The sequence below is a fragment of the Argentina silus genome, assembly GCF_951799395.1.
Source record: "Argentina silus genome assembly, chromosome: 7".
NCBI lineage: Eukaryota > Metazoa > Chordata > Actinopteri > Argentiniformes > Argentinidae > Argentina > Argentina silus.
In genome coordinates this window covers 10,542,361-10,794,860 of record NC_139661.1, presented here as the reverse complement: position 1 = coordinate 10,794,860, position 252,500 = coordinate 10,542,361, and the positions used below count along the sequence as shown (strand labels likewise).

The 252,500-nt window shown below is 42.6% G+C and overlaps 17 protein-coding genes and 1 long non-coding RNA gene across 29 annotated transcripts in view; 13 read left to right on the top strand and 5 right to left on the bottom strand.

Annotated features, from left to right (window-relative positions):
- Positions 1–24,440: 24,440 nt before the first annotated feature.
- LOC310807142 lies at positions 24,441–29,971 on the bottom strand. Of its 2 annotated transcripts, none has more exons than XR_014554310.1 (4): positions 29,739–29,971; positions 29,543–29,614; positions 28,377–28,908; positions 24,441–27,363 (listed from the first exon to the last, which is right to left on the bottom strand). It is a non-coding gene; the product is annotated as an uncharacterized lncRNA (long non-coding RNA). The 2 variants fall into 2 exon arrangements; XR_014554311.1 differs by having other exon boundaries at positions 24,441–27,360.
- Positions 29,972–31,172: 1,201 nt separating this feature from the next.
- On the top strand, positions 31,173–32,171 carry LOC310807146 (dual specificity protein phosphatase 14). Its single transcript, XM_083673468.1, has one exon. The coding sequence runs from the start codon at positions 31,549–31,551 to the stop codon at positions 32,083–32,085; it is 537 nt and encodes a 178-aa protein (XP_083529594.1). The 5' UTR covers positions 31,173–31,548; the 3' UTR covers positions 32,086–32,171.
- Positions 32,172–32,468: 297 nt separating this feature from the next.
- tgoln2 (trans-golgi network protein 2) lies at positions 32,469–37,909 on the bottom strand. Of its 2 annotated transcripts, XM_083672868.1 has the most exons (5): positions 37,740–37,909; positions 36,530–37,044; positions 35,741–36,499; positions 35,111–35,194; positions 32,469–33,877 (listed from the first exon to the last, which is right to left on the bottom strand). In XM_083672868.1, the coding sequence occupies exons 1-5, from the start codon at positions 37,789–37,791 to the stop codon at positions 33,872–33,874; spliced, it is 1,416 nt and encodes a 471-aa protein (XP_083528994.1). In that variant the 5' UTR covers positions 37,792–37,909; the 3' UTR covers positions 32,469–33,871. The 2 variants fall into 2 exon arrangements, with proteins under 2 accessions (XP_083528994.1, XP_083528993.1); XM_083672867.1 differs by having other exon boundaries at positions 35,741–37,044; positions 37,740–37,908.
- Positions 37,910–41,923: 4,014 nt separating this feature from the next.
- On the bottom strand, positions 41,924–76,070 carry tcf7l1b (transcription factor 7 like 1b). Of its 2 annotated transcripts, none has more exons than XM_083673352.1 (12): positions 75,231–76,070; positions 75,032–75,095; positions 74,797–74,924; positions 54,488–54,571; positions 47,434–47,569; positions 47,107–47,209; positions 46,543–46,626; positions 44,441–44,584; positions 44,007–44,169; positions 43,791–43,898; positions 43,516–43,567; positions 41,924–42,870 (listed from the first exon to the last, which is right to left on the bottom strand). In XM_083673352.1, exons 1-12 carry the CDS (start codon positions 75,414–75,416, stop codon positions 42,392–42,394), a joined length of 1,731 nt encoding a protein of 576 aa, XP_083529478.1. In that variant the 5' UTR covers positions 75,417–76,070; the 3' UTR covers positions 41,924–42,391. The 2 variants fall into 2 exon arrangements, with proteins under 2 accessions (XP_083529478.1, XP_083529479.1); XM_083673353.1 differs by having other exon boundaries at positions 41,926–42,870; positions 44,007–44,166.
- An 18,381-nt stretch (positions 76,071–94,451) lies between these two features.
- Positions 94,452–100,767, top strand: ube2d4 (ubiquitin conjugating enzyme E2 D4). The gene is made up of 7 exons (XM_083673125.1): positions 94,452–94,682; positions 96,112–96,175; positions 96,568–96,599; positions 96,694–96,771; positions 96,869–96,974; positions 97,553–97,646; positions 97,850–100,767. The coding sequence occupies exons 1-7, from the start codon at positions 94,659–94,661 to the stop codon at positions 97,893–97,895; spliced, it is 444 nt and encodes a 147-aa protein (XP_083529251.1). The 5' UTR covers positions 94,452–94,658; the 3' UTR covers positions 97,896–100,767.
- A 461-nt stretch (positions 100,768–101,228) lies between these two features.
- Positions 101,229–108,931, top strand: dbnlb (drebrin-like b). Of its 2 annotated transcripts, XM_083673527.1 has the most exons (15): positions 101,229–101,415; positions 102,587–102,642; positions 102,865–102,977; positions 103,070–103,144; positions 103,228–103,374; positions 104,215–104,292; positions 104,528–104,679; positions 104,797–104,851; positions 105,040–105,114; positions 105,493–105,622; positions 106,016–106,132; positions 106,690–106,749; positions 106,938–107,023; positions 107,174–107,261; positions 107,462–108,931. In XM_083673527.1, the coding sequence occupies exons 1-15, from the start codon at positions 101,333–101,335 to the stop codon at positions 107,602–107,604; spliced, it is 1,458 nt and encodes a 485-aa protein (XP_083529653.1). In that variant the 5' UTR covers positions 101,229–101,332; the 3' UTR covers positions 107,605–108,931. The 2 variants fall into 2 exon arrangements, with proteins under 2 accessions (XP_083529653.1, XP_083529654.1); XM_083673528.1 differs by lacking the exon at positions 106,016–106,132.
- Positions 108,932–111,372: 2,441 nt separating this feature from the next.
- On the top strand, positions 111,373–119,701 carry arid5a (AT-rich interactive domain 5A). The gene is made up of 7 exons (XM_083673794.1): positions 111,373–111,425; positions 113,227–113,315; positions 116,357–116,522; positions 116,783–116,835; positions 117,459–117,556; positions 117,642–117,801; positions 117,957–119,701. Exons 1-7 carry the CDS (start codon positions 111,422–111,424, stop codon positions 119,244–119,246), a joined length of 1,860 nt encoding a protein of 619 aa, XP_083529920.1. The 5' UTR covers positions 111,373–111,421; the 3' UTR covers positions 119,247–119,701.
- Positions 119,702–120,048: 347 nt separating this feature from the next.
- Positions 120,049–124,413, top strand: gins4 (GINS complex subunit 4 (Sld5 homolog)). Of its 2 annotated transcripts, XR_014554329.1 has the most exons (9): positions 120,049–120,313; positions 120,663–120,749; positions 120,862–120,975; positions 121,059–121,156; positions 121,245–121,333; positions 121,586–121,676; positions 122,022–122,126; positions 122,456–123,550; positions 123,666–124,413. XR_014554329.1 is itself a non-coding variant. In XM_083674230.1 (8 exons), the coding sequence occupies exons 1-7, from the start codon at positions 120,212–120,214 to the stop codon at positions 122,116–122,118; spliced, it is 678 nt and encodes a 225-aa protein (XP_083530356.1). In that variant the 5' UTR covers positions 120,049–120,211; the 3' UTR covers positions 122,119–122,126; positions 122,456–124,413. The 2 variants fall into 2 exon arrangements, 1 of the variants encoding a protein (XP_083530356.1); XM_083674230.1 differs by having other exon boundaries at positions 122,456–124,413.
- A 1,133-nt stretch (positions 124,414–125,546) lies between these two features.
- Positions 125,547–126,997, top strand: ppp1r3c2b (protein phosphatase 1 regulatory subunit 3C2, duplicate b). The gene is made up of 3 exons (XM_083672959.1): positions 125,547–125,590; positions 125,784–125,863; positions 125,954–126,997. Exons 2-3 carry the CDS (start codon positions 125,850–125,852, stop codon positions 126,831–126,833), a joined length of 894 nt encoding a protein of 297 aa, XP_083529085.1. The 5' UTR covers positions 125,547–125,590; positions 125,784–125,849; the 3' UTR covers positions 126,834–126,997.
- A 1,105-nt stretch (positions 126,998–128,102) lies between these two features.
- On the bottom strand, positions 128,103–134,462 carry phyhip (phytanoyl-CoA 2-hydroxylase interacting protein). Its single transcript, XM_083673098.1, has 5 exons — positions 134,246–134,462; positions 131,178–131,354; positions 129,368–129,542; positions 129,114–129,231; positions 128,103–129,003 (listed from the first exon to the last, which is right to left on the bottom strand). Exons 2-5 carry the CDS (start codon positions 131,340–131,342, stop codon positions 128,457–128,459), a joined length of 1,005 nt encoding a protein of 334 aa, XP_083529224.1. The 5' UTR covers positions 131,343–131,354; positions 134,246–134,462; the 3' UTR covers positions 128,103–128,456.
- Positions 134,463–136,096: 1,634 nt separating this feature from the next.
- polr3d (polymerase (RNA) III (DNA directed) polypeptide D) lies at positions 136,097–139,090 on the top strand. Its single transcript, XM_083672746.1, has 9 exons — positions 136,097–136,238; positions 136,500–136,677; positions 136,766–136,809; positions 136,926–137,080; positions 137,242–137,366; positions 137,468–137,639; positions 137,759–138,006; positions 138,106–138,258; positions 138,410–139,090. The coding sequence occupies exons 2-9, from the start codon at positions 136,513–136,515 to the stop codon at positions 138,527–138,529; spliced, it is 1,182 nt and encodes a 393-aa protein (XP_083528872.1). The 5' UTR covers positions 136,097–136,238; positions 136,500–136,512; the 3' UTR covers positions 138,530–139,090.
- Positions 139,091–139,422: 332 nt separating this feature from the next.
- LOC310807176 (glycerol-3-phosphate acyltransferase 4) lies at positions 139,423–154,101 on the top strand. 2 transcript variants are annotated; one of them, XM_083673519.1, is made up of 13 exons: positions 139,423–139,572; positions 140,548–141,191; positions 145,929–145,998; positions 146,114–146,414; positions 147,365–147,439; positions 147,669–147,713; positions 149,501–149,594; positions 149,839–149,954; positions 150,049–150,104; positions 150,262–150,347; positions 150,466–150,594; positions 152,195–152,274; positions 152,961–154,101. In XM_083673519.1, exons 2-13 carry the CDS (start codon positions 141,024–141,026, stop codon positions 153,067–153,069), a joined length of 1,329 nt encoding a protein of 442 aa, XP_083529645.1. In that variant the 5' UTR covers positions 139,423–139,572; positions 140,548–141,023; the 3' UTR covers positions 153,070–154,101. The 2 variants fall into 2 exon arrangements, with proteins under 2 accessions (XP_083529645.1, XP_083529644.1); XM_083673518.1 differs by having other exon boundaries at positions 147,624–147,713.
- Positions 154,102–156,439: 2,338 nt separating this feature from the next.
- On the top strand, positions 156,440–173,981 carry inpp5l (inositol polyphosphate-5-phosphatase L). Its single transcript, XM_083672853.1, has 16 exons — positions 156,440–156,890; positions 160,306–160,347; positions 161,117–161,217; positions 161,689–161,776; positions 164,952–165,015; positions 165,664–165,767; positions 166,024–166,076; positions 166,639–166,758; positions 167,003–167,087; positions 167,304–167,399; positions 167,516–167,590; positions 167,861–167,934; positions 168,032–168,143; positions 168,386–168,454; positions 168,769–168,828; positions 169,623–173,981. Exons 1-15 carry the CDS (start codon positions 156,831–156,833, stop codon positions 168,808–168,810), a joined length of 1,185 nt encoding a protein of 394 aa, XP_083528979.1. The 5' UTR covers positions 156,440–156,830; the 3' UTR covers positions 168,811–168,828; positions 169,623–173,981.
- A 973-nt stretch (positions 173,982–174,954) lies between these two features.
- nkx6.3 (NK6 homeobox 3) lies at positions 174,955–176,948 on the bottom strand (the record flags this gene model as incomplete). The annotated part of the gene is made up of 3 exons (XM_083674283.1): positions 174,955–175,185; positions 175,326–175,495; positions 176,543–176,948. 3 exons carry the CDS (start codon positions 176,946–176,948, stop codon positions 174,955–174,957), a joined length of 807 nt encoding a protein of 268 aa, XP_083530409.1.
- A 3,966-nt stretch (positions 176,949–180,914) lies between these two features.
- Positions 180,915–184,027, top strand: LOC310806736 (E3 ubiquitin-protein ligase NEURL3). Its single transcript, XM_083672939.1, has 4 exons — positions 180,915–181,049; positions 182,482–182,982; positions 183,234–183,416; positions 183,846–184,027. Exons 1-4 carry the CDS (start codon positions 181,019–181,021, stop codon positions 183,992–183,994), a joined length of 864 nt encoding a protein of 287 aa, XP_083529065.1. The 5' UTR covers positions 180,915–181,018; the 3' UTR covers positions 183,995–184,027.
- Positions 184,028–186,360: 2,333 nt separating this feature from the next.
- On the top strand, positions 186,361–211,108 carry sorbs3 (sorbin and SH3 domain containing 3). 6 transcript variants are annotated; one of them, XM_083673598.1, is made up of 21 exons: positions 186,361–186,615; positions 196,766–196,845; positions 197,798–197,986; positions 198,307–198,385; positions 198,950–199,086; positions 199,271–199,334; positions 200,283–200,321; positions 200,420–200,510; positions 201,074–201,188; positions 202,873–202,926; positions 203,179–203,286; positions 204,254–204,312; positions 206,184–206,272; positions 207,087–207,145; positions 207,415–207,461; positions 207,689–207,803; positions 207,899–208,024; positions 208,268–208,798; positions 209,004–209,104; positions 209,191–209,297; positions 209,507–211,108. In XM_083673598.1, the coding sequence occupies exons 2-21, from the start codon at positions 196,834–196,836 to the stop codon at positions 209,566–209,568; spliced, it is 2,184 nt and encodes a 727-aa protein (XP_083529724.1). In that variant the 5' UTR covers positions 186,361–186,615; positions 196,766–196,833; the 3' UTR covers positions 209,569–211,108. The 6 variants fall into 6 exon arrangements, with proteins under 6 accessions (XP_083529724.1, XP_083529722.1, XP_083529725.1 ...); XM_083673596.1 differs by having other exon boundaries at positions 186,362–186,615; positions 207,084–207,145; XM_083673597.1 differs by lacking the exon at positions 186,361–186,615 and adding an exon at positions 190,248–190,287 and having other exon boundaries at positions 207,084–207,145.
- Positions 211,109–211,636: 528 nt separating this feature from the next.
- On the top strand, positions 211,637–243,204 carry pdlim2 (PDZ and LIM domain 2 (mystique)). The gene is made up of 10 exons (XM_083673610.1): positions 211,637–211,951; positions 218,444–218,575; positions 220,568–220,719; positions 224,039–224,108; positions 224,966–225,117; positions 225,776–225,845; positions 236,361–236,479; positions 240,133–240,281; positions 241,132–241,246; positions 241,552–243,204. The coding sequence occupies exons 2-10, from the start codon at positions 218,480–218,482 to the stop codon at positions 241,742–241,744; spliced, it is 1,116 nt and encodes a 371-aa protein (XP_083529736.1). The 5' UTR covers positions 211,637–211,951; positions 218,444–218,479; the 3' UTR covers positions 241,745–243,204.
- A 4,241-nt stretch (positions 243,205–247,445) lies between these two features.
- The window catches only part of adgra2 (adhesion G protein-coupled receptor A2), a gene marked incomplete at its 5' end in the record, with an annotated part of 34,397 nt that continues 29,342 nt past the window's right edge, over positions 247,446–252,500 (top strand). The window contains one exon of the mRNA XM_083674208.1: positions 247,446–247,687. Within this exon, the coding sequence (XP_083530334.1) occupies positions 247,446–247,687 (242 nt within the window). The remainder of the gene's footprint in view (positions 247,688–252,500) is intronic.

Sequence of the window (252,500 nt, the reverse complement as noted above, 5' to 3'; positions counted from 1 at the left end):
ACAGATCTATATATACCTGTGGAGTATTGTGTCATGGACATAGCCGTAGATTATAGGTCAGGTTGTAGTTTGCTCTCAGTTTGTTGTAATTGTAATCTATTGTCAAATACTATACTATCTTGAGCCTGAGTGTGCATGAAGTAGTATACATGTACAGTACTGTCTCTCAGGACTTCAAATAAATTGCCTCTAGTAGAATGAAGTGCATTATATTGTATAATGCCACTCTAATTTATGGTATTGGAGGAAGCAGGGTATAACTTCTCCTCTTTTCTCCTACTTTCCTAACCTTCACCTTCTCCATGTCAAACGCAATCTGCATCTGCTTCTGTTTTCACAGCTAATGAATTACAAACAAACAGGGCATCTCTCTTTTCTCTCTCTCTCCCACAACAACGCTATTTCCATTTATAATTTCTATTGTTCATTTGCATTAGAGAATTAGTCTAGTGACATGCATGATGTTGTTTTTTTCTTTCTTTTCTGCTTAATTTTTCCACTAATTATAAGCAGCAATGGCACATTATTTACATACATAATTGTTGTTCCTTCTGTTCACTCCTCTTTTTCTTCCCCTCTTTCTTTGTCAGAGTTGTTTTGGCATTTGTTGTCCATGGGGGCAATTCTCCTCTGAGAACATGTTCTCATCTCGCCAAGCTGAAACATCTTGGATCTTGTATGTAGAGCGTTTTTGGTTGATGTTTGTTTTGGTGTTTTGCTGTCCTTTGTTCAATAAATAGATTTATTCTACATTTTACGTCTCACAAGTCCTGAGCTGTCCTTTCAAAAATGAATGTGTCAAGTGCAAACATTTTGCTGTTATTTTTACTTCAGGATTTTTTTCTTAGCCATTCTATCAATGGCTGATACAGTAAGGTATGAGAGATCAAAAATAGACCTCAGATGTAACAAAGGGTTGAGATATTATAGTTTGGTTTTTGTGCCTTTTTTGTTGTTCATGTTTCCGATGTTGTTTATGAATCGTGCATATTGAGGTTGCATGCCTACGAGGGAGCAGAGCCCTGCCGTGTGGAGCTGTGAATTGGCCTCCTGCTGTTAAGGGTGTTTTCACAGTTCATAAAGAACATCACTGCCGGTAATTACAGCCGAGCATTGAGCACTGTTGTGCAGACCGCATTTCACATGTTATGCATTTTGCAACATAAAGACTGGTAATTGATGAGGATGAAAAGCTGCTTCCCAGCTATTCAATTAATTTCACTGAAATGTGTTTGTGTCTGTTGTTGTTGCAATTTCCATCACTGCAGCTCTGAGAAAGCTTCCCTGGCTCTCCTGATCCCAGGTGAAGGGGGATGGTTTGTATTGATTGTTGTCAGACTACACTTGGCCTCAGGAGCCTCAGTGTGACTCCTGCTGACTGATGGCTCAGATGGTTGACTGATCCAGCACACATACTATTATTGTAATGTCTCGTCCTGTTCCTTAGTTTATGATTGTTTTTGTTTCATATTATTCTGCCTGCGTACTATAGCCATTACAGTACCAACAGGCCAAACTATGGACTCAGCCGGCTCCGACACTGTGCACTCCGCACTTCAATCCCAGGGGAATCGGATTCGTCACCATGACGAGCTACTCACCTCTATCTGCCAGGGGGTGAGTGAGCTGACAGGTCACCAATTGGCTAGCCAGATCCAGCGTTGGTGGCGCGCTTCTCCCCAGTCCCGGCGCCAGTTCCATTCCCGTGATCCCGCTCCTGTTCCAGCTCCAGCTCCAGCTACGGCTCTCCTGCCCACACCACCGGCACCAGCTCCTCACCCCTCCAGACCCGAGCAGTTCTCCGGGGACTCCGGTAACTGTCGGGCATTTCTGGTTCAGTATGGGCTGCACTTCGAACTACAGGTGGCATCATTCCAGACGGAACGAGCCAAGGTGGCTTACATCATTACCCATCTCACAAGCAGAGCCGAAGCCTAGGCCACTGCCTCTGTTTCATGTTATTCATTTATTGTTCATTGTTTATTTTTGCATTACTCACCTTGTCTCTCGTTTCAGACACTTCACTACCTGCCCTTGTGTGTTTCCCACCTGTGTGATTGTCTACCCCGCCCTGATTGGCTTCACCTGTTCCTCATCATCCTTCCCTGTGTATTTAGTCTGTGTGTTCCCCTGTCTCTGTGCCAATTTGTCTATGTACTTTTGTCAATATGTTCCAGTGTTTATTCCTAGTGTTTAGCTTTCCTGGTTTATGACCCCTGATAGTTTATTCTGACTTAGCTTTTTGCCTACTCCTTATCGAACTATCTATTGACTTCCTACCTGTGTACCGACCCCTGCTTTTGGTATTAGACTATTCTTTTGGATTCAAGTTGTTATCCCCGAGTCATGCTTTTGTCCTCTGCCTGCGTACTACAGCCATTATAATTATATTGCTCTACTCTAGACATATTCCAATACTCCAATCCCATTATCTGGGCCTTCCCTGAACCCCCTGTTAGTTTACTCCAGCCCTGTCTAGAGCCATGGTGTAAGGGCCCAGTTTGTTCCCAGTAACAAGGGGGAGGAGAAGTCATTGGGATGGGGGTGAGAGGGAGCAGCATGTGGGGGGGGGAGCATGGCTAGTTTTAATTGAGAGGGAGCGAATGTGGATAAGGAGGTGTTGTGATGGGTGGAGGAGGGCGATCTTCAGAGGCCAATTAATTTGGAATACAAAGAAGCAGTGCAATCTGCTCTGGTGTCTGTCTGGGTGCATGGCTTGCTCACACCGGCCCCGTCTGAGGCACCGCAGATCAAATTAATTTAACACTCCCCCCGCTTATCTTCCCCCATCGCTACTACTCTTTCTCACACAAATGCCACCCCCACCCCTCTCTCTCTCTCTCTCTCTCTCTCTCTCTCTCTCTCTCTCTCTCTCTCTCTCTCTCTCTCTCTCACACACGCATGCATGCATGCACGCACGCACGCATGCACACACGCACACACACTCTCACACCCTCACACACACACACACACACATACACTCTCTCTCTCTCACACACACACACACACACATACACTCTCTCTCTCTCACACACACACACACACACACACACACACACACACACAAGGATGCACACATCCACAACTACTCTCTATGTGCTCTCACCAGGGGTTGCCTGCTCAGCACCAGGGCCCAGTCAGACAATGCTGGAGTGAACCTGTGCCCAGTATTTCTCTGTCTGTCTGTCTGACTGTATGGGACCCCACAGGTAGTGGACACCAGCCATAGCCATGTTTGAGATAGGAGGCCTCTGGACACACCTGGGAAAGCCAGAGCTCATAGAAAAAGGAAGAGAGAGAGAGGGGGGGGAGAGAGAGAGAGAGAGAGAGAGAGAGAGAGATGTTACAACAACCCAGGCTGACATCAGTTTGGGAGCAAGCATTCCTTAAACGTCAGTGTTTGAAGAATTGTTTGCCATACTAGTAACCATGGCGTGCCATGATATTTCCCCAAAACCACAAACAGGCTAAAGGCAAATGGAGAGGGTTGTTCTTCATATTACAAAACTCCACCTCCACTCAGATGGTAATGGATGGTGATAATATGGTGGTAATAGTGAGAAATGTTCTCAGACCATGGTTCCAGTCAAAACAGGATGGAACAGAGAAGAAAAGAGAGGTGATGAAGGAAGGGGAGAGAAGAGGAGACAAAGAAGTGTGGAGGACAGAGGAGGATTTCAAACATTAATACGAGCGTGGGCTTCTCAGTCGCCTCTCTGGGAGATGTTTAATTCATGGTGAGGATGCCAGGATAACGTGACTGGCTGGATAATGGTGAGGGGAGACAGAGAGGGCATATATTTGTAAATGGAAGTGAATGTGAGGTTCAAGGAATCCTTTGTCTCCCAGATCAACCACAGGCCCATCCGTGCACCCCTTTCAGCCATTTCCCTCTCTCTAACTTTCCACCGCTCTCTTTCTTTCTCTCTCTTTCTGTCTCTCTGTGGGAGACGTTAGCCTTGCAGCCTCTCCCCACCCCTGCAGTGGTAATCAATCTTAATCAAGGTCCTGGGGAAATAATTGCCTTGGCTCAATCAGCGAGCAGCTCTGGGCAGAAGAGCCCTCTTCCTGTCTACAGTATGATGGCTGAGGAGGTCTCAGGACATCAAGTGGCTCAGTCCTTAACCTTGGTAAACCTAACCAGGCCAGGCCAGAATTCATTCTGAATCATTCTGTTGTTGTTGTTGGTGGTGGTGGTGGTGGTGGTGGTGGTGGTGGTGATGGTGGTGGTGGTGGTGTTGTTGTTGTTGTTGTTGTTGTTGTTGTTGTTGTTGTTTAAACAAAAGACTATTATTTCTTTTCAGGGCAGAGCATTTGACAACAATCCACTCTGTATACCTCCCTCCTTCCCTCTCTGCCTTCTGTCTCCCTTCCTCTTCTTCTCTCTCTCTCTCCCTCTCTCTATCTCTCCCTCATTTCCAATGCAGAGAGTGTCGCTGCAGCCATAGACCTCTGCGCTGGAAACACCCAGCAGACAAGAAAAATGACGGCCGACGCAATCTCATTTTCTGAGGGGCTGCAAGTCAGGCAGGAAATGGCTATTATTCCATCGACACTGTCGGTATTAAGTTATTTCCTTCTCTAAATACGAGAATGTTCATGAATATCTATTGAGTTCCAGGTGCAGGCGGTGGAGGTTTTGTCGCCACACACTCGGATGATTGCGGCCCTATATTCCGCCTGGTGCACCCTCACTTCTGAGATTGAAGTGAAAGACAATGGTATTGGAAATTGGCTAATAAATCCAGTGACGGGAAAGGCCTGCTTGAGAGCTACCGCCAGCTCATTCAGGGTTTTTTTAGAGGGATAAAACCCCTTAGGTTTTTTTTCTACCTTATTCTTTTCAAAAAAAAATAATAAAAAAAATAAGGGACTCTTGGCTCTCTGAAGCAGCTTCACCGGGCCCGGGAAATATCATGTCGTTTTAACGCGTTTAAGAGCTGTGTTAACATTATAGAAGTGTAATGTGCCTGCATTGCCACAGGGATGCTATACTATGTTCTCATACTGCATCAATAATTGAGGCAAGTAAGATCATAAATAGCTGCCACCGAGAAAAACAGAAAAAGGGGGAGAGAGAGAGAGCAAGGGCGCGAGAGAGAGAGAGTTCATAATACAACTAAGGATAATTTGCTCAGTCTGCATGTGCTCATCTCATCCTGCTAGTGGCTATAATGCTTGTTTGTTATGAGTCAGAGCTAGCTCATATATTGGGACAGAGCTGGAGGCAGCTGTGAAGAGGGTTAGGAGAGGGACAAGAGCATGGAGGGGGGGGGGGGTGCAGGGGGGCCAAAGGGAACAGTGTGAGATGATGATCGCTGCATCCAATCGAGGATTTGAGTGGCCAGTTACCTCTCAGTGCACACTAACAGCGAGGCCAGGCAGCAGGAGAAACGGGGGTGGAGGCCTGGTAACATGTGTCTACTGAGAGGCAGTCCATCCTAGCAGGGAGAGGGGGGAGGATTGATTGAAGGTGTTGGACCATAAATGAAGGTATTGATTTTGGGGTCAGAGACAGGGGATGGGGTCTTGAAATAAATTGAAATAAACATATCAATACATCAAATATATTACACTGACATCACACATACCAAGACTCTAACTCATATATTATAAACCTTATTAAGCCTCATAGATAGTTGATGAATGAGTGCCTAATGGCTTTATTGAAAGAAAACTGGGCAAGAAGAAAATCATTTCTTATTAATATTGTTTCTAACAATATCTGTATCTGGCAAGTGTATAATAAGCTACTTAGGGTGGAAATATTATTTGTGATTATAATCAAGAGTTAATTTATACATGTACATAAGCTGACAGAGTGGTTGAAGTGGACAACTTCATCTTTGCTTTTCCTATTCAAGATGAAATGACTGAAATAAATTGCCAATGTGAACACAATAATTGTGCCAATAAAGGCACAATAAAAAGATGTGACTCTTCCCATTGAAGTAATTTCCCATTGAAATCAACAAGTGAACATCACCTGGGTATTGGAATGGAGATACGATACTGAAATCCTTGTATATATACAAGGTTGTAATATAGCATATTCAGAAAAAGAATTGCAAATGAAGAACATAAAAGTATCTTTTTGTGTATTTTTTCATTATAAAAATTTATGGATTTGGTCTGCATGATAGAAGAATACGTAAAGCACTTTAAAGTGAGCACTCAGGAAAGGTTAAAGCACTTCAAATGCATGGTTCATAGGAAGATGCTTTCTGGTGAGTGGGAAGAAAATCACATGCCTAGGTAGCCAACAAAATCACAATGTTCAGGCATAGCAGCCAATTAAGAGAAAGGTCAGGTAATAAAACTGGAAGAAGCAGAGGAGAAGCACCACACTGAGTGGACACTGCAACGACACATCCTCCATTTTACAATCTCACATCTGTGTAGACATGTAGCCTCAGCCACAAAAAAAGCATTCATGTCATATACGATGACAGTTTGATTTTTACGATCTAGATATCATAGATTACATTTTATTTGAATTGGTTTTACATCAAGCTGCAGGCACAATGGGATAATGATCATGCAGTCTGTACTTGGCTCTCTATCTATAATCAAAGCACCCCTCCCCAAAATAATTTAACCAACCGAAATTGTTTAAAGCCAGGAGAAAACTGTAACGAGCCAATGATGTATTAAAAGACACTGCTCTAGGATGACAACATACACAAAGGTCAGTCTAGAGTATCACCGCCCATGACCTTGGGCTTACTTGAAAAAAATGCAATTTTAACAGCACAATGCCACATATTATTTTGTATGTTGAAGAAAAGCTCTACCTCCTCCAGAATCAATGTACAGTAACCATGGTATCATGGTACAGACCAACTTCTTCTTTAGAGTGTCATTTTCTTTTTAATATATTTCACCCAATGACAGTGACACAAGTCGGGGTACAGGTATCAGTGTGGTGATTGCTCTGTTAGGGTGTATGGGGGGGGGTGTTGCCTCTAGTTCTAAATCACCATGTCACATATATGTCTGCCCACCTACCCACATAGCACACACACACACACACACACACACACACACACACACCAATTCTGGATGATTTAGCATGTTGAACTCGTTGAGGTTAAATGTCACTTGGCAATTTCTGCCTCTCCTATTTCCTCTCTGACACCTCCTGCCATTTTTCTCTTTTTCATCCCCTTTTTTATCTTCCCCTGGGCTTGTATTGCATAATGCCTTGTGTTTGGTATTTGGTGTGTGTGTGTGTGTGTGTGTGTGTGTGTGTGTGTGTGTGTGTGTGTGTGTGTGTGTGTGTGTGTGTGTGTGTGTGTGTGTGCGTGTGTGTGTGTGTGTGTGTGTGTGTGTGTGTGTGCGTGTGTGTGTGTGTGTGTGTGTGTGTATGTGTGTTTATTTGTGTTTGTGTTGTGGGGGAGGATCCAGGTGATTGCAAATGGATATAAACTGTAACCAAATATGTAGGACAAGAGAGAACCAACATACTGTTTCTATGGAGGCCAACTCCTCCCTGGCCCACCAGCCTCTCTAAACCTACAGCAACACATGAGGTCACACTGGAGTAACGTCTGAGACCCGCCCTGGCAGGAAGTGAGGTCATGGTGGCTGTGAAAGGCTCTCATTCTCCCAGGCCTCTCTTCCCTCCCTCTCTCTCTCAGCTGGACACTGCCTGAGCTTCAGCTACAGGAGCAGTCAACCATGGCCGCCATTCCCTGGCTCATTTACTGAATATAGTTTCAGCTTTGTGCAATGGGAAGGGGGGTCAGGCGAGTTGTCAAGCCAAGCCAGCTACATTGTGAGTGGAAAAAGCATGTAACACAGCCACAGAGAGAGAGATAGATAGATAGAGAGAGAGAGAGAGGGAGAGAGAGAAAAGTAAAGAGTAAAGATGGAAAAGAGGGAAATCTGTTTGGGCTGGGGATTACATTTAGCAAGGTAATGAGACAGAACCAAAGCCGTCTCTTAACAAGCTGTTCAAATGTGTTTTTCATTTACTTCAACACTGTTTTCAAAGACACTGCTATTGAGAGACGCTGTGCGTTGGCGTCATGCTGTCCATTATTACAGGACTCACTTGACCTAAGAAAATTATTAATTTAATTATTATTATTATTATTATGTTAATAATAATAAACAAAATGTGAGGTATACATCACAAGTTATTGTACAGTCTCTTTGATTTTGCCCTAAAGCTGCCAAATATATAAAAAATATGACACTATATGGCACATTACCAATTCACATACATTCAAACAGGAGAGAGGGACATTCCCTAAAATGCCTCCCATTACATACTAAGAAAGGAAGTCATTAGGAGATTATACTGTAGGTAGGTAGGGAATACGACACCCTGCCCTATCGTCACCTGCCACCCCCACCTGCAGAGCAGCTGGCCAGGCACTGGCACATGAGCACGGTGGTGGTAGCGTGGAGGAGTGAGGGATGACATGGGTAATGGGAAGTGGCGTGACGATTAGGTTGGTTATGTGGCGCTGGGGGTGGGCTGGGGAGGGCAGCCAAGGCCCACTGCTGAAGGTCTGTGGTCAGGAGGGGCTGAGCAGGCCACAGCCCAATGAGAGTCATGGAAGAGCTCACTGCCAAGGAGAGTCATGGGATACATTGCAGCCAACAGAGACCATGGAATAGATGACTGCTAAAGAGCATCGTGGGACCAGCTATGTTTGTGTGTGTGTGTGTGTGTGTGTGTGTGTGTGTGTGTGTGTGTGTGTGTGTGTGTGTGTGTGTGTGTGTGTGTGTGTGTGTGTGTGTGTGTGTGTGCGTGTAAGAGAGAGAGATAGAGAGAAGGGGGGGGGGGGGGGGGGGTGAAGGTAATAAACAGAGGGAAATAGAGACAATGAAAAATCCTGACAAAGAGCTGGATGGAAGCTTTCCGATATTTTCTCTCTGCAGGAACAACAGATTGTGGTGACATTTTGACCTCAGACATGGTACAGCCTCTCCCCGCCACAGTCTCTCTGGCCTCTCCCCGTCCACTCCTGTGCACCACGCTGTTCCTGGGAGCTGACAGCGCACTGACATCCCGTCACCTCTTTGCTCCCTCTTCAGGGGGTTCCTCCACAGTATCTCTAACATCTCAGAGAACCAGGGACTGGGGAGAGGGGGGAGCTCACACTGCCCTGTCTGGCTCTCCTTACATGTACTACTATATACCTCTCTAAATGAGCTAGAATGTTCCATTTCACAGTCTATGCCTGGTATTGTATGTCTAGTCTATGTACATACGTGTCTAGTCCATGTAAGTCAGTGACCTATAAGGAGGTATCAGTGGGATGCTGTGTCATATGGTTATGTGTATGGGCCCTGTTGTTCTGGAGCTCAAGGCAGGGTTGAATGGCCGGCTCTGGTGCAGAGACCTCACTCTAGGGGCCCGAGGTTTTGGCAGCAAAATGTGTTTACATTGTAATTAGGACTTAATTGGCCTGATTAGACTCCCCAAACCCTGATTATCCAGGGCCCTGCATTCTGCTGAGCCAAATGACCAAACTGTGCCTGGACAAGCCTGGTTGACAACCCAGTGTAGAGGACATTCCAAGAACATTTGCTAATATTCTGTAATGTTCTCAAAGGGTTGTGATGACTGTGAGGGGCTGTTTTATAACCCCAAACTGCTCTGGTAAAATCTGGAAAAAATGTATAAAAAATTCCTGTGTGTTTTCTTCCATTCCCACCTGCTTTAGTGGCAACATAAGGGAGTTGTTATGAGAGTCACATATATGATCGTATATGCGGTGTATTCTCCCTTTGGCTACCATTTGCATAATAACATCGGTTTGCAGTCCTCTGTTGACTTGTATCAAGTAGGCTTTATTAGATTGAATTTCAGACCAACACTCATCACGTTTTCTGTTGTAACACTCATTTCACAGTCTCTCTTTCTGTATGTCCATTTTCTTCTCTCTTTGTCTTTTTTCTCTCTTCCCTGTCCCGAATCAATGCACTGGGCACTTGTCCTAGCCCCTGGAGAGGCAACAGGCGGAACATAAACACACCTGTCTCCCCCGTCACCACCACCCAACCCACCACTCTGTCCCTGCCCTCACAGGGACTGCTGGGCAGAAGGCCCCATCAGCAGTCCATCTGAGCCCTGTGGCCAGCACTGCCAAGCCCAGCTCCCGGTGGGCCCAGCTGGGCTGACACTCCAGACAGAGCCTAGGGAGGCTGGGGAGGCTGTGGAGGCTGCCTGGCTGGTGTGCTGGACGGAGCATGGAGCGTGTCAAACAGAGCCAGCCTGTGTCTGGGCTCTCCTGGGACTCTGCTTGGCTGGACCAGCTTGCCTCTCTCTCTCTCTCTCTCTCTCTCTCTTTCTCTCTCTCTCTCTCTCTCTTTCTCTCTCTCTTTCTCTCTCTCTCTCTCTCTCTCTTTCTCTCTCTCTCTCTCTCTCTCCCACTGGATCGATTCTGAGCCAAGCCATGGGAGGCCACCACACACCAATGATAGCGTGCACTGTGCCGAGTGTGTTTAATCTGTAATGTGAACATATGGTACATTAATGTCTCTTCTCCTCTGGTCATTCTTTTCTCTCTCTCTCTCTCTCTCTCTCTCTCTCTCTCTCTCTCTCTCTCTCTCTCTCTCTCTCTCTGTCTCTCTCTCTAACTCTCACTTCCACTCTTTCCTCTGTTTTGCTGCTTCATGAGACACGGGAGCAGTGTGTTATCAATAGTCTCTGTATGGAGTTGGTGTGTCTGTGACCCCATTTGCAGCGGGGGTAATGAGGGCAGTCCATCGTCCATCCCAGTCATGTGTGGGAGGAACAGAGAGAAGAAATGGCCTGCTGACCAGCACTGACATTTATCGACATAACATTTTTTACAGCTGTTATAGTTTTCTGTACAGACCAGAAGCAATTTCATTCCCTCTGCTGTATAAGACAGAAGGGACAGGACAGTACAGTGTTAGACTTCCCAATGTTGCCTACATACACTACTACAGACTACTATACTACATTGCCTACATATACTACTATACTCACTACTGATGTGTTGGCTAATTCTGCCTTAGCATTCAGAGCTCTGGGCACGTGCTCCTCACTCACTTCAATTAATGAACCAAGCCCTCTCTCTAATGAGGCTAGCAAAAGGCTCATGGGTCAAGTCCAGTCTCCTCCACACGCACACACACACACACACACACACACACACACACACACACACACACACAACAAGTACAGTATACAGTGTACAGTGTTTATATGTGATCAAATAAACACACACACACATGCAGTGCACACACATTTTCATCGCTCATTATGCAAAGCACAGCACTAAAATTCAAAGGGTGAAAAATAATTAGTCGGGACATGAGGGAGTCTCTCCATTAGACATTAGTTCATTAACCTCGGCCAGGGGATAAAGTCCCTGTTTCATACTAAACCAGCATGGACACATCACACGTTGGCTTCTGCTTAATCTACTCCAGAGAAACAATTAGTCAATGCTACCGTATTTACGTATGTGCCTTTTCAATTTGTTTGCAGCATCTGATCCCAATCTACCTTCATGTGACATGGCAATGTAAAGGATAGTCTTCAGCCACTGGTAGACATTGACAGGTAGCCAGAGTAGGCAACATAATATCAAATACAGGAGATAACACTGATATGTTTTTTTACTGTGCTCCTCACATGATTGATCACACAGTATCTCAATCCTCAGTGTTTATTTCCTTTACTATTCCTCATGGTTTGAGGTTTTGTTACTACACCCACACTCACACACACACACACACACACACACACACACACACGCACGCATACACACACACACATACACACACACACACACACACACACATACACACACACACACACACACACACACACACACACACACATACACACACACACACATACACACACACACACACACACACACACACACACACACACACACACACAGACACACACACACACACACACATTCCCCAGCTCTGTAGCTGCTGTCATGGGCCCTCTTCAGTGGCTCGTCTCTCCTCTCGCTGCTCTCTCCTTCCTTTGTTCCTGGCCTGCACACCGTCATGTCCAGGTCTCCCCTCTGGGGAAGAAAGCCTGGCAGGAGCCTTGTTTTCAGAGCCGTTTCTGTTTTTTTTATGTTTTCTTCCTCCTTTTCCTTTCGTCTTGTATCGGGGCTGGCTAATTACCGGCGCATTCTCCTCCTGCCAACAGCGTGTGGCTGTCGAACAGCTCACCCCCCCCCTTCACCCTCCTACCCCTCTACCCACCCCCCACCCCCACCCCCACCCCCGCCTCTCACCACCACCACCACCAACACCGCTCCTCTCCCCCACTCCTCACTGCAAACACAGGGAGTATGGCAGTGGTGGCGAGGGCTGGGATACAGATGTGTATTAATGAAGTGGTGAAGGGCACAGGGGTGACTCATAGAGAGAGGGGAAGGAGAAAGTCACATCAGGGAAGGTAAAGAGAAAGCAGCAAGCGTGCAGAAAGACAATGGGATTCATCAATTCCACCTATTACCCTATTCCTCTGTTCCTCTCTCCCTCTCTCTCTCCCCGCATTACCATGCCTCTCTCTCTCCTTCCTCTTGCTCTCTCTGACTCTGTCTTTCTTGCTTGCTTTCTCTCCCTCCCTCTCTCCTCTTCCTCCTTGCCTCTCTCCTTCACTCTCCGCCATGCTGCCACTGCTGATTTGAATAATTCAGCACAAGCCAGTATTCTCCAGGGCCCCATTGTCTGTGCACGGCAGAAGAATGAGAGGGAGAGAGATAGGGAGAGGGAGAGAGAGGTAAGGGAGAGCAGGGCAGTGTGTGTGTGTGTGTGTGTGTGTGTGTGTGTGTGTGTGTGTGTGTGTGTGTGTGTGTGTGTGTGTGTGTGTGTGTGTGTGTGCGTGTGTGCATGTGTGTGTGCGGGGGGTTCCTGCCTGCCTGCCTGCCTGCTTGCCTGCTCACCTGACTGTGGTGTAAATCAGCTCTAATGAGGCAGAGGAGGAGTACCCAGACCCAGCAGCAGACCACAGACGCCCATCCTTACGAACACTATACACACACACGCACCCACGCGCACACACACACACACACACACACACACACACACACACGCACGCACAAACACAAGCACGTGATTTCCATAACCCCAGGCAGTCAGTGTTTCAGCTATCGACTTGTTGCTAACCCCCCGGTCCCCTGTGTCGTCACCCCTGTGTGAGTTCAATGCTATCCAACTAGAGCAGGTGTATCAGCGTGGACTTCAGTGGTTTGTGATGGCAGAGCACGCATACCTATATACACACAATCTATAATAATAATTTAAAAAATCCATAATATAATCCTATGAATTATACAATCCTTCCAATCCATAACACAATCATTACTTTTAAATTATATTTATATTTGTAAACAAGCTCATTTCTGAACAATTGTTTTTTTTTGTTGACCATTGGACCATGATTTAACATACCAATATGTAATCAATAGTAAACACAGCTGTGGTGATGCATAGCTGGTCTTGTATCTCATATAAAGAGGTCTGCTGGGTGAAGATGCAGACTTACAGGAGGAGACTTCACTGCAAAGGCACAGGCAATAAATTGACAAATTATGCTGTCCCAGAAATACTTCATCAGCTCCAGGCATCACACTATGGTAAGACTGAGAGCAAGCCAAACCAGCACTGCTGAATGCACAAGAAAGACAAAATGCTTCTTCTTCCTCTCTCTTCCTCTTTCTCTCTCTCTCTCTCTCTCTCACTCTCTCTCTCTCCACTATTTTCCTTCATGTTTTGGTGTGTGTGTGTGTGTGTGTGTGTGTGTGTGTGTGTGTGTGTGTGTGTGTGTGTGTGTGTGTGTGTGTGTGTGTGTGTGTGTGTGTGAATGTGTGTGTGTTTGTTTCCTCCTGTGCATCCTGAAGGGATGGAGGTAAGTGATGGTCAGGACAGAGGGGCAGATCTTTAGGACTCTCAAGGGGGACCAAAATGGTCATGCAGAGCTTCAGACCAGATGAATCGCAGAGCTTCAGAGACAGACTTCTTCATCCCCAACTGGTGATTTGTTCCTATAAGAAAATGTGTCAGTAATAGCTACACCTTCATGAATATGGACCAATGTAGACACTTTGTACTGTCTACATTGTGACTTCAGTCAAGTACTGCTCTCTTAGGAGATGACATGCTAGACCGTCAGATGCAAGGTTTTTAAGAGGGTTTGGGGGAAGAAATAACTATATATTGTCTAGACATCAAAGGAATGACGCAAATGTTGTGAAAGGGCTTTCTTTGGAATGTTCTGTGAACATGAAAACTGTCAGGCGTTTGTGTGTAGAATGTGCTTATGAAACACTTTTTTCGTTAACTATAAACTTAGTATTTGAACATTACTTCTATCAGTTATCACAGTACAACACTTGCAGTTCTATTTATGGCCCTTTTGGATGAAAAGTCCACATCTGTCCACTTAAAGGCAATGAGCCTGATTAATGAGATTCTCTTTAAAGAGATAGTCTTTATTGATTGGCTGGACACAGCATTTAATATCACTATGAAAAAAGATGTTAAACCTTTAATGGGTTCTTTATTGGGGGCAACGGGGTGCCACAAGTTGCAGTGAGCTGAGGGAAGTTTGGTATGTTAGACAAAGTTAACAAAAGTCCAGAGATGACTCACTATACTGTTTTTCTCCTATTACCTACAGGTTAATAATTCAACATCATAAGGTGCATTTCAGTTTGGTGGATGGGGGGACAGTTGGATTCACATATCTCACATTAGCAAGCCTCACATGAGGATGATCAAATAATCACATTTCATATGTATCCTGAGGACTGAGGCACTGGAGTGATTTTGGGGAGCAAGATGAAAGAGGGAAGGGGGAGAAATACAAAGAAAGGGGGGAGGACTGAGAGAGAGAGAGAGAGAGAGAGAGAGAGAGAGAGAGAGAGAGAGAGAGATCATGCGGAAAAGTATGAGGGTGTGCCAGAAATGTTGGCCAGGAAGAGATTGTTCACCGTTTACACTCTAGAAAGACAAAACCATAAACGAAGATTAATTTGCTCCACATGTTGATAAACACTAGCCCCCCTGCTTCTTTGTCATGGGGGTCCCTTATTTAACCACATGCCCTGCCAAGAACATTGACTAGGGTAATAAAGAATACATCCTGACAAATTGGATGTTTAAAATAATGAGAAATGTTGAGAGACTGTCGCAAGTGATGCATCTTGTGTGGTCAGCAATATGATGTTATAGACTGATCATAGCTGTCAAGACTGGCAACTAGAGAGAGAGAGAAATAGAGAGAGAGCCAGAGAGAGAAAGAAAGAAAGAAAGAAAGAAAGAAAGAAAGAAAGAAAGAAAGAAAGAAAGCCCCAACATCTGCCATGCAGCTGGGAGGATTTTTGAGACGCCAGGAGAGAAAAGAATTAAACATAAAGGGGAGGGGGACCTCAGGGAAGGGGTGGGAGAAAAGAGAGTACAGGGGAGCCAAAATGGCAGGAATGGAACAAAATGGCAGGAGGGAGGGAACACCAGTGCATTTACCTGCTGAAACAAGAACTATCCTCTTGTGCCCCCTGGCACCCCCTTTGTTTAGTTTGGGGCTTTAATGTCTTGCTCCTTCCAGAGCTGCAGACAGGTAAGTAACAGTAGCACAGTGGGGTGTGTTACCTTAGCACAGAGCACTCTAGCAGCCCCAGCCCCAAGCCCCCGGCCCCGGCCCCAGCCCCAGCCCCAAGCCCCCGGCCCCAGCCCCGGCCCCGGCCCCGGCCCCGGCCCCGGCCCCGGCTGTCAATCCTGTAGGGCCTGACAGTAATCAGGAGGAAAAGTGAGTGCAGTGGAAGTGTCAACAGTAACAAACCTTGCGCTTCATTTAGGCCAGATTAAGCAGATTGCTCATTGCCAGTGACATAATTTAGATGAATGGTGGGTGTAATCCATCAGACGGGTGTGTGTGGGTTGGGGGCCCAGGGAGTACGACCCTCTCAGTGCTGCGCTGCCAGTGGGGATCTCATTACCCTACACCTGTTAACAACACCAACCCTGTAGTATAAACAGTAAAGTGATCCCTTTATCGGAAAGAGGGAGAGAGAGAGCGGGGGGTGGGGGGGCGGGGTGGGGGGGGGGGGGTGGGGGGGGAGAGACAGAAGAAAACACAGAGAGAGGGTTGAAAATAAAGACAAAGAGTGAGGGAAAAGAGTTGCGATTTCCTCTCGTTTTGTGTTAGAGGGACTATCACCTCTGGACATGATGGATGAGCTTGGAGTCTAAAGAGACAGGTCATGGACAGTTGGTTGTGACACTCAGATCACCAGAACACAGCCCTAAGACTGGGGCAAGAGAGACATCTAGTGGTGGAGCCATGAGGTTGCAGGTTCTACCATGTTTTTAAGGGGATGCGTGTGCGCGCGCACACACATGTGCGTGCATGCGTATGCGTGTGCGGGTTTGGGTGCGTGTGCACATGTGCACGTGTGCGTGTGAGAAGAGATTGACTAACCCTAACCCTAGGTAAAACAGGAGTTGACGGATCCCTACTTCAAGTTCACTTGGGTTATATTATATTGAGGAATAAATAGCTACATCCATTGTGACAGCTGTTACACAGCACGCCATGAGTTCATTAGCATGGAAGTGATGGAAAACAAAAGTATCTTATTTGTTAAAAACAATGTTCTCAACCTTTTATTATGACTGAATATGACTGAATATGTATTATGACTGAATATGTAGGCAGGATATTGTAACAGAAAATATTATGTTGCACTATGTTGTGGTTTACCACCCATACCACGAGCAGATATGGCGTTTACATGTGATAGAGATCAGTGTAAATGTGTTGCTGGAAGGTATTGTAGAATGTTCAGAGTTTATTTCTCTCCCCTTGCTGAACTTGGGCTCCTGTGATTGACTATCTGGAGCAATGTGATAGCACTTACTGTACAATTAAGAGCAGCCAAATATGCACTGTGTGATTACTCAAATGTGGGTTTAATCTGCACACAGAGCTGTTGGAATTAGTCCTGTTTTCTTTCATTGATGCTAGTGATGCTTTTTCTTCAAAGATACCAAATACCCTTGCATACTCAGTTAAAGTATGGTTATAAGGAAATTGTGAATGGTGTGAAACTCAAGATAATAGCTTCGGAACCTTTGATTAATTGCATTTGTAGAGATGGGAAAAACTAAGAAGCCAATATTGTGAATTACTAACTGTTAATTCTAGACATCCCTACTGAAAAAAACATTGTTCTAACCAAAATGTCAACAGTCTCCAAGGTAACCATTTCCCTCCAAACATTCTCCAATGGGAGTATGGTGGTGTAAAGCACATTTGGACTCCAAAACCACGTCCCCTAGCAACATTACCACAGTACCTTTCTCCATGTCACAGTGTTTTCGGCCTCCAACTCTCACAATGCACACACACACAGACACACACAGACACACACAGACAGACAGACAGACAGACACACACACACACACACACACACACACACACACACACACACACACACACACCAGAAATATACATACCAGTAAAAGTTTTGAGAAAATCAACTGTCTGTTCCCTTTAAAAGACCTCAACAGGCTTCATAGAATAGTTTCTCCAGTGCCCTCCTGCTCCCTACCTCCCACACTCCCTTTCTCCCTCTCTCTCCCTCCCTCCCTCATTCCATCCCTCCTCTTTCACTCTGAACATTGTGTCTCTAACAAGTCACGTCCATCTAGCAATTATTATGAAATTAAAGCTATTTTCCGTGGCCAGTGTTTGCCCTGGTAATAACCGCGGTGAGATAGGCTTCATTCATTTAGCATTTTAGTTCAGCTAAATTCCTGTCGCATTAGGGAGAGAGGAGCAAAATCAGAGTGTCACTCAGATATTCTGCCTAATGGTTTGGTGATGGCCTGGATTTTTTTCTATTCCTTTTGCGATCCTCCTAACCCTATCTCCCCGCCAATTACGGCATTTAATCTATATGTAGATATAATGGTGTCCAGGACCTCCCTGTTGAAATGTCAGATGTGAAGAGGTTATTAGCTAACTTTTAATTACTGTCCATCATTCACCGGGGTGTCTGATAGATTGGGCCTCTATGTCTGTCCGCTTATCTAGTCTGTGAATGTTGGCTGGAGGCAGGGGTAAAGGCGACTGTTTGAAAAGCACCGGGTCGCTGACTTAATATTACCATTTTTACAGCATTAACAGGACTTTGGGGGTCTGGGAAAATGAGAGAGGAGGGAAGGCAGGAAAATGTAGGAAACCAGACAGATTGTGTCAAACGGAATAATGGAGGATATGAGGGAAGAGAGAGATAAAGAAAGAAAGAGAGGAACATATAAGAAGAACGAGAGGTAAGTCAAAGGTAGAGTTGTTATGGTTACAGAGTGGTGTTTTTTATTCTAAATCACCTTTACAGGATAAAAACATCTGGGTAACACTTATTTATTAAGGTGCCCTTTATAAAGGGTTTCTAAATGATTTATAAATCACTTTTAAACTATTGATGATTTGTTTATGAATCAGTAACAAACACTTATAACGTATTAGTTCAAATTGTTTGATGCTTGCCAAATAGGCCTACTGTAGTGATCTTACACTTAGGCACACAGATTTTCTACGGTTTATAAAGGATTTATAAATAATTGATAAACTAGTTATGCACTGGCACATATCAACGCTTCAATGTCACATACAGACTGCCTGATTGAGAATGAGAGATCACTCTGTTCTTAGAGATTGCAGAAACATTTCTTCCTATTTATAAAGTATCCTTACCATTTCCCTGCACTCCTGGTCTAGTGTAAAAAGCCTTTATTGTACTTTATAAAACACCCCAACCCCTGACTCAAATATTGCTACCTTCCAACCCCCTTCATTCTCCCCAATACAGTACTTGTCTTACAGCCCAAAATAATATGAGCTCTGGCCACTGAGGCTCAGAGCACTGTCTGTATCCGTTATGTAGTAGATTACTTTGGCTTAATTTATGACACAGGAAAGAATATGAGATTACCAACCATTAAGAAAAATAATACAAAATTAAAGGAAAACAGATCTTTTGTTTCATTGGAAAATTTTATTTCAGGGTGAGATGTGAAAGAGAACTCTTGTGGTTCAACTTTTAAAAACAGTTTGATTCTCTGTGTATGGACTGGAAATGTATGCATAATCCTATTTGATATTTAAATACTGCCAATTACATGGCTCTCTATTCTGGGCAAATGTGTACTATAACACAGTATTGGCCAAATTCTATTGAGATTGTTTGTACTGGCTTCATAATCTTTCAGCTTTTGCTGTTTTTTCAGCTAACTGCCACTTACCAGCTACCTTTAGAAAACAGGAAGGCAGGGGGCCACATGCCACACCATAACTATGGTGCCAATTTGATGAAAATAGAAAAATATTGGAAAGCCAATATGTGTTTCTGTATGTCTCTGCTTGGAACCTTGTATTGCTATCTAACAATGACATACTGTATGTATGGAATAAAGCATGTAGATCTTGGTAATCTCCCTCAGTATGTAAAAGGGAGCAGCAGTTGTGTCTCACATAAAGTTTTGTGAAAATAAAATGACCCAGTTATTAAAGCCAATCATTTGGAGCCTACAATAAATATATTAATGTGTTGTGAAAATATCCTGCAGTGCCTATGCATTATGTACAGGACTACCAAAAAGGATAAATCAGTTAACTGACATGGAATAGCTTTATGTTCAGTTCTTTGTGTTTGTGTGTGTGTGCGTGTGCGTGTGCGTGTGTGTGCGTGTGCGTGTGCGTGCGTGTGCGTGTGCGTGTGCGTGCGTGTGCGTGCGTGTGCGTGTGTGCGTGCGTGTGTGCATGCGTCTGTGTGGATGGGGGTCGGTGTGAGAATACCCCTTGGCTGTAGCAATCCGTGGTGTGTCAAACATAACGCATACAAATGAATGTATCAAAGGTAATTTATCTAGGCTTCTGTTTAGCTTGTGTGAGAAGACGCAGTAAAAGGAAGAAGAGGAGGAGTGGTGTTGCCATGCCTTCATGAATCCTAAACATGTCGACAGGCCTGAGTGTGGATTATTTTATTGCTCATACATTCTCCTATCAATAAAGACTAATAACAGATATATATTTTCATGGTTTTTCATACAGTTTTCATTCACTTTCCATTTCCAAAGTCCATTTTAATTTCATACAGCTCTTTAGATTATGCAGTTATCCTGTTCTTATAGAGAACTGAAATACGATGTTATTTAGTGTGTGTAAGCCTCCATTTTCCAGTCTCCCAGAGTAACCCAACAACACTGAAACAAGGTCATTACTACAAACATGCTGCTCACGTTATTCAACCTCAATCATAATGTTGTAGAGACTTGTGTGCACTGACTGAGTGCACTTAGTGTTTAAAGGTGTGTTACAACCTGTAACGTAGAACATGTTCCATAAAACACCCCTGGCACAGAACAGGCACATGTAAGGAGTGAGCAATGCTGCTATTTAGGTTGATTTTGAGAGTGCGTCCGGGAGGGTTTTGTATAATTTGCTGGTGCTTTGTGTTCCTTCCCCATCTCCCCAGATATGAATTGGGGGTAAATTTGGAAAACTAGAGCATTCAGCCCACCTTACCCCCCTGTTTGCCTAATGCCTGAGGTACAACAAAAAATAAACTCACTCTCATAGATAAATTAAATCACACATGTGTGCTTATGGAAACAAGGCTTGTGCCTCTCATAGGATGGAAAAGAGAACACTTGACACTTGACAGGAGGTCATAACACTTGACATTGTGAGTTATTGACTGATATGTACATCCTACAAATAGACATGGTAAGAATAACAGGATACATATATGAAGAGTACATTTACACTGTAGATATACTGTAGATAGTATCTCAAATGCATGTAATTCTAACAAGCACCCATGTACAACTGCACACAGTCTTGCATGGGCGTACACAGATACAGGAAGAGCTATCACTATTCAGCTTTTGAACCGTCTTTGAGCGGATTTACTATTTTAAACTCTCAGGGCCAGGCACTGCCACAATGATTAGAGCGCTAGGGAAATAAATATTTCCCAAGCTTAGTTTCTCTCTCCTCCTTCGCCATCTTTTACAGCTTAGAGAAAATTCCATTTGAGGCGATCTGCTGTTATTCCAATAGACAGCCTCTCTGTGGTGAAGGCTCCTGCACCACACACACACACACACACACACACACACACACACACACACACACACACACACACACACACACACATACATTCCTGTTATCCAGGAAACTCCCTGCTTTAGTGTTGGAGAGAGAGGTAAAGATGAGAGAAGCAGAGGCAAAATCTACACATTCTTGCAAGATGAGATAATTAGAAGAGGGCTAATAATTGTTTCTAGCCAACCCACTCCCTCTCTGTCTCACTCCCTCTCTGTCTCACTCCCTCTCTGTCTCACTCCCTCTCTGTCTCACTCCCTCTCTGTCTCACTCCCTCTCTGTCCCACTCCCTCTCTGTCTCACTCCCTCTCTGTCTCACTCCCTCTCTGTCTCACTCCCTCTCTGTCTCACTCCCTCTCTGTCTCACTCCCTCTCTGTCTCACTCCCTCTCTGTCTCACTCCTCCTGGAGATATAAAGCTATGACACAGGGATTATCTACAGAGTCAAGCTTACCAGGTACTGTACAGGACGTGTCATGGATGTTAGATGTGACATACATAGATTGATAGATGTATTCACTTACATGTTACACTTCAAACAGTAATGCATTGAAAATGATATTTTGTAATCCCTCAAATGTCTATGATATGGTTATGAATATGAGAGAGTGCCTGGTTCTTGCCTGTCCTGCTCTCTGAAGGGGTTCTGCGTGTGTTTTGACTCTCTCTGCTGAGCTCTGTGGTGAATTAGAGCTGACCCGTGAAGACCCCAGGCCCCAGCACTCCTACCTATGGAAACCCCCGTCATCTGGATCACATTGGGCTCAAATGGAGAGCAGAAGCCCTTTGTCTGAGACAGGGGTAGAGGAGGTGGGAGTAGGGGTCTACAGGGAGGGGAAGGGGTGGGGGCACTGGTGTTTCTACTCAAACCTGTGTCTGGATGTGTCAATGTGGAACACAATACCCTCTCTCTTGCTCTTCCACACACACACACACACACACGTACACACACACACGCACACACACACGCACACACACATGCGGACACACACTCCAAGGTCACCCTCCCAAGAGCAGAGCAATGAGACACAGGTGTGTCCTTAAACTCATCTAGTCACAACATGAAAGGTTTGTGGAACCCAGTTCACATTAAGCTCTATACACCCTAGGAAGAAGGAAGAAGGAAGAAGGAAGAACGTCTATACGGTAAAAGTGTCTGTGGGAAAATGGCTGTTTGGTCACCTTTGTACACATGCTGAGGACTGCCATAGTGACTGCATTGCTTCATCAGTAGGGAGTCTCTCAGTCTCATAATCTTATGAAAATGCAGACAGCTGACCTATGATCATGGTATCCATGGCAACACAGATGTGAGGAAAAAGTGTTCCTGTTCCAGGAGATCTGTTTTGTGTGCACTTCTGAACTTGTATTATCTGAACGTGTATTATCACCACAGTTAGAAAAGTTCTATTTTTCTGTTGCAAATGGTAGCAGTTAGCCACAGCTCTGCAATTCTTATGATTAAGAATCAGTTGGGTTAGCCTGGCTTAACACAGCTTTTTCATCCCCATGAAAAGTATGAGAATGACTGATATACCATGTATATCTACTTCAGTCATATCTGTAATGTCACATTGTTGTAGTTGAATCAGCTGACAATCACACTTCCTATGAAAATAAAACGGATTTTGATTCATACAGGTAATAATGGCTGATGTCCCCACTGACACAAAAAGAACAAGGGGAGAGGGAGAAACAGAGACAGGCAGCTTGTGGTTGTTATTGACTCTCTAACCTACATGTAGCGTGAGAGGTGGGGTGTAGATGCCCTCCTTTGGCCTGTGTGTCTTTCTCAGTATGACTAATGTGTCAACCACATCTGTGCAAGGGTGAAAAGTGTATGTGCTTTTCAGCTTATTGGCTCAAACCAAGCCAAAGAGCTTTGGAACACTTACTGTAGAGGCAGCTAGGATCCAGGAAAAGTTAAAAGCCTCATTACAATCAAGAGTACAAGTGAGTGCAGGTCAGAAAACAACTTCAACACTGCCAATAGGTATCACAATGTGACCACAATCCCTGCATTTTTACCATATAAGGACAGGCTTATAGTGTGTGTGTGTGTGTGTGTGTGTGTGTGTGTGTGTGTGTGTGTGTGTGTGTGTGTGTGTGTGTGTGTGTGTGTGTGTGTGTGTGTGTGTGTGTGAGAGAGAGAGAGAGAGAGAGAGAGAGAGAGAGAGAGAGAGAAAGAGAGAAAGAAAAACACAGATACAAATACAGAGACAGACACACAGAGACAAACACAGAAGCAGAGTGTGGGAGACTCCTTTATCATATAGTGAGAAATGGGGTGATCTTCAGCTGATACAGTATCATTTTCATATCCATTTAACGTCATGTAATTATTGCAATCTTATATTATGTTCGACTGTTGAAAACCAATTTGACTTAACCAGATCAGAGTACATATGTTTGAGTGGAATTAATGACTGAAATAATAATGTAATTCAAAATGCTGGGTTCACACCTTACTGACCAAGTAGTCAGACCAAACACATGCTCTGTAAAAAACATCTCTAGTCTATGGCTTCTTAGGTAGGGCGTTGCTGCCCCCTGCTGTATAGACTTGGGAATGAAACATTTAAAAAAAAAAGACAATAAGTAGAGAAAAGGGGCAAGACCTTTCATGCATCATAGTCATTTTGAAGAATTAGGGAAAAGGTTGGCCTATTCATGGACAGATTGAGAAACCTTTTGATTGGACGGTTGTTAAAGTAACACATGTAGCTGTTGTATTGATGAGAAATTGCTGTCACCGTGTTGCATTTGTGAATGTATGCATAAACTGTTAACAATACTAATACAGTACAAATACGTATTCTTTAATCATTACAGGAAAAAATTGAGATGGACTTCAAGTATGGGATATGAAATGGGAATTACAGTCAATCAAAGTAAAAGGGGTTGTTACATTGCACTTTTCTGTTTGAAGGGGGTATAGGGTTGTTACTCCCAGCTGTTCTTAATACTTCAAACTCAGCATGAGGTCGACTAGCTGTGGCAGTAATCATATACGGCACTATGATTACTGCAATCAGACGCAGCTCAAGTCAGCCGTCACTCCAGGCTCCAGCCTACAGGGTAGAGTGGTAGACCTGAGGAACAGTTCTCTCTGGGTGGAACCTGCCTCCCGCAGAAGACATGAGTGGCCCCCCCACCAGACACTGTAGAGAAGACTATAGAGAGACGGCGCAGCACTGCAGAGTGGCCACCTGTTGTTCCCAGTGTCATCCAGAAACACGGACAGGGCCTAGAAACTCACTTTTTCTTTCAATTATTTCTGAGTGACAAGACCACACAATTTTGCTTTCAATTTGAGACAATTTATTTCACAGTGAAAAGGACAGTGACACTTTGTTACCTATCAAATACAGTACATAAAAGATGGGCCTTTATCTGTTTATTCAAAAGCCCGAATTCATGTGAGGTGAATCATGGCAGTACAGTATAGAGATGTCAGGCTGGCAAGACCACCTCTACAGCTGCAAGACCACCTCTACAGCTGCTAGTAAGGTTGTGCATAAATCTATTTGACAGATTGATTGTACAATTATATCGTTCTACTGAGAGAGGCATGTTTGTGTGTGAAAAGGGACCTGCATTTCCCAGATGTTTCTTTATGAATTGTCTCCATAATGAAGGTCAGACCTCAATTGTCTAAGTCAGCTCTACATAAGAGATGAGGACAACATTGTTATGCCATAATGACACTTAACAGAACGGAAAGCGGGCGCCCATACAGATACACTCAATCACTCATTCATGCACACACTGTAAGGGATGAATGTAAAACACACACGCACACGCACACGCACACGCACATGCATACAAACACAGGTAGTTAACTTAATCATAGAGGGGACTGCTCTACTACATTCTCCATGAAGGGTGATGGAACATATGGATACTCACTACACCAAAACCTCTTGACTCTCAGCACAAAATACAGTTAGTGTTAGATAATTAGTTCATTAGTAAGTTAGTTAGTTTGTTAGTTTAGTAGTTAGTTAGTTAGTTAGTTAGTTAGTTAGTTAGTCTATTAGTTAGTGCTTTCTCACTACATTTTAAGACAAGGTTAGTAAAGTGTCAATTGACATGGATGTCTTGATGACTTAGGAAGTAAACAAAGCTGATATTGCATGAGCTACTTTTTGATCTTACCAGGGGAAGGGTGGAGTGACGGGGTGATTACAGTAGGTTGCAACATGGTCAGACAGGGCTGGAAAAGTGTCAAGTTAGTCGGAGAGAATATATGTTAGTAAGAAGGAGTAATAGATAGTCAAATTGTTAGGCCTCTTCTGGGATTGTTAGTATACCTCTCTACTCAGTTAGTAGTGAAGGAGGAGAGTTGCTCTTTACGTTGAGCTCGACTTATTTTATAAAGAAATATATACACATCAGGTTCTATGCAGGCGGCAAACCAAGCGCTGGGCTGCAAAACCTTCTTAGAGTTGGCCACACAATGGACAGGGGGACTATCAACCATGACTTGCAACATTGTTGTGATGGAATACAAGCACATATAATACTAAACAAAGGTATTTTGGCCTGTGGAGTTTGACATCATTAACATTTGGAACAGGTTTTTGTTCTCTGGTGTACCCCCAGGCACAAATATGTGGCCAACCGACTAACATACAGGTAGCTGTTGGACCTTTCATTGTGTGTACAGTTTCTCATCCCAGATCCTGGAACTATTGTCACCATGCTCATTCTGTTTTAGGGGGTGGGAGTAGGGATACATTTGTGTTTGTCCCAAAAGTAACTTCAAGGTTAAAATCAATGATTGTTTTGATATGATTCTAATGTTTTGGGTTGTTCCAAATTTGGCAGGAGAAGGGTTGCAGGACCATGGGAGAGGATTCTGCATGTCAGGGCAGAAAGCAAAAGGTTAATCAGTGTGTTAGAAAGAACAAGCCCAGCCAGCATCATCCATAGTAAAAGTTAGTAACAATGGTTAGTAGACATTAGTACTGTTAGGTATTAGAGATATTAGAGATATAGTTAGTGCATTCATTGGTTATAGGGTTTGCTTTCAGAGTCAAATTAAATCAATGGAGCGCACCGCACACACAAGAACACGCACTCACAACCAACCACATACACACACACACAATGAACGCACATACACCGCACACAAATGCACATATGTGCGAGCCCACACACATACACCCACACGCACACGCACACGCACACACACACACACACACACACACACACACACACACACACACACACACACACACACACACACACACTAATGGTATATCAACAGGTTACGGGCAATTGCATTGAAAAGACAGGCAAAGCACTTATCTAAAGTTTGGGTTTGAGTTAGGTTGATTAATAAGATGTTAGTCCAGGTTAGCAAACCAAGATTAGCTGTTGTTTGTTAGTTCAGCAAGATCATTGAGATCATTGGGGCTTAAAATAACATGCAGCACTCACAAGACAAACTGAGGAGACGATCTAATTTAGAGCAAAAGGAGCGAGAGAGACTCAGAGCAAACACAGACACGCCTAGTCAAAGCCCCCACAACAGTACTGTGATCTTGGAGTAGTGCAATGTTACCACTCCAGCAGCACAGGCTTGTCATGGCTCAGCTGGCTTGGTTATAAGCATGTACTGTATCACATGTAGCAGGAAGGCTGTTAGTAAACACAACCTGGTTAGTCATGTTAGACGTCAAGAGGTAGGAGGAAGTGGGCAAAGTGTTAAACAGCGTTGCTAAGGTTACACAGAAGAACAGGGACAGTGCTGGCAGCATCAGGAGAGGCAGGCATAACCGCAGAGGTGTTAGTCTATCTACTGCAGTATTAGTGCTTCCATCAGCTCAACAGCGTGGAAGCAGATGAAGCTGTGTTAGTTGTTTTCTACAGAGAAGGAGCATCCCTCAAGCATACATTCGAGGGGAGGAGACACAGAAGCATCAGTACACACTAAAACAGCATCCATCATGAGTCTCTCTTATGGCATCAATGTTGTCCTATCAAATACAGACCTGTGAAAAAGGCCTGTGGTACTTCTCATTTACTCTTAGCATCTCTGGGTAAAATTTCACAACAAGGTGATATACTTTAGAACCTTCCATTTCACTATCTATCACACACAACAATAGTTGACGCTCTGCTGTGCCCTTTTAAGTCGCTGTGTAGTACGGTCCATCGCTCCCAGTTCCTCTTCACCTAATGGATGGGCCATTCGGTAAAGGAGTAGGGGGCGTCAACAACTGCTGGGAGGAATGACATAATAACAGTGTCACTGGGAGACAGTGTTCTACCTCTAAAACAAAGTAAGATGTTGAAAACTGAGCAGTAAATCAAAAGGATTGTAGCAGTAGTAGTAGTAGTGTAGTAGTAGTAGTAGTAGTAGTAGTAGTAGTATGTGTGTGTGTGTGTGTGTGTGTGTGTGTGTGTGTGTGTGTAACTCTTGTGAGATTTGTACATTGGTGTGTGTAGTACAGTTGTACATGTGTAGATGTATGAAGTCTGAATTTTTGCCCAGGGCAGGATTATAAGATTTAGAGTGTCTGCAGAATGCAGCAAGAGTAAATATTTAGATAGTCTCCCCCCAGCCCACCACCACCACCACCACACCACGTCAACACCACTGTCTCACTGGAGATTCATCACACACCATCTCAATTTCTCTGCTCCTGGCTGTCCTGTCCCAACCAAACACATTTTCCAGGCTGATCTAGCATACGTCAAATATGAAAGTGCATAAGCCATGAAAGAAGATTAAACTAATCTGATTGAGATGTTGTTCTGTTTCAGGCTGGGTTTTTTTTACTCCCTTCCCCCTCCCTTCTTTCAGGCAGTAGAGAAACTACACTTTAAAACATGCTGTAGATTTATAAATAAAACCCCTAACTAATCCCTCTCCTTCTAATGTTCCATTCCCTTTATATTTCTTTCTTTCTCTCTCTCTCTCTCTGTGGAGCTGGATACAACTTACTGCATTTGTGTAAGAATCCCACTCATAACTACCTCAAGTTTTGACAATAATGATAGTATAAGGCTTTGGCTTGGACAATCTGTAGTAAGAGGTATAATTGCTTAAAGGTCCTCTCCCCTCCCCTCCACCCTGGTAAGAGTCCCGGATCAGCTCTTTGACAACAAGGACCTCTGGAAGGCATTTGGTTCTACCTGAATACAGAAACACATTTGTAAAGAAAACACAAATAAATCCTGCATTTTTTATAATGACTGCAATGAAAATGTACAAAAGTTTGAGAGATTGTACCTGATTAGAAAACTGCTCTGTAGACAGTACCCTGGATCAGGTCATGTTGACTCATCTAAACGGGCCATGAAAAGGCTGGCGCTGCCCCATCATCCTCCTCAGCATATCTGGAGAGGAACACAGAGCAGAGAGCAGCAGAAAGTGGAAAGACACACTGGACCTTTGGAGGTGACCAATGGCAAAATATGCCCTGAGCAGCCGGAGGTTACAAAAGACCCCATCTCAAATGGGAATAGGGATTAACAAACCGATTGGAGCTGTCATTGCAGAATAATTGTTTATAGCTTTTGAGGTCTGCCCAATCTGAAAAGAGAACACCCCCCACCCAATATCTGAGTAAACATACCTGTCCCTTCCTCCTCCTGTATCAGCCACGCATGTATAAGTCATGTGGACATCCGTAGTGCCAGCTGAGATGTTGATTTGACCAGTTTCAGACAGAAAGCTTTTAGCCGATGTAAACCAGCAGCAAAGGTGTGCAAAGTAAACCGTGCCGAGTGCCCTGCCTCTCTCTCTGCGTCACCATCGAAGACTGCAAGCATAGGAGACAGCAATATGAAATACATGTTAATGATTGTATTAGAAAGAGTCATTTAGCCCCATCGTCCGTATTGAGCAAGGTTGGCGGCTGAAATCCGACTGAGATCAATTCCAGCTGAGATACTTACTGGACAAAATGAACAAGGCATTTGGAGTCTGCGTCGATGCTGCATTCGAACGCCTACATTATTAATGTAGTTGTTCCTGCAGAGGTGTGTGTGTGTGTGTGTGTGTGTGTGTGTGTGTGTGTGTGTGTGTTTCTATAGCATAAAAACCCGACATAACAAAAACAGACATCGATCATTTTCCGAATGCGCATTTGACGATTTGATGGCGAATAGTCTACACGGTAACCGATCACTGGTTCCTCTATCTGATTTGAAGTCTGCTCTATTCTTTCACCCGTTGAGAATACAACGACACTGGCGCTATTCCACCAACAATAAAGCAACCTCCCCAAGAACGAAACCTCATCATGAACTAGCATACATGGGACTAGCATACTCTCGTAAATTATGCCATGTGTAACAATGATCCTGGGAGCAATTTCTGTTTGTAAATGCGCAGAAATATTCGGTCAAAGCAATCAATGAGAAAAACAATTATAAACCAAGAAGGTATCTTACCTTCCGCATGTAGGATATAGCCAGTTTGCCCATCGCTGCCAAATGCACCTGTCTCACATCAGCGTCAGAGCTCTTCATGTTGGAGATAAATAGCCAAAAAGATGATCAGTTATGTAAAGGTGTCATGAGTTACTTATGCCTACGAATTATCCTAAATGATTTAGTTATGCGCACTATGCGAGCTGTGTCAACTTACCGTTGCGACAATTTGCGTCGATCTCCTCTGAAATGAAATGAGACGGTGTCGAGCGCAGGGCAGCTGCTGTTGCCTCTTATGGGGGGTTAATAGGGAACAAATAAAGGGCGGAAGCCTATGAACAAAGAGGTGTTTGGATTGCACGAGGATTAAGCAGTGCGCAGATGTCTGTATTTTGTCAGCAAGTGCGTGCGCGACCGCGGAACCCAGCTGCCAGGTCTATCTTTCTATTGTAATGCAAGCTAGAATGCCCGTCGGTCTCCTCCGCCATCTGCGTTCCCTCGGCAACCAGTAGTTTGCCTTTAGGCGCCATCTCTCTGCGGTAATTGCATTCGCAATATTGGGGTGGCGCGCCGCCCCTTAAACAAAACCTAGGCTTAGGCCCTATACTATAACCCTTCTGTGTCCAGTTACATTATAGCTGCTCAGGGCCTAGGCTATACCTGGATAAGTGTTAGGCCTATTGCATTGTGTCTAGCGTTCTATTCCACAGGATCAATTGCCACTAAGATTGGCCGTTATCAGACTGAAATGCTCCCATCAACTATCAATACGACATAGATTAGAGAGGCTAGTCACATTTCATAATGAGGTTTTGTTCTTGGGGAGGTTGCTAGATTTGTTTGTGCAATAGCATCCATCTGGTTTAGTTTTGTTCTCAACTGGCAGGCAATTCAAATCTCCCAGAGACGGAAGTCTGTAGCCTAATATAGGCTGGCTATTTGCCATCTGTGTTTGTCAAATCCTCAAAAAAATCAGTCCTGTGTAGGCTATTCAAATGTCTGTTGTGTCTTTTTCTCAAGAGAAGTTCAATTAAGCTATACAAAACACACACACACACATACACATACACATACACATACACACACACACACACACACACACACACACACACACACACACACACACACACACACACACACACACACACACACACGCACGCCTGCTATGACTGCTCATCGCCGTTTTGATCAGCCAGCCAGATGAAACGCGGACTACTTTTTGGTCACATCACAACACACACACACTCTCTCTCTCTCTCTCTCTCTCTCTCTCTCTCTCTCTCTCACACACACACACACGCACACGCACACACAGTTAATTGCAGTACAATTATGAAAATACACTATGTTTAATAATATTACGTAATATTATTACGTCGTGAAATATTCATAGAAAAGCAAACATCAGCGGATGTCATATATTACTATACTCCGAGTTTTCGTCTGCCAAGAACCGAGGACAAAACGCGGAGTAGTTTTTGGTCACCTTGTCATACCGTACATTTCCAAAACAAAGTCAGGAGTATCTGCTGGTGGTAGCTTTCAAGTTTGTACACAAAGATTGTACGTTCTTGTGACTTCTTAAGACCACCAAGTAAACATTATGGTTTGAATGGCTTAATTGTTAATACTTCTACCAATAATACGGGCTACGTGAGTACACAGGCACTTAGGGTTAAGGATACTCGATAGTTAGCTAGCTAGCTAGCTATCTAAGTATGGCAAGTACCGATCCTCCGGCTACAGGGCAAGCTTATTCTATAGGAAGGATATCTGTTTTAGAAGCCAACCAGCAGCTGTCTTTACCAAGCTCTCATCTGGGGCTATCGGAATTTGTTATATCAAAGTTAAAGTATGGACACCAATTTACAGTATGTGTCGTAGTCCAATATGCAATAATAGCAGCATCTCTCTCACATTTTTCCAACAGCTACCGTCATCTCTGTCATAGCCGACCGAACATCTCAAGTCATCACTGACTGATCCTCGGCCTGCACTGACTGAGTCGCTTCTGCATCCCCGACCTCATGCATCGAGCAGGTTCACTCGCAGGATTGTGTCAAATCACAGATCACCTATTCCTTAGCAACGGCCGAGCAGCAAATGACAGTGCCACTGTAAAGCGTTTCAACATCACTTGCATCATCAACGCCACTCAAAACATTCCCAACACGTCCACGCCAGAGATGGATTATCTCCGTATACCTGTTGATGACTCACCGTCTTCTCCTCTTAGTGATTATTTTGATGGGGTGGCTGATAAAATACACAACGTTGAGGAACAGTGTGGACGGACATTGGTTCACTGCAACGCCGGTGTGAGTCGCTCCGCTACATTATGCATGGTGTATCTAATGAAGCACCGTGATATAACACTTTTGGAAGCCTACAAATGGGTAAAATGTTGTCGGCCTATTGTCAGGCCGAATAGTGGATTCTGGAAGCAACTCATCCAATATGAACACAAGCTTCGTGGAAGTACCACCGTCAAAATGCTAAATTCCTCCATGGGAGAAGTACCTGACATATATGAAGAAGAGACCAGAGATATGGTGCCTTTTTGAAATGTTATTATGACTGTAAAGGACATGCCTATTGTCTTGTTTTTTTGTACTTGATCCTTGATGTAATTGATGTAATGTTGTTTGCAGCAAACTTATAAAATATCATTTGTAGTTTACACTGTTCTAAAGAGCCTGTACTGTGTTAATATTATATTGCTCTAACAGAACTACATCTGATCCCTTTCACATTCTCTGCACAAAGGATTACAAATGTATAACCCTAAGATAGTTCAATGGAAACCAAATAAGCCACATGTGGAATGACATAATTATCATGGAGCTATGTAAAGACACATAATAGAACATGATATCTACATAATTTAAACTTAGATTAGGCTAACCCAGTATAATAAGTAATACAGAGTAGTCCAAACAGCAGTGAATGTTGTTGAATTAACTTTATTCAACTGAACTCCAAGCCAAAGAAATAGAAATACTTACATTTTTATGTGACAAAGGTAATTATAGAGACTAAGTTATGGCAACATCAGAGTATAAAAGCGTTTAATTTCAAATCCATATTTGATCTTATATTGTTCCAGCATTCAAACAAAAAACACTTCATACATTCAGCAATTAACTATAGTAAAGCATATTTTGCAAGCTCTGTATGAAACAGGGTCCTGGGTAAAAATATATAGTGATCATTTAGGAAGCAGGCACATAATAGAATTTTACACTCACTGGTCAAGAAAATATTTATCCAATCCAGAATGTGGCCTATATCCAAGAAAGGGAAAGTGTCATTGAGACCACAACAAGTTGGCCCAGCAGGTCAGCCTTTCACTCTCTCAAACAAATACAATAGGAAACAAATACAATTTTAAGAAATACTCTCCATTGCATTCCAGATTCAAGAGACATAACTCAAAGCCATTTGAAATACAAGTTAATTTGGGTAGTTCCCTTGGAAATGTTAAATCAGCCAATCATAAGTCAATTAAGTCCTCCATTACTCCACTCCAACAGCCAATACAGTGCAAATAAGGAGCGGCCCTTTAAAAGCCACTCTGTTATCCCTTCAGAAGGGAGACACAACAACACACATATTACATTAGAGAAGTAAAAGTCACTCTATTACATTCAGCTGGCCAACATTACAATATGTGGTCATCATAGCAGATTTCCAAATACTATTCTAAACTTTAAAGTACATCTATGAATGCAAGTTTTTGTCAGAGCCCTGGTACAGTATTATGTTTCCAATCTCACAGTTGTTACCTGTTAGTGCTCTCATCATAAATGATGGTGTCATGTCATATCTGGCAATAAATGGCTTATTTCAGACAAACCCTGCAAACACTGAGGTGCCAAAGAACCTGGAATCCAAAAAGCTAACAATTTCTTCTTTGACAAAAAATCATCCTGAGTCAGTACCTTAAGGTACCATCAGTCAGATCAACTGACTGACAACATAAAGGAGGTCCTAAAGTGGCACAATAACACACAAGTGCAAACAGGATGATTATCCTTCTACTCTAATTTTCACAAATTCCCTCAATAAGGCAACAGTGTCCTCTGCATAGTCATGCAATAAGCATCCAAAGACATGAAAATAAATTATAATAATATATATTATGTTATATATATATATATATATATATATATATATATATATGTGTGTGTGTATATATATATATATATATATATATTTATTTATCAAAAAGTGAGATCAATATTGATTAAACCAAGAATATTCCCTACTACCAGAAATCACTTTGCTGCCTTCATTTACCTTTACATCTACCCAGTTTACTGGCAATTACTTTGTGACAGGGATACAACTTCACATCTGAAAGAGAAAGAGAAAGAGAATTGATTTAGTGCTTAAGAATTACATTTAAACTGTGGCACTGCATTTTATCTCCTAGCTCCTGCATTATGCACAAGAGTGCATCATATCTCTATTTATAAACCTCTAAGTATGGTCAGTACACACAAATGACATGACAGAAGGGATAGTAGTAGAACCCCACCGATACTGGATTTTTGGGTCCGATAACGATGCCAATTTATGGGGGGCAACATTCACCGATAACCGATATTTCTGCCAATATTCTTCTCTTTACAGAGTTCCTTTTTAGCAGTTTTCTGTAAACAGTGGCAAAACGATGCTCTTGATTCTGATAAGGCAGAAATCTGTATCTTAATAATGATCTGAAATTATCTCCAGTGATAAATAGAGCAATATTCATTTTCTTTATGTGCAGTTACTTGTACTATGCCAAATAAGAATTTCACATATTCAGTGCACTGCAAATTGATATCAGTGATATGCTGTTCAATCTAACTTCTTGTGACAGTTCGATCATCCACTGAAATATTTTTGTTATACTCAGTATATTTAATTTACAAAAACATACAAAATGCACTGTGAAAAACATTATTGAAACATAACAGTTGCCAACCACTGTAATTTCCAGTAACGGTTTATTCAAGCCCTCCCCTCCTCAAGACGAACTTTATCCAAGTGTTAGATTCTGCTCTCTTCACGACTGTAAACAAACCCGCGTCGTGCTGTCCACGCTGATACCGTTGATTCGCACCCTAGCTGCTTTTGACAGAAGTTAGCTAGAACGTCTCACTCTGAAATTCATGGACACAGCCGAGCCATATTAACTGGTGAAATAAATGATTGGTAAATAATACCTTACTGTGTGACTCCTTATGCCGAGTAACTCGGTTAACATCATTTTAGCAACTGTGCTATTTAACTGCAGTCCTAAGAGCTAACGTTACTTTGCTAAATTCAGCCACTTCAGTAGGCACACGCCAATATGCAAGTTTATTCATTCATAAAAAAATCCATATATGTCTATAATTTGTTCTGGAAAAATTACACTGATTTTTTATTATTTCGCAATGTCAGGCTGACGGACATCGGTGCATTAATATCGGAGAAACATGCCTAAACAGATATTTCTGTAAAAAGCCGATAATATCGATGCCCTGCTATATCTGTCGGGACTATATCTCTCTACATAGTACTAATTTAAAGGAAACCATAACTTTTTCAAACGCTTACATTCTGTTCCAGCTTCTTGTACTCTGTGGTTTTGGGCCGACGAGACGATCTGGACCTCTTCCCCTCTAGGACACAGGCAAGGATCTGACAAAGACATAATCATATGTAACAACCGGTTTCACTGAAAACATGACAATTATTAAATTACCTTATCAAACATTTGTCATCTAACTTGCATCTCTTGGATGATGGATTTTGAGGTATCTTCATATATAGAGGGATTCATTGCAATGATGAAGGTCTCCTTGCTCAAAAAGTACTTTTACTGTATCTTTCTCTGTAACAGCAGGGGTCTCCAACTCAGAGCTACTGAGTGTGTCAGCTTCTGTTCAAGCCCAGCACGAACACACCTGATTAAACTAGTTGTGATCCACACTCCAGATTGAGGATCATGAGTAGTTGATTTGAAACAGGTGTGTTTATGCTGAGCTGCAACACAACCCTGGGCACCTTGTAGCTCTCCAGGACTGGGAGTATGAGAAAATGGAAATTGCAATTAATCTAATAGTGACATCAGTGCTAATACTGCATTACAACGAAAACCAACATCACCTGGCTATCATTCCAATGCCTGCTAAGGTAGACTTAAAGTCCAAGAGTGTGTGTAAATAGATCATAGAAGCCAAGTACCTTACGCTTGTTGTGGTAACCAATGTAGAGCACTGCCACCAACACAGCTGTACACACAAGGTACGCAAAGAAGTGACTGCTTTCTGCCTCACTCTGTAGACTGTGAAACTCATCCTCTATTGTCTGTGCTGGCTTATCCTTATCAGTGGGCTCTCCTGCTGTTTTTTTCTTATCAGTGGGCTCTCCTGCTGTTTTTTTCTCAGCAGTGGTCTCTCCTGCTGTGTCTCCTCCAGTGGCCTCTCCTGCCGAAGTGTCTCCTCCAGTGGCCTCTCCTGCTGTTTTTTTCTTATCAGTGGACACTCCTGCTGTGTCTCCTCCAGTGGTCTCTCCTGCTGTTTTTTTCTTATCAGTGGACACTCCTGCTGTGTCTCCTCCAGTGGCCTCTCCTGCTGTTTTTTTCTTATCAGTGGACACTCCTGCTGTGTCTCCTCCAGTGGTCTCTCCTGCTGTTTTTTTCTTATCAGTGGACACTCCTGCTGTGTCTCCTCCAGTGGTCTCTCCTGCTGTTTTCTTCTTATCAGTGGTCTCTCCTGCTGTGTCTCCTCCAGTGGCCTCTCCTGCCGAAGTGTCTCCTCCAGTGGCCTCTCCTGCTGTTTTTTTCTTATCAGTGGTCTCTCCTGCCGAAGTGTCTCCTCCAGTGGCCTCTCCTGCTGTTTTTTTCTTATCAGTGGTCTCTCCTGCCGCTGTGTCTCCTCCAGTGGCCTCTCCTACTGTTTTCTTCTTATCAGTGGTCTCTCCTGCTGTGTCTCCTCCAGTGGCCTCTCCTGCCGAAGTGTCTCCTCCAGTGGCCTCTCCTGCTGTTTTTTTCTTATCAGTGGCCTCTCCTGCCGACGTGTCTCCTCCAGTGGCCTCTCCTGCTGTTTTTTTCTTATCAGTGGTCTCTCCTGCCGCTGTGTCACCTCCAGTGGCCTCTCCTACTGTTTTCTTCTTATCAGTGGTATCTCCTGCTGTGTCTCCTCCAGTGGGCTCTCCTGCTGTTTTTTTCTTATCAGTGGTCTCTCCTGCTGATGTGTTTCCTCCAGTGGGCTCTCCTGTTGTGCCTCCTCCTGCTGTGCCTCCTGTTTTTTTCTCATCAGTGGGCTCTCCTGCCGAAGTGTCTCCTCCAGTGGACTCTCCTACTGTTTTCTTCTCATCAGTGGTCTCTCCTGCTGTGCCTCCTCCTGCCGTGTCTCCTGTTTTTTTCTCATCAGTGGACTCGTCAATTACAGCGATATTAGCTACCTGTTTGGTTACCTTATGACTGACGGTTATTTTCTGTTGATTATCTGTAGATGAAGCATCCTCTGGTTGGTTTAGAGGTGCAGCTGTAAATATAAGCCCCCAACAGACAAGCACAAATTAGAGGCTCTTTAATAATAAGACATTTAAAAGTTTCTTAGCCATGTGTTCATCATGATCAACAAGAAAAGGAGTTATCAATCTGAATGTATTATATCTCTTTTTAGTCATACCCACATCTACTTTAGCAGGCAACTTCAAAAGTTACAATCTAAACTACCTACGAAATATCAAAGTGTGACATGTTATAGTACTTGGTGAAACAATTGATAAGCACCAATATTCTTTGCCTCTGCTCAGGGCTGGAATGCACCCTGCCTTTGTGAAACCACCAAAGCAAGGGGGTTTTTGCACACAGCACACCTACATTTCCGCCTTTCCAACTGCGGTTCAACCAAGGGCCATAATGCTGCAAAACAGGAAATACCAGACTTTCTCCCCAAACGTCTGATTTTAAACACTTTGTCTAAACCCGTTGCTGGACATCCTGGTTGTCAGCTAGCTAAGTACCCAGTTGACACACGTCACCACCAGTCTAGTAGCTGTGTGTTGCTAGATACGTAGTTGTCAGTGTGCATACCATGCCCATGTTAGACAGAACCTTCCACAGACACAGCCCACATATCCTGCTAACGAATTGCAAGCAAACTAGCTGGGGGGGTTACATAGTAGCTGGTGAATTAGCGAATAACTGGCTGATAAATTAAGTTATTAAACTCACCGTTGATGCCATACAGATAAACCAACGTGATAAAGCAAAATACTGCCCGCATTGTGTCCAAACAAGAGGTAACACGAACGTATTTTTCACACAGTAAAACAGACACAACAGATGCGCTCCTGTCACAGGACCACTAGAATGACGGTGGTGAAATTACACTGATGACGACACGAGAGGTAGAAGAAATGGCTACTTTACTGTTCAGCGGAAATCACAGATGTCGAGCCAATAGAGTACCGAGGCGTCACGTACTTCCCGTGTCTATTTTCAGTGTATACAATTTGAAACCATGAACCCATCAATAACTTCCCAGATTAATTTGTTATCACTCGTATTCTTGAAGAGCGACCGTTGTGACTTTTAAAATGGTAAAGGTACGAGACAGTGTCCGAAATGGGCTCTTATTTATTCATTTCGTTTTGCATATTTTGAAGATACTGGTTACAATAACAATCCGGGAAATTCCTGTAAGCATTCGTTGAACACTGAATTTATAATAATTACTCTATAAATAAAGACGGAGAAAATGAATGTGGAGCGTTCGTGTGGACCCAGAAGTGACGACACATCTCGGTACTCTATGCGGCGCACAAATCTGTAGACCCCTTCCGAGTTACTCACAGAGACCAGCAGAGGGCAATACAGGCCTACTGGTAACATTAATCAGAATCATGAAATTGATCACCAAATTTGCTATGTATTGCTCTTGTAGTTTGCGTTATGCCTACTGTTGTCAAAAGGGATCATGAATTTACTTTGTGAATATGAGGGGGACGTTTATTATGTACAAAGCTTTATAAAAGATCTGCATGTTTTTTTTTTATCAATATCATTAATGTATTTAGGTGTTTAAATTCTTGTTGCATCATGAATACAAGGCTGCAGGCTATTCACACCAGAGCTACTGATTCTGAGTGTGAATGATCTTACTGTGAGCACAGAATGTGCAAATGATTAAAGTGGGGTTGATTCATACAATAGGCTTTGCCAATCTTTGAATATTTTCAAGTTCAGCAAAATAAACTTGTTGAAATATGAGAAAAAGCTTTGATATAGTCCTCCATATAATCGATACACTGCTGCTTCTAGAGGAGTGTGTACAACACAGCATGACCTGAGAATTGAGAAGACAGGATAATCATCCAAATGTTAATTAGAGGTGTTTTATATCTCAGCTGGAAACGAGAGACCTGTGGATTCTTCTAATGGAAGTCTTAATTATATGATTTGACATTTGAAAAGTCAGGTGATCCCTCTCATTCTTGAGTCATATTTGCATTTCCATCTTTAAGGTCAAATGGGTATGAATAATACATTAAGGAGGTTCTTAAGCTCACAGCCAGCCGTACCTGTCTTCATAGAGGTGCCAGCTGAGTCTTGTCAAACTCAATGAACGTTGGGGAAACAATCAATTGATATCACGTTGGGAAAGCAGGGGAGAAGCAAACCTTCTAGACATTCCAACTTCCTGTTGTCAACAGGGGCACAAAGATAATGATGGCAATGGAAAAAAACACTGATGTGATTGCTCTCAAGGATGTAGCATAACATCTATACCTTAGTTGATGACATAAGTAGTCAATTTAGACAGCACATAACACTGTTTTGAGGCTTTCACCCAGCCTGGGTTTCTTATTCATTTTAGTCTATGGTTAGTTTGGCTCTGGTACAAGCACTCCTAAGATGTATGTCTCTTTTTCCCCATGCTACATGTAGCAGAATATTGCATGTCTCAGGCTTGTCATGTCTTAATGCCAATAAATCATTGTCTAATGTCTATATTTTTCTTAAAACAGATATTCTTACCTGGAAAAACAGTATTATTCCCTCTCAGTCTCATTGGGGACTTCCTTTGGTCTCTACAGTGGAGGCGTGTGTCTTTGCAATGTGTCCACGTCATACATTTGAAATATCATACGGTTAACCTGGAATGAATTCAAGATCAAAGGAGTGCCCAAAAAAAGAACCTTGGCAAGAGACTGCAAGAATTTAATGAGCAAAATTAACATGTATTAAATCTGACCTTGTGCTTACATGGCAGATGTCTAGTAGAGAGGCAAACAAATACAACAACTATTATTGTATAAACAGTGTTGTGTAGGAAACTGAGACCGCACACTCATGATAAGAACAGTAACCCCAACCTACTTCATTACAAAGTTATATCCATCTCTCTGTTAGATTTATTTGAACAGCTTATGTCCCATGTATTTCAAGATTTTCATTGTAAAGCATTTCCATGCTAAATAATGAATTGACACTCATTATCAAAGAGGTTAGATTTACTGGTAGAATGATGTCTAAATTATTGTTTTAATCAAACATTGTTCATAGTTCAGACCTCTAACTTCATATCTAAAATATACAATTACAATATCATGACCGACTTTCATATCTACCCAATGTGCATGATGCAACAAATATAATAGGATTAGATCTCTATGGAAAATGGAACATTACAATAGATGTGTAGCCTTGAGGAGCCAGTTTTACCGGCTGTTTTTGACAACTCATTACCTGTAATTTCAGTGACGGATTGGAGAAGTAGCTGAGGGCAGGCAGGCAAGCATGGCACCAGAGACCATGGCCTCTGCCTGAGATGATGTAAGACAGAAAGGCAAACAAGCAGAGACTTATTATAGCTAATGATTGGTTAAAACATTGGTGGGAGACTGACAGCTCTGTATCTCACCGCAGGGCAAAAACAGAAACAAATTCCTCTGTGTGCACCCGTCCGTCAATCTGTCGCTTATGGTCCAGAACATAAAGAACCCAGAGTCTGAGAGAGAAATGCCCTTGTCTGAGAAAATTGTCCTACAGCAGCCTTGTGGAAAAAGTGGATGTTAAGGGTTGGACAATAATAATTATATTAATCATTCCACACATATTATATTAATGAATGCTATTGTAGTTATGGGTTATTGCAATATTATTTAACTTGTCTGAGAGTGCATGTGGCCAACCTGAGGAGGAGATACTTAAAACCCGGGAGAATTAGCTCAAAGCAGAGTGGGTTTGGGCCTCGAAGGCTGGTCAGTCTCCTACCATCTGGTTGTTGCTGGATTAGAATGAATTAGCTAATTGCTAACTATTTTAGTTTGAATTGTTTGAAGAATCAAGCATACAAATATATGGGTCTGGGCATCTCAGTTGGCAATCTACAATAACAGTAGTTTAATCTCTCACCCGATGAGAGGTCTGGGTATGGTCTAAAACATACTCAGTGTCACAGGGTGATGGAACTTCAATGTGCTCTTCAAGTCCAGTCCCTCAGCTGGAAGCTAATTGGTCCATCCCTGGCACTGCTCCTCATCTCCAAAGCCACCAAAAACTGTAACCTACCTTGTGTATTTTTCACTAATTGAATTGCCTAATGAGGTCCCAGGGGCTACATCCCATTACCTCTGAGTTAATTAAAGCCTCAGCAGTGTGCCAAATGGTGAATAAAGATGCAGTAAAACTGTGAGAGGAACAGGGAGAGCAAGAGGGGTTTGGTGTGCTGGGGAGGGGGCTGACCTGCTTTTTTGTCGTTGTTATGAGACTCTACATTCCAGGATGGAACAGATGTCTATTATTTTTTTATTTGTATTTATTTTTGGCTTCAATTTTTTTTACCCTGGCACAGCATCTCTTTTTCCAGTGTGGTTAGCCTAAATTCACCCTATTAAAGATTAAGTTGTGATTCTTCCCACTATCGTCAAGATTTTCATCGTCTGAAGAACTGAAGAGACAAAAACACAACTCTGTCAATAAACAATACATTTCCACTTCCCCTATTAATCGTGTACAACTTCATAGGACCTCCATCAGACTGCTGTTGACTTTCCTTTTTGTCAAGGTAGTAGAGGCCCAGAGGGATGTTCACCTAGGAAATGTTAGATTGCCTCTAAAGTGTTCATATGATGTGACGGTTCTCTTACTGATTCTAATTTAAATGCAACGTCTGTATCATAAAAGATTAGGCAATGATCTTTTTTTTCCTTTTTTTTTTTTAAGTACCCAACTGAGAATACAATTACGAAATTAAAACAAAGCTATGCGTTCACAGTGCCTAAAGTAGCAAAATGTTTTTTAGAGTAATGTGCTGTAGGCATATTTGTGGGGACAATTATTCACAAGATGTGGCAACATAAAGCTGAAATAACACTTATCAAGTGGTTAAACACATCATGCCATATACATAAAATAGGAGGCATTTGTTTTTTAAGAAACAATCTCAAAGGTTTATTGAACATGTCAAAGAAGGGTCACACACTTGAGAATTGAAAAGGGGGAGTTGCAGGGGCTGAAATTATTGGCCTGTTCTATGAATTAAACTCAATACTAACATTAATCAAGTTTTGGCTAAAAAGTGTTATTTGTTCCTTTTCTTTGTTTTTGTTTTTTTACAGAAACATTTTATACATTGGTTCTTTTATACAAGTAGTTCATTGGATAAATGCATCAAAAAGAAACCAGTTCTGCAGTAAACTTTACAAAAAATACATTTTGTTTCATTGAGAGGAGTAGAAAAGGAGGTGATCAAATATTGACCAATAATATTTCTTCCTTTTCATCATTTTAAAAAGTTGTTCTAATATCTATTGTTTTTTAAAGTAAAAGCAATATACAGCACATACAAGAGAGAGAGAAAAAGAATTGCTTTTGTAGATTTAGTCAGTTGATTTGGTTACCAAGGAGAGAGGCTGCGACTGAAACAGGGCATGATGGGAATGAAGGGCGGCTTGATGGAAAGGGGAGGGTGGGGAGAGCATTGAGTGGTGCAGGGAGGTGAACGGGATTGGCCGGGTGAGGATGGGTGTGGTGGACTGGCTGCCTGAAGTACCGATGGGGATGGAGATGCTTCGGTGGGAAGAGGAGGATGAGGAGGAAGATGATGAAGATGAACTGGATCCAGAGTGTTTGCCAGGTAGGGGGAAATGGTGGTGCAAGCGTCCCTCTGGTTTGGTGGTGAGGGACAGGGGCTGGGCCTGCTCGGAGTGGGTGGCGGCGGGCGCAGCCGGGGAGGCCAGAGCTGCAGAGGGTGTGGCTGGTGAATCCAGCATGCTTCCATGAGACGAAGCAGGGCTGTCACACATCTTCTCTGAGGGCAGGTATTGCACACACTGCTTCTTGTTCCTAATTGAGAAGTCTGGGGAAACAAAATCAGGGGAAATTATGATTATGCAGTTTAAGAAACGTACTACAGTCTGTTACAAGTACCTCACTTCTGCCAGTTTCCTTAAAAGATGAATCAAATAAATGAACACACTCCTTTACAGACAATGCACACAATAGGGAACATTAAACGGTATGAAACAAACACAGATTCACTTCCAATTAACTGACAAACAAATACAGTAAAGCAAAGTGTGAAAAACATACAAAGAACATAAGGTTTTAAATGCAGACTGAGTGAAATCAAATGTATGTGGTCATATAAATGAGCATGTTAAAATGCCTGCACTGAAATGAGGTTTGACCACTGTGGGTGGAGCCCCACAATCCACAACAGCAGACATACCTGCTACTATTAGCACTGAACCTCATATGCTGCTTGTCAAAGTATAGAGGGAAGAGAGGAGTTAGTAAGGAGTTGGTAAAGGAAAAAAATGAATGCAAAAACAAAAAGGGTGTTATTTTGTGGGCTTGCTTGGACCAATGCCTAATCACATGTATGCTGCACGTCAAGTGAAACCCAAGGCAGTGTTTCACACAGGCCTATAGATGGAGTTCTTTCTATCCAAAACAGAGAAGAAAGGCCCAAGAGCAGAAGGAGAGAGAAAGGGCCCCTTACCCTCTGGTGTTGAGTCTGGCTTATTATCTCTCTTCCTCTTTTTCCGCTTTCCCTGCACAGATAAACAAAACAATGAAGTCAGAAAAAAACAGTTCACTATCAAACTGAAAGCAAAATGCTTTAAACTACCTTGCAATACTTCAATTTATGAGAACAAACATGTAGTTATTATCATTGCAGATACATTATTTTTGAACCAAGTGGAAATGAGGGATGCTTATGTTACAGACTTTCTACTCATTGTTAAAAGATCCTTGGGAAAATGTCCTACTCACATAGTTATCTCGTGCCGACCAGCCTGGGTAGAGTTGGGAGTGGAGTTGCCTCTCTTTCCTTGCCAGTTCATAGTATTTGGCTTGCTCCTCTCTTGATAGTGAGTGCCACTGTGAACACAGACAAGAGGATTGGTACAAGGCATGCACTCACGCACGCACGCATGCACGCACACACACAAACTGTTGTGTCTCAGTCTGGTCAAGCACTCTGCTTACCCTTCTGCCCAGGATCTGGTTGATGGCAGCACTCTCTTTCAGGGTGCACTCAGCCACCACCTTGGCTCTCATCTCCTTCATGTACAGCATGAAGGCATTGAGAGGCTTCTTGATGTGAGGCTTTTTGTCCTCCTCTTTCTTTGCTGGGCCAGGAGACTTCCTGCTGAGACAAAAAAAAACACCATTTTAAAAGCCACTCAAAATTGTTTATGTGTAAGATGTTTGATTCCCTTATCCAAACCCACTAGATTGACCCATTACCCAAGGATCCTCTAGAAATGTAGGCCATTTAAATTGAAAATATCTCACAGTTAGGGTCCACTAAGCTTTTCTTAACTACATGACCTGACCAGAAATGAATAGGTCCCCCGAGTTTTCCCAGGTCAGGTATCAATGTATAAAGCCATGGGAGGAAAATGAGGTGTGGTTCTTACGCATGCATAGACGGGCTCATGTGGTCACTATGGGGCTCTTGCTTGATGGCTGGTGACACGATAGCAGGATGAGGGATGCCAGTCTGGTGCAGGCTGTGGGGGTGATGGGGCATCATGTGAGGGGAGAAACGACTGGACACCAAGCTGTAGACAAAGAGAGACAAGATGAAATGTTCAATCAACTTTCAATCAACTTCTCAAAGGCTCTGCCTGGGCTGAAGTCAACTTCAACTGGTTGACCATGGGTCTAGATGAAAAGAATGTCCACAATGAGCGACATATTCCGTTTTTGATCAAATAAAGGCTTTTACAAAACCCCTTTATCCAACCATGCCTTGAGAAAAGTGGAGTGTGTTGTTACCATGGTGACAGAGGGGACCTGACACCTGAAACCACTTTCACTACTACGTTCCAAACCATGGAGGGCCTTCTACAGCTCTCTGAACAGAACACCTCCAGACAGCGCCTCTCTTATTTTCCAACCACTAACACAATGGAACATTGTGATGGACGAAGGGGAAAGTGAAGTTCCATGCTGCTCTGCCACGCATTCTTGTTAAATTGATGTTTGAAAGGAAAATCCTTCAATGCCTAATAAAAATATAATACAATAACAATTTAACACAGAAATAATCATGAGTGTCAAAACAAACAATGGCCTGAAACTTCAGTTTTGTGAGTATGCAGATTCTTTCGTTACCATAAACAAACACATTATAGCCTACAAGTTAACTGAGGGCATAACCAATTATGGGGGCATTTGGGGAAGATTTTGCAAAATGCTGATCTCTTAACATCTTTGTAAAAAAACAAGATACAAACAATAATACAGGGACAATTAGCTTGCTAGCTAAGAAGCACACTGTGGTTAGCTTGAATACAGTCCCTCTAAATAGGACCAGAATATGGCATCAACATGTCACAAGGGGATATATAGACTCACTGAGAACTTTATTAGGAACACCTGTACACCTTCTCATAGTGGAGGTGGTGTAATGGTGTGGGGAATTCTTGGCACACTTTGGGCCCGTTAATACCAATCAATCATCGCTTGAATGCCACAGCCCTTTTGAGTATTGTTGCTGACCATGTGCATCCCTTCATGGCCACAATTTACCCATCTTCTAATGGCTACTTCCAGCATGATAACGCACCATGTCACAAAGCAAAAGTCGTCTCAAACTGGTTTCATGAACATGACAATGAGTTCAGTGTTCTTCAGTGGCCTTTCTAGTCACCGGACCTGAATCTAATAGAACACCTTTAGGATGTGGTAGAACGCGAAAATTGCGTGATGCAATCATGTCATCATGGACCAGAATCTCAAAGGAATGTTTCCAACATCTTGTGGAATCAATGCCACGAAGAATTGAGGCTGTTTTGAGAGCAAAGGGAGGCCCTACCCAGTATTAGTATATTGTTCCTAATAAAGTCCTCGGTGAGTGTATATATATATTGTCATTATTCATACTCTTATTATTCTAATCGTCATGACAAACTGTCAGTTTGTTACCTGATACACTTGTCAAAGCCTTTCAAGGGGGAAGAACAACTTGGTAATGTTCTGGCATGAACGGCAGATACTATTGACCACACTGAGACTCTGCTGAATATTTCATCTCATACTAACACCGGAAGGCTCGCTACAAATCTTTCCAATTTTGACAGTGGGGCAGAGAGTTAAATCAGATGGGAGTTGTCGGTTCAGATAAGCTTTGATTTGTCCTAATCGATTCTCAGCCCTTTCATCTTTCTGTGTGTGTAGCAGAGCAGTTCAGAACACTGGCCTGGCTGCGGTAGTTTTATTCAGAGAGAAAAGACAATGCTGTCTAAGGAGTAGGGTTCTGAATGTCAACTCTGTTCACTTTCTCTTTGGAAGGCTGAACTCGTCTTTATAAGACTTAGCCTCAGCTTTCCTTTGTAGTCCTTACTCACTAGCGGTTCATGGTTGGATATTCCTGTGCCGTTAACAACCATGAGCAAGGCAAACATCAGAAACATGATTTGGGCATGTAATATAACCACACAATATTTAATATCTCTTTTTGGGTGGAGGGGGAGTTGCTGAGGCAGGATGATATAGAACAGAGAGATCCACTCACCTGGACATGGATGCATTCATTGCTAGTGCAGGATAGGGGTGACGGAAACCCCCCGGGGGGATGGAGTACATGTGCTGGCCCTGCCTGAGAATGAGAGGAGAGGAGGCACCATTGAGAGGTGGATCAGACACAGCTGACAGATAAACCAGCACTAATCCCACCCTCATCAAGTGCAATCCCCTGCTTGCGGAACAGCACCGTTGAAATTGATTACCAGGCCCATAGCAAAACACATAAATGTTTATAAGCTATAAGCCTCCTTCAATTATTTCTGCGTTTTATGGAAACTAAAAGGAAGACTAATAGTTGTAATATACCGTTAAGTCCCTCTATGCAAGTCTCTGTGCGTGTATTGTATTTACTGATGCACTGCTGCAGGCCCAAGTGACAAATGCAGTTGTATTGGACTGTATTTCACAACTAACACCTACATCAAGACATGCACATGCAGTTTCAGAGAAACACATAATATACTGAATTTCTTTCAACTACACTTTGAACTGAGAGCAGCCCAACTTGAAACCGTCCTGCTATCTCTGAGTTAGGAGGATTTGAGTTACTCACTGTGGCACCAGCCAGCCCAGGGGGTGAGGGATCTGACCCACTGCACCAGGAGACAGGGGGTAGTATGGAGACAGCTCTGACGGGTGGGGGGTCCGGGGAATGCCTGAAGGGAACAGAGAGGGGACCGTTTAGACTTAAGTACTTATACCAGTCACTGTCAAAATAGTGACGTGATCTTTTCATCTTGGAAATTAACTGATGATAAAGTCAAACACACTGCAGTTATTTTAACTCAGGAGATGGACTATATCTTGAATGCAAGCCATGTAATGTTCTAGATCCAAGTCTGTGCTAGCCATAAACATGTCATTCTATGAGGAGGTGTACCTGTCTTTGGGTCAAGGATCTCCGGGGAGAGGTGTGAGGGAGGGGTGCCGGGGGAGAAGTGTTCGTTGCTGTAGGTGATGAGGGGGGTCAACGGGTGGACATGATGGGCATGCTGCACCACAGGGACCTTGTTGGACTGGAGAGAGAAGAACAGAGGAGGTTTAGAATGACTGGACGGACGACTGGCCCTTCACTGGACACAGACCAAAACACAATCTGACAGGTGGCATTTGCACAGTAACTTGTTGTCCATGACACTTGACATGTTATGTCCTCTGCATCATGCAACATAGGTGATGCAACATATGTTTCAAACACACCATGTAAGCCACGTAGCCATTTGTATGGAGAATACGCTTTCTGTAGTCATTGAGTGAATAACTAGTTTGAATGTCTGAGGTGTGAGTGAGCCCTCATGTGTGAGTACTGCTGCTTCTGCTCTCCATGGTAAACAACACAGGCTGTGCATGTGACAGGCCCTATGATGCAATCTGGATCCCCACCAAGGAACACTGAAAAGCCTGCGGATACATGCCAAGACCATTACAGCCATTTAGTGGAGAGGACTGTTTGTTCAGACCAACAGGCAAAACAACAGGGCCACAGATCCAAAAGTCATACCAACACAAGCCTCCCTTCCATACCCAGAGTAAAGTAATCTGAATGCTCAAACACCAGTGAATCCTTTCTCTCACTCCACTGACTCAACCACACTCAGCTCATCCCTCTTGATGACGTTTTCCTGGACAGTGCTTTTATAGGTTGTCTTGTGGATAAGGTTCGGTCTTGGGTAGGGTACACTGACATTAGATCTATTGATCTGACCAGAAGCAATAACAATACTGAATCAATCCTGATTGGGGGAGAAAAAAAGGTAAGAAAGAAGTTTCACTTTCTAGCACCAGTCTCATTGTTATTTCAGCTATTTAAATGGTGCTGCGTGGTGCCAGAGAAAGTCCAGATCTCCGACTCTGGCTGTAGTGCAGCTTGTAGATCTGCCCAGGATGATGATGATGATGATGATGATAAATAATGATAATAATAATAACCAGCGTCTCTACTTTCATTCGGCAATGTTCAGCCTCCTAGTCATTTCCCCTGGCCGCCCCACTGAATGAAACGCTTGTTGGCTCAACTTGTCACATGGGAGGGCCAGAGGGTGGGGGGGGGGGAGAAAGGAGTCTTGTTCCTCCAACCTAACCTTTCTTCAGTATCCCTCCCCACCCCCTTCTCAACCTCTCGTCTACCCAACGTGGTCTGGGAGGGAACAAGGTTTGCATTGAGACTTCTGTACGCTCTCTTACTTCACGCTGCTTAGAATTGTTCCAAATCTCAAGCATGCTTTTTCTGCCACTTTTTTTAAGGCAGGTCCAACCTTTTCCCCTTTTTTTAAGTCTTAGCAAACTTGTTTCTCCTACGTCCAAAGCCTGCTTTGATTTCAGTAATCCCAGTTGTGATAGAGAAAATATTTGCGGATTCAAAGTAAGATTAAATTGAGATCCGTTGCCTTGTTCAAAGACCTACTAAATGTAAGATACATGGATAAAGCATCCATATTCTACAGTATGATCGACACATAAAGTATTGACATAATGTAGAAATCCCAGTGCTCAAATCTCATGTATACTTTAGGTATGCTTTGTTGTTGTACTTCATGTACAATGTGACTGAATTTTCCCTATATAGTGAATGCTGTTTGAGACCTTGAGACCTGAGTGCCAACACATTTTGGGAAGCACTTCAGTGAGAATTGGAAATGATGTCTATTAATAATTCATACTTTGGAATACACCAATCGTGTGTTAGCTCTGAACAGATTTTCAAGTTTAAACGCACCAGTTTCAATATAGTGCTCAGAGTCTGCATTTGAGTAAAGCATGCCAAAAAATTTATGGTACAAAAAAATAGGCTGTACATGTGCAAAACCATTTGGCCAGCGGCATACCTGCTGAAACCATCTCCAGAGAAGAGAGGTGATCCTGCGGTCTACTTTTAGGGGGATAGGCCTAGATGGTTACCTCATCATGTTAGGTGCTGAATGCTGACTGAGCAATTGCCTCTTCTTAAATCAAATATTGCGAGTGGCTACAATTAAATAGAGATAAAAGAGATGAAATTGGTGTTAAACATACTCATACTATCACATATATAGGTTCTGCTAAAAAGCAGTGTAACAGAAGCCAGCAAACTAGCTTAACACGTAAAAGCGATGAAACATAACTTAACCATGGTCTAAAACTAAGGGCATACTCCTCAACCCATCAATGCTTCCATTCAGCTGCCTCATGTGTAGAGGTAATATTCCTGAGACCCATGACAGCCTCACATGCTTGGTTTCATGATCCATGGGCAAGGTGTAATAAGGAAACCACATGGAACATGAGCTGTGTTTTAAATATAAACAACATCTACGTGACAGGACGGAGAAAGAGCAACCTGGAACCAGATGGTATACGCATTGACAGACAGCAGTCATGCTCTTTACGTAGTCCTGCTTGTTGAAAACAGGCCTGTGCACTGCAACAAAGCACAATGCTTCGGGACTGGCATGTAGCAACACTGAGGAATGGTATTAGATTTGCGTAGACATGGTAACAGGAAGATGAAAAATAGCAAAAACTTGCTGAGCCAGTACAGAGACAAGGTGGCTGTCTGTTGCGGTTTCAGGCGAAAGAGGCCGAGGTGGCAGTACCTCACTGGGCCGTTAAACTTGGAACACAGCTAAGAAAAGCACAGTCCTTGGTCAATGTGGGCGGAGGGGTGGATTTCATTCAAGCAAACATGTTTTTGGATCCTGCACATCTGAATTGAATTACTAGTCAAACAGCCGATGGGGAAGAGAGCTCAGAACAAACTGAATAACCCCAGAGCTTTGTGTGTGCCTTTCTGCTACGCGATCACTTCTGGGTGGGAGGCTCAGAGGCCCTTCAAAACTCCAGGAAAGAAAGAGTGAAAAGAATGCATGGCATGCTGAGAAATCCTAGCCTTGTTTGTCAACGCCAACAGGAAACGGACGTGAGAGTGGACTGACCGTGTCATATGCTTTTAGAATCAAGCCCCCCCAAAAAACGATGCCATTCTTCAGACAAGCTAGGTTTCACGTCTGGTCATCCACTTTGCCAGAGGTCAACGGCAATAATACTCAAGGTTAAAAAATCATGACACATTGCAGTGTCACGTTGCAGTTGCTGGACACCAATCAATCAGGGAATAGTCACTTAGGTCACAAAAAGAAGACAAGTTAATGTATTTACGCAGAAAACAGCACACACATGGATTCCAACACCGGGGAATGAAAACAGGATTAACTCAAAAACTAATAATGCACCTTTTTCAATGAATCATTAATATGGTCTAGAGACAAAATTGATATGCTTGGCCTAGGTATAGAGAATGTTCCAGGTTCCCAGGTATAGAGAATGTTCCAGGTTCCCAGGTATAGAGAATGTTCCAGGTTCCCAGGTATAGGCCCAGACACTATTCTATAGTTAAGAACCCTCTTGTTTTTAGTGGCTCAACATATGGACTCACACCATAAAGTCCAGACAATGTCTCTATGTTTGATTTTCACTGAGGTACTGCCTACAAAGGCACAGGTTTCTGCAGTACCACAGTCAGAGAGCAGCCTTCAGATCAGTATTCAGTTCAGGCTTCCACAAAGCCTTTGATTTCATGATGGACTCTGGTTGTTCAATGCGTAATGCAACACAGGAAAATCTCAGAGGACTCCCAGTCTGTCGAAACATTTGGGCCAAGCACTAGGAGTAAGTATTTCCACAAAAACAACCTAGACCATTCTCTTTACTAAAACTGATATTGAGTCTTATGTGTTGAAAAATGCAATTAACACTCAATGGAGAACTATCTTTGGAATGCAAATCCATGTCAATGCTGAGGCCTTGACACTTCAATTCACTTAACAGGCAATTTTATGACTAAGTGAGTTATGACAGGGACCAAGACCAGGACCGTTGTTGGGATGATTACTCTGGCTGGTAATAGAATATTAAAAACACAGAGAGGAATTCCTCAGACTCTGTCAAGTTCAGACTGGCCCATATTTGAGCTCTGAGTGAGCCATGATCTGATGACTGGCTCTGGGCAGACAATGAAGTCAGGACTATCAAACCTCATTAGCAAGTCACTGCTTTCCTTGTGACCCCGCTCAAAAAGTGTGAAAGAATCACTTGTAACCGATGACATGGTTCACAGTCATCATGGACAAATCAATGTGAATGAATGACCTCAGTAATGGCAAGTATTGGCGACATGATCACCATAGGAGCGATCATGCTGCATTAGTCCAGCTAGGGGACTCTGTTCTTGCTGTGCGGATGCACATGATGTGGAGATCCAGACAGCAGCTTCCTCTCCAGTCCAGCACGGGTGCTACTGGTGGACTGACTAGGCTCGAGTCTCCCACAATGCATCACCTGGCCCTGCATTGGCTTTGATGTATTATTCATGAAGAGGCAGCCCTCTGAACACAGGGGCTGATATGGGGGTTGTGAAGGGGTATTCATAGACAAGCGTGTTTCCTACTCCCCAGTCTGCCCCCCCCAATACTACCAAAAGCAATACCAACTGAATGCTAAACAAACCTGTCTCTTGAATAATTGAGGATCTCGGCCAGAGCAGGCTCCTATTAGCATACAGGCCTTATGGACCCAATCTGCACAGCGACAGGACAGCCTTCCCAGGGCCTTTCATATCCACAGAAGTGTTTGATTGCTATTTTACACTGTATTCCTCTACTGTTTCACAACCACAGCGAGAGGAGACCAGCTCCATGATAACAATGTATTGTTGTCTGTATACATCATTAGGGACAATTAATGATCTGAGTCAGGGGGCATCTGATTATCAACATTGTCATCACCTCACGGCTGCTGCAGTACAGCCTGTCAATGACTTATTAATCAGCAGCAACGCTGACTGGGGAGAAGACCTTTCACCAATCGTATAGGGTATAGGTCATGCCATATCAATAAAGCGGGCTCATGCTGTGCATAGCTGGCTTATAGAAAATGGAACAGTCTTGAGGGTATATGCATGTGCATATTGGAGGGTCCCCCCAGAAATCCCATTTAATCACGATCAGATGAAAACTGTCTCCATGACGGCCATCATGAATATACAATGTTATGACATGTAACGAGCGTTCACAAAAGGATTGCAGGAATACATAAAGTGTCTTTAGGAGGCACTGCTGGTGACTCCCGGCTGCCTCTCCTCAGGTCCCTCTCTGGCTTCTGTTGGCCCTGGGCAGTAATCCCTGGCCCCCTGCGCTTGCCCATCCGCTCCCCCTGCTCTCATTAGTGCAGTGCTGGGGCCTGGGGAGCCTGCAGGCCTGGGGAGTCAGCCTCCTGCTCCCCCCTGCTCCCTCTCTCCTCTGCTGGGGTAATGAGCACATAATCAGCCTGGCTCACTGTCAACAGCACAGAAGAGCATGTGGGCTCATTGCTGTGTGTATGTGTAGGGGGGGTGGGGGGTGGGGTTAAGGCCACAGTGGGGTGTTTCAGTCTCCATCCTCTATGCCCAGAGAACGCTGTCCCTGTATACAGAGGGAACTTCTAATCACACTTCTGATGACCCCTTTGTCTCAGATCACCTGATCCGGCATGTCAACTCAAGTTCACACCCCTTCAAGTTCATGATGAGTGCAAAATACACATTTGACATTCAGCGATTTACTTGAAGCGGAAATAATGGGCCGGTTTCACAGACATGGCTTAAGCCTAGTCCTAGACTAAAAGGCATCCTCAGTGGCAATTTGCCATTGAAAGTGTGAATTAGTCCAGGACTAGGCTTAAGCCTTGTCTGTGAAACCATTATGTGAGGAAAGATACATGAGACATGACTGTATAAAGGTTTGAAAATTAGTTTAAAAAATAGGCAATACAAATTTTGATAAGCAAGAAAAGTTAGGAAATCAAAACATTCTCCTTGAGACATAAGTTAAATCCCTCACGTCTGAATGGCAAATATCCTTGCACAAAAAGTTGCTCTCTATTGACCTTCCTGGTTCAATGAATGTTCAATAAAGATGAAGGTCAAACCAATCTATCCACAACAGAGCAAAAATATGTGTTTTTTTTTTTGTGAATCCTGAAGCTACAGCCATCGCAAGGCAATGTGGACACAAGCCAAGCAGAGACCTCAACATCCACGTGAAGTCTTCAATACCCCCCTTCATTTCCTCCTAATTCAATTGCCATTACCCTGCTCCTTATTCTGATTTTTTGCTGTCCCATAATGCGGCCCATGCATTTCATAATGTTATATATTAAGTAAATAAAATAAAATCCATTGGCAGGAACAAAACAGTGCACAGCGGGTTCTGTGTCCTACAGACAAATGAGCCATGCTCAGAGAGAGTCACTGACAGGTCAGCACTTATTGTAATAAAATATCTTTAATTGGCTTCCAATTGAGACTGAAGTCAGCCACAGAGCAGCTCTGGATTCCCTTGGGCGAGCTCTGCTCCACTAACAACAGCTTCCCATTGACGGCACTCAATGAGGACTTTGTCAAGTGCATCATTGCGTTTATGAGATCCGACAAACACACCACAAACTAAACAGACACGTCTAGCCGGGATCACTGAGGTCACGGCTGAGTCATCATGGTTATTTACCCAGAGGGTGGTGAGGGTGGCTCTCCACGACTAACGATTACTTCCTTAACCAGAGATCCCTCAAGATAGGATCCAACACATGATATGCTGTTCTACTTTCTCTCCTCACTTCACAGAATGTGGAGCTCTCCTGGTGCTAACTGCAGTACTGTTATCACAACAGCTTGCCTCCATCAGAGGTTCAACAGACCAAACAGGTCCTGTAAGGTCCCGCACTGTCAAACATGGAGTAGGGGCGGGACTGAAACATGATCATGAATAATAATCATACGCGCACAGAAAAGTATGAACAGAAAGGTGGTATATATCATATATATATGATCCCTTAACTGTGATGGTATGGAATGATTACATGGTTGTCCTAGTGAGTAGATTCAGTGAGGTGCTGGTGGTATTATGGGTGGATGGTATACTCACTAGGTGCCCTGGGGTGGGGGAGCGTGAGTCTTTGAGTCCTGCAGCTCCAGGGACATCCAGAAGAGGCCATTTCATCTGCAGGTACTGTGGGTGGAGGATGGTATGAGAATGAAACAAATGTCAGGACACTGAAATAATACAATAACAATAAACTGGTGAAAACTATTAAGACTAATAATAAAACAAATGTTAAAATAACAATGATAATGGTCAAAAGTATGACAACTAAAAAAAAACACAAGCATTAAGAGTCTAAACAGGAATGTATTTCTTATAGTTGTCATGACAAATCAGAATACACAATACAATAATGCATTAACACCATATGACATTATGTAACTTTCTATCATGTGTTGAGACTAACTCCCTAAAACTTGTTGAGACAGAGCTGCATGAAATACAGCTTTTGTATTACTGAGCAGACAGCAATATAATAAATGGTGTGAAAGCCAGCAGAGAGCCATAACTCTGACAGGCACCTGTATGAGACTCATATGCTGTTGGAGTCAGACAGTGGGTTTTGGCACCGGGGGGGAGAGGGATGTGAACACAGCGGACTGATGGGGGACTGTGAAATTGCCGTTTGTCAGGGAAAAACAAGAGTCCAGCTGTGGGCGCCCATCGACGAGCGGGTGGGAAGGGACAGCTGGAAGGAAGCCCCATCAGGAGAGAAGGGAAAGGCAGGGGTGGGGACTCCAGCCTAAGCCTGTAGTATCTTGGTGAATTGTTTTGGCCTTTTGACCCAAATCAAACTAATCCACTCTCATTGTTAGCATTTTTGTTGTTATCATAGTTGTAATCATTGGCTGTCGCATAAGTGTTTTTCTTTTACAGTTTTTTGGGGCACAATTGTTCTTTTTATGGCAGCAAGCCCATTTTCCCCATGGGACAAGATCATGTATAGAGTAGTAGCTTTTATTCCTCCTAAATGCAGCCAGTTCAACTGCTCCTCTCCCCTCTCTCTTCAGATGGTGTGGAGCTGGTGCTCCGTAGCTGAGCTCGACCATCTGGTTTGTGAATCAGTTTAAATACCGGATACAGCAGATTGTCATGCATGTGTATTTTCTCCATGCTATCCAACAATTTCAAATTAATTAAAAGGGTTTTCCTTTCAGCTTACACTGCATTTGCACAAGTACACATAGATATTTTGAATCATAGTTCATCTAAATTGCCTTTTGGGCATGGAATGTGAATGTGCATTTGTCAAACCACCTTGTTCTGTCATGCATTCACTATAGTTTTGCGTATTCAGTAGTCTAATTTATTGAACTTTACAAAATGGGTTGTCACTGTCAACCTGCTTCGGCCATCGGTCTTATCAGTAGAATGACTTTTGACTTCTGAACTGCACTGATCTTAAAAGGTTGAAGACAAGCACAGCTAGTTTCTCCCATGTGGCTAACACACACACACACACACACACACACACACACACACACACACACACACACACACACACACACACACACACACACACACACACACACACACACACACACTGCATGAACCAAGACTGTGCATTTTCTGCAATGAACGTTACGGCAGCACAAAGTTCTATGTCTGCATAAAATAAAAACTCACTCATTGTTCATTACGACAACAACTTATTCAAGGCTTAAAAGAGTTGATAGTCTTTCATACAGGATTTGATTCTTAAAGCTTCATTCATCACTCAGAGTTTGCTGGGAGGAAGGAAGCTTGGATGACTGCGGGTTAAAAATGGTAAAGACATTATAGCAGGAGGGGAAAAGGGAGAGAGGAGAACACATTTTTTTCAGGAATGAATTTGTCGGAGCAGGCAGAGGGTATTGTTTCCTGACAGCTGGGGTCCAATAGAGCACTGAGGGAGGGGGAAGGGGACCCTTATTCCCATCCAAAAGGGGGGAAATTCTTGGAGTTGACATCAGCCCTCTTCATTTTCACCACACTGCTCAAGGCTGAATCGCAGGTTCCAACTAATGGGCCCAAGTCCATACAACTGTCAGGAGGCCCTTCCTTTTAGAGGCTGCTAGCTCCCTATTGAAACTTTACTCTGCTCTGTGCATGCTGCCTAATGAATGCTTTCTGTGAAAAAAACCCCAAAACAATACAGTTTTCACTGTCTAATCTATGTCAATCATGAGTCCCTCCACAAATGAAACAAGCCCTATTGTGAGCGTTTGGTCTACTCTGACCATGCCCACCCCCCAACTCCCTCTGCCTCCTCCTTCCCTTATTTGACAGCTTCTGCCAAAACTGAGGAACATGCCCTGAGGCACTTTTATAAGAGACTCCTTTATATAATTGCCACTGGACTCTATGGACTGGCTGGTGGCAGACACCCTGAAACTAACATTATCCCCTATCCTTCCTGCTAATGCCTACCTCATATCCTGTCTGAGAAGCTCCTGCCTCACTATAGTCAAGGACACAGCAGCACCCTGCTCACTATAGTCAAGGACACAGCAGCACCCTGCTCACTATAGTCAAGGACACAGCAGCACCCTGCCTCACTAACACACCAAGGCAGACGGAGTGTGTCTGGGTACAGTCCAGTGAGCTGTGTTTCAGGAAACAAAGAAGGAGCAAGAGGGAGCCAAACTGCTCAGGGAACTCAGAGGGGCTCAGAAGGATTTAACATGATTCTTTCAATCTTTCCTCACACACTCACACACACACACACACACACACACACACACACACACACACACACACACACACACACACACACATACGTACATATATGGGTTTTTCTTTTTCTTATGAATGACATATGTTCTTATGTCACTTTTTCATATGTATGGAAAGCTGTGACAAATGAATTAAAATGAGAACCGCATGTCCTCTGTAGAACATAACACAATAATAAGGGGCTTATTCAACAGTAACAATGTACACATTATAAATAATTGTATACCCTAAGAGGATTTGTTTTCGCAGGATCTTATTTTTGTTACACACAGTTAACGTTGTGTTGATGAGTATTATGTTATGGGCTCATCAACATTGTTATTGTGTTTGATTGAATACACAAATGAGTTAGCTTTCCTCCTAAATAAAAACTGCTCAGGTTCATAAACAGGTACACTAAAGCCACTGGGGAGGGAACCACAGTAAAATAGGATGATAGACTGTTAAAATGCAATTAGGAAAATAGGTTTTCCACAGTTGTGTTTAAGTGCTATTGAGATGCGTTAGAGATTGAAACCACTGATAAACTAAAATCAGTAATTACCTCTTACAGTAAACTTCAGGCAGTTCTTTAATGCTTTGCAGATGCCCTTAATTTCATTAGAAACAAACACAATTTGAGGCATATGGTTGGCCCCATAGAGACGCTTGTTTCAGATGGAGGCTGTTCTGGTGAATAGTGTCAGAAGAGAAAGCTGTGTGAGCTGTGCAAAACTAGTGAAGTTCCCCAACTATCTGATCCATTTTCATGACTCTCTAATTGTCTTCCAGCTTTCCTCTGCCTCCAATACTCAGAATAGACATCAGTAGAATGTGCTACTTATGAGAGACCCAGATGTAACAAAGGTGGCAAAGTTGCCACAGAATTTTTCCAAAAAGCCAAGATGAAGCTCTTTGGTTTTTCGAACAGAGAGAATACAACATATGCTCTGGGGCATGTTGACTGCCAGAGTTTGGTTCTAATTGTTACATTTCCCTCACAGAGCTGGATGGAAACATGGCCAAGTGTCTTTGTCATCTCTGAAGTGTGTGGTGCCACACTGCCGGCCAACATCAGAGCATGGAAGAGAGGCAGATGTCTGGACATTTGTTGTCAAACTAAGTCAGCCACTGTGCCAAAGTGATAGAAAAATAAATCCCAAACTTTTAGACCAACTATTTGCATACTTTAGAATGTATGCCTTAGAAAAATGTTTATACTACTTCAGTTGATGGTTTTTTTTTTTATCAATCTGCCTTTATTAATGGGGTAATTTTACGGGTTGTAAATTGTCAATTGTTTTGGGGAATTACTAATAGCAACCTTGACTATAATAATTGGCTAACTGATACCTCTATCACAAATCACCTCACAATGTTTTACCTAACGAAAGTACATCTTTACACAATGTCAAAATGTCACAGTGATACCAACAAATAAAATGACGCTCTTAACAGAAAATATGGTTCTGACTGGACCTAATCCTGGTTCTGACTGGACCTAATCCTGGTTCTGACTGGACCTAAACCTGGTTCTGACTGGACCTAAACCTGGTGCAACCTGCAATCAACCCCCACCTTTCTAAACAGCAGAGCCAAAGGAATGCTTCCATGGATTGCTTCAGCAGATAATGCCAATCACCTACTGTGTGGAGAGCCCCTCCCCATTGTTTTCTTTTGCCCCCCAACAGAAACAAATGGGCCACACAGCTTGCTGTTTGGCTGAGGTGTTAATTATCCTCTACCCATATGAACAGCAGCTTCAGACAATGGCCGTGTCAATCCTTACATGCATGTCACTCCCTGTTTTTCTCAGCTAATATCACCTGCTTATGCAAGTAATTGACACCTCAACTTGATCTATGCATGAAATACAATTATAAGCTTGCAGAGCACAAACAATTGTAGTAAGAAGTCCCCGCCTTGTCTCTGAGTTTGCATTAAGACCCATTGTTTGAGAACATTACAGGCAATTACATACACAATTCTTAAGCAAACCCCAGCCCTCATTGTGCTAATTAGTGTTTAATTGATGGGGAAATGACAAGCAGGTAGTGCTGGTCACTGCAGTTCTGTAGTCCTGCTACTGGCCACAGAAATGGCAGTGAATGGAAACATGTCCCATTATTCCGTCTGCCGAGAAGTGGATTACCTTTAGAGGAAGTTGTAAATGCAAACAATCCTGGGGGAAAACTACGGAACATAAAGAGGAAAAAAAACAACACACACAAGGGAAAAATATTTTGGTGCCAACATAATTGATGGAAAAAACATCTATTTACTGTGAATATAAAGTGACACACTTGTATTTATAATGTCTAACATAAAACACTCTGCACACCTGTATAGAGTTATCAGCGGATAGCAATAGCTTTGCAAAAATTATATAAAACTCCCATTTCCATATAAACATTATACAGTCATAACCTAAACCATTTTATGTACAGAGCAAAATGTCCACAAAAAAATGTGCTAAACTACCATGTGAATCAAAGACATACATACTGTTTGTATGGCCTAAATCAAATTCTTATATCAATGCTTTCCTGAAAAATGTATAGTGTTTCTAGACATGTTAACGTATCTTTAATACAATAGCCCAGACAAATATGGATGCATAATACTGCCATTTTGACAATGAAAAAAAATGCCAGTGGTGGTTAAGTACGTCAAAAGCAAGGTGAGATTTCTCAACATGCACACACACACACGTTACGCATTGGGGTTAACCCTGAGAAGCCCGTGCTCCAGCAGTGTCACTAGCATCCTGCTAATGGCTACCACATTTGAAGTGTCCATTAGTACATAGAGGAGTGAAGTTAAGTGACTGTGACAGGGGCACTCCCTCAGCTCGCTGGGCCTCTATTGTGACCTGGTTGGTAGCCCTGCTCTCTTATTCACAGCCTGTAAAAAACTGGGTCAAAGGTCAGCCATCCAGAGTGCAGTGGTTTCTATGGTAACGTGGCCTATTAAGGCCAGGCTCATTGGCCTCTTAACATGCTCTTGTACACAAAAGAACTATTAGCGCAAAGAGGGAGAGAGGAGAGTGAAGAGGGGAGGCAGCGTGAGGGAGGTCTTAAAAACACAGTGAAGAGCCTTTTCCAAGATTCTCAACCAGTTACACACTGAGCCAAACAGTCCATCTAAATCCATCCATGATTTCAAAACCCCATCAGTTCTACTCATGCTGGTCTCCCCAAAAAGTTTCTAAGTTTCGACACAGAGACCAGCAATACGTAAGGCCTTCTTAATGTAACACAAACATTCCAGAGATTCAACTTGATTGAACTCAATAATCTTTAGTATCATATGACTGCCTCATGCATATTCTGAACAATGCCAAACTGGTCTGCATGCCCATAGTTATTCATGTGGCAAACATTTGTTTGTTTGAAAAGCCTAACAAATGAATTACCGGTGCTACTGCAGTAGTAGTACAAAATATATTTTACAAGATCAAGTGGTGCAAGGCCAAGTTGTGTGATTTTGCTAACTCTCATTTTTATCCTCCTGAATGGTGCCTTGAGCGTTTTATTTGAGGGGGTAAAACTGTGGCTTTAGTGAGACTGCACATATTTGTAGCTCAAGCAGTTATTTTTTGCAGGGTGGGGGGGTTGACATGATCCTGAATTATTGCTTCCTGTAGCAAGGGCCTAAAAAGAGTTGCTACAGCAGAGTGAACATGTCTCTGTAAATGAAGCAGCAGGCTATTGTTATAAATCCATTTCATTTACTTTAAGCCAATTTCAATCAGTGGTGGAGGAAAAAAAACACTTTGTATTGGCCTTGTTGGGGTGAAAGTTTGGAATAAGTGAGCAATTGTATTACGGAACACAACGACAGGTCAAATAAAACTGAAGGTATAATTAGAGCCACAAGAAAATAATCATGCATCTGGCAATGAGCCTCACTTTCTCATACAGAGAGAGGAGGCAGCCATGCTGTTGAAGTCAATTATGTGTAGTCAGTTATGTGGTTTTCCATACCTGGGGTATCTGGTTTCAATTGTGATAGGCTACACCTAGTCAGCTCCGTGTCAATGCAGTCCAATGTGGACCCATGCTGCACCAGTAATCTCAGAGAGGTTGTCTGACTTTCTCATCATTTCCTCTGGCATTGTTTGTCCAGTTGTGCAGGAACACAACTTTTTATTGTTTGGGGAGCAGCCTACTCTCATTGAAATTCACAGCCGTAAACCTCTGTATAATTAACTCCAGAACATGTGGTGGTTAGCAGTGTTTGGCTGAATGTTTACTGTAAAGCTCAACAGAGAAATCAAATTAAGTGTGTGTGTGTGTGTGTGTGTGTGTGTGTGTGTGTGTGTGTGTGTGTGTGTGTGTGTGTGTGACAACAATGCAAAAAAGCAACATCTATGCAAATAACACATCATTGAAACCTGCATTTTTCATTTATGACCAAACACAAATGTATTAAAAGAGACAGCATGGGTTACCAATATAATGCAGTGTGTGGTGCCTGCCAAGGTGGTTAAGAGGCAATAATAAGTAGACCATACACCCCCACATAACAGGGTAAATACACAGCAATCACTTTTAAACTGAGGTAAAAACATAAAAATAAACCTTTTCCAAAAAACAGAGATAAATATTTGCGCCTCAGAGTAAATTTGATCTTAAACGACGATAAGTCTGCCAAGTTTTCTATAAGTGCTTTTCTGACAGAGCACACAGGGCGATTTTTTGTTGGCTTTTCTTGCTCTTTTTAAACTTCCTCAGAGCAGCTGACAGAGGCAGGAGGCCATGAAGCATCTTTTAGAAAAAGTCAGTTTGAAAAAGTGGGGTGGCTGGCTGCTAGGGAGAAGGAGAGAGGAAAAAAATGCCTAAATTAAACACATTTGTTTCTGCTCTCACATACCACAAGTCTTATGAAAACAGAGGGCTGATTGTGTTCACTCTGCAACCACCCCCCAACACCCCCTTGCCCCCCCCACCCCCCTGCCCCAAGCACCAGCCCCTCCCCCCACACACAGCTGCCTGCAGATGCCTCCTGTGTTTGCACTGCGAGCAGGCACAAATCTCAGGGCCCAAAGTCTCAGCCCTGCCTCATCTCAGTTTTACTGCCTGACATCCATCTCACCCCAATGCTAACCAACTCTCTCTCAAACCCCCCCCCCCCCCCCCCCCCAACACACACATACACACACACTGCGGGTATGCATGCCTGAACACTCTGTTCCTATTGCTCTATAAACCAGACATCCATCATAAGTTATCAAAGTTTAACATAGCAGCTTTTGGACCATAAAATGGATTTACAACTTGTATACATAAAAGGAGTCAGAGTAGCATAAATGACTCACAAGGAAAAAACCACTTTACATTAGGGTATGATTTCTGGGGTTTGTAAAGGTTTGTTAGTTTATCATTAATTCATAAATAGTATTTGAATCAGTTGTGAATAACCATAACCCAGTTATCAAAAGTGAAGGATCATGTCCCGGGGGGGGGGGGGGGGGGGGGGGATAACAGAAAGTGTCTTGCTCTACTCTAAGTATAGGCAATGTAAAGTGTTACAAAGTCAATTGAAACACAGAGCAACCAACCAACCCATCCTCCTTTTCCAGTCCCCTAATTCCAGAAACATTTGTCTTTAGGAGGGACACAGAGCAAAACGAGGGTGGGCCATAAGGTCCCCTACCTCTTCAAGGTTCACCAAGTCGCCTGAGAGCAAAACAAAGGAGTAGTAAACATATGCAGGGAACCTTCACCTTCCTAAGAACACATTAACCTCTCAGTCCCTGTCAATGGGAAGCACAAGCAGTTGCTTAGGAGGAAATAAGGGGTGGGGGGGGGTTGGATTTAGTTAGTTTACAAAACAAGAAAAACATCTAAATGGATAAATAACTGCCATGTCAAATTGAATTAAAATGACATGGATCTGAGAGGATGATGGGAATTATCAAAGGAGGATGATGGGAAGTATCAAAACTACAATGTTAGTCAATGATCTTGATGAATGTCAATTATTATAGAGACCTTTCTTAAAGGCAGAAATAATTGAGGCTGGAAAACTCTTATGGCTGCTGGAATTACACTGAAATACAGGTGGTGTGACTATACCAACATAAACTTAAAGTTATCATTGCTGTTTAAAAACAAATATTCCTATTGCTGCATATCATTCAATCTGAATACATTCCTATGAGAGGGGTAAGGTGATTATGATCTGGGGCTGCTGCAAATATCAGATTCCCAGCGACTGAGCTTAGGAGAGGCCCCTACCAATTACACTGTGAGTGTTCAGGAATGCAGAGCCTAGACCACGGTACCACAAACCTGAGGACCAATACTGTTCTTTGCTAAACTGGGCAGAGTACTGCTTGTTCTGCCTTACTAGCATAGAGTTTGTTAAGAGAGAGTGGAGGCAAATATTTTTGGACTGGATATTCTTCCCTAAAAAACTAAATCTGTCCCACTCCACAATATAACAAATATTCCAAATCCAAAGTGCTCACTCCTGCTAACAATTAGAGATGACCTGAGCACTGTAAGCTGTGTGTGTCAGAGAGTGAGGGAGAGAGAGAGAGAGAGAGAGAGAGAGAGCATGAAGAAAAGAAGGGGGAGTGAGGGAGAGGGGAGCTTGTGCACAATTACAGCAGGGATTTATGGCCTGAGAAACAATTTATAAATCACAGCGCCTGAGCTAATGTGATCCAGATTGCTCTCCATGCAGCTGCAATTTTGGTCTGCGTGAAACTGCATAATAAACCTGACTGGAGGACATTTTTGTGTGGTGGGGCGGAGAGAAGCTGACATTGTGGGTGGGGGCTGAGGAGGGTGAGGTCTTTGGCTTGTAAACTCTGGAGGTGATTTGGACAAAGAAGCTGAGACCATTTTTGAGGTTTGGTGTGAAGTTTTGCAGAGGTGCAAAACAGGATTCCTAATCTTGATAGACGCTTGTGTCCTTGCATAAACCTCACAATACGACTTTTCACAAGCAAATAAGAAAGTCAAACATTTAGAACAAGCTCAACAGTTCAATATGCAACTTTTAAGGAAGTTAAATCACAAACAAAGTCGGCCGATAACAAATGACACGAATCACAGTTACAATGTTGAGAGCTTGCAAGATGCAGTATCCGTATATCAAGCACAAGTTCTAAGCCAACGTCATTACATCTATGTGAAAGTATTTAGCCAACATCATCATAATCACATAAAGGAATTAGACTAACACTGAAAATGAATTTAAAATAAGCATTTATGATAGGATCAACAAAAATAATAGCGTTATGGTTAGTGTGAAAAGGGGAGCGGATGTGCTCAGGGAAACCCAGGCTTTGGTGCCCACTCAGCCAACTGGCCCTGAACCTTGACCTATCACCCTTCACCCTGGGGGGGCAAACAAAGCTCTGAGTGACATCTGAAACAGGAGACCCTATGGGGAGAGAGTGTCTGGACAGGGCTCAACTGACCCATTAACTCTGCTGATAAGATTTAGGGATTTTTTTTTTCTCTTGTGTGTGTCTTAAACCATGGGGTAGCACACAGCTCAATCAAAATAACGAAGCAAGTCAACTAATTTGAGGTCAAAGTTTTTAGCTTTATCTAATTTAATCTCATTTATTTGCCAACACCTCTATATAATCCGAGAGCAAACTAAAATGTTCCTTAATGAACAACCAACGATAAGAGAGAGAGGTTCCATGACACTAGTGTAAATACTATGTTTTAACGAGTGGTATACTAAGCCCAGACTACTAGAGTTATAGGAAAGCAGCAGGTGAGGTCAATTGAAGAACGTGGCAAAACAAATTACTGACAACACATACATCAGAAACACGTCGATAATCACCAGGCTGTTTATGAGAATATGCACCACCCTTCCAAAGATTCCAAATAATATATCTAAACAGACTTCTAGCATTTGCATATTGTAAACAAAAACACAGGGAAAAGTTGATCACAAGTGCCCTGTAGTAAGAATTTGAGCCTTCGTCTACAGAATGCTTAAAGCCACTGTAGTATTTAAATCAGGCAAGGAGGGAGGAAGACTGGGCGAAGCATTCTGTAGCTCAGCTGTGAGGCTCTAAGCCGTTGCCCTGGGGTCTTTGTCCTGCCTTTCAGGGCAAGTCTGAGGTAGTCAAAGAACCTATTCATGACCAGCGCTCCCCCTGCCAACACACCCATACAGCCCCAGTCAAGTCAGCCGAGAGCTATAGAGCCTTCCTATTTCACACGAGAATCAGACCTGCCCCCAAAGCCTGCTTCAGGGATTTCCAATAGCAAGCCTTTCCAGCCCATGTACAAATCAAACAAAAGGGCTCCTTGGCCTACTCCATGTCATATAGGCTTGATTAGATCTTTTTTTTATAATGTAGCTGGTCTGAATTTGCAGTCATTCACATTTGTAGGGATTTTGTATTCAACCATGTAAATGAGTGAGAGATTTAGGCGTTTGCATCCAGCCACCCAGCATCTTCCCTTCTCTTCTTCTCTTCTATTCTACTAACCCTCAGATTCAGATTCATCATATTCACACAGGGACCTCCTTATCATCTATTTGTTTTACTTTTACATTTTCCTGAATTAAACTAAAAAAATCGAATATTGTATACTTTGATTAGAAAAAATGTTGACTCAAATTTCGAGGAGAAATTCTGATCGATTAAGTCAGTAGACAATGGTCAGGAGTTTTGAAAACATCTTGAGCCAAATGAGGACAAGTGTTAAATAATCAAATCTACAAAAAGCAAATTACAAGGATAATCGAAGGCAGGAGGAAGGGGGAATCCCTATCCCAATCACTTGGAACAGATGCCTGAGAAACGTTGCTGGAATTCAGTACCACGACCCCTTGTTCACAGTTAATCAGTAACATTGCATCTTGATTTGAAATCTGCCACATAACGATTGGTGGACAAATATCAAACAATTTGAAGCTTCTACATCTCTTTTGACTAACTAGATCCACAGGTCTCGGTGGACATAAAGAAGCTACACATTTCAGATGGCTTGTGTCTTTGCTTTGGCTTTAATCAAATTTGACGCTCTGCAGAACATTGTGACTCCTTAACAAGTACAATTGGTTTACTGGGGTTATTTGGAGGTAGCAAAGGGCACCCAGAGGCAATGTGGAATTGAATGTGAGGACAACATACACATCAACAACCTAAATGAAAACTAAACAACAACTTGAATTATGGCTTTGCACTGAAAGCTCTCTGTTAGTTTCCATCAGCTGCACTCCTAATACTTCCACAAGGTCCAACAATGGTCTTCCATTGAGATTACTTATCCCAAAAACCATGTCAACATATCTTCACTTGACATCTCCAACTCCACAAGTTAACAATTTCCTTCACAAATGTAATATACGCTCACCGAACACTTTATTAGGAACACCTGTACACCTTCTCATGGTGGAGGTGGTGTAATGGTGTGGGGAATGTTTTCTTGGCACACTTTGGGCCTGTTAATACCAATCAATCATCGCTTGAATGCCACAGCCTATTTGAGTATTGCTGACCATGTGCATCCCTTCATGGCCACAATTTACCCATCTTCTAATGACTACTTCCAGCATGATAATGCACCATGTCACAAAGCAAAAGTCGTCTCAAACTGGTTTCATGAACATGACAATGCGTTCAGTGTTCGTCAGTGGCCTTCCCAGTCACCGGATCTGAATCCAATAAAACACCTTTGGGATGTGGTAGAACGGGAGATTCACAGCTTGAAAGTGCACCTGAAAAATCTGCAGGAATTGCGTGATGCATCATGTCATCATGGACCAGAATCTCAAAGGAATGTTTCAAACATCTTGTGGAATCAATGCCACAAAGAATTGAGGCTGTTTTGAGAGCAAAGGGAGGCCCTACCCAATATTAGTATAGTGTTCCTAATAAAGTGTTTGGTGAGTGTGTGATGTAAATGTAGTCATTTTAGCAGTTACATTCTTTCATTTGGACTGAAAAACATTCCAGTATATCATGGTTCCATTAGCAACTCATGCAAGCAATATTGCATTATAACAACACTATAAACACTTCTTAGACCTAAGCATATATGTCCAAAGTTGGAATGCTGACATCATGTCAATTCCAACTTAATTGAGACCTGGTCCTGAAAGAATCTACAATAAGAATAAAATGGACCAAATCTTTCCGTGTAATGTGATGCCTAGTATGTTGATCTCATGACTAAAAAACAAGCATGTCTAAGGAACGTCTTCATCTTAAGTGTTACTGTGGTATCTAAGACCTTTCTGTGGATCGCATGCAGGTGCAACATGCTGGCTCTACATCCGTTCACCAGGAGACTTGAGCCGGGACGAGCAGTGCAAAGCCACTGCACCGTTATGGGGATTTGCTTTTCTGGAAGGAGCCAAACTGATTTACAACTTCAACAAGAAGAACAGCTGCTCCACTTACTGTCAACTATCCTCATCCTGGAAAGATACCCATCCACTTCTTTATATAGTACAGGTTGGAGAGTGCACTGTAGACTTACGGCTCTACACATAAGAAACATAATCAAACAACAGTAACATAACAGAGGTACTGGTCCTGTCCTTAGATGTAAGGGTTGCCCAGAAACCCGTGAGAAAGCATTTCCATGCCCTTTACATGAACTTAAGCGAGACCTGATTAATATCTCAATACCAGGGAATCTAGATCTGCATGATCTGATAGTCTTCTCCAGCTTTCTGATTGGGCTGTGAGGGAAGGGCAAGTCATTCTAGTCTACAGCAGTCCAGCTCTGTGGGAGAGAGAATCCCTCAGATAAGAGCGAGCCTCAAGGTCTGGAAGCTGGCCGACCTCTGGATAACAGCCGAAGGAATTGCGAGGCCCATATCTGCCCCAGTTTATGCTCCCACCACCACATCTCATCAACAATCTCTCCTCTTCCCTACCCTCTCCCTCTCCTGCAGCCTGCAAAGCTTAAACTGAAAACAGCTGTTTAGAATACCAGACTGATGAAACCCTATTTCAATTCTCTTTTTTTGCTGTACAATCAAGTTTTATTAGCGAGGAGGACTTTAGTGCTAGCATTTCTTAATGTGAAGTAAACGACCCTGTGCCACGTGAGGGCCACATATAGGCCTATGCAAGGAATCCCAAAGCCCTGAGTGTGTCGTCACTGTGCCCCCATCCCCATCAATCAGCCAAAGGCTTGATCACCTGAGAATGAGATTGATTACCCGGGACCCCTGATACAACCAGGGAGTAAACTCCCCCCTGAATGGAGCTCATTACCAGATAACATATATATTAGCAACCATGAGGCCAGTTGGTATTCACATGATATATGATACAGCCCCCACAACATAACCCTTTTTTTTTTTACTTTTGATATAATTAACAGCTGTATGCTTGGAGCTCCATTGTTTGGGGGGAGCATTCCACATATTACACTGGTGGTGTCATGACTTTGCCTTTACCTCCATGCTGAAGTTGACACGTTCTGTAAGACTCATATTGCATTGCTACTTCCTTAGCTCATCTGACTCTGAGCCCCATGACGGCCCATCCCAAAGACGTTCAAAAAATTAGAGCATTTGTTTGCAGAGGATTGCAAATATTACAACCACACAGCCTGTGCCTAGAGCTCCTTTTTAGTAGCCATTGAGGGGTTCACATCAAAACTGCCTTTTCAGTGACAGTGTTGACAAAGAAAGTTATGGATAAAATAAGTGAAATACAGGTATAGGAATACAGGCACAAAGACCTGCTGAGGTTTGACGTTGTACATGACTTGATGAAGCCACTGATATCTGCTTCACAAGACAAAGGACTTGCGATCATTACATATCTGACAAATATTTTTGAGCACAAAAGAAAACAGAAAGCCATATTACTCATCATGTGCATTTGGCAGGTTTGCCTCTCAAAATGTCTCTCAAGTTCAACAAAAAGTAGTCCTAATTTTTTTCATGAGAAAAAGTAATGTACCAAATCTCAAACTCTGCAGTAGTTCTGGCCAAACCTAACGAATGTGAAAAACACATATCTCGGATAAATAAATTGATAAAAACACATTTGCACACATATTCATCTTGGCACATCAAAGGGATTCATTGATGTCACAGAACGTAGGGAGTCTGCGGCTGAAGGGGGAGGGGGGTGGTTATCCTTTCCTCAAAGGGTGCTGAGATGCTCCTGATGGGCCCTGCTCTTGAGAAGCCAGAGAGTGCTATAAACAGAATTTCTAATGGCAGGCGGGAGGGTGGGTGGGTAGGTGGTGAGCTAGCAGGCGAGGGGTGGCGGGAGGAATTGACGCCAGCTCATGCTTTCCACAGAGACCAAAGAGGGAGGAAGGACTGGCACCATTTCACACACTTCAATACAAGTGCTGTTTAGAACTGAACACGAACATGCCTGAGTCTTAAGATGAAATACAGAGAAATACCAAAATCCTGACTTCCTGAGACACCCCAAGAAAGTTATGCTAAGATTCTAGGACAATTGACTGGCCTGTAGCACCTCCACCACTTCAGGAAAAGATTGATACAAAAGTTAGCGAAAAAATTAATATGTTAATGCCTCCTCTCTATAATAGATACATAAACTGTAACCTTTGGTCAACAGTCTTTTTCATACTGTCCTCTAGAAACATAGGTATTTTAATGTGGAGTAGAGTAGGATTTCAAAGTGTTAATCGAAGTAAATCGATTATAAATCGAAATAAATCTTTCAATTATGTCAACATCACCAAACAGAATTTTATGGCACTTGATTTCCCCAATTGTAACAATAAATGCATTATAGCAAATAAACCATTTTAGAGATGAGATGTTAGCTGGCCTTGACATTCTTGAGGGTGCATGCAATCTTTTTTTAATCAAATACTGCTACTAAATTGATGTAGATTTGTTTGCCTTCTAAGAAAAAAATCCTTTCCAAAACATAAACCAAGTCAAAAATGTTAGCTCTGTTTACACAGTCCTTGGTTAAAAAAATATTTGCAAGCTAACATTCAGATTACTTTCAGCAGTCGCATACAGCAGTAAGGGTTGTCAAAATGTGAGTCCTGGACACTGTTCCCTCTGTAGCAATGCACCCACAGACCCTCCCCTGATGCTCCCAACACACACACCCAACCATTGAGACTGCAAGGTGAGTGTGCTACCTGATGAAAAGGCTAACACTGTTTGCTTATGCAAGGAGAGGCCCTTTTATTCAACAGGACAATGTCACTATTTGCTTTTCTTTGTCTACACATTTTTAAGTACCAAAAGCACCAGAAGGACTGGAAAATAAAGGCGTCAGAGGAACATGCAATTGTAGCAACTAACATGTTCAGACATCGTAGCTGTAAATTCACAGCACCATTTCCAAGCTTCTGATTGACTGTCTTAGATGGATGGCTTCCTATGCATTTGATTACGGTGTATTTAATTGACTACAACAACCTATAACAACTCACCTGGCACCTCTCACACACACAAGTTGTTTCACTATTTACTGATACAGTGTTAGGGGAGCAATCTTCACTGACATAGGGTGGAGCTGATACAATATATTGTTGTGCTGTGTGTAGTGTATGTAAAAGATTGTGTTCACCACAGAAAGCTTTGGTTTTGCACAATTCCCCCAACATTGGTCACTGAGAGTACCTCATCACATCCATCTACACTAGGACTAAAACAACAATATCTGACATTCTACCCCACAGGGAAAGCCACATTGACCCCCCCCCCCCCACCCATGAAAAAGTCTAGTGAAACGTCTACCCCAAAGCAAAACTCCCCCTGAACTCTCAATGGATTACAGTGGAATTTCAGCTCAGAACAGGGCTCTAAATCAGTTATGCTTTTCCCTCCAGGGATTTTTACTGAGCTCATGGGCTTCACATTGCTCATGATAGGGTTGTCACATCCACATTCACAAGTTGTGCCTCAAAATAAATCAACATGCCATACTGCATATCACACTAAAGCTAAACAGAAGCTTTAGATTCAGACATAGAAACAAGGAGTATCCTACAGATACTTGGACATTATCATTCCCTCTCGGCATCACATTTTATGAAAGTACCATAGTCTCAAAATCTTCTAACATATTCTGAATTAGTTATATCATGTTTTTAGTGTGTAATTCTTTCATTCAGTTACTGAAAGACCATTAGGGGGAGTTGTCGACAGCTTTGTCCCAGAGACAAAATGTAACATAGGGAGAAAAAGTAAGACATCACTAACAATAACAACTCCTCTGAAATGAGCATGAAAAATACAGACCTGTTGTCTAGAGTGAAACCTGCTGTCAAATATATTTCACACACAAACATGCGCAACTAAAGTAATTTTAGAAACCATCCAAGTAACAGCCTGATTCAGGTTATTAAAATATAATTTCACCCATCATGCTTTATGAACTGAGTTTCTTATTAATCGGTTGGTTCAACAAAATAGAAAGACAGAGAGGCAGTGTTGATGCACCTCTTCTGCTCTCATGTTTGTTATCAAATACCGTATTCCGATGGCACAGGTATTCTGAGCTGTGCAACAATGTTTTAGCTTTTGCCTAATATGTGAAGAAAGAAACATAAGTTCTGTTGCATATCAAATAAGTACAGTTTATCATTATACTATTGTTTCCCTTACAAAAAACAAGAATTTACCTTTTCATCTTTCAGAGTTGAACAAATATTTACAAACGAGACTACGAAGCTGTTTTCCCCTTTGGAATTAAAAGGCTTGAAATCTACAACTTCGGCAATTATGCATTCTGTTTGAGGGCCCCAACTTCTAATGCTCTCCCATCACATACTGAGGAACAACTCTCAAAACTGCCTGAATCTGGAGCAATGCTGTTAAACTTAACAGCACTCATTATTTGCTATACGGGACAATATATGGATCTCAAGACCAGAAAGGTAACAACGTAATTGCTATCTCACAGTCAAGCACTCTCTATCTAGCCAACTAATTAGGAAACACTGCAGCTATGTACAGAGCAAGTGTACTGAGCAAATATCACTGTGGAGCTCATAGTTTAACTAACTTCTTGACCCAATGTTTGTGCAGCACAATAGCAAGTATTCTCCCTTAAATACAGCTGCATTTTACTCTATGAACATTAGCAAACACATAAAAAAAAACTGTCAGCTTCTAGGCTAAAAAGATTACAAGTTCAACATCCGATTATTCAAATTCAGTGCATTTATACTAAGTCCCAGGCAATGAGTTTACTTCAGCTCAAATATGGCAATTACCAGTAAATATGCAGTCACAGCACAGACTTCTTGCTCAGTAAATATCCAAAGTGTACCAACCAGCCATTGTCTCACTGTGTTTTTTTTTTAACGCTGTGCTGATTGACAGAGTATGCTGTATCTGTCCCATTGACCTGATTCTATCCTCCCCATATCATGTGGGGGATATGAATCCAAATTCGAAAGGCTTAGGAAAAACGTGTATCCTTGCCTAAAGCAAAGAAAACTGAGAAATACAATTGACAGCCTAACTAGCTTTTTGTTTCAAAGTTTGTTTGTTTTTCTGAACAAAATCAAAATCGCGCGCTCTTGGTTCCAGCCAGCTTTGTAAGGGGCCACAACTTGGGGTCAAGATATGGTTCAGAAATGTTATTCTGTCTACATAATAAAAATAATATATGATCATAGTTTTGAAAGGCTAAATAAGGCTAAATATTATAAGTAGTCTAGCAAAATTGGGAAAAAGACCCAGAAAAACCTTCTGATGACAATGACCTTTGATATAGTTCACATTTCATGTCTCCAATGCATGCAAATGAGCATGCCCAACAGGCAACATTTGCTACACATTTGTAAAAGAGAGGCACTATAAGAGGAAGGGTGTGAGGGAAGATATAAACACTTGTCTAGAGAGAGGCACAATGATTTGATGGCACAAAGACAGATGACAGAAAAGGATGTTTAAAAAATATATATATAACTTAAATAAATAATTGTGCATCTTTCAAACAATACAGACTAAAGCAATAGAACACATGCATGATTAGCACGGCATGATTCTTAAATGCAACTCATTTATGCTTATTGGTTATCCCTGCAAAACTGTCATGTCTTGAGGGACAAAAGAGGATCTCCACAGTGATATGCACCTAGTGTGTAGAGAGTAGCCATTTAGTTAATGAGCCCCAATGGAGACCTCCAATGAAGCCATCATGCGCCTGCTCAGAATAACAATAGTCAACTAACGCCTCTCTAATTGAATGGAAGGTACGGGGAGGCAGGGAGAGTTGGTTTGGAACAGTGAAAAGGAAAGAAAAAGCAAAGAAAGGGAGGGGGGGTTATTGCTTTTCAGTCAAATGCTTGGCTGGTCCCAACCAAATCACTCGCTTTTTGGGTTGAGACAAGGATTGGGGGATGGAAATGCTCTTAACAACAATAGTATTCCATTAGGTGGTATTTCAAGGAAGTTTGCATTATTCAAATTGTTTTTGCGTTGAAAATGTTGCATAGGAACAACTTCAGATCTTGTTAACAATGTAATACAGATAACTTTGCTGTGTTGTGCATGTGTGTAATGCATGGGATTGACCTACCTTTACTACTACAACATACCTGGACTACCAGGCTTCAGAAGCTAAACTTAATGGTGCACAGATTATTCAATGTTGTTTAGCTTCTAAAACGTCACATGGCCTGGTATACATTACTAAATAGATATGTTGTAAGTGGCTCAAATACTGTGTTAGTACACTTAATTCCAGTGTGTGTCAATTAGTCCAAGACTCAAGCTTCACTGCACATTTCTTCCCTGATAATATGAATCTACAGGAAATGAATTCCTCTTATAATGCTGAAAATATGACAGGATACATCATGAGCATATGACTAACCCTAACCCAGACCACCTAATAAGTTTAGTGTGCATTGAAACTGTGCAATATTAAATATGTGCAATTTCTAAATACAGTAAAAAGTGGTGGGATCATTTAAATTGTTATGCATTCGTTTTTGTAAAAATTTACAGGTAGCAAGAATTGACAAAAATACTTAATTTGTTTGTTTTTTGGTGTAAACACTAAGCCAGTGTTACAAAGTAAAATACAAAGGCTCACAAATTCTGACAAAACCTGTCAATCAACTCTCTCATCACTCCTGGTGTAATTCTCTAATACAAGTTGTGGAACACTATATCATGGTTTCATACAAGACATACATATATTTACCTCAACATTGATGCGTATTGTAGGCCTATGTGTCGTATATTACACTTCTCAGATACATTTAGGTCAATATGTTAACCTCGGGCTCCATGGAAATTCAGATGATAATTCCATCCCCATCGTGATTTGTAACTTGTGGCTCGCAAGTTTGTGCTGAGTGATATTCAGTTGTGAACTAAGCAAAAACCACAGCTTCCGTTAAATAGTCCAAATTGCAAAACGATTCTAACTGCTAAATAAGTGTCATATTAAATTTAGCCTACGCTACTTCTGGTTCACGATCAATAATAATGTAGGCTAGGATTAGTTACCGAGCCTTGCATGGTCAGTTGGAAGCAGAAGGTTGACAGGGGGAAAAATCCCAAAAGAACAAAGAACTAGTTAGCCTACTCCTTGAGAGGCCACTCGAAGGGAATATGGCGGTCTGGTTGTACTGAACTAACTTTTACGCATGCCTTCAGTGTTGGACAGCGGAGGAGGATCAGTGCCAACAGACTGAAAGTGTAACATTGTGAACTGAACTTTTGTTTTGGCCACTCACCGTTCTTGCGCTAGGGGACAGGGAGCCATTGGATAGGTAGGGATTGGAAAGATCTGGGATCATAAGAAACGGGTAGCCAGGATAATGGGGACTCTTGAAAAAGCCACCATCTTGCTGTCTTCTTAGTGCTGCAAGGACATGAGTATGGAAGTTAGAAAATATATTGCTATGCCTCGCGTAAAACAATAAATGCAACTAAAACTTAAATGTGGCATTGCAAGTGACAGAAGTTTACCTTCACTGAAGTAATCTCTGTAACTGTCCAAATCAGGTCTGGGTTGGGGACGCCTCTCTGCTTGCTGACAGAGGAACACACATGGAACAAGAGGGAAAACATGTCAAAACTTCATCAGCAATATTTCTGAACAAAATATTGATTAGGATATTCAGACAAGTTGTTTGTAATTCACTTCAGTACAAGACCCTGTTCTAACCTCTGAGTCTGATGAGCTACTGTTGTTTTCCGACTCGTTTACTAAAGATGATTTCAAATCATCCAAATCCCTCTCGGCTGATACGTTTTCTGATATTTTTTCCTCTTGCTCTCCTTCATCTTTGAAAGATATCATTTCATCATTCGCCCCCAAATCATCCCCACCGCCTCCGTTGAGTTGTGGCATTTTTCTGATGAAAAAGTTCTCGTATTAGTTGAGAAGAATGTGCGATCGCTCGTACAAAATATCTCGTCTTTTCGCAAAGGAAAAAAACTTAGTCCACTTTTCCCACTAAAATAGACCACCAAAAACAATAGCAAAAAATGAATGCCACGTTTTCAAATCTCCATTTTGATAAACTGAACAATCTCCCACTTTTCCATGATGATAAAGTATCCAATAATCCACCCGATGCAAATGTAACAAATCGGCGTCAATAGCCGGACTCTACAAAGTTTCTTCTCCACTCAGTGGTAACTAGTCGCCCACTCTCCTTATTGGTGTTGAAGAATGCAACTACTTCAGTATTCTTCCTGAAGCTCAGAGGCAAACAAACTGTAGACGAACCAATTGAAATTCAAGGGTGACGACGTCCAATTTCACCTTCTAATATCCATACGTGAGTTATAGTTCGACAGGCAGAAGATGATATCTTTTGCATGGAAGTCGAACCAGTATTGCAAGTAAACAATGTTCCTCTAGTTCCGACCAAGTTGTTGCCTACTACTTCTAAGAAGTATACATTTGAATTATTGTCCTTAGTAGCTTATCATATGAGCTGTCAAAGTAGGCAATATTAGGTCCAAAATAGTTTTCCGGACAGAAGGTCCTTTCCCTCCACATTAGCTGATGGGGAATGCGCTCCAAATCTACTTGGTTGTTCAAGTGGAAGAAAAAGCGCAGCTTGTGCAGAATGCAGAGGAGGAGTTAGCGCTGAAAAACGACACTTCATTCACTCGGCCTATGTAGACGGGGTAGGCTATGCTTAAAGGGACAGTTTCACCATATAATTCATTACATTAAATCTATTGTTATGGAAAGTCCTGTTGTTTCTACATCAGGTTCATATCCTCAGGTATGACCAGTGGTTTCTAGGATATTTCAACTGTGAATGAGTCTCTGATGATGATGATTTTGTAAAAAAAAAAAAAAAAAAAAATGAAATACATAATTATCTATCGAGTTTCTATCCTGTAGAGCCAATATTAAGGTAGGCCTATCGGTTCTATAACTTTCAGAAAAGAGTCTTCAATTTAAGTTTTTTTTTTTTTTTTTACATCCACTCCAGCATCACTGGCTCTGATGTCCTCCTAACCCTCTCATCCAAGTCATGTTACCGGCAACTATGTAGCCTACAGTCGTGTGATAATGATAGGCTCAGAAAAAGAGTTATAATTACATGCTGCTTTGCTAATTGTGTGTTGGTGTGTGTCCTGGAACAATGCACTGGGAAAGGCAAGGCCCAGCAGCAGTGGGGATAAGCAGGGTCTGTTAACAGGGATTTAGGTTTGTCTCGGTGACGACATTCTCCCTATAAGGTTGATTCCCCAGGCCTCCCACCAAGACAGGACTGTCCTAGCTATAAAATACCCTGTCTGCAGTGAATCAGGGTTTTTATACAGTAGGTTCCAGAGGTAGCATGTACAATGTTATCCTGCCAAGCATTTTTTAGTATCGGCAGGGTAACTTTGCTAGTTAATTCACTGAGGTCCAAAATAAGTCATATCAATAACTGTATTGCAAAATGTTCTGCTATATTCGTACTGTATTTCCCAAAGTTGTGGCATGTACTGTAGCTTACTGTATGCCGTCAAAAGTAAGAAAAATAGGGCTATCCCTAACCCCAACAATTGTTTTGTATTGTAAAAAAAGTATTAGGTAAGTATTAGTTAAGTGTTACCCTGCTGTTATAACCTATTATGACCTATTATGAATCATAGCTGTGACAGTTACTTATATGACCTTTTCCCCATACCTACATTTTTCTACAACAAATTTGCGACCCAGGAAATTGTGCATCTTTAAGGAAATTACACTACTGCACATCAGGTTTATTGCCATTAATAGCATAAATGTAAATAACCACACAGTTACAGTGATGTACTAGCTTAGTTTTGTAGCTGAAAGCTGGCCAAGGAAACATTTTTGATATTTTGTATTTGTCCAGTAATTTCTTTTTTTCACATTTAATTAAACACATATTCATCACAGGAAGGGTAGGCCAACAATGTAACAATGAATTGACCTACAACAACTGTAGGAAATGGATCTGTCTGATCATTTAGTGCCACTGAGTAGCACTTTGGCCACACCAATGCCTCATTTGAGTAAAAAGAATGAATTAATATTAAACTGATTGTCAATAGACAAGCAACACAGGGGAGAAAAGTTATATTTATCATCTTCCCTTCAGTGCCTAAAAAACAATCCTTTTCAATTTGTTTCTCTAGCTTTTTATTACATTTTGAACGATTATTTTAGTCAACCTATCTTTCACTTTCCTTTTACCCTTCTTTCCCCATCTCCTTTCTCACCGTTTCTCCTTCATCTCTCTCACTGAAACTATGGACTTCCGATTCTCTTTGCTTCTGATGCAATCTGACAGGCTTCTTTCTGTTTGAGAAAAATCTCATTGATGTTGTCGACAGCGTGTCAGCATGCTGAGGTTTGATTGACAATCCAGCAGGGTCTCCAAGGGCCTCATTAGAGCCCTACTCCCCCTGGGTGTTTGTGTGAGTATGAGAGAGAGAGAGAGCCAGATAGAGAGTGAGAGTGTGTGTGTGTGTGTGTGTGTGTGGGGGGGGGGGGGGGGGATATGAGATAGTGTATGTGTTTGCACATACATACTGTATCACTATGAATTGCATGTATGATCTTGAACAATAGACTCTGGCTTTGGATTTTCCTTACAGATAGAGAGTGAGTGTGTGTGTGTGTGTGTGTGTGTGTGTGTGTGTGTGTGTGTGTGTGTGTGTGTGTGTGTGGATATGAGATAGTGTATGTGTTTGCACATGCATAGTTGTATCACTATGAATTGCATATATGATCTTGAACAATAGACTCTAGCTCTGGAGTTTCCTTACACACAGCACACAGGTGAATATTTGCCCTAAAGGCTTCATCTCAGTGTCTTCTTGCACTACTGCATGCACAGCACATTATACAATACCTTTTCCCATGATGCATAGAAACTCTCGCACTCTTGTATTTCCAAATGGATAAGCTAACCTCAAATGTTACTCACACCATTTGTGCTTACACAATTGTTTATATTGCTTATATCAGGTCATAGTCATTATGAAACTAAGAGGCCAAAATATAGTTCCCTTTCATTTCAGTAAATTATTTTCTTATTTCTAGTCTTTGAAGGACACCTGCTTGTGTTGCACGACATATTAGTAATTTCAGTAGTATTTTATATTGAGGAATCTTTTTGGGGGGTTTGTTTAGCATTTATAATTAGTTAATAGACAGCTATGCATTTATTGATAGTCTTTGAATCAGTTACAGAGTTATAACCTCTTTAATTATACATGTAATACATACATTTAATGTGTATGTTATTGTGTTACTAGTCCCAGCAGACATAATTACCTTCATATCCACCAGTGCTCACACACCATACACTTATGAATGATTTACTGAATCAATAATTAAACCACCCTACAAAAGTCATTAAAATGATGGAAATCAGAGTTCTTGGCTCCACCTGAACCAAAAATCTATCTCTAAAATGCATGCTTCTCATGCCTGCATCAATGTCAATATGCTATTGAGCACCATTGATGAACAGCAATGAGAACCACTAGCAGCATACTTCCATAATAGAATGACATCGGAAACTACCAAACCCCTAAGACAAAAGATACATCAAATGAACCATCATTGTAGGGTGTTGCTTTACAGGGTTATGAGTATTGAGATCTATTAGTATACAAACTTGAGAGTTGTACTCATGTACAGCACTTCTACTGGCCATTATAGAATCCTTATCTCCTCTATATATCCATCCACATTCTATATATCCATCCTCATTCCATCTTTGTGTCTCCCTTGTTAGTGAAAGATTCATTTTAACTCGGAGCTGATGAAGGGTCAGGAGAGATGCGAACAGCCACAATCTTAGCCTGAGGGCAGATCGACTGGTGGCCAGAAAATTTATTCAGAGTGTGCTGTCCCTGCATCTGCCTTACTTTGAAGTTGCTCTCTCAACTCTGGCTTGTCGTACGTGACTTTGTGCCCATTTTTTTTTCCTTACTGAAGCAAGCGAGAGAGAGAGAGAGAGACCATGTGTGTGTGTGTGTGTGTCTGTTTGTGTGCTTGAATGTGTGTGTGTGTGTGTGTGTGTGTGTGTGTGTGTGTGTGTGTGAGAGAGAAGGAGAGGGATACTCTGCGTCTATCCATCGTTGCTTCAACGAATTCAAGGTCATTCTTTCATGTTTTGCCAAGCTCCGGTCAATCAGTTTCCCATCAAAGTAATGCTTAATTCAGAGCTAATTCCAGCCTCCACGCCACAACTTTACCTCAGTGTTTTCAAAGGTGTAAGCGGTGCTCTTCTCTCTGCTCTGATCTGCATTATTATGTTGAACACATTATTGCATGCTGAGCCCACCTAGTTTCTGTCATGTATGTACGTGGATAGAGATATGTCAGACTCCACACAGTGCCAATCTTTTCTCCTATATCCAAATCTGCCTGTCTTATTAACCCTCAGGGCCAAACACCCCATCACAAATTAGCAATAAACACAGGTTGAACTGATATTACTGGTTTCACAAGTGCTAGAATAATAAGTTATTCTTTCATACAAGGTGTGATTTTCAGTTTGATCTTCTTCTGAAAATGACACATTCTCTCCACCTCAAGTGTAATTGTTTGCCATGATGTATTATCATTGTATAATAGACTGTACCAGCATTTCCTGAAGTTTATTACTGTTTGCTCAGGCACAAAATGTTCAGGCACAAAATCCACTTCATGAAGATACTTTTCAAGCATGTTTTGATTGACAGAACTAAAATGGACATTGCCCAATATTATTCAGTTGTCTCTTCCTCCTATTTCTTCCTCCGTCACTCTCTGACTCTGGGTAGGAGTGCCTCGTGCATCATGCATTTCATTAAATAACATCATATCAGTTTTTCTCTAAAGAAAGGCCCTTTTTTCAAGCTGGTGGGGCGTATGTGGTATCTAAGACTGTATGAGGGCACTATATTATATGACAGTTTTTACTGCCCAGAGGGTGTAACTGAAATACTAAACTGTTCTGAGGAGGAAAAATAAAAGAGTCAACTTTTACTCCTTCTTCTGTTTCTTTTGGGGGTTGTGTTGCATTTAAAGTATTAGCTTGTAAAAGCTGTATTTTTCAAGATTTCTACAGTTATGTATTTATCCGTAGATTTTTTCAAACCACATTTTGTTCACATATTAAAGATGTGCAGTATCAGGTTTGCATTGAATGAATCCTAACACTGAATAATGTTAAAGCCTACAGTATAGGACCGTTACAAAATGAGAACCCATACTGAATGTTCTTCACATATTGGGGTGAATTCTAAGACTCCCCAAACACTGTCAATATAAAGAAGAAAAACACATCAAACAAGTATATCTGTACACCCTCCATTGTGGGTTTACATGGCTACAAGTGTCCAGGCTGCTGATTGAAATACCTTTTTGTGTTCTCTGTATTGCAGAGGATGCTTTTAAGGAGCATTATTTCTGAGAACTTCAAAGCCTGCCAAATGCACTCTACTTCTGAGTGTGCGGCCTCTTGAAAATCTCCTTATATTTTCCAAATGGACAGGAAGAGGCCAATGCTGGTACTGAGGTGGTGTTAATGCAGTAAGGTGCTTGTTTTCCACATGTAACCCTGTTTGTCTCCAGTGAGGGAGCAAACACTGTACTAAGTAATCCCTATTGAGATTATCATTAATAATACAACTCTAGATTAACCCTATTACACTGTAATAAATCACATAGCGTGAAGTGTAATATTACAAACTATCCTTGATGCTTTCACCATTCCACAATTGAAGCTTGAAGCATGTCATTGATTTTATTGAGAAAAGAAATGCGTAGTGAATATAAATCCTGTTCAAAATGTACCTGCAAAACAGGTTGCTAAATTGACAAGTCGATTAAAAATGATTGCTCAGACAAACAGAAATGTCATGAACACAGTACTGTCCCCTCTTCTGGACTGCACTATGTAAAATAGAGTTAAACCTTCTCCGGATACTGTATCCCCCATTCTACCATAAAACCTTTTATTGATCCAGTAAATGTGATCAGTTAAAGGGCCACCCCTCTTGAACTGTCTGTGTTTTGTCAGCTGAGGATGTACAGCAGAGCTCCTTGGAGGATGGAGGTCCTTTCCTGTGATGTAAACCCTATACAAGTGAGAGGCTGTTGACTTTATTTAATATGTCCGCCAGATTTTATGAGTTTTACGTGCATGAGATGGTTTGCATTATGCATGAAACATACATTCAGCAGAGGCATGCATTGCTGTAGACAGCTGGAAGTAACTTGAGCCCCTAAGTCACTTATCAGTACTGGCATCCCTGCCATTTCCCATAGCCATCCTCAACCAAGAAGAATTCACCCATTGTTTTCATCTCTGTGGGCCCTGTGTTAACCCAGCAATGCCTTGCTGATTGTTGCAGAGATATTTAAGAAAATGGTAGATTTGTCTTTGTCCACATAAACCCCCATCTTGTGACATCCAAGCTTCTGTGTGTGTGTGTGTGTGTGTGTGTGTGTGTGTGTGTGTGTGTGTGTGTGTGTGTGTGCGTGCGTGCGTGCGTGTGTGTGTGTGCGCACGCGTGCGTGTGCATGTGCGTGTGTATGTTAAGGGGGTTGGAGTTGAAGAGAGCAGCTGCACCTGCCCTGTATGTCAACGGAGGGGTCTGGAGCAGACACTTAAGTAGAGAGGTGGCTTTCACACCACTGCCCTCACTAGAGCTGCTTACTTTCCAAAGACAACAATAACCATGCTGCTTTGCTGTGGAATGGCCAGGGCCAACCTACAATACAATGAACTGGGTGCCTGGTCTTTGTGCCCTCCAGATTATCTCTCAATTGAGCTCTCAATACATACAGGCTTACTGGGCTTCCTCATGTCCCCTTGTTTTTGGGGTTTAGAGTTTCCAGGATGCTTCTTGACTGTCTGTTTTACACATAGAGACAGGATCCCCCGTGGGGGTTGTTAAGAGGTTACAGGGGGGTAGTAAAGAGGTCAGGGAGAAACTGTCAGTCTATTTCCTTTCTCTGGCCTTGGGAAACTGCACCACGAGTCTTTTGCATATTTTTAGTGTCCAAGCTGTTTTTCTCTGTACAAATCCACAAGAGAAGATACAGTTATTCCCAATTTATAGGAGCTTTCATTTCTCTCATGGATTACTTTTTTTTTCAAAAAAGGGAGATCATGTCCAGCCCTCTAGCAGTCTGTCTGTATAATAGACTGCGTCTGGAAACCATCATCTTTATGTGATGTGTGTAAAACTCTGCTCCATAAAATTACAACACAACCTTCTTCAGGCATTTGCCTCATGCTCCTGAGTAACAGTGTGTCTACAGCTGTGATTTTGGGTGTGGAAGAAGTGAATGTTGTGGAAAAATAGGTCTCAGTGTTATTTCTGGGTTTTTTTTCTCAGCCATCGGTGAGACCATACTAATGGGAACAGGAAAAATCTCCTTATGCTGATCTCAGATAATATCTATATGTATTAGGTAGAAGAGAAAACACTTGCTGTGAAAATATGTCCATGTTATTATCTGGTGATTTTACCGAAGGTTCTCTTTAAATGCGAAGTCAACATGTTTCAACGGACAACTTGTTTTTTTGTTTTCAGTATTAAAGTGCTGGCATAGGCTTACTATTAAGGTAGGGGCAAATCAGGATATTCAGAGAGAGACCAGCATGGTATGCAGAAACGTCAGACCATTAAACATTGCGCTCACCCCTCTTTCCTCTCAGACCAGTCCTCCCCAAGACCTTGCGAGGTACTGAGAGGGTGCATTCAGCTGGGAAGGAGCTCTTGTAAACCTGCTGAGCGGTCGTGTTCATTCACATTCAACCTGCCTTTACAAGTGAACCGTCTGACCGATCGCACATAAGATACTCCCCACAGACATGTACTACCTGCTGCTCCACATTCCTGCTTCTGTGTCAGTATCTCAGTATGTCATGCATGTCAGTCTGTGATGCATCACAATACATCTTATCACTTCACCAGGCTCTGTCTTTCTCCAATACTTGGGCAGAGTGACCAGTCACCCCACAGTTGTCAGTTTGTAGTATACCTAAGGATATATATGTATTTTAACGTACTCATTTTTTAGAAAAGGATCGTGGAAGCTCCACTGTTCAAAAAATAGCTACTGTTGAAAACAGAAAGTTTCAGCAGCACACTCTCAAAAATGTCCAGTGTCTTAAGAGAAAACATATTTGTGCCCATTAAAATTGTCTTAACCAGACTGTTGTTCTTTCCCCCACCTAATTCTGCTACGCAATTATCACTTAGTGAAAGGGCTTGTATGTGCCAATAAAAATAAGTCATTTCTGCTTAGCACTGGCCTACTTACTTCTCTCTAATGCTTGGCTTTGCAGCTGCACCGTGCTCTGAAAAACAAACAGCACTGTGCAGCTGGGCTCTTCAAGACACAGCGAAAGGGGAATTTTAATCCCATGTTTTTTTTTTTTGTTCTTTGGCACCGGTCAGATTTATTTGGTCGTAAAAAGAGGAAAAGCACCCCACCATCTGAGGGGGCTAGGAAGGGAAGTGGGGAACCAACTCACGCCAGACCCAGTTATAGACGTAGAAACACAACAGGCCAGGAAATTAATCCTGAGAGGTCAAAGTGCACCAAGAATATTCAAACCACACAGAGTCTCATCAGCTCAGATAGTGGCACATTACTGACATGCCGAGAGATTTTAGGCAGATAGCCCAGATAGCCTACTCATGACGATGATTACTCAGGGGTTCCTTATCAGGATGGACCAACCGAAAATTAAGCACAACAGGTTTGATAGTGACATCTAGTAATGGATGAAACTGCAGTATATCTTTAAAAATGAAACAAAGTGCTGAAACCAATAGTTACATGTCTCCCATATCCGTTCCCTGCAGCCTGATATGAAAACAAACTATCCATAGACCCAAAAACCATTTCCAGCTGTCATTTTCCTTCTCCAATGGTTTCAATCTGATACCACAGGGCAATATGGGGTGAGGGTTAATCCTAAAGGAAAAGTCATGACATGTAACTCAAACTGCAAGCATTATTTTCAGAATCGCTTTCGGAGAGAAACCAACCCCGCCACGTGTAACTAAATTGTGTCAGATTACACTTTACCTAATATAACACTTTTTCTCTCCGTCTTTCTGTTCCAAAACAAAGCTAAAGATTCTTGGTGCTGTATTCGAAAGCTATCTGAAAATGAGTAGTCACAGGTAAACACAGTTTAAGCAGCAATAATACATACACTCACCGAACACTTTATTAGGAACACTCCACTAATACTGGGTAGGGCCTTCCTTTGCTCTCAAAACAGCTTAAATTCTTCATGGCATTGATTCCACAAGATGTTGGAAACATTCCTGTGAGATTCTGGTCCATGATGACATAATTGCATTATGCAATTCCTGCAGATTTTTCAGGTGCACTTTCAAGCTGTGAATCTCCTGTTCTACCACATCCCAAAGGTGTTCTATTGGATTCAGATCCAGTGACTGGGAAGGCCACTGAAGACATGACACTGAAGTCATTGTCAGGTTCATGAAACCAGTTTGAGACAACTTTTGCTTTGTGACATGTTGCATTATTAAGCCATTAGAAGATGGGTAAATTGTGGCCATGAAGGGATACACATGGTCAACAACAATACTCAAATAGGCTGTGGCATTCAAGCGATGATTAATTGGTATTAACAGGCCTAAAGTGTGCCAAGAAAACATTCCCCACACCATTACATCACCTCTACCATGAGAAGGTGGGGCGGCAGGTAGCCTGGAGGTTAGAGAGGCCGGCCAGCAATCGGAAGGTTGCTGGTTCGATCCCCGCTCCAGGAGGGATCTGGATGTGGGCTGGTGACTGGAGGGTTGCTGGCATCATATCCAGGTCCCTACCACTGCTGTTGTGCCCTTGAGCAAGGCACTTAACCCCGAATTGCTCCAGGGGTGCTGAATATGGCTGACCCTGGGGTGTGCATGTGTGTTGTCTCGGAGGGGGGGTGTGCAGTGCGTGTGTGTTGTCTCGGGGGGGTGTGTGCAAAAAGATTAATTCCAACAATTGATGAGAATTGATTGCATGGCAAATAAACAGTCTTTCTGTCTGATGTATGGTGTAGATGGATACATGGATCCCTGCAGTCAGAAATGAACGTTCGGCATGTGCCTTACCAACCCGACAGATAACATATCAAGAAGAACATGCAGTGAGCTTACGATGCCTTGGCTAAAGAGCATCTGGAATATCACACAAAACTTGCACTATAAAGAAGATGAATGTGTCTCTGAGAATGTCCAGAGACCAGCACATATACTCATCCCCAACCCTCATGACACACGTATAAGGACAGGCTAGAGGCCCTAAATCTCTGTAGTTAATGTGCACTAAGCTCAAGGGGATGAGCACGTGTATACTGTGCGTTAGAGGAATAATTCACTCAAGCCAGAACGAATCAAGCTGAATATTAGAGTAAAAAAACATGTAAAATTCCTACTAATTGATCAAATTAATTTTGCAGCAAACATGCACTGGTAATCATACATTTTACATTTACAAATGAGTTATTTAACAGGCGCTCTTATCCAGAGGGACTTAAAGGAGTACATTTGTCTGAAGTAAGGGAAACAACTATACATCACAATATTTGCATAAGAATAGGTGTTAGTAGCAGCTACAGGTTGAGAGAAAGGGAAGCAAATAATTGTTAGTCTTTCTTTTATACAAAAAATATACAACTTTTTATTTGGCAGAGTGCAGGTCCATCACAAGTGGGGCATGTTGGGAGCAGAGAAGCATAGATGCAGTCTGAAATATGGGATGTGATGGAAGCAATGGAAGACAGGCAGTGACTCTTCTGTCCTGACAGTGGTGGGAAGCTCATTCCACTACTGGGGATGCCAAGACAGTGAAGAGCCGTGACCGGGACAAGCGGCTGCTCGGTCCTTACAGAGACAGACGTGCCAAGTGGCCAGCAGAGGTGGTAAAACTGAGAGTGCTGGGGTTTGGGGACTTGCTTGCAGGTCCCTGTAGGGAGGAGCTGTTCCCCTTACTGTCCTATAGCCTAGCATCAGGCTCTTGAATCTGATGTGAGCTACTACTGGGAGCCAGTGAACACACACACACACACACACACACACACACACACACACACACACACACACACACACACACTTTCACAAACACATTCAATCACAAACAGACTGCTTAAATTGTATCCACTTCCTCCTCTCTGCACCCACTGGCATTCATACATTTACACCACTTCATTTTCATTGGAGAAAGACTTAGACATGGTCTTTATTATTCAATCACCTGAGGTACCCCAAGCCACTGTAGCTCCTAAGCACTCAGCATCTCAGCAGTTGAGTGAACACCCCTAGAAACATATAAATGGCTTTCCCATACGTTTGAGTAAAGGGCCCATTATTTGTGCATTTTAATTTATTTCAACCTTTTTTTTTCATCAAAGTTAGCCTAAGGCTGAAGTTCTTTTATGTACATAAATGCACATGATTTGGAAAGATAATAACATTATTACATTTTAATCATCTTGGTAGCATTTTATACAGGGTTTGTTGATTATTTATAATTAACTTAAGAGGGTCAATAAGTTCATGGATCAGTAAAAACAGTTGTTACTTTGGTCACCAGCACTAGCCACACAGGTTTAAAACGAAATACTCTGCACGAAAGGGATGATCACACAGAATTGTGGAGAGCTGATAAATGCTTTACAACATCTTTATATTAATGTAAACATACCCACACCTTCCTCTGACAGCAGGCAAGGTTAGCTGTCATGACCCAACCTGTAATATATTGCATTGCAGTTTGATTACAACAAAGGTTTGAATGGTTTTTAAAATTGTGATCATGTCTGCTGCTTTATTGTAAAGTGCCACTGTCGCACTCTAACATTCACAAACTGGCTTCATATACACCATGTTACACACTTCTCATTACAATATAATTTTTCTAGTGTTTTCTAATGGGTCTAACAGTCATTATGCCAGGCTTTAGCTCTGAGGTACAGCATTGTTTGCAAGAAAATCCAAGATATAAACACTCCTTTCTTAGTTTTTTTCTTTAATGATCTGCCTTACCCCCCAATTTGCTGGTCAAAATGCAATACCCATACTTCTGTGGGAAAGCATGTATACTATGTCTCTCTTGGAAGGAAATCACTTTATTGAAGGACCTAATAAAGACATACAAAGAGAGCAAAGAGGGAACAGTGCTCTATACAGATAAAGAATTGACTACAGGCAATCAGGAAGTTTATCAAGAAATGGTCAGTCGTTCTTTTGTATCTACAAACCATGGTTTAGTTTCCTGAAACTCTTGAAATAACAGGGTTTTAAAATAAAAGACAGAAAGACAAGAGAGAAAAATAATACATTTTAACATTTTCTTTTCTTCAAGGGGGGAAAGCTCTTTATCATGCTTCACATCCAACCTCTCACCTCCCCCTTTGGGCCTTTAGGAGCATCCTGTGACCCTTGACCCCCTGGACAATAGAAGCCAGGACGTTTCCCAGTGAGCAACGACGTAGCCAACAACAGGAACATGAGGGGTGCTCCTGGGAAACAAACTGTTTATTGTGTGACAGGATGGATAGGCCCCTCCATCTCCCACTCACTTACTTTCACACACACACACACACACACAGACACACACACACACACACACACACACACACACACACACAATGCAACAATGCAATAAATTCTCCTTCTGTGTCTTGTCAACTGATTAATCTATATCAGATGTTTGGTATAGACTACTTTTTACAGCAATGTTTTCATGTGCTATTGTTATTATAGAGGCACGACACATCCATCACTTATCTATGTTTCTCTGTTTCTGGTCATGTGAGGGATTGTCCCCAGTAAGGAGTGGGTGGGTGGCTGGTTTGTTATATGCGCTGTGTGGCTCCACCAGTGCCAGCCACAAGTGTGTGTGTGTGTGTGTGTGTGTGTGTGTGTGTGTGTGTGTGTGTGTGTGTGTGTGTGTGTGTGTGTGTGTGTGTGTGTGTGTGTGTGTGTGTGTGTGTGTGTGTGTGTGTGTGTGTGTGTGTGCGTAACTGTGTGTGTGTGTGTCTTTGTCTGGTGGAAAAGGTGGAAGAGGACATTTCCCCTATTGTCACAAAATATTGCATCCCTCAGAGTGCATCATCAAAACAAGGTAAGCATTGTATTTTGTATTCTTTTTCATGCTTTTCACTTTCTTCTTTGTATTGCTTGACTGTCCCTTTTCTGTTGTGGTTGACTAGTGAAGTAAACGGACCCTCTCTATCTTTTGTTGTTTTTATTCAATAAAGCAGAAAAAGCCCTCTGTCTATTCTTGGTTTCAAGGACACAGTCAATAGGGAGGGCACTTCTTTTGTGGAGATATGAAAGTGCCCTTTCTTACCAAACCCCCTTGGTTCATGCTGAATAAATCCAGCTCATACAACTTCTTGGGAATGTAAGCACTACAACTTGTGATTCTAAGCATCCTCACATCTCTATATTAATGTAAAAGGCTACACATACAGGAAATAGGAGTAAGTAAGATATACACAACATGTAAAACCTTTCCTTAGAAGTCTTGTTGTTGGACATCATCGTTGTTGATATTTGCCTTGATTTAATCAATTATGATACAGTAGATCCATTCTTCTGACTCACACATGTAAATATTTCCATAGTTCTGTGGGGTTTGTGTGTGTGTGTGTGTGTGTGTGTGTGTGTGTGTGTGTGTGTGTGTGTGTGTGTGTGTGTGTGTGTGTGTGTGTGTGTGTGTGTGTGTGTAATTGTGTGTTAGCGTGACTGCGTGTGTTAAAATGGCAGACTCCTTCAAGTTCCACACTTTGTTGGCAGTGTTCAGAAAACATGCTGAGATACCTGTAGCTGTGGTAGAATGAAAGACAGATTTATTGAGGTAGCCTACTGTACTGGACTCAGTAAGCCAAGCACGGAACTGATAAATTGTTGTTACTGATTTTCTAATAAACACATGGTTAGGTTTGTTTAGGTAGTTGACATAGACTTACATATTTAGCCAGTGTTTTTTTCTGATACCACAAGCATTATTTGGTACTGCCACCGTCTGTCTGTTTGAAAGGAAATCCCTCCTTTGTTTCTCAAGGAAGCTTAGTAAAATGGGAGAACCTGAATATGTCATCAGAATTCAAACAGCTGGAAAGCATTTACAAATGCTCACACAGTGACTGTTCCAGGAAGACTGTGTTCGTTAATACTCAAGACTACTCATTACCTAAAGCTCTGGAGACTACTAATTGCAAGGGCAGTGTAGTAAAACAATTTCTCCAGCAGGCACACTGTCAGCCTTGCAGTTAAAGAGACAGACAGACAGAGGGGTGTGCAAGCCTCCTCCCGCTTGCCCCCAAAGGATTGGGTGTTATTGAGTTTACCTCTTTCCTCAATATGCTCTAATGCTTGTAATAGATTGGCTATTTAGAGAATGGGGACCAAGCTCACTGTCACCCCTTTCAATACCTTTTTCTTAACTCAACAAGTTTTGCTTGGAGCAGTAATGTTCACAGCTCCACTGGGGGATGGGCACCCATTTCTGTCTCAGACCATGGGGGGTCTGGCAAATAAACTTAGGGGAGGGAGGGGGCCGACTGGTCTAATTGCTGTTACAATGGTCTCCCTGATGAACATGCTGATGTAATCCTGAAGAGGACAATGGGCTTCTTTATTTGACAAAAGGTGCTAAAAGTGTTCCTGATGGCCCTGTTTGATACAAATAGTCAGTTAGTGCTTTACTGTGTTCATATAATATTGGCTTTCAAACAACAGCTTTAGGGTTTCCTAAAAAAAAAGTTTTTAGTCTGCTTCTACAAACCTTGTATCTCCATATTTGTCTATTTGTCGAACCCTACCCTCCATGCAGAGTGAAAGTTTCATGACTTTAGGACCGATTAAACCAATTTAAACAGTCCATTAGAATCAACATGCTGGAAACACCTCTATTTTCACCACTCCTCTATGGCCTTTTATGAGGCAGCTCTATAATTACACAAGGAAAATCTTTAAGAGTATGAGAGTACTATTACTACCAACTGAAATGACATATTAATGGATCAACATCAACAGAGTCAGGCAGTGACATTTCAACATTCACTAAAAGAGGAATTAATAGACACCATTTTTATTATCATCATTCTTATTATGATATCTTATCATGATTAATGCTACATTTCCATATTGTAATCCTAAAAGAAAATGATCTACCAAGAGACAGGATCACTCCCACTGAAGATCTATAAGTTATAGGGGTTGATCAAAGTTGAGAGTCTTAGCCTTGAACAATGTCTGTATGTCTGGGATCCTGGGCTTTTACCCATGTTAATCAAGTAAACAAATAAAAGCATTATTGGGCAAGGACCCCTGCTTCTAAATGAGACGCCCCCTTAACGGTTAACCAATTAGGCCAATTAAACACTGCAGAGTTCACTCTGGTAACTGTTAAAGCAAATAATGCCATTTAATGAGTACATCCCTGAGGCCATAAATGTTTACACCACTGTATCATAACAAGCGCTGCAAATCTGAACATGCCCCCAACACAACCAACTCAGGCAGGCTTATGCTTACAGTCCTGCACCAGCTGGGTTGTATTTCCAGTGACTGAGATAGGGAGTAGCTACAGTAAACCTTTATACTACACCATTAAATGTAAAGGTTTTGTGGAAATGTACACAATGGTATGTACAAGTTGTCACAGAAACCATATTGTTTTGCTGCTGCTGTTGTTGTTTTGTCTTTTCCATTTTCCATCTGTCATTGATTGGTTTTAGTACCCCAGCACATAGATATGTGCCAGAGCTATGACTCCCCATAGTGCCTAAACGCTTAGTCAAAAGCACACTTATAAAAATGTGGATGATCTGAATTCATGAGAGCAGCCCGTTCCACAGCTTGCTATCAGCTTCTCACACTTAATACTCAGATTGTCACATCCCTTTTACATACAGACCAGAACCAACCCAAATAAAGACCAGAGAAAACTTACACAGAGACCGGGACATTCTACCCAGCAAAATGTCTGTAGATCAGGGACGTATATACAACCTCTGAAAATGTTTGAATTGCCTCTGGATCTGTATTGGCACATTTAGTAAGCATTATCCCTTACAGAACGTTCAATATAAAACCCATTGCTGTCATTGTCATGAGGAATACAGACCTCCCTAGACTGGGTCAAAGGGCCATCAGTTGCCACCTAAACATTGACATACAAAATCAAATCAGTCAAGGAAATGGGCCATGAAACAGTGATTGCACTACGCATAATGCCCCTTTTTCTATAGCCACGTCAGAGAAGCATGCGATTGTGCAAAGAGTTGCTGACTTCACTGCAAACATGAAAATTGGCTGCACACAATCGTGAGTGTATAATCAAATCAAGAACATTGATACAGGGAGTGTACAAATATCTCTCTGTAAGTGAGAACAATGGGGCTTTGTTACATATGAGAACGTCTTTAGAAAGCCCATAGACTGGACGAAGGTAGAGCACCTCGAGGGGCTCTCAGAGCAGAGTCTGTGCTCAGCGTTAATTGGTTGTGCTTTTATTGGATAATTCAGACATCAGCAGGACCCATTTAAAATGATTGTGAAAATGATTGTGAACATATGTGCATTGTCATAGCAACCTTGCCTTGGGTTGATGGTGCAGTCTATCTCAATAAAATAAAAATACTAAAACCATGTGAGAAAATACGACTTATACCATACTCAGAAATATAATACAACAGAATGCTCACTTTTGAACAGTGGAATAACCTCCAAAGACTCTTAGTCTAATAGCGACATGTCTTAAGAAGCAGAGACTGGCCTGTCCATGCTCTCAAATTACAGCACTATTTCCAATTGTCTTCGGTGTGGGAGAGGTCAACCAAACTCCACCCCACTCATATCATACCTGTCTCTGCATATCCACACCAAGGCCCATACATCACTGTGGATCCAGGGGGCACCAGTGGTGTAACAAGAACTTTTGAACTGCAGGGGATATGTGGGGATTTCCCTGACAGCTGGTAAAGGGTTACCTAAGAAACAAGGAAACTGTATTTGCTCTCTGCCTTGCAGGTTTATTCTCTAACCGTACCACTCTGAACAGTCCCAGGTGGCTATTGATGCACGGTAGTCTGATGGGTTAGGGCTCTCTAGTGGTAAGTCACCCACATAACTGAGGTATAAAGTGCACAGTAGCCAAACAGTGCACACTGATTTTTCTGAGAGGGAGTCAGTAGTGGAATGACTGTGGGAAGCTTTGTGAGCTGAGGCTTGAGGCCAACCAAGAGTGTGGGGGAGACAAGGTCTGAAACCCCATGCTGATAAATGGCCTCACCAAGAAGGCAAACTCAGCACACGAGGCCCCTGCTGCACAAGGCCTGAACTGCTACCTCTACTGCGAGCTGAATCTGATTACAGGCAGGCCCTGAGGACAGTTGGGTCATTGAGAGCGTAGAGATGAGCAAACAATAAGATATTATCTGAAGGAATCTCTAGCTTTCCAAAGGAAAATGGTCCTTCTCAGTGTCACATTGACGATAGGATCCACAACCTGACATTGAATCAGCCATTTAAGAAGAATGAACACTGCCACCCATTCATTGATACTCACTAAAATAATGAGAGCTCTTTTTTCACCCTTGTTTAAGACATATAAAGGGAAACTCATGAGGCTTTGCAAGACAAGGCTGTGCAGAAATTGGAGCATGCAGCTGACTCAGAGATGAATACGCCTTTACAATGATTGGGTATTGACTAAACAACAATCCATTGGTCTATGTCTATTATCTGACAAAGATATAGAAAATCGAATGTAAGGCAAATAAATATATATTTCAACGATCAGCAATGTATCTATACTTGACTGTAGTGTAGCCTACTGCTAGTTAAATGTTTTGTACATTCCATCAACACTCTAACAAATTACAGGAGAACTATGGTTTGTGTATGATGGAGAGATACCCATAGTACACTTCATTAATTCCAGTCAAGACCGTCTGGCAAATACAAATGCATCTGATACTGCATACACTGTTATAATGCCCCAGAAGGTACGGTCCAAAGTACTATTCACACAAACAGTTTGGACTTGACAATGACATCTTTGCTCACATTGATTGTCAAACATATTGAAAGCATGACAGATGTATTGATACTTGAATTATATTAGAATTATATATTATAAGATCCTCAAAGCTCATCAACACAACAAGTTCCGACCAAAAATATTCCTCTGCCATTTGAGGTGAGGTTGTAGGTCTGTTCGGGCCTCTTAAACAAGTAGGCCCTGCTTGTACTTAGAAGGTCAAACAGGGACACCTTGTGGACACATAGCCTCATATGTGGATTATGGAGTGTTCACTGTCCTGCAAGCTAAATGTTTTCCATTACATTGACGTTTATTTTCTTTTATAAAAATAAATGTAATGTTTAGTTTGTTCCAACCACATGCAGTTTGCTAATATCAAAGTCCTGACAGCAGATTTTGTGAATAGATCATTTGAGTACATACAATTCATTGTAACTGTAAGAAACTGTAATGTAACTGTAAACCTGCATTTCTAGTGTACTGTGGCATTTTTTGTTGTCTATTGTAAATTGTCAATAATTTTTGTCCTAAATTAACAAACAAACAAGATATGGATTGCAGCTGATTCCTAATTATATCTCTTTAGCCACCATTAATACAATGAATGTAACAAAGCCCAGTTCTGAACAATCTTATTATAAGAAATAACATACAAAATAGGACATGCCAACAATAGTTGGATATGTGTATGTAAAATAAACCATAGCTAGTACAATTACAGCCCTTTTGTACAATTGGTCAGCTGTAGAGTAAATTCTGAATAGAATCTATTTCTATAAGCTTCAGTTCAGTGTCCTCCTTGTCTCGCGATATTGCTGAACTGCTCTGGTTGCACATCACTGGAAGCTGCCAGTGGGTAAAGGAGATAGAGGGGGGTGAGATAGCTTGCTAGCAAAACCGACACCAAGAATTAGCCAACCTTCTACCGTGGAAACTGCTATTTGAATTGAGATATCCCACGGTTGTTACAGTATTTATATACACACAAGGTGACTGTGTGTAACAACAGCAATTGAACCCAAATTGTCTGTGCCAAGTGTGTAAAAGAGCCATATCTAGCCAATTAAACGAGCAATGGCGTTGAAAAGAATTCAAAAGGTGAGTGTTTGTTATTGTTTGCTTATTTCTTCCTGTCCGCTAGTAATCACTAGTCAGCTAGCTTGATTGTTGTGTATGATTTAGATTTCTAGTCCTCCACAATAGTATGTCACATTTCATGTAGCAGTCACTCCGTTATTTGTGCTCCCCTTGAAAACACTTGACATAGACAAAGACGGGCAACCAATGGTGGCCTTTTGGTGCTGACGCATTGCCTGCTAGCAAAACTGTTAGCGTGTCAGTCCGCTTGGGGTTGGTCTAATTGCTAGAATTTAATGTATTAAACACAAGGAAAGTTTCTGCGAATGAAATAGATATACATATTTCTGTTGGGAGCGTTGGGTCAGACAAAATTCATGAACATTACATTACAAACCTAATACACCATATTATTATAATGGAACGTTTTCGTTTCAGGGATTAGTCAGACCCGTCAGCTTGTAAGCTAGCTAGCTGGGTATGTATCCCCCCTCCGTTTATCGAGGTAACGGTAGCCCAATGGAACGGTCCCTAGTTAAATAGATCATGTTGCATGTTATTACGTGCTAGTGTGAACTAACTAGTTCCATCTTATACATTCTAACTATATACGATAGAAATCATCGTTGCTCCAACACGAATGACTGAATGTGATGTGGTGGACGCGCACGCGTTGTGACAGCTGTTTGCAGGTTGCCAAATGTTGAACCCCAATGTCAATGTTGCCATATATGGAATGCAAATGGGGCACTGGAGCAGGGAAGTGTATTTATAACAGAATAGACAGCGTTCCCATTATATATAGTGAGATAATTGAAATATATACAAGTTTCTGTTTGTGTGTGTGTACCATAGTACAAGTTGTACACCTAGGTGGCTCTGTAATTGTTTGTAAAAATGTTTTATGTTTCAGAGAAGTTGAGAATGTAACTTGACATTCTTCCATTCTAGTTTGTGTTCCACTTCATGACATCAATACCGCTTTCACTTAATTTGGGTTTTGAAATAAGAAAAAAGAAATTGTGAGCAGTTACTGAAATTATCAAAGTATAAATGGATTTTTGTGGGTTATGATTGGCACAACAAAATCACTTCATAAAAGCTAGGGCCTGTGTCAAAAAATAGCCTAATCATGTGAAATGTCAAAGTTGAGAAGAAGTTATTGTAGTTGTTGCAGTGACAGGACTCTAATCAACCTGGACAGCAATGAGCCATCAACCTCAGCTGCACTTCCTTTTCGATGCATTCTTTTCCTTAGTCACTCTCCACTAATGTATGTTTAAATTGGAAGCCATTATAAGATACAAGTGATAAAATAACAAGTGAAACAGTGGCCTAATGCTTTCACTTATTGTGTTGGACTAATGTTACACTCATGTTCACTTATTGACTGAGACTCTTGTTGAGTTATTTAGCCAATTGTTTTTTGTTTTTTTTTAATTTTCTTTAGGAACTGACAGATTTGCAGAGAGATCCACCTGCACAGTGCTCAGCAGGACCAGTTGGAGATGATTGTAAGTAACTAGGGGATCAATTCTTTATGCAGATAACTGAAGGTGTTTTTCAACATTGCATTGCACAATGCCTCTCTGACTTACTGGCTTTCAAAACATGTAGCCTTTTGAAAGCCGGTAGGACAGACAGCCACATAGTGATCCAGCCTTTCTGGGAGGTTTGATTTCATGTTGACTAGTTTTACTAGTTTGACTTTGATTTCTGATTTCTTGATTTTCATTCACAGAAAGAGACACAATCACAGAGTTTGTTAGAATATGTGTGTCCATATTCCAAGTGTGTTTTGTGCAGATTGTGTTTTTCAGTTTGATCTAGTAAAAAAAAAAATCAAGCATGTGTTGGGTATTAAAAAAAAAAAAAAAAGTTGTAACATTTGTCATTTCATTTTCAGTGTTCCATTGGCAGGCGACAATAATGGGTCCAGTAAGTGAATTTTACTCAATTTCAATAAGTGCAACAATAAGCATAAAGGATTGTTCTCCACTGACTAACCATATTTTTGCTGATATTATTTTAGAATGACAGCCCTTATCAAGGTGGGGTGTTCTTTTTGACGATTCACTTCCCCACAGATTACCCCTTCAAACCACCAAAGGTGAGTGAATAAACAGGCCTAGTTGACCTTAGGAAACAATTAATACTTCTAGCAGTAGATATTGGGTTGTTTAAAAGAAGTTTCAATTCCATTGCAGGTTGCATTCACAACAAAGATCTACCACCCCAATATCAACAGCAATGGAAGTATATGTTTGGACATATTGAGATCACAATGGTCACCTGCACTCACAGTATCAAAAGGTGAGTCCCTTTGAACTCTGGTCTGTAACATGGGGAAGGAACTTTAATGAAATGGAGAGAACCATTGTCAGCTTGGATTGCAATGTGACATTCTCTTGACAATATTTTTGGTCGTATTAGTAATTGAATCTGCCATTGAGTAACAGAAGAAACATAAGCTTTAGCTAATCTTTCTCCTGTTAATACGGTACATGTTGGGGATCAAATGTATATTTTATTTTTGTTGTCAAAATGCTGTCTGGATAAGAAATGTATTATTCCTGGACTTCAAAGGTGCAATCATCGCCATGTGTCATTTTATCTCAGATGAAGGAGAGGGTGGTCAACACCAACCGTTGTCATAGCAATGTAGATGAAAGCTGTGTAGGTGTATTGAAAGGTCTCTGTAAAGGAAATGAAAGGTTAAGACCAATAACAGCCCCCCTTGGCTTGGTTTTGCCTTACACTATGGTTAATTAATGTGTTATGGATATTGTCTTTTCATGTTTTTTTTGTTTTTTTTATCTTAAAGAACTTTCGAGGTCTCTGTTGGTGGCAGAGCAGATATAGGCATCTAATGTTATTTCTTTTCTTTTCAGTTTTGTTGTCGATCTGCTCTCTGCTTTGCGATCCAAACCCAGATGACCCCCTGGTCCCAGAGATTGCACACACTTACAAAGCTGACAGGGAAAAGTGAGTGTGCTATACAGTGATTGATTCCCCTCATTTTCATTCTCGCTTCCTGATTCCAAATTCCCATCTTCCAAAGTCGAAGATCACACTTTAATAAGCTCTTGATAGATATGCATGCTACTTGGATGAGTATGAGTCTCTTTTCATCCTGTGATTTGGTATACAGTCAAGTAATTGTGCATACCCTTCATTTTGCTTTACAGGTACAACAGACTAGCAAGAGAATGGACACAGAAATATGCAATGTGAGAATGCCTGTGAAATTAAAAACACTTAAAAGAAGCAAAGAAACATGTTTAATATCAACACAAGGCAAACGAACAAAAGGGGGAAAATAACCTCACACTCTGGTTGGAGAAGGAAGCGATAAAATAAGGGACAGTGCAACCTGGCTGCTATGTGCCGAGCTGCTGCCATGCGCCGTTCTTCATGACTTGTATGGATCTGCTGAGCAAGGCCTGAGGAACTCCTGAACGCACTCTGGAACCTCCTCACGGTCCAGACCACCACACCCAGACTTAAACTATTACTACTACTATTGTGATTATTATTATCAGTGTTACTATTCATACTATTATTATTATTATGATCACTGTTGTTATTATCATAACAATATCATTGTGTTATTCTACTGAATGCTGAATCATTGGGTTGAATTTGGAGGGGACTAGTCAGTTGCTCCCTCCTTTCAAAGGTACTGTATGTGTGCCTCCTGGATGTCTTGTATTACTGTATGTTCATGTATTCAGTGGCCTTGCTGTATTATTGTAATAATCTCCTCTCAGACGTTAGATGTGCAATTGAGGCGGAGTGCTCAGCACAAAATGGTGCATGGCTATATCAAGCAGCGTGACTCCGGCTCGCATCAATTCTGGAGATGTTTTTTCACAAACTGTCACACACCCAGACAATGTGAAAATATTAAGACGGTTGTTCTGTGTTTTCCCCCTGAGCCAATTAGTTTGATTACTTAATGCATTTGGAAATGTCCAAAATGCAGAGACAGATGGTCCTTGGAGAGCCTGAAGAGGTGCTATTAAGGTTAGCTGCCCTTGGTTCCACTGGTATACAGTGTGTGCTCTTGGGCAAGAGACAACAAACTAAGTTCTGGGACCTCCACCACTTTTCTCTCCTGTGTTGTCAATGCTCCCTGCCTCTTGTTTCAAGATCCATCCAGGGCTGGCTTCATACCACACAAAATCCTACTGAAAGGTGGCACTTTAACCCTGATAGAGCTCACCCCTATGAGCTTAACTACTTCTAGCCATACAGGTCAGCTGAGTGCCACCATCTGTAAACAGTAGCTCAGGTATTTATCCAACTCACACGCCTGTCAAAGGGCACTGCAGTGACTTATGTCGTGAGAAACATGACCAGACGTTCTGTGTTGCGCACTAAGATGCTGCTTTAAGCCAGAAATACTGAAGCTGTCTTTGGGGACATGATCTGAGATTGATCATCATTCTTTAGCTCTCCTTCTCAACGTCTTGCCATTTTCACAGATTGTTTTACTGTACAACACTATAATATGAATGTGAATGTTTTCGTACAGTTTTTGTTCAGGCTGTGTGTGGACAGATGCTGTACAGATGTTATTTCGGTCAGATTTGCCATTGGTTAAAACTGGAGTCATTTGTTTGTTTAAATGGAAGCTTGAAAAGAGTTGCTTAAAAACAAAATATCTTTTGCAGACCTATGAATTACCTTCTTTTTTTGCATCAAAGTGAATAACTTGAGTTAAATATCTATTTTTAGTTTATTGTGAAGTTTCATCTACTGTAGTTTCATTAGATGTCACAAATGTTTCCCATGCCTTTCCATTATAACATGAGCCTTGGCAGCTGCATTTGTTGTAGTAGATGTCTTGAGAATTTGTTCTTATCATTGGAATTTGTTCTCATTGTCCCCAGAGTCTGCAACAGTGCAAATAGGCAATATATTTGTAACCTAGTTTTCTGCAAGCTTGATTGTAGTTTTTTTGATGTCACTAAAAATGACCATTATTGTGATTAAATTGCCATTAGTATTATCAAATTTAAATTCAACGTGATCCAGCACAGGTGCTGGATTATTTAGATTACACCTGTCTTGCTCTATAGATTGAGTATTTTTGAACCAGAGAATAACTGTCTGATGTGACTATGGAAAGGGAATAAAAAAAGTATTGGGGAAAAAGGGATAAGCAAGACATTTGGCCATTGAACTTACTTTTAAAACATTGTCTTGATATTGCAGCAGTGAGTGTCCATCATAGATTTATTAAACATGTTTTCTCCAGCCATAAACTATGCTCTACCCTACACTACAGCAGACTGGTTTCACTTAAACGCCCCACCTGTAAGGTGTCATTTTGAGTAACATATAGAATAAATGGAAGAATTAAGGCTATGATTTTGGCATTAAAACAACGGAGGAAAAGTCAAACTTCACAAAACTGGATGTGCTACAAACCTATAGTATGCTATACTGACTTTATCCGCTCTGAATGCAGCCAGAATTGTTTTGCTGCCAGACCAGCACTGAAAATTACTGATGCAGTGTGTAATGCTACCGGACATAACTTAACTTTTGCTTGCTGCTTTTGCTCTGACTGTATCTTATTGTCTTGTCTCTTTGGTTATTTATTTATTTATTTATTATCTATTTGTCTTCCAGTTGTTAGTTTGAGTGCAATCAGCCTCAATGCTCATTTCATAATGATAATTTCATCCCTGTGTGATCCAAAGAGATGCTTGTTAGAATGACCTCATTGGTTCAGTGTGTTCTCAATGGAGGTAGGCAGCTTGCCATGCTTTGCACTCTGGAGAACCTTTTCACAGCCATTGCCAGATATCAGGGATTTCTTTACAATTCATTTGCCTGACAGTTGACAAAATCTTAGTCTTATCCATCACTTTACAGGTATATACTTCAAATCGCTATCAGGGCTTGTTTTCCCCAAAAAAGGGAAATTAACTTCATTTCATCATTAGAGACTTGCAATTAGAATTTGAATGGGACTACTAATTTGTGTTTAATGTACAGCCTTGCTAACTTCAAATGCAGGACCAGCCTTTTTAAATAAATACGTCTCAAAATGTGATATCTGTATGTGCTTAAGACTTCATATCACCTTCCTACCACCAACACAAAACGTATGACAGAAAAGAACCATTGAGTTGCTGATATAAATAAATAAAGCTCTTTTTGTTTGATCTGTTCCTGAAATTGATTTAATGTCCCCTAAAATGCTAAATCAAGTATATATTGAGACATGCCTGGGTTATATCAGAGAACCTATATACAATATTATTGGTCCTTCGTGATACTCAAGTCAAGTATAAAAAGGATAAAAGGATGAATATTGAAACAATATGCAACATTTTGTATACTTGAGTATCACAAAGGACCATATCACTTCGATCCTCTAGAGGGCGTCCTGAGGTGCGCTTAATCTATGTCGCCCGACGCGCCGTTTAGATTACATTCATTGGATGCATTGCATTCATCGAACTGCGCCTTCTCGGTGTGCTTGACGAACTAAATCAAATGCTCCAAGAGGAGGGACTCATGATGTGGCGAAGCTAGCTTCCGAGTGTGCATAGTTGAGATCTATTTCTATGGTTGAGACCTCACCTCATCAGAAGTCATTCTACCGCCTCTCCTCCGAGTAGGACAGGCGTTTCACGGCACTATTCTACGGAAAGATGGCAGTGAATCTGAGCAAAAACGGCCCCGCCTTGACAGCTGCCTATAAAGAGGTAGTAGATGAGAAATCCAATACTAACTGGTAAGTAGTTTAGGTAATTGCATCGTCATTAAATGTTGCGTCCGCTCTAGTAGTGTTTAGCCTGCCAAACATCAGCAATTTAGACGGCTAGGCTAGCGCGTAACTGTACAAGTCTATGGGTTGTTAGCTCGCTCGCCTGCCAGTGCAATGAACGCAGGCCAAGTAGCGAGCTACATTAAATCAGCATGAGTTTTCATGTTCTTAGTTGAGTAATAATGGGTTAGCTAGGTAGCCAATCTAGATAGTCATTTTCCTTAGCCAGCCAGCCAGCTAGCTACTAGCTAAGCTAGCTTGAGTTCAAATATCCGGTGTCTTCCTAGCTAGGTGTATCAGTGGAAAAGGCTATTACTCTCTCAATTCAGACATTACATGACATTACTCAGGCTTTAGCAAGCCCTCCGCTCATTCATCTCAAAGAATATTCACTATAGCAAGCTTGCTTTTTTATCTATGCACCGGATCTGTCATAAATAGGCCCACTGATATGTGTCCTTTTTAGTTGGCCTTTTTCTTATTAATTGTACTCATACATGTTGCATAGAGGAAAGTACTTGAAGCAACAAATGAATTCATATGCCTCTTGAGGTTCAAGTGAAACCTGTTGGTGGCAGTGTTCAAAGATGACCTGAATGAATTAACCTCTTTAGCTGTCAAGGGGATTATCCTTGCATAGCTCAGTCCTCAGGTAAATCTGTAACGATATGGCCTACCTTGCTACTTAATAAATTAATAAATTATATATATATATATATGTGTGTGTGTGTGTAAGAAATCATCAACACATCGGATGACATCTAGTTCAGCATTCAAATACAGTTTCACTGTCTACATCAAGGTTCTAGTCTTACTTACTACCACTTCCCGTTGATACAGTAATCGCTATCATGGGGACCAGACATTAAATAGGGAAGTTCTGAGAGAATGCTTCTTTCAAATGCCCTGAAGTGCTAAAACGAAGTAGTATGTGTTGTTTTAGTAAAGTTAGGCCTGTGTAGCCCATATGCTTCGCCGGTTTGCTTCAGTGTCATTCTGCAGCCATAGTACCATTATTTTTAAGTAGTGCTCAATTAGTACATTGATGTTGAATTGACAATGTTGACCATTGCTGATTAGACTGTACATCATTTAGGCAAAATTGGCAACCTTTGTGACTTGGCATTCTCCTCCATAGGGCCTTGTTTACCTATGAGGGAAACACTAATGATATCAGATTGGCAGAGAAGGGAGGTGAGTGTTTTATGCTATTGAAGGATATATAAGACTATTTGATAATGTGAAAAGACTGGTGACTGTGAAATCTAGGAGACTTTTGGATATTCACAAACACAAACCTGTCAACCTGAAAATACTGAATCATTTAAAGGATTGGTTTGCCAGTGTTTACTTAGCCCTCATGTAATGTGTACTGTATGTAGGGTTTCAGTTACACATTGTACAATGGTGTTTTAGATGGTGGACTGGATGAACTGGTTGAGGAGCTCAACAGCGGGAAAGTGATGTACGCTTTCTGTCGTGTTCTGGACCCAAACTCTGGCCTGTCCAAATATGTCCTCATTAACTGGGTGAGTGCTGCATTCTATGTTCCCTTCTTTTAAAGCGCACACTCCTGTATTTGTGACGTATTGAATGATTTTCATGATTATTTGTGTTTCAGACTGGAGAAGGGGTGAAAGACGCCAGGAAAGGACTATGTGCCCATCATGTCAGCTCCATGGCTAATTTTCTCCTGGTAATTTGGCATAGTAAAGTTATTGTTGCTGTGTCAGCTTCTTGTGTGTAGCTTATGAGGTAAAGCCATTACTGTGTGTCCAGGGTGCCCATGTCACAATAAACGCCCGTGCAGAGGACGATGTCGAGCCTGAGGCCATTATGCAAAAGGTAGCCAAGGCCTCCGGGGCCAACTACAGCTTCCACAAAGAGTCCAACCGCTTCCGAGACTCTGGTCCCCAGGGGCCTGTGGTATGTACCGACTGCAGCAGCATCTTATTTCTATTTTGTACCCTCAGTTTGTTTTCTATGGTTATCTTTATCTTGTAGACTACCAATTGTGTTTTTCAGTCTATTTTAAGTTTAAAAAGAGAAATCAATGTCATCCTGACTGGAACCACAACCTTTTAATTATGGCATTATGAAATTCAGCACACGATTAGCCTCAATGGGTATGTTTAATTTTATGTCCAAGCTTTTGTTTTGGAGGAATTGCGTAGAATAAAACTTCCTTATTCAGAATTATTTTAATCAGATGACATGTAGGCTATTTCCATTGGTGGTTTGCTTCAGTTATAGCTTTGCTGCAAGTGGACATGTTGCAGAGATGTGTTGCACACAGCTAGGGGTTCTCAGTGTGGGTTTATTAAATCTGTTTACAACACGTTTAATGTTGTGACAGTGCAGAGCTGGTTGTTAACAGTGACGCAACTGCAGTGAAAATCCAGTGGCTTAGTTAGGTCTCTTGATTGCTGGCCAGGGCTGGTGAAGAGAAGCCAGTCCAGGCTGTTTTAAAGCCTGTTAGCCCAACTCAGCACATTGAACCAACCTGCTGTGTCAGTACTGGATTGGAATGGGTGTTTGTGTCCAGGGATGAAACATGGTTGGAGCAGGTTTTTGCTCATTATCAAAAGGCAAGATGCTCCTGTAATGCTGTCAAAGTTGTTTGACATTACACAGGTGATAATAGGTGATCGATGTGATGCTTGTGACAGCTTAACATAAAGCTACAATACCAGAGAACCCTAAGCTAAGCCTTAAACATTAAAGTAATTAGTCACTGGTGTAATCAGTAGCCTTTTGTTTTGACAGGGCTCTGTATATCAGAAGACCAATGCCATGTCTGAAATCAAACGGACCAATAAAGACAATTTCTGGGCGCAGACAGAGGTAAGCCAATAAACCCAACACCTGTTGCACTCAATGAAGACTTACTGGCTCATACGATGATGGCTAGATTTGCTTGAGCACATCTCAGCTAGCTCTGTAATCAGCATGGTTAAGTTTCAAACTGCATCTTCAGGTCTGCAATATAATGTAAAGGGTACATATTATCCCAGCGATGTGTTCTCTTATGATACATTGCCCATAGCTGAAGCTGTTCTCTGGTCTGTGTGTGTCTCAGAAAGATGAGGAGAAGCGGCGTCAGGAGGAGCGGCGTAAGGCAGACGAGGAACGCCAGCACCTAGATCGAGAGACGAAGGACAGAGAGGCCAAGGAGGCAGGACTCAGAGAGAAGAGTGACAAGGAGAGGGCCTTTCAGATTGACCAGCAGAAGTGAGTCGCTCAGTGCTCTGCTGGAAGTGGTTGTCTTGCCGTTAAGCCTGTTTTGCAAATTAGTTCCCAGGTTTGCATTAAGTCTGCTTCACCTTTTTATGGACATTTGTTTAACAGGAAGTACCAGCAGCAGCAGGAAGCAGAGAGTAGAGATCATGAGAAACAACAATGGGTGAGTTGTCTTGTGGCTCACAGGGCTGTCTGAGGAGATTTAATTTAGGCCAGACCTCCTCGAACTGCTGAACTTCATGGAAGAACAGTCTACATGCACTCAATCAATGTATAATGATAAAGTACAAATTCAGTTTAACACTAGTCTAGGATGTAGTGTTGAATTCTGTGTGGTGCCATATTCATCAGGAAGAGCAGGAGAAGGAGCACCAGGCAGCCCAGAAGAAAGGACTCAAGCGTGGTGAATCTGTGGAGAAAGCCAATGTGAGTCCACATTACCAAAGGTGGCCTTTACCTCATGACACAGAACCCTCTATTTCCTAGCTCCCTTTTGTGGCCCAAGCAAACTTGTTCTTTGATTAGATCTTAGCTGTTCTCTACCTCTTTTAATCAAGGTCCTCTCTTTTGTCATTCCGATATTTTACACATTTTTGGCGGTTATGCGTGCTTTGCTTAACAACAGCTTGTATCCAGCATTTCATAGTACCTTTACAGCTGTATCCTCTGCTCACGATAAATAAACTTTGATTCGATTTTTGATATCAGCGGTGTTCATCTGTATCTGTCCAGAATGTTGAACCTTCAACTTTTCTGTGGCTATACATCACCCAGTGTGGATTCCTGACCCACCGTGTGTTTCAGGAGGCAGCCTCCCTCATCTCCCAGCGTTCGATGAACCCCAGAGAGATGTTCAAGCAGAGGGAGAGAGGCATGGCTCCCAGCAACGCAGACACAGATTGCCCTTCCCCTGCGCCTGCCAGTCCCCAGCCAGGTAACATCTGAATACAGTACTGAACTGTTTGCCTTCCAGATAAGCTTTTCCACCGTGAGTGTAACACAGCAGGGCTTTGTATGGCTCTGAGAGGCTCTATCAGCCTCTTTCTCAAGCATGGGTGTGACCACGCAGCGAGATTCACTGTCAGGTGATTGGCTTGGCCATGTTGAAACACGCTATAGGAGATTCTTGTCTTCTTACTCTGCCCTCTTCAGCTTTAACTCATCGTCAGCCTGTCTCACTGTCATATTTACTACCACGCCGCATCTGTTTTGTGTTGTCTGCTCTGCTGGGTAACTTCTCCAGCCAACCTCTCTGCTCTGTTTTCTCTTCTTCATTTTGTGTGTGTGTGTGTGTGTGTGTGTGTGTGTGTGTGTGTGTGTGTGTCAGGGCGTTTGCACAGCCCTTTTCTCTCTAAGCAACCATGCGAGCCGGAGCCGTCCAGCTCGCCCCTGCGCCAAGCCTCCCCTGTGCCAGCAGGCTCCGCCTCTCCTGTTCGCCCCACAGGTCTGAGCTCACACACACACACCACTGACACCAAGTGACCGTTCCCCAGCATACACACACACACAACACTGGTCTGTCACATGGGTGACTGGTTAAAGTTACCATACAATTTCTTTGTTTGTGTGCCGAACCTTATCAGACTGATAAAAGCTTTACCTGATACAATTTGGTCCTCTGTGGCTCAGTTGGTAGAGCATGGCGCTAACAACGCTTAGGTTGTGGGTTTGATTCCTGTTGGGACCATATATACTGAAATGTATGCACTCACTGCAATGTAAGTCGTTTTGGATAAAAGAGTCAGCTAAATGGCATGTATTATTATTATAATTTTTCTCTCTTTTCTCCATGTTACTTCAATGTAACATCATCCTCATGTCCATTATTATAAGCTCTCAAAACATCATCAAATTCACCCATTGTGCTTGTTGTTTTCTAAGAGAATTCACACTATGGCCTAAAAATGCTATTCAATCACTGTCTGTTGAAAGTTTTTCAGTGCATGCTACTGTGTGTGTACCTGTTCTGGTGTGTAATTGTACGTGTGTTGTGGTGATAAGAGCCTGATGTAGATGAGCAGTATGATGATCAGGAGGAAGCCCCCCAGGAACCGTGCCAAGGTGGGCCCTACTCCACACACACATCCAACTCACCAAGTCATGTTCATCTCTTTGTGCCATGATCATTGATTCTCTGTTCACATTTCTTACAGTCAAAAGTTGTGCCCTGGAGCCACCGCTGCTGCCACCTGTTGGTAGAGAGAGGCACTGTTGGAGAACAAGACTGACCTGTACCTTTTCCCTTTCAGAGGAAGCACCTGCAAAGAACTCCTATGAAGTGAATACCCATGCCCAGGAGCCAGCCCAAAACAACCTCGTTGAGGAGCTCCCCCAGGTGAATATTGACCATTGAACCTGACACAGACCCCCCCACCCCCCCATACGCTCTGTTGGCCTTGTAGCGTGTTCCCAAAGAAGTATTTGAATGTCTCCCTGATAGAGTTGAATTGGTCACTCCTGGAAACCCTTCTTGTTCTTCCCTCAGGTGGAAGAGCAGAACACGTGTGAGGTAGCTGCTGAAGAGACCACAGTCCGAGGCACATGTGCCAGGGCCCTGTACGACTACCAGGCTGGTAAGCATTGTGACAGCCCCTCTGAAAAGCTACATTAGACACTTAGTCCACTCAAGTTGTCTTCCCCCTCGATGAATAATCAGTTTTGTGGATAGAACTGTCAATTGGCAGTCACTGAGTGAATGGACAACTTATGGGGAATAATGCAGATATCTGAATTGCTATGGTGATTGCTGAGGTGTTGCTCTCTTCTTCCATAGCTGACGACACTGAGATCTCATTCGATCCTGATGACATAATCAATGGAATCGAGATGATTGACGAGGGCTGGTGGCGGGGCTACGCCCCAGACGGCCATTTTGGAATGTTCCCAGCCAATTATGTGGAGCTTGTCGAAGGTTAGGCCTTGTCCACTCACCAGATCAACATATCGGAGGCCCAGGCATCCCAAGAAAACGGATAACCCCAAAGCAGACTACAAGAAACTCAAGCGAGCCTATAGAACCGAATGGAGAAACTGATCCTCCATATTATGGACCAATGTATTGAACAGTAATCATGGGACCAGGGGGATGTTGAAAATATTTCCCTGTTGAAGAAAGTAAATCCATTATATTGTTGATGTTGTGAGCATTTAATGGCATAGTTTAGGGATTTGTTGAAACCCCCATATGCTGGCCAACCCCAAAAGGAATCTCTTACCTTTAAATGTGATTCAGTAAATTGTCAGCCTTTGTTGATGTTTAAATTTTAATATTCCATCGTGAACATTCATAGCACTTGTAGTTCACATTCCTTAAAAAGTGAATCCAGTTTTTGTTTCAGGTATACTACTATTGTTATTTGTAGCAATTGGTCCTTTTTCATTTCAGAAAAATAACTTTTCATAGCTCGCATACATTTATGGTACCAACTATGATCTTTTGCCTTTGACTTTTAAGAAGATTTTTTTTGTGTGGAATGACTGCTTTGCTTGAACTAAAATCCTGTGTGAATTTCAAACCATTGTTTGGTATTGCAGTTGAATTGAATAATTGAAAACCAACAGTTCTGTATTTGCTGTGCTCTGGGTGGCTGAACTCTAGGGGAATTGTCAGTTGAAAACAAACAGAATCAGCTTCTCATTGTTAAATCCATGATTTTATGTTACTGATGTTTAAAGAGCTCATCCACATAGCTTCTTTGCTCGACATCACCTAGAGAATTTCAATGACTGTGACTTTTCAGGGACCAGTTAGTATACAGACTGAAGTCATTCCTGTCATTTGTTGCCTAGTATTGTTGTAATCTGTGTTCTGGGTTCAGATCATCTCTGCTTCATCTGTCTTTCACTGGTCCAGCTTCGATCAAAGTGCAGGTCTGTGATTGGCTTAACTTAGCAGGATTAAGGGAGTCGTGACCAGATGCTGGAATCATGTGAGTGCCAAAGGGAGGGTAACAGAGTGGTCTGGTATCTCCTGGAAAGTGCTCTCTTATTTTAATCTGTCAGATTAAGAGTTAATGAGGAAACTCCATAACCATTATGCAAGGTCACTGCTTTGCATTTATAATGAAATCATTGTGAATAAAAAGTGTGTGGGACATTGTCACTTTAATTAAAAAAGGAATTTAAGAGTAAGTAAAAAGGGTCACAGTAATTTCAATGTGCATGTATCCATGTTGGGTTTTTTTTTTTTCAAGAGTTTATTGTAATGCTAAGACATTCTTCATAATAAACAACTTAAAGTAAATTGTGTGAGAGTCTTGCTGTATTTTTCCTAGATGGTGGCTGTGGCTGCAGTGAGTTGGTTTAAACATAGGAGGGCAATATGAGCTATATCTGTCTGATAACATGTGATGATGAGTTTGAACTCTGTTTGGGGACTTTCAAGGACCAGTAACTGTAGTCTCATATAAACCTCAGCAGTAATATATGCTCTACAAGCAGTTTCCCGGAATGAGAGCATAAACACAATGGTTGGGGATTTTTATTTTCGTTACCTGGTTTCAGTTTCATAAGAAAAGTCGTTTTTTTAAATGTTTTCCCCCATCCTTAAGATAAGATCTTTGTTCATTTTCCCTAAAGAAAAAAAGATTTGGCTTAGCAGCCTCTCACAGCATTAGATGTAGGCCTAGCAATTGTATAACTTTTTTAAAAGTGGCTTCACCGCTGCTGGTGTCAAAGAATTCATAAGTATTCATAAACAAGATCAACATTATGCATCTTTAATATCGTGGACTTAATCAAACCATTTGGCTTGACCCAAATACATGTCTACTAAGGGGGAAACATGATTTGCCTTTTAGTGGAATTGACAAGTTGAAAACTTTAATATAAAAAATTGGTTTCTATTGGTGATTCAAGAATAACTGAATTGGTCAATCTATAAGCAAATGATTATACTAATTTGAATCTCTTTGGAAAACTTGATTGAGAGAATGAAGAATCAGAAAAACACTACCAGCACTGATAATGCAACAATGTTATTGAAAGAAAAGTTAGACAGTGCAGTTTTGTTGCACAGAGAGATGTTTTTTTTACAAACAGCCTGATGTTCAAACCTTAGTTCTGAGTGTGATGTTGAAAAGTGTTTCAATGGTTGAATAAATGAGTGTCTCTAGAAAGGACATTCTATGTTTTGTTCCCAGGATAGTGACTCAAACCTAGAGACTGTTTTGATTGGAATCACAACATTTCCTCTTAACTCTTTCACATCTTCAGTTTGCTGACTTCATCACAACCCCCTCTGCTAGTGGAAGATTGAAATGAATAGCAGGGGATTTTCTTATGCTTTAACTTATCTTATTGCTCACTGCTTCTCAATGCTCAATGTTATTTTGAAAGACAACTTTGCTAAAATACTTTAAACTACTACCCCATAATTTGATTTATAACTTAATACATTTAATATTGTGGTAAGTGTTTCTGAAAATAGCTACCATTGGAAAATCTGGCAAAAATTAACATGTCATTCAAATCTGGATACTTGCAGGCATTGATGTTCATTGAGATTTCCAAACTATTGCCAGGATTCAATCTATTGCAGATTGCAGCTTCCCGCATTGCGGTTTTAGAAGTCTGTTTGATTTGCAAGTCCCTCCATTCAGCAAGTCCTGGATGGAGGGAGTGGACTCTTGATTTATAGTTCAACTATCATTCTCCTTCACAACAAGTTAAAAATCTGTTATTCACAGTTATCTGACAACAGAAAAACAAATTGAGGAATTTGACTAGAAGGCGTGATTACTATCTGAGTAAATCCAAGGACATTTGCACATCAAATCTCAGCAATTCATATTGATATCACCATCTCACAAACCAATAATAACAGTAATTTAACTTACTATATTAATGAAGGTAATTCACCATCTGCCTTTAAATGCAGAATGGAAAGAATTGGTTGAATCTAATAAATTCGATTTGATCCTTATTTTCATCCTATATTTTCATCAGTGAAACAGGTGTTTTGTCTCACTTAAGTAAAAAAACTCCCTCTTAGATCTGGCCAGCCAACTGATAGCTGTGTTATTTTGACATTTAAAGGTTAAACGTATCTAAATGTCATTCTCTATCCGCAACAAGTGAAAAATAGGGCTCTCCATTTAAACTTCTAGAGCAAGAGAGAATATGATGTGCTACACTATGCTGTCACTGTCAGTTGTTTCATTGTTCTGAATCTTATCATGGTATCCATTGCATTTAGCATGATTACAACATTACATTTGACCAGATTTACAGTTTCTGCATGAAATAATATTTTTTGTTTGATTTATGTAGCCAGTATTTTAGAGTTCAGGTTGTATTTAATCAAAGTGTAATTACTAAAACAGAAACAACAACATGAAGTGTTGTTTTAATCATCATACCATTTAAATATATTATATACATCTATGGAGTCCAATAAGCCAACATTTCCCAAATTAAACTCATCCAAATTAGTTAATGTAATCAATTTAACATTCATGGCAGAAAAAGGTTTTATTTTTTTTTATTTTTTTACTTTAATTTGTACTGCCGTAAGAGCACAGTGCTGCTTACTACTGTATTGGGTGTTGGATCTACTATCAAAAACTCAAACTCCCATACTCACTTGCTGTGATGGAAATATGTCGACCAATGACGGCGCAGCTCTATAGGCAGACATCGTGGTGGGCTGAATAAACGCTTCTTGAGTAACCCGGTGCTGACATTTTACCGTTATAAAGTAAACAAACTTTGGGCGACAAAGGATTCTTTTGCAATGGGTAAGTAGTTTTTTTGTGAACTAGATCACCAGCTTCTGCGTTAATGGGCAATGGGGAATCTATATGTTTTAGCAAGAGTGTCTGTCACCAATTATTGTAGTTTTAGCCTACTGCCTGCTCCCAATGAGATAATGATGACATAGTCTTATAATATTAATATTGTCACTGACAAATTGTTTAGAAACATGTTACAGTGGACATTGTGTTCCATAGACCAAAACAACATTTGATTGACAATTCTTATATTGCACACCTGGGCAGGTAGGCTCATGGTTTCAAGTAACTGACACAAAGCTGTTTTTGCACCACACAGACAAGTAGAATTATATCTATCTATGTGCAGTCGAATATACTCTCCATGAAAGAATACAGTATTTCAAAGAAGACATTTATTTTCACATATTCTTACAACATTAAATAGTTGTAATAGTGGTAGTAATAGAACATGTAAATCTATGTCAGTCACTTTTTGCTTGCATTGAGAGAGTTTTTTGCTTGCATTGAGAGACTTTTTTGCTTGCATTGAGAGATACTTTGTTGGAATATGGAATTGAATATAGAGTACTGAGAGCAACCCAAATAGAAGAGGGACATGAGGTGAGTTGCAATTCATCAAGACTGATATTCATCAGCTGATAAGATAAAACTGTTGATGAATGTCAGTGTGCAGGTGATGAAAACTAAACTGAAAACATGACATCCTTGATAAAGTCCATTATTGCCATGCATTGCACATAGCCTACTGTTAATCTTTATTGTCACATCCGCCTTTCTGAAAAAGTCCCTAATTGACGTCAACCAAAATGTGTTTGAATATTATTTGGCCTGATGAAATAGAGAAGTTACATAGAAAGCGGTATTGAAGCTCTAAGCCACAGCACAGGAAATGGCTGATCTCGAAAGAGAAGGATATTGGGTTAGCAGACAAGTGATATCACTGCTACTGGTGGTGAGAGGGCTGCTGTGTAGACTACTACTCTCTTTGTTTGAGGAAGAGGTTAGAGTGTAGGTGTTCAAAGTTCAAACACAATGACAAAAACATTTTATTCTTACTTATCATGACTGAACAGGGATCCATTCACTTTCAACTTTCTTCCCTTTTAATTTATCATATGTTGGGATCAGTGTCCCCAGCCAGTTGCCTCACAGAAATAAGTGTTATGCTTGAAAAAAAAAGGTTGAACATTCATGACCTTATGTGTTGTGATCATTTTATCATAGATATACATACCTAAGATAAGTAATTAAAAAAAAAAAAAAAACTGTCCACCTCACATCTTATTTTCAGCACTGATCATCTCCATTGTTGTAGTACTTTCATGTTCATATCTTGCAGGGAACAGTACCACAAACCTGTGGTTAGGCTCATAAGCAGGAAGTGGTGTTGTAACCATGTGGTTTTATATTAGAACTGAATGTTTTAACTTTCACAGTTACTGCAGTCTTACAGTTACTGCAGCTTCATATAGACACTGATTATTCAGTCATACTGTAATGTGTACAGTTCTTCACTGTACCACAAATACTGTAATACGCACCCAACCTAATTTCTCATTGTTTGTCATTATTGCTCGTGCAGCGCTTGAAATACAAAAATAGTTAATAATAATTAATTTTATAAGGCATCATAGTTATGGTTTTATTTTGCACTTTGATCTTGATCACCTGGTCTGATTGATGTTGGAGGGAAATATATGATGCTTTGGTTATGGTAAGGTTCATATGGAAATTTATTATAGAGAGTGAAGGGTGTGTGTCTCTGGTCTAATAGTGACTGTCTTTTTCCTGTTTCCTCTGTCAGTATTGGAGCCTGAACAGGAGCAAAGCCAGAGACCACAGCCGGGGACAGTCAAGGAGCAGGGCGAAGGTGTGGAGGTGACACTGAACCAGGTAAGACAGACCTCTACTAGGTCCTTATCAGACATAAGGACTCCAGGGAGGGTAGCGTGAGTCACCTAAGTATGTATTGCAGCATGAATTTAGAATGGACACCCACAATGGAAAGAGAAAGTTACATTTCATGGGTGTCTGCTGGAATGAACTTCCAGTACATGCACACCCTTAATTTCTTATGCATTGCATTTTCATTTCCCCATACTGTAAGTTCTGTTTTCCCTCAAACATCAAATTAGTACTTTTTGGAAATATCAGATTGGTGAAAAGAAGTGACGTTTCTAAATAACCTTTCTCTACAAGAACAGAAATACTTTTTCTCTACTAGAACAGGAGAAGTAAAGTAGACTAAATAGCCACATGTTATTCCAGGCACATTTCACAATGCTCACTTCATCTAGGCTGACAATTAAACAACAGACATACATCTTGGATTAAAATTAAAAGAAGAAGAATGTAATCTCTTCCAAAAATGGAAGGGGAGGTGTCAAGTCAAGTGTAGTCCAGTGATTGTTATTTGAAGAAAAATGTCAAATATAAAGGCACATTTGAAATAGCTTCATTCTTGCACAGTTCTCAAAAATGTAATTGATCCTTATCATCATAGGAACTAATATTGCAAATTGTAATTCAATATCACACATATGGATGTCTTATATTATTACTCAAATATGTAATAGGGGTAGGTGATTATTTTATGCAAGTAAGTAAGTGGGTGGTGTCTTCTGGAGTGTAAAATATATACACACATTTCTCTCTCATTGCACACATACAGAAACTGCAGGAGTTCCACTCAGACACAGTTCTGGTAACTGAAGATGAGAAAAGAAAAGTTAGTGCACAGATGCATCAAATTTCCAAGGCTGTGCTCTGAGATGAAAGCCTGGTGGTTTCTGTGGTGACAACTGGCCTGTTGATAGCATCAACTCGGCATGCCACTAACAATCATTGTGAGAGTTGTATCGACACATTGACATCAACATCTCCTACGTAGTTTTCCAAAATTTGAATGTGGTGGAAATTTAGACACAGTTTACACAGTTTACTGACATCCTTCACAGCAATATTCACGCTTTAGAGTGTGGTCTATTGGTGGTTTATGGTGGGCTAAATGACTTTAGACTGCAGTCATTTCCTGTATGAAACCAATGTCATATAAAGCTGACTGATAGTTCTCTATCGTGTGACCAGGCCGAGCCATTAATAAAATGAACATTATAGTACAAAAGTAACATATCTCCTTATGGATACTATTATTAATGTTATAAAAATACTAGATACCAGTTACAAATATTAGTTTTTTGTGAGAACAATATTCTTTCTTTTTTCCTCTCTGTGAAGACAGTCTTTATCTCCATGCAGATATAACTTTCCTCAATAGATGGAAAGATTGTAAAGAAGGTTACATCTTTACAACCTGCCTCAGTGCAGGCTTTAAACAGGTTTGGTTAGCTATATGACATGCATGATTTATAACTTAGCCTGGTCATACCCCTCATGTGTGACCAACAAGAGTTGTGATCGCCTTCAAGTTGTGGCATCTATACATTTTAGAAATTGGACCATACTGTACCCCACCAGTGACTCATTTGGGACCGTGCAAAAGCTGTAAAAGACACTGATATCAAACTTCAGAGCATTATCATATTGTGCAATGGCTTGATCTGACTCATTTCAGGGGAGAGAGAGGGGGGCACTCGTGGAAGAGAGAGGGGGGAGGCTCATGGAAGAAAAGTGTATCTGGGAACAGCGGCTGTGAGGCAGCTGTATAGAACTGTGACTCAGTCAGGGCTATCCCAGATAGAGGCCTGCACCTTCGCTATTACTCACCATTAGGGCCTGCTTCTCGGAACCAGCAACCACAGAAAGGAACTTGATGCGATATGAAACTTTGCTTGGCTGTTACATTGTTCAGTGTGCACCACAGAAACAAAAGAGTCTCCGTATTTGGTGATTCAGACTGGAATATTGACACAGTTCTTTGATTTCCCCATGCTCTTATTTGATATCTTTATGTTCATCAAAAAATAACAAAGATAGCTGAGACTGCTATGTATAAAGGATGTTAGCCAAAATGCTCGAGCATCAAACATCATCAAAATCATTTGCTATTTCATTATATTGGGTTTACATATTAGCATTGGAATGACACACTCATATTTCAGTGTGAGTGGAGCATGTATGGGTTTAAGTCTTTACTGTAAGTCGTAGGCAGTTCTTGTCCTGACTGCAGTAAATGTAAGGGTATTTGCTGTGGGTTGAGGGTTGGTGTTAATTTCTGCATGCCTCTACTGTTTCATTTCTCATTTGTTGCACACCACCTTTTGTAACTTTGTCTGGTTCTTTTACTTCTTCGTCTTTGCTCACACAACCATTTCTGCAGAGTGACAAATTCGGCATAATCCATTCCTGTAAGTAGTATAGTATAAGATAATTATGAAATCTCACTAATAGATGACAGTTGCATATATCACAATGATATCATCTCAATTGCTCCGGTTATCATGCCAGTACTGTAACCCCCATGGATTACTTGAGCCTTGCTCTTCTTCGCATTTTCATCAAATTAATTTCATGATGTTTGGCTTCACAGTAAACAACATCCATGATACATGTTTTTCAGTTGAATAGAAATCTGTAACAAGGGCTTCTGGATTATTTCACCAAGCAGGCTGTGATGCCCTGTTATGAAATGGCAGTTCATATTTGTCATTCAATGAGACATTCTTCTCATCAGGTCTAGACCGAAAACCCCATGTCTGTTGGTTTCCCTTCTAACAGGATGTATGGTGGTTACCTTTTGAAAGTGGTGGTAAAACCAACTCTGTGTTTTAGATGTTTAATTTCAAATCTTGATTGCCCAAGAGAAGACAATGAAATTTGTTGTTATCTTATAACTCCATGTGTAATTGTGTAATTCACAATCCCTGCAGTTCATTTTGAAGACACCTGCTACAAGGCGTATCATAGTCAGTATGTATCCCTGGATTTTGATGTGTATTCTTTGTGTCTCACCTATCTGGTGGTCTCTGCTGTAGAACACTGCTGCCATGGAGATATGTGACTCTCCCAGTGAATGTGAGGAGGAGGCCAGGTCTAGCCCTGTGGAGGCAGAGGAGAGGTCCTTTGTAGCCAATCTGTACTGTTTCATGAAGGACAGAGGCACACCCATCGAGAGGATACCACACCTGGGCTTTAAGCAGAGTGAGTCCATGTTCAAAGGATTTAGCCATAGTTTTTTTTTAATCACCCTTAGTTACTCTGCATACAATATATTACAGAGCACCTCCCTCTTGAGGGTAGTAAAAGTAAAAATACATTTTTAAATTAAATTAATTTATTTAATAAATCATATAAAGAGATTTGCAAGTTGCATCTCGGTCTATGTTTTTTGCAAAGTGGATGACAATTTGAATTATTGGATCAAATGATGGAATTTAAATGGATATGGTTTCTACTTGCAGTTAATCTTTGGAGAATCTACAGTGCTGTTGAGAAGCTTGGCGGTTACGACTCTGTGAGTACTGTACAACTATATTCATGCAGACTATTTCTCGATGTTTATCGTACACAGTTTTGTGTTTTGTTTTTTCCATTGACCTGATTGTTGTTGATCATACATTCACTGAAATGGCATGGCTGCTAAAGCAATGGGTTTTTTTAATGTTGCGAAATATATTGTGGTTTAGTGTCTCCTCTGTGGAAAATGAGCTTTAGTTCACAGGGGGTAAGCATGGCCGTTCCCACCACATTAACAGTCCTTGCTGGGCTCTCGACGTAAAGCTGGCCATGTAGGCCTACTGTTGCCTTTGTTCTATTTGTCTGCATGAAGTTTCCACTCTGTGGCTTCTGTGCAAGCTAAATGTTCTGAGAGAGGAGGGGTTGTAATTGTAATAGCACTAGAGTTCACATGAACTTGGCTTTTAGCAAGACCTTGTTTCTCTTTGTTTACTGTAATGGGCCATTCATTAATCTCCCTAAATTATTCTTCATTCAATTGAAATGTAAGATTGTACTTAATAAGTTATGTATTATAGTAGATGACTATATGGAATTTTGAAATACTCTTGCGACATACATGAATGGAAAATCTTTGGGGTGAGTGCTGGTGTGTGTTCATTACCATAAGTTTCTCAAAAGGTGACAGCCAAGCGGCTTTGGAAGAATGTGTATGATGAGCTGGGAGGCAGCCCGGGCAGCACCAGCGCTGCTACCTGCACCCGGAGACACTATGAGAGGTGAGAACCCTGCTCCCTCCGACCTGTCAGTCAAATCACTCCATCTCTGCCTGTAATGATTGTGTAATGTGTTTGTGTTCAATAGGCTTGTATTACCCTTTGAGAGACAGTTGAGGGGGGAGGAGGACAAACCTCTGCCTCCAAGCAAACCACGCAAACAGTACAAGAGGAGCCCAGATGGCAAGGGCAGCAAGTCAGAGGGCAAGAGGAAGAGGAACCAGCTGGACAAGGAGACAGACTCTGAGGTACTTAAACTGTCCCTGGTTAATGATGATGTAGTAGGAAGCGAGACATGGGAGTGTTGCATGTGATATCAGATCTCACACTCATCATCTCACTCCAGGTACCATGCCAATGCTGTAACTCCAGAAAATTACCCCAGTCTATTTTCTCATTACAGGCCCAGGAGAGGCTAGAGACTGGCAGCCACTCTGAGATAGGAACATTAGTGCCATCCACTCCATGGACAGTTTCATCGAAACGCCTCCACCTAGACTGCCCTCAGCCAAGCCATGAGAGCACTACGGGTGACGACCACTCTTCTTCAGCTTACACACTATCCCACCTAGTCCAGGACACCACCCCGTGCCCCTGGAGGGATCCCATCCAGTCTGTGGCTGGAGAGGTCATCTCCCCTCTGGAGAAAAAGAAGCGTGTGGCCCAGGCCAGCCTGAGTCTGTCCCTGAGCCCCAGACAGGACGACTGTAAGGACAGGCCCTCTGTCATCCACTGCTCCCCGTCTCCAGGCCTGCTCCCTCCCAGCCGGACACGCAACCCCTCTGATGGCTCTCCTCTACCTGTGTCCTCCTCCTCCTCCCGTAGCCCCTCCCCTTACTCAGTCTCCTCTGAGGACTGTCCAGCAATAACTGAAGATAAGCCCTCAGCACCAAACCCAGAACTACCCCTTGATTATTCCAGCAGCCTCAACTCTTCTGTCTGCAATGTGGCTCGCAAGCCTCAGAGCTGTAGCCCCGACGTAAAAGGCCTTGCGGGCGTCCCTGGACAACATAGGGATTTCCCTCAGGTCAGTCCCCTGCCAGTGGTCTCGATCAAAGGCCAGACTAAAGACTTCGTATGGAACCCTGTTTGCAACATGAGTAACCGACGTACAACTCACCAACCCCCACCATCGTCCTGCACTTACACGGTTAAACCTTGCTGGGTTCCATCTACCTCCAGTTTCACCAAGGTTCATCCCAAGTCTGTAGAGCCTCTACGGCCTATACCCCATCAGCCAGGTTACAAACTCCATCAACACCCAAGTAGGTCGATGCTGCTTGATAACACATTGACCTATGCAAAGAAACTGCACATGGTCCCTCGACTATATCCGACAGAAAAGAAGGAGAAGCCCAGGACAATATTGTCCAATTCACTCCCTACTCAACAACCTCTGTTTCACTCTAATTCCAGTTTTCCAGTGTCCTACTTCGTACCAGCCTATGACAGGACAAGGGGAGACGCTGGGCAACAGCCACCTCTACACCCTATCATTCTACCCACCCACATGATCAGGCTGCCCCAGTCCCAGACTAACCCTATGTACCGCCATGTCGCAACTGGACCCACCCACTCTGCCCCTTATGAGCCTGCTCTCTGCTCATATCCATACCCCGTTCCTTTGTGGAGCCCCCATACTGGATACAGCATCACTGGTGTGCATTCTCATTATCCTCACACCAGGATGTGATATACAGCCCAACCAAACACTCTGTATTGACGCCTTTCAACCACGTGGCATGTGTCTCATATCAAACAAAACTGAGTGTTAGGCGCACATGCCTCTAGAAAAGTTCAAACTAATTCCCAGCTCAAATTCTGTTCTGTGAGTGAAACTGCGCTGTGATTAGTATGGTGAGAAAAATGCTCCCCTCTGTGGCCATTGACAGAATTGCACAAATAAAATGGACTGCGTGTAGCCTTACTGTTGGCCTACTGTATTTGTGGAAATATATTTCTATTAAACCCATGAACGGTTGACCCACTTATAACATTTTAATGAGAGTTTCTTAATGTATACTCTACTGTGTCTCTGCTTTGTTTGCTGTGAGAATATATTAGAATAGATCAAATAGATTTTCTGTACAACTTTTTATAATGTTATCATTGTACAACAGATGTATTTTGATATAATATATTTCTGAATAAAACGTGACACATAATAGTTCCTGTCTATGTCTGATCCTTAGCCCACAGCCCACAAGTAAATCATCATGTTTTCTAAATATTTTTGTTCCATTACTAAACGTGATAACAGGGATTATGAGGTGAATGACCTCAGAGCTCATTAACAACATAGACACCACTTTACAAATAATATGAGGTGTCTTTTTCTTTTTTTTTTACGTTGTAGACTAGAGTATCAACATTATTTTACAAGCAGGTTGCGTCTGTGGTTCATCAACTGCAAACCTACACCATGCGCATACATTACGCACGTAAATCCTCACCAACTCTCTCCCTCTGCACTGCTGTCAATGGCGCGAATTTCATCCGGAAGTCTGTCACATTGCCATTCTCGCTTCGTGTTTCTGTGTTGTGCCTTTGAAATCCAGCCGTACGTTTGTTTTTGCTTTGCCTAGAAAGTAGGCATAATAAGCTTAATATTGCTTGTTTAGAAGTTAGCTTGCTCGCTGTTAGCAGTGCACTTCGATCATGTCCGACGTGTTGTCTGATGATGCCAGCGACATAAGCGGAGGAGATGACAGCCAAGAAGATGTGATGACTCCTTCCGAGCTGATTGCAAAACTGGAAGAGGTAACTACTGCGATTTTCAACTAGAAAGTGATCTGTATCATCTTGCATTTCACGGATACAGATCTGTTCAGTTGAACTGGATATCTAGTCAGCTGTTTAGCTTTCTGTTTTGAATTAGGTAGGTGTCCTGCAGTTCATGTGCTGTCTACCAGCTTGAACCAAATAATAGTGTCCGCCTTGAGTTTGTAGTTCAATGTCAATGTACATAACATTTTGTGGTTCAAAGATGGCTTGCACTAAACAAAACAGGCCGATAAGACATGTGATATTATTCACCAGCATGATCTGGACTGCTGTAGCACTGAATCTTTTTCTAATGGACAGTCTGACTCTGTGTCTCTGTGTCTAGGCCTGGCTGAATGAGAAGTTCTCTCCTGAGCTGCTGGAGAACAAGTCAGAGATGGTGGAGTGTGTGATGGAGCAACTGACTCACATGGTAAATGTTAGGTGGTACAGTCTTAATAAGCTCTGCATTATTTCACACCTATGGCAGTTTTTTGTGTGAGTGTTGAGGTAAATGACAGGACTAATATACTGTCTGTGGACAGGAGGAAAACCTGCAACGGGTGAGGAAGGGTGACGTGAAGGCCAGTGTCCACCACATGGAGATTGACAGGATACGCTATGTCCTCAGCAGCTACCTCCGCTCCCGTCTGCAAAAGGTAATTGTAACAATACAGCATGTGGTTTTATGTTGTCCTGATGAGCACTGCACAATATCCACTGCCCTCTTTTACCTGTTTAGATTGAGAAGTTTTTCCCACATGTCTTGGAGAAAGAGAAGTCTCGAGCTGAGGGAGATCCATCATTCCTTTCTCCAGAAGAGTTTGCTTTCGCCAAAGAGTAAGTGACCATTGTTAAGTGAATGAGCTCAATGCTCATGTCCAAAAGGAGCCATGATGATCATGTGTTGCCTCCATCTCCCATATAGATACCTAGCCAACACACAAACCTACCTGAAGGCTGTATCTCTGAGACACATGCCCCCCAACCTGCAAACAGTGGATATGCTGAAAGCAGGTAAGGCCTGAAAGGATATTTAGATAGAACTGTTCCAATATTTGTATGGATTGTTTGTAGACAGCAAACTATAAATGGCTAGAGAACTTTTCAGTACAATACAGTGCACATGATATTTATCTTTCACAATCAATCTGTATGAAATGGTTTAAATTGTTTCGGATTACCATGTGGAGGAAAGCATTTTATTTAATTGAATTAGTTAGGGTAGTCTCACATTACTAAGGCCCATGTGTACTTTTGTCTCCCCAGTGCCAGAGCCCTGCCTGGACTCCTTTGTGTTCCTGCGTGTGAAGGAGAGACAGGAGAACATCATGGTGGAGCCAGAGTCAGACGATCAAAGGTACTGTACCATAGAAGGTCTGTCATTGACTTGCCTCTTAATTTGTTATTTTGTCAGTATTCTGAACCACCAATAGGTGGCAGCATGTGATTGCACATAGCTCATTGCAGGTTTTGTTTTCAAGTGTCTCTGCTAGACTATATGTGTTTTGATTAACTTGCCTGTTTTTCACTAAGCTTAAAGGGATAGGGTTAGGGTTAGGGTTCCGGGGGAAGCATTTAGCCATACCAGTGTACATGAATGGGATAAAGTAAGTGTAACATGAGGTCTAACACTGAAAAACCTGAACCATCCCTTTAACTCATTCAAACCTATTTAATATTTTTGTCTTATTTTTTTTTACAGAGAGTATGTCATAGATCTTGAGAAGGGCTCTCAGCATTTGATGCGGTATCGCACTATAGCACCGCTTGTTTCAAATGGAGCAGTACAACTCATTTAACTGTCAAGGTACCCAGTTAAAAGAACTTCCAGTGACGCACACTTCCATAGTGTATTTTAAAATGTGTTGGACTCAGATCGAAGTCTTAAGCGACTGCTTTGTACTGACATCATGTTTTATTTTTAGCATCACTTTTTGCCCTGGACATGGTTTCTTGCATCAAACCACTGTACTTGAAATCCTCCATTAGAAATGTTGATTGAACACACTACCATAACAACAATGAGGGAATTTGCCATGTTAATGCAATATAACAGTCATTTACACCATATTATTTTAGCAGATTTACCCAAATGTGCGTCCATAATAACATACTTTGTTTTGTGAAATGTTTCAGGTCCCTCGATCCTTGGTTCAAAATCAGGTTTTTTTTCTCCAGCTGTAATGTTTAATGACCAGAAGAACCGAATTGACACCTTTTCACACCATTGAACTACGCAAGGAGATAATGTTCTACATGTTCTGGACATTATCCATGGACTACCAGCCTCAAGAGGCAGGCATAAACTTGAATCTCTGCAAATCTGTGATTAACTTCAAGCTGTTTTGCTTTCATGAGGACGCTCATCCCTTCCACCTGAAGTCATTCTTTTATTATAATTATCATTGGATACACAGGTGGGTTATAAAAGAAATAGACTTTTGTGGCGAGCATACCAGTAACATTTCAATATCCTTCATAGATATTGTTGCTGTTGTTGATTTAAATACACTTGCATATGAATCGAAGAAATGTATTCAGCAAAGTGTGTTGTTTGTACAATAAATGTAATTTGACTGGTATACTGCTTTATGGCCATTGCCCCAAGTGAATAAGGGTTGGTCAGCCATAACATGTGTGCCCCAATGGTCTGCAAAGAGGCCAGCTGTTTGTAACACACCTGCCCCATTACCTGCATTACCTTCCCACACATCCATCGACTCAGTATCCCTCTCCTCTCTATCGTACATCCCCAAATACCATAACTCTGTTCTGATGATAATTACTGACAATACAAACATAATTGACGTAGTTTAACCTTTTGTGTGATAACAAAATATGACATTTTAATGCTAATTCACTTTATACTTTAGTTGTTGCTTTTGGAATGGGTCATCACAAGTTCATGTGTAGCCCTTTGTATAGTTGTGGTTCTTCCTGTCATTGCATCGAGTTGACTCAATGTCTTGGACTTTTTTTTAAAATCAGTTGAGGAGGAGAGAAATTTCTTTAGTTGGTGTCACAGTATGGGGAACTGCTAATCTTCTTTTGATAAATAGGTCAATTGAGTAATATGGTGTACGTGTGAGAAAGTGCGTTCATTTGGGGGAGAGGAAGGGAATGCCTAAATCTGTTTTAAGTGACAGACAGACAAAGGTTCTATAACCTCTCATTTGGGGTGTTTTTAATGTGTATATAGTAGGCCTGAGTATGGCTTATTGAGTACATAAAGTCTAAATGTTTTAATGTGTATATAGTAGGCCTAAGTATAGCTTATTGACTACATAAAGTCTAAATGTTTTAATGTGTATATAGTAGGCCTAAGTATAGCTTATTGAGTACATAGGTCTAAATGTTTTAATGTGGTGGAGGATGATGTTGGATTGATTTTCAGGGGAAGGAAGTACGTTACTTCACTTATCTGAACTGAATTTGCCCCCTTACCATATGACACAACAGGATGCAGTGCCTTTTGTCCTTGTATGGCTTTGTCTGTATGAAACTTGACAATGATGAAGATTGGGTGGTTTCCTCTTGGCATATCAGGTTTAGTTGAAGCAGAGGAGCCCACACTGCCAGTCTGTCAGTCAGCCAGTTTTATCCTGTACGCTGTGCTATGTGCTTTAAGACATGCCATGTCTCCTCTGGCAATCTGCAGTGGAGGCATCTTGGCACACCTTTGATGAGTAGCTGAGTTGTAATGTGTTGTGTGGTTTTCTTTCACAATCTACATCATGGAACCTCTATGCAATGAGGACTGAGTGATCGTCAATGTGGAGGAAAATGTGATTTTACAGGTTTCATGGTTTACTAGCCCAGGGACATGGCATATTCTCCTACATGGCTTTCTCTGAGACATAAATGTGGTAATTGCAGTGTTATGTAAGTCATCTTTACAATGGATATTTCATGCTTATTTTATTTTCTACCGATCTTCCGCCGTAGATTGAAAACCCTTCAGGCTCTTCAGGCTACATCTTAACAGTCCTTACTAAAGACCTCTTCACCCCCAACCCTTGAGACCTCTTCACCCCCACTTCCCCCCTGTACAAGTTCTCTCCTGTTAATAAAAAAAAATGCCTTCTGGCATTACGACTGCCAATGGCCCCTGGTGTGAGCATTGATTACTTTGTCTTATGATGACTGTTGGACAGATGATTCACTTACTTAAACAAATGTATTTGTTGTAAGTCGCTTTGGATAAAGGCGTCTGCTAAATGCCATCAATGTAAATGTACATTTTCCCCTGACACAAATTGCTAAATTATTGGAGCTAACAGGAATGGAGAATGTGTGCTAGACTACACGTTTAACATTCATTCATCCTTATTGTGCACTTCAGTTGCACAATGGTTCATTACTGATAGAATATGCATCTTTGATTTCACAGTCTGTGTACTGCGTGATCTACATTAATATATACTATACAGTAGTAGTACATTGGTTATTTCACTGATGCACCAAACCAGAACACCATAACATTCGTGATTACTTCTGAAATCCTTTTTCTTAGTTTTCATATTTCCATGCACAAACCTTATATAAACCTTAGAAACAAGAGAATAAAGAAAATGTAGGTGATCTCCCAATGTCTTTGCTGGGAGTATTATTATGAAACATTGAATTTCTCAGAGTCACAAGCTGCTTCCTAGAGAACGAGGTCTGTGGGACAGTAACACCATTAGGAGAGTTTAGCAGAAGGCTTGGATCCAGGCCCAGGTCTCAGTGGGACCCTGGGTCGATCAGCAGGGCCTGAAATAGAGCACTGAGTTCCATTATGCCTATGGACGTTTGAATTACTGAGATCGGCATAGGTTTCAACGCCCCATCAGCAAAGATCAATATGTCTCTGCACCCTCATCCTGATAAAGCCCTTGTGTTGAATGTTTCAAGGCCTTTTCAAGGCCCTTTCCCTTTTTATTTTGTGAGGTATTTTCTGACATTGCTACATTGTCAGGTTTTGGAATTACCACCACTCATCGCTATTGCCTAAGTATGACAATGAAGCAAAGTTTAAGTTGATTGGTCTGGAGAGTTAAGGAGGCGGGTTAGGAGATGTCTTGAAGGAGGAGGCATGCAGTATAACTAGTGCCAGGTCATGATGCCAATGATGACAACTGCGGAGAGAGAGAGAGCTGCTATCAACGACGACAGGATGTTTTAACTTTTTTTTTTTTTACATAAATTGTAAGTTACATTGGACTCTGGATGACTTGCAATTATTTAGCTTTTGTTTGGTAAAAATGTAAAGCTTTAACTCAGCACATAAAGGTATGGTTATCATGATCCACTTTCAGTTGTTTTATAAGATAGCATAGTTAAATGTTAAATGTAAACATCGAGTTAAATGTAAACATCAAGTAACTGCTAAAACTAGATTTATTATGTTATTGCGGATAAAAAAAAGATTGTTGCCCAAGTGTCACTTAAATCCAATGCTGTTATTACTTTTTCTCTTTTCTAGGTTTCCATCCAAGTCTATACCTTTTGGCATTGTCTTAATAGAGAAGATATCCCCCAACAATTGAAGATGACCTGTACAATGTAAGAATAAATACTATCGTCATATGGATGATTTATTAGCGATCTGGGGTTGCTCTTTGTATCTTGACCTTCCTATTCATCTCTTCATAGGATGTTCCCGACATTTGGTGGCCAGTCCATGGCCCAGTCTGTGGAGCCTGTGGACATGGCCATTAGGCTGTGCTTGAGCCAGAGCTGCCATCTGCTCTCTTTGTCCACTCTGAAGCCCCTGCGTCCCTGCATCAGAACCCCACTGTCAGAGCAGCTCTCCCAGAGCAGGCTTAGCTTTACACCACTGACCCCAAAGATGAGTGTGTCTCTAACTGAGGTGGTTACGGATGGGGTCAACGCCAAGAGTAAGTGTGTGGTTTTTGCTGACTCTAAAGGATTGTCCCTAACAGCAGTGCGCGTCTTCTCTGAGATGGAGGACTGTCTTCCCATGAGAGAGCCACTGTCACCGCTCCAAGAGCTGGGTGGCACGACAGAGGGTGGTTATAGCTGCACTGTCATCACATCCGGCCAAGGGAGCAGGCTGCGTCTGGGCTTCCCACAGCCGTCTGCAGATTTCCAGAGCTTTCGTGCCAGGCTACAGGAGGGTAAGGTTCTCCTGGAGAACTGCATTGTCACGACACTGTCCCTCCACGGTACCGTCCGTGTGAAGAACGTCAGCTTCCAGAAGGCTGTGCACATCCGCATCACCTTTGACTCCTGGCGCAGGTATTGTGACGTGCCCTGCACTTTCTTACAACAGCGCTACAGTGGACCGGAAACAGATATCTTTCAATTTGACATCACCCTCCCCAAGTCTCTGAATGTGGAGGAGAGGATAGAATTTTGTGTGTCCTATTTACCTGACGGGTACACCACACCATTCTGGGACAACAACAATGGACAGAACTACAGCATCTTTGTCTGTGACAAGCCAGTGACAATTTCAGGCCGCCCCCTTCCAACAATCCTTCAAAACAGGAGTCTATGGGAAAGGGCATAACCTGCACACCACAATGACTGTACAACACCTTATCCTTTTTATGTTGACCCTTATTCTTCTCCAAGTTCACCTTAGGTGAGCTATAATCTGCTACTATGTGAAAAAGAGTATTGCACCAATTACCTCTTATCCACTCAAACTTGAATTATTCCTGTTCTCCAGTTACTGGCATCCGAATATTCCTCAAAGCTTGCTCTCAATGTAAATTACTTTCTGGGTGGAAATTTCATGTAATAAATGTATTTTAGAAATGGTTGGCTCTGTGGTTATTCAGTTTTCTTTTATGTGCTTATTGTTCACTGAAAACATCAGTGTTCAGTACATGTGCTGTATCCCCAATATGGTTGAAGGAAGGTGTAGCAGCCTAGAATAACTGTTCTCATAGGTTTCTGTCAGTTGTGTTTTTTAAATCCTGTGTTACACAACTATGGTTAGCGACATATGACAACCATGAAATTGCTACAGGTCATCATACAGGTATTGAATGTGAGAGCAGTCAGTCATTTTGACACAACAGAACAAACTTCTCTTCCATGTGCAGTTCACCTCCTGTCTGACCAAGACAGTTTGTGCTGAGTTACTGGCAAAGTTGGTCTGACCATAAATTTAATTGTCCCAGTGAGTGCTGTAGAGAGAAGATCCCTTACCCCTAAGAAATTATTGATATCCTGCTGTAGCATGTCTTGGAATACTGAAGTGGGAAGATGAGAGCCCCCAGAGGGAGAGTGAGGCTAATCTTATATCAGATTTGTATTCACTGGTGCCTACAGCATTAAACCCTGGTATCAGAAGCTGGATGGCATTTGCTTTGTTGCATTATTTTTCAATGATTTTCCCAATTATCTCAACAGCCTGAGACATGCACTCATTGGCTAAAAGACAAAAGGCAGGTCGTGACCTGGAAGTCCTGGCCACTGAGAATGAGTCTCACAATGAATTCACAGCTATTGTGTCACTGTGGAAATGTTGAACATTATTTCACAGGAAACATGTCACATTGGGCGTTCTCTTTCTTACCAAATGACCTGGCCTCATAGAAAAGAATAACATGAATAAACACTTTCACAAGTGATTTGCAATATAGTTACATATTTAATTCAATTACCCGATGTGTGTTTTCAAGGACAATACATCTTGGAATGATCTAAGATATATATATATATATATCTAATATATATATCTTAATGATCTAAGATATATATATATATATATATATATATATATATATATATATATATATATATATATATATATATATATATGGCAGAATGTCATTTGACAAATACACTGTTACAATGTGTACAGCATGGCTTTCTCCAGCAAATAAGGACCTCATATGGACCGCTCCATTACACTGTAACCCCATCCAGTATAGTGCATTCCTTCTTGTCCATTTAAAGACACATTTGCCTGTGTGATGATAATGGAGTTTTGGAATTCTAGAGAGGGAGGGGGATGGGGAAGCAGCATGCACATATCCCCAGAGATGGGCTATCCCAGACAGTTGTGTGTTACTGTACTTTACACAAGATAGGTTCAATCACTCAGCCCATACCTCTGATCAATCTGCAGAGAATGCCCATAGACATCCTCAAGTGTTTTGTGTCAGTCCAGTCAGCTCCTTCAGCGACCCACACTGATGTTGCAGACCTTGCAGCTGGGGTCCTTCTTGGCATTGGCAGTGGTCAGACTCATGAGCTGGTGGTGTCCACTGATCTCCACCACATTGCCCTGCTCCAGATGCAGGGGCTCTGTGAACAACACCTCCAGGATGACATCACTGGCATGGCAGAACAGGTGCTCTTCCCCCTGCCTCTGTGGGGGGGTGTACGTCAGGAAGGGGTTGGAGGCCAAGTCCAGAAGGGGGAGACGGCCACGACAGAAGCTATCCCCCTCTGAGCCAGCAGGGGCCAGCACTAACACAACATAGTGATAGGCTGTGTACATACAGTAGAAGTCTGCAAAGTAGAGGTGGGTGTTCGGATTCAGCAGATACCCAGCCGGGATTTGGAAACGCAAGGGGCCGTAGGGGGAGTCATTTGGAGGGAGACCTGTGTCAAACTCTGTGTTGCAGCTCAGGAAGACTCCATGTAGTTTGCTATTGATAGGAGAGCCATGGCTTCCGCTGTTGTCTTTCAAGGCCGGGCGCATTAGTCCCCCACACTCAGTTCTGACAATAAAGAAAGGGAACAGGAGGGATTGACTCTTATTATCTCTGGCAAATTGGTATGAATTAACAGTTGTGTTGTATACTTGTACACTGAATTGTGTGGCACTGACCTGACATGATTGAAGTAGTCAGGGTGCTGGTTGCGATAGAACACAGAGAACTTCAGTAATCTCCCAGCAGAACCCTGCGCTTTGTCAAGAAGCTGCTGGAGGTGGTCCATGGCATAATCTGCAAAGTCCATAAAAACTGTTAGTTAGGGTGTTCCTGGGTCAAATTCTATAGGCAATTTAGCCCACATTGCTACGGTGAATTGAAATGGGTGTTGTGATGTATAAATCACCTCCCAGGAAAAGGAATGACATACCCCCTGTGCAGAACTCCACCACTTGGCTCCATTCAGACACCAGGTAATCCCCATCTGCCTGTCTCACTGCAGTCTGGACAGCAACACAGTACTCTGTCCGGGGGCTCAGGAACCAGTGGCCCCTCACTGCCATAGGTAGGGGCACAGCCTTGGCAACCAGCTTGGTAGGCACATCCTAATAAATGAGATTAAGTTCAGTTTACAGATACACTTCCATTAAAGTGATTCATCAGATGAATTACTAAAAGATTATAATGAAAATGTATAACACATATGTGAATAGCAAATGATCACCTCACATAGATGTTTGTAAATGTAATGTTACAACAGGTTGTACTGTTCTCTCTCCTAGAATGAAATGAATCTCGGAATATTAATTGAAATGATGAAGTTGTTCAGTCATAGCCTCATTTCTTGAGTTACTACCATGTTTATCAGTAATACAGAATTGGTAGATACGTAAATCATAAATCTCTATGTTGCATAAATGTTTATTATGTAATCATATTCTTATGTATTCCACATTTCAGCAACATGTTCTGGTACAAACTGGTCTAGCTACAGAGCGATATCAAACCAAATTAGTGGCTTTGTTTCGGCCCAGGCCTATAAGAAGCACAGCTAATTGCAACTAGCTCAGAGGGGCTCATATCCATAGCAACCACGCTGATGCAACTTTGTTTATCGCTTTGATTCCCGAGAGATAGAAATAAGCTTCCAATCAAGTACAGTGCAGCCCTGCATTTCAGTTCTGCGCCACATTACTCATACCAGCTTTGAGAAAGGTTGAGGCAATAATACAATGAAATTGTAGTCAGGGAAGAATCATATTTCAGGACACCATTTACTACAGTTATGTAAAATTCATACATTGGCTTGGCTGCTGACTCAAATTGTTAAATAGGAAAGGATTTATGAGATGGAGATTACATTGAACAGAACAAATACCAAAGTACTGTATCTAAGCATATAAGTGATATGTGAATAGATGTAACCAGAGCTTACAAGTGCCACTGGCTTAACACCATCGTTTTAGGAGTTAACATGGATGACTGGGCATGACATCTTTCATTTCAATCATTCCATTTCTTCCTCTGTCACAGTTTTACAGTTCATCTGTTTTATGAGAGATATAACCTCAAATAGCCCCAAGTCCTTTCAACTGTATGACAGCTGAACTGCTGAAGTGTAACTGCTAAAGGGTTGTGGTTTACTGTGTATGTACGTTGTGCATGTCTCACAGTCACGCAGGTTTGCAATATGTCAAAATCATAATTGTCATGTTAACATTTTTAAAAGATAAGTACCGATTATTAGAATTAATTGGTTCTGTTGCTGGTTTGGACTGAATATTGCAGTTCATGGTTAAAAGCACAGACCTGAAATGTTTTGCCTTTGTCAGTTTTTGGCCATTCAAGAGGAACAATGTGCCAGTGAGTCACTTGCCCAGAGCTGTTTGCGGCACACCATTTTTCCTATATAAGAAGTGACTGAAAGGGCCCTACCACTGCTCTCTCAGTTGTGACTGCTGCAGTGCAGTGTCAGATATACTTACAGTGTCACTAGGCATGTATCTGTCTGCCCTGCTCTGTATCTGTAAGTAAAGTATATAGCAAGCACTAACAAGACACTCTGTATCATGCCATTCCAGGTCACATACATGTAGTTGAGGAAAATGAACATGGATCAAAACAGCGGGAGGCAGAGTGAAGATCAGAAGGAAAGACTGATGGAAAGTGAGTTAAGATAGAGAGGGGGGGGGGGGGGGGGTTATATGAGGGTAAAGAGCAGTGACTGCAGTCTGTCAGACCCTATGTTTGAAGCGGTTCGAATCCCCGCCCTCCTTCCGGCTCAGGTCAATGAAGTAGTGCGTCGCCTTGGCGGTGTCCTCAGGGGTCATATCCCACATGATCCGGAAGGAGTCGCAGGTCACCTCACAGATCTGGATATTATGGGGGGTGGATAGTGACTCCATGTCTGTCAGCAGCTGCCATAAACCACAAGAAAGAAGAGGGCCATCTGATAGATTGAGACTGTATGGTAACACTTTACATTGAGCTTACCTCTATAAAGAATATACACAAGTCAATAAACTACTTATAAACCCTAGATCGTAGCCTCTAGCATAACCCTCGGCACATGCAGCAATGTTTACAGGGGTAGGAGTTGAGACTGTTCTAAAACACTGAGATGAGACAACAATGAAAGAACCAGCTACGAAACGGTACATCTCTCAGACCAAATTCAATTAACCTTTGGTCAGGGGACCGGTCTGCCTGTGGCCATATCTCTTCTTCTGTTCTTATGCGCTGCCCTTCTCGCTCCTTCCCTCATCCCCCCTCTCTCTTTTGCCCTCCACTGACATTTCCCTCCCCATAACAAACAACCCTGTATTCCGCTTTCAGCCAACTGACTGGCCTGTACAGGTCCCCATTATTTCATAATCCACCTACAGCAGTCTCCTGGCAACCAGGCAGCACTGCCTCCCATGTACACTCAATCTACAGCTTCACAACTCATCTAGTGTTCTTCATCTGCAAATCTTAGGAAGGGGTGTTACGGTTAAAGAGCCTCACAGAACTCCTCAGTCAAATTGAATTTACTTGTCTCAAGCCAAAGTCTGCTTTGATTACATTTTTTTCCAAAGGTGCGCCGAGATTATGAAACAGCTGAGCAAGCAAGATGAGGGCAGCTCATGGGAAATCTCCAGCCAGTTTCATGGTATTTGAAGTGTTGGAAGAAATAGTAAACAGATAGGTGGCACCATAAGGTGATATATGGTCACATTTATTTATTAATTTGCCCATGAGAGCTATAAGATCCAGGCTGGTGCACAAAGCCTTGAAAACTGGAGTGTGGGTAATCTGTTGGTCAGCCTATTGTGTTTGATTAGCTGTCACCTTCCCTCTCCTGAATTGATGATGCCGTTGATGTGCCCTCCAGGGGAAAAACAATTATCTTCTTGTTTGGTCTTGGCTGTGAGTCAAATAGACAGTGTGACAGACAGAGGCAGGGTGAACGTCACCTCAACGTCTACTCCACTCCACCGTCTCTTTTACTATTTTTACCCTTTTAGCAGTTCTTATTAAAATCTTCCTCTCAAACATCGCATTTGATCTCTTTTAAATCTCTCTCTCTCTCATCCTTCCGTTGCTTCCATCAAGGTTCCATGACCCATTTTTCTCCAATCCCAGAATGCCAACAGCCGCAACACAACACATATGGCACATTTCCACTATTGTAGGCGAAAAAGACACACAAAGCATATGCTAAACAGTAGTATGGTATGCTGCTAGGCAAAAACAATAAGAACAAGCAGTACCTTTGTAAGAGATGCTTGGTTGTGGGTTGTATAATGCTGTGTTACACATGGGTGAACATGCCTGGTGCTGTAGTGCATCTGCGTATGTGGCCTGGAGAGGTGCTCTGGCCCGCCTCATGATGGACACGCTACAGCAGCTCATTAAAGCCTGTGAGCTGTGAAACGTATGTGCTAGCTCCTTCACACTGGGGCTGTGGGGAGGTCGCTGTGGCACCGCACGCATTCTGTATTACCCCAGCTGCTGCTCCTCTTTCTCTCTTTGGTGTCCTTTCACAGACATCATTTAGGGCAAGAGGGGATTCTCATAGGACATCCATCAAAGCCTTCTCTTTTCTAGTCGTGCTTGATCCACTTTCTGACTGAATATGTCTGAACACAGTTCAAACGCAAGATTCTCTCATAATTTAAGTAGTCCTCCCTATGCTCTCAATTATATATATCAGTATGCTAAATTGTGTGAGAGAATCCACACCACTCTATAACTAATTGCCCCAAATCAGGTAATTGAATCTTTTGAAATGACTGTTGAGCTATAGATCACATTGGGTAAAGCATTTAAATAAGATGATTCATACAGGTATTCTTGCCTTGTATCTAATATATTTAATTGTTTCACAATCTGGCTCACTGTTTGCTTGATGTGAGCTAAAATATGCTCACAGTTGGAACTTTGTGACAGGCGTATTACTCACTCTGATTCTTCAGTGATAAACAATGCTGATACATACATTACCACTGGGCTTATCTCTATGTGACTGTGTCGTGATGAATGCTGCTGCACACACGCAGAAGGTTCCATGCCTCAAAGACATTTTTCAAGTAGAGTAATGGTATCAGGTGCAGATAAAGCTAGATAAGAGTCCTAGGAGGATGTGTGCTATGGAATGGAGGGTCGCACATAGGTTATCAGTTGAGCAAGTTTGTGGGTGCATAGCCATAGTGATGCATGTAAGGCATGTTTTCTGCTTTGGATTATATCATATGGTGGAAGCATAGAAGTCTATAGATATGTCAATATATACATTGACAAAATATCTTTCCATAATTAATGCTCCACATATCCATAGCTACTGTGCCAGTCTGTGAATATATATTCACCCTGGTAATGACTTTCACACTGGTTAATAATGACTCTGTCATGGTTCAGATTTCCATTCGTAGACTGAATCACACCCATGAGTCAGAGAGCATACCTCTGTTTCATAAAATGCAATAGTCTGCACCATAACCGAGACACACACCAGACACATTTAATTGACTACATCACTGACTTGACATTATGATAACACACTTATTAAATGGCAGCACATTTTGTTGCATGAAAGGAGCAACCATTATGCCTAACTGATGAGAAACTTAAGCAAGCATTCTAACACCAAGTACACAAAATGGATCAATGGATCCACATAGTGTCAAACTGAAGACTCACTGGCAATGAGCAAAGACAAAGCATACAAAGCATATCATTTTCAGCATGTAAACAAACCTAACCACCTAATTCTGCTCATTGCAGTTTGACTGACTAAAGGGGAATTCAGAAGAAAATATAACCTTACCTCTGTGTGGTGTCTCAGTGTCTATGCAAAAAGTGTGATATGTCCGTAACCAGAGTATATAAGTCCTACTACAAATGTATGATGCCGTTCCCCTGTCTTTTCACTTGCCTTCTCTTCTGCAGTCGCTGATAGATCCCCCTGGAAACCCGATTAGGAGGTGAAACAAACACTCTCCCTCCTTTCTCACTCCCTCTCTTTCCCTCTCTCTCTCTCTTCCTCATCTCCCCCTCTCTCCTCCTCTCTCTCCTCCTCTCACTATATCTCTCACTCCCTCCTCCCTCCTCCCCCTCCCCCTCCCCCTCCTCACTCATTTTCTTATTCTCTCTCTCTCTCTCTCTCTCTCTCTCTCTCTCTCTCTCTCTCTCTCTCTCTCTCTCTCTCTCTCTCTCTCTCTCTCTCTCTCTCTCTCTCCCCTACCTCCAAGCTTGTTCTGGGTTCTGAGGATGATGTTTAATTGTACAGCTGCATCGCCAAAACTGGAGCAACTGCTGAGAACACAAACAAGAGATTTGCAACTGAAGTGCATGAGCAATCATGATAAGCCACTCACCCACATCAGCACCAAATGCTGACAAATGGTCACATAATGGTTACACATCACAAACCAACATGCCTCTCCATTAGACAGCATTAGCTGACAAAAGACATGCTGCCCCACTCTGCAGATCTCTTTTTTTTTGCTGAGCTGACGAGTGACGATTATGTAGTCTGGATCATTATCCTAGAGAAATCATCTGAAACAATTAAATATCTCACATGAAGTACCAGCGGATGTAAATACTCCCATTGCCATACTCACAGGAAAGGGTGCTGTGTGAGAATCTATCTGTCCTCTGTGTGGTCTAGTACCAGAGAATATACCATATGCTATTATGCCATATGGCCTTTCACCACAGGCGATCCACCCCTGTCCATCTGTGGGGGAAGAAGGGGCTGTTATGACTTAACAGTAAATAGATAATTGATAAACATTTCATGATAGAAATATGCTGGTTTCTGTCAAGAATGGTTCTGAATTCTTGACAATTATCATCACAAATGAAAATAACAAGATGACATACAATAAGACTCTTATACTAATTATTTGTTCATCTGTTACTGAAACAGTGTGGACATTGAGTGATCCCATGACTACAACAGGGACAAAAAGGGCATGTGGAGAAAAAGTGGTGTATAAAGCCTTGGGTGAGGTGATTCATGATACTCAGTACATTCATAAAATCTGTAATTCTCTGAGGGCAAAGATATGAGCCTCCTGAAGCATTGTCTTCAGTTAAAGGTACACTGTCTGTGATTTCCCAGAGCTGTGAATTATCCCCTAGTACCAGAGGTCCCATGTAGCAGTGCAGCTACAGCTCACTGATTCCATCAAAGTGTAATTAAAATGCAATCATCCATCATTACACATGCAGTGACAGCCACAAGGGCATAATGGAGGTGGAAGCAGGGACACTACACTTGCCTACATTTAGATGCATGCTATGTTGCTAAATGTATGGTTCTGCAAATATTAGGCTTTAGAATTATTTGGATCATCAGTGTTCTTCTTGTTTTACACTCTGGCCTACAGACACCATTTTATGTTCATTAGTGTGTGTGTGTGTGTATATTCCAATGCTGAATAATATAATAACTTAATAACACAGCCTAATGAACACATTATGTTCATGGCTTGCAAGTTATATTCCACTACTAAATACTATGGACAAAAAAATGGCAAAATAATATTAACATCTTATTTTATAACTGTAAATACAGTTGATCTACGCCTTGCATTCAGATAGCTAGTATTGCGCAGCACGAGAAAATGCTGCGCACGTTTGATGCATTAAAACACAAGGATCAACGTCACGTAGAAGCTAGCGAGCTGTCATGGCGCTTTACATCAGACAACGCTGAGCTGTGTCATAACCCTTTAATATTGTGAAATGAAAAGTACAACGCGGTTTTCAGCAGTTCTGTTGTTTTTGTGAACATCTAAAGAAAGATCAAGGTAATTTTAAAGGCAACAATAGTTCAGAAAACGCATAATAATTTAGCATGCTCGCTATCTAGCTAGCAACCAACATGCGCAGGAATTGGCCATGTGTGTTGTTGACAGTGGCTAGTACCTCTTCTAGTACACATAACCTGGCTTGGCTGGTATAGCCAGTTCATGGATACCACCGACATGTACATGAATTTATAATTTTGTGTATTGACTTAGTGAATCAAGTCTTGTTGTCGCTAGCTAACTTAAACGATGTCACTACAGAGTCCTGGTCAATATGGCGGAGCCAGGCTCGAGCGACTTCAGCGGTCCACCTCGCACTCCAACGCCCGGAGGAAGTGGCAGAGGGGTGCTGATGGGGCGCCGACTACCAGCTAGCCTCTCCCCCGGCCGCCTCCCCTCCATGCGCTCCAGAGACCTCACCCTGGGAGGGGTGAAGAAGGTATGGCTCTTGATGTGGCATTGGACCTTTTCAATGGCTCACCAACTATTGCATTTGTTTACATCTTCTCCATTGTCTTGTCTTTCAGAAAACCTTCACTCCTAATATTATTGGCCGAAAAGCTAAAGAAGAGTAAGTTCAATTGTTGATGTTGTTGATTCCGAATATAATGCAATTTCAGAATCTATGACATTTTGCTTTCATACCTGCTGATGAGTAAATTTGTAAAAGTGAGTCTCCTTTCATAGGCAGAAGGTTGAAGGGACACAAAGGAGGGAGAGGAGGGAGAATGAACGGGGTGGTCGACAGAGGGACAGAGGCAGGGGCAGAGGCCGTCCAGAGATCATCCAGTCACATTCTATCTTTGAGCAGGGGCCCGCAGAGATGATGCTCAAAAAAAGGAGTAAGAATTCAGCTGTCATGCCATAGCTGTGTACTGGCATTTGGCAATAAGTGTCATTTGACTGTTGTTAGTGATGTGCAGTATGTCATTATGTAGAATATTATTTCACATTCCATCATGAACAGCTTTTAAACTACTGTTTACTCTTGTGCACTGTACAGGTGGCTATGAAGGAGAGAGAGATGCTCCAAGTATGGGTCCTTCACCCATCATCAACATCAAAAAGGAGAAGAGGGAAACAGAAGAAGAGACCAAAGAAATACTACGCAAGCTGGAACGAGACAATGTGAGTCCCCATGATGAACCAAGTGAAGGCTGTCTCCCTGTAAACCGTTTTTTGTTCAGTGGCCACTTACGTTCGCTTACTTTGCAATTCATTGTTCGCAGTTCCTGGATGACCCTCACCTAAAGAGCGAGGAGAGGAGCTGCCCTGTCCAGCTACCCCTTGCTGTGTCAGGATGGGGATTCAGGGAGGAATTTAGTGATCTTGAGCAAGCCCACAAGATGGAGAAGACTGAGGAGGAAAGTGAGACCATTGAGGCCACAACTGAGGTCAAAGGTATTCAGAAACCCCAAGATCTTTTCTAAGGGTTGCCTCAGCCATACATAGCTTTGCATTAAATTGATAAATCTCAATTTCTGGCTAAATATACATATGTTTTCCCCCACCCTCATCAGTGAAGCAGGAGCCAGTTGATGCCCCAGAGGTGAAGATGGAGCCCACTTTCAGACCCCCTCCGCTCCCTGAACCTGAGGTGTTGCCTGAGCTTCTGCAGAGCTGGAGCCTGAGCAAAGGAGAGGAGCTGTTCTTTGTGCAGCTCCCTGATTCTCTACCAGGGCAGCCACCGACCCTAGATGCCAGGCCAGCGAAGACTGAGATGCAGTCAGAGGATGGACAGTCTATGCTATTGAAAACGGAATCTCAGGTAGGTATTTAAGTGTCTTAAACATGCAGTTAGGAGAGCAAGGTTAGTGTGTAGTGAATAACACTGTATTTTTGTGTCTTTGATGTCTCTGTGGAATAGGAAGAGCAGGTGGAGGAGAATAGTTGCCATCTAAGGGACCTGCAGGAGGGGCTCGTGGGACGGATGTTGGTGCGAAAGTCGGGTAGAGTGCAGCTCATACTGGGACATGTCACGCTTGATGTAGCACTGGGGACGTCATGCTCTTTCCTCCAGGTAAGATGACAAATTGTGATTCAACCCTCTGAAATACACATCTGCAAACACACACAAACATGTAAATAGTATATATTTGTACACATTTTACATTGTAGAATTACATTTGTCTGTTGCCTTGTCTGTCTAACAAGCTCTCTAATGCTCGCAGGAGCTGGTGTCAATTGGGACAGGAGAGGGCCGGACTGGTGACATGTCTGTACTTGGACATATCAAACACAAATTGGTTTGTTCGCCAGACTTTGAGGCCCTGCTTGGGAACAGGGTATGATGGCCCATGAGTCTGGGTGCGAAAGCCTACTGCAGTGGGGGACCTCACACAGGAAGAGGCATAGACCATATGGTTATGCTGCATGAGGTCTAAAGCTTGAGTGCCGGCGTGCTGCAAACAGAAATGGCATCCTCAGGTGTCCATGTGGTTGGATAGTTTATTTAGGGTGGATGTTATAATGTCTCAACATGGTGTTCCTCCACTGATATGTGAGATAAGAGCTTTTTTTTTTTTTTTTTTTTTTACAAAGACATTTTATTTATTTTCCTCTCTGCATAAAGTGGTGAGGATATTCACTTGCTCGATAATTGTGGTGTCCTTTATTAAAGAATGATTTGTGCTAAATGACTAATGAAGGGAAGATATTTTCTCTTGAAAGTGATTACATTAATGTGCTGTTTCACTTCCAGTGTATTATAAACTGATGTCATTCTTAGGTCTTCTTGGTCAGCTTGGCTGGCGATACTATTACCCCAGAATGGTACTCTGTTATCTACATACCTCTCACAATGATGGAATACAGTGTAACATTTTGCTTGGATGCAATGTAAATAAAGAGATCAAACTCATTGTATCCTTATGCTTAATTCATTTTAGATTTTGGTCACTTTGACCAAAGCCATAACGACTGCAATCTTGCGGAGGAATTTAATAGAAAAGGACTCAGAATTATTAGCCAATGATCAGTCTGAGAAGTTGAAGAATGTTGAGGCTCTATAAGAGAGAATTGGGTCTGGCTTGGGTTATTTGAAAGCCTATTAACTATCTTCACCGACAAAGTTGCAGTGTAGGTGACACAGCTCACCACTAGGTGTCAGTTTAGGGGAGGGGAGTGAGTAGATGTTTTGTTCTTGCTGAAGCACATGAGACCCCAGCCACGACGAGATTCGCGCAGGAGGAACATCTGATGTACAGCATCATCGTTCACGTTTCATCCACGCCACTGTCCGTCCCTTAGCCAGCCGGGTGGAGACAACAATGCGAGAAGGGCCCAACACAAAGACGGCTGGCACTGTTGATGATCAGAGCAACCTTCGGTACCGGTGAGTATAGAAATATTGCTAGCAAATCATCTAAACACGTTTGGGTAAAAATGTTCGTTTCCTGCTAGCTAGTCATGTCACATCGCCGTCAGCCGAAATAGTCAGCTAGCTAGCTTACTAGCCAGGGCGCGATACAAGCAGGCTGGACTGGAGGCATCCTGAGATTAGCTTGCGTGCCTGTGAATAACTAGCCGTCGTGTTTGCAATACACAGTTCATAATACATTTATAATAAGATCTTGGTTTAAAAGGACACTGACCCCGATTTAGACGTAAATTAAGTATGAAGCCAGCTAGTACTGTTTGTACAGTAAATATTCTCTTTGACTGTTCTACTCTCCACGAACAGCTGGTTAGAGCAATGTAAAATACAGTGAGCTAGGCCAATATTGCATGTGGCAAGACAAGTGAAGACACTTGAAAAAGTAATTCTAGCAAGTATCTATCTATATAAAGCCGGTAGTTATCTCAAAGAGAAATGAGAGAGACTATTATAGCTGCACGAAACGCCAGTGGCATCTTGGTCGTGATTATCATAGATTGGTTTTGTTACTGTAACCTATGCATAATGAATTCCCGTCTGCAAAAGGCATTCATTGTTAATATATGCGCAATGTTGCCTGGATTTCAACGTGCAGCTGCCTGGAATGAAGGCCCTCTGTGCCTACAGGGTTAGTGAGTGCATCATGGCTGAAATATTCTCTTGTTTTGACCCACGTTTTCTTCAGATTTAATTATGTGGATTGAACACTCGCTTTCTCTCGCATGTTGAAAAACAGTCGTCTCCCATTTCACCATCTAGCCTAGTGTCAAACAATTCAACCTTCCTCTTAATACCTTTTGGACACATGGGTTGGCTTTATCTCACTGGTTGTCACCTGAGTCCCTTCCTTTGTCATCTCATTGAGTAGCCCACTAGACAGGACAGAGCACTGTTTGGTGGAGTAACCCTGTGTTTTGTTTGTACCTCTTTCAGATACCTGTGATGCTCAACTGCAGACACGTTTGGATCCTTTCAAAACAATAGCTTGTGTCATGTTATTGACATATCCTAAACAAATGGAAACTTTTCAAAGATAGAGGATGGCAGAGTTGCATTGCCTCTTATTGACTTCCACTAATGTTTTTCCACAAATAACCCATATTACACAATAATTAGACTGAATGATAGGAAGCCAAAAACTACTACATGGACTTAAAGTTTGGAAGGACCAGCCACTGAAACATTGATAAAGCTGGGAAGGCAGCAACAAGATGCTCACCTCTACAGAGATGGGTTCACTGGAATGTGTGAGGAGGCGTCAGGTCCCCCAACCGTCTTAATGAAGGCCCTGTTTTGGCTAAGGAGACTGATGCCCTACAGGGCTACGAAGTGAGGCACTACTCCCTCCTGCTGTTGGCCAGCCTTTATATTCAGTTTAGTGAACACATTTCCCCCTCCCAACCTTCAAGATGGCCCTGTTCTTTTCCCCGTTTGATAACCTGCTGTGCATTCTCTTGGGCATCTCCTTTACGGTATGGTTCACTCTGCTGCTGGTCTTCATCATTGTGCCTGCCATCTTTGGGGTGTCCTTTGGCATCCGTCGGCTCTACATGAAAACACTACTAAAGATCTTTGAGGTAAGTGGGAGCTAATTCAATGATTGCAGGAGATTGCTTATGAGGTCTTGAGAGGATATCATAATGTTATGCATATCATTGACAGGCTAAATGGTAGTTCTACACTTGCCCAACTCATTTTTGTAGACTTTCAGTTGTAAGTTGGTTATTTGCTCTGTGCAGTTATGTGACAGTGCCCTGTTGTCAGTGCATTTGCCTAATTGGTTGTTATCATTAAAAACTGATAACGTTCACATTTTCTAAGGTGCAAGGGCAACCTTCTCCCGTCCACTCATAAAGCAAAACCCAGCTCAGTCAAACTGCTTTTTATCAAAATTGGCAACATGATTTGGCTGATATGAAATGAAAGCCAGGAATTATTATGGCCTGGTGTGGTCCAGTGGTCTAGCACCATGGCCTACTGTGCACATGCACATGCCCATGTTGGCATGGGTTCAAATCCGGCCCATACCTTGCTGACATACCCGGTTCAGAAATGCATCTTTCTGCTGTTTGACAACCGACTACTCAAAAAGTATGAAAAATGAACTTGATTTTTTTTAGTAGAGAAAGACAAGAAAGTAAGGAGGAGAGGGTAAGCTAGTTGCCTTAACCAGCTAACAGTAAGGGTTTACAATAAACATGAGGTAAGTTCCTCAGTAACTGTAACTAGCTATTTACTATACCTGCAAACATGCAAGCTGGCCAAGTGGTTTGATACATCTCAGCTGTTGTAGTGGAGATTTGGCTACAATTGTATGGTCACTATATCCCGACAGATCCACTGCATAAACTTCCGGCTGATTTAGCCTTATGTCATTGATTATATATGGTTGAATGTATGTGTAGAGGCCAATCTATTATTGACCAATAGCCGATGTGGATAATAGTTATGAGATAATAGTTGTTTTATTTGATATAAATCACAAAATAACCAGTGTTTTTAAATGTGTTTCTATTGACCAATCAAACATTCACACAGCCTATTGTGACGCTTAGGCCTAATGATACGATAACAACCTATAGCTCAGCCTCAGGTCATCATTGAATATTCAGTGTAGCTTACTTTAGTCACCTGCTACCTCCCAGTTCAGTCCCTTGCAGCCTTCAGCACATCAAAGCTCTATTGTGTGAGGGCCGGACAGGCCTCTATTTACACTAGCTGTGTGCTTCATTTCCTTCCCATTTAGTCAACATAAACCTTTTTGTCATAATTGTCATCAAAAGCATAATACAGATGCTAGCAGTCTTATCTCTGAATTCAGTAGCTCATAAATATGATGTGCAAAGGAAGAGGCTTGACGAGCGTTGCTGGCTGGCCTCTATAGGCTAGTTGCTATAGTGGCACTGCACAACGCTGGCTTTACTGTCAACTTCTGTATCACTACCCACAGCATTGTATTCAGTGGTGGGTTGGTGGAGATTGCATCATGGCTAGGAGCCTACAGGTTTCCCCTTCATTATGTAACTGGGGAAAGAAGAGAGTACAGACCTGGGGGACAGAGTTTCATCTGTAAACCCAGTTGGTCTTTAAGTCATGAACATGACTCTGTGGGATCTAGGCTGAGCTGACTGTACTCGATCAACCATTCTGGCCTTGTTTACTGATTGATTTGCAGTCAGTGAAGACAGTAGCCTAATTGTGCATGTCAGGGGTTGAATAGGCTGGTCTGTTCACCTCTCACTAGTAGAACCTTGTCTAAAACTGAGCCTCAGATGAAACCAGAGAAGGTTACTAGACTTTCTTTAGTGTCGACAGTAAGCCTGTCAGCAGTTTCCAGCCAATCCCTTTGAGAGGGAGCTCTTGAGCCATAAATAAATGGGCCAGCTAGGGAGATGGGGACTCAAGATACAAGAGGGATCTTTGCTCACACCGCAAGTGCCTACCAGAAGTTTTTTTATATATATATATATATAAGGTCAAAGCTGTTTTAAGTGAGTAGATGATATGAGATTGTTTTTGTTGAGCGTACAGACTGTGATCTCGTGGGAATTGGTCCAACATGTAGTGCAGAACTTAGGCTACGTCCTCTTCTGCTGGTAACCTGAGTCACTAATGTCCCTCCTGACCCGGATGTGTGCTTGGTATGTGAAGATGAACACTTTCTCTCCATGGTTAGGCCAAGTCTCGTATAGGGATGATCAATCACATATATGAAAGACCTATGCCTACCTGGCTTGTGTATTACACTGTCAACCTAGCATTTTTCATGCGTCAAGATTGTCCCATCTGCGATGTTGAAAATAAGAGCAAGAGAAGGCACCCCTTAAACTCTATGTAGGTCAGACTTTAGAGGTATTGAAGACACAGCTCTCTTTTTGGGTAGTGTTATGTAAGAGCCCTTGCTGCTGCAGCCCTCTAACCCACGTGCAGTGCTTGCTTTGCCCTGATCCACTGATCAAGCTCACTGACTCAACTGAGCAGCATGATTGATGTGCTGCTCCTCTACTCAACCAAAACAGTTATTAGTGTTCACTTGAGCTGCCGCAAGTCGAACATGTCACAGCAGGCTTTTACAGCCAACTGTAACTTCTGCTCTGGGTGTTACCTGTGGAGCAAAGCAAAACAGTGTTGTTGTTGTTTTTTAAAGCCTGTATGTGTTTCATTTTGTATAAGGGAAATGTGTCCAATCCGTATGAGGATGTGGACCATGCCCTTCCACACAAGGTCTGTTGTATTTCTAGGGTGGTTTAGTCCGTTCCAGTGTGGTTAGGAATGTTGAGCAGTTGTTCATATGAACTGCTGCCGCTGGGCAAGACCAAGGCCAAGTGCCCAACTTGACACTTTCGAATGTAAGCGCATTTGTGTGAGCGAGCTCGGTGCCCCCTGAGCTTATGTCAAAGCCTTTTGACTCAAAGAATCGTGTCTGTACTGCATTGTATTTTAACCTCTTCATGGATATATAAGCTTTCTGTCAAGGACAGATGCTTTATTGGTATTTGAGGGCTGAATTCAGATCTTTTATGCTGTTGTCTTGTCAAGATCAAGATGGTATAGAGATCTGTTGTGTCGTGCTCTCAGCCTACTGCCTGAGTTGGGAGTGAAAGGTTCTGAACACAAGATCCCCTCCCACTTCTTCCCTGTTCTGCCTGTTGTTGCTAAGGCAAGGGGAACACTCTGTCCTTTTTTCCTGCCTCCTACCAGACCGTTCCTATTTGTTTTAGTTTAGGTGTGTGTGCACACAGTATGCACATCTGTTTAGCTTAGAGTGAATATGTTCTTAGGACATAAAAAAAAAAAGAATAGAATAATGTCAAGATGTTCTCACAGCAGCACACAGGCTATATGGGTAAAAAGAAACCAAGGTGACTTGTATCCTCAGTCTCTCATTTGTGGTAACACTGCTGGCTAATAGCACTGTTCAGAAATCACATAAAACCAATAGCTTTGTCCACTAGGACATCATGTCCACACTCAATATACGCCTTTATTGGCTGGAGTGCTTATCTAATAGGGAGATAATGGGTATACTGTAATTTGATAATCTACTATAGTAGATTATAGTAGTAGTTTCAAGTGTTCACTCAGTACAGCCTCGCGTACATTTCATACAGCCGGCAAGCACTACTGGATATTGAACCGATGCACAAACTGTGTATTCGACAACCTTCAGCTTCCCCGACAACAACCTGGCCCTCAACACCAAGAAGACCAAGAAGCTCATTGTGGTCTACAGGAAAGCTGGGGGCTGCAGACACACCCCCATCTACATCAATGGTATGGAGGTGGAGCATGTCTCCAGCTTCAAGTTCCTGTGTGTCCACATCTCCGAGGACCTCTCTTGGACCCACAACTCCTCCGCCCTGGTCAAAAAGGCGCTGCAGCGTCTATACTTCCTGAGGAGACTGAAGAAAGCCCATCTGTCTCCTAGGATCCTGGTCAACTTCTATCGGTGCACCATCAAGAGCATCCTGACAAACTTCATCACGGTGTGGTATGGCAGCTGCTCTGTCTTCGACCGGAAGGCCCTGCCTTTCACGTGTGGTGAAAACTGACCAGTACATCACCGGTGGCCAACTCCCTGCCATTGAGGTCCTCCAGCATAGGTGGTTTCTGCGGAGGGCGCGAGGCATCAGTAGGGACACCTCTCACCCCAGCCACGGACTGTTTGCCCTCCTCCCATCTGGGAGGCGCTACAGGAGGAACATTGACTCCCAGTATCAGTGTACCCTCCCCCCATACCTCTACTGGCTGCACACTCAGGACTTCAATTTAGCTTTTGCACTACTGCTTGTTTGCACACACCATATTTATTACATTGGTCTCTAATTATACATGTATGTAACATACCTCAAGACCTATTCCCCTTGTTCAACTGTACATATCATATTGATATTCAAATTCTCATGTATATTCACTTTATTATATTATATACTCACTGTAATACCTTATACTGTAATACCATGTCTACTGTCTACAATATCATGTCTTTTGCACTATGCCACTATTTGCACTCTGGTTAGATGCCAAACTACATTTCGTTGTCTCAGTATTTGTACTTTGTGCAATCACAATAAAGTCTAACCTAATCTAGTCATATATGTCATATACAATCATATACGTGTAGATTGCCATATCATAAAGCTAATGGCCATATGATTGAATTTCAGTCATCCAGCCCCATCGTTGTCTTGGTTATTCCATGTGAACGTATTTGATTGAGTCTATTGAATGACCAAATTCTGAATGAATGGGGTTGAGCTAAATGATTTTCTCCCTGACTGAAGCGTACTCTTGTTTTTTTACTCTCCTGCTAGTGGGCCACGCTTAGAATGGAAAGAGGAGCAAAGGAGAAGAACCACCTTTTGTACAAGCCCTACTCCAATGGTAAGTGATATGTATGAGTGTGTGTACTGTAGGCCTATGCTATCACTGAGTGTGTCTGAAATGTTCAGTAGGAGAGGATGTTGACCATTCTCCATGTCTTCCTGGGGCATTGAAGCCCTCATCGCCAAGGAGCCCACCTCCCTGGAGGAGGAGATCAAAGAGATCCGGCGCAGTGGCAGTAACCGGGACTTGGGGGCCGCCTCAGAGTTCGAGATGTCCGACATCTTCTACTTCTGCCGGCGTGGGGTGGAGAGCATCATGGACGATGAGGTGACCAAACGCTTCTCAGCCGAAGAGCTGGAGTCCTGGAACCTGCTGACCCGCAGCAACTACAACTTCCAGCACATCAGCCTGAGGCTCACTGTCCTATGGGGGCTGGGAGTGCTGATCCGCTACGGCTTCCTGCTGCCACTCAGGTACGTTGACAAATACGCTGGGACTTTATTGAAATCCATGCATATTTCTGTTATCAGTGTTATTTAAGTATTTATGCCAGTTGAGGAACACATAATCACTCTCCAAAGAGATATCCCTGCAGGGTGAGTAAGTTGGCTGAGACAGACAACGGGGCACTGACCCAAGACTAACCCAGTCTGGCCTGGGTCCAGTCAGCATTAAGCAAGCCAGGGCACCAGTGTAGAACCAGACAGATTTGACTATTAATGCTCCCTTTCCTATTAGCTACTAATAAGCCTAAGCTGCACACAGACTGATCTCATACACTTGGCTGTCCCATGCTTGCAATCAGTGAACAAGCGGATGCGCTTTCCCCTGTTTGTCTGGAGACAGCCACTGTGCAATCTAACTCACGTAGCACATCACCTCATCTGTTCAGATAGGGGACACTGGATAGAAACACTCAGTGCAGTGTTAGCCCCTTACCCCATGACCTACACTCTCACCTTACCTTGGTCTGGTAATCTGCTCCTCTAGCCATATGAGGATTCAACTGGATTAGGCCTGCCTGCCAGCCAGCCAGCTTTAACCCACATTGCCTAATGTACCCTCCTGTGACCAGGGAAAGTGAAGACTAGTGGGGAGTGGGGCTAGCGTAGGGGCTAGCACCTCTTAGTACTCCACATGGATATTCTTTAGGCATTGCACTTCCAGTGTTAATCTGTATGTGTGTCCACTCAACAAGAGCTGGCCTTAGAAAGAGATCACTGTCAAGAAGATGCAGCATTTTTATGATGGATCTCTTTCTGTGAAATAAACTGTGTAGACAAGTTATGCTTATAACTATCTACACCCTCTTTGCAATACTATACTATATAGTATTCCATTTAGTTTTAGTTAGCAATCCTGTGTTGAGACTCGGATGTCCTGACTGAGTTTGTGTTTTATGTGCATGTGTTCATTCTGACAGGGTAACGCTTGCCTTCACTGGGGTGGGCCTCCTTGTTGTACTCACCTCCATCATTGGGCTGCTTCCAAATGGGAGGTAAGACAGATGAGATTATCTTCTCTTTCTAAACCTGTCTGTATTTGTGTTATACTGTGTTTAATGTTTCAGTCCATTTTGCAGTCTCTGTTCCGTGGGTCCTGAGTCAGCTAAATATTGATCATTAATCATTGTTAGGCCATAGAAATGTATTTAGGCCTTGTTCTCTGTGCTACTCCTGAAGGATGAAGAACTTCCTCAGTCAGAAGGTGCACCTGATGTGTTACAGGATCTGTGTCAGAGCTCTCACTGCCATCATCACCTATCACGACTGGTAAGGAGCAGCAGTATGCAAGAGTGTGTACACACACACACACACACACACACACACTTGTGGCAGGTGTTACACATGAATGGCACAACATAGTCCGCAGATAGGAACACCTTTTTGATTTCACTACTATGCTCTGTTTTATGCTCTATTTAAATATATTTCGGGCACGAGTCCCAGAAATACATGCACAGTGTACTGACAGATGAACAGTGCTACTGCATTCTACAGAGCAGAAACCAATGTCTGTTGTCAGTTGGAATGTTAGCGCTGTGAGTGGTTGTAAGAGGTGGTTGCTGAGGGCTAGTGGCTGACTGTCTACATTCATTTCCACTGTGCTGGGCAGAGTCAGCTTAGGTGCAGTACAAAAGCCTGTAGCCATGACTGCTCACACACACAAAGCAAGGGCTGCTTAAACAAGGCCAACACATTCCATCCATGGTAGAGCACCCTGAGCGGCACCAAGCTCTAATGCCTGCCCAGTGAGGTGTCAGTATTGTGGTGGAGAGACAAACAAATCCTTTATGACCACCTGCAGTTAGTCATGGACATAAGCACCATGATGGTGCATGGACATAAGTGTCATGATGGTGACACCATGGGCTCCTGTAAGAGATACAGAGATACAGAGATAATTGGAAGAGACTGAGAGAGAGAGAGAGAGAGAGAGAGAGAGAGAGAGACAGCTGACATGTTACAGGTGACACCGACAACAGGAAGTGGCACAGGAAGTTCATCAGGCTTGTTTGTATCCTGATGAAACACTACCACAGACAGTTGGAAAGCACACAGAAGAGGACATGCCCTCTAAAATTATCCAGTCAGATTACTGATAGTTAGCATGGCCTCTCTGATGATTGATTTATCTACGTTCAGTTGTTGGGTCTGATCCATAGCAACCAGAAAATGCCTCAAGCACTGGCTCGATCTATTTGTATTCTACTAACAGTTGGAGAGCACCACTGTCCTAATACTGAGCCTTTGAAAAGGTCAAGCCCTTTATAGCCAACACTGCTGGTCAAATTAAGTAAAGAGGAAATTTTTCAATAAGGGAAATGTCTCAAAGCAGCATTAAGAAATGTAGTCTCTTCTGCAATATCAGTAGTTCAGAAAGGGAACTTGTCATGAAATGGAAGACATGCCTATGCAACTAAAGAAGTGCAGTTTAGTCCAGGAGTAGACTTAATCAGCTAAGGAGTAGACTTAATCTATGGCAGTGAACTTAGCCCTTAAGGCGGATGTTTTGAAGGACTTATTTGTCTTTATGAAATGAACAGATCCTAAAAAGCAACAGCAATCGCCATTAAGCCAGAGCTTTCTAGGAATGTGGTTCTTTCACCATGGAACACTGTCCTGGAAGATGCCCCATCTTGCTCTGTGTGTTTGGCCTGAAGGAATATCTCCATGTAGCACTGGGGCCTGTTTTAGCCTCACTCTGCTCTGTGAGGGGCTAAAAATACAGAAGTGGCGTAAGAGAGGCTCTCTTGGTAACAGGAGCAGTAACTTCATCTCGTATGAATGTGGGTTTATACTTTGGTGCTGCATGCTCAGGGGGTCAGGCGTTTGATCTTCTCCATCATTTCTCCCTTATACCTATTACAGTGGAATGCGAGGTGGGGCAGAATGTCTCATGCAATCCCATGAGGACTCCACTTCCATATGAAATGGTCATATCCTGACGCTCACTTCCTCTTGTAGGGTTTAATTGATCCATCCTAATTTGGAATCATCAGTGTTGTATGATGAATCATTTGAACACTCGTCCTGTCCCCTTCTCTCTATCCCCACAGTGAGAACAAGCCCAAAAATGGAGGGATCTGTGTGGCCAACCACACCTCACCCATTGATGTCATCATCCTGGCCAGTGATGGCTGCTATGCAATGGTAAGATTGTCCAAACACCAGGCAAACATAAGACTACCACAGCACTGACTGACTGCTGTCAATAATTGAGAGCTACTGTACAGTGTCATATTAGACAATTATTAAACAACAAATGGGTCACTTGCAAAATATAGTATTTTTCTCCAGGTAGCCTACTTTTCTGTAAAGATCGAATTATTGCAAGTGGGTTTGAATGCAAGAGACACTTTTTGATGGTTGTCATTGGTATGTTTGTGTGTCCCAGGTTGGCCAAATCCATGGGGGTTTGATGGGTGTTATTCAGAGGTCTATGGTGAAAGCCTGCCCACACATTTGGTTTGAGCGCTCTGAAGTCAAAGATCGACACCTAGTGGCCAAAAGGTAGTGTTGCACACTAAGACTTATGTTTGTTATCATCTCCATAAATCTTGGTGGCTGTATAGAGCTAATGACCTGCGTATCGCTTGTGTTACAGACTGAGCGATCATGTAGAAGACAAAACTAAACTGCCTATTCTCATTTTCCCTGAAGGTGAGTTGTCATGGGTTGTGTGGTTCTGTTCACAGAGTTATAGAAATCTTTAGTTAACTGCTTTAAATATCTATTGCAGTAGTGCTGTCTTGTGCTATGGATATGTGATCATATTTAGCTGATTCCCTATTTGCTAACACGTATTTTCTCTCTGTAGGCACCTGCATCAACAACACTTCGGTAATGCAGTTCAAAAAAGGCAGCTTTGAGATTGGTTCCACAGTCTACCCAGTGGCCATCAAGGTGAGTGTGTCTCATGCAGCGCCCAATGTTCTCCATGTCTCTCCCACCCAGTGGGCGTGAGTTCGACTAGCTCTCCTCCACTCTGACTTACATGTCCCTTTGCGTGTGGACTCCACAGTACGACCCTCGCTTTGGAGATGCCTTCTGGAACAGCAGCAAGTTTGGAATGGTCAACTACCTGCTGAGGATGATGAGCAGCTGGGCCATCGTATGCAGTGTGTGGTACCTGCCTCCCATGAGCAGAGAGGTGAGTCTCCTCATGACACACCTGGTGGTACTGCCCTCTGGGGACAAACAAGGCCTTTGTGTAACTAGAATGTAAATTTTTCTATGAAATGTAACTGAAAGGCTGGAGGGTGTCTGTGGCATTGACTTAAACACACTTTGTTCAGGCAGTGGGGTAGTGTTTATGCTCTAGGCTATTTTATAGACTGCTACATAGTGTTTAATAACAATAGACACATTTGGTAGAACACAGCAGCTTGACATTTGATTAGCGTGCTCCAGCCCAAGTCAATGTCATACTGAAGGTGTAGTTGAACCAACAGCACTAGGGTGATATTAACCAACAGCACTAGGGTGATATTAACCAACAGCACTAGGGTGATATTAACTGTAATTGCCATGTTGAATAAATAACCTTTTCTCTTCCTTGTCAATGATGGTGTGCTGAAGTCAGTGCAAGAAAGACTTTTGAGTTGATAGCGTCAATGCATGAGCTAAGCTCTCTTTTCTAGCCGTGTGATATAGGCCTACTGATGGGATGCATATGTGTATATCTAGACACCAGCTTGGGTTGATTTATCATGGAAATTCCAATGCCACCAAGAGTTTGCATGTGGTGATGCAAATGATTCCTTTTGGTGGCTTTTCAAATCACCACCAGGATAGCTTTCCACTCATGATTTAAGGAAATGTGACTCAAAGCAGTGTTTTGAAGAGTTGGAATTCAGCTAAGTACTATTGGTTTGTATGAATTTGTTAGTGTCATTGCACATTAATGCGCATGGATTGACCAGAGCTTGGATAGCTACTTCTACTATGATTGTGACACAAAGTATGGATAACCTTTGACTGAATAACTCATCCAATGTGAGGAGAGAGAGAGAGCAGAGTGTTGATCTCTGGCAGCGAGACCTCGCTCCTGAATAACAGGAAAGGGTTGAGCCTCACAACCACCCCACTAGCCCGCTTTGGTGCTCTGACAGTAGATAGGTAGATAGAGCCTAGTCCCATGGATAAGGACAGATCGAGCCTAGTCCCATGGATAAGGATAGATAGAGCCTAGTCCCATGGATAAGGACAGATCGAGCCTAGTCCCATGGATAAGGACAGATCGAGCCTAGTCCCATCTTGATGTAGAAAGCAGGGGTGGGGAAGTTATTCCCTCTCTAAATGTCAGAGTTGGATGAACGCAGTGGCCCGTGATCCAACTGGTCCTCCGAGGAGGCCTGCCCTTTGATCAAATTTTCCACTCTCTGCTTGGGGAGAAAATAGACCAAGTGATTAGGCTAGAGGAAATGGCAAAAGCCTATTCTGTCTGTCGCCAGGGATCTTGTAGGAGAAACGCAAAGCTTCATATTTAGATATATTTCGCTGTCCTCTGTTGCATGGTCCATAAGGTGCTATGTGCTTTAAATAGATATTATCTCAATTCTATTGTGCCATCCTACAGTTTGTCAAAATGTGATACTCTTAACATGTTACATGTTTTTTTATGTTTAAGTCTGGCAGTGGGGATCAGACTACAGTATGTGCAATTAGACCCTTTCCATTATGACGACCTGTTTAGGGAGTCATGCCCCCTTTTGTCAGTCCCTTTAATATTGTTTTTCCTCTCCAAACAGGAAGGAGAGGATGCAGTCCAGTTTGCCAATCGTGTCAAAGCAGCTATCGCCAGGCAAGGAGGGCTGGTGGACCTGCTGTGGTAAGGCATTATAAAACATGTATAGACTTGGCTATATACACTCACCAGGCACTTTATAAGGAACACATGTACACCTTCTCATGGTGGAGGTGGTGTAATGGTGTGGGGAATGTTTTCTTGGCACACTTTGGGCCTGTTAATACCAATGAATCATCGCTTGAATGCCACAACCTATTTGAGTATTGTTGCTGACCATGTGCATCCCTTCTTGGCCACAATTTACCCATCTTCTAATGGCTACTTCCAGCATGATAATGCACCATGTCACAAAGCAAAAGTCTTCTCCAACTGGTTTCATGAACATGACAATGAGTTCAGTGTTCTTCAGTGGCCTTTCTAGTCACCGGACCTGAATCTAATAGAACACCTTTGGGATGCGGGAGAACGGGAGATTCACAGCTTGAAAGTGCACCTGAAAAATCTGCAGGAATTGCATGATGCAATTATGTCATCATGGACCAGAATCTCAAAGGAATGTTTCCAACATCTTGTGGAATCAATGCCACGAAGAATTGAGGCTGTTTTGAGAGCAAAGGGAGGCCCTACACAGTATTAGTATAGTGTTCCTAATAAAGTGTCAGTTGAGTGTATATGAACACACGTCAGGTCCATGCTATTGTACATACCCTTCTCAGTTTTGCTGCGCAGTGTGTTGCAGCTTTTGAAATTTGTGCTTATTTTTTTAGGGATGGAGGTTTGAAGCGGGGAAAAGTAAAAGAAACTTTCAAAGAGGAGCAACAAAAGTTATACAGCAAAATGCTCGTCGGAACCCAAGAGGACCGCAGTCGCTCTTGAAGAAAAATGGCAGGAGATTGAGCAGATCAGAGGCTCACTTCGGGGACCACAGAATGGACAGTCTACATCCTAATGGAGTTTCTGAATGGAATGCTCCGTCTGATGTCACGAGTACTTACTTGGCTTCCTCAGTCACTGCGTTAGCTTGGCATATCGAGCTCTCATTGTTGTTACAGACCATTCTGAGCTTTCTCTCTCTCTCTTGTGTTGTAATGGTTTAACAATGGACTGGCCCTCACCAGCTGGTCAATAAGGTGCACACAAAGATGGTGTGGTGTCTTCCCTGATGAGTCTTTTTAATTACTAATGTATTTGTCCCTTTCATTGTGTTCAATGTATTTGTTTTGTTCATATCCTCTCTTTTTATGTTATTTTATTATTGTTATTATCATAACTGTTCTTAATGTAACAACTGATATGACTAGGGAAGTAGCAGGGAAACATAGAGAGGTAGTACTGAAGGGGCTGTACTGTGACCATGCTGGGAGATGCATGACTGGCTTGTTCTTGACAAGATGGGGGGGATGGCAAGGTGCCACATTTCTAATACTTTTTTTTTTATTGTTACATTTTTTTCAACAAAAAGAAAAAAGCCTTTTGTTTCAAACATTGTATCCGCACGTGTAAAATATAGGAGTTACTTTGCAGACCATGTCTGGTTATGTTTTCTTTGCTTCTGTGTTTTTCTCCATTGAATGTGGAGACCTGTTCACGTTATGATGTGGAGAATGTACACCCTCAAATGACAGGAGTTGTTGAAATGTAGTGGATCATCCTTCACCCTCGTCACAGCTGGTTTACCACATAACCTCAATGAACACCCCTATCCTCATCTACCATGAAGCTAGGAGGCTTTCTGAGCATCCTCACTGAGGCCTCCATCACAGACCAAACCTCCTCACAAGAGCTGTGGTTTGGTATCATCCTGTCATGTCATCTTTATTAGTTTTGTTACTAATTCTTAGTTATGACATGGTTATAACATGTCATTATGACCTGCACTTGATGTATTAAAAAATGACTTGTTCCCTAGTGACTGCATTTATTAATACTTCCAAACAGGCTTCTCATCTATTCCGGGGAATTCTCTTGCCAAATTCACTCAAGAAAGTGACCACTGACCTTCCCTAGCTGCAATGGTTTTTAGTGGCCATCTTCCCTCATCTTGGCAGCATCTTCAGGGGGGCATCAAGGAGAGAGAGAGCAGCTGCATATTTGGATTCCCTGCTGGGCTGCAGTGCAGGGAGATGTTGGTGGAAAACTTGCCTTCCTGAAACGTTTGGTTCTCTAGATGTTTAGATCAAATGTGTCAAATGTTCACCAATAAAACAAAATCGAAGGATGACGACCAGCTTGTGGCAGTTTAATTGATCTACAGTAGAATGAGCACACTGAACTCTGTCGATGCAAGCATACACTATTCCTTTCAGGATTCCTCATTAGTATACAAGAAAACAGCCTCTTAGCTGGGCCCATTGAAAAGAGTGGCCTTTGTAACCTCTGGAACTGCTAAGAAGGATTCCAGTAGTGAGAATTAATGAAGTTAGCAGCCAGGTAAGGAAGGTTGTCAGAAATGGGCAGAGTGTGAATATGAGTGTTAACAATACATTTAGTCCTGGGCCAGACTGCTTTACATTATTCTGTTGACTGCCATTGCTTGGGCTTTTATTGATGCCTCACCATAGCCGTCAAGACGTTCAATTGGTTCTAAATAACAGAGCTTGGATAGCAAAAAAAAAATGGAACTGTTCAGGTTTAGTAAGTTGTTTGAATGAGTCATTTCTTTGGGGGATTATTTCATGTTATATGGTGTAAATAAAGTCCTACTTAAGCGGTTTAGGTTGGGGGTGATTACCCCTAGCATACTGAATAAGTCTGTGCCCGGTTGCCCAATCTGGGCACAGTGCTTGTCTAATTAATTTATCATGCTGTGGGCAGTGGGCCATTCGTGCCGAGTTGGTTGTGAGGATTGAAAGCTTTCCTTTGAGGATTATATATTCAATATCGATCCATTAGGTGACCATGCATCCAGGGACAGGTTGTCCAGCCAGGATTCCTTTCAGCCAGGGTAAATTATTGCCAATGATTCTGCATAGACCTCACCCAGAACCGAGCTTGCATCCAAACAGTAAAGAACAGCCTCAGTCGCCTTTCAGGGGATTTCCCCTTCGGGTCTCTTTGTTGTCACTACTGATGGACAGGGCAACATTTTGCTCTTGCCTCTGTGTGCTGCAATGGCTTAAAATGGGTCCATTGACATGGGTGGATAAAGCACACAATACACCAAGAGGAAGCGGCGTGAAAACCTCAAAGGTTAGTTGTGTAAACCATGCCATGGTTTAACAGCTCCCTGCAAGCACTATGGCGAGGCTGTTAGAAGTCTGTCTCCTGGCTGTGCTTTCCTCTCAGATGAGGTTCAGGCTGGGGCTGTGATATAGGGTTTGATATCCATCCTCCACCCATATCCCATTTCCATCTGGCTGAGATCTGACCTGATTGTTTAACCTACAACAAAAAGTAGAAGGCTATGCAATGTTATTGAAGTAACAAACAACCTGTACAGTGAAAAGATGGTAGGGTGACTGAGTGTTATACAGATGGTGATATGTTTCCTTGAGACAAGTAAGTTGCTCAGTGGATGTGGCTGTTTCAGTTCAGGATCTTTTGTGTAGGTCTATTTTACTTATCCATCAACTAAATTATATGTGTGGCAAACTACATCTAAAGTTAAGCAGTGAATGTGTCCACTCAGACATAATCACACAGAATAATGGAATAGTGGACTATATTAATTTAATATCAAAACCCTTTGAAAACGTTATTGTTGCCAGGCCTGGTGATGGGCACACATCCAGACTGAGCAAGTTGCGAATAAAAGGATTGTGAGATGGGTCAATCCAATTAAATCAGTCTGCTCTGTTCTTTTGTTTCCATTATGAAGTCAGTAAAACAGTGACAGTTTGACAACAACTCTGTCTGAGTTTGTTTCATTCATTAGAAAGAAGATGGATGTCATCTATCTTTTCTCTCATGCCTAGATTCAACACATGTCAGTCTGTTGCCACTTAAACTGTCATTCTTAAACTGTTAGTTTTTACATTATTCACATGAGGCTATATCTATAAATGAATTAATGTGGCTTATGTAAATTACTTACTAGCTTACAACTAACCTTTATTTCAATTCTGTCCTTCTCTTACTGAGTAGGCTATATCATCTGCTTAAAATATAACACCTTCTCTGTGGTAGATTGAGTTCACTGTGTGGTTTGTGTAAAACTTGCCTTCTGTACAGTATGGTAGAGACTACACTGCAATAACTGGGCGGAGCTCTTGAGTTCATGACACAACATTGACAACAACTGCTTGATCTGGTCCGGTGGGGCAGGAGGAACTATTCAGGCAGCAGATGCAGCGTTCCAGGTTTAAGTCTGCTAAGAACCTAGTCCAATTACCACGAAGAGATGAAAATCCTTGCTTACACTCCCATTTCTTAGCCGACAGTATGGGAGATAACTCCTGCTCAAGGATATAAAATCAAGACGGCAGACGACCAACCCGCCATCAACAAAAGCGAACAAGTTAGATCAGCAGAAAGAAATGATCAAGATGATAAATATATTTGATACATTCAGCGTCGTTTACAGCGACTTATACATTGCATTACCCTCTCGGTAAGCTTTAGAGAACACTCGCACAACATTTCCCAGCGCGTATCAGAGAGTTCCTCCCTTGGACTATTTCTGGAATTCGATCGTTATCATGGAGACGTACACTGACGTCTTACTTGTCACCGCAAATGTTGGATCATTATTCGACAATGTAAGTATAAAACACAAACATGTTAATCTATATTTTCATTCGTTGTGTATCTTTGATTGGTAGTGTTATTACCAACTGGAACAGAGAATCAATTATCTGCCAAAGATATGATAATTTGTAGAACTCAGATCTCAATTGCCGAAAAATAACAAATTGTAGGTCTAGAATAAAAATGCCTTCGAGAAGTTGAACTCCCACAGGCTATTTGCCATGCAAAATGTAGGAGGTAACTTGTTCTAATAAGAGCAATAGCCAAAGTGTTCCCTGGGTGGTATATCCCTGATTTTATCAGTTTTCATCAGGCCATCTTTAGTTACACGTGACAGCGCTTGCTTAGTTCTCAGTCGATACGGCTAGCCTATTGCAAGCTAAAACTTGGTCAAGTCAAAACGCGCAGGAGAACTGCGCCTTTTTGGATACGCGCGTAATGCGGCGGCTGTCGATACATTATGGTGCCTCGATGGGCCTATACAACCACAAGTCCTCTGTCTATAGTTATCCTCACGCCGTATCTTCCGTGAGCCGATGGGGCATGATTCTTGAGTGCATCAGATCCGCCGAGCGAGGACCTACCTATAAAGGTTAAGCAACGGGTCCTCAATTCAAATAAAACAGGAAATTGATGGCGTGCAGCAAAGGACACATTTAAATGTATTGCCGCGAAAGTGCAGTGCGCAAGTTTGTTACTTAGCCTATTGTAAGCCAAGGGCTACACCTATATCATATTGTTCAGAAGACAGACTTAAGTAACCTATCATTTTGCATTGGATAGCGTATGCCATAATTGCAACAATTAAAACATTATTGAGTGCCACTCAGATGAAAACAACAACCATTCACACTATGTAGGCTTACAGTAATTGCCCCAGTATCAATCATTCACTTTTTAAATATTAGAATAGGCTAGTAATGGATAGTAATGGATAATAATGGCTTCTCTCATGTACTACAATGACACTAGTAGATTTTTGCCCAATGTGTGTTGGCCTATTTTTCTAAAACATGCAAGAGTTGTGATTTCAGATACTCCATATCCCAGACACCATTCTTTTAAGCACACTTTGTTTTACCCACTACCACACAGATAGTGATACATGGGATTAGTCTTTTGTGAGTTGAGGTTATGATGGAGTATGTTGGCTTTATGATTTGATATGTTGTATGTTGTAGTCTACATACATACATGTGTCAGAGTACTCTTGGTGGATGTTCTGTGGTGAAAAATAAACTGTAGTTCCATTACAAATACCAGTGCATTTTTCTTTAGGTCTGATTCTGGGCTGGGCTGTCTGGGAACTCAGGGCTTTGCTGTCATTGTGTGGGGGGAGGGGGGAGCTTACACTCATGGAAATTTGGCTCAGGACAGGACCACGTTTCCGGTTGCCATATCTGGCACTGATGAAAACATGTCAGATTGCATTGTAGGAGATATCTGTAAACAGATGAATATCTTCCCTGGGGGGTTGAATATTTTCGTCTTATTGGGCCCCGTCATATGTATAAATAAACACTTCCAAACATTTAGGGCTAGCTAGCCTCCCTTTTTAAGGCCTTCTTATGCTATGTGCCAGACCCTGACTAATGGACAGATCTAAAAACACTTGCTGGTTTTAGTCCTGTGTTTTCATGGACTGGGAGAACCACAGCCCTGCTGGTCAAGGTGGCTACTAAAATGTTTTTCCTAAAATCATGTGTTCTCTGAGAAGGCTTCTGAGTAAGCCATGTCTATCCGCAATTGCAAAACCTGTTCTCTAGTAGCAGGCAGTGCTTATGGCCCAGCGATCACCACCAACACTGCTGATTCAACCATGTCTCATGAGACAGCATGTCTGTGGTCTGGTCTCCCTCTCTTGCATGCCTGTGAAAACGACTGACTTCAACAGCACACTGAATAATAGTCGGCACAGTTTTGTCACCATAGTGAGTGAGACTATATAGAGCATTAAATAGTTGTACACTGGATTTAGAAAACGTATTATTTTTCGATGTTTTCTTATCTTTTTGAGGGTATGATGGAACAGCTAGTCTGGTGGTACAGTAGAACATGGATAATATGTTTCCGTCTCAGTTTTGGCCTCTCCTATTGAACAAGCCTGGTCTTGTTACATCTGACAGCAAGCATTGCCTTTGCACAGAGTAAAGTAAAGGCCTTGGCAATGGAAAGAACATTATCCAAGTTTGTTAGATACATTATCATTAATGGAAGCAATTAAGTCCTGGTCAGTTAGATAAACTATTGTCAATATTGGATAGACATAAACATTTACCTTGTTTTTTTGTACCTCTCCTAACATGGTGTAACATTTTTTGCCGTGTTTTTTGGATCATATATCAAATGATATGGAGAGACCAGGTTGCACTTTCTTTGGGCAAGCCTTTACTGGACTGCAATTTGGAAAGGGCTTCAGCTCAAACACTGACTTAGGCCCCATCAGATATATCATTTCTCAAATGTGGTCGTTGAGAAACTGAAGAGGAAATACTGTTCTGTAATAAAATGCTGCTTACGACACCACACCCCTCAATAAACATGTTTGCTAATACAATGGTCTCTCAGTGTCAGTTTGGTCCATTCTGTTTCTATGGATGAAGCTGGCTGGGCAGAGATGGTGAATTAAAAGATCAACGTGCTCACTCAAATCTTATTCAAAAAGTACTGTTCCGGTGCTGGATCCTTGTAAAATAACATCAGAAATGAAGTATGGACAGCTCTCCAATTACTAATGTTTAAATCATGATTTAAAGTTTATCAGTTGGAGTGCTCTCCATACTTTATTTCCTGGCCAGAGGTGGTACCATTGCCCTGTGATGAAGCATGTGGACACAACATGCAGTTGGCCTTTGTCAGAAACCTGGATTATGCATGAGCTGCCCACCCATCAGGTCACGGCTCCCAGGTTGCAGTCACTCGGCCATGCAAACACGCTATGCAAAGCCACTGCTCAGGCAGATTGGCCTGGGTCCGGCTGGCCCTAGAGAAGACTGAACACTCTGTATTCTGCCCCCTCACTACGGAAACACAAGATTCTGAATGCTCAGTCGGCTCACTGGGGTTCCCAGGAAATCCTCCATTGAAAAGCAGAACATTGCTAATGCAATCTTTGAATGGGGTTTCGTCTGTAGAAAGCGTGCTACGTTTTGTGTTGTATTGCATACTCTGGTAATGTATGAGTACTACAGTTCTGCACAAACCCTCTCTCCACCCAGACGAGACTGCATTTTGTGTTTATCCTCCTGCTTACCTCTTGAATGTTTTATATCCTCCACCGTGAAGTGCTCATATATTATTAAACATGCCCTTTGGTCTGGAGAAAGGTGGCAGGGTTGGTGCAGACACCTGTGTCCGTCTAATAACTCCCTGAGGCCCTTTCTGTTTGGGGGTGAAAGTGAAAAATGTTTGTTTTTCAACCAACAGGTGGGTGAGATTCAGAGTGACTGGTTGCGAGAATTCTTTACGGTGAGTTCTGGATCTTCCGCCGTAGATTGAAGACCCATCTCTTCAGGCTACATTTTAACTGTCCCTCCTAAAGACCTCTTCATCCCCACGACCCCCCTGTACAAGTTTCTCTCCTGTTAATTAAAAATCTTAATTGTATTGTGACTGCCAATGGCCCCTGGTCTGAGCATTGATTACTTTATCTTATGATGACTGATGGATAGATGATTCACTTACTTAAACAAATGTATTTGTTGTAAGTCGCTTTGGATAAAGGCGTCTGCTAAATGCCATAAATGTAATGTAAATGGATCCCTCTAAGATGTTTACAATGGAATAGGTCCTCATCCTGTTTCTTATCCTGTGACACTTCTCTTACTAATAGACCATCTACTACTATACATACATTCACACACCAGTAGCTCTTTCTCAGTGTTGAAATGCAAACACCTTAAGCACTTGCTCATGTTGAGACTACACAAAAGCTATCAAAGCTGCTGGACTCTGCCCTGTAATAGGCACTGCAAATAGACACTGTAAACTGGTCTGGCTGCTCTAGCTTTTCAACATCAAAGTCATTAGACACCGGCTTCATTCTCTAACACTTTTTTCCACTCTTATGTTTTAGCTAACATTGTAATAGTGTACATTATAACATAATTGTTATTACTGTCAAAAATCAATTTCAGACAACACTTTCCAGAATATAGTTGGTTAAGACTCTCACTGAAGTGATGGTTTCGGCCCCTGGTTTTAGTTGATTTATGGCCTGTTTCTTGTTTTTCCACAGACGGTCCAGAATTACAAACCACAGTTCATCGCTCTGCACTTCCAGGAGGTGGGAGGCAAGGACTACATGGTCAACATGGGCCACGCAGAGAACTTCATCTGGTAAGGTCACTGGGCCAAGCTCTCAATGGACCATGTTGCAAAGCATCCACTCAGAAAATGATGTCAATGATGTCAATATATGTCACACTAGATGGACTCTTTGTCACAAAGACTATATAATGTTATCATTAATATACATGTATCATGAATGTTCTCACTGCATTACAAATGACCTACATGTGTGAAGACACTGTCATATAACCCAGTGTCCTGTACAGCAATATGCACCTTATTGACTAGCTAGTAAGATAACATAAGGCATCAGTCAACAAGCTGTAATAATATGTGTGGGCATCACTGTTTTGGTGTAGACTGAGTGGCTTGATCTCCCTAGCTCAACTCAACTAATTCTACATCAACCAATCTGAAGACTTTGAGTGACATACAATGCTATGACAAAACTCTGGTAATTTTCAGTGTATATAAATGTAGATGTTCAGCCTTATCTCCCTCTCCCCCTCTCATCTTCAGGAGCATTGAGTCCAGTGAGGAGATGAGGGACTTTGACAGGGTCTGTATCTATGTGGACAACCACTTCAAGACAGTAGACAGCTTCACGGTGAGTGCTACAAGACCACATAGATCAACTGAGACACCCTCACATGCAATGGTCATGATCTTCTTTGGAGCTTGATGGACAATGCCTAGTTAAAGCAATAACATTTTGTCTAAACTGTACCTCACCAGAATCAGCATCAGCATTCTAAATAAGAACCATAAGATATTTCAATTTATTTCTAAATTGAAATATCTTATGGTTCTTATTTAGAATGTTGTCAGTGTATCTCTGCTACCACAAGGTGGAGTCTTGCTCCACCATAGAGCCCTACTGGCCAGGGGTCCATTGATTCCTGTTGGATATTTTTAGACTGCAAAACATACAACTCTTTGGTAAATATTGCATAATATAACATACAATTACAAATTCTCATGGTACATAGACTACTCATGACCAAAAATGTGTACTTGCTAATGCAGAATTCTGTGTTAAGGTAATCCATTCTGTTCAGGTCAGGGTCAAAAGGTTTTGATTTGACTATGTTTACATCAGAACTCAGAAGTGCATTTACTGCTGATTTAGAGTATTAGAATATCTTTAGGTATATGGCATTGGGGAGATTTGCTTTAAGTATTCCCTCATATCATATGATGATGTCATTGTAAACATCGGGGGTAGTGAACAATTATATCAGTAAGAGAGTTGATAGAATTAAGATATGTTGTCACTCAGTCTTCAAAAAGTGTATGTTTGGATTTTTCTCAGTGGAATAAAAAGAGAACCAGGCTGTAATGAAATGACCAGTGCATAATGGACCTCTACCCAATGGACCGGTTTGTCACTGACTTTTGGTGAGCGTTGGAACTAGTGTGATATGAATTGGACCTTTGTGTGTAGGCAGAAGGGTGGGTGATGTCCTGAGTTTAGATGTGTATACCGTATTTGGCCTGCACACAATCATCCCACTCACTGCACAAACCAAAGCCTTTTCTAAGTCACAGCTTTCATACAGTATTACTGACATCTCTCACAAAGATGAAGTATGATGGACTGTACTGTGTACTGTGGATGTTACCTAGTGAGAGTACAAACATAGGCGATGTGTTTAAAGGCTGGTTTATACACTTGCTCTTGGCTCTCCCCAGGTCTCATATCCTCATCTGTCCTTACAGCCCCCACCTCTCTCTCCAGATGTAGCTGCAGTATATATATAGCTGTGTGTCTGTGAGGCACTAAACTGTCATTATAGAGTTGCCAGGAGGCTGTCTGGGTCATGGACACTGTCTCAATCTCCACTCCTGTCATACCTCCAGCTCTCACACCACCTCCATCAGCCTGTCCTCAGATGGCCTTGCAACCTGGAACAGAAGTGTTATTTACAGGTGTGGCTTGTAACCACATTCTGAGCCCCACTGTAGAGGAGTAATGTCACAGGAGAGCACTATTCATAATGGGCTGATCTACACTCTTGGTTGTTGCTTAAGTCTAGTCTTGGGAGGGTACACCCCCCATGATGTGGAGAGTGGCACAGTATTAACCCCAACCCCACCCAGGTGAGACCCCACAGTGGAGGCCTGACAGTGGGGGTCAATGGATCTGTCCACACACAGAGGTGTGTGAAGTGGAGGGGAAAGTCAATGGCCCAGGTGTGGGGAGACAGGGCAAAGTCAATACATTTAACTCTAGATTAAAACTATTGATCCCTCTCCATTTGTAAACAATAAATAAAGAGTGAGGGGAGTGGCAGACAGCTGGGACTATGTTTCCCCTGTGCTAGGGTGTCTGCACCCCCTCCCCAGCTCTAGGAGGGCTGCAGCCCCCCATGCCTCATTCTCATTTCGCCTGTGCCACCTGCATTGATTTTCAATTTGTTTCCCCTCGGCTGTGGATCATCAGCTCCCTAGCCAGGAGAGCTCTGGGGGTGGTTGTGCGGGTGGGGGGGTTCAGATGGACTGCGTTGAGGGGAGCTGGCTTGCATGCATTCCCTGTACAAATGGTGTTTTGATAAAAAAATCACTTGTAAGTCAATATTTTTTTATTAAACTGTTCACAAAGCTGATTGATGAAGATAGGTGCTTGGCAGAGTATGTGGAGGCAAACCGTTGTGTGTGTGTGTGTGTCTGTGTGTGTGTGTATGTGTGTGAGAGAGAGAGAGAGAGAGAGAGAGAGAGCATTTTTGTCAAACTGCTCACCACACTTAACAGACACAAACCAGTATTACTGTTACAAGCTAGTTTTAGAGATAATAATTAAAAGTTTCTCACACATTGCTACAATTTTTTCGATACTGCTCAATACTGTTGCTCATATTTTGCTTGTTAGTTAGTTTTAGGTTTTGAACTACAATAACTCAGCAGCCAAGACAACCTGTGATAGACTTAACTGGCACCCTGCAGTTTTAGTTGTAACCTCCTCTAACCCTTAGCTAACCCCCTCCTCGCCCAGTTTGGACAGGTTCGTCCCTAATCGCTGGTCACAAGGGCTGGTCATAGGGACAGCTCCGTCCCATTAAATGAGGATGGCTTTGGAGCTGAAGATGAATGGTCTCTTCGGGGAGAGATCTCTCATGCCTGGACTGAGGAGGGGGGCTGTGTTGTGGGCCGTCACGCCCCAGACCCTCTGGGTTCTGGCAGATTTTTCTTCGTCCCCCGGCCGTAGCCTCACCAGTGGCAGACAGCAGCCCTACTGCTTAATACCTTTTAAATTGTTTTAATTTTCTGTTTTTATTGATCTCAGGGGGCATGATTAATCAGATCAGTGGAGCAGGCAGTTAGTACATTAAAAATTGTCAGGCCACGTCATGGATGATTGGGTGCTAAAGTGTGTTTGGGTATGTGTGTGTGCGTGTCTGTGCGTGTGTGTGCAGCTTATAGTATGTCCATGCTATCACTCTTTCGTGTGTCTAGGAGAAGAGTGTTGCTTGAAAGAGGGAATGACTGTGAGTGTGTCGGGTTGGAGGGGGGGTTAGAGGTAGATTAAGATTTTCAATGATAATGGCAAATATTAATCAGCATATCAGTATCATGTCTGAGGATACACGCTACTTATAGTTCCTCTACACATTTGATACGTAGTAACCATGCAGCCTGAGTTCTGCATCTGACCAGGTACTCTTTTTCACTGCCACTATGTTATGGGTTGTATTACAGTATTATTACATTGAAAACTTAAATCAACAAAAGCAAGCTGTCATTGTCAGAAATAAAGGAGCTTGTATTTGTCTCTGTTCTCACAGGCCTTGGGAAGCATGTACTTCATCCACAAATCATTGAAAAACATCTACCAGTATGATTTTAATGGTAAGAGAACATGACATTGGTATCAGTACAGTATGACATCATTATTGACCATGAATGACAAAAGATTAATGGCACTTTGTTATCACCTTGACGTGATGAATTACTTTCATGTACAGTATGCCTCGCACATGGCGATAATTTCATCACACGTGTCCAGACGTCCAAACCTATTGTGTCATTAACGTTCGTGGTGATGATATAAGCATAGTTTAACACAAGAGTTTGTGAAGAGGGAAAACCAACATTTCATATCATTCTAGAGATTTCTGTCTCCATTGCTATAAATCTGGGATATGTACAACTTGCTAAATATTTGTTTTATTGCTGCAGTTTGATAGCCACCTCTTTTGGCCAGACATTCCAGAGAATCTGAATTTAAAATGAATGTGATTTTCCTGTTGCATAGTCCAGTCACGTTAGGCATGAAAAAGCTCTTGAGAAGAGGCCTATGGAAGAGCCATAAACATCTCAGCCCTGCCACTTTCTGTGTGGCCCAGTCAGACTGGTACTCACCAAACACGGTCTAATGGCCTGATTATAGATTCTCTGATCACGTTTGCTGCTGTGATGAGGTTAACATCTCTTTATTGATTGCTGTTTACATGTTTTCTCACTCTTTTACCCTCCACTCCTCTCTCCCCCTCACAGTTAAGGATTTTAAAGCAGTGTCGGGACAGAACAAGTATGTGGGCTCCCTGGACGGGGTGACCACGGTGGAGAAGGAAAAATTCCCAAAGAATTTCTGGCCCGATGTGAGTGTGTGTGTATTTGTGTGTGTGCGCGTGTGTTTAGGGGGGGAGGTCAGGGTGGGTCTAGGGGTGATGGGACAAATGGCTCTACGGGGGCTAATCTGACAGGTATATTAGACAAATTATATGGAGTAAAAGGAAGAATCAATAATTACTAGCTTGGCTCACCAATGTGTTAGCTTAAATGGTGTTTCTTTGTGAACATTGTATATGCAGCATATCCTTCGGTTAAACCTGTTTTGTGTGATGTTTTCTGCAGTTCAAGTGGTCCAGGAAGGGCTACATGAGGACCCGGTGGATCATTCACAACCAGTACGTACTCACACAGCTCGTCAGCGGACAGGGACCAACAGAGAGGCTGTTTTCAGTGTCAACCACAGCTGTCAGACTGTTGCTCACTGCTGTGCTAGTGTTTTAAAGTTGAGCTTAGATCAGCAAACACCCAATGTCTTTTTCTGTACAATAGTTAGTGTTTGCTTTCCTGTGTCACTATCACTGGGTGTTCAACAAAAGGAGTCCACGAGCAGAGTGCTTACAAGGTCACCCTGTGAGTCAACACTGCTCGCCTGTTGGATGCACATTAATTGTTTTCCAGTGACAGCTAGAGAAAAGAGAGTGAATACTTGGCACTAAAGACAAATGGGCTTGTTTGTGGACTAGCATTAGCACAAGTGTACTCAGAGATAAGTTGGCTCTTCATAACTGATATCGCTGAACAGCACACACACATTTATATACGCATGTCCAGTATCTGATAGAAGGCAGCGATAACAATTATAAGAATTGTCACAAGGCTTCCTGTTTTCTATTTCCACCTGCCACGTCTCACTGTATTGTGTGTTTGTGTGTGTGTGTGTGTGTGTGCACTCTCCAGAGGTCTGGACCTGGTCAATGTTCATCTTTTCCATGATGCCTCCAACCTCATTGCCTGCAATGCCAGCCCTTCCATCTACTCAGCCAACCGCAAAAAGGCCCTCAGATATGTCATCAACAGGTTAGCCTGCGCTCACTGCTTGTTTTCAGCTTTGGATATTCTGGAAAGTTCTTCAGATTGAGGGCAATAAGACTTCTGTTGAGCTTCTGAGCCTGTAAAGTGTAAAGTAATTGTATAACAAATTGTGCAGATCAAGCACATGTTGGGATGATTTGAGTAGGGAAAAGCCGAAATGAGGAAAGAGGTCTTAACTTGTTGATCCACATAATTCACATGATTCATAGGATTGTCATTTCCTCCTCAGGATATCAGACAACAGCTACACCCCACTCCCCTTCTTCCTGTTTGGGGACTTCAATTTCCGGTTGGACACGCTCAGTCTGGTCCAGGTACCTCATGACCTACATCCTTCTCATGTGTTTGTGAGGATTACAAGGGGTCAGCTGACAGTTGACTGTGTATGTGTGTGTGTGTGTGTGTGTGTGTGTGTGTGTGTGTGTATGTGTGTATGTGTGTATGTGTGTGTGTGTGTGTGTGTGTGTGTGTGTGTGTGTGTGTGTGTGTGCGTGTGCGTGTGCGTGTGCGTGTGCGTGTGTGCGTGCCAGAACCTGTCCACTTCAGCAGATGTTCAGACAGTGAAGAAGGACAGCAGTAACGAAGTGGAGAAGATCATCTTTGAGGAGAAGGACAATGACCACAAGGTGACTCCTCCCCTTTACCCTCTATGAGACCACTATGTCTGTGTGGTACAGAGGCAGACAGACACTCTACCTCCTGTTACTAAAGATTATTGTTCTACTTTGTTCTTCCACATTAGGTTCTTCTCCATATCGAGACCAAGCTGTTTGCCTACCTGCACCAGGCAGTTTTCAGAGAGGACAACGGCAGTGCAGTAAGAACATTACCAGACCTCTCAACTGGCCTCGACACCCACCCACATTCATCTCCTGGGCTGCCATGACAGCAGCCTTTGCTACCTTGGATACAGGTCATAGATAGATAGACAAAGAAGATCAAGTTACCACCCTATCCATGAAAAATAGAACAATCACACGGCAGAATTTGCAGTTATACTAATATGATATAATAGTGACACGAATGAAATGAAAATGGCTGGAATTCCATATTTTGGTAATAATTGGTCATCCTTTCTATTCTCTAGCTTTTGAAATATGACAAGGAGATCACAGCCTTTCAGGATGTCATCACAGAGGAAGACATCTTGTTTCCACCCAGGTGAGCATTGCATTCCTGTCACCCCCACCTGTCACCCCCCTTTTCCCCCCTTTTGTGCCAGTGTGTCTAACTGCTGCCCTGCTGTCGCCCCATGTAGTTACCCCTACAGTGAGGACTACACTAAACCCACCCAGTACATGAACACTCGCTGCCCCTCCTGGTGTGACCGCATCCTGATGTCAAACACTGCCCGGGAGAGCATCCACAGAGTGAGTCCACTGGAAACTAGCTGCCAGTTACAGTCATTATGGCATACTGAATGGATTTACTCACTTACCAGGGAAGTGTTTACTGTATACTTCTTAGTGGGTTTGATATTCTGTATCATTTCATTCACAGGACTTACTTTTTATGGATCTGATTATTGTGTAAGAGATGGACATTAACAGAAAGTACAATCTTGGGCAATCTTTGTTTCCCAATGGTGTAATGGCTGAATCTTTCTTTTCAGAGGGATGAGGGAGAGAGCAGTGTGGTTTACAACACGCTAGGCTCCAATGTCTGCATGGGAGACCACAAGGTAACATTTGATAGAGCATCTACAGTATGTAATGTGTCTTGAACTTTGAAAAACTGGACTACTATTGCGATACATTGCGAAACAATACATATGGAGATGCATGTGATACTATACATATATTGTATTTACTGAACATTTAACTGAAAATGTAACCTACTGCGTAGGGCGTACCGCCTTGGTAGAACGGATCACAATGCTAGGGCTGGATAATTGATACAGTATTGTGAAAAAAAATATGGCGATACTCAGCTGAATCGATTTGTTTTGCACAACCCTAAAGCTTATGTCCCGTTGTGTATTCCTTTTCTCCCCAGCCTGTTTTCCTGTTCTTTGCACTGAAGACAAATGGCTATTGACATGGATCCCTCTCAATGGTAAGAGTATATGAATTTATGTGAGTGTATATTGTTCAGTGTGTTTGAGCATTTCACAGTGGGGGGGGGATCACTGTGAAAGAGCGATCACAGTGTGTAATCTTGTTCAGCTCACAGACCTCTATTCCCCAGAGGGCCATAGCCCCGGCTGGCCCAGTCGAGAGCATGGGGGATATGAACTAAGATGAAGTGCCTATGGGACAAACGGGCTCCTTTGTGCGTAATGTAGCTGGGGCATCAGCACTTTGCCTGATCTATGTCTATTGAATCCTCTGCAGTGTCACTGTGGCTACACCAAGTGCAATGTGCACCCTCTTCTTCATTAATTACCAGACGGATGGCCCGACAGAGAGACATTTATTGTGCTGGCTGGTGTATTGGCATTTTTACGGCTGTGATTTTGTTTTTCTGCCATTTATATGGCTTTTTCATAGGATGCTCCTGTCCTTTATGAGGATTCTTCTTCGGTGGTATCTAAAATGATGAAAGCCATGCATTGGAAGGACTTAGTGATGTCAATCAGCTTTTCATTGAATAGTGCAGCGTACCAAAGCAAAAGTGTGATTCTGTACTCTGTCTCTTCTCTGCTCTATCATCATGGTCCCTCAGAGTCTGATGTATATCCTCAGAATGATTGCACCCAAAATCTGGGTCTTTAGACTGTATACCAATCCTACTGTATGTTGTTGACATATCAAAGTCATCCATCGATTGAATGCATAATTTTTTTTTATTGACTAATTTTTTCCCTTGTGTCCCTTGTGTTTTTTCCCTGTTGTCCCTGTTCCCTCTAGGTATACCAGCGCCTGTCAAGCACAAGTCACACTGGGAATCCCACTGTCCCTCCTGTATCAGTAACAAACCCTCCTCACTACACCCTGACAACAGACAGCACCCCCCCCCTCCCCCCCCTGACCCACATCTCACATTCTCCTCGCAACTCTCACTTCAAGTTATTGATTCCCACGGCTTGGGTGACATCACCACAGATTTGATCATCAGCATTATGGATTTTTTGATGGACAATTTGCCCAGTCCTGCACTTGGCCGTATATCTTAAGTCCTCTGACCCCCAAAACCTACTCAGAGACAGGAGGTGGTATTTCTGAGTGTCTCTCTCTTCAGTGATGTAGTGATGGGCCATTGGAACCAGAACGTGTGGCAGGTTGCTGGATGGAATGGGACCAACATAAAGACAATAAAACTGTGTGATTGTGGGGCTGAAGATGCTTGGGCCCTAGTCTTCTCATGGACACAAGAGCACAACTCTCCAGTGGGAGGAGGAACACACACTCACACTTGCACTCACACACGCATGCATGCATGCACGCACACACACACACACACACACACACACACACACTGGCACCTCACCAAGTAAGTACCCTGACTTCAGCTAGTCAAATAGTGTCAAGGGTTTACAATTAAGTATTGATCTTCTTCATTCCTACTGACATCTTTGATGGAACATGCATGCATGCTTTTAATTCTTATTTTAGCCATCTTTTATTTTACCTATTTATTTTCTAACAGTTCGCTATCAATTATAAGCATAATAAAACAAAATTAAGAAACACATTATACAGATGCTGCTATTTTAGTGCACTGTCAGCATATTTGGCCAACTTGCTTCCCTGGTGAGGATAGCGATGTAGTAAGATAAGAGGGCTGCTTGTTCAGAGATGACGAGGTGTCAAAAGGATTATTATGTTCCTCTGTACACTCCCCATGTTGTTGGGTGCTAGTCTCCCCCCACAGACCCCATGTATCTTTTGGTACATTGATTTCACTGTGTGTCAGATCATGGACCAGTCTTCTACTCCTAAGAAAATGCTCCATTAGCCCCTGTAATGCCATATTGAGTTTTTTTCCTAACCTGCTCCCATCCTCAACTGTGTTATTACAGTGTGCCTCAGCTTAAATCAATATCAGAATTGAGAAGACCACTGGGGCCATATTCAGACACAAGTGCCCACCAGGGCAGTATGAAGTATGGAAATCTCCCCCATCGGACCTCTGCCTTGAATTCCCTCTGACTTTCAACTAGAACATCTACATGCTGGTGAATGCTGATTATCACACTGTCCTGCTTCCCCGCCCTGCTGGTCAATGGTCATACTCTCCAGTGTACATTGAGAGATTATGGGGTAAGCCCATGTTTGAATACAAAATACAAACATGGTTCAACTATTAGTGGTTAGTGGATGGGATACCAGAGCAGAAGCACCACCACTATATTGAGCATTTTTGTAATTATACAAAAGGAACAGGTTTTTTTTTCTTATTTCACTTGTGTGATTACAAATATCAACTTAAACTTAAACTTAACTTTAATGCAATTACAAATCGATTATTATTGTGTAACAACATATCAATGTAATGTTGTCAACAGCCTTATCCAATCTGTTTGAACATGAGAGGGTGGGCTATGTATTCACAGTCAGTGATATTGTTTAATTGAGCAGCCTCCTAACTCATTCTGGATACCACCATGAAACTTGTGTTTTGCTTGTGGTACTTATACTGTTGTTACCGTGAAGTGCTTTATTCCACAAATTATGGCAGAATCATTGAACCAATCAGCTCTTATGATTATCTTTCCATTTATGTTGATTAGCGCATTTAGATTTTATTGTGTTATTATTTTAATTACTAATACTGGCTGTTTACTCTTTGTAATGTTTTAAATACCAGAATCTGCAGGACTGTTTTAGCTACAGTGATTACCTTTACTTCATTGCCAAATCAGCAATAACATGTTTATCATACCACTCTATAAAATTAATACGAATGTATCATGAATGGATGATTTACACCACAGCTACGCACACGCGCACACACACATGCACACACACACACACACACACTCACGCTCTCACACACAGATACACACATACTGTACACAACCACTGTATTATTTTGGTTGTACTGTAATTATTTTATTGACTATATATCTTGTGTTTCATTATTGGTCTTGTAGCATCGTCTCTGTATTTTGTATGGATGGTTGGTTTGTTTGTATCATCTTGTGGTAGTAAGGACTAATTCAAAGACTTAAAAAATATACTTGTGGTTTTCTTATTGATTGTTAGTTTTTTACAGATAATTATTCAAAAGACTCAGAAATGATCAATGCTTATGAATTCTTTTTTTTCTTTTTTTTTTCAAAAATGTTGAATATTCACATACATTTGTGATTGACTAAATGTGGACAGATCTGGTCGTTCAAATATAGGTATAGGTTATCCCTGTGATCAGAGCACACTCAAATTTCCTTAAATGTGTTCACAATCAATAATGTATATGTCTGAGTGGAGAGAGCAAGGCCCACTTGTCAATAATAGACTTGTAGTTGTTGATTCATGGCATGGTCAACATATTCTAACACCTCCAGGGAATGCTCTTGCTTTGGAGTTCAATATGAGGCCAGTAGTATGGTTAGATTGAGTGGACTAATGTCATTTGTCATTTCTGGTCGAACACAAACAAACACTACTTTCTTGTAATTATTCCAGTTTTGTAAATAAATGTTGATCTCTGCAATCATATCATATTGTTCTCCATAGATTAGATTATTTCTATCAAAGTCAATGTCAATGGCTTTGCTACAGTACAGCTTTTCATGTTTCTTTGCAGTTTGCTCTTGGCTGACACCTCTCTCAGTCTGACAGTGTTTTGTATGCCAACATGTCAGCCGACATGCTTGCCAAACATGTCAGTTTGCTTTTTACAGGTGATTACTGATTGCTTCTTTCACTTTCTCTTCCAGTCATACATCAGGTGATTTCTAAAACAACACTTTTTTTTCTCAGTGTACCGGCAGCACTGGAGGTACCAGAAGTATAACATACCACAGGCTTCCTATCACAACTGAGTGTATGGCTTTACAGGAACAACATTAATATTTTCTCATAATACATTCCTGTCAGTTTGTCACTTGTTTGTCAGTTTGTGACACTGCCCGACAAAACGCTACAAGGAACTTTGGTTAGGTCATGTTAGATTCGTTTAAATTTCATTAGAGTCTTGCTAAATGTTCATTGAGCCAATATTCCCACTGAATAATATTTCCATGTAATTTATTCTCATTGTATGGTTTAAGAATTCAACCCAGTCTGAGCCATGCTTCTTTGGTTGCAGTAAGAAAAAGTGAGACTGGCTATTGATAGGACTTTGTCTGAAATAGATGAGAGATTGAACCTGCCCTCTCAAGGTGGAATGACCCGGCTATTTCGGACAGTTAGAAGTGGGCATGTTGTTCAGATCGATACCCTTTAAGGGTCAAGAAAGAAAAAGCCAACTGAAATTGTGAGTTGCTTTGGATCCGATCCTCACCATTATTGCATTTTAGAAGACAAATGTTGATCCAATACCATTGCCTCCCATTTATCTTCAGTGCCAGGGCTGGGTAAAGGCATCAGCAGAAAAAGTACAGATTGGGAGCAACTGCAATGTGTATTCCTAACCAAAACATTAGTAGTACTGTAATAGTAATTGCAGACCCTATTGACCTCAAATATGCAAAATTGGACTGGTATAGCCCTAAAATGACCACAAGAGATTTATCAACAGATTATTCAGAGATCTGACTTCGCCAACATGTAACAACTGATATCAATGTGGTTACTACTATTATGTCTCTCTCTTTCCACACTGGCAAAACTGTTAATCTGTGTGGTGGTGTTGTTGACATATCCTAACTCCAATAGAATTCCCCAGGTGTTGGGCACACCCTCAGTTGGCTTACCATCTGCCCTAATTACACATAACTGGGCTGTGGTTGGTATGTGACATTTAACTAGTGAATGAAATAGAATACTGGCATTGATTTTGCGTTGGTGTGGATGGGCTTGTGGTCTTTGTCTTCTCCTCCACACAATTAAGCTTCAGCACCCTGGTAACTACCTAAATCACCCTGGTGTTGGCTTTTGACCCCTTTACTTCTCTTCCATGATTGAGTGTTACTTACTGTCGATTAGTCTTAACTGTCACTTGTTGTGATCTGCCAACATCTCTAATGTATACCTGATATCGTCCAGTACAGGTTTAGATGTCAGAAACCAGAGTTGTTTTCTTTTGTTTATTTCTGAAAAGTTACTCAAAGCCAAGTTATGACACAATCACCACTGTATTCAATAAATAATTCACAATAATTTATTGTACAATATCATTTACACTGTTCGTAGATAACTGAAGTTGATGTACAGAAGTCCTCATACACTGAAAGCTTGCAGGTCTGCATTCCATTAGCCAGCAAGCCAAAATAAAATCTCAGTGCCAGGGCATACCTTAAGTATTACAGTACAACCATTTAATACGATTGATTAAAGTCATTGACCTGAAGTATTTTTGCTGTTCAAATAAAACGAGCACAGTACTATGATCTGCATCATTCAAGTTTTCCATATAATCTTGTTTTGAACTCTCTATAAAATGTTGAGTCACATAAGGTACAATTTCTACTTAATGCAAACACCCTAATTTCCACAACAGATCAGGATGGGTATTAACATTAAAGGGGAGGTTTACCCAAAATCCATTTTCATATTTCTGGTCAATCCAAAATGTATACCGTCTTGAACTATCATCATTTTGCGTGCAGCTGCATCATAGATATTGAAACGCGAGGTCTGTGTTTACTTCCTAAAAAAGTCTCATACTGCGTTAAAATACATCAGACGAGAGTTTTTGCACTCTGCTCTACTACGCCAGAGATTTCCAGAGAGCAGCACGCCTCCCTCTTGCTTGTAGGAATTGAATCAAATGAGCAATTTGGAACATCAGGACTGATGAGGGCATTCCAAGTGAGATTGTGAATGTGTCTACTATTGAATAATGAAAACAACAAATACACTGGATTACAGGGTAAAATTCCGCTTTAAAACGGTTATGGAATTAAAAAAAGTAAACATTGTTTCACTGTTCCACCCCTCATTTCATGGTTACATTTGATATCATAAGCATTATACCCTTTTTCATTTACAGGGCCCCTTTTTGAACATGCTGAAATGCTTATTTGTGTGTTTGTGTTGCAAAAGTATTTATTTTAATGATACCCTTTTGCTCAGCATGCACGGGTGTGTGTGTGTGTGTGTGTGTGTGTGTGTGTGTGTGTGTGTGTGTGTGTTAGACGTGGTGTGGTCCAAGGCGAAGTACAGAGAATGCTCTGCGGTGCTTGCGCAGGAGCAGTCGAATCTTCTCGTCGTCTGAGTCGGGGTCCAGAGGCTTGTTATACTCCTCGTCCTCCACCTCATTCTCTGAGGCCTCTCCTCCCTGTTCCCCTCTCATGGCCTGAGTAGAGCTGGGCTCTGAAGCACTCTTCTTCCTCCACTTAGTGCGTCGGTTCTGGAACCACACCTGATGAAATCATTTATTTGATTAGTGGGGTTTCTTATCTAAATTATGTATATTTATACAACTTAGTCATTACAACATCAATTCATAGTGCCTTGTCTGTCTTGAATATAGACCTACATGTATGTTGGCTAAAGTTTTACCTTGACTTGTGACTCTGTCATCCCCAGGGAATAAGCCAGTCTAGCTCTCTCTGGCCCGGCCAAGTACTTAGTCTGCTCAAAGGTTTTCTCCAGGGCAAATATCTGATGTCCACTGAACGTAGGTCTGGTGTGCTTCTTTCTGCCTGACATCTCCTCTAGATGCCCATTGTCTGGAAATAAGAAAACAACAAAATGCTGCTTTTACATGAAATTAGAGCGTCCCTGTCTTCAGTTTACATAGAGCTTAGAGAAGAAATTTACTATACAAATGTTTTACCTTTTTTTTTTTACAATGATCCTTTTCTCTAGTTGTATAATGTTAATGGTATTTAGTAAAATATTTCTTCCTCTATGATGGGGGACCAGTATAAATCTAAATGCACAAATGTTTTAAATCATCACATGTGAAACCGTCATGAAATACACATAACAAATTTGTCAGGTATTTTTGAGAGAGTATATTCTAGTAGGGTGTTAATATGTGTGACTGCTTTGTATTTAAATGTTCTTATTGAACATAAATCTATGAAATTAGACTGAACATTATTTTTTGTGCACAATAAATTGTTGTCCTATAGGATATCAATGAACAGAATAAAACAATGTTTGAAACTGATGTTAAAATTAGACATGATAACATGAAAGTAATGACCTTCGAAACAGAAATGCATTGTCTAGACAATACATTTCTGTTTCGAAGGTCATCACTTTCATTACTTTAATTCTGTGTTCAATTTTATACAATGATTTGTATATAATCTAAAACAATTTTGTGTGCAACATTATTCTTGCTTTATAGGAAAAAATAATTCAACACAGATGTGCCAAGTGTGCTGGATGTGCTAAAAGATTGATCAATTTTCCGTATTCCTCTGAAATGGATGGTGATTACCTTGATTAAATGGGATTATCTTGAATTATGAAAAAATTATAAAATAATAGTGTTCATGTTTCTGGCTTCTTCTTTTTTTTTCTTATCCTTTTTGAGTAATCATTTAATACCTAATTATTGAGTAATATACTCGATTACACTCAACAAATATGTTTGAAAAGAGAAAATGTCAGAAAAGAGAAAATGATTATGCTTAATATAAGGTATTCTCAATATCATAGATTGTGAATAATAGCCAATGTCATGGCTCAATCAACCAGTGAGTGAGTGGTGTGCTGATCAGCTGGATGCAGTGCTGAGTTCAGGCTGGGATAGATAAACTCACTGTTAGAGCACTGCTGCCTCCCTCCTCTCCACTCGTACCCGCTCTCCCCCCAGCAGCTGCCACTGCGACCCTTCATGGGGCACTCAGCACCAGGCTTGGAGAAGCCGCCCAGAGATGGGTTGTAGTCACGGTTGTAGTAGACCCCTGGAGAGGCGACCGTGGGGCCAAAGCCCCCCATAGTGGAGTATCCAGAGAGCAGGGTGGTGGTACCGGCGGCAGTCAACATGGAGCGACTGAGGATGTCACTGATTCCGTGAGGTGTGCCCGGCAGCTGGCTGTTCAGGCCCGGGTTGAGCTTGTAGAAGGAGTTGGGCACTGAGTACTGACACACGGGTGCCTTTAAGTCCGAGGGGAACTGGTTCAGGCTGTTGTTGAACAGGAAAGACCCCGGTATATTGGGATCCATGGGAAGTGCCTCCGCCTCTAGATTTCACAAACTCACCTAATAAGGTCCAGTCATGAAAAGACCCTGTGTGGCCCACAAGAGTTCACCTTCACCTCTCTCACAAAGACTGGTGGAATATTGGATTGTTGATTTCCTTCCTATTTCTTAATCCACCGTCTTTTGGATATTGAAATAATTGCCAATGTTCCCTACCTTTAGAACAATGTACTCCAGGTCACTGACAAGTGTGGCCCTCAAGCTGGCTATTACAACAGAAGGCAGGTGCCAGCTTCAAACCTTTCTTCAGTCTCCTCCTTCACCTGCTTTGCGCCATTGTACTGAACATGTTTTTTCCAAAGTTAACATCAGGTGTTGTGCCACCTAAGAAACGATTACAGTTACCCCTCAAGACAAATACCTCCTCTCTGCTCTCTCTTCGGGGGTCATAAATAAGCAGTATCTTGAAGTGGAGTGGCACCTTGATAAAGATAGGCCACATTAGAATGCTGGCTGGGATTGGTCAGGGTCTCACAGCTCCCATGTATTTCTATTGGCTCCCTGGTCAAAGCCAAGCCTTCTATTGGAAGGCAGCAGATTAATAGTGTTTTGAACAGGTGGAGTGGGAACAAGTTACTTTTTGATGACCTGCCATGGCTGGCCCTCTGTGGTGAGGCAGAGGCAGAGGCAGCTTAGAGACGAACATAACAGAAAACCTAACATAGACTCAGGGATTCAGAGAGATACTGATATTGTGGTGGATTAGTAGCCATGTCTGGTTTCATTACCTTACATCTCTGTGCCAGGATTATCATGTAAGATATTGTGAATTTTGTACACACACAAAAAAAATTCTACTGGAATATTTGGATTCCCCTGTTGATGTAAGTTTGATTATGATTCTGCATTATCTGGATTTGTCCTCTGTAATTTCTATAATGTTGTGATTTCTCTACATCAATTTATACTCTTACTGTCAAAGAACAAACAATTTGTCCATATTAAAATGTATTTAATGATCTACAATAAATACATGATTAATTGATATAAAATATACAATGATTTGAATCGTTATTTAGAGGGTATATCTAAATCTGAATATGCATCCAATTCCAAATTATAGCTACATGTATGTACAATTAAGAACACAAATTATCTGAATTAAATCACTGCATTATCATTTGTGTACTTAACTGTAATTACTCTACTTACAGGATATACTTTTTACCAGCTACCAGCTTTACTAGTACAAGGAAAAAGGGGGAGTGTACATTAAATTGTGTTGTTGAATAGGGATTGCCTTTCACTGATTGAAAATGAAATTATGGCATGTACTGAACAGTTCTGGGCTGACGGATAGACAAGGCCTACAGACTTGTGCGGGACTCTGTTTACATAAAGAATAATGCAATAAAAGGAAGTTAATTTAGTGGACGTTGGGGATAGTGAAATATTGTTTGGGAAGGGAAAATTATAAAACTGCTGTAAATGTATGGGCTATTATTGATGAAGAAAGATCATTCATTCTTTCTAATCCATGTGGGGATGACTGTGTGGCTGACACAGTGCAGGTGTCTATTGGAGTATTTGTTGTTGCAAGTCTAGAAAGCATGCTACCAAAAACTACTAAAAACAACTAAAAAAGCACAATCTATATTGTAAACATTTTAGTGGTTTGAATGAGATCATTTTACTGAATAATATGCCATGCCATTAATTTCAGTGCTATTATACCCATCTATTTAGCAAAGGTCGCACATGAGGTTGCTCTTCTACCTGTGAAGTATGCTTTAAATACTAATACTGTAATACTGCGACAACATTGTATGTAACAATGTTTGATACATACACATTTAGGAATTGCCTCTGAATTGCTTTGTAATTTTTTTTGTTATATGGCAATTATTATTATCTATTATTGTCTATCTGTACACAAACCCGATTATTCTCAGAACAAGCAGGTGACAACTTCTTCAAACTTCGAAGACAACCGATGTGAACAAAGTAAATCGTGATCTACAAGAACTGGAATGCTTAAGGAGGGGGGGTGCACCCTTCATCTTGTAAGAAAATGTAGGAGGGGAGGATCTCATGTGACTTCATTTTCGTTTCTCTCATTAGTTTTCAATGTAACGTTAGGATACAATGTAATGTCAGAGTGAGGAAATTCAGATATGTCCACGCAAGCCCTTGTCAAAAGTAGGTCAATTCCACGTGAGAAGACAGGTCACACGAGAACATAAGACATTATCGAACATAAGACATTATCGATTAAAATCTTAGGACATTTCTCTGTCTGATATCAATGTTAATTTTATCACTGTTGGCCACATTGCTCATCCTTCCAGTAACTTTCCAACAGCAAGTAGAGTGACGTGATTTTGGAATTTAAATGGTCTTTCCTGTCACATGGTGCATGACCACTGGACTATGCCTGAATCTCCATTAGGGGGCATCGAAAATCCATGTCTTTCTAAAACATGTTTTACCAATTTACTGTTTTAACATTACGTATAGAATGTTTTAGATCACAGTTTTTTGATGTGTCAATATGATTTTGTGTAGGCTGATTAAAATATTTCGTGTGGGAACCTTTCCATATTTTTCTAAATATAATATCTTTTTGGAAACACTTGTTTAAAAACTTTAAAACAGACTGGATCAACTTTCCTTGTTTTGCTTTTTCCTGAAATCAGGAAAAATGGAATTGGATTTTTGAGTAAGAATTGAATATACATAGTTTAGGAGATCATGTGAACATATTATGCGTACTGGACTGACCCAATAAAGAATACCTTATCAGATGACCTCAGCACTGAATCAATACCTTATGTTTGAGCTGCTGCAAAGGGGTTTTTCAGCCATAATGTTTGAAATGAAAAGAAAACTAAATTATTACTCAGGCACATTGGAGGCAGTTAAGATAACCTTTTCTTTTCAAGTATGCTACTTCTGTTGTTATTTTTTACAATGATGAGTTACTGTTGCAATTTATAATGTTGTTATAATGTTGTTAGAGCATAATGTTTTCCCCTTATAGAATCAGCATGCATAGCAGTGGATGGGGGCCTACAATTCTATTAAAGATTGAAAAAAAATACATCAGGTTTGCCATCAGTGGAGTAATCATTCGGAACGCGGAACAGTGTTACACCAGATTCTCTTTCCTGTCAAGATTGAGGCTGATGCTAATCCATTCATGCTATTGAAATGATAAAGGTCAACTATGTTTCATTGAGTTGTAGCCTATATATTAGGTTTCTAAAACCTACTGCATGCAAATGCTGAGTCCATAAGCTCGAAGGGCACATACTGTAAGATTGGTACTTTGATGAAAAAAATAGGATTTTGTCACCGGTCGTAGTTGTGATAACCTCCACACACATAAAAAACATACAAGCGTCAGCCTATCACTGATGTAGACAGTGATTTCAATGGAAATTCCCACCTCCTGACACAGATGCAGATGGTAAACAGGATCATAGCACCAGATCAGATCTATGGCCTCCTTTCTGGGGGATTTCCTTTTGGGTATTTAAAGTATTAGGAGGACTGCTTATTTAATTGCTTATTTTAAAACTCCTTTTATGCCACCTTTTAGAATTACATCAATATCAATATCAATCCCTGTTTGCAATAGACTGTACATTTCCTATAGTAAGACTGTACCTTACTATAGGAATTATGTAAATGACCTTGTATCAGTCAATTGAGCATCGGAAATGTGTGCTGTAAGGTTGGGTTAGGGGTAGGGTTGGGGCTAGGGTTGTGAAAACAGGATGCAGTAACAAAACAAAAAAAGTGTTCTGTGGCAATTCAAATACATGAGTTGGCCCCAGGTTAAAAGAAGGCAGGACCTTTTCCTAATCTTTGAGTTTAGGTATTTTTCCAGAGTACAGTCCCTCCCCTTAGCCCTCCCCTTTCGTTTTTTTCTTCTGGTGATGAGTAGTGGTTTGTGTATAAACTAGGCACATGTCTAGAGGGGTATAAAGCCAGCTGACACTCCCACCTCCACAGAACAACACAAACTAGCCCTGACACAGGACACATGCAGTTATTCACAGGAGGTACAATACTAAGGTCAACTTTTCAAGATGGTGAACAAGATGATCCGCAAAAATTCAGGTAAGAATGGTTTATTTTTGATATGTACAAACAAAAATCTGACACTGTTGTAATAGTCTTATTCACATTTAGATCTACAATCATTTCAGCAATACAATATTGATATTTGGACATCTCTGTGGTTACGTGCTCTGTTGTGCCACTTGACAGTGGCTTAATGAGTTATAATATAATTTTGTATTATTACAGTTGCATTGTCTATATAAGCAATTAAATGACTGTATTGTATCAAACAAAGGATGTAGTAGCAAATGGAAGAAAGAAATGGGGAAGGACCTGAAACCCTTTTACATGTATTCATGCAGCAAGAAGGTAATGCATGGTAATGCAGCCTGATTCTCAGCAACAGTTTACAGTAAAGTACATGGCCAATTACCCATAATGCTAATCCTTAGATAAAGTATCCTACCAGAGGAAGGCCAGTGAGTGGTTTACCGCTGAATGTGAGGTGTGGCTGTTTTATGGGAAACAAATGAAAGAGATTACTTTTTGGCAATCATCCATATTTTGTGGCTTGACTAGCAAGTTAGTCACTGACTGTAAATTTGCTCTCCAGGGGCTTCAAATTCAAATAGGATGTATTTGTCGTGAAAAGGAACATTTTTAGACACTAGTTGAAGACACAAGATTTAATAAGGAGAAAGCATGGAGATAGATAGAATGGAATGCTTTCACAGGCACTGTGAATGGGCATGTTTTGTAAACAAGGACATTGCTTAGGCTAGCTAGCTCACCCTCATGTATTTATCCATCAACACAACTCTCTTTCTGTTGGTAGTGACAAAGGCAAAGCCATAGCTGAAAATGAAACTAACCTACCTAAATCTGATTTACTCTATTACAACATTCCTTAAAGAGATGCTACAGGATATTTTGTGTATTTTCAGCCACTAGTCCTAAAAACGGTCACCGTTTTAGTGATAGGGGACAGAGAGCGGCACACCTCTCCACTCCCATGAGCAAAAGCTTATAAAAGCCTTAAACTGAGGACTGTGTGGTCTAATGAGATAAGAAATTGATTAACATTACATCAACCATACAGTCAACACTTAAGCCAAAATTGTATGTTAAGAATTTGTGACACAAATCCTATAGCAACTCTTTAATGTCTTTTTAAATGTCTGCAGTACAGAATTGCATATGATAGAATTTACGAGAAAGTTAATGACTGTAACAGCTACATTAATGGGAGAACCAAAGCAAATACCTTCTTGATGGTTTGTTGTCATTCTGATGCTCTGATAAGAGATAGCTCTGTACTGATGCAATCATTGTTGTCACAAAAGAAACTATGTTCTCTGTCACCATCTGTCTGTCACTTTCTATTTTGTTTCATCATACCAAGATCTTTAATACCAAGGGCTGTCTTTCTTTTTCATCTCTGGGAAAGATTCCAATGATTAACTCAAGTTCATCTTTTTCTCTCCTGCAGAGTCCGAGCTGCCACACATCTGTGGAGCCCGCTGCCTGGGGCCCTTGACCTTCCACAGGGAGGCGATGGGGGCCTTGGTGAGTTTGAGTCAAGGGGCCAGACGGGCAGAGAGGACTGGGAGGTCATTCAGGCATGGCCTGGTGTTCAGCAGCAGGCCGGTGCGGGTGAGGGAGCGGGTACGTCTGAGAGTGGAGCGCTGTGTGTTGGGCTGGCACGGAGGCCTGCGTGTGGGCTTCACCACTGTGCCTCCCATGGCTGGAGCTGTGCCCTCGCTGGCCATCCCTGACCTCACCGAGACCCCTGGGCACTGGGCTGCCCCTGTACCTGAGACACACTGCCTTGCAGGCTCAGAGCTGGAGTTCTGGGTCTCCTGTGGTGGTAACGTGTATTTCAAGAGGGCCGATGGGCGACAACATCAACTGCTGCAGGGCGTAGATCTCAGCCAGCCTCTGTGGGCCATGATTGACATATATGGGCAGACCTGTTCTGTGCTCCTACTGGGTAAGCTCAGAAATGAATGGAATGCATCCAGTCTTCATTTCAAATTTGACCTCTTTCCAAATTATATGCCAATGTCTTATGAATGATATGCCTCTTAGACCTTACTGTAGGTTTTCTAGAAAACATAGATATGACCAGGGGCACACATGCAAATGCAATTTCTTAAGTTATTATACAGTAGCAACAGATAAAAACGCTGGGGAAATATCCAACTGTCATTGACTAACCACACATCTGGTTCATTGTTGTAGGGTCAGAGAAGAAAGAGGTTCTAGGCAGTCGAAAGTCCTGTCCTGTTCCTCAACGGAATCCGTGTACTAATGCTGACAACTGCTTCAATCTGAACCAGATCTCTGATGTGTGCCATCATGACAGACACTGCGACAGTCTTCATGACAGCTCTGGTCCCTGTCATGTCACTGAGAAGACAACAGGTGAGCACATTTCTGCTTTACCTGTACTGTATTTATGTGTACATACAGTAGCAGTTGTAGGAATACATATGCTTGATTAATTGTTTTAATTTTGTAAGATTGAAAACATTGTTAAATGGGTCTCTTGAGATATTCTTAGAAGCTTAGCACCTTACCCTGACCTGCAGACTGCATTTTGCTGAGCAGAGGCAAAACAATATTCATTGCTAACATTCTACACATACAGTATGTACACTTGTTCAGCTAAACATTTACAGAAACATCTAAGCTGTTTGCTCAAGGACATAGCTGAAGTACATGTGTTCCTCACGAATGCTTTGAGTGAGCAATCCCATGAACGCCACACCATTACCCTATCTTCAAAGCCATGCCGACTGGGCATCACAGGTCATCTAACATCTAACATGAGCATATATGTTCTGATTGCAGACTCTGAGTCTGTGGAGGACTGTGCTGTTTGCCTGACCCAGAAAGCCTGCATCACTCTGCTGTGTGGACACCAGTGCCTGTGCTTCCAGTGTTCTGCCAGAGTCATCCAGGAGTTTGGCATCTGCCCTCTGTGTCGCCAGGACATCTGAGAACATCTTCCAAGTGAAACACCCCAGACAAAACCAGACACACTGCTGAGTGACTCTACAGAACTCCCCTATGAAGATGAGGAGAAGAAGAAATGGACATGCATCTTCTCATAAGAAATGCGTTTGTTTATAATGTGAACTGTAAAATGTCTCTCTTTAGAAGTTTTTCGAATTACACAAAAGACATTGAATGTATAATATTATTGTAGATATTAAATATGTTTACATGTTTTGACCTTTGTATTGAAGCACTAAATGATGCTTTATTCTTGCACATGCACTTTACCTTACTGTCTAATTCATATAAGATATCAGAAACTGGTATTACCTTTACCTTTACAAAGAAGTATTTATGTGGTGATGATTATGTTTGATATAAACTGTCTCAGGACCAAATATCAATTGCTGTCTTAAACTGGAAGTCACTCTTCAGATCTTTTAGAACTTTTGTACCTATGTATACTTATTTGAGCCAAATGTTGTGTACAGTGTACAGTGATATTTAAGTCTTTCTACATGTGTAATAAAATCCATGAATGTAATCTCTGTTGTTCCTAGTGTATTCTGCTCATTATCATGTAAAGTTTGTGTATACTATTGCAGTTTATCATACTCAGCTCATAATACAGTTACGCCTCCTTTTGATCTCATTGCAATATGTAGTGAAATAAAATGAAAGATTTAGATATGTGTGTGACCACAAGAAGGCAGTGTTGTATCGTAAATAAAGATCCATTGTCAAGCGCTTCAGGCATCATCCACCAGCGCGCTCTCACACAAGTTGCTTTCTCTTTTTTTCTCTTCACTGCCAATAACCTCACGGGAGGAGAGCCATATAAGTAGGTGAGTCATATTAGCCATGAAGGTTTAAGGAAGTTTTATAACATAACTTTTCAAGCCATAAGCTATGTACTGTATCAGACATGTCTACCATCCAGAACTGCAATGCAATCGTTCGTATAAAACCCGACCGACAGTGAGCTATATGCATGTGTGCTTACTGTATTGTGAAAATTCGCATAGTTCAACATTCAACTAGCTACATGTGGACGGTGGTATGTGTATGACATGAGCCACAATGAAGCCAATGTCATACTGTATCTTATTATGGAATCCATAGATATCTCAGTAATATGTCATACTGTCTCTTACTATGGAGCCTATAGGTATCTCAGTAATATTCAGTCTGACCCAGGTGAATCTCCTTGGCTTGGTCCAGGTGTCATAAAGGTGCCATCCTGCAGCTGAAACAGTGGGTTTTCTCCTTAGGCTAATGAGGAGGCAGAATGGAGGGAGGGGAAGAGAGAGAGAGAGAGACTTGACCTTTGGTTGTTGATCTCACAGGCAAGCTGTTAAATATTTATCTTGGATGGCAGAGCTGGGTGCAGTTTCAGAACAGAGAGCAGAGGAATTCACCAGGGCTCTGTAGGGCCAGGGAATATCAGAGGACAGACGCTGAGAAAAAGTACAGACGAACCAGTCACTACCCTCTTGGTTGTTAGGAAGAACAACAGAGAAACACAGAGACACGACAGCCCTAGGAGGAAGGATACACACACACCTGCACTGTAAGTATAGGCTACACTCTGGACTAGAACTACTCAACCTCTGCACTTATTTATATTGGTGATCAACAGTCATGTCGGCTGAATCTATGTTTTGGTCCCATTTAAGTTCTCTAACCTATACACAGTACCATTCATATGTCTTCATCCTCTTTGATGTCTCCTGGCATTACTGTTCCCTCCTGCTGCACACTGGCCTCCAAACTGTTGGGCAAGTCAGTGAGGCTCACTCTGCCAGTGTGCATGGGTGCTTTTGGAGCAGATCATGGAAACACTGATTCCTCTCTGAGAACGATCTCCAGCAGTCTGAGAGTGTATGTACTGTATGTGTGTGTATGCAAGCCCAGGGCTTCTTTTTTTGTTTCTCATTTTTGACAGTATTTATGTGGAAAATGCAAACCCAGTATATGAGTATCGGTATCAAGCAACTGTGTGTGTGTTGGGGCTAGGATAGGGATGAAGCAAAGAGGGTTTGTTCTGCAAATCTGCACCTATTGTTGTTGTCTTCAGACATTGAATAGACCATGCTATTATTGGATGTGTGTCAAACCCAAGTCTGTTTATTTAGATGGCTATGGAAATGGCCTCCTCTTTTCCTGCTCATGAAACACAAAAGGGCGGTGCCACCGAGGCTGTGCCTGTATGGGAATTTCTATTATTTCCAGCTGTGGATGGAAACTATTACAGAGTCCCTGATGAGCTGCAGAGTGGAGTGGTGGGTGTTGCAGGACTTGTGTAGTACACACTCTCTCTCTCTCTCTCTCTCTCACACACACGCACACACACACACACACACACACACACACACACACACACACACACACACACACACACACACACACACACACACACACACACACACACACACACATACACACGCACGCATTCTCAATCAAACAGTCAGACCCAAGCTGAGTCACTCGCTGGAGATAAAAGACCCGCTGTTGGCCTGAGAGAGTGAAGGAGCAGCAGTGATTCTCTCCCTCCCTCCCTCCTTCTCTTTCTCTCCTCTCCCTCTGCACAGAGAAGACCTCACTGCTCAGCCTGCGCTCCTCTGTAAGTACCCCTCTCTCTGCTGCTTCACGCCAAGACTAAGTCAGATCATCGTGTCATATCCTGTCTTGCTCTGTCTATCATTCAGGATCAGGATGGTAACGACAGAATGATAAACTGGAACTGTTTATCCATGGCTCTTCATTCATGTGAATTTTGTTTTGTCTGAATATTGTTGTGCAACAGTTGGGTTGTTCTGGCGGTGCATTATCATTGTGTTAGGAAGGCTCGGAGAGATTGACTGGATTCCAGTCTTTTACTGTGGGTCAGTAGATAGGCATCAGACCTAAAAACAGGTTTTTGTTGTTGCTTTTGTTTTTGGCTAAAAGCTTTGCTAAATGAGACTTCTTCAACACTGCGCTGGTAACACTCCTGTAGCCTAGTCAAGGTGCAACAGTGTGTAACGTAATCATGGACTTCCTCTATTATGGCAATGCCTGTGGCCTTGTTTCAGATCAGCTCTTTTACACTAGATAACCTTGAGAGATCTGAACACCTAATGGATAAGGACAAGGACAATTAATTATGTTCTGTAGGCCAACCACTGCAAGCATATCTACCTAAACACCACTGAGTCAGGTGCTTTTCATTGATAGTGGGCTATAGTAATGCTCTGAGCCCTAGTGTTGGGAGAAAGAGTAGTTGTCAAAGCTGCATCCCCAGAGAAGCATGTCTCAGTGGGATTAGGCAAGGAAAAAGAATGCCTCGGAATGTCTGCCGTCATCAGGAAACTCAATGGTTCAGAGGTCTGGGAGATGGGCTGTTGACCAGAACTTTGTTTACATGCTAAATAAACACCAAGTTGCTTTTGTGGATGAGAAGTATTGCAATAACTGAACCTCAGTGTACATACAGCTGGATGGATGACTTAGATCATGTATGCAAAGGTTACCCAAGGACAAATCATCTGCAGTTATTAAAGTTAGTTTATAATTGGACTGCTTTTGTGTCATTTAGTAACAATATAGCAGCTGGCATACAGTATATCAGCTCTTTGATATAGATATACTGAATACTTGATTGAAACCAAATGGTATTTCATAAGCAGTTTTGATGGTTTGTTTCAAAATACATTAAACTTTTATGAGAAGAGCTCATCATAAAAAGTTCAGTTTCCCAACCTGTAGAAAAAAAGAACCCAGTTCCATAGCCACCAAGTGATGTAGTTGGTAAAAAAGAAGAAAAAAGTGACGTAGTTAGTTATGTAACAGAGATTTATGTCATGGTGTGTTAATTCACTGGTCTTTGGTTGTCAGAGCTTTAATGAGCCACACGGCTGTTCAATAGTAACATACTGGTCTGGTACAGTACAAATACAGTACCATTGAGGCAGGGCAATGAACGTGCCTTTACAATGCTATGGTTATACTGATGGCATGAGTCTATTACTGGAGTACTCAGGTGGGTTTTAACAGTGGGGTGATAATCTGAGAGTTGCTGATCGTGAGTTATTAGGATCTTCTGTTCCAAATACCACACCATTTGCTCAGCAGGATAGTGAGCATGCTATGTTTCCATCTCTCTAAAAAATGATGTCCCTGTGGTGAGGGGAAGAGAGAGGATGACAGTGAGAGGGAAAGAGAAATTCATGTGTGAAAGAGACAGAGGGAGAGTAAGAGAGGGAAAGTGTTTGTGTGAGAGGTGCTGAGTCCTCAGCCAAAGCAGCAATCACCTCTTGCACCTCACTGAGCCCCAGAATGACAGGGTGTAGGATCGGGTCACAGCAGGGGACTGTGCTTGCTGCCTGCCCCAACTGGGCCCTGGTCTGGCCTCAACTACAGCTCCAACTATCCAGCTCCCCTCCTCAGACCTAGCACTTCAACTGTTTGGCAAAAACAACCTCCAGAGCAGCGGTGCACAGACTCAGTAAGTGGATATGGGTATTTGCCTGAGTTTCACTGTCCTAAGCCAGACCACTGAACTATTAAAAAAGCGCTGACTCCTTTAATTCCAACCTGAAACTGGCCATGGTCAGGGCTTTAGGCCCACACACACACACACACACACACACACACACACACACACACACACACACACACACACACACACACACACACACACACACACACACACACACACAGGGCTGTAATGTATATTTGATTAATCTGACAGACTAATCAACTAATGCTTTAAGTAATAAAACAAGTAATTAAAAAAATAAAAAAAATAATGTAAAAATGTATTGGATGTCTATATATCTGACCAAGAAGTTAAAGCTTAAGTGAGTGATCACTTCTGGGTTTGTTGTCTATAAATGTTTAGAAAGTCTTTGACTACTTTAATTGCAAGATGTAAATAAGGCAAACAATATCACATTTTCACGTTAGATGAATCGGTAGATTAAACTAATAGGAACAAATTAATCAACACAATTAATCACAAACTGACAGCCCTAACATACTCATAACACGTGTTACCAGATTTTGCTAAATCATCTCTAGTTTACAGCTGAGACAGGTTAAAGTGCAGTTTAAAAGTGAGGAGTGTGGACTACCACCTGTAACGTGGAACTTTACTGTACTGTACTGTAATTATGTACCTTGGAAACATGTGACAGAAACGCAGCAATTCAGCATGTGAAAATTCTGGTTTTAGTCCTGTTTTTCTGTATTGGCAAAGACTGCGGGTAAACTGGAAAGCCTAGTTTCAATTGGCCATGTATGGTAGAGAAAACAACAGGAATTTGAGAGCATGTGCTTCAATCTGCTTGTACTTTAACACTGTAGTTCCATGCACTCTTCTCTCTCATGTGCTTGTTTTTTTTTTTTGGCATAGTGAGTATGTATGCCCTTGGGGCTGATATTATGGCTGATTTATGATTGGATTGACTGTTATTTTGTCAATCCAAGAATTTGTATACTAACTCCCTGGATTGATATCTATATGAAAATCTCCTCCTTGCTGTAGATCAGCTATCAGTGGTTCAAAACAAATGAGAGTGGATTGAGCTACATCACAGTCTCTCATGATGGGAGTGAGATAGAGACCAGCCATGTCTGGGAGTGAGAGCAGTCCTGGCTCCAGTGTCAGAGGGATCCATGGGGGTGGACCACCTCAAAGACTAATGAGTCAGAGAACCTTCCAGAGCTCCTGGACACGCAGAACCCCGTCCCCCCCTCCATCCCTTTGACTGGACAGAGACCTGGCCCGCGTTTGCCCCCAGAACAGACACAAATAGCAGCGGAAAAGAGAGGGAAGAATGGGAGAGAGAGAGAGAGAGAGAGAGAGAGAATAAGAAGGGGGTTGGGGGGTGGGGGGGGGGTTAGTGATGAGAGAAGGGATCGGGGGTGTGTTGGGTGTTGGGGAGGTGGAGGTGATGAACTATTTGCATTCCCCTTTGGTTAACCCTGCGCTGTGAAATATCACCTTATCACAACAATGGACCCTCTTCATTGAAGGAGCCCCGCACTGACAAGCCAAGAGGAGGGCGCCTTTTGAACAAGGCCCAGGGGTTGCCATGGCAATGCCTGTCAACCGGGAAGTCCTTCACAGGCGGAGCAAGCATAGATAGGGAGGGAGAGAGAGAGAGAGGGAGAGAGAGAGAGAGAGAGAGAGGGGGAGTGGAGAGAGAGAGGGACTGCCCACAACATACTGGGCATACATGCACCACGGAGCAGACAAGACACATAGAGGTGTGTTTTTCCCATTGATTCTGTGCCTGGTAACTTATCATAGGTGAGTACACTTTTCCCATAAGGCAGCAGGATGACATAGCTTAAATGTATACCATACACTTGTTAGAGACAAATCTTTTACACAGCAACTGTATGATCACATGGCTGTTCTTGTTTTTGCATGGGTCTGCTTTTATTTCAAGGGTTGAGTAACTTGCTCGTCTGCTCCTGGCTTACTGCTTCACAGGATTAGTGCAGCAAAGTTTCCCAGGAATTTGTCAGTGCTTAAAAAAAAAAAAAGAGGATGGCCACACAGCATGAGCCAAGTACAGTGCACCTGCATGTCAGGCTGTCTCATTTGTATATAGCCACCCTGAGCTTTGTGGTTTGTGTTGTGATGTTGAAACTATCAGTCTGAGCTGTGATTTTTGGATGAGTGGAGGAGAGGGCAGCCCTGACACACACCCTGCCAGTCATGACAGGGGCACAGAGGGTGGGAACCGTGGAGGGGTGGGCTACTGTGTCATCTCTCACTGGTCTGGCTCTGGCCATACTGTATGGGAACCTAGTTTAGGGGCTAGCTTCCCTCTGCAGAGAGATGGGTTCCCCCTCATGATGATGCATACGGTGATAGACATCCCTGTTATGGAAGCCTCTCTCACACCTCCCACCCATTACCTTGTGACTTATCCTTTTCTTACCTTCAGTATGATTACCACACCCTGCACTGATCTTCTTTGAGATCCCCAAGATCCATCTGGCCCCGTCAGTACAGCCTACTTTGCTTTGCATATGCAAAACGATACCCACATGGGTTTGTGAATGTTTTTCTGTGTGTGTTATGACTGCATGTTTGCCTCTCTGTCACGTTGTGAGTGCTTTTTCTGGAGGGTTTAGTTCAGTGTGTAAGAGCTGAATCTCTTGGAAATAATGAGGCATATCTTGCACAGCACTCACTAAGCTCGGATGCGTTTAAGTCCCCTGAAAACGTTACAATTGTGAGTTCATCTGTGGTCCAGGAGCCTTATTGGCTCTTGCAGAATGCTGCTATGATTCAGAGTGTAAAAGGTCCAGCTGGGAACACATTGAGTCTTCATTGACAAGTAGCCTTGGCTCTCCCCCATGTCTCCCCCATCTCTCCCCAGGCTCTCCCCTTGCTCACCCTTGGCTCTCCCCCATACTGCAGGCTGAGGGAGTACCATACATGGAGGCAAAATAGTTTCCTCCTGATAAAATGTGTGTATCCTTCAATACACACATATGATACACAGGCCAGCTGCAGGTCCTTGTACGGTCTATGTTTGTGTTCTCATCATGTGCCAAGTTGCAGTCTGGAGGCGAGGCAGCAGTCTTCTATTCACCTTCTAGGAGCCGTTAGAGAACGTCTTTGAAATAACAACATCATGACTCACTTCTCGGGAATTTGAAAATGAATAAATGTTATTTATCTCTCCGTGTTTGTGGTTATCCTCTCACATCCTGTTCAGTTGGAAACATACTGATGATCTTTTTAGTTTTATTATGATTGTGGTCTTACATAAACTCCCATGGAATCCCATGGAATTACGATAGTGTGAGCTGATTAGATAAGCCAGTCGGGATAGCCTGCTAGTTACACGTACTTTATGGTGGTGTTCAAACAGTACAGCACCTCATGAAAGGCTACAAATGATGGGATGTTTATGCTTATGGGGGGTGTTTGGAATGGCCAGATGGGCTACCTGTGCTGCACTACAGGAGCACACACATACAATTACCACCTTAGGCAAACACACGTGTGTGTTAGCCAGTGTCCTTAGTCCAACTTTGACCAAGACTTTCTCATGACTCTGAGCAACAATTCCAACCTTATGGAGTCAATGATTAACCAGGTCTTTTCCAGTGGCAGTCTTGGAAACACAATGAATGGAGTAGATGTCACCATTTGAATGGTTATTGCAAACACTCAGGGGTCAGATTTTGTTATCCAATAAGTAAATTTGCGCACCAATTTTACGAAGTGTACTCTAGCTACAGTATGATGCTAACTTCTAATTCTTGGCAATGCTATCGGTTTGTTCTCACTTCCATCCACTCGCTCTCTAGATGGAAAATATTTTCCATGATAGCTGGAAGACAATATCAAGAGAGCTTTTTGCTGTTAGTCCCCCGGATCATAGATCCCCCCTCTATACCCTGACGATGCCCTGGAAGGCTGTCTGGCCTGTCATGGTGGTTACTGTACGTAGAAAGAGTTCAGGGGTCACCACTGTGACAACCAGAGCTACTCATACGGTCGCTTTTGTGGTTGTCCAGACAACCTTACTCCTAGTGAGAACAATGCAGTGGTGTGGGGGAGAAGGAGGTCAGAGCAGGGCCCAGCCACAGGAAACACTCACACCCTACAGGAGGAGAGGGAGCAGAGGAAGGGAGGAAGAGAGGAGGAGAGGAGGTCTGGGTGACAGTGCATAGAAGAAAGAAGTGCTGTCACAGCTGACTCATTTTTGACCAGCTGATTCTGTTGCAAAACCCGAGACACTTAAACAATGAGGCTTAGAGAAACTTGATTGTGAAATACTTGGGTGCACGTGTAATTCTTCTGCTAAGAGTTCAACAGATGTACACAGCATATTCATTCTTAGTTTTGAAGAAAATTGTTTGGTCCCTCCATAGACTGAAATCTTTATATATTGATATGTGACATGTAGCCTATAACTTTGAGTTTCCTTGCTGCTCAGTTACACAGTTGCTGTTCTCGGCAGTGGAAACATCCCAATGACTTCATGGGAACCAGAAGGGTGTGGTATCGTTCAGTGAACCTGAGTAACACTGCTCTGGCCATACTGCTCTGGTTCCTCTTAAACCCCCTCCTACTTCCTGATACTCTCTGCCATCTCTAAAGTAGTGTGTTGTCTTAATTAAATCTCATTAGTGTTCTAGTCTATATGAGAATCAGGTGTTTGAATGAGTGAACCGTATCACATTGAGAGGAAGATTAGAAATGACTGTATAAGATAATGTGGATTTGTGACTATTGTGTTCTGTGGTGACTTAAGCCTAGCATCTGATAATTCTTCAAGGGACCAAAAGAGTTCAGGCATGTGACAGTGATTTGCACACAGAAATCCCCCCCGGTCTCCTCTTTTCATATGTCCTCAATTATCCCCCAAAGCAGCCTGTTACCCCATAAGGCAAATGCTGGACACCATATGAACTTTACACCAGCAACAGTGCAACATTGACAATCTGACCTAAGACATACTGTACAGTAAGAATGTTTGAGAAGTGTGCAAAGTGAACAGCCTGAAGACTAATATACATGACCAGACCAGGGCTTTAATGGTACCTTAAACATCTCTGACATCAGCACCAACTTCATAGGGCTTCTGACCTGACACTTCTCTCGACTCCTCTCCTCTCCTCTCCTCTCCTCTCTGGTTCTGGCTTCTTCTTAGCCCTGGTCTTGTATTTTCAACTCTATATACGATATACATTTTGCATTTTGTCTATGTTATCTTTACTTTACATTTAGATCATTGAAATTATCTTTGTACTTACTCAGGGAGGAATCCCCTCCATGTAAAACTGATAGTCATGATGTCTGGTTGCTATAGTAATCAGGTAAGAATGTGTGGGGTGTTTAAAGTAAACATATTCCAGGGTTTTCACCAGATATCTCAGCTGATTTTGCCTTATTAGGCTGGATTCTGTTTGGCCCTCTGGGACCAGGAATGTGTACTGCTCTGGATGATTTCTGAGTTGGAGTTGGAGTCCCTTCACACTCAGTAATGTGAGCTATGGAGGCCAAACTCACAGACACACAGAGAAAATAACTATTTTGGCTTCTAAGGAATAGGCTTACTGATGAAGGTGCTTTGTAGTTAAATATTTTTCTATCTGATTTGTTTTGGTATAATGCCAAAGAAACTAAAAGGACTGCACTGCGTAAGTAATATTGTTCTTGCTGCAGTGTGGTTTTTAAGCTGTGTGGTTGTGTCACAGACAGTGGTGAATACAGTCCTCAGTACAGATACTGGTGTTCTGTGTCAACTGTAAGGACATTCATTCATCTGCCGTTGTTTTTCTTACAAAGTCTGTAATGTAACCGTCAATGAATGTTGATCCCCTACCTCATTAATAATGATTAGAAATGTCTTTCCAGTGACAACACACTTTATAATATTCATACATGAATAAGAGAAACAAAAGGCAGCTCTCTTATTCCACCGGCCGACTTTGGGGCCTGAATGGCAGCAGTGTTTGGGCGGAACTGGAGCTTAATTGTTTGCCCTTTTAGAGTATTGAGTTAAACAGTCCTGTGTGGAAAGACTATTTGTCCAAAATGCCAATGAATTACACATCTAGTTATCTAGTTATCACTGAGATGGGATCTCCAAAGTGAATGTCAGAGTGGCTGGCCCCACAGAGCTTGGCTGCTTGCATCAATAATGTTGCCTTGACAGCCATTGTAACTTTTAATATTTATGTTCAAGTACAGCAGTGGAAACAACCACCAAACGTGATTTACTGTACTCTATGTACTAACGGCTGTTAAGTGTGATAAAGCATTATACCTCAAGCAAACATCCTTACAGTTAGTGAAGTTATAGCATCTGTGTTGTATCTGTGCTGTAATGGTATTATTGTAGACATGATCCCCCATTTCCTATATTTTCCCCATTACTGTATGTGACATGACCTATTCGGAGGTGATGAGTCAAATAGGGTGACATAGCTGTCTGGAACCAGTACCATTGATTACATCTCTAGTACATGAGGTCCTGTGTTATACTGTACAAAAACATATCACAGATATCCGTCTGAGCACTGCCTACATTGATTATATCACTTACGACGTCCACATGGAAAACTCATTGCTCCAAATACTCTGGGAGAGCTCTCAGCCTAGCCTGGCCAAGTCCCAAAGTGGGAGAAAGTTGACCTCAAATGGAAAGGCTTAGAATCACTTATCACTTCTGAGGTCCCATAGTAGCAGTTGTAGAGGGTTGTAGGTCTTGGGTTTCCATGCCAACACTGTTATTATGGGCCACTGTGGTGAAGAGGTGCCTTCTGCAGTACACGGGCGGAAATGACCTCCCTCTTATTCCCCCAGGCCTTTGATGTAGAAACAGCAGTCCTAATCTGATTTTCCAAGGTGCCAGTGATTAGGACCTATGACCTGGTTCCAGCCTGCTATGGCTGACTCTCTCCACAGTGTGCTGTCTCGCAGGGCTCTCTTTAACTGTGTGTATGAGGGGTGAGGCCAGCTTGTGAGTCATCGTCATTGTTTTGGATGGTTTTTGCCGTGGTAACAGGGAAACGAGGGTAATGCTAACCATTTCCCTTTTGGAAAACTTGGACAGTGTGTTAATAGAAGCCTCGTCAAGTCATCTTAGAAAGATCCATTTTGATTTATGCCAGAAGACGTTGGTTGGCAGGCACACTGACTGATGACTCAGAGATGATGTTAAATCTTTCACTGAAAAAAGATGGCCAGTGGCTTTGAGTGAATCCTCTGAGACCCAGCAAAGGACTTTAAACAGTACACTATGTGAACAAATAAAAACATTTCTAGAAAGAACAGCTATTGAGAAAGTTGACTCATCTTAAAGACAGCACGAGTCTGTCTTGAATGCCTATTCCTCTGCTCATGTCATATCATAGTTGAGATCTCTGGGAGTGATGCTCAGCACGCATAGAGAATAATCCAATAACCTGAGGATAGAGAGAGAATGAAGGGAAGCACAGTTCATTGCCAGAAATAGCCCCTACTGAATGATTCTACGTTACTTTAATTAGTGCAGCTCCTAAACTCATTGGTCAGTCCCTTATTTGTCTTCAAAACATGGACATGAACCCAACTAATAGGGGTAATGCAATTGTCCTTGGATTATTGGAATTTGTTTTTCTCCTTGAAATGAGGGGTTAACAAATGGGAACATTACAGGTTGTTTCGAGGTATTTTGTTAACCATAGGCTGACAGTTTGGAGGCTGAAGCCTAACTGAGCGGTTATGACGGTTATATTGATTATTTGCATGACGATCGACCGCTGCCCAAAATGCCATGACCGTCACAGCCCTAATTCTGAGTGACTTTCATTAGTGCAGCTCTTAAACTCATTGGTCAGTCCCTGATTTGTCTTCAAAACATGGACATAACCCAACTAATAGGGGCAATTGTCCTTGGATTATTGGAAGCAAATTAGTTTTCCCTTTGAAAGGAGGGGTTATATATATATATGGGGCTGCTGACATTCCCCCTGATTGTTCTTGGCATGTGAATGAGGTGAGTGTGAGTGTTTAATACAGTACTGTAGGTGAGAGTGGAGGGAGGTCATTGTTTGAAAGTATGCTTCTGCATTAGTTCATGGCACAGACAAGAGGTCACCAAGCTTTAGTTTAATGAGTTTGAGTAAGCAGCAGTGGTGATCTGTAAAGACAAATGTCAGATTCAGACGCATTTACCCATCAAGTCCTCTATCAAACTGCATTATTCACCAAATGGGAACATTACAGGTTGTTTTCTAAAATGTTTATGTATGTATTTTGTTTGCCATAGGCTGATACTTTGGAGGCTGCCGCTGTACCAAGACTTTGACATCTAAGACCAGGACCATAACAGATGACATGCAGTCTGAGGTACAGACATGTTGGCTGTTGTCAGTGACACACTTTCTTCTTCGTCCCCTGAAAATGTTCATCTTTGTTTATCTTTGAAATCTGCCTTGGCAGGGTTGTTATGAATAGCACACAGAGGGATGATTTTTTAAATATGCCAAACAACCAACCCGTGCAAGGTAGGATGAAAAGGAGAGCTAGTTATGGACAGGCTAGAATTTCACTGAAAATGCCCCAGTCCTGGCTTCACAAAGGTGTCTCCCTGATTTCACTAGATACAGTTTCACCCTCTCTGAGAAGACCAGGAGCTTCCCATGACCCTTAGAGTCCAAACAGAGAGGGCTCAAACGTCCCCTGTGCTCTCAAACACGCAGGAGTCAGACAGGAGGGGAGGCGCTGGCCAGTGAGGGATGGTGGTGGTGGTGGTGGTGGTGGTGGGGGGGGGGGGGGGGTGGTGGACCGGTCACCACGGAAACGGACAGAGCAGGGGAGGGCTTTGGAGCATCGCTAACGCTGCTACACTCCTGAGGTTAACATCAGCGACCCTTTTCCGACCCCCTCGGCCTGGGCAACGCCCCCTGGTCTGAGAATACGTGGCCCTGTTGAATGGATGGTTAATGGGCTCATAATGGGCCTCTCCTGTTTCAGCCCACTGAACTGGGCCCTGAATAGAGCCTTTCTCCCGCCGTTACAAGGGAGATGATGAAGAGGGTGGAACAGCACTTCCTACAGGCTCTGCTTTAAATAAATTAGTAGGCCATTCACCAGGTGGTCCCCTACCAAAGCCAATTAGTCTCTAGAGAAAGGCAGTGTGACTAACAAGCTCACCTGACCCCTGAGGGGGAGAGAAAGAGAAAGGAAGAGAAAGGGCTACCAAAAGCCAATATGAGAGGGTTGTGGATAAGCAAATAGCCCTCTCTGGACAGGGCCATGTTTACATTCGTTTACATTCGACCCTCTCTGTTACCTTTAGCGACGTGTGGAGGTCCTGGACCATCTGAACGGCTCTCGTATTGTCTTCTCTGGAGATGACACTCCCTCCAGCCAGCAGCAGCCTCTGGCCTCTCCAGACCTGACCCAGGAGGTGGTAATCTCCCCTGGGCTCCCCACCCCCCCTCTCAGCCCCTACCGCACCGCTAGACGGCCATCTCGGGAACACAAGGCAAGCAGCACATATACACATGGTAGTTTCAGCACTTCAATAACGGCTAGAACTTCACAGTAGTTTGGTTGAGGTTACAGTTTGGCTAAGGTTAGACCACACATGGGATATTTAGCAGACAACTGCTCCTCCTTGTGGAAGTAGGAAGTGTCACATGTTTAGTTGCATGCCAGTGGAATGTCTTGAATTGTCTTAAATGGCCATTCTAAGTGGGTCCTACAATGTGCAGTACCCTACATTGTTGTTTCTATCCATAGACAATGTTCCATTCTATACAACTGCTAATGTTCACACTGGATTGATGGTGTTTTCCATCCTAGGTCTCAGAGATCAATGGGAGTATCAGAGACCCCACCACTCTTAGTTTTGGATCATACTACGGCCCTTCACAAACACATGGTGAGGTTATCTTCAAATGATGAGTTTTGCAGTTTAATTACATTTGAATTTATTGTATGTTCAAGTGATGAATGCGCAAAATATGATTACATATTTTGTGGTACTTTTAATGGGCAAGTCTGGCAGTGAGAGTGAACATACTGTACCCTCAAGGGAGAGAGATGATTTATATGTCTTATATTCTCTTCCCAGTGTTTTGGAATCTGGGTGGAATTATGATCAAATATTATTCTTTAAGACTGTTGTTGCTCAATGTTCCTCATGTTTCTAATGTTTATGTGGTATATTTACTTTATCAGATTGATGATCAACTTCAATAAAGCCTTTATAATCCTGTTATTACATTTCCCTAATGTCTTTTCTATGTACCGTACCTATGCGATATTGAATAAGAAACATCCAAAACCCCAGTAGTGGTGCTCTGTGGCCATCCAGTGGCAAATGGTGGTGAAAACAGCCTGAATGTCCATATAGGTAGTCCTCAGCTGAGAGTATGATGAAAGACTATGGACTCACAAAGACTGTGAACAGGCCATAGACATGTCCTCTTTCTCTATGTAACAGGGACTCTGTCAAATGGTGTCGAGAGCAGGAATGCTGCCACTCTGCCACGCAAGTCTGCTACCAGGGAGGAGCGGCTCATAAAGTTCTCTGGTATCGGCCCAGTGGATGAGACAGGGATGCCCATCGCCTCCAGATCAGTAAGCTAAGAACAGACAGCACATCTAAGTGGAGCTCCTATACTGTTAATGAACAGACATGGTCGTACTGTAAGCCTTGAGGACAACATGTTTTAATTCATGGACGTTGTAGTACTGTAGCTATGTGAACAGTTACTATTTCTGAAAGCTTTGTCATATTTGTCCCGCTCCTTTCCCACACCAGAGTGTGAACAAGCCCAAAGACTGGTACAGGAGCATGTTCAGACAGATCCACAAGAAGCCAGAAGGTATGATCCCTCCTCTCACACATTCACCATCCCACAAAGAGAATTCCTTTCCGTCAATGTCAGCCTCTTGAGAGCTGATCCGGCGGGGAGATTATTCCAGGGGCAGAATAAGACGGGGGAGAGTTCAAATATTTTGTCAGCTTTACCCAGTGGCATCCCATTAATCCATCTCTCCACTTATCCAGACTTAGCCTAAATCTATTCCTTCCTTCTTATCTCAATTTGTTTATGTGCTGTCTATTCCTGGTAGTCTGTGGCGTTTCTGGCACTAATGAGCAGCACTGAGTTCCTCAGACTGAGAGCAGGGTTGGTCAGGATGGAGTCTGAGTTTAGAACACAGGTGTCAACACTCTTCAGGCGGTTCGCTTGGAATCCACTGAAATCTGGCTGTGCCAGCATCATACCACAGTGGGAATGTACCTGAAACTCTGCCATAGGCAGTAGCCTGATTAATGAGCAGGTGATGGATTCCTTTGGCAGAGAGCAGAAATCAAGAATAATGCCTTTGGAATTACTACTTAATATGACATCACAATTATGAGTTGTTTGTACGATCACAAATCCATGGTACAGTATGAGTACATAATCACATGTACATGGGTGGAGGTGGCATATGTGACCTCACCTGACTGCTTTATATCAAGGGGAGAGGTTCTTTAATAAGGGCCTGGTTAAGACTAATCAAAACGTCTCACAATAGGTGTGCTTCACAGGAACTGGAAACCTACAATGATAGAATGTAGTTCATCCTTACCTTTAATAATGCAAACACTGCATCTGTGCTTGCTTACCACATATTACAGTTATGAATTCAATGAGCCCAATAGGCCTATACTCTATTTCCAGCTATTCTGGTCTACTGTATCTCCAGCCTGTCAGAACTCCTTTTGATTGGTGGCATGCAGTAAACAACTGTGTCTAAATCCCTCCATCTCTTCCATGTATTAGAGCCTGACCTGGAGGACTCTGAGCGGTGGTCTGCTGAAAGTCAGTAAAGTAGATGTAGATGTTCCATATTCTTTACTTTATTAGACACTTTATTAGATGATCAGTCTCTGCTAAGCCTGATTTGTTTTGATCCTCAGGGAACAATACCCCTGCTGTTGACTCAGTGGATGGACATGGGACTGACCAGAACCCCTTTACTCTCACCCAACATGGAGCACTGCCTGACTGGTGAGACTCAGGGACTTTATGTTCACCCCTCTCGTGATTTCATTCCTTACCAATACAGCTTGTGTTAGAGAATACAGTGTTGTATGTTTTGTTTTGAGTGTTTACATTGTTGTAAATTGATGAGGATGTATTGTCAGAGTAGACATCTCCAGAATGCATTTGATTTGTCCTTGGAACTGCACAGTAGGTACATCTTTCAGAGGTCAATAGTGTTCACAACATGACAGTAGGTGTACACTGTGACAGAATAGTATAATGGCTAGGCTGTGATCCATGGACATCTGAAGAATGAGGTCATGCATTGTGAAATACATACTTGCTACCAGAGGCAACCTGTAAATTGGAGGAATGGCCTTGTATGTGAATTCCAACCAGGACCCAAACTACAAGGAGTGGGGGGGAGGCTAAAAAACAAGTGCTGGATAGACAAGTTTGGATCTGTTTCTACAGGCTCTGACAATGAAACCATGATTAAGTTGTTGTCCATGCGGGTACTGCGTGTGTGTGTGTGTGTGTGTGGGTGGGTGGGTGTGTGGGGGGGGGGGGGGTGGATTGTGTTTCAGGAGTGAGCTGGGGGATGGAGATAAGCTGTCAGACCGAGGGAGGCAGCATCCACAACCCAAGAGCATATTTGACTTTGAGCCTGGACTGAGCACTACCACAGAGGTCCACAACCAGGTAAGAACCACTGTAACCCTTATTGACCTGGAAGTTAAAGATGGAACAGTATAACACATTGGGACCATAGATGTGTTTGTGGTTGGGTTGACCTGGTTTGTATTCAATGCTGATATTTTGCTGGGGTTAAGAGGATTTTTTTTTCTGTGGTTGACAGAGTTTGTATTCAATGCTGATATTTTGCTGGGGTTAAGAGGATATTTTTTTCTGTGGTTGACCGAGTTTGTATTCAATGCTGATATTTTGCTGGGGTTAAGAGACAGGAATGTCATATTGTAAGTTCTTCATAGATATTTTCAATGTCTTGTTGGGTAAGAAGATAAGCTTTAGATTGACCATATATCCTTTAATTGAAATGCTTTGTGTAGTCTTTTGCTCATCTCAATTGTTGCATAGCTTGGCTATGTGTTTTTGGCAGTGTGGGGGTGGTCTTCAAGAGCTGCTTCGGGTGGAGGGCAACTAATCCCTTTCCTGTAAGGATTACGTTTTGTCAATACCCTGGAATACTTTTCAGCTTGAGGGGATGACATTACATCTTCTCACGCGAGGTAATCAGTAACTTGTGAATGTGGTCATTGGTACAATGACAGCAGGTGTGTTTCCTGACTTCAATTGGAGATCGAACAGGCACCTTTCATTCATAACATTGGCTTGTAAAACAAGTAAAAGCATGTGTCATGCCTTGGACTGCAACAGTATGAATGTGCCAAGCCAACATTGCTGTGTGTGTGTGTGTGTGTGTTTGTGTGTGTGTGTGTGTGTGTGTGTGTGTGTCTGTGTGTGTGTTAGGCCTTGTAAGCACCATGTGTCTCTGTGTTAAAATACTGTCAGTGATTTACAGAGAACTGTGTTTGTCTGGGCTGACGTTTTGAATGGCTCTTGTCACCACGTCCCAGATCTGGTGCAAACTGAGACTGGCGTCTTTCTGTGTGAAGAAAAGAAATCTTTGTTTCCACTCCCCCACGGGGCCGAGGCGTCTTGTGATACTGATTATGGTGTTAACCTCTTGTGGTGTGTAATGGCTCACAGCATGGAGGCTTATTTCATTTCCCCTGTGGGTCATAGCCAGGACTCCTCTCCCCAGACCAACCTCTATACAACAGAGGATCACACCATCTGACAACACAGACCATATCAGGTGCTGCGCTCCTCCATAGTGACATCATGGCCAGTGGTTGTGGTGATGACGGCTGGCTGAGAGAATACTTTGGCTTTAAGAATGTTGTATTCTGCCAAGGTATTTCAAGGAACATGAATAAGGAGGCAGGGAATATGAGGTTTCTCTCAAATTTTAGCCTTTTAAAGTAGTGCTTGGTAGAGTCCTTTCTGGTGCTGCTTGACCATATGTCATTTTAATGGGTGAATATTTCATCTGGCTGTTCTAGTGTTGATGTAGATCAAGTCGAGTAAATGAGGTAAATCAGATTGTCTATGAGTCAGGCTACAGAAACACACTTGTTAGTTTGTTTGAGTTCACTTGAAAAAGCAGGTCTCACATATATATCACAAACAGACCCTGTCTGATGATGTTTTCGATCCAAACCATTACTTTCTCTTAGTGTTAAAAATGACTCTTTTACTCAAAAGAAAGACATAGCGATGTCACTGTTCTTTGTCTCATGCCTCAGGTTTCCCTGTCTCCCTGTGTGCTCAGTGCCTGTGTGTTTGTGTTTCCCACTCTCAGGGTCAGCCGCCCCTGCATAGACACCTAGGGAAGCCCCGTTCCCCCTCCATAGAGGTAAGTACTCACAGAGGTGACATGCTAGCTGTCATTGGCTTTAACATGACAGCGCATGTCTGTACATGATAGTATTTAACCCTGTCATGACAGGTGCAGACAACATCATTGTGTTGGTTCATAAGCTAGCAAAGAGCATGTTAGCATGGACAGTTTGAATTATGTAGAGTCACCATCAACCTAAGAGTTACTGTGTTCAATAGTATAATGTGACTACTTCATCCCCTCCACCCACCGCGCTGCGTTGGCCAGGCAACTCTGGTCTCTGAGCTGAGTCGTTTTGAGGCAGAGCTGGACTCGGATATTCAGGGCCTGGAGAGAAGGCTTTCCCAGAAGAAGCAGCGGCGAGGCCGGGGTGAGGTACTGAGCCCCCCCTCGTGACTCTGCTGAAGCTACCCAACACCCTTTTCCCCCACCTGCAGAATCCCCCCTCCCTCTCACACTCCCCCAGAAATCCACTGAGAGGAGGTCTGATTACCTGCATGGATAATCTCAATATTATAACCTCCTGTTATCAATGCCCACAACAGATATTCAGTAAGCTAGGCTTAGCCAAACATGTGAGGTCATTACAGTACATTAATGAATAGTCAAACATTTGACACAAAGTTTATTTTTTCTGTTACTATATCATCAAAACTATCAAGTAGTATACAACACACTTAAAACAGCACCTCCTTCCTCAGCTAGCCTGAGTAGACTCTATCTGTTGTTGGCAGAGATGACAGTCCCTCCCAGCATCTCACCTTCAGTGCAGACTGTTTCAGACAGACAGCCCGGCATGCTAGCCCAGATCCTGTGTTCTGTGACCCTGCTCTCACCCCCCAGGGACCGCCTGCCATGCCTCCATGTGTCTGCCCCAAATCACACGCCTGCAAACCCAAACCCCCTGCAAATCCAAATCTGCCTGCAAATCCAACAAGCATTTTGTTTGACTTTTTTCCCTCACACTTTTAGTAGAAACAGAGATTCAATTCAATGAGGAACTTAACTGTTTGAACACTGCCTGTATGCCACACTCTCATGCTGAATGAAAGATGACTTGATCACATTTCAAAGATTGATGCTGATTCTCTCCACAGACTTATCTTGCACATCATCTAATCAGCTTTGATGTGGTTCACATGTCCTAAATCAAAGATGCCTTCTCAGACAGATAGCAGATGTTGTCCTTGTATCCAAAGGAGCGTAGGACCCAGGGGAGTTGTCTCTCTCACTGGCTCTGTTGGGAGTGTTCACCACCCCTGCTCCCTGAATTGTTGTGAGATTTCCTCTTGAGCTCAGGGAAGCTGTAGGTAACAGTCTTCAATGTGATCTCTGCTTCTAGGCAGCCAGGAACACTGATCCAGGATCTGCTCCAGGGACAGGGACAACGCAGGACAACAGGTGGGTGACATTCCACAATAGTGACTCTGTGTGGGTGCCATTGTACATAGAATGTCTTTATCCTAGCAGTGAAACTTACTGTTAGAAGGGATTTGATGGGGTGTATATGGATCAGTTTACTGAAGTGTGCAGGGAGTCTTACTGAAGCAGGAAGCAGGTGCTACGTATTACACATACTGTACAGTAAACTGCTACCACAGGAGCTGAGGTGAATCCTGAAACCATGCCATCAGCCAGAACACACTCACGTTCTCTCATTTGCTCACTTTCCCAGCTTTGACAATGTATTTTTACAGTATGTATGTATTTATACACTTATGTTTGTTTTATACATAGTTTGTATAGCTTTCACAACTTCACAACTTCAGAACATAAGTGCAACCAATAACATACTGACAAACCTGTATGTGACAGTCAACTCTCATTGAGTAAATCCACCTGCGGGTTTTGGAGAACAGTTGATTGTTGCTATTGATATTCAAGAATCAGCTATAGCCCTCTGTTTACAAAACTTCGATTGCTGTTGTCTTGGTGCAAATGGGTGGGAACCTAATCTGCATGTCACTGTAACAGGCTTGTAACCATGCACTGTGCACTGACAACGTAATCAAGACTAATTGAAAACACTAAAGATTAAAATAGATAATCCAATTCAAAAGCTTGTGACCCTCCAAAGATGTACACTGTACCTTATAGTGGTCACTCATTCTGCTGTGGTTGCAGGCTGAAAACAGTGTCAAACTCCTGAGTTAATACCAGGACAGGTTAATGGTTGGGCCCATGGCTGACTGCCACATACCTTGCCTCCCGGGAGCCCAGCTCCAACATTCTTCATCCAGTTCCACATTTCTTCATAAGTGTTGATACAGTATGTGCCCCGTGTCCATCCCACTGCTGCTGCTGCCTCAAGGAAACCTACTCTCTGGACCAGCCTTTACGCTCTTTGGTTCCCAATTAGTTACATGAAAAATGTATGAAGAGACATGAGAAAACCTCTCAAAACCCCTAGGGTTTTGGCAAAATAACTGCACACGTACGTAGGATCTGCACACATGATTTGAATCAGTGTACTGTATGATTTACTTGCTAAGTTAGCCACACAGATATCAAGTGAGTATGCCAAGACACTCTGATAGAACTTGAACAAGTTGAAGTTCAATATTTGTTGGTTCAAGAGGGCACTGCTCCACATTTCTTACCTAGCGTGTAATGCATTCTTAGGCAGCTCTCTCCTAGTTGTTGTTTGTGAAATTGAGCTCATGTGTATTGGCCTCAGCGACCCCCTGCCTACCTCATGGCCTCAGGGGGCAGTCAACGTGCCAGTTGCTAAGGAGATGTAAAATGGAAACATGCAGCAATAAGAATATGGCAGGTTTTTACTGCTTCCTGTCGTCCGGTCCTGTTGCTAGGCTTCAGGCGAATACGGCCAGCTGCCAGCCACTGTACCACACCACCACTCTGCTGACTGGAGCGGTGCTTACCTTGGGACCCAGCGGGTGGCACATGTATGTTTGACGCTTGAGTAAGTGTGTTTATCACACCACTGGATGAAGTTTCTAAACAGAAATGCATTTCAGCATGATAAGGACAGCAATGATCATGATGAAGATCAGACCTCCCCAAGGCTGAAGACTCCAGAGTCATATCATCTGGGTGCCCTTCTAGTTGTCTCCTCTTTCTCTCTCTTTGAGTCACCTGCATCTGTCTCATCTCTGTTTGATCTACAGTATGGAAAGCAACAGCTGTGTCCATGTGTTGTTTTGTCTGTTCTTATTTGGCAAACCACTTTGACCGGAGTTTGTGGGGGCAAACAACATACTGTTGTTATATAGTCATATAATGATTGTGTTCTCTTTTCTGTGTTTTTTTAGCCCTTTGACTGGAGCTAAGCAACTTCTTTATCGTCCCATTGTCCCCACATCGGTTGTTACCCAGAGGACAGCCTCCAGTCCCACACATGGTGAGGATACTATATGAATGGATCCTCATTCCACATCCATGGCATTCAGCCAGTAACAGCTTTGATATGGCTAGGCCAGTCATCAAGCAGTGAAACATTTAATCTAAGCAAATACCATCAACGGGGTTGTCAGGTGACTTCATACAGTAGGTTGGGTATACTGTAATACTGTTGTGTTCTTGAATTGGAATTGCTTCATTCAATATCCAGTAAGTGGCAAATGGGGAATTTATATAATCTAATGAGGGAAACTTGCAATAAATAAATGCCTCCAGTAATTCAATATGAGACCACAGTACTGTTGAAGTCTCATGATTCCTGTTGATTTCCTGTGTTCTTGGCTTCCTGCTCCTCAGTATTTCCAAAGAAATGTGAAATGAAGCAGATCTGAGAGAGTGAGTGGAGAGATTGGTCTGTTTTGGTAGAAAGAGAGCTGTAGTGTAAGGGTGGGGAGGAAGCACAGAAAATAGGAACCGTGGGCCGGAAGTCTTGATTATAGATTAGCTTTATCCAATTGTTTTTCTTGGAGATTAGTCCAGGGAGAGCCGGCCCAAACATTTGGCCAGTGTAGAATAACATGCATTGAACTGGAGAGGATTTCATGTTTATACTTCTTCCCACCTACTTAATTACATAATTACTCGCCGAAACCAACATTCAGTGAAATGGCCGAGATGGAGTAATCATTTGAACGAAGCATTGCATACCTCACCAGCTTGTGATCAAGTCTGTGATGCTGCATGCTCCGTTTGTGTCCTGTTAACCCTCTCTATCTGGATGTCTCTCCCCGACACCTCACCTTGTCCTACAGTAGAACACCTTTCCCCTGCACCTGAAACCATGGAGTTTCCACCTAAGAGAGAGGAGAAGAAGGTGTGTTTCTCTTTGTTTCTCCACTAGTATCTGTACACACCTTTTATCCTAATTGATGGACTTTAATCTACAGTATAATCTCTTGAGTCATGAGGTTAATCATGGGGATAGGTTTCAGGGTTGCATATTTTGTGGTTTGAAAGGATTCTGTGCTTGACTTTTCCTTGCCCTGATTAAGATCTTGCTGTAGTTATCAACAACTGCACCCTTGTGAAAAGCAGATTTTCCTTTCAAAACTCTGCTAAACTGTTTTGTGTTTGTTTGTGCAGATGAAAGCAGCAAGAGCCAAGTTCAACTTCCAGGCTCAGTCACCCAAGTGAGTTATAATGTCAGCTGATCTGCAGGGAACCATTTCCTCTCTGACACGTCTATTTTACATTGTTGTTACTGAAATTGTATCTACTGTTGGACATTTGACCAAAACACATTTGACCAAATCGTGTTACTCAGAAAGCACAGATACATTCAAATGAATTCAGATATAGTTAGAAACTAAAGGATTTATGTAAAGTCAACACTTGACCTTTCTCCTCCTCTTCCCAGGGAGCTGACTCTTCAGAAGGGAGACATTGTTTACATCCACAGGCAGGTAGACGCCAACTGGTTTGAAGGAGAGCATCATGGGAGAGCGGGCATCTTCCCCGCCACCTACGTGGAGGTGTGTGTGTGTGTGCGTGCATGCATGCATGCGTTTGTATATGAGTATGGTTCTTATGTGTCATACTGAAGCTCACCCGTCTTCCCCTCCCCCAGATTGTACCGCCTACTGAGAAGCCCACGCCCATCAAGTCACCCACTATCCAGGTGCTGGACTACGGGGAAGCAGTGGCCTTGTTTAACTTCACTGCAGACCTACCTGTGGAGCTCTCTTTCCGTAAAGTGAGCACCCCACTGTCAAACCCACACACATTAGTCATTATCACTGAAAATGCTGGACCGTATTGAACATATTGGCTATTTAGTTAATCACTGGATAAATAGTTTTATTTTCACCCTATGAGAGGAGTTTCCTTGGATATTGAGACACCCCACAAAGTAGAGACAGGGATAGACATATACTGTTAGCCAATATTGGAATGGATTTACTGAGAGCTATGGTTGATGCCTGTGCTCCTCTCTCAGGGAGAGGTAATCTGTGTGACCAGGCGTGTGGATGAACAGTGGCTCGAGGGCAGGATCTCTGGGACCAGCCGCAGTGGGATCTTCCCCACCAACTACGTCCAGGTCAACAAGATGCCCCGCACCAAATCCTGTGATGATTACCCAGCCTGCCCCATGTCTCCCACATCCCCAGAGCCCCGAAGTCCAGGACGTCCTCTACACTCGCCCTGTCCCCGCTCACCCCTCTCACCCCTCTCCCCCGCCTCCTTCAGCCCTGAGCCTGGACACTCCCCCCTCAAGCAATCTTCACCAGTACCCCATGGGACAATAGCCTCCCAGTCACGCTCACCCACACTGCTCTCCAATCACTGGCCCCACCCCACCTCCAACACTGCCTCCCCCACCCCCCAGAACAGCCACTGGGGCGGAGCGCACCCTGCTACCCAGAACTCCCTGGGCAGAGCTGTCTCACCGTCAAATCAGACGCATGCATCTACCCACAGAGCAGGAGCAGCCCCAACCAGCACCCCCAGATACACTGATCCCACTCAGGTCTGCATGCACTATTTCCTTTCAGAAAGGCCCATAGTCTATTGTACGCCTGATTATTGGGCATGATTGTAGATTCATCTATCCATAACCTGGGTTTTCTTAATATGTTGATTTCAGTGTGCATGGATATGGATAGAGGATGTATTCATTTTATAGGCCACAGCATTTGGATTTTCTAATTATTTTCTATTCTCTTTTTTTAAAGGATGGAATTGTGAAACACTCTGCTCCATCCAATTCACACTTAAACTCCCGGCCCAAAATGCAAAAACCCGATTCTGGCTCGACAGTGGTGCAACGTGAACCGTGAGTTTAATATAGAGTCTAATAATAGAGTGCTATGAATTTCATTCCAACCCTGTTGTAAGTGTATTCTGTGCTCTCTCACTCAGATATAAAGCTGTTTACAACTACAAACCACAGAACAGGGATGAGTTGGAACTGAGAGAGGGAGACATTGTACAAGTGATGGAGAAGTGTGACGATGGCTGGTTTGTAGGTAAGGCATTCTCTACCTTGCTTTGCTGTTCGACAGAGAACAGCATTGGTGTGAGTCTGCCCTCCACTGGGCATTATGTGAAATTACAAGTGCAACTTTCCGAGGCAACCATAACAGTGAATGCTGAATAGCCTATGCATGATATATTAGCGCAGTATTAGAAAACATGAATCTCTTTGTTTACTGTTTGTGTTCTGCTTTTTCCGCAGGTACGTCAGAAAGGACACGTGCCTTTGGGACTTTCCCAGGGAACTACGTGGCACCAGTCTAAGTGCTTCACTCTCTGCCTGTCCACAATCACCTGGACTGAAAACATGACTATTTAGTCAAGCTTGCTTTAAACATCACATCAGATCACTCCAGCCATATGAGCAACGCTGCCCCTACACCCCCCCCCCCCCCCCCCCCCCTTACCAACCTGGTTTAGTCAGGCCTGCATGTTCACCTTGGCCAATGATCGCCACCACCGCTGTTCCCCAGGCTGGAGGTGGAGGCAGGAACACCATGTGGTATGACACCTCACGTCCCAGCATGTGCGTTCCATCACTGAATAGACTTGGGAGTGCGTTCACAGTCACCGTTTGAATGGGTAGAATGAAAGTCGATGATACTGTTTCTGGTGCAAAGAAAGAGATTTTTGTTGTCCTTTTTGTTGTCCTTGCTCACCACAACCATTCTCTATGGTGCCTTATACAGCAGTGGACCTTGTAATATCTTCTTACTCAGTTTCGTCATTAGCACGCACCAACAGTATTACCCACCTTTTGTCACCTGAGTGCCATCACTGATAACATGCCTAAGATTCTCATGATGCTGTGCCATGTTCTAGTATGCAAGAGGAATGACAGGTAATGACAAGATGAATGTTGCTTTTGAAATGTTTCCCCCCCTTTGATTTCAGATCTATAAGTATGTCCTGGGTGTGTCCGAGGCCACAGGAAATCTCTGACATGGCCCGCCAATACATGAATGGATCACTTATTTTCTCAAACAATGGAATTGATTGATGTTTCAACAGATGATTGTTGACACTCCGTGTGATCAAAACTGTAGTGGTGTGCGTCAGAGCAAAACCCAGTTAATGCGATGTCTTCATGTTCTTCATGTTCTTTGTTGTACTATTGTTTGCTACTCACCTCTTTGATAAGCCTAAGTTCACTTGTAATAATGCAGCCAGCAGTTTGTGCAGCTTTTTACGCCTGTTTGGAGCAGAGATCATATTGAATGGGACGGTAAAGAGGAGATATGTGGTTCCTGCACTCAATGAATTCAACATGGGCAATATGACAGTGGAGCTACATCAATTGTATCAATTCAGTGGGACCTCTGCCATTTAAGGCCAATGATGTTTCATACAAACACTTCAGAAGGAAGAGGAAGACTCCATGGGGTACATTTGATTTGGATTTCCATTGCAAACTATGTTTGTTACTACTGCTTCTATGATCTGTGGCTTTTTAAATTAACCAGTTTGCTTAATTAAAACAGCTAATCAAAGTGCATACCAGTTTAACCAATGGCAAATATACAGTAATTTGGTCAACCAATTGTCCACAATGAATGCAGTCATTTCATGACCCTATTATGAACTTTAAGAAACGCATATCATGATGTCAATTGCAATATTTCCTTGAAATGTTCATATTGCATTGTAAAAATACAACATAATTTCTAGCCACATATTATGATTGTTTTTTAACCCTGTATCAAATTAAAAATATAATATATTTCCTTACCAAACTATGTATCTCAATATATGGTACACATACATTTTTGAATAATTCAAATAAACCATACAGAGTGATAAATAATGGTTTTGATGTGTCTAAAATTGATCTCCAACTGTTTGACAGTGTTTAGCTGTGTGTCCCTGGCCATATAAGTAGATTGTGTAGCCTATAATTAATGCAAAATGTGTTTTTACAGTTTATGAAAAGACAGCCACCCTGGATTCTCAGGATAGGGTGAGCAGAGAACTAGAAAACCAGAGAGAGCAAACTTGAAAATGATTTTAAATAAGGGAGGTAAACGCTTTCTGTACCTAACCTTTTCCAATAAGAACACTGATTATTGTTTTCTGTATAGTGAACCTTGACCGACAATGAAACAATGGCCTGGACATTTGTTGGAGCAATGCGACTTTTTGTCCGCAGGTGGCGCACTGAGTCAACTATGCAAGGTCTAGAATCAAATCTCAATTATCGCCCTCCCCTACGACACGCCCCGCGCTACTGTCTATCAAGCCTTTATTGTGATAACAGCACGTGGCTATGTGATCTCATCCCTCAGTGCGAGTGTCCACAGGTGGTTTCATGTCACTTCCATACAATCATCCAAAACAGTAGAAGTGAAGTTAGGAGGTGCTCTCTTCTCAGAAGTTAGTCAGATAATACAGACAAAGCAGTGAGTCGCTCACAAACAGATTCCTGTGAGACTTTTGGGAGCTGAGAGAAGGAAAATTGCAAACTTTTTCTGCAGTATTTTTTGGAAGAGACGCGCGCGAGGGTGGAGTGTTTTCTGGGCTTGCTCTCTTCTTGCGTATGTTGGTGCTGTTGTCTGTGCGTTTTTACGCGTGATTCTCGAGGAAAGTCTGGTAGAGGACAGGTGTAACAGCACGATTCGACTACAGTTGACTATTGAGCTGTATTGATTTGGTAAGTTTATTCCTTAATTAAACATAATTATCAGTTATTTCAGCTTGTCATTTTAGTTTGCATGTCAAATTCAAATTACAATGTATTATCAGCGACAAATATGGCATCATTGAATATGTAATTAATTTGAAAAAATGTATCCAGTGCAATAGATTTTTTTTTTTTCAAATAACGGAACAATGAGATTGTTGTTTGTTGTTGTATCCACTTGGTTGATAATTATTCGTTTAATTGCTACTTTCACTTGCCCCGAGCCATATCTTAACAGGAACTATCTTGTTTTGTGTCTGTCACCGACCCTTTATAAATTGTGTGTGACTGTAGATGCAGTATTGCTAATGATAGATGCTTGGTATGTGTGAACTCTAGCACAATATTTAAATATTTAAATCAATATTTCCACTCAGAGTGGAGATTCAACATCATCAGCTCTACAGCCAGCTGAGAGAACATGACATCCCAACAATATGCATGGCTGTTAAGAAAAAAACATTTCACAAAGTGTCAGTATGATTTGTGGATGGGCTTGTTCAGGTGAAACTGAATGATGAACAGGCCTATGTTTATGTCACATTAGCCCAATTTGAGAAACTGGCATGCTATAATTTGTAGCTATTTACTCCTCCCCTTAAAGAGGGGTGCTCAGGGTGAGAACTTGTGAAAGCTATTTGCCATTGTGTTTCAAGTTCACGCCAGCTCCTTAGGAATGTTTTTGTTCACGTTTCATGGCGAAACCAGCACATACAGACAACATAGGTTGAACCCGCTATGTGTTTAGACTAAATTGTGTGACAGTTGAAATGGGTGGGAAAAATCTGGAAGTGTTTCCCAGGGCTCATGTGTTGCCCACAACTCCAGCCCAATTCAAACATCATGCTTCCCCCCCACACACACCCCAACACCCTCTGACTTTGTGTTTGTGCTACTCTGTACTTCTCCATTGTGTTGGTGTGCAGCCTTTCATGTGCTTGCTCAAAATCCCCTCCTCTCAGTTTCAATTGTGTCTGTTTCCTGATTCTTCTGCTGCTCTGAGTGCGCAGCACTGGCGTTACTCAAACAGTCCAGAGACTGAAACAGTCCAGGGACCACAACAGACCACTGTAATTTTGGACAAGGAGAAGTAGTGGCTTTTTAGAGAAAGTAGGACACACAGAGGCCAACTAATTTAGCGAGTGACTCTGTGGAAACATTTTTTTATTTGTTTTGCCATTCCTTTTGAGGTTTCAATATGAAACATTAACTGTGTGTGCCCTGCTCTATAGGTCCTGTTTGTAGGGTTCAGTAAGGACGTTTTCACCTGAGATTTCATTTTTTACTGTTAGTCCACTCTTCTCCATAAATCTCATTAAGAAACATGAACTTGTATGCTGTTGTGCAGGAAGTTACAGACAGATACAATCTAGTTTAGTCTGTGTGATGAGTGATAAGACTGTTACACACTCTCTTCTCCTTTTTTCTGATACTGCAGCTTTGTGGTTTTCAGCTGAGATGGAGAAATGTCACAGGATGACAGCTCATGTTGAGTTATTTTTTACACTGCCAGTTAGACAGAAATCTCTGAAATGAGTGCCTTTCTCTTCTTAACCACAGCTTATTTTCCCGCTCAGTGTTTGTGACCTATGCAATGCCTTAGATGGTTCGATTTCAAGTATGAATGAGTTGCAGAGATGCATCATTGCAACAGGATATTTTGAAAACGTGCATGCAATGAACTTGACAAAGCCTTGGAAAACTCTCCTCTGTCAGCTTCGGTGGTTCAGAGGGCTTAATGGGCCGTGTAGGGGATGTGGTGAGGTGGCCTGATCATGATTGCTGTGCAAAGTGGGGAGTCAGTGTTGTGTTAAACAGCCAGTAACATGATCCCCAGATGATGTTGTTGAGAGATAAGTGGAGCCATGCTCTTGTGTTCTAAAAGAAGCCCAACACAGCCAGGACGGCTGCAGCAGCCTGTATGGACAGTAACAATAGCTGCTTACTGGCTAGGGACATTTTATACAGACCACTGCATGTCTGTTTGTCTACAGCATCTTTTATGCTTGAGAGACTGGGGGAACATTACTATATTTGCATAAATGTTGCTCAATTAAGTAAGTTACCACATGACAGTAATAACAATAATACTGTAGATATATTAGATTTAGCCCACAACTGTTTAATTTCAAGAAGGAGGGGCCCATAGCTCAATCATAGAGGACAATATAACACTTGTCTCACAGAACATATGAAAATCTTCACTCATCTTCCATCAACCAACACCCAGTTTTTTCTCCATATGTTGTTAAATCTCATGTGTTATTGTGTGATATGTTCTCATCACCTTAGTGATGGCAAATGTGTTGGATCTAATCACTGAGTGTGATTAGGTTGAGAATGTGGAGAATGTTATTCCACACCATTTAACACAGGGAGAGGCGCTTCGTCATGTCTCTGTCTCTATTCAGTGGGTGTGTGTCCGGCAGGTGCCCGTCAGCCAGAGTCCTTCTCACGAAAGGGAGTGTGTTTCAAAAACATTTCAGGGCATAAAAGCCATCAGGCAGACAAGAATACTCACAAAGGCTATGGGAAGTTCACAGAGATAAATGGCCACAAGCAAGTGATTTGTTGAGTGTGAATCATACCTAGAGCATTCCCCTGCAGCCGCAGCAGTGCTTATTATGACTGTTCCTACGCATCAAAGTTCAGCCAGCTATTTCAGATGAATGAAGTCCATCTGCAGTTTTAATCATGTCATTCCCCCAATATTAGCACACTGGGACTCTTGTTTTATTGTCCATTTGGATCCAGTGGATTTTGTCCCTAGCTTCTAGGAAAAAGACCGTGCATGTGTAACTTTAAAATGTGTTTCTCCAGCAATCATGATAAAGGTTAGGTTAGTGAGTAGTATGGTACAGAAGAGTCTCAGACCTGTTGATATCCAGTGCTGGCATCTCCTCAAAAAGACTTTGAAACCCATCAATCAGATTAGATCACCTCTGCCATAATTGTGGTGTGGTGACATACAGATGAAACTGAAGTCTTACCCAAGGGTGTGTAAGCGTAATCTGCCTATACTTACCTCTGCTAAACTGCACATAATTTCACAGACCTGTTTTGGCAAGTTCCACACACGGATCAAAAATGACGTTCTTTGAAGTCACGGTAAACAAAGATGATTGAATTGTGAGCACTTAAAGCATGTTGTACTACGTCAAAGGAATTTGAGATCATGAAGCAGGCTCCATGTACATAAGCCTCAGTCACAGCTACTCCCATCCCAATGCCAAAACCCAAACAGCATACCACCGGTGGATTCAGTAAAACCCACCATAATCTCCTTTTCCTAAGTCAGTTGAACATGATCTCCTCATGTCAATGCCTGCGATTTTCCTGTACCTTTGCAGGAGGAGTTTTCATAGTGTGTATGGAAAAGGCTATTTATCAAGTGGGTGCCCTAGGCTTATTAGGGGCTATTGATTGTAATCTTCCTGTCTTTGATGAACATGCTAGCACCATGAGCAGTGTGTCTGGAACCTGAAGCCAACATCAGGAGGATAGAGCGCTACTCTGTCCTGCTCCTTCATGTGTGTCTCTCTCCTCTCTTGACCCTGGGGGGGTTCATATCTCAAAGACATGACAAGCACCTGTGGGGCTTTTTCATGTAGGGCATGCATGAATTTGCATGACAGTTTGAACTCACTCCAGAGATTGATAATACTGTACTTGAAAACTGACTTGTAGACCAAGTCAGTCCAATTTGATTTTCACTTCCGTTATGCAAATGTATGATTGCTTCATTTACCTTGAACTCTGCCATAAATTCCCCTGCCTGATACTGTCTCTGTATCTAGATTTCACAATTGATGATACTGCTTAAAGTGCTCTAAGCCATGGAAGCAGGTGAGGTACACCACCATGTGGAAATGGTACCGGTAGACGAGTTTTTAGAGTCGGAAGTGAGAGTATTTTAACTGGACTCACCAGTTTCAGGTTTCTAATTCATGATGTACTACTGCTTACCTGATTAATGCCGACATGTGAGCCAGATGGATGACTTCATTACTAGAATTCCTCCCTATTGTGTGGGCGTGTTTTATTATGCTGCCATTGCTGCTTGGCAACACAACCAACGAGTTGTCACCAGAATAGAATCCACAGCTTTAGTCATTGTTTTCTCAAATCTCTGCATGTGCATGCTGCACCTACAGAACAATTGGGTTTATTTGATAAGGAATTTTAATCCTGTGATTCAACAATGATTCATTGTCTCATTATTACACAATTTATACAATCTAAATTAGTCATAAGCGTAATAATTGCGTCAGAGCTATTGACTCTTTTGTAATAGCTGGACTATTTCAGGGCAACAGCACACTTTCACCCTGTTCACCCATACACTGCAAACAGCAAACAACTTTATAGTGGTAACACTTAGGCCTCATAAACAGAGAATTAGCGGTATGCCTTGTTTACATTTCATTTACATGTGAATCCATCTATCCATCAGTCATCATAAGAAAACGTAATCTCTGCTAGGACCAGGGGCTATTGGCAGTCACAATGCTAGAAGAAGGAAGAATTATTATTATTATTATTTTAAAATGTATTTGATTTTTTATTTATTTTTTATTATTTTTTAAATGTATTTATTTACAGTAGAGAAACTTGTAGAGGGGGGTAGTGGGGATGAAGAGGTCTTTAGGAGGGACAGTTAAGATGTAGCCTGAAGAGATGAAGGATGAAGGGGTGAAAGATAGGTAGTGAATTGTTGTTGACCTTGTTGATAATGGGTCCCCTAGAAGAGATGCTGGTCTTGCACATCAGACTAATGAAAGTCCCCAGAGGCTGGGAACCTTTGGGAGGCTGTTCCCTGCGATTACAACAGACCCAACAACAACGGGGGCCCCCCGGTTGTTTCTCAAAGCCACAGCAATTAACAGGCCTTAATGATGGTGAGCCTTGTAACCCTGCTAATTGCCTGAATCTGCTAATGACTGGGTGGGTTTGTGCTCCTCGTCCCAAACACTTGTGGAATGTACAGACAGACAGCGATGGGTGAAATGGGACAGTGTAGGGAGGGAGGGAGGGAGGGAAGGGGGGGGGGGGGGGGGGGCAGCGTGGACCCAGCCAGCACGGAGAGAGACGTCCCAGATCCTGTTTGGGATCACTGTCTGGTTAACTTCTGCCTGTGGAACCAGATGACCTCTCTAATTGTCCAACTCCACAGTACAGTATGGAACATACAGTACATACAGTTACGGTATTGACAGGCAGGTATGTAGAGGAAGATTTGAGATCAATGAGACCATCACTAGTCACTGTGAATTCTTCAACATTTGACAGGTGATTGATACAACACCACAGTTGTTAATGGAATGGAGTATGATCTTTGGCTCAGAATATATGTTATGTTGTGATAAGACGAGGCCAGAGGTTACATGTTGTACCAAGGTCCAGATATTGATCAGGTTAAGAATGTTTTGTCTCACTCTCTGACCCACATAACACAGTAAAGTGCTTGATCATTGAAAAAACTATCTTGTGATGTGATGACAGAATTTGGAAACATCAGCTTTTTGATGAAATGTCTGGAAGCGCTTTTCTGGGTCAAAAGTGTTTTTGCCACAGTATACACAGCCAAGCAAAAATAGAAAAAAAGAGGCTTGAATCTGATAACCTCTGCATTTCTCAACATCAATACTTGCAAGAATTAGGTGTGCTTTCTATTTACATCTGATATTATGCAATGTAGATTGTCGTGGAATGATCTTGGCAGTACTTTCTATTACTTTGTATTTTCACAAGGTCAGTAGCTGAAGCTCTTTCCTACTGCAGCAGCAGCAGCATGTGTGAGAGAGAGAGGCTGAGCTACTCTGTGGTGGGGCCTGTGTGTCTGCCTGGCTTCCCAACGCCTCCTCCTCATCCCCTGACCACAGCATCAGAAAGGAGCTGTCAGGGTCTCTACCAAAGCACATGTGTCAATGATAAACACTACGATCAACGCAGCACATCAGTAGTGTTTGGAGCTACGGAATGGGGGCAAACTGTATACTGTACCAATCTGACACAGACTGTAGACTTGCCGGAGAAGCAGTAAGGGGAAGCAGGCAATGCTGTGATCCCTATAAAGCTACAATGGGAAAAGACAGTGATGAAACAATTACTACAGATTTATGTGACCCGACAACATGTTGGACTCTTGTATCCTTTGGTAAAACTACTTTTTGGTGTGTTTTTTTGGAAAGGACATTGGATCTAATGAAAATGTGGCTTTGCAAGCATTTCAGCAATGTCAGTCATGTGCCTTTGAGTTTCAGATTCCTTCCATTCCTATTTGATGTGGTTACACAATATGTGTCGAGGATTTAGCCAAGTGGAATGAGATAAAAGGCAGTCTGTGCAGGTGACAGCAGTTTTCACCTTTTCACCTGATCTAGAGCAGAAGAAACTCATTACTCTGGGATTCAGAACATACACATTCACATTCTCTCTCTCTCTCTCTCTCTTTCCCTCCAGGGTTTGAAAAGGAAGTGGGCGACGACCTCTGGTCACATGATGGCGCTGACAGTGAACCTGATTGGTCCGTCTCCATGGGGCTTTAGAATATTCGGAGGAAGGGACTTCAAGAAGGCGATAACTGTATCCAAGGTAATCAACACTAATGGTCTTCTCTTACTGCTGGTCTCAGTCACACCATATCCTCATCCTCTGTTTTTGTCAAAGCAAGTCCAGAAACGACCGCCCTGCCATGCCAGCTTCCTCAGGCTCCACTGTCGTACCTCTCCTCTCCTGTTTTTGTTTATGTCCATTGGCCGCCTTCTACCCGTTTCCTTGACTACTGTATCCAGTCAGACTGGAATGAAAGCATGCTACATCAGGAGGAAACCAGTGATTACAGTCATGGAGGGGGGATGTCGGCGTGACGGACCATTGTTTGTGTGTGTGTGTGTGTGTGTGTGTGTGTGTGTGTGTGCGAGCGCGCATGTGTGTGTTATTTCACTATTCTTGATTTTCCAAGCCTGTATAGGAGAAACAGGAAGATGGAGCTCAAGAAAGGAAGACATTACCAGAGAGAGCTCTGTAAACATGTTCAGGAAACCCAGGGTAGACTGACCCCTGCCAGAGCTGCTCTGCCCACTGCATATTCTAGTCCTAACACTACACATCCTGGACTCTCCTCTTTTAAAATCCTGAATGATTCCGCAATAGGGTGTCTCAAATAATCTCTCAAGAACTAAATGGTTAATTATCTCTAACCATGGTCTGGTGTCAATGCTTCAAATGGAATGTCGTTTTTAAGTGACTATTGACTTCAAAAGCATAATTTCTTGTTTTCCTCATAAAAATCCAAGAATTTGAAAAATAGCTATTCCCATGTGTGTTGTGATGGCCTATTCCTCCTTATTCACTCTCACTAACATTCAGTCAACAACACCAGCATGCTTCCCTGTGTCTCAAATATCAAACAGTCCCTTAGAAGTGACAGAGAGCCATGCTGAGAGGGAAACCACATCATGGAGAGGGTTGTAAAACCCACTTTGAGAAGCAGCATGTTTCCCCCTCCCTCCCCTCCTCTGGTTACAAAGCTATGAGTTTGGGGCCATCTGAAGTGGTTGCAGCTTGGCACTGGGAAAACATGGATGCCCCTCTCTCCCTGTTCTCTTGTCCTCAAAAGAGAGCTTGCCCCTGTTTCTCCAGGGCATAGCCCCCTGGAAAAAGCGTCCCCTTAGTCTGTGTGAAGTGAGGCATGCCCTGATCAGAAAAGGCACGCACCATTGTGGGTTTCCACAGCAACGCTTAATTGCCACTCCAATGGACCCACAGACATGGCACCTCTGCCCCTTTGCTTTGCAGAACTCATAAACACGCTGTTGACTGGCATTCTCTCAGCAAAGCTGCCATTTTCTACTGGACATGGAGACCTCCTCATTTTCATTGATTGGCTTTTTGTGTGTCTTTTTAGGGCCTTTAATTGCGGGGCAGCCAATTGGGCCAATTGTTGATGGCAAATGTCAGGCAGCTCTCTAAAATGCTCAATACTTCAGAGTCAGGCTCCTCATTTGGGAGAGAGACAGACAGACACACACACACAGAGAGATGCTGGTGTTTTTCTTCCATTAGTCTGGAATTCCCCTTGATGCAGGCAGTAGACCATTGGCCTTGACATGTGGAGAGGCTGGAGGCAAAGGTCAGGCCCAGGCCGTCAACCCCTCTGGTTCTGTCTCACTGATGACTTTCCCCTCAGGGGGCCATGAATCCTCACACTGTTGAGGTGTTCCATGTGTGTGAGGGGGCTACAGCATCTGTTGATGTTGTCTCATCTGACAAGATGTAATACAAGTATTAGTTAGAGAGGGAGTAGGCCTAAGACCTGAGTGACAGCTGGCAAACTCAGGAAAACAATCCATCTCTTTATAATAACCACATACTGTAAACTTGACAACATGTCATCATTGTCATCATCATGTCTTCATAGTCATGACTATCCATCATCACTGTAATTGTCAGCCCTTGACAAATACTCAACTGTCATGAGATATGCAGCTGTTCAGGCTCACTGAAAGCATTTTGTTTGCATATCCCAAATCCCAAAGCCAGTAAAGTCTGACTGCAGCTCTTACCTCTCTTTTTGGCCCACAGGTCAACGGGGGCAGCAAGGCCGAGCTGGCTGCGCTGCAGCCTGGTGATGTCATCCTGGAGATCAATGGAGAGAACACAGCGGATATGCTGAACGTGGAGGCACAGAACAAGATCAAGAACTCCAAGACTCAGCTGCAGCTGCTGGTAGAGAGGTAGGGGCCACTAGAGCACTAGAGTAGAAGAACATGATATACATGTATCTGCATGTATACAGTACAGTACATCTACATTGTGCCTATCGTCATGTGTTAATTTATGTGTTGTTTATTTGTAGATGTGATTTGTGTTCTGTAGAAAGTACACACATCCATAGGTTGTCCATACAGCATATATAGTGCCCACCACAGCCAGATAGCTGATGTGGTCTTTCTAACACAGTGCCACCCTAAGACCTAATTGTTTGCATTTGTTCCAGGTCCACAATCACCACATCCTCTGGTCTACTTCCTAGTGTACACTTTTCTCTCTTCTGTCTGTTGTTTTTAGTATCTTGAAATGTGCCAGCTCCCTACAAAATGACAAGTGATTCAGTCTGGGGAAATACCAGAATGATGTTGCCTAGTTGCACTGTTTTGTTCCATTTCCCATGATGATAAACTTTGTGGTGGAATTGACCGATAGCTTGTTAGGATGGCAGAGAATTGGCTCCTGAGAAGTGTGACCGTTCTTGGCTAATTATAAGTCCTCACCCACCCACTCATACACTCATGTCAATCACACACACACACACACCACACACACACACACACACACACACACACACACACACACACACACTGTACACATACTGTTCCTCTTTGCAAGCCTCAGGTCCATGTGAGTGGATTTTTCCCTGCTGACCTAATGTCTCCTCCCGAGCCAGAAACAACACTGTGACTCCCTACCCTGGACAATGGCACTCTGTAGCTCAGCCAGCCACTCTGCCCCATCCCAAATCCCACTGTTCTATTGTAGGGCACAGGGTGGGAGATGTACAGTAGCAAAAGGTGGTCTGCACTAGCAAGGGCCTCCTACTTGTAGATTACAATACCATCTCTCTGTCTCTCTTCTCTAGCATCTCATTAGCCAACTCCACTCAAGTACAGTCTGTGGCCCCTCATCGATCCAGCTGCAGCATTGTGTCATGTTTTTTTTCTCGAGGGAAATTCCCAAAATGTGTAAACTATTTTCAGAGCAATTAGTGCAGTGTCTGGGTCAAAGCTGCATGAATGTGGATAAAGGGCATGTCGACACACAGCTGGGTTTGCCCACGGGCAGAGGTTGGCATCAGCCCATCCTTAGAATAGGAGTGTGTTGGTTAAGGCGTGCCTGCCTCAACAAGGGCACTACTCCAGTACTGATTCACTCTGTGCCATCGCCCGTGTTAATCCAACAAATAATCCATCTGCCCCAGACTTTACTTTACAACTGGGTGCAGTGTGATGTTAGCTTATTGGGGATCACACCGTGGTACACCAGAACAGCGCCATCAGCATCTTGTCATCAATGCTCTGCTTTAAGCCCCTATTGTCCCCAGCTGCCTCTTTGGACTCCATTGTTCATTGACCCCGTGGGTATGATGTCATATAAGCCACAGCATGGCGGTCCCCTTCTGATCCTATCTGATCTTGGAATGGGATGGAAGTGTTTCTGAGCAGCTGCAGCTACAGATGGGCATCAGATGTCTCGAGGCATGTCGAGATTATAGAGGCAGCTTTATACAGCAGGGTTTCCTTTTTCATCATGACACTGAGTCATCCAAGATGAGAGCGCTGGTGTGACGTAGTATTGGTGAATGTTGGTAAAATTGGATTCTAGCTATACAGTTTATTATAGGAGGGGTTATAGTCTAAGAGGACTTGGTAGTAGTTGCTTGAATTGAGGCTGGTCGCTGGTCTATTAATCTGCCTGGTTTGTTTTCATTGTTGATGTACAGTTCAGAGGGCAAGCCAGGCAGGGTATGCATAGGTTATAGACTTGTGGAAAAATGCCTGTCAGGCAAGCTCCAAGCCCCCTACATGACAGAGATGAACATTCCTTTTAAAGTTAGTCTCAGGTCGGTAATGTTGCACAACCCCTAATTCGTCTCCCCATTCCGTGCTTGGAAGAGAGAGAGGTGAAACGACAGCCACACCTTCCAACCCAGGGTGATTCATCCATCTACTGGTGTAAAGAATGCCTGTGACAGAGGGCAAAGGTCAGACACAGAGCACAAAGTCCTGTAGTAACCCGAATACCTCTCATTGTCTTACTTTCTCCTCTTGTCTCTCTCCACCTTTACAGTTGAACTGGGTAAAGGCAGTACAACTGGAATTATTCCATAAAAGGAATTCCAAATGAAAACACAGCATGGACATTTTCAAACAGAGACCTTATTTTGAACCCCAATTAACCATCTATTATATTGCTATATGTATTCTATATGAATAATGTGTTGATAATGTCATGCTGTGGCCTTCCTTCTCTCAGTAAAGCCTGTTGTTGGACCTGCACATGTGGCGTATTCACACGCAGCAGCCAGGGCCACTAGAGGTGTGTTTCTGGGCGATTTACCGCAGGCATCCCGGGCCTTCCTGTGTGCCTCATTACCATGGGCTCAGCTGAGGGGCAGGCTCTGCTCTGGCCCCGGCCCCTGGCCCTTTTGTGAGGGGTGCAATATTTGTTTATGTTGGCTCTCTCAGTCCCCACATTTTTCCCTTGGAACTCGACGATGGAACTGCTTACAATATATGTTTTATTAAAGCAGGCGAAGTGAAAGAGCTGGAACCATGAGGCTCTGCTAAGAGAACGGTTCCAAAGTGTTTCTGAGGTTCTATCTGTCCTCTTCAGTGATTTGTTCAAACCCAAAGGACATACCTGTGGTTCTACTGACAGCACCTTGGCATAGGGGAAACCAAAATAGGGTGTCTGATTCTGAAATCATTTTTATTTTTGCTTTCTCACTCTGATCTTCTGACACACATGCGCATGCATACCCAAGGATGCACACACTCATGCACACACTCATGCACACACTGGTCTGGCACTCACAAGAATATCTGAATGTAACTTGTGATGCACACACTCATGCACTCACACACTCATGCACACACTCATGCACACACTCATGCACACACTGGTCTGGCACTCACAAGAATATCTAAAGTGAGTTGGCTTTAACAGCACCAAATCAGACCATTCCACTCAACAAACTAGACACATACAGTAAATAATGTTATCAGTATATCCAGGCCACATTGTGGGGAGTACTTTGACATGGCCTACTGTAAGTATCCTTGCAGACCTGATTTGAATCATTAGTGTGAGTTAAAGTTTGACTTAGTCTACAGATATGTCTTTGAAGTACAGTACAGCAGGGTCTTATGTGGGAGATTTTGGCTCTGCCTCACATAGTCAGGGATTAGATATCTGTATCCTGAAGTGCAGTCATGTCTGCAAGCTGTTGTTGCAGCTTCTTACTTGCATTGACCTCCAGTGTGCCTCTCCCCACAGGCCTGAGCCCCCCAGCCCTGGACAGACCAATGGGATCACCACCCCAGAGCAGCTCACTGGACGCTTCCAGGTCAGTAACCCATGTAGCCTGTGTCTCCATAATGTTGTTCAGTAATTTATCTTTTATGCTAACTTTCTTTCCTTAACATAGAATTTCATTAGTTTATTTGGGGATATATGTATGTCCTATAAAAAGATTATTCACTGTAATACTGTAAATATACAGTATCCCACTGTTCCCCAGTGTCATGTTACATCAGCATATCTGCACAGGATGATTCCTCTCCTTGATGGTTTGTGTCATGGGTGATGCCTGTGAGCCATCCAGACTCTGAGTCTGCTTCTTATTCTCATATCATGAGACTTCTCTGCTTATCAAAGATTTATTGGAGGTCAAGATGAGCGGGATTGAGACATCGTAGTGTGATACTCCATAAATCTGTGGCCCAGGGACAGTGAAGGATGGGAGAGCACCAAAGAGTGTAGTAAATCTGTCCCAGTTCCTGTGTTTTATTGGGCGATGGAACTGCTGCTGGATCCCAGTGGTAGCATGGCAGAATACGAGCCCAAGGCTGAAGGCTGGGACACAGGCTGTCATCAGTCTACTTTGGGGATATTGGATAACTGATCTCCAAAACCTGGTTCTACTTACCCCAGGACATGCAGTTTTGACATGATTGTACATTATAACTTGGCGTGTTTTACCCTCTCTTTGAGATTCTTATCAAGCATGTTTTGCTAAGGGCCTCCATTTCAGCAGCCTCTAAGCACTGTGAAAAGTGTAAGGAGACACATTTTTAAGAAGCATACATTAATTGATATAGGTTAAAGTTCTGCATGCAAGACATACTGTATTAGGAATGTGAGCAGTTTTGTCAGTTTTATTACCCGATTGCTAGTTTTGAAGTTTGTTATGCTGTCTTCTAGGAGGCAGTGCTGGTGAGTCGAGATGAGAACCAGAACTACAGAGAGTACTCCATCTCCAGCCCAGCCTCCCTGTCACCTGGCCCTTACTCTCCAGAGCCACCCTCCAGCCCTGAGGGCAAGAGAGAGAGACTCACACCCACCAGCACCAAGAGGTACACAACAGCATCCACTATCAACTCTTACTGGCCTCTCCCTTTGTTTTTTTTTGTTTTTTTTTATCAAACATCTAGCACTGACAGAAGTTTAAGAAGGAAAATTGAAGGTCATTTAGAGGGGGGTTGGAGGCAAGGTAGAACGTCTACAGTAAGTGCTCCTTTGAGTCCAACACAGGACCGCAGTGAATAGGTACAAGTGTAACTGACACAAAATGGAGCCATGGGATTGTACCGTAGTAACAAAGGATGTGCACAGGATATCACATTCCACCGTTCTCATTCACAGCAACAAAAGGCCAGGCCGTGGAACATTCACCACTCTGTCTCTGGGCCTACTATTTTGTATTCCCCTGAGTCATTTTGTAGGTCACAGTTCAAACTGTTATTTTACTACAGTACAAGTGGATATAAGTCTAGGGCTGCAGGATTCCCTATCTGTATTAATTCCTCTTGTAGTCTAATGATGATATAATCATGAGAAATGTTTTGTCATGTTTATATGCATTTTGAAGTACTTTGTTTGCCATGTTGCTAATGTGAATTGTTTTCAATCAGACCAATACGATTTGTTTGAGTGAGATGGTGCACACCATCCTTATTGTTGTCTCTCTCGCTCTCTTTCTCTCTCTCTCTCTCTATCTCTCTAATTCCATAGCATCCAGCTGCGTTCATGGTCCCCAGAAGAAAAGTTGTCTAGCCACAGACTGTCCAGACCACTGTCACAGGTTGGTCTCTCTCATCCTTGAGAAAAATGTCAGATAGCACAGGCCCTGCATCTCCTTTAAGACTCTCAGTTGATTGACCGATCAGTATAGACTGTCAAAGTACCAATTTGAGGAGATCTGCAACCTATAGGTTACATCATGAAAGGCCTTAATGATTGTCTTCGGGTAGAGTGCGTTCCATGTAGAGGCTTTATGGCAAGAAAGACAGGATGTAGACTAGTTTTGATATTTTCATAGGTGGGGAGTGTATATAAACTAAAAGGTCACTGTTTTAAAGATCTGATATTAAGTTGGAAAACAATCTGGAAATGGTTTGTTCATAGACCACTGCAAGGAAGAGAATGATTAGCTCTCAGTAAAACAATGAACTTGACCTTTAGTTGTCTGCTTCTAGAGCGACTCATTAACGTAATCTTCATTTGTTGTCTCACTTAGCAGTAAAATATGGGTTTGGGGTTATCAGAAGATTGCCGCTTGAGTTTGCTACGCTTATTTACTGTTCCAGCAACAAAAACGAGAGGGGGAAAAGGCGTCTGGAAAGACTTCAGTGAGCTAAAAGAGAGAGAATGTTGTGGGAAAGTTCATGATGAGATATTTCAGCTATGTCTAACTGCATTGGTCCCACAGAAGACACAACATGGGAGATGACAGAACAGGAAAAAACATACAAGACCTTTTAATGGCTTAAGGAATTCCAGTCATTTTATAAACTCTCTGGACATTACATGGAGTTAGATAAATATGCCCCCTTTGGCTTTGGGGGTGAACTTTATAAGATTTCAACTCTCCATCCGAGGGGCTGGTGACTTTTGCAAAGGCCTTGACATGTCTGATCTGATATGGGATGCTTCCACTGTTATTTTCATGCTGAAGGGTTTTGCTAGAAGACAAGCCTAGCCATGACATCACTGACTTGTCTACACTGTGCAGTTTGGTGGTCAAGTTCAGCCATTCAACACTCTTCTTTTGTATGTTTTATCTGTTTGTTTGTTTTTCTTGTTTATTTGTGTAGCCAAAAAACACGTAAAAAAATGGCACTAATCATTCTTGACTGAACAGTAAATCTAATTGCATTTTTATAATCTTAAAAAAATGGCATTATGGCATCTCCATAATCATAAGGACACCAACATTCTATCACCAACGGACTAATAACTGTTCACATAACATGTTGTCTCACTCTGAGAGGTTTGTTTAAGAAGGGGGGTGTTGAGATGCCTGTCTGTGCAGACATGGATCAGCCAGATCCTAATGACACCAGATGACCTGTGTGGCGCTCCATCTTAGATGCCTTAGCAGATGCTAGAGTGATGACCATTAGGAACTGCCTGGCTGGCTGAGAGCCTTGTCAGCAGGCTTGTAGGAATGCACTGACTTACATGCTCTTCCGTCATGGCTGGATGTCTGGGCTGACCTTACATGTTTTGTGGTATTTATGGAGGCAGGTGGGCCAAAGGGCCTCGAACCTTTGCTCAGAATTCTAGGGGAAACTCTACCATTTTCAAAATCCGCTCACCCCTCTCCCTCATTTTTCATCTCAAGTTGGAATCCATATCCCCCTCCCGTCCCCTCTGGGAGCCATCGCATTCCTTCTGTCTCACTTCACTCCAGTATCAACTTGAATTTGTTTTTTCCTTTTTTTCAGCTGAACCAAAGGTTTGGAGTAGTAACAGACTCATGTGCTCCGTTTTGGACTTAAGAGACGTTTGAAATGCTAGAGAGGCCAGATTGACACAGGTGATTATCAGTCATGTGCATCGAACACATGTACACTATTGTATTGTCATCCCCTGTGCCTGTGGTTTCACAGGGTTAACCTACTGTCTACAGACCTCTGGAGCCCCTCTCTACTCCATCCAGTCCTCCAGTTAGGATTGGTTGGAGCCTGCTCCAGTTCTCTGTGTTCTCTAAGCCTGACAGCCTCTCTGTTTACTAGGATCTAGACTGCTGGTGGTGGAAGAGAGGGGATCTTGGCTCCCTCGTCTCCCTCATTTGAAAGCGGAGACGAGCCTCCCACCCTGGCTATGGGATTAGTGAGTGGAGGCCTTTCAGAGAGCTCGGTGGGTAAACGGCTGGGAAGAGGCCTAGTGTGCACACACTGCACGTTGTGCTGCTCTGGCTGGCAGGAACACAGCCACCCAGTGAGAGCTGGGGCCTCTGCTTCTCCTGACAAGGTCCTCTGTCCTCCTAGTGAGATGCAGAGTGCTGCTGTATCAAGTGATCAGCCTCTCTCAAAAGCCTCTAAAAGGGTTTTTCCACCCCTGTTTTGGCTCCCTGAGTGAGGGAAGTGGGGATGTGCGACTGGATCTCCCATTTAGCCGGGTGTTGGATATCCTGAGAAAATGCCCTGTACAATAGTGGCTCTTATGGCAGAGGGCTCTGGAAAGGCTGGTGTTGGCTTTCCCCATCGTTACAAGGCCTGTCGTTGTGTGACGGGAGCTGGAGATGGGTAAGGGGGGGCTGTGTCAGGCAGAGGGACACTGGGTGGGTGGGGGGGGGCATTCCCAAACTGTACTCAAAGCGTTAACGCCCCCCACTTCCCTAATTCCAAACACAACCAGCTCTAGCACAGGGATGCCCATTGTACTAGACCCAGAGGTCCACCCTGGAGCTCTGGGGAGACTGAGCCTAGTTGACAGCAACACACGTCATGCATGAGATTTTGGTCTCTGCTGAAAACGATTCCATACTGGATATACTGTACAGTCCCCTATTCAGACACTATTACTGATGACAGTGTTTGTGTCCACTGGGCTTGAACAACATTCTACAGACCTTTGGAGCCCTTTCCACCCTATCCCACCCACATCACTGCTATAACATTATGAAGCCTCACTTGTCTGTTTGATTGTTTTTTTGTGGAAAGTGGATGGAGATGTCATTTTTGTTACAGTCTTAGTCGGCTTAACTGTAGTCGCATGTGTGTTGCTTGTGATAAATGCTGGCCTATCTTGCCGGCACACCGCCATGACAAAAGGAAGAGGCCTGCCTACAAAAGAGACGAGGGTTGGAGCCAGTCCCAGATTCCTCCCAGGATACACAGAGCCAAGCCCGGGGCTGAAGCCTGTAGCTGAGCCGGCCCCACGGCCACCTCCAGGAATCAGAGGAAAGCAGCGCGTCTGTTTATAACATCAGGAAGTGACCGCAACGGGATCCCTGTTGGGATGAGCAGGGCCAAAACCAAGCTGCTTTTTCACGAGACATGGCTCGTCATTGGGCCATTAGGGGAAGGATCCCGATCTGGGTTTCCAGTTGCTTCACTTTGAGGTTCCTGAGGGTTTCCTTGGTGGGCTCCCTCATCCTGTTTCGGGGACGGGATGGTTACTGAATAAATAACCATCATACTGGAGGATGGCCCACTTCACAGTGACTGTCTTTGGGCTCCACGCTGACAAGAGAGCTGGGTCTCTTCCAGACTGGGCGGGGTGACTTTGGCTGAATGACATCCATCACTAAGCTCTTTATACAGAGGAGGACAAACCCTCTATCTATCCACCCATCCATCCATCCATCCATCTATCCATCTATCCATCTATCCATCCATCCATACCTCACAATGGGCAGACAGACTTACAGCAGGCCAGCCAGAAGACCAGCCATTGGTTTCACCCTAGTCTATTTTGGGGGGGTGTGGCGGGTTGGAGTGCAAAGCTGTGGTTTTTGCCGTGGAGCAGAAATGGAGGCTTGGCACGCAGTAGTAGAAATATCAGTAGATGTTTTTCTAGTGGAGTCAAAACTTCTTACTTGAAATGGCTCTCTATCCTTGTTTTTAGCACAAGACAAAAATAAGAAGTGCTCTACCAGATAATCTAAAATGATGTCTAAAAATGTCTTTGCCTTTGCTAGTTTCCCTTCTCTCCACCCCCACCGTTCTCTCCATTCACCACCGTATCCAAATAGATTGAGAAGACGTCTTCTGGTCTGATGTGCTATTTCAGGTCTGACATGACCGGAGCTGCTGTTTGGTTTGGCAGGCCTAGAGTGTGCTGTCTGACAGAGGCAGGCTCAGCCAGCTTGGGGGAGGTGAGGGGGTGAGGGTGATGGTGGGGGGATGTTTTCTCCTCTTGCTCCACAGAGTGAGGGCTGTGAGTGGACAGAGCAGGCCTTTTTATGTGGGCTCTGCCCATTAAGCCGAGCTCCATTGTGCCCACTGGATGGGCAGCATGCCTCTCCTCATCCCCACTGATTGATCAGCAGGCTTGTTTTTCTATCCTCTGAACTGGAAAAGCAAACTGGGGCACTTCAGATTCCCCCTGCCTCTCAGGCCCCTGTGCTCGCTCGTGGGGACGCTCGCCCTTCAAGCTTTATGGGAGAATTTTGGCCAGGAGAGATGTGCCTTTTTATTAGTTAGTGCGGTTTACGAAGGCGTTCAAATGGTATGTCAACATTCCATAAGTTGTTGTCAAGGGAACCGTGTGGATAACGGCCCCCTTCATATGTCTGGGCCAGCAAAAACAGACATGTCAGCATATTCTCAAGTTTACTCAGGACATCACCTTGAGTTTGGGATAATGGTTGCCATGGCTCCATTTGTTGGTCATAAATCATAATTGTTGGGGTGGCAAAATTGTCTCCCCAGGTAAAAACCTCCAGTCAGAGGCTATAAATGCCAATCAAGCTGAATACTCATACAAATATTATTTTAGAAACAGGCATGAGGCAATATTCAATATACTGTGCTGTACATCAAATGATACTAGTGTTATATGGCATACAATACCACAGCATTTATAGCATATTTACACTGTATAAACCCAGAGTGAGACACCAGGTGGCCCCTCTCAGACTGTTTTATATAGCACTCTCTAATTACCTTCGACAGTGAAACCCAGTACAGGTCAGTAACGATTAGGTTAGTTTAGACAGAACATTATCACCTCTAACGAGGTCCTGACAGATGAGCATTTCATTAACCAAGAGTTCCCTCCATGTTTACAACTCCCAACACATGAGTGCAATTCTCTTTTCCAACTTGGTTGTTTGCATCTTGGTTGTTTCTTTTCTCTAATGGTCCCCTTCATTGTTATGCAGTGTAAGTTAAAGGGTGGATTATGACGATCATAAATTAAATGTATCGTGAAGTCCAGCGATTCAACAAAACCATAATGAACTCCAGATGTTTAATGAGCTTGATATGCAGCTCCAGTTGGAGCCTTGTGGGGAATTTAATAGGGATGAAAAATGTGTTGCTCATAGCTCCCTCCATGGATAAATAAACTCAGGGCCTGGCATCAGTCTCTGAGTGTATCTGACTGTGCCTGGTGGCAGTCTGGGTGGGTGCTCCCCTTACAAGACCACCTACAGTATGATCTTCCACCATCACATGACTGGGCTTTGTCTTGTGGCAGCAAGTCCAAACTCTCTCTTGCTCTGTGTGTGTGTGTGTGTGTGTGTGTGTGTGTGTGTGTGTGTGTGTGTGTGTGTGTGTGTGTGTGTGTGTGTGTGTGTGTGTGTGTGTGTGTGTGTGTGTGTGTGTGTGTGTGTGTGTGTGTGTGTGTGTGTGTGTGTGTGTGTGTGGAAAAAAGGCTGAAAGTTAGGGACAAAGTAAACCTTCCAGGTTCTAGTTCTGGAGAATGGAAAAGGAGTGTAGAGAGAGTGTGCCATCTGAGGGTTGGAAACTGGAATCACCCCTGTGAGGACCCTGTTCTTATGATCTCCTCTCTCTCCTCATCAGACAGCACTTTGATGGAGATGAAGATGAAGGCCCCCCCCCCACACACACACACACACAGTTGCTAGACAAACACTCTGACCGAACAGAGCTTAGAAACTAACTTCATAAGCGAAACACTGCTGTCAACTCATTGAACTGATGTGTGTGGGGAGAGATGTTTTGGTTGAAGTGCGTCATTCAGGTGGGTGTTGGGCTTCCATTTCCAGCCACGTAGACATCCTCTCCCTCTAACTAAGCAGGGTCCTGTCAGAACTGATACATGCAACAGGCTCATCAACTGAATCTGAAGCTTGCTCACAGCCATCTTATTGTCTTGTGTCTCTGTAGTGTTCATCAGGCCTCTAATCTCGTCCATCTGGTTCATATCAGGAGCTGTCAGTGAGGCTGTGTGGTGCTGGCGAGTGGCAGTGTCTGTGGGGGAGGTTAAGGGCATGCCTGTTATTAGCACTGGAGATACAGGGTTCTCTGTCACTGTGAGCTCTGTTATTGAACACTAATGTATAGCCCAGACCATGCTTATTTGCGGATAGCATAACGAATGTTTAAGCTTGGCATATGATGGCTTAATGTGTTGCGTATGTTGTGTATATGGAGCCCCCTCTGTGGAAGTTGAGTCAGTGTGTTTGGTATTCTGGCCGTGCGTGAAGTGTCTATGCAGCAGAGCTGGTATGGGGTTTCAGTGTGTTTTGACATGGTGTTAGGGCCTATGGCGGTCTTGATAATGGGGTTCACACCCCGTGGTGTCAGAGCCTCAGCTAGAATCCCCTACTGAACTCCAGGAAGTCCAGCGGCGCTCAACGCTGGTCCTTCCATACAGTATCCCCACTGTCTCTGTGTAGGGGCTCTCAGACCCTCACCGTCCACTGTATCACTGGCTCAGACACACTCTTCAAGCTGCAGTTCTCTGAATGGTGACTGAATGATGGTGTTTTGTTTGAAGCGTTATACTATACACTCCTGACACCCTGATGACAATTACAATGACAGACTTATTTTATATAGATGTTATTTTTGCATGGCCATGAGTTGGCTATGCAATTAAAGAGGTTTTTACGATGTCAAATCATGGGAAGACCTAGTTTGCCTAGTTAGCATCATATTTAATTTGACTCGGCATGTGGCCATGGTCGTTTACGTCAGAGCCCTGGAGAGGTAATGACAGAGCAGTGACGGTGGATAAAGAGCAGGTTAGTCTGCCTCATGTCTCTACAGAGGACCTCCATGCATGCACTCTGCTGGATAGAAAATAGAAGGCTGCCCATCTGCCCCTCCCACCTCAGGACCCCTGCCATCCCAATGATGACTGTCCTACTGTAGTTGGGTAGAGGAGAACGTTAATGAACACTATTTTCATCCAGCAGTCCCCAAGCCTCCCAAAAATACAGGCAGTGCGTGCTCTCGGCGTGCCCCCCTGTCTGCTGGCCCATGCCCTGTAATTGAAGCTGTAGGGTGGTAATGATGATGATGCGCAGTGGCTCCAACTGGAGCCAGACTGAGGGCTCCTTGGCTCCCAACATGTAAAAGAGATGACAATGTCCCCACGTCTCCCTTGGGCCCTGATCTGAAACAGCTGCCCTCGCTTCAATAATCCATTTCCTGTTTGTTTGTGTCTCCAGCTCTTCCAATCCCAGACTGACGGTTTGAGAGAGTTTCTCTGTCTCTCTATCTCTCTCTCTCTCTCTCATTCACTCTCTCTCTCTGTCCCGGTCTCCCTCTCTCACTCACTCTTTCATTCTTTCTCTCATTCCTTCCATCACCTACTATATTCACACACTCAATCCATCCTCTATCCATGTCCAGGGATAGAGATACTTTTTTTTTGTTTTTTTACTAAAGCACTTGGAAAAAGAATGGTAGGTCTACCTACTCAAAAATGACCACAAATGTCAATGTCATTGGCAAACAGACAGCAAGGCAAGAAGAATGTTGTTTATACATGTGGATCATGCAGTTCATTTCATATTGTGGCTTCAAAGACCCATACTGTCCTGTAGTATGCACACCTCCGGTGTGTACAGCAATGGTGCACTCTGATGACCCGGGGCTTGATCACTAAGAGCTGCTGATTACAGCTTAGAGCCGGGCTAATCAGTTTCCTCCCCAGCCAGCCAGAGGAACAGGGTATGATTGCATCTTTTTTCCCCCTCCCGCTCTCCACATTCCCGACACCACGATCCTCCTCCAAGACAAACAGCCAATGGACCTGGCTGTGGCCCTGCCCCTCAGTCAATGAGTGGCCGTCCCCTGGGGCATCCACAGGGGGCACCGCTGCCAGGGTACGTAGGTGCCATGGCTGCTTCTATAAAAGGTCAGACACAGAGGGGAGAAAAGAACAGTGTGGATGCCCAAACTCTCAACTCCTGCTCCAGAACAAGCTGCCTGGCCCTTCTAAGGTCAAACTCAGTCACAGCTGCATACTCCCTGTTGGCGCGGCGCTTGTTTTTGTTAGCCTGTTTGTTGCTCTTGTTTAGCTTTTCTTTTCTTTTTTTTTATAAAGCTTTGCATTCCTCTTGGGTCTCATAGATTGCAGCCGCAATTAAAACCCTAAATCACTGGTTTGGCTAAAGCTTGGCTTTGACTAGAGTACAGGCAGTTAGTGACAGAGGATGTCATCTATTGATGGGGAGTTCATGATAGGAGAGGGAGTGGGGATCTGTGTTCAGACTCAAATATGATATTCAGTGAGTGGCTGTGTCAGCTCCTGTTTCTGTGGTACACATTTACCTTGAGAAGAAACACAGTGAGCAGTGCCACTTAGCATTCCTGGAAAAATCACGCCTGTCATAGCATTGATCTGCCCAGCACCTGGAAAAAGAAAAGGAAAACTGCACCCAATACATTGTTCAAAGGGCTGCTGAATTGGAAGCGGGTGCTGGTAGTGGAGACAGAGAGTCCCTGGTTGCACCAGTGCCAGTGCCTCAGCCCCCAGGCATGTACTGGTGCTGGTAGCAGATGCCAACTCATGACAAGGCTGGGCAGGGAGTTGCGTTATAAAACTGCAGACCACAGTACTTACTGAGGACTGTCTGTAAGCTTTTTGATTCATGCCTTCTGTTCTCCTCAACTCCTCAAAGTTGAGTCAGGAATGGAGAAACATTATCTTTGTATTTAAATGAGTATGATTTTTTTAATAGTAACTTTTAAAACTCCACTTTACTTTTGGTGAGTTTGCTGCCTGGACTGTATCTGAGTGGAGGGGGTTGTGCCTGTGTGTGTGTGTGCCTGTGCGTGTGTGTGTGTGTGCGTGTGCGTGTGCGTGTGTGACTTGCACAATGGGGTCTCTTGGGGTCACAGTTAGGTGCACTGCATAGCAATGTAATAACATCAATTTGTTTGTTGGGATTCCTGACAGTAAAAGTGTCTGGGCTGAGTTATGTGCTGCTCAGAAGTGGACCAGGTGTGCAGTGTGTTCTGGGTGCACATGTGCCTGGACCCTGAGGTCATTCACTATGGACACACACACACACACACACACACACACACACACACACACACACAGTACGTGTGAATACCAAACACATACACCAACAAAAGTCAGTTGTAACTCAATAAAACTAGTTCCTGTTTCTTTAATTTCTTTATTGGGATAAGTAGGCCTAATCCTTCACCAATGTATGCTTTCAGTAGCTTTTCATTTTCACTGATAGCAAATAGCGTAACTGTTAAAAAATTAGGCTGCAGCGCAACAACACTACTGACACATTATCCATTCAGTGACATTTGTCTCATGCCCTCCAAAGCTATGAAGCCTAGATTCCACCAAAAGCATGGATGTAACACCCTCTTGTGGCCAATGGAAACCAGTAACATTCTGCCAAGCTGCTCATCCTAACTGCTGTGAACAGTTACAGTACAACAGGTAGCCTAATTCAGGTACTGTAGGAAACTAGAGTCAGTAAACTATGGTGAATCACGTTATGCAGTTTGGCAGCACTGTACCTCCCTGTTGTTTCCCAACAGGAAATTGCTTATAACTGCCATGCATAATTGCATGAACGGTACTACATCTGGGGTCCATGGAAGTACATATTGCTATGGCTCCTTTTTCTTCAAACGAACTAGAGATCCAAAGCCAAACATCTGTTACCATGCAAACAGAGTCCCAGCTGAGATATAAATAGCAATCAAGATCTAACAAGGTTGACGCAGATAGACTGCACATGTAAGGGCTGGGAGATAAATGTGACATTGATTGAGAGGGAGGAGTCCGAGGACAGGAATGCTGGGGCGTGGCTCACTCTATCGAAACCATCGCCCTGGGAGGGGCAGAAAGGATGGGAGGCAAAACGATGATGAATCATGGTTGTTTTAATTGAATGTATGAGCATTCACAGACATCATTGTCTTACCATAGGCAACGCTTCTCTGTCCAAACTGATCTCTCGGATAACTGGCAAGACAGGTAGTTCAAGTAAGGAAGTGATGGTGTTCAACATCCTGGGATTCTGTCAGCTGTTTACTCCATCGTAGCCCTGTCTGATCTTGACTGACCCTGGCCCTATGGAGATGTCCACTTCTGGCTAATATCTATGTTCTCAAAGAAAGACTGCCTCTCCCTCACAGGCTCATCTCCCCTTTCCACCTTGGTGCCTCTTCATCTTAGAATGTTCTCTTCATTCGATGCCAATCCGCTCTTGATGAAGCAATGATTTGGAAACGACACAAATAAATTCCTGGCAGTTTATGATAATATTGAAACACGGAGTGCTTTCACAGAGTCTCATCAGGTTGCTCAACTCTATAAAGTATACGTCTGGGTTTCAGCATCTGCAGGTGGTTTGGATAAGCACAAAAAGATGCGAGCAGATCTTGACCTCCTGCACTCCTCTCTCTCTCCACAGGAGTTCTCCTCTCCAGACTTCAGGAGTAACTCAGTGTCAAGTAGAACCCCCACCCCTCCAGGACGCTACTCCCCCCACAGCCCCATCGACCGTGAACTGTCTGTGTCCCCAAGGCGCAGGTAAGACCTCCCTCACCTCACCCATCTCACTCTCCAACACCTTTTCTTCACTTTAATATAGTAACATTAATTTGACTTACTCCAAACAGTGTACGGCTTTTGCTAAAGCTAACTCCAAACTAGCCATTCAACACAATGAGCAAAATCAACAGCGCTGAAGACAGATGGTCGATGGAAAGGTCAAACCTTTCTCTGACTCTTTCAACATTTCCCCCCCCCCCCACATTTTAGTCATTTAGCAGATGCTATTATCCAGAGCGACTTACAGTCAGTACATTTCTCTGAAGTGAGTCAACTATACGTCATCGTAAGCAAAATAGTGCGAGAGAAAGCAAGAAAAACGTTGTTAGTGAAAGGAAGAAAACAAGTTGTATTTCAGGCTGCGGTTGATGTCTTTCACCACAGCCAATACTATTTGAATCCTCCTCTCAGCTAGTGAGGTGCTGTTACAGTGGACATTTGGCCAGAACTGGATATTGCCACCACTGCCTCACACATTTTCCATACTGAGAACAGCCCACTCCCTGTAGCTATTGATGGATACAGCTGGACTTCTCTTTACCAATGTGCCTATGTCTCACTCTTTGTATGTATGAGAGTATGCACTCTTTTGTACTAGTTCTATAACAGTAAATTAGAAAGGAATGCTTCCCCAGACTGTTAAAACGGTTCCTCACAGCCTCCCAGGTAGTCTGTTTTAGCCATCCTCCCTACAGGAGAGCTGGGAGTCTGTAGGCGTGCTGTAGGAGTCTTTCTACTGGGTTTACTTTGGCTGGTGATTCCCCTGGCTACCCCAGGCTAGCATTGTGACATGTCAGGATCTGGCATCAAACCCAGCCACCTCTTACAGTATACCCCAATAGTTTGATTTCATTTTCCCTAATTGGCCCCCCAGTCTATTGTCCCCGGCTTGCACACCAAGCCTCTCCCACCTCTTGTCCAGCCAATCACAGGCTTCGTGACACCCCCTGAGCGGCCCCTTTTTCTCTCCAGGCCAATGAGTGGCAGCCAAAGGGCACACCTTCCAGTCAAACTCGCTCTTCCTCTGTGTCTCGTCTGGTGTTGATAGAGGTGTGTGTGTGTGTGCGCAGAATTTGGTGTCAGCGTGTGTGTATGTGTGCTTGTGTTTTTGTGCACGCACTGGGTTTACACAGCAGAGGATAGACTACAGGAACCCTCACAGCTGAAACTAGTTCTGCTAATCTCTTTGTTCCTTCTTTTGTTTCTGAGGTGAGTTTTGTCTCAGTTGTGTTTTATTTGGTAAATTGAATTAAATGGGTAAATGGCTTTGATTTTGTGTGTATGTTTGGAATGATAGGAAGCAATGCAAACAACATCAACAGCCGTATTGTCCTGACATTGGAAAATGTAGTGTGACTTCAGAGCAGTGATCCTATCTATGTTTTGACTACACACATTCTGAGGCTTGTTTACAGACCTGTGTTTTCACTAGATCAGAATCAGATCATTTGTGCCAAATGTGGCTATGGAAACATTAAAAAAAAAAGAGTTAATGTTGGCATTTCCAGAATGGTTCCAACTGTGTTGGAAACTTACAAACTACATACTGAAAAGCCCAATGGAAATATTCTCTGCAAGATGCTGTGTGTTGTAGATACTCCAGTTTACCTTGGTAGATCAGAGGTTTTTCTTTTCAGTATGCATATTTTATACATTATAAGTTATGACACAGTTAGCCATGTTTACTCAAGTTTTGGCTGTTTTTATAGAATATCTCCCTCCCTCTGTTTTCTTGCAATTCATCTCTGACATGATGCTATGTGCTTTTCTCTTGTTATTTTGTGCCCATGATACATTTGAGGCATTTCTGTCGGTTTTAACATCAACACACAAATGGTGAAAGCGAGGGAAAGGGAAATGGCTTGTGAAGGGTGGAGTGGAGTCAGAGAAGGACTTGGAGGGTGTGTTTGGGACTAAGTCTGTTTTCAATTTGAACCATGTTCTGTGATGCAGAGGAAAGGGGTCTAAGCATTGCCTTCAGTCTGAGATTTATTGTCTCGTCTTTTTGCCATCTCCTGTTTCAGGCATGTTACATCAGTCGGAACCATGTTTCAAATGCTGATGAAAGGCAGGCATATACCACACAAGTGTGCACATACACACACACACACACACACACATGCACGTGATGCATGATGCATATAACCCCCTATGCAAACACATGGGAGAAGATGGCGTGTACAGCCGTACCCTCATTAAAACACCACATGAAAGCACTTACACTGCATAGAACAGTCTGTCTTCAATACATTCAAATCATATGATGCTACCCCAGACGAGATTAGTTATGTGAATTATCGTTTTTCCATACTCTTAAGATTAGAATTTAGAACACAGGTGGAAGTTCTAGAGTCAATGATTTGGCACCTGTGCTGTAAGCTGGCGTATGATAAGAGAGGGGGTGAGGGAGATGATGTGCGTTGGCTGACTGCAGTTGACAGCTTAGCCAGGATGTTCTGCTCAATTGGCTGCAGGTGAATGGCAACACAACACACCTGGGACTGAGGCTCTGATCTGGTCACGACCAACCGGTTCTCACTGACAACCACACTCAAAGGCTCTAGGCAAACACTGTTGACAGTGACATTCTTTGCATCTCTGTGTGCGCCCGTGTGTGTTGATCCGCTCCCTCTATCTGTCAGTACTTCTTTTACAGAGCTTCTGATAGGCCAGCAACACATAATAATGACAACCGCCCACAACTATGTGATGAACGATAAAGCTAACCACTTTTCCACCACCCCAGTTGTTAAGAATGTGGCCATAAACCTGCTAATGTAGAGCTACTGGGCTGTCTACTAATGTGCTAATTAGGCAGTGCAAAAACTACCCTGAGGTGTCAACTCCCTGAAGACTGTTTCCCACCACCATCACTCCCCATTGGTTGAAAATGACCACAAATCATGCATTGACTGGCTTCCTCATAAATTCTCTGCTATCAAAGCAAAACGGTTTCCGTTGACTCCTGTGTGTCATAAAAGCAGTGGTGTGATGGTGTGAGGAGTAGTAGTACATGACAGAAATATCACGTCTCTGTGGTTTTCCATCCAGAAATGCCTGGAGTCAAACAGCAGGATTCCCCACTTTATTTGCACAATTATGGCTGCACGGCTATCTGGAAAGATTTAGCCACAGTGCTACTTTACCTTAGAAAAAAAAAGAAACTGCCCCTGCATAGGCAACCATATGCAGGAATGCCCTCAACAGAAATGGACTACACAAATAACGGCATTTGGTTAGTTGATAACATGGTTTCATTATGATTTCTTTAACTTTGCCTGTAGGTAATTTTCAGAGTAGAACAGTTCATACTGTAAGTGAATAGGAAGGTGATCCAGGTCAATGCTCAGTGTATGCAGAGAGATTGAAGGCTGGCTTTGGCGTCTTGCCTGGGGGATGCAATCTAGACTTTGGGCTTGAAGGTCAAAGTCACAAAGCTGACTGTTTCCCCGTCTTAATTTCCTCCTGGATTCTGTCAAACCAACCCCACATAAGTCCTCCACAATGTACATGCTGCCCTGAACATATATGGACATTACCATCAGCTCTACATAAGTAAGCTAGAATGAGTGAACTGCCTGTATATAAAGTATGTGTGCTTAGCTGCATATCTCCCTCTCTGTTTCTTATAGCAGTTCCAGCTCTGATTTTGCCATGCAGAAGTTTGACCGGGATTCGGAGGTCTACAAGATGATCCAGGAGAACAAGGAGTCTCGCACGGCTCCTCGGCAATCCAACACCTTCCGCATGCTGCAGGAGGTCCTGGAGGCCGATGAGAAAGGTGAGGAGAGCTCCTCATAAACACACTCTTCACAGTCTCTGTTTCACGCCTCAGCTACGCTCACATCATGCTAACAGCTGTGTGTGATGGACTGAAGCCATGAGTATTTGCTTCCATCTCTTCATGTTTGTGAGACTTATTTGATGGGACAATTGTGTGTCAACTTTTAGAGGTGGATAGAGGTTATTCAAAGATAACTGCCATTATGTCCAACAGAACACAATTTAACACATCCCATACAACTGTTTGGTCAAACATACAGTACGTTCCAACATAATACAGTTATTTAATAGTGACTGACTTACATATGGTCATCACTTGGTCTGGAGCAACATTGACCAGATGGAGCCTTGTATTTGTTCTCTTTAGTCTTTGCTTTAATGGAACACAGAGAGCTGGTGTTTTCTCCCTTCACTTAGAGGACTGGCAGAGAAAAAAAAAAAAAACAGGTGGCAATAACATTTTTATGAGCTGATAACGACCAGTGTGTGGACTCTCATGTGGTGAAGTGTGTCCCGAGGGTAATAAACAATCGTGGTGAAGACAAACAACCTCTCAAACAGGAGGAAGATGAGAGAGTTGACTTGTAGGGTAGTAAAGACAACAAAGTCATGATGTGATAAACAGGTTGACAGAGAGAGGCATAACCCTGTCATGAGTCCCCTGCTGAGAGACTGTGAATGAGGCTACGCTTGGCTGCTGGCTCTGACTCTGCTTTGTGTGTGTGTGTGTGTGTGTGTGTGTGTGTGTGTGTGTGTGTGTGTGTGTGTGTGTGTGTGTGTGTGTGTGTGTGTGTGTGTGTGTGTGTGTGTGTGTGTGTGTGTGTGTGTGTGTGTGTGTGTGTGTGTAGAGGCAGCTGTGCGGTTCCCAGGGAATCTCTCCCCCAGCCCCCCCAAACCCAGCTCTGCCGTGGGGGGAGGACTGAACAAGCACCACGCCTGTGAGAAGTGTGGCACCAGCATTGTGTAAGTTACAGTAGAGTCTATGGAGTACTTGGCCTTTATGTCACCTGCAGTGACATGCTCTCCCACTGAAGTGTTGTTGCATAACCATCTGACAAATACAAGTCCTGACAATGATACTGTGCTGTACTGTACCTTACCCTAAGGTGCATGCTGTTCCTCATACATCTTTAGGGACAGAATTAATTAACTGTTTCTGTGTGTGTGTGTGTGTACATAATGTGCCCGGTGATGCAGAAACATGTCATGATGTGTTTGTCTGTGTGGGTGTTTGTGTGTTGTGTTTGACTGTGTCCGGATGTCTGCAGCACACAGGTGGTGCGCATCAGTGACGACCGCTTCCGCCACCCAGAGTGTTACACCTGCACAGAGTGCAGCCTCAACCTGAAGATGCGAGGTCATTTCTGGGTGGGGGAGGAGATGTTCTGTGAGAAGCATGCCCGCGAGAGGTACCAGGGCCCGGGCACTGCCCCTCGTGCCACCATATCACCACAGCATTGAGGTGCCCCCTGCCACCCAGCTGCTACACCCTGGACCCTAAGGGCTGGCACCCCGCCTCAACTGACTCTCAGCCATAGACCATGGGCTGGGTAGAGGGTGAGGGCAAAGGGGTCAACTCCACATCAGAGGTTGTGCCATTTCTATAGCATTTAACTATACTGCAGTTTTATCTTTCACTTACTGAGCTTTCCTGTAATTGTAAAAGGTTTTGAGGTTGGTTTTCCATGTCCTTTTTTCAGACCCAATAGGTTTATTAATAGGTTTCAAACAACTTGATATGGTTTCCACATTTACCCTAACCTATTACACAACAGGACTGGTTTCCTGGTGTGACAATCAGTGTAATTTTAGAGCATCTCATTGAATCATTTAGACCCTGCCGAAGCTCCTGCTGACCCACCATGAGGCAATTTGTCATTTGAATTGCATATCTTTTGAAATATGTACTGTACACAGACATAGGTTACAAAGGGTGAAATATCAGCTTAGCAACATTAACTTGTGTGTGTGTGTTCCATCTTAATCAAGAGTTCATATCAGTCCTTTGAAGTGCTTGTTACCATTTTCTTTTCCCCAATTGAAAGTTATGTTTTCTATTCTACTCCTGTGTGTCAGGCCAAAAGCTTGTTGGTTTCCTTTTGCCTTTTGTAAGCACATCCATTTAGTGGGGAAAAAAAGACTTATTTGCATACTTATTACCTTTTGCTTTTTTGATAAGGGAATATAAAGATATGTGCTATATATAAATAAATGATTACATTTTGTGAATATGTTTCTTTGATAGAACTGTACACCATATTATAGAATGTCTAATTGCATATATGCACAGGGTTGCATGTAGAACTTTGTTTTCGTGTGAAGAGGGTTGTTGATGCTGCATTATAACCAGTTCCACACTATAATGTTCTTTTCATGTCACATTTAGTTAGAAACACACGCAATGAAGGTTGCACATTTTTTTTGAAAGTGTACAATTTAATCCAGTGACGAGCAAGATGAAAACTAGTCCTTTGTACAGTGATGTTTAGAGAAAGTTTCTTACAGATTCTACCGATATGTTGCCAAGAACTATTATACATATTATTATACATTTGTACGGTTTCAGTAAGGTCCGACCAACAGTCTGTGCAGTAAAAAGTATGTCTAACCTTGCAGTGTGTCCTGGACAATGTACACCATGAGTTTAACTAGGCCTCAGGTGTTTTCTGGAGCATTAAACCAGCCCACATCAGATGGCATCTACCCAGTCTCCTCATCCTACAGATAAGGATGCCTAGACTACTGATGCTAGACTCTGCACCAGTGACATCATCCTGGGCATACAGGTGGATGGATTCCTTTGTGTTATTACCAAGAACTTGAAAAGTGAAGCTAGTCCTCTATTCTCTGTAACTTGAGCTGGGATGTTTGCATGATGCTTTGTAGGAATAAATTGCATCTTTGATGCCCTTGAAAAATCATTGCTTTGTGTCCAATTGGTAATTTTGTATCTACTGAGACCATGGAGTGCATACCATCAATGCAAATGAATCTCCTATAGCATTAATCTCAGAACCGAGCTCCTTTAGTCCACACTGCAGGTGTGTTTCTCACAGGTTCTGTTGTTTTGTCTTTCCTCCAGAAGAGGGCGATATTGTCACAGTCATCTGTTGGGCCATAGGAGTTTGCAAAGTCATATCGCCAAGATTCTGTTTACTGGAGGAAGAAAAAGTGTTTCACTGCTTAAGGACACAATCCAGTCTTCTCACATCTTAGTTAAGACATTTACACTGTCCAACACTTATGGGCTATTTAGCTCACAATTATTGTAAGTCTGTCACTAGTGACTAGATGTCTAAGGTTATGCGACAGATTTTAGTTATATTGGATTTGAGAGAATATATAGGGTGTATATACTGTATGAAATTATCTCAGAGGGTCTTGGTTGAGAATGTATGGGTGTGGTTTTGGCATGGAGGTTTGCCGTGCTATCAACTCCACCACTAGATGTCATAGCTTCCTCAAAAAAGACATCTGAATTCATGAGTGATCTAGTTTCTGCCAAGTAGTGGACTTTACAGTAAAATATTCCTCACTATTCTTTCTGTGTTTCTTTCTGTTTATCCACTGATGGTAACACTGCTGTTTTAAAAGGTAACCTTGTCTTGTTTGGGCCTTACAGACTGTACTGACTGATTGTAGTGAAGTAGCCTTTTTGAAAATGACATGGCCTAATGTAGCCTACATGTAATGTGGGGTTGGGAAGACTCAGTGGAAATGCCCAAGAGGGATCATCATAAGCCTTCTCCATCCTTGCGTCACTTCCACCCAATCTCTTCCAAGACTATGCCACTTTTACTCTCCTCAACTCAACATCTTCTTAGCCGTCCACCTTCCCATCGCTCCCCCCTCTCTCCCTACTCCACCTGGAATGGAGTCCAGATGTGGAATGGAGAGAAGGAGAGATTGCTTGCTTGACTATATAGGGAACAAGGGGGGCTTGGGGGTGTGCAGAGAGAATGTTGGAACGACATAAAAGTTTGTCTGGATGCCATTAAGTACAATTTGATGTAATGTGCAGTTTGGGACGTGACATTTTAAATGGAAACTGTGCTCTCCAGATGAGAGAGATTTGGGGGCTAGGGAGTTGGAGGGGGGTGTTGTACTTGAAGCCTTATTTAACGGCTTGGATAAACAGCCCTCTGTTTCATCGCTGTGCAGGCGCCGATCCACTCGTTCTGGTTTCCTTAAGCAATCATGCTGCCTCTCTGTGCCTGCTCCAGTGTACAGTATCATATACAGGAATAACAAACTGGGGGTCCGGTGTGTGGGTCAGAGCACACTGCACCATTGTAAAACAGGGCACGCTCACATGACTGAGGTGCCTGGTTTTTAAAAATGTCAGGGAATACTTGTCACCCCCAATTGCACTAAGTCCCTTTTCAAATGCTCTCCTGGTTCATCTTTTTTATATTTCAAAATACACTCCAGATTTTTGAAACGCTAAGGTTTCAGTCCTCCCCTGCCTCTCATATATCAAAACGTATTTTTAAACAGAAATCTGGACAGTTCAGCACTGTTGGGATTATTTCATAGACAAAGGCAGACTTGTTGAAATGGAGGCCCGTAGGAAGTTTATAGTTTTGTGTATTTTTTGGACTGTTCATAATTGTTTTAGGATACAAAAAGTTCTTAGTGTGTCGTATCCAATTTTATTCTGTCCTCTCAGCATATTTAGAGAGTTAGAGGAATTGTTATTTGCCCTAGACGTCTGAGGAGAGTAACCTATCAGGGGTAGAATCCTTTGGCTTGTTTTTCATTTGATAAATACATCTCACTCTGAATCCTAATCTTTTCAACTTTCAACACTTTCAAAGCAACTAGCAAAAATGCCCCCAAAATGCATTGTTCTTTTCACTATAGAGGACGTGATGGCATATACATGAAGGGGGGGTGGGGGGCCATTAACGACTGCTTAAACTAATTCAGATAATGAGGTAAAGCAGGGAACTCACTTTGATTGATAATGGACACTGGCATTGTTGAGGTTGTTATGTTATGAATACAGTGTCATGAACTGAAATCACAACTAATCACTGCAAGTAATAGTGGCCATTTATTTAATTGACCAGCCTGAGCTAAGTGCTATGCTTGTTCATATCTATACAGTTTTCATACAGAGGCAACAGTAAACAGTGTAGACTATAGTATGTGACGGGTAAGATAACATGCTATTGTTTGCTAGTAGTTATACAGACAGGGTATTGGCAGTAGCAGTATTGTTATAAATGACAGTAGACTCTTCTTCGTTAACTCAAAACAAAACACCCACAAAGAGAAAACAGGAACAGCAGTTTGCAATAAAGACAAAGTTCATTTAAATTGCTTGGGGATTTCAGTAGCAAATATTCACCCATGTAAACCTCTCAAAATAGACAGCCACTGCATCAACAGGTCAAGGTCTTTGTAGAGCAGCTGAGCCATATAAAAAGACTGATCTAAACTATTCCTCTGCAGCTCTTGATTTCAATCACTATGGTTGCAATAGGAAGAGTGAGATCTAATCATGATGTTGTGCTCCTACAAAATGATTTCTAAAGCTAAAAAATGATTTCAGTAAAACATTTTACAAAGTTAGAGAAATGTCCATCTGTGTCATCTATATACAAGAAACTCTCAGGAGTTCCACTGACTCTTTCTTGCTTGAAACCAGTGTGCGCATTAAAGCCAAGACCTTTTCCAGTCTTCTATAACCTGGTCGCACGCAAGACCATGGGTGGATTGAAGTCTATGGGAAACTTAAAAATGGGTCCTAGTGCCCAAAGTGTGGTCAGGGGAAGATCGATTATGGTCAACTTCTTTTGAATTAATCTAGACTAATCCATGAAAGTTAAACTATGAGCAAGACTGAGAAGAACATGCCAATATTCTATCCTGCACAGAATCAAATTATGAATATATTCTGTAGTCAGATAAAGGGTGTAACTAAATTTGGGTAATAGTGCAGTAATATGATTTTATGTTATCATTTCCTGATAATTGACAAGGATAGTCCTACCATTACAGTAGGTTAGTTTTAATGACAAGGGGTTGCATTTAGGACACAACTAGCCTAACTTACTTGTCTGATGCTTGTTTAGGACACAATTATGTGGATAATATTGAAATAATAATACTACTACGATTTCTTTCTCATTGATAATTTGACCTATTGATATTACAGTATATTCCATTTATTCACAAATGCCTTTGACACATATGGCATAGGCATAGGCCTATATAAACAATAAGTATGTAGTATGGATGTATTTAGAAATCTCAGCTATACCCCCCATTCAATGACAGATTTCCTTGCAGACCGTCGGTGAGTGTCTCCAAATGAGGTGAGATTCTGAATTTTCCAAAGTAAAATCTGCACTAGGACCCTGCGGATTAGCGCGTATCCGGCGACGGAATGCGCGCACTTGGGGTAGTAACTGAATTTGAGTGTGACAGAGTGGCAAGCAAAACCGCTAGATTTTGGGAATTACAGAGGAGCCGATCAGGACCCGCTCTATCGTTTTCCAAATTAATCCATTTACTTTTGGATAACTTTGATTCAATTTGACATCCGGAAAACTTAAGGAGAATCCCGGAATGGAAAACGACAAACTTTTTGAATGTCCTGATGACATCGTGACAAACCAATTTCCTAATTAATTAATGAAACTAAAACCTTTGATGACAGTAGACCGCATCTGTTGAATTTGGGATCTGTAAAACCACTGGAATAACAACTTTTAAAAAGATAACGGTAATCACATTTTATTTAAGTGACACTCCAATCCCATTGAAGGAGTACGCGGAGATAAAACTGAAAGGACAAACTTCATCTTCAATCATCAGCTTTGAAGTAGGCTAGAACTCCAAATCTGTAAACGGTAACTCCAGTGGAATAAGTTTTACCGGGATCTTTCAAGGATGATTGTCAAAACTGCAGTAGAATGTGCGCGCACTAGATTGCCATGACATAACGGGAAGCTATAATATAGTGTGTGCCAAATATTGGGAATGCCTTACAACCAAATTGGTGCATAATTGAGTTGGAACTAAAAAAACGACATTTGTAACTTGTCGCACTTTTGGAAAAGTATTTTTGTAATTGTATGTCATCACCCCTAGGACAGTTCATTGTGGAGAAATGGGATGACAGGGGGCAGCTGAGGTGAGACTGATAAGGACAATGTTTGTGCCCGGCGTTGGCATCCCGCTCCTGGGGTGTCTGTTGCTGATGCTGGTCTTGCTGTCTGCCTCTGAGTCGAGGCTCACTCAAGCTTGCCCTGGGCTCATCACCAGCGGCTGCAGCTGCACAGATGAACGCTCTAAAGCCCATACTTCGGCCATTCGGAAAAGAGTCGCCTGCAGTAACGAAGACCTTTCTGAAACTCCAGATGCCAGCCTGCTCCCAAATCGGACCGTTACTTTGTGAGTAATACTACATGTTTACATAATGCGGTTCTTACTTTATGTTACAGCAGGCCTAAGCTATGCCTTAGGCGTCGCATGTGCAGTCGTCTGCATATAACTTCATGTAGGCCTACGTAATTAAGTTGATAAAGGTTTCGAAAAAACGTTTTGGCTTTATTTATCAAAGCACTGGTGTCTTTATTTATCATGGGAAAGAACTGACTGTTGAAGAACTGTTGTAGAGACCTTGCATCAGTGTACTATCCCTAGAGTTATAATAATTCTGGCTACATTGGATGACAGACGGGTCAGTGCAAACATTCAAATGGATTATTAGGGAATCATAATGCATCTCCAGTCTACCTTGGAGATGGGGGAGTTTAACACTTGCACATTGCATGTAGTGTTATAAATGAACTATGAATTGAGTATAACATAAAGCAAATACATTTTACAACATGTTATTAAAGTATCCACTGTTAGTAGTTAATGCTTGTGTGAAAATGTGATTGTTGTATGGATTACAGTACATTCCCAGCACTAACTTTGTAGCCTCAGTTCTGAATGTACATACAGACTGTATACTCATTATGAATATGATATTTGGCTTGTGAAAGCCAGAGGTTTACACCCTGGCATAGTAACAATCCCAGAGTTAGTCGTTTCTCTGAGAAGCCTAGTGTTGAGAGCCTGGTCCAGATTGGAGTCGATCCTGATGCCAGACTCTGTGAAGTGAAGCCGTCATCTGGCCCTACCTCTTTGTCACAGCTCTGTCACTTTAAATCTGCATCTGACCCTAGGAAACAGACTGGGGTTCACTGGCCCCCTCCTCTCTACCCACACCCCACACCCCCCACAATCCAGCTGACTTGGCCTTGCTAAACTAGGATAAACAGAAACACATTTTTACTCTTTTTATCCTCCCTTTCTGTGCTTTAATGGCGGCTTGGCTCCTTCCTTTAATACCATAACATCCCAGCAGTCTCAGGCAGCCGCTTCACAATCGCCTTCTGTTCAGGAAGGAAGGGTGACCATTCTCCAGCCCAGGGTGACAACTAGCACTGGTGTCTAACTCCTCAATCATCCCGTACAGTACCATTTTTAGTCTGACAATCTATTATTGTTAGGCCGATGATGTGAATTGTTATGATAGGTGCTCATTCACCAATATGTTAAGGGGAATGTAGTTGTAGAGGAGCTTTTAAGTGTTGTGACAGATTTAAGAGTTGTGGCAGATGTGTGTGGATGTTTTCCTCCAGTGTAATTGCTGATTTTGGTCAATTATCAACTCGTTGTTACAGTCTCCAGTCACTTGTGTTTATGTCATTGCTCATGGTTGCCTAAAAGATTCTTAAACTAACTGTGGCTTCACCAGCTGCTCATGAGAAGACATAGTCAGTCATAGCTTACTGTACATACTCTACGACAGCACCCCCTCTCTGTTCTGTTAACATTACAGGAATGTCTCTCCATTGTTATTTGGAATACTGAAATTGGAGACATGGTATGATAGAACATGAACAACAATAGCTGATAACCAATACTCCATTCCTCCACATACACAAACACAGTTTTGCTGATTGAGCTATTTGCCCCTAAGACCCTTCTTCTTCAACATCCCACAATGCTCCTCTCCTCTCTGACCCAGTGGGAGCAGCGTTTGCCTGCACATGGACGCAGTAAAAAGCCAAACTGGTCTATTGGTGCATGCAAAGGAGCCACAGCCAGAGGATTTATGCCCGAGGGAGCTGAAGGCGGCCAGCGGTCCATTTATAGGGCCTTGTCTTTCTGCTTAATAAAGGCAGGATAAACATCTGGGGAACACATTTTTGCAAACCAGAGGAAAGATTAAAAAATAGCCTGGGTGGCAGTGGTGGAGGTGATTGAAGATAATCTTGCATTGACGCACCTACTAATTTCACTTTATTTGTTTTCCTACACATGTTTAGCATACTGTGACACTTTTACGAGACTATGTTGTTCTAGGGGCAAACAATTCCATCCCACATCCCTGTGAAAAGCCAATCCTTGCCATTGTGTGCTGAAATACCGTGTGACTGGTAAGGTGATTTGCCAGCAATTTCAATGAATTGCTCTGAACGGTCATGCTCTCATACATGGTCATGACATTAGCTCCAGATGTGGAATGTGAGAAGTTGTGTTGATATTCCTGTTATTCCTGACATTCCTCCGTCTATCCAGAGACTCCAGACTGTATCCCAGGTGCAATAGGGGGGCTCAGCCTGCACTGCCTCATCCCTTCCCCAGACCTGGTGCCCTGTCACCCAGCCCTACTGCCCTCTCTCCTGGGGCAGGTTAGAGGAATGTCCTCCTCCACACAAAGGTGGATGGGGCTGGGGGACACCAGGCCCAGGGCTTCCGGGGCTGACTGCTACGTATAATGCACAACAGCTGGCCCCCATGAACATTCCAGCTGAGGCCCCTCAGCCTCATGGGAAATCCCAACAGGGGTTTGTTTATTAAAAGTATTAGTTGGCTGTTTGTTGTTTCTGTGGACCATAAAGGAACAAACAGTGAGCCTAACATTGTCACCTCCTCCTATGACTCAGTCACCACATCTCGTGATTACCCTATATAGCTGGTTGAGTTACACAAAGGCTTTTTTGATTAGTTTGATTATGGTAGATTGAATTCTCCATTCAGGTAAACAATTTTAAACTGCTGTTGCACTTCCTTGAATTTTTCAGTTGAAGTTATCAGTGGTTTAGAGTTACACAGTTCTATTCCCAGCCTTTCACCATGAGTTAGTCATCTTTTCCCCCTTCTCCCTCTTTCTCCCTCTTTCTCCCTATCTCTCCCTCTTTCTCCCTCCCTCTCCACCCCTCTATCATGAGTTCATCCACACGCAGTAACTCTCAACCTAAATATTTAGCCGTCTTGGTAGGAAACTGCCATGTCTAAACTCCTTCCAGATGTGAGCCTGCGCGGGGCTGTGTTTAGGGCTAATTACGCACGGCTGTGAAGGCGCGGGATCACTGGGAGAAGAGAGGAGAGGCTGAGTTAGAGGTAGAGGAGAGGAGAGGAGAGGAAGAGGGAGAGGAGAGGACAAGAGGAAAAGAGATGAGGTGACAACAGAAAATAAGAGGAGAGGAGAGGACAAGAGGAGAAGAAGAAGGAGAAGAGGGAGAGAAAGGCAGAGAATAAGAGGAAAAGGGAGAGAGAAGAGAGGGAGAGGGAGAAGAGAGGGAGAGGCTGAGTCTGCAGGCTTGGCAGCCTGTTCAGAGGGATCTGCCCCAGGAGATTCTGTTCCCCAACCTCAGCCTACCAGACCTCAGGCAATAGGGGAAGAGAGGAGAGACTGCACCTATAGGTTGACTCACTTCCATAGTGTTGGTCAAATGTACTTTCATGTTGAGTCTACCTCTCCTTGTACATTCAGTATTCAGTTACTTTTTACACTTTAAATATCAATTGTTAAACTAACTCTGGGATGGTTTCCTTTGTGTGTTTGTGTGTGTGTGTGTGTGTGTGTGTGTGTGTGTGTGTGTGTGTGTGTGTGTGTGTGTGTGTGTGTGTGTGTGTGTGTATCTGTAGCTTCAAAGTTGGGGACAAAGTAAAGCTTACAGTTTCTAGTTCTGGAGTGTGTGTTTCCAGGTATTGTCCTACAGTACATTTATATCAGAGTTATAATCTCTTTTAGTACTTTTTGAAGGACAGACAGAGAAGCCGAAGAGTTGTGCAAAGTCTCTCTCTCTAATGGTCAACAACACTATAGCACTGACAAAGTGAAAAACAATGTGCAGTCTACAAGACTGGGAAGTTATGACTGGTGGTTTTATATAAAAGTCAGAACCTCACCCCTCCTATGCCATATGTTTTCACTGTGGCCTGTTACTGATGACCTTAGTCAAGCCAGTGCCAACAGCCCAAAGGAGTAGGCACAGATGCTAGGGGTGGTGGCACCAGTGCCTGTCCTTGGCCTTCAGCAGCCGCTGTGTGGAATGTGGAGCAGGACCCCCCCTCAGACAGAACAGCTGCAGAGGAGCTGCTCCCTGCGTGGGCGCAGTAGGGCCTGGCCTGCATCTCTCCATACACCACTGTCTGTCCATGGGCTTTAATGGCAGTGTTAACGTCTCTCATTAAACAGACGCACCATGACCTCAGCAGTACAAAGTGGCTGGTATAATAGTTGGGGGAATTCACAGGTAACCAGTAGGTACAGCAGATTATCCCAGATGGTGTGGTCATACTGTACTTAAACAACACTCTTGATAGAGAAGTAGGAACTCACACATGAATAAAAAAAAGATGATAATATCAGCCATGTAAGTTTCTTGTCATCGATATATCTTCTAATCAAAGGAAGTCACTTCTTTTTTACTTTGTCACAGTAGATGGTCATATACAGTATCTGTTTATTGTCACTTTGTCCTTTGTCTCACATTGGGCTCTTGGGGGTGGCCCTTGTGGAGATACCACAAGGCTTAGCAGATGTGCCATGGGTTTGTGTTGGGTCTGTGAGTCAAGATGTGTTGAGACGGGAGTATGTCGATGAAACATCGCAACAGCCATCTTATCAGCAGGGAGAATTCCAATGGCTCAGAGCGCTGGGAGCTCAGGCATTCCTGCAGAGAGGGGGTTTATTTATGTGGGGAAAGGTGTTGAGAGGAGGGGGAGTGGGCTCTCCTCCACACATGTTAGGTGGGGCACTGGTCAGCAATAAATCAAAAAAACAAACAAAGGCCTGACATTGGATACTCAGAGCTCTATGCTCAGCCTCAGCACCTGTTAATGCCACACAACCCCTGGACCCCCTGGCTGCTCAGGTCAAGGTGAAAGACACTGCTTCGAAAAAAAATAAAGGCCCAAC

What these genes read in the sequence shown, in the direction of transcription:
- LOC310807146 (XM_083673468.1), top strand. Translation starts at nt 31,549, where the DNA reads ATGCATCGAGCAGGTTCACTCGCAGGATTGTGTCAAATCACAGATCAC.
- tgoln2 (XM_083672867.1), bottom strand. Translation starts at nt 37,791, where the DNA reads ATGCGGGCAGTATTTTGCTTTATCACGTTGGTTTATCTGTATGGCATC. An exon ending in TTATCTGTATGGCATCAACG is followed by an intron (nt 37,045 to 37,739) that starts GTGAGTTTAATA and finishes TTATATTTACAG; the next exon opens with CTGCACCTCTAAACCAACCA. An exon ending in GTTACCACAACAAGCGTAAG is followed by an intron (nt 35,195 to 35,740) that starts GTACTTGGCTTC and finishes TGTCTTTGTCAG; the next exon opens with ATCCTTGCCTGTGTCCTAGA.
- tcf7l1b (XM_083673352.1), bottom strand. Translation starts at nt 75,416, where the DNA reads ATGCCACAACTCAACGGAGGCGGTGGGGATGATTTGGGGGCGAATGAT. An exon ending in CCCCCACCCCAGGGCACCTA is followed by an intron (nt 47,570 to 54,487) that starts GTGAGTATACCA and finishes TTCTCTCTCCAG; the next exon opens with TCCAACAAGGTCCCTGTGGT. An exon ending in GCCAGACTCAACACCAGAGG is followed by an intron (nt 42,871 to 43,515) that starts GTAAGGGGCCCT and finishes TTGTTTCCCCAG; the next exon opens with ACTTCTCAATTAGGAACAAG.
- ube2d4 (XM_083673125.1), top strand. Translation starts at nt 94,659, where the DNA reads ATGGCGTTGAAAAGAATTCAAAAG. An exon ending in AGGACCAGTTGGAGATGATT is followed by an intron (nt 96,176 to 96,567) that starts GTAAGTAACTAG and finishes TTTCATTTTCAG; the next exon opens with TGTTCCATTGGCAGGCGACA. An exon ending in AGGCGACAATAATGGGTCCA is followed by an intron (nt 96,600 to 96,693) that starts GTAAGTGAATTT and finishes ATATTATTTTAG; the next exon opens with AATGACAGCCCTTATCAAGG.
- dbnlb (XM_083673527.1), top strand. Translation starts at nt 101,333, where the DNA reads ATGGCAGTGAATCTGAGCAAAAACGGCCCCGCCTTGACAGCTGCCTAT. An exon ending in AATATGTCCTCATTAACTGG is followed by an intron (nt 102,978 to 103,069) that starts GTGAGTGCTGCA and finishes TTTGTGTTTCAG; the next exon opens with ACTGGAGAAGGGGTGAAAGA. An exon ending in CCTGTACGACTACCAGGCTG is followed by an intron (nt 107,262 to 107,461) that starts GTAAGCATTGTG and finishes CTTCTTCCATAG; the next exon opens with CTGACGACACTGAGATCTCA.
- arid5a (XM_083673794.1), top strand. An exon ending in TGGAGGTGACACTGAACCAG is followed by an intron (nt 113,316 to 116,356) that starts GTAAGACAGACC and finishes TCTCTGCTGTAG; the next exon opens with AACACTGCTGCCATGGAGAT. An exon ending in ACACCTGGGCTTTAAGCAGA is followed by an intron (nt 116,523 to 116,782) that starts GTGAGTCCATGT and finishes TTCTACTTGCAG; the next exon opens with TTAATCTTTGGAGAATCTAC.
- gins4 (XM_083674230.1), top strand. Translation starts at nt 120,212, where the DNA reads ATGTCCGACGTGTTGTCTGATGATGCCAGCGACATAAGCGGAGGAGAT. An exon ending in TCCGCTCCCGTCTGCAAAAG is followed by an intron (nt 120,976 to 121,058) that starts GTAATTGTAACA and finishes TTACCTGTTTAG; the next exon opens with ATTGAGAAGTTTTTCCCACA. An exon ending in AGTGGATATGCTGAAAGCAG is followed by an intron (nt 121,334 to 121,585) that starts GTAAGGCCTGAA and finishes TTGTCTCCCCAG; the next exon opens with TGCCAGAGCCCTGCCTGGAC.
- phyhip (XM_083673098.1), bottom strand. Translation starts at nt 131,342, where the DNA reads ATGGAGTCACTATCCACCCCCCATAATATCCAGATCTGTGAGGTGACC. An exon ending in GGTGGAGTTCTGCACAGGGG is followed by an intron (nt 129,232 to 129,367) that starts GTATGTCATTCC and finishes TGGACTTTGCAG; the next exon opens with ATTATGCCATGGACCACCTC. An exon ending in GACTACTTCAATCATGTCAG is followed by an intron (nt 129,004 to 129,113) that starts GTCAGTGCCACA and finishes CTTTATTGTCAG; the next exon opens with AACTGAGTGTGGGGGACTAA.
- polr3d (XM_083672746.1), top strand. Translation starts at nt 136,513, where the DNA reads ATGGCGGAGCCAGGCTCGAGCGACTTCAGCGGTCCACCTCGCACTCCA. An exon ending in CCCTGGGAGGGGTGAAGAAG is followed by an intron (nt 136,678 to 136,765) that starts GTATGGCTCTTG and finishes CTTGTCTTTCAG; the next exon opens with AAAACCTTCACTCCTAATAT. An exon ending in TATTGAAAACGGAATCTCAG is followed by an intron (nt 138,007 to 138,105) that starts GTAGGTATTTAA and finishes TCTGTGGAATAG; the next exon opens with GAAGAGCAGGTGGAGGAGAA.
- LOC310807176 (XM_083673518.1), top strand. Translation starts at nt 141,024, where the DNA reads ATGGCCCTGTTCTTTTCCCCGTTTGATAACCTGCTGTGCATTCTCTTG. An exon ending in CACTACTAAAGATCTTTGAG is followed by an intron (nt 141,192 to 145,928) that starts GTAAGTGGGAGC and finishes CTCTCCTGCTAG; the next exon opens with TGGGCCACGCTTAGAATGGA. An exon ending in TATTCTCATTTTCCCTGAAG is followed by an intron (nt 150,105 to 150,261) that starts GTGAGTTGTCAT and finishes TTCTCTCTGTAG; the next exon opens with GCACCTGCATCAACAACACT.
- inpp5l (XM_083672853.1), top strand. Translation starts at nt 156,831, where the DNA reads ATGGAGACGTACACTGACGTCTTACTTGTCACCGCAAATGTTGGATCA. An exon ending in GGTTGCGAGAATTCTTTACG is followed by an intron (nt 160,348 to 161,116) that starts GTGAGTTCTGGA and finishes GTTTTTCCACAG; the next exon opens with ACGGTCCAGAATTACAAACC. An exon ending in CACGCAGAGAACTTCATCTG is followed by an intron (nt 161,218 to 161,688) that starts GTAAGGTCACTG and finishes TCTCATCTTCAG; the next exon opens with GAGCATTGAGTCCAGTGAGG.
- LOC310806736 (XM_083672939.1), top strand. Translation starts at nt 181,019, where the DNA reads ATGGTGAACAAGATGATCCGCAAAAATTCAG. An exon ending in GATGATCCGCAAAAATTCAG is followed by an intron (nt 181,050 to 182,481) that starts GTAAGAATGGTT and finishes TCTCTCCTGCAG; the next exon opens with AGTCCGAGCTGCCACACATC. An exon ending in TGTCACTGAGAAGACAACAG is followed by an intron (nt 183,417 to 183,845) that starts GTGAGCACATTT and finishes TTCTGATTGCAG; the next exon opens with ACTCTGAGTCTGTGGAGGAC.
- sorbs3 (XM_083673596.1), top strand. An exon ending in AGCCTCCAGTCCCACACATG is followed by an intron (nt 206,273 to 207,083) that starts GTGAGGATACTA and finishes CTTGTCCTACAG; the next exon opens with TAGAACACCTTTCCCCTGCA. An exon ending in TCCCCGCCACCTACGTGGAG is followed by an intron (nt 207,804 to 207,898) that starts GTGTGTGTGTGT and finishes CCCCTCCCCCAG; the next exon opens with ATTGTACCGCCTACTGAGAA.
- pdlim2 (XM_083673610.1), top strand. Translation starts at nt 218,480, where the DNA reads ATGATGGCGCTGACAGTGAACCTGATTGGTCCGTCTCCATGGGGCTTT. An exon ending in CTGCAGCTGCTGGTAGAGAG is followed by an intron (nt 220,720 to 224,038) that starts GTAGGGGCCACT and finishes CTCTCCCCACAG; the next exon opens with GCCTGAGCCCCCCAGCCCTG. An exon ending in TGTCCAGACCACTGTCACAG is followed by an intron (nt 225,846 to 236,360) that starts GTTGGTCTCTCT and finishes CTCTCTCCACAG; the next exon opens with GAGTTCTCCTCTCCAGACTT.